Here is a 225500-nt window from a genome sequence, read left to right on the forward strand (position 1 = left end):
AAAACATTCGAGCAAGCGCTTGTATGGTGCTGCCTGTTGTGGGATTTGTACTGACGTGCTATGGGGCCTACCTGATGTTCCTGCAGACATGTGTGAGTCCACTTGGAGGATTATTCTTGTCCAGATCATGATTGTCTTCGGATTCCTGGCTATGTTCATTGGGTTCTTCTGGAACATCAACCACAGCATGAAGAGCAAGATTTGAGTAAAAGCCACTTTTTTATGTGACAACTAAATGTGCATCTTTATTTAAATGTATTTGATTGAATAAATGTTTTATTTCATGTTACTAAGCTAGTTTCTGGCATGTCTATCCAAATGAGCTCCATCTATATTCTCACATCCCATGTCTCTTCTTGTGGTAATAACATGGTATCTATGAGATCAAATGGCATCTTTACTTCCTAAAATGAACTGGTCCTTTAATTTGGTACATATCCTCCTTCATATCCTTGTTAGCTAAAACTGCGTAGCGGACTAGCTACTATGCTAACAAGCTAATCTACCGTCAACTAACAGTTTAGCATAATAAGTCAGTAACTTGACTATCAAGTTAGACGAAAGTTAAACTTACTTTAGTTTGACTTTTCACACTGGAAGACGAGATTTTTTCCTGTCCAGCAACTGCTTCTTCTATAAATCCTACATTATCCTTGGCTTTCCAGAAGCTTCGCGGTGTAGACAGACTTCATCCTTCACTAGAGGTTGATGGGAGATTAGTGATGCGTTGTAAATTATAAGCAATTAATAAAGTCTTACAAAAAGTAATCTCTTTAACATATATAGTTAGTTTACATTGTAATTATACCTAAATATTAATAAAAATAAAATCACAATATATTGTGTATTGTGATTTTATTTTTATTAATATTTAGGTTCAAGCAATAAATCAGATAAAAGATATATATATATATAATATATATATATATTATTTATTTATATATATATATAATAAGTGTAAAATTGTGCTAAAACTAAAAAAAAGAGAGAGAGTTTCAAAATCTGGCAGTCTAACAGCAGATTAATGTATTATCATCTGAGCTAATTAAGTTAAATTGGGCCAGCCAACATTAGGGACAATGTTTAGTTTCAGCACTAAATTGTCTGTGATTGAGCAAATGGTGTCCAGACTGTTAAGACAATACTGTGTATTCAGGGGTGTGCTGATGAAGTTCTCAAGCACATCTAATGGCACACGTCACCACAATAAAAACTACTACTGGTGGAGCAAGACCTGCAACTTTGCAGCTTGTCCATTCTGTTCAAGTCCAACTGCACACATGAGCGTAATGTGTTAATCTAATCATGCTCTCACCTATTAGACACAATGACAGCTAAACAGTGTCAAACCAAGAAAGGTGATGAACTGCCACTGATCCTCATCCAACCTCAGAAATAACCCCTGACATTATAAAACAGTTGGATGGGGCAATAACCTGTAGTGTCTGACAGGTAATGTGTGGCTGGCTGAGTGAACACATCCTTGCGGATATCCACTGGCACATCCTCAACTCATAATGATGGCAATCAGCACATTTATGAGTTCTTGCTGCTCCTTATGTCTCATTCAGGCCGCATAAAGATCATCGCTCTTCAATTCTTATCGCAACACAACAGCTTCATCACGTTTCATGCTCCCTGAAAAGCAGGTGCACAACACACAAAAGCCTCCTTTTCCTCAAGGATGTTCAATCAGCACATGATATATGATATCAGCACAACATGGTGCTCTTAATTATGAGGAATTTGTTTAATTAAAATCCTAAAAGTGCCTAAGGGCAACATATCTCACTCTGATGTGAGTGTGTGTGTGTTTTTCTTTTAAATTTGTTCCCATTAGACCTGTCCGATTCAATTAAAAAGGGCAAGCACTACAGTACACACAAAAAAAAATGTTTATTTGGATTTAAAAAAAAAGATTATACAGCATTCCCAACTGACAAATTAAAGCTAAATAAACCCAAAATAATTTCCTATTATTCTCTTCCTTGTCCCTTGTCTTCTTAAGGCAGCACAGTTATTCTATTTTAATACCTCTGTGGTAAGCATAACTACTACATCCTATTATATTGTATTTCAAAGTCCTTAATTCACTGTTATATTGACAAGCAACATGAAAAGTGAACACTGCACTGTTATATCAAAATGGTGAATTAAAAAGAAAGAAAGAAAGAAAGAAGTTGCTCAGGTTTCATCATTCAACCAGTCTGCACATTCATAATAACATCACATGTCTATTCTCTATTTATACACAGCAATAATTAAATAGCCTGCCTGGTTTGGACAAGATTGGACAAGCACCTCTGTTTAGTCCATTTACAGGAAAATGAGGCTGAAGCTACACCGAGATCAGATTTTATTTTTAGAGATTATTTTGAAGATATTTTTTCTCTTTGTGAGCAGGCAGATGCATATGCATGTGTGTTCCCTCATATGTTTTTGCTCATGTGATGACATTAGGGCCACGGCGTCCTGTCCTCTCGTGAATGTTGGAGATCTTCAGGGCGATGGCAATGAGAGGGCCCAGCACCACCTGCAGAAACATTAATTAATCAATTAATAAATCTCTTCACTGATGTCATGTAATACTCAAAAAACAGGTGAGGAGGATGTCTGGATTATGTGAGTTTGAGTCCTAAAAACCCACACAACGCACAAAAGCACAGCTGATAACCTAGATGTCCTCCTTTAAAAACGGCTTTAACATGCCCGCCAATAAGATTTTTATAGAGGCTTTACCCTAGTTTGTCTGCCAGTTCTTGGTATATAAAAACCCGTAAATTACTAAAAAAAAGTCATTAGCCAACATTTTAAAACTCAAATATACAAAATCTGAAGAATATGCACATTATATAACCCTATCTATAATGTTAAACATGTCTATGTGTGTGACATGGTAAATTGTCAGTACTGTTACACATACACACACACACAGCTAAGTGTGCTTCCTCTTGACTCTGACCAGTGTACATGAAAGTCTATAGAGTGCTGCTAATGTTGCTGACTAAGCATCATGTCTAATCATGTATGTGCCTTCTGATCATTTGTACGTGTTGGTTAAAGGGCAGAATGATTAGATGCTGAATTTATCAACCTGTGCTAGATGAACCAAAGGTTTAGTGTAGGACAAACACAGAAGGAATGAGGATAATAATATCTCAGTGCTACTAACAACATGAATAAAACAACCAAAACAGTTCTGGTATGTATTACTCATTAACAGATGAAAACTGACTGCAGCTGTACAACCCTCGGGTATGTTTAAAGTACACTACCTATCCTAACATCCACAAACCACTCCTACATCTACAGGTCAATCAGCTTTAGTAGTATCACTTCAAGCTGTATGAAAAGATCATGAAATGACAGTCCACAATGACTCCTTCAGCTGCACCACATTCTTGTTGTTCAATGTAATGCAAACTACAAATCAAAACATAACAGAACAAGATTGCTTCTGAGGTGCTGTGCACAGGATGGTGCAAAATACTGGACAATTTTCTTTTGAAGTGGACATGTGAAGGAAAAAAAACAGCCAATTTTAAGCAAGAATTATGACTGCTGAGCTGTAGCTCAGAGGCGTTTTGGTTGTGTCTGAGTGTTTTCTAGCATTCAACAGATAGTATTCTGATTTTTATGCAAACATTATACTGAATAGTCACATCATAAAGCATCATTTCAGAAGGAAAATAAAAGCTTTTTATGGTGATAGAAATCAGGCTGAATACAGTGTCACGCCGCAGCACACAGTAAGCACAAACACAGCACACTCTCTCTGTACCTGGGTCTCTCTGTTGTGTCTCTCTGGGTCTCTCTCAAAGCTCTCTGCATAAATGCGGATGGTGGCGCCCATCCCTCCACCGCTCCCACTCATCCGAAACACCAGGCGGGATGCATCACTGAAGACGATCCTCAAACCCTAGAATTCACAACAACAACAATAACAATAATTCTTTTTAATGTAGCCTATTTGTCTATTACTGTCAATGAAATACAATTCTTTTTAATGCATACTACAGACCACATAAATCAGACCTGTGTGTAAATATCCTGTAATCAAATGCATTTTTAATATGCAGTGATGTAAATATCCACTAGATGTCACTATTATTGTGTGCTTTGTTGGGCTGGGCTCAAACAAGGATTCCTTCACTGCATACGACATCCATATGATGTTGACTATAGAGTAATTTCATGTCATAACTACCGAGCTTTATGAACTCCTCCCTCATTTTGACCTCACAGCTGCTGTAATCCCACAGTTTCCACAGACCCCTGACAGCACACAAACAATCACACTTTACAGGGCGTTTCCAGCCTTTACTCTTGACTTCTTAAACTTAACCTTAGCATTTTCAGTGAAAAACAGGATATTGTTGCATGTCTTCTACTGGCTGACATGAAAAAGATAAGACTCTTTGACTAATGGAAGTGTGATGACTCTTATCTGTCCTAAATTCCTCAGTGTCTCTTTCCTTAACCCATTCGACACAAAGAGAAGCCCAGGAGAAAAACAGCAATATGTTTTTAAGGGAGGAAAATTATGAAAAATAACACACAAAAAAACACAAGATACTTTTATGATTACCTTGACTTATGCTGATATAACAGCAATATTCTCACCTCAAACCTTTGTAGTGTAGTAAACAACAGCTTTAGTTTTTTAGGACAATTATACAGCCATTAACCTCTTCAAGCTCATTGTTTATAGGCTGCGGGACTAAAGGCAAAGCTCCTGACTACTCGTCTTTCTCCTAATCTGACTCTGGCAACGGAGGATAACATGTCAGAGTCCGGGTGAGGAGAGACAGCGATAATGAGAGATGTCCGTCCGCCTGGCTGTCTGTCTTTCTATCTGCGAGTGTGTAAGCTCATCTCTAACAATAGAGAAGCAGTTATCAGAGGGCTGACTAATGCTTGTTAAAAATGCCATCCGCTGCAGAGCTCAGAGGCCCTGAATGGAGCACATACCAGCTATAAATGATCTGTATGTCTGTCTGTCTATCTATCCAAAGGTGTTAAGTGATTTTGGAGAGGTCTACGTGGGCATGGACCTCCATCAATAAAAGCCTCTTTGTGCACTGGAACTATTTATGCAGCAACATTGGTAATGAAAATAACTTCTTTTTCTTGATAAAAGAGTTTCCTTTTTTTTGGTAAAAAAAAAAATTAAAAGTGTGTGCCTGAGAGTGTGTGACTCTGCACTCAGCGACTGAAAAAGCAATATCTGCAAAGGCTGACTTACAGGTTTGCATTGGTGGCTCTGATTTTTTGAACTTACTTTTTAAACTCTACCATAGTTGTCCCTATTGCTACTCAAACAAACCTTTCAATCAGACCTTTAAACAGATTTAAGTGAAATTTAAGTAATTTAAGTGAAATACATATTTGTTTGTAATGTTATTTTGACATTTATCCCAAAACAGAGTCCAGTGCTGACATTTACGGCATAAATCCATCCATGCCTCTACCATCTATCTTACGTGTGCTCAATGCGGAATGAATTCAGTAGCCAACTACAAAAGGCTGCCATGCCACTGTTGTGTAAATCCACTCCGAGCTTTGTCTTGTGTGTATGTGCATGCATGTGCTAAACTCCCCCAACCCCAACCCTCCCCACCTCTTTCAAACACACTTGCAGTAGAGAGAGACCGCAAGTGAGACGACAGCTGATATAATTCTGTCCTGGGCGGAATGTGTGCTGTAATAACATTCAGTGGGGGGGGGACTGGGATGCTGAGGATTTGGCAGTATTTTGGGGTGACTGATTAAGTAGCTGTAGACCTGCTGTTTCCGTGGAAACACAGTGAAGAATTCACAGCAAGAAACATTGTTCCATATGGTGAAACTGGTGGACAAAGTCATAAGCTAACAGGTGTGAGCACAGGTCGGCCATGAAAGGGTGTGCATAAGTTCACACTTCTGCACATAGACAACAACTGGACGGACGTACACAACAAAATACACAAAGTGTGTGTGTGTTGGGGATGCGGGGGGGATTAGGTGGGGCAGATGCTAAGAAGTGTTGACGCCAGGGAATGGGTCTCCGCACATTTGTGGACAGAACAGAGGAGTCAGCTGGGTAAACTTCACAGAGGACAGCATGGAGGAAAGGCAGGGGGGTCAGAGAGGCTTTATGGACTGAGCAGGTTATCCATGTGTTCAGGCATACGTGCTGTATGTATGTGTATGTTTATACTTTGAAATAGAAGATAGACTACGATGTCCAAACATGGCACCTCTCCGATGAGACAACGCTGAAGCTCAATGGGTGGTCTGACTTGTGTACGAAAAACAGGAAGAGAGAGAGAGAGTGTGACATGTTCAAGGACTGACCTGATGTGAACCAGCTCTTTCCAATTAGTGTAGGAAATATTCCCATAGACCCCGAAGCTTCTACAGAAGCCCAGTTAAGAAAGCACCACTTTCTGTCGATCTAAATGTGTCATGTAACATCTTGCATATGGCGCCGTCTTCTCACACTGACCTGGTTTCGAGCCACTGTTCCATCCACAGGGTCGATGTACTCGAAGTTGTCGGCCTTCTCCACGCTGTACATGTGGTCCCCTACGGCAAACTTCTGGCTGGTGAATGCTTTGTCTGTGATCACTCCCTCCAGATCCTTCATTAGGTAAAAGGCCGCACGAGGGTCCAGGCCTTCATAGTCAAACCTGGCAAAGACAGCACAACAAAGACAGCACACCCAATGAAATCTTGGCTGAAATTAGACAGCAGTAGACTCTAGTCCAGATGCCTTGCAACCGTTCTTAGACCTTTCAAAGTGGTATAATTTTATAAAAATGTGTCTTCGCAATAAGTCCCTAGAGACCGTTTATGGTATTAGCATGGTATTTTAAAGGGTCCTAAACTGTAGGGGGAAGCAGCTTCATCAGGATGACTGATGTGTTTTCTCATAATGATGACAGACGTTTGCATTTTACAGACATTTTTCAGCATCTTGTCCTTGGCCTGTCCTCTATGTCTTCTCCACCAATGTGTTGTGTTGTGGGAAATGTGCATCAGTTTAGAAAAGCTCTCTGTGGGAACATAAAAAGCTGCAGCAGCTATCAGTGGGAACATTGACTGCAGTAACTATCTCTGCCTCTCACAGGGGAGAGGTTAAAATAAGAACAAGTGACAAACAGTGAGAAGGACTAGAGGAGAAATGGATGGAGGTGAAGACTTGGGGCACATACTGCATTTGGATTTGGTAGAGATCAGGGCAGGACGACCAGCTAAGTAGAGCTTAGTGAGTATGATGTATTATATTGTATATATTGTGCTATGGAGCTTAGCATGGTTACCTGCAGAAGTAGTTGCGTCCAAACCTGGCCCAGTGCTCTCTGACAATCTGCTCCACACTTTGTTTCCTGGCTGCCATGATGGACAGCCACATTAACACCGACCACAATCCATCTTTCTCACGAATATGGTCTGAACCTGTAGGTAAGTAATAATGGAATTACACCTGAAATTAGCATGTTTATACTTGCTGTACAACAAACAAAACAGCTAGTGTGCTGTAGAGGTAGTGATGAGGTGGAGCATTTTATCTGTAGACAGAGCTTCACTAACCTTTTCACTGTTGTTCAGACTTCATGCTAAGCTCATCTTGCTCAGCTAGCTCTAGCTCAAAACTATTGCTTTAAGTGTCAAAGAATACACTTTTTTCAAAAGCCTAATTATGTAAAGACTCCAATGATGTGTTGATTTAATAGAGAATTAACTAGCAGTTCACTTGAGCCCTGTACTGCCTGTAACAGAAGATCAGGAAGAGTGCTCTGGGTTGGAGACGTACCAAACATCCCCATACAAACAACGCCTCTTGGCTGCCTACACACACACACACACACAAGCAAAGGAGCAGATCACACCCTGCAGTCTCCTTCATTGGGGAGCTATCAGTCTGTTCACAAAGACAGCTGCACAGTAAAGGTGTCAGTTAAGGTTAAGAATGTGTTAGTAATGTTTCCGAGCAGGAGCTTGAAGTGGAAAATGGACTGCGCTGATAGGTGTCGTTTAAAAAAGACATATTATTTATTTTTATATAAAAAAAAGGAAGAAACCCCTGAAGGTATTATTGAGTCTAAAGTAAAAATGATTCCATACTACTGTTTTTTAACATTCAACACTCAAAATAAGAAGTACACTTTGACAGCTGTTAGGAAACTGACAGCTGTCATTATCTAATCCCTGCGTCACTGTCTGTCTCCCCTTTGTCTTTCACCCAGGGAGGGAAGGAGGCGGCTGGAGTCACCTCATAAAACAGATCTAAGAACTGACACAATCAGATAACCTCTCATTACAACCAGCGTCTCTGTTCAGCTCAATGATAACCCCCAATGACTCGACACTGTGGTGTCATTAAAATGTGACAACAACAAGTTTTCATGTTGCTAACCACAGAGTACTAACAGCAGACATGCAAGAAAGGTTTGACCTAACTTGCTAATTTAACACTCCTCATGCTGCGTGCGTCTTTGAGAGCCGGTAAAGAGCTTCGAGAGGGGTGTAAAGCTCGGATGATTTACTATGCAGGGCTCCCTCTGAGCTTTTTGCCTTACATGGATAGACAACGGGTAAGCTCCGGTAATGCTCTGTGCTCCCTGAATCTCGGCTCCTTCACTTTCTCTTGTCCTCGTCAATACTCCTCCTGTTCGGACTCACCACCCCTCTCCTCCTCTACTTCCTACAAGGTTCTTTTCTGTCCTGTTTACTCCCACTCTCACTTGTGAAGAGGTGGTGCTATTTGTCCTTAAAAGTTACAAAAACAAAATCTCAGTATAAACCTGGTGTAAAAACAGACACAAAACTTTGATGACAGGCTCAGAATAAAAAGACGGGAAGATGACATATATATATATATGTGTGTGCTTCATTTGAGCATTGATTATATTTTCTGACCATGTATGTGCGTGTCTGTGTTTGCATTCGTAGAAAACATTGTCACTGGAGGCCTGTTGGCATGTTGCAGTGATTCAGGGAGCCCCTGTGTCCTTTTATAGCAGAAGAATGGGGATTATTTACACATGCATTCAGGGTCATAGCACATTCATCTATTAGACGACTCTGACTGGAGCTACAGGCAGTCAGGATGCTTACAGCTCTAGACCTGGAATATGGTGGAGGTGAAGGTAATGGAGAAAATGTGAGGATTGAATTTTCAGAGTGTAGAGCCTTTGAAGGAAATCTGTGATTTTTGGCTCATAAATAAGAATAAAAAGGACTTGACATGGCTGCAGTTTTCCATCCATTGAGAGTTTGTGTTTTAAGTTGACTGAACACAGATAGTGTGTTCATCAGGTCCTTGTAGCAGCTGGCTGATGCAGTTCTCTAGCGATGGCCTTGTTTGCAGACACCTCACCAACAGTTGCTGCTGAGGGGAGGGGAATTCTCACTCACACACCCACTCACATTTTCCAAGCCCAGTCCAGGGATTTGCATCACTGACCTTTCTCTTCACAATCTAACAGTCTGCTCTCGCTTTGCATTTATATTCATTAGCAATCACAAATCTCTTTTTTATGAGCGGGAGTGTTTCTGTTGTTTGGATTGTGAGTTAGTGCGCTCGATCATACCTGTCCCAAAGCTCTCCTCCCCGCAGAGGGAACAACGCCCAGAATCCATCAGGTTCCCAAAGTATCTCCAGCCTGTGGGAGTCTCATATAGTGCCAGTTTCATGGCTTTGGCAACCCTACAAACATACAGTAAAAAAAAGGAGAGAAACAAAAACAAATCTAGTATTTGCTTACAAAAACACAGTATATTTATCAGCCTTTGATGTAGATAGGTTTATGCAGAAATATTCTGACCTTTGGAATAAAGCAAACCAAATGCTGTATGACAAGTGTAATCTGCCAGCAGCTCTTCCAATAACTTAATAAGGCAAAGCCTGCAGGAACAAAGTGAGTTAACCTTTTTAGTTGATGTTTGCTTTGAACCTGAGCCACAGTGAGAGGAGCAGAGAGAGAGAGAGAGAAAGAGAGAGAGAGAGAGAGAGAGAGAGAGAGAGAGAGGGAGAGAAAGAGTGTGTGTGTCTGTGTTTTTGTGTGTGTGTGTGTGTGTGAACACACGTGTAAGTTGGGGTCATGGTGATAGATAAAGGTAGAGACAGTGCAATATGTAGGAGGAGATGAGTTGCAAAGACACATTCTAGAAGGGAAAAGAGCAAAGAACAGGAAATAACTGCCAGTGTAATTAATTGGGATTTTTTTTCTTTTTGGGCTATGAACAAAAAGAAAAAAAATAGACACAGCAACATGTTTTAAATAACAGAACAATTCCTCTGTGTGAAAAGTTTGTGGAACAGTTTATAAAAAAAAATCTGTGCCCACAGATCGCACCATCATCCACACCTCCTCAGTGATCGCCGCAGAATGTAAACACAATCCCCAGAACCCAGCTAAGAATTGTTCCACATAAATATTCAAACCAGCAACAAAGACACAAACACGTAGACAATCTAAAAAAAAAAAAAAGCTTGTTCCGTGGGAATCCACAGTGCAACATACAGTGAGTGTGTGTTTTGTTTACGTGGTGGTACACACATCCACATAATCACCATACACATAAATAAACCCCTCAGTGCCCTACACAGCTGTTTACATGAGGATGGGATGAATTACCAAATATGAGTAAACCAGCTTTTATTCCCCTCTGGGGGGAAGCAAGTGCTGGAACGGAAAGCCTGGCATTCCTAAAAGAAAACAGAAACTCTGGCCTTCTGATGGGCTTTTGACGTTTGAAACAGCACGTCTTTGGCCAAAAAAAGCACTGAAACTGGCCCTAACACCACTCAAGGAAAAAAAAATACAAGCAGGAACAAAACAGTGTGAGAATCATGTTTTCTGATTTTTAACTTAATAACAGACATCTGTAGACTTTATGCACTACACAGAGTCTCAACAAAAACAAGGGCAACAACAAAAAAAGAAAAAACTTACCATGAACAAAATCACAGTCAGACATAAGCATTTAGAGGTTCTGAGAACAAATTTCTAAGTAAATATATGCAATTATCAGTATATTTAAACACTTACTGAATGAGTTCATGTACTGTATAAAGCTCCTCGTGGAACTCTGTGAATGATTTGCCAAGACAAATGTTGGCAGAGCAGAAGACACAAGGAATGAACTTAGGATGTAATCTCCTCATGTACCGTATATGTGTGGCCTATACAGGCTATAGTCAATTAATGCCATTTTTTTTCTTATGACAAAAGAATAAGACATGATAAGGACTGAGTGAGTATGTAACCAAGGAAGTGTGAAGACATGCCAGAAGCAGCCTCTGTGTGTGTTTTTCCTGCTTTCTCATGTTTGATCTCAGAAATGCAGTAAATGGTGGATAATAAAAGAAGTCCACATTTTCACAGCTCTTTAGAGCACTGATCAGAAAGAGATGGAATTTGTGGCAGACATGACAGCCTGATGTGTGGGCACACCCAAAAAGCCAGCATCTCTCCTTTTGTATGCATCCCTGCACCACTGCCAGCTTTTGGCCTCGGCTTGATATCTAATCAAACACAGCATAACCAGTGCCCTCCCTGCTCGCCCTTCCCTCTGACGAGGCTAAGACATGCATGCTGACATAAAAAAGTGCAGCAAGCAGGAGCTTTTTGACCTGAAACTCTTCATGAGCAGAAACTTCATCCTAATAATCAAAGACGTTGCTGTCGAAATCAAACACTTACAACAAAGGACTTCAATTAAAGATGTTTTGGCCAATATCAAAATACCTTTCTGACATGAGCTCAAAACACTTTCCTGTGACTGTCCAAAGCTGTGTCAAAAAAATATTTTTACCATCTAATAATAGTATATCAGGGAGAAAAGTGTGCTTGTTGGGGTCAGTGTTTAACTTGGCTACCTTCAGCATCTCATGTCTTATCTAAATATTATTGTATAACAGCATGCAAGCCTTTATTTCCCAGTTTGTCTTATTATATCTGTCCTTCAGCACTATAAGCTAAACCCTGGAAGCCACACAGAGAAATCTGGGTGTTGAGTTCATGAAAGTCTAAAATCAATCCAAGTGTATTCACAGTGAACATGTACAGTACTGTGTTAAGGTTTTAGTCACGCTAGATATTTTTGATCATTAGCCCTCAGGACCAGAGAGGAGTCCCATAAGACCCAAACTCTTTTTGCAGCCAAGCAATGGCCACTGCAGTTTAGTTAATGCACCACCAATGTTGGCAGGATAAATGGTATGTTTTAGCTTTGTGAATAAATGTTGTCATTCACACAATAGTGTGAATGAACCCAGCAACTCATAATAAAAACTTAAAAGACAAAATGAAAGCAGTCTAGTTAACAGTTCAACATATCATTGTGTTTTCTCTCTGTTGCTGTGCACGTAATCCTCTTCTAAAATCACAGCAGTATTTTTAATTTCGCCCACAGTCTATAGTGAGAGTGTGCACATCATGAAAACATCGGTGTTTTTAGTACAATAACTCAAACTTCATCCTGGTTACGGGCACACCAAAGGCTTAAGCTCTCTTTTCTCCCCATATCCTCCCATCGCTGGAACTGTTAAAGGAGAGGCAGATGTTTCCTTTTTCAAAATTTCCCTCCCACTTTCCCTTCCTCCCTCCACGGCATCAGCCCTCGCTTAGTACGTGCACAGAAAGACACAAGCACCAACACCCAAGAATGATAGATTTCACACCTGTATCACCAGCCTCCTGTGCATCTGAAACCAATCAGATTCTCACTCTGAAACACATGCTGTCGCTTCCCCATGGTCCCTCTGACTGCAGTGTATATACGCCACCACATTTATCAAGGCTTTTATAATACAGTTTGCCTCACTGTGCATAAACACACAGCAGGGAGGGTTGCTCAGTCTAAACACATTTAGACACACACGCAGGATACATACTCCTCCTAAAAAGGCCTATGCCTGGGCAGTGTCCAGGGTCAAACATCACTCTACTTAGTACTTCAACACTTCCTGGAGACCGGCAAAGACATGCAGCTATGTGCATTAGGGTTATGTTAGGAGCTGCAGAGCTGCAGAAGAGCTGAACAAAGTGTCCACTGTGTCCTGCAACAAAGTCAGTGAGAGGACTTTGCACAAGTCTCTGGAGTTTCCCAGAGAAACTTCATTCCACACGGACAAAATGGTGCTGTTATATAATGCAAATTATTTCTAACAAAGTTGTTTGAACAGCCCATAGCGTAATATTATCTGAGGTTTAAGCATTATCTGCAAGCAACATCGTTCTGTAAGGTAATTCTACTTCTCAGCAGATTGCACAACTGAGTTACAGTTTCCAGGAAATTAAATTTATGCTATCAGCAATACAAAAGAGGCAAAGGCTGAGAGAATAGACAAAGAGAGATGAAGGAGATATTTTTCCTAACTAATGAAAAGTTTGTTTTATCTGTAGTGTGTGTGTGTGTGTGTGTGTGTGTGTGTGTGTGTGTGCAAAATTAAAGGTCTGTGACTCATGGTCACAGAGGGACATGTGACATTTTTGTCTCAAGTCTCTGCGACTGTGTGTGTGTGTGTGTGTGTGATGAGACTGTCATGGAAGGCATACCTTTTAAGCGGCTCTTTCAGTGTGATCATTATGGTTCAACATCATAAGACGCAGCCCGAGGCAAGGAGCAGAGAAACAGTGATACAGAGTGTGTGTCTGTGTGTGTGTGTGTACATCTAACTGTGTATGAGTCACTACACAGATAGAGAAAACCAATAATTCTGTGATGTAAGATCACACTCCACATATCTAGGAATCACTTGTAACTGTAAAGCCCACAGAGATCTAGACTGGCAGTGAGGTCACTTCTCTATGTCTGCCAGTACTAACACACAGCTACACACACACACTCACGCATCCTCTCTCTATCACACACACAATCACGCACACAGAGACAAACCTAGGCAATTATTCCTGTGTCATTTTTTTTTCTCCACAAGAAAATCCCTAACAGATACTTCACCAAGCTGTCTTGGTTGTCTAACCTTATCCACTCAGTTTACTCATCATCACCCATCGATGCAAATAACACAATATCTACTTGCTTCTATTGTTCGTGAGATACTACAAAAGTTGTCAGGGTCGGGTTATCGTTCAAGTCACAGAGTGTTAGTTCAGAAATGATCGAATTTATCTGAAGCCAAGTGAAACCTTTTCACTTCACTGTACATACATACTGAGCTAAATATAGCAGATCCTTTCTTTTTCTTTTGACCTGCTTTTGGTGAGCAGCTTTCTGTTGACGCCTCAGTGAGTTACTGTCCTGGGATCTCTCCTCCTGGAACAATATTAATGGGAATGACTTTAACTGTGATCACATCTTCTCACTCAGCAGCCTCTGCTCAGCCCTAGTCTTATGTAACAGACAATATTTATAGGCAGTGAGTAAATATATATGTGTGTGTGTGTGTGTGTGTGTGTGTGAGGCGGGTGTGTATGTGATCTCAAAGTCTTATTCATAGAGGGTGTCGTCCCTCTCCAGAGATCAAGCTGCTGCAAGGGTTTGTGGAAAGAGATTGGGTGGTGTGATAGCCCACTTTAGATCTATGGTGTTTGGACATGCGGTGTACCTGTCAAGGGCGGCGCTGGTGGCCATACTCCTTGCAAAGCCTCTGACACCATGCTGTCTGAAGTAGGGGATGGTGGAGAGGTTAGCAGCCATGATGGCCACCGAGTCTGACGGGTTCACAAAGAAGCCATTTTGTCCGAGGATCATGTAGCGGTCCTGATAAAAATCACATTATACAGCACACTGTGAGCCTTGCGTGGCTAAACAATACAAGCAGAGTTGTAAATAAGTGTAATTTCTATGTATATTTTTAATATAACCCCAACATGGAAATCAAACAATAAGCTAATCGCCTTTCACAGTTTTAAGATATCATTTACAATACTACAGGATGTAACAGAGAGGCCAGGACGGAAACATTCACCCGGTCAGATTACAACCATTGGTGGTAATCACTGTGAAGATACCGATCCTTGTGGGAGAAGCAGAGCAGATATGATGTAATTCTCCTGATGCTAAGCTAATTTACTTAGCAAAGGGTGTGTGTGTGTGTGTGTACAGTAGAAATGTCTATTGGATGACACTGTGGAAAAAGTGAGCTACTTGTTGGATCATGGTGGACACACTATTATTTGGCCACCATTGCCTTTCTTCCTGTTCTCAGCACGCAAAGAAATAAAACCTAAATGAGGCTCTTTCTTGTATCTATGGGTGCCATCTGTAAATCAGACACTTTTTTGAAGGAATTCATGAATGCATTGCAAAGTGACCTCAGTAATATATATACATATTACGCCTGACTTCCTTTATGATAAACAAGATACGTACCCCATCTGCATCAAACGCAGCTCCAAATCCAAAGTCGCCTCCTTTCATAGCATCCACCACAGAGGTGGCGTAGGTCAGGTTGGGCTCAGGAGGTCGACCACCAAAGTCCTCCATTGGGACACAGCTGACAGCAGAGTTAGCAGGAGCACCCAACTCATCACAAAGGATCCTACGTACATAGGGGCCCATCACTGTAACAAGAGAGAGAGGAGGAGCATTCATGATATATATTATGATTAGAATTAATGACAGCTCGAGCATATTAACTCACCTCCATTCATGGCATCTATGTGTATCTTCAGCTGATCTGGTCCCGTGAGAAGACTTTTAATAGCAGTGAAGTCAAAGATGTTTCGCAGCAGCTGCAGATACACTTCGACTGAGTCTACAATCTCCACTGGAAACACATGAGAAACATGAATCAATGTTTTTGCACATATTCTGACCATGTATGCATGAGAACTGTACCTCTGAAAGGCTTGAACTTGTTCTCAAGATCAAACTCTTGTCTTCCCAGCCTGGAGAGGTCAATGCGGAGATCAGGACAGATGGCGTACTCTTCGAGTGTCCGGCTCACCTGGTAGATCCTTTCCATCACAGTGTCTGGAGATGGGCCTGCCAGACAAAGAAAGAAAAAAGTCCATGTTAGTGTTCATGTTGTACTTTAAAAACAATTTAGTTAAGAAAATCAACCCCTCACCTCCATTTGCCACGTTAAACTTGATTCCAAAGTCTCCACCGGGGCCTCCGGGGTTGTGACTGGCAGTGAGGATAATGCCGCCAATGGCCTTGATCTTTCTGATGATGCAGGAAACGGCAGGGGTGGACAGGAGGCCATTGTGGCCGATAACAAGACGACCAATCTGCACAGCAGCAGGAGTCACCCATTATTTCACAATGTTATTTAGCATCCTCTAACATGAAATAACAACACCTTTTTTTTCCTCTTTCTGAAAAAGTCCCACTTGACTGAGAGTGACCCTGGCCCAACACATCTTGTCAGTCTACAGGGGTCTAATTGGACCTCTGCTTTAAAAAGTAAGTGATCTTCCCCACGAGGGAGCCGAAATAACAGAGCTGTGCTCCATATTTATACTTTGGATGCTACTTTTAAAGTGGTAACACCGCCAGCATCCCATAATTCCCCTGCATATCAGCTACTCTAAATAAAAAAAGTGTCCTCACTGCAGAGGAATTTTAGTCTCTTGACACTCCTAACATCCAGGATGTGCACACATGTGGACACACACGCTAAAAAAGAGTGAGACAAGTATTTGTCTACAAGAGTTGCTGCTCTCCTTTTGGTTCTTTGCCATACAGTATGACAGGGGATCCCCTCGGTTGTAGCTACAGTTTGGCCCTATACACAGAGGGAGCAATGAGGTGAGGTGGGGAGGGAGTGGAGACGGTGGTGTGGGGGCAAACGTAGGCAGGAAAATAGAGCAGGATGGATGGAAGTGCTGATAAGGCTGACATCCAGAGACATTTGGCTGGGCCAGCAGAAAGAAAGAAAAAAAAAGCAAACCAGTCTCAAAAACAAATTATATTCCCTTCAGATTTTCCTTTGGAGACGATCCAAACCAATCACCAAGATCTCACAGTAAGCATTTTAGACTAACAGGGAAGTTTAGACACTTCTTTTGGATGGATGGCAAGTGTTAATACCACAGATTATAATTTTACATAAATTCTTGCTGCACAGTTATGTCACCCTAAGGGATACAATAATAAAATTTCAATACTATCAGAATATTCTTATTTTAAAATTCATTCAGTGACCCCTTGTGGGGGTCTCCACCCACAGGTTGGGAATCACTGAGCTCACTTATTGCACTCACTTATTGTTTGGATGCGTTTACATAAACTTCTTGTTTTTAAACTAAAACTAGTTTTGCAGTTGTTTTCTATTTGTGGCTCCTTTGTGTTATTACAGGACTCCAGAGTGTTGATGGAGGGGAACACGTGGATTACAGTCCGGTGTTAACCCTCCTCCCCCCCTCTCTTACCCCGTTGGCAGCTGCCATCTGCACGATCACCTCTGTGGCAGCTCGGCTGAAGTAGCGGCCGTCGCTGCCCACCACCATGGTGCACCCCTGTCGGTCCCGCAGGTCTATGGAGGACAACAGGCTCTGGATGTAGTTCTGCAAGTAGTTCTTCCTCCCCTCGAAAACAGCAGTCTTCCTCCGTAGCCCATTGGTACCGGGCCTCTGGTCTTCAAACGGAGCGGTTTGGACCGTCACCACCGGGATGGGGCTCGTCTCCATCCTCCTCCTCCTCCTAGTTGTAGGGACCCAACAGGGGGAACAACGGTGAGGTTAGACCTGGAGTAAAAGCCTTGGTGATGAGGAGGACTTGCTGCCCACCTATCACCCTGTGAGGTGAAGGCAAAGTTGCTCGTCTCAGCTGATGAGAAGGGTCCCACGCAGGGAAGAAATGAAACACCTAATCCAAAATGTTTTCAGCCCAGAGAGTCCTGCTAAAGCCAGGAGAGAGCTGCATCCCTCAGAGCTGAGCAGTCACCAAATCTCTCTTCTGCTGTGAGACAACTCCCTCTTTTCCTAATAAGCCTGAACAACTGACTGCAAAAAAAAAAATCAGGGAGGGACGGAATCGTTCAAGGCCCACAATCAGCTGAGCCTCCGGCCAAAAATAGACATCTGACTGATGGCAGAGGGGGAATTGTGTCGGGACCGGCCTGCAACTAGACACTGCCTGTGTCCGTGCCGTGCACACGGTCCGAGTGAGACCACAGGCCGTGACTGTAGTCAGTTATATCTGCTTAGATAGAGACAAACTTTCCTTTCTTATGAAAACTTTTTAATTTGAACAGCATCTGCTGCTGGTTCCCTGCTGTGTCCCCCTGTGCTACAATTATAGAACATTTTTGTTTTCAATGCAAAATTAATCCCATCTGCAGCATTAAAATTACAGACTTCAATGATAGCCCATGATCACAGCAGATCAAGACCACTCGGTTCCATTATTGTGCAAACAGCGCCACCTTGTGGTATAAAGGCAGAATGCCCTTTAAATCATGGCGCGCAGACAGACCACAACACAAAACATAAAATAGTGCTTAACATTAAATTTAATTTAACTTTGTGCACAAATGATTACTTATGACTAGACATCATTATTTTCATTTTTTAATTCAAATTAATATTTATTTAGAATGATTTTTGAATTTGTGTGTAAAGCCATAAGGTATTACACTTTAAGAGAAGTATTCTGGTTAGGATGAAGCAAAACTAAAGAAAATTCTTAAACATATAACATATAACTAGAATAAATTAGGGGTAAACTATACTTTTATTGCTGCAAACTCCTTCTAAATGCCAGACAACTGCGCCAATATTTCCAAATTCCCATAAGAATTTGATTATAATTTCTGTTTTTTGTAGCCCCCAATCTGTTGAAACAATCACACATAACAGCATATTATTTAATTTCAGATATTTATTTTGCCACTAACAAAAAACAAACATTTTTTTTCACAGCAGCAACATATATATTACCACTCATCTTATTTACAGTACATTGCTTTCTTTAAAGACATCACTGGTATGAATGTCAACGCACACAAATATCATGCAATTCAAACATTTCTTTAAGAAATGAGCTACACCAACGTATCGTCACATATCACATACAGACACTGTAAAGTCTTTTTTAGCATCGAGGATAAGAGAGTCTGAGGTGCTCGTTTATCAAAGGAGCGGTGCTCAGCATGGGAGGGGGGCAGAATGGAGTCCTGGAAGGCTGCAGGAGTGTCGGTACCAAACAGGCAGTGGGGGCCGACATGAGATGACCGTATCCGAGAGCGCTGTGGGAGCTGTGCTGTAGGTTCAGGTTCTGCTGACTGACAGGAGAGGGTCTGCTCATGATGCTGTCAATGCTGAAGGAACACTTCTTTGGCTCTGCTGCTTCAGAGGCGCACAGCTGTGGTCTGAAGTCTTTTGGCCCGCTGCACTTGCTGCTGTGGCTACTTAGAGTCTGTGGTAGAAGGTGGTAAGAAGTCGGAGGCACCGTGATGCCCTCCTGCAGAGGCATGTACCGAAGAGGAGCAGCCTGTGTGTGGTTTATCTGGCTCTGTATGCTGTATGGTTGCCCGTACGGCCGGTAGCAGTTCACGCTAGAATAAAACATAAGTCCGTCTTTGCTGAACTCAGGCTGGTTTCTCTTGAACCGCTTCCTTCTGCGGAGGAAGCTGCCGTTGTCAAACATGTCCTCTGAAGCTGGGTCCAGGGACCAGTAGTTGCCTTTGCCCGGGTTTCCTGGCTCCCTCGGGATCTTGATGAAACAGTCGTTGAGGGAGAGGTTGTGCCTGATAGAGTTCTGCCATGCGGGGAACTTGTCTTTGTAGTAGGGGAACTTGTTGCTGATGAAGTCACATATGCCACTCAGCGTCAGCTTTTTCAGCGGGCTCTGCAGAATGGCCATGGTGATCAGGGCAATGTAGGAGTAAGGAGGCTTAACCGAGCTGCCCTGAGCTTTCCTCGGTACGTCTGCGCAGAAACTGTTCTCGCTTTCCCCTGATGATTCTGGTTCTGAAGAGTCAAATTCTGCACCAGATTCTGCCGAGGAGCCGGGGTCAGTAGAAGACTCCTTTCGGAAAATGCGCCCGTGGATAGGCTCATCCTCGCCTACTATGTCAATCTCGTCTTCTTCTAAATGCAATCCAGCGTGTTGTGAAGCTTCGAATTCACTGGAGAGAGTCATTGTCACACGCTCAAAGTTCAAAAAACGACGAAAAAAGTTCAACTGTGCCAACGAGGCCTTAATGGTTCGCCGTGCGTAAAAACCAAAAGGCCTCCGTTCATGCGTAAATGCGCATCGATGGAGCGTGGTCTTCCTCGAACCTTGTGAACTGTTTGCTGTAGTGGTGAGAGCTGATGCTTTATATTCTAGGAGGGTGCTGCCCTGCAGGCCAGTCCCATTAACCTTCCGGACCTATCAGAGTGGCCCCTCGCTGCAGGGGAGCCACAGAAAGCGCACAGGTGGGGAGGGGGCTTGTGTCGTCTGATATGCGCGAGGCCTTTTCATGCATAGAAAGCCCAGGATGGCAGTTTATTTTATTGTTGTCAAAATGCCCGTCTTTTTCTTGCCAAGTGGTTAAAATATAAGTCAACAGTTACACCAAATAAAATCTCAAAAAGAAAAAGAAAAATGTAATTTGGTCATGTGCGTAATAGGACGCTACACATTTGGATTTAAACTTTTTGACACCCTGCGTAAAACACATTAAACACGACTACAGTTGTTTTTTTGCAGGGTGAACACACAGTATGTAACTTTAAAGGCTTGATGTCACAAAACATTGATACAAATTCAATGTTCATTTTTTGTCATATTTCTCTTCGTACAGCAGCGCAGTCGGGGGTCGGATGTTCTTGGGAATTTTAACACCACGCCTAACCCGTGATAAGAACTGCTTCTACCATGAAACCACCCGCGGCTTCGTTTAGTTTGCCACCTCTGGATGCCCGTGGGTGGTGTGACCATGAAAATGGCCGTGGCAGGGCTTCCCACTGCCACCAAAGAAAAGAGGCAATAGCCGCCTTAACGAGCCCATCAGCATCAGAATCGAGTAGGAAACGGCTCAGCTGCATGGTGCGCTCTGTGTTATGAGCTCAGATCGGCTTTACGACCGGGATGAATAAGCAGGGCCATCCTCAAAGCAAACCGCTCCAACAGCGGATATGTGCTAAAACCGTGCTGTTACCATCTCCATTGCAAATGACCAAGTTGGGAAAACTCCACCTATATTCCCTCACCTGGCATGACCTTCTCCGTGTCTGCGCTATGAGAGAGAGATGGTTCTCACATGACAATCATCACAATGAAGGATGTAGAATCCAAAAATACAAAACATGTTGTCATGTGTTACAAGTACAGATTACTATGTGACATCCCTGCATAAATATAAACTTAACTTAAAGCATGCCTGTTTTAGGAAATGAACAAAATGCACACTAAGTGGGACCAAAGATAGCTTTTTACTAACTCTGGATAAGCATTACTTTAAATACCATCTCTGACTTATATTCCAGACAGTTTGCTCAAGTGATTCAAACTGTTTGTATGCCTTTCATAATAATAAAAGCTGAGATGCTAATTCTCTTGGAGGCTTTTCACTCCTCACTTTACCACAATGGGACCTTATCTCTTATGTTAATGACCTGGTGCTGCCAGTGAGAAAGGCCTGGTGTACTACTAATCACTGTAAACACCATGTTGTTTATGTATAAGAGAAAAGTTGTAATGAAGCATTTTTAGAATAAAGGTTTATTTTGAATAATTTAAAAATACAGGCTGGTAGAAGGCAGAAGCAAAGGCAGGACTACTCAGAGTACAATGCTTTACCACACTTTACAGTGTGTGCCTCACTTCTTGAGTTCCAAAACAGGCCGTTTTGTAAAGCTGTCCGTCTAAAAATGTAATGTATTATACATTACATTATACATTTCTGGGCATTTGCAGCATTTTGGTATGTGCAAACATGTGTGATAGAGTCCGAAGCACATCAAACACTAGAGCAGGATGTGATAAATGATCACAATTTGAAACTACTGATCACTAAAGGCCATCCTCTGACGTACCTCACCCTCAAAAAGAATAAACGACAATCTAAGATTTGTGGATGATCAATGCCACAACCTTTGCTCTGACTAGAACTGACCACTTTTGATGTGAAGAGGAGAGTACAGTAGAGCTTGTAGCTAGTTCTTCTCTGTGCCCTGCACCACAGACATAAACTGTTCCTGCAAAATGTCTTTGTCCAGGTTCCTACCTGTGAAACAAAGGCGACAAGTCAGCATCCATAAACACACTTTACCTTTTAAGCTTTTGTAGCACAACTACATTAAACGGCTTCTACTTTGTCTATAAAACTATAATAGAAAATTACTAATTCGATTTGCTGCCTTTGCAGTAGTGTCTAAGAATTTACGGGTGAGAAAATGAGTGAAACAAATGTGTGTGCCTCCACCTATAAAAACCAGCCGGTTGATGTGTGGGTTCTCCTCCCAAAGCTGTGGAGTCTCATTCAGCTCGTACAGCTCATGGACCCCCTGCAGCATCACTTGGTGGTCTTTACCTGCAAATGATACTATGCCCTAAGAAAAGACATAAACCAAGAGTGACACATTAGCCAGTAGTGAATAAAAGCATTTGGAGCCGATTATAAAGCCGGTGTGTTATTGATCACTGCAGCCACAGGGGTGTCTATTGTGCCCTGCTGTACCTTTAACCGGATGACAGTCATGGGTTGCCCTGCTTTGTTATTGAACATCTTTTCCCAAAGGAGATTCTGAAACAGTGGAAAATGGGTGTTTACTTTTTAAAGGACTTTATTGTATGAGAACTAATTAGTAATAGCCGCAAGGATGTGAATGACACAGAGTGTCTTTACCTGGATGAAGGCATTCAAAGCGTCCTCAGAAAGATCTCCAGGCACTTCGAATGTCACAGTTAAAATACTCTGAGAAGGAAATAGAAGAAAATAAATGGTAGTTCCCATCAGCTTTATGCTTATAAAAAAACACTCCATTAGAAATAAACATATATAACTACTAAGTATAGCATGAATGTAGTAGAAGCACCATTCATAATAAATATAAAAATTACTTTAAATCGTACTTGTGGTGATATTTATTTAAAATGCATTTCCTCATATATTTTCAGTTTACTGAAACTAGCAAAGTCATTATTACCGCTAAACAAAAGAAGCGTTTTTTTACACCCTGGATGATGACTTTGTCAATGAACGTGTCAAAAACCACAACTCCATGTGGCACCCGAAACCCAGCGCTGGCATCACTTCTTTATCTGCCGACACCCCCCCCCCACTTCTTTCCCTGCCTCTGTCTCTCACACACACATACAGAGTCCCCCCTCTCTGTACTTCCTTACAGCATTAAAAGGGCACTTTGCAGATATTTGGGGGTTTTGTGTTGAAGTGTTAAGGTTACACACTTCCTTGTCATTTGGTATAACAACAGAAAAACAGCATTCTCATTTACATGAAAAGAGCAATGTGGGGGTGGGGCTTGATGCGGGAAAGGGAACCTGAGAGAAAACAGACAACAATGGCGTTATTTACCCACACAAATAACCCTCATCTCTCTTCATCCTGTGATAAAAGTTCATGGGTATAAAGCCAACTTAAAGAATATGAGCCCTAATTGCTGAAAGGAGTCATTTGGTCCTGACACCTAAACAGAAATACGAAGTCACATCGTCACAGACTTGGGGTGCGCCGTCTATTTCACACCAAGCATTATCGGTTTTCCACATATATTTAACATTCACTTGGTAATTATTAAATGGGCCATCTATACTACATTTTATGATGGCTGTATTCAGCTCATAACAACAGTAAAACCATAACAAACAGCCATGACTCTAGTCAGTCTAGCCAACCCACAACATAAGTGGAGAGGGGTTTACTGTCTAAGCTGTGTATGACCCAGACCAGGTCTATTTGTAATACAACAAGAAAACATCAAAAGCCTCAAGTTGATCTCCACACAAAAAAAGTAAAGCAGGGAGGGAGTTTTCACCACAGTGTCACAGCCTGGGGGGAATGCAAGGCACAGTTTTAGCCTGAGGAGAATGCACCCCCCCCCTTTATCCTGTAGGAAATGATGTGTTGAAATAAATTAGCAAACAAAACAAGAAAAACTCTTAGGAGGCCCGAAAGAGTGACTATAAGGGAATAAACAGAATAAAGAGCTCAACAATACCTTGTCCAGATGTGGTCTGGTAGGTTTCACAAGTTGGAGCTTCTCCGCCAGACTTTCAGAGGAGAGAAATGACATTAAACAGCTACATCCATCATGCAATATATATTGTACATTATTGTCATGTTAGTCACATGAGAACAGCTGTATATCTTGCAAGCTTGCACACATACAGGTCACAGACAAAGATTGCAAAGAATTTGGATGAAGAATGTGATATATATGAATAATTCCATACAGTTTCCATGGCCAGTTGCAACACGAAACTAAAATAAGATAAGTGTACTTTAGCTGGTTAAATTATACTTTTCCTACAGCTATAAACTTATTTTCTCAAGGCAGTAGTTCCCAATCTGAAGGGCAAGAGTGAAGTCGAAAGTGAACTTTAAAACATGAAATAAGAGAGGAAAACACGTTCATTGTGAACAACTGATTAGCATCCACCGATGAGATGTTACACGTAGACATAATTTATTCAAACTTCAAGCTAGATTCACATTCTTAACAACATTGTATAGTTAAGTCTGATGTTGGGAAATTACTATTTTATATCTGTGTATATAGGATGAGCGAGCAAACGGTTAAAAAGCCATTTTATCCTTGTTTCTCTTTTCTTTGCAGAACTACGTACGTTGTATCGCACAGTATTATATGCTTTGTCAGAGCCTAATGACAGAGCTCTAAATGGACTTTTGAAAAGACAGAACACCCACCATCACCCCCAAACAAACTCCAGCCCTTGTCCCCCCTACTTCTCTCTGACCTCACAAGGAGGCTAAATGTTGTGTCCAGCTGCTTGAGCCCTGCGTGCTGTTAGTACCACACAGGCAGAGCGGCGGGGGGCCGCTTCAAACAGCCAGCATGGGACTGAGGGAAGGAGGGGCCGGGACTCTCAAAGGCAGGGGGAAAGAAGCTATCTGTTGGGACAAGGGGAACTCCTCGGGAGCTGCTGGACACACACAGGTCTAATCCTCTGCAGCTGGTCTAGAGACACTGAACTCAGGACATGTTAAGAGAGCTTTAACGTAGCGGCCGCTTCATTCACATGAAGGGATGAACACTGACTCTATTCATGAGAATGACAATCTACAATAGGGGGATACAATATGATGATCGTCCTGTGGTGTAACAGTGGGACGCTCAATAAGGCGGTCTGTTAATTAGAGAGAAACGTTGTGAGCAACAGTATCAAAGAGTGTTGGGCGATTAGCTCAAACAGAGCAGCGTGAACACCGCAAACAATCAATATAAGTTTGATAGTGAACACAGTGTGATTGATGCTGCCTATTGTCTTTGAACTATCGACAACTGATGATACTGCGAGAAACTGCATCTTCTTCTTTCCAGTCTGATTTTGTTCAGTGACAATTTTGTTGTATCCATGTTAGATTCAATTTGACTTGATTTGAAGAATAACATTAAAAATCTAACATAGGTGATTTGTTCTTGCAGTTTGAATATTCCACTTTGTGCTTTATTTTGAAATTGTCAATATACCAATAACCAGGCAGCGTTTACTGCATTAATGCACTCTATAAATCTGAAATCGTCTTTAAATAACAATTGTGTTCAATTGTGTTTGTCAAGGATCGAAACATGGTCTGTGATTTGTTTCAGAGTAATGGGGTCTGATTTTTAAGAAGACATTGCTATTGAGATTTTTCCTGTTGTGTAGTCTTTTTGGTGTTTTTGAGCAAGTGCAATTCACACTTACACTGCAGAAAGGTCGACAATCTATATGAATGATATCTGGCAACCCTCATAAAATAACCTGAATGGGTAAATATGTCATGCACCACATAAATAAGAATATTTCCTAATTGGGGGGAACTATTCCTTTAAACAGGACAAAGCCAACTCACTTTACTCCATCTTTACAGTCAAAGGAATGCAGATCCAGCACTTCAGAAAGATCCACTCTGAGAAAGAAAATAAAATCATTTCACATCTGATCTAAAATTCACCATGCTTAGTAAAAAATATGCAAGAAATGACAAACTAGTATTAAAAGAAAACGTCTGTGAGCTGACTGAAGCTATCAGAGTTTTGCCAATGTTGTTCTGATTAACCCGACTGCACGGCGTCTTTCATCTGCTCACCCTGGTCTGAACTCTGCAGGAGGCCAAAGCAGAGTCGAAACACACCCAGACCTTTGATACACACTGCTTGTGTTAGCCAGATGCTACCTGGGTTCAATAACACAGAACGTGCTAACACACAGGCGGTGTGTGCAGGTCCGCATATATGCCACCCCTGTCTGCGCAGAGACCTGGGGTCAGAGAGCAAAGACTTGAGGGTAACTGGACACTGTTGAAGGTTTGGCGTTTACTCAGGGCACTGTGGTTTGTGTTTGTGTGTCTCTGAAGCAATGTCACGCCTGAACTGCTTCATCTTTGATACAAAGATCTGAGCAGGAGTTACACTGAACACAGCAGGATGCCTAGGCATTGAGAAGCTACTTAACCTCATCTCTGTGATTATCCCTTTTTGTTTAAAAAAAATAAATTACCTCGATCTCTGGGTTTCTAAAATCTTGACAAGACCATTTATTGTCCTGAGGAGAGAGAAAAATCATAATTACATCTCAGCCATACCCCAATATTAGACAATTAGATGAAACGGTATTATAAACAGGATGTTAACCTGACAGTGTCTCTGACTTGAGTTAGTTCCTCCTCGTTCACAAGGTCTGTCTTATTGACAATGATCAGATCGGCGACAGCTAGCTGTCTGTAAAAAAAAAACAACATTTAACAAGATGTGTGTTTGTTTTTAGCACCTGAACCTGCTTCATAACAACAGAGAAAAAACAGCTCACAGCAGGATGATTTCATCAAAATGTTCATTCTCTGTCAAACTCTCTGTCTCAAATCTGGAAAACTGTGTGTGCGAGTCTTAATGGGTGGCAGTGGGTGGGTAAGCTCAGATGGGAGCCGAGTACTGTTTAGTTTAGAAGTGAAAACACAAACAAAGGAAGAAAGAATGCAAAGGGTTGTGCAACTGGTCCTTTTTCATTAGTGTATTTGTTCAACAACAACAACACTGCACAGCTGACGAAGGAGACAAACGAGTGGCAAGATTACCTCCACAGCACTTTATGAACCCTGGTGAGGTTGGGGTTGTTCTCAAGTAGTACACTAAAGTACACATTTAAGGCACGCTTATTGCACTTGTTAATGCAGTGTGCAGGACTTGTCAAATAGCATTTTACATTACTGTATTCCTTATTTTACTACACAGAGATGGTGAATACTTCTGGCGTTTTGGAAAAATACCCACATATATATAGTATTATCATATGAAGCAAGTTGGCTTGGTGCATGCGCTGTAAACAGTCAACCAGCTCAGCCTACACAGTGAACCTACCTGGCTGCCTCATTGATAAGCCCATCTGCTTTTTCTTCTGTTAGTTGCTAGAGAAGGCAGAGACACAAGACGTTACCTTGCAAAATTTAAATCAAATTAAGGCAGAAAATGTTTAATTTAAACACTAGCAACAAGAACTGACACAAAATGTGGCGTTTCATTATGGTGAAATATCCCTAACACTTGAATCCCCAGAGAGTGACATTTAATTTTCTGTGTGTGTCCTGTGCTTGCGCAGGCCGATGCACTAAAGCGTTTAATATGTAATAACAGACAGAGCAGGAGATGTTAATCTGGATCCTGACCCCTAAGTGCCCATCTGACATGAACCTGTCACTGCCTGAATCATCACACTCTTCCTCTAAAGGACTGAATGACACAAATGTATTAAATAAATGATAATAGAATGACGATGGATCTCTCTCAGACACCCCCCTCTTTTTTTTTTTGCTAAAAAATGGTTTTAGAGGACGTGAGGTTAAGGCCAGATAGATATGGATACATTTCTTTTTTTGACAGATACTTGATGAGACAGATGAGACACAAGGCAGGTGAGTGAATGTGACACCCCTTTTATAATGGTCACATCTCTCTTATCAATTACTCCATCACTATGAGTTTTAGCCTCTCTTTCTCATCTGTCATGATTTCCTCACTTCACTCTAAGGACAGAACAGGCACAGAGGCCATGAAATGTGTCACCTCACTGAGCATAACACCTTTAAATTAGTGCCCATTATCTAGGTGTCACTTGTCCTGTTCCTTTTAAATACCACAGAAAGGGCAGGATGTGTGTGTGTTTCGCCGTTCACTGCAGGTTTACGAACTCGGAGTAAATGCAGAGTAAATATGCTTTGAAGTTTTTTTTCAGATTTTTCTGGTTTAGATTAATCACATCCTTTACTTAAACCAAAATAAACTGCAAATCTTTACAGAGCTTTATAAATGATTACAAGAAATAAAAATAAACATGTAATTGAATGAATTTAAGGGGACTTGGTTTATGAATCAAAAGTATCTCTGAGAGGTAATCTTGTACAAGTGACATACAGTGTAAAACATAAAACACTTAAATTTGATGTCAAGCATTTTGTTGTATTTACTCACATACCTGTAGTCCGTACTTGGCATCAATGACAGTAACGATGCCTATGGGATGAACAAATAGTGCATACAGCAGATTAATGTATTATATGCAGCACCTGTGTGAATTCTGCTCTGAACTGCTGCTTTTGGTGTTGAGCTGTGTTTCTTTGAGCCACTTTCTTGACTCATTTGAAGAACACTTTTGGTCTCTTGGCTGTGACAACACTGTGGACAGCTGAGAATTTAGCACACACAAACCTCTACACCTAAGAAGTAACAAAATATACTACCCCTACAAACAACATAGACGGCTGAATCACAACTGGATCTTATAGGCTTCAATGAGAAACTGAATTTGAGATGATGATACATCAGAGTCACCATTCTGACCTTTAATTCTGCTGACCTCACCTCACCTCATCCAGGCATGTTATTTGAATGAAAAGCTAGGTTGTAATGAGATACAGGCCTTGAAAGCGAAAAAAACTGACACAAACAGACAGTTTAAACCAATGTTGCCATATTAAGGATGAAAACACAGGTTTTCTCTTACCATCCAAATAGATGTCACTGCCAAGCTCTGCATCAACCCAGAACATGGAGGCTACAGCTCCTGCCAGAAGGGTGGTATGTAGGTTAGACTCTAATGATTCATGATGTTACATACATACAACTCAAAAATATGTCAGGAGGGTGTCTCAGTCAGTAAATGGAGGAGGCAAGTATCTGTGCAGGCAACAAGTGAAGTTCTATAAAATGCAAATAAAGAGACTGGTCCATGGCTTCTTTTTAATCTGTCTGAGCAGCAATGATGTTCAAATTAACAAGTGTAATGAAGATTTTTTTGTAAGTTACGTAGGTCTTCACATAAGGAGATGTAAGGTTTATCCATGTAATACTATACAATTATTTGTGCTTAATGTCGTGAATGCTGCATGAGTTTTTTTTCAACTGAGCTCTGTGGAACAAATAAATCCAATATCCAAGCTTTCAATTGTTTATGTCCTCCTGGTACATTTGGTTTGTTTCTATTTTCCTGTGGATATGGTTATTACAAGACCCTCTGTTACCATGCCAGCCACAGCTTGTTCACATAATGCACTTTTGTCAAACTGCCAAGCGAGAATAAGAAAGCATTGTAAATATTTGATGGGTGTGTAATGAAAACACTGTTTTTGAGTGGCATGTTTCACATAACTCATCCAACCTCTTCCTGAATGGAAGGGGGAGAATCCCCTGGGACTCTTTATGACTGACAGCCCTGCCAGAACCAATGACAGATCTGTCCTAGTCGATAACAAGCCAATGACATGGCAGAGAAGGGAGGACAGCCCCGGTCTGAGCACACTCTGTTGGTTCTGTCTGCGAAGCCAAGTGGTGTGTGTCTGGCCATGCCACTGCTTCCTGACACCTGTCACTTAGCGACACACCCTGATCGTCACAGAGCTCGCCCTGTAATAGTCTAATATTGATTTTCTGAAAGATGACCGGACAGGCTTTTTTTTTTCTTCCTGCCCTGGGATGTTCCTGTCACAGCAACACACATCTGGTCTTTAGTTAGTTACGAAGTGTTGAACTTTTGATCTGGGCTTAAAAATAAAAATCATCTCTGAATTCCTAAGTACCAGGAATGATACTAACTAGCTCACTAACATGGACTTCCCACATTGAAGGGTGCTGTGAAGACACAAGAATATACAGGGAGATTTACTGGGCACTGATGGGGTTAATCACCATTGTGTGCAATTGTTTGGCAAAAGCTAAAGAATTTTCATTTATATGTAAAAAGTCTTGCACTATAGCTTGAAAGGGTCTATTTGGCTTCTCACGCCAACAATGTGACTCAAGAATGCTAACACCATGCTTACTAGTTGTAGAAGACGTCATTCAGTTGGTCCACTAAACTCTGTTGACCAAGCAGGAATGATTTGAAAGTCTTTTCCACAATACAAATCTGTCATGAGAACATCAGTCAGTGATTTGGGCCATTCTTATTTCACATGCTGCCTGTGGTAAATACTGCGTATGGCCTGGGAGTCATCTGATTGCCTGCAGCCAACACACACACACACACACCTCTTGGTGATAGAGCTGCTGACTCACAGGTGGCAACTAACAAACATTATTATATAACAGTATTTATATGACAACTGATCTTGACCTAATATGGTAAAATGTGTGTCACCTGGATCAGCGAGTCCTGTGGTTTCTAACAAGATGTAGTCAAACTTTCCTTTCTTCTCCATCAGGTTTTCAATGGCCTTAAGGCCATTGTCCCTAGAAAAAGAAATGTAAGTATAAATTGTTACTGCAGTACACAACAGACTGTAATACAACACAAAAATATATTGTAAATAAAAGTTGTAATAAAAGGTTTGATCACACCCAGTTTAGTAATGTTTTTGGAGAGTAAATAAAGCTTACAAAGCCGTCTATTCTATTAACCAACTTCTTCAAGTTGCCAGCTATAATGCATTTCCTCTGCCTTACATGCTGAGCCTTGGTTGGTTGTTTATGTTGCAACCCCAACATGTGAACTGGGTTTAGGTCAGGTGATTGTGGAGGCCAGGTCATCTGAGGCATTACTTCTTTGGTCAGGCCACACAGAGCCTGGTGAAGTGTTTATTATTATTATTTTAAAGAAAACAACTGCTGGTTCCAATAAGTGCAAATGAGATGGAATGGTGTTGTTGCCAAATATTGTGGTAACAAAGCCCTCATCTGCCCCTCTGATGCTTCACACAGGCAGACATGTTTATTTATCTTTCCTATGCCTCTATGTCTGATGTAGAAAATTGTACCGCAAAATATAAGGTCTTGACTGAAGGGCGTGTCCCAACTTCTTACAAAAGTTAGGACCTTTATTTTTTTCTTTAAATTATTACAAGAAAGGTCAATTCTCTTTAGTTACTCTACATACTTGACCGAGCAGCAGAGGCAGCCATTCCTGAGTTCCAGCCACTCCTCATACAGCTCTCCTGCCTGGCTCACTGCGAGGGACTTCTCAAGGGCACTGCCTGGAGGAAGAAGATGAGGAAGAAAGCGCAATCAGAGGATCATCACCTGATTATCATCTGAAAACTTATTTTCTACTAAATATGTCAATATTGTTGAATATTATGCCAGGACTACAGAGAGTTTTTAGACCACTTTAACTAATTAATCTTTTGTTTAACGTGTAGTAATCATACTGCAGGTTAAATGCACTTGTGGACCAGAGTTTGCAATTTGTCAATATGCTGCTCCCTTGTGGAACGTTAAGGGAATACATCACAACAATCATTGGTCTGGCAGCAAGGTGTTCAGTTTGACTGAATCTGAAACTGATTTATAAGGAGGACACCACCCGTTTACCTTCTCCAAATTCATTGAGGATGACAGCAATCCGCTTGTTATGCTGTTCTGTCAAGATATAGTTCAGGAGTGTAGTCTTCCCCGAGCCTGTATAGAAATAAACAACATAATAAAATTATGCTACTGCTTTTCTTCGCTGTGTAGCTGGATTATCAAGGGATTGACTATAAGCTCATTAAAGCTGTGGGTAAACACTTCTCACCCAGGTAGCCTGTAATGATGGTCACTGGTATCTGTGCCGCAGGAGGACCAGGCTGAGTGTCAATGGGCACCAACTCGGGGCAGTCATCTTCCTCCTCCATCACAGAAATTATGTCTAAGTGTAGGGTGAAGCAAGACAACAAACACATATGTATATTGGCCTTTCAAGTTAGTGTGAGTTTTAATCACGTTAAATGTCATGATTACGTTAATTAATTCACACGGCACTTGTGTCAATTGTTTGTTATATTCCGCAAAGGATTTTTTATTCTGCAACTTTAGAAAAAAAATCTACCCAACAAACAGGACATATCAAGTGATAGCAACATGCTCACCACAGTGCTAGCAGCACAGTAAATTCATTCTACCATTATCACAAACGTGGACCCTTTTCTTTCTTACCTGCAGAGGAGAAAGCAAGAGAACCCCCACTTTATTTAAATGCGACAGCTATGAAAAAATAACCAGACTGTTATTTATAAAAACAGACAGCTATTTAAAGTTTTCGCGTTAATGCTGTCTACTGCTATGTTGCTGCTTTACGTTTTGACAGTGTCCCACACCGTCAAAGGTCCGTTGAAATCCTGAGGTGACGACAATCGTTCCGCTTTTGCCAACAGTGCTTGATAATTTGAAAAAATATATACAGATAACATTATGGTTATAGTTCTTAATTTATCATAAATAACAATTAAGATTAAACAACAGAGTAAAGAAAGCCCACGGCGAGAAAACAATTCACTGATATTTGTTTGTTTTAGTTCAAGCAGCAATGGTGTCATGAGACACATCACACCACAAGATGGCGGCAAGCGACAGTTTATTTTTACTCCACATAAACATACTATTCTTTTAGGTTTTTATGTATATTAAAGTGATCTCAGTTCCATAGACTTGTCACTGTACGTGCAAAAATGTTAGAAAATAATACTCTCTTTGTAGACTATAAACATTATATAGTCACTGACTACATCAGTGATGTGATTTTAACATCCTCCAAGGCCACAGAGGATATGAACAGATTGACATTTGAATATTTATGTGTAATTCCTTTCTTGTCTGGAGGACTGGTAACTCATCAGTGTAAAATACTTCATTTCACCTGCTCTGACTATTAAGTTAAAAAATATTAAAAATAAAAAATATTATTATCATTATTAGTATTGTTACAGCAAAAATCAACAAATCTACATTTCCTCAAAGCCTTACACATAATCCATAAATAACTTCTATTTTTCCACGAACATAAACAGGTTTAGTCTGCATAATGGGGGCTTGTTGTAAAACGAAACTGTTAATGTAAACAAAACACACACACACACACGTGCTGAAGAGAAGCGGTTGTTGAAGCTCAAATCTGCAGCGAGGGAGCGCGCTTGTCTCATCCAGCGTGTGCTCTCTCCCTCCTCCTCTCCCTCTCTCCCTCCCTCTCTCTCTCTCCCCCTTTCTCTCTCTCTCGTGCACTCTGTCGACGGGATGGCTCTGATCAAACGCGGAAGTTTACACCCAGGAACGCCGCTGCCTGCCGCCGCCACAGCCAAGATGAGAGCGGGCATGACAGTTGAGCTGTAGCGCGGTTGAAGAAGTGGTGCGTGGTTGACAGAGAGAGAGAGAGAGACACACACACACAGAGGTGGCGAGTCAGACCGCGAGGAAACACCAGAGCCCCCGGGACGCTGAACCGGGACCTCAGCCTCACGTATGGCTTCTTTGGCGTCCGCAGAGCGCCGGGCTTTCGCGCTAAAGATCAACAGGTAACAAACTCCCGGAGGTTTTGATAGCAGGTTTAATTTGAACTCTTGGTACCTCCCCAGAGGGACAGGAGGAGGAGGTGGAGGTGGAGGGGGAGTGAGTGCTTGACAGTTGCAGGGGATTCCACAGTGGAGCAGGCAGCCACATGTTGTGAGTGCTAATGTGTGCAGGTTAACCCGGAAAAAAGGCAGCCCGGAGGATATTTCTAAAAACTTCTTCAACTTTTATCTAAAAGTGCTCATATGAATTTTTACAGTTAAAATCTCTGACAGCCATAAGGTGTATCACCCTGCTCAGAAATGACTGCTAAATGTGTCCAATGTGTCATTTCCTCCTCATGAGGATGCTGATTCTATATCTAGTGTTTCTAATACGACCATTTCCTGTAGTGTGTAAGGTCTGACTGGCCCATAGAGCCTGGTATAAATGAGCTGGCTGGAGGGATGTGCTCATAGTTCCTGCTGTGGCACGGGCCAGGTGTGGAGGAAGTAAATACATGGAAGTCTATTGTGTAGCATGTGTTGTCTCAGTGGGAGTCATTAAACAGAAATACAGATATGATAGCTCTAGAGGAGGTCAAACCAGAGAGCTGTGCACTGGAGTTCATTCACACTCTGAAAGAAGATACAGGCAGATCGGTTTCGGTCAAAGTTGGAATATTGTCAGATAACACCTTTAAGGGACAAAAAACATGAATTATATTCAGATTGATTGACTTATCAGTCAGTTTTTCGACATGTTTGAATGATCTCCAATTCTCAGGTGCTTTATCCGCCACAAGAAAGGTGCCATAAGCTTCTTTTTTTTATATCCAGGAGCAATCATGACCACTTTGCTGTGCTGTGTAGAGCTGAGCTCAGCTGCTGAGGGATGTGAGAGCGTCTTTGGGTCAGAGCCTGAATCCAGTGATGAGCCAGCAGAGAGGCTGGCTGGGAGATGCTGTTCTGTAGCAGAGGCTTGTTGTTGTGTAGTTTAATTTATTTACACAGTTTTAAAATATGTAATCATGCATTTTGAATGCAACAAAGGATTGGTTGTTATTGTGTTATCAATAGAACTTAACATGCATATGCCTTTCAGTGTGAGTGTTGAAGAGGTGGCGATATACGTGAGGAAGATAAAAAACCAGACTTGAAAAGTTGTTTTGCAGGAATCAACTCTTAGCCAGCTAGAGAAGCAAAGAAAAACCTGTTTGTAGCAGCCCAGCATGCCAAAAAAATGCTCTCAGATTTTAGCAATATGTGAATGCTTGCACAAAAGGTCAGGTTGCATTTCCACAAAAAAATAACAGCTAACAAGCTTAGCACCCTGTCTGTTAAACATGTTATTGAATCTGTTATGATGACAAGATGGTGTTAGATAAATACGGGACTGTTCCCAATGCTTAGATTCAACTAAATCCTTCAACATTTAGCAGGACAGTGATCCGTAAACATGTGATCAATGTCACCCTTTATCCTAACAGGGGTTTTGGAGGATGTCACATGATCACAATTTGACTGTGCTGCGGTCATCACCAGCAGGGAACAGACTCATATTGAAAGAAGAGACATTTTTTTAATATAAAAATTCAGCTTTCAAATGAGTAACTATCCAAACACTTCTTGTCTAGATTGGATGTTACAGGAGCAACAATGTATGTGAACAGGAACAACCCAGAAAGTCACAGCAATGAAAACCAAAGAGGAAGAGTGATCACAAGATGAATTGCATGCAGCCAGCGTTCTGTTTAACATGCTGAAAAATATACAAAAATACACACAAATACTTCTGATGAATAGCTTCAGGTATCAGGTTGTCTTTGTGTGTCCACCCTAAATATTCTATATGTTCTCATGAGCACTTCCTGCTTTTGATATCTTTATCAGGATGGAGCGTGAAGGAAATCCTGCAAACTGAGAACACCCTGCTTTCACTTCACTTTTTTGTTAATGGCAGTTTTCAAATCAGGAAATGTGTGTGTCTTCATAGGCAAACACACACAGGGGAATAGAAATGAGAGCATGCATCAGACATAAAAACTGTTCTGTTTGGTTGTGCAGGCTGAGGTTGTAGCTGAACACTTCATAATCTTCACTTAGACATGATATGGCTTAAGAGCATATGGTAACAGGTGTGAGGACAGCTGTGGACATGGGGCCTCTGTCGTTCAATACTCTTAAGTAGGGAGGGGATCTGGATTGAGTTTCATCTGATTTCCTCTGGGTTGCAGCTAATGACATCTGTTAACCCCTCATGTCTGTTGGTGGGCTGTTGAGTTATGAGTCAGCTTGGGCGTCAAGAGGACACACAGCTTCGCTAAAACTTTAGATTAAAGGCTCAGCTTGTGGACAGTCCAGTGTCCAGCTCCGGCTAGCTGTGTTAAAGTTCCTTTTTTTTCTCGCTTGAATCTGCCTGTGACCTGCTAAATGGCTGTTTGTGCGTGCCTCCCTTTGACAGGAAGCTGGGTCGTGATGGTGCTGATAGCAGTGAGACCCATTAAGTCTGGAGACACATGATAATATGAGACGCACAGTGGGGACATCCCTTTGGTCTTCTTTCCTTCTCTTCTTGTGTGTACCACACCACATGCTGTCTTCCTGTGTCCTCACATCAAGGACAGAAGACTTTTGGTAAGAGAGAGAGGGTTTTTTAAGGTTAAAGAAGACTCCCACCTCTAGGTTGACTTTATAATAACGATGATAACGGGGATAATTGCAGGCTGGCTGAACTGCATTCCTGCTGGGAGTCACGTCATGAGGAATAAATACTGATGAACAGAACCACAGTTTTGGTCCCTCTGGGGTTGGGCTGTTCATCAGAAGTGTAGCCCTGAGAAGCAGTGATAATGCATTTTCAGAGCCAGACTCAGTTTAAGGTTGAAGTGCTTGGGCAATGACTCCAGAAATGCTGACGGGAACACACCATATGCACACACAGCAAGTGCAGACCTGCCATCTATGACATAACAAAGAGAGGCCAAGCTCTTTCTATACAGGGAAGGGATGATTAAAAGGTTGTTTTTTCTTTTTTTCTACTTCAGAACCCACACTGAGATTTCTTAGCTTGGCAGAGTGTCCTGAGACCTTTCAGCCTTTGTGCTGGACGAGGAAACACTCCATTAATGTAATTATAATGCCACAGGATCATATAACAGCTGAAAAAAATCCAGTATTCAAATGAAATGACCCTCTGTAGCTTGAACTGCACTACAGACAGATTGGTGACATATTTGACAGCTCATAAATACTTAAAGGCCACAAAGCTTTAACAAATGTTACTTTATTCTGATTAATAATAAAACAGTTTAACCTTCTGCTCTTTAGCTCTTAAATAAGACATGAATCAGTTCCCTTTTGTTTATGAAGGACAATCTAATTATCACAATGTGACAGTGAGCAGGATGAAAGAAAGAAGACAGATATATTCCAATGAATGTCTGGATAATCTTGTCCAGCACTGAGTATGACTCATCAAGAAGAAGAAATATCCAGTCTGATTAATGATTTACTAATGAGTGCTATCCAATGATGTAATATTGTTAAATTCAAACTGTGCTGAAAAATATGCTGATTTACATCGTTTGTCATCAGATCTGATTTCTAGCTGCCGCTGCCTTGATGCTGACTCCCTGGGAGCAGCTGTTTTAACAGCACCATCCTCATCAGTGTTGATTGCTGATTCTAATTATATCTCTTAGAGAAACAAAAAGGTAATTATTATCATCAGGCATTATGTTCAGCCAGGATGAGGCTTTCTTTATGATGATTCACTGGTTATATCCCAAATTAAGCAGTATTTATTCCACATTTTGACATTTTGGGTTTGATCTCTAAGTGTGCTGACATTAACAGAAGACGTCAAGCTTCTGAAAAATTAATTCAAAATGTGGCAAAGCTCACAAAATGTTGTGGTTTGGGTTAATAGATACTCTTTAGCAACCTTAAATCATCTTCATCTTCTTGCACCTGCAACAAACCTCTCTGCCATTTTTTTGGGCTCCCATTATAGTCGGCCATTTTATTCATTCTTAAGCTGCCAGCCCCTCCGCATGCGCAGTGGTCGACTCTTCAGCATTTCTTAGCTGCTACATCAGCTCACGTGCATATTTCATTTTGGGACTGACTCTTCCAGCATGCACATGCACATGCACTCTTCCAGCATGTGCACGGTGGGGAATGCCACTGCGGTTGTTCTCAGAGATTTCAGACCTGAAGTTCTGACCACAATGGTCAACTTCAATACCAGTTTTGTGACAGCAGGGTCAGCCATAGTCAAAGAACGGTGCTGCTCAGAACTCTCTGTTCAGACAGTCCTGACTTTATTTGTCCTGTTGGCTGGAAGCATTGCAAATGGTTGACCATCAAATACTTGGGCCTTTGAAGTGTTTCCCCTGCGTCACATTTCCAGTCTTTGTGTCTTAGTGGTTTCAGTAAAGTATTAATAAAAACACCAACTTCTGATAGACTCGTGACAGAAGCTGTTTTTGGTATTATTTTGCTTAAAAGCCAAAGCTCTCTCTCTCTTTTTTTGTCTTCCTGACTAGAGCGGCTTCGGGTTTGGATGCCAAGATACAAACCCATTGATGAGAGACACAGATGCTTTCTTCTCTGACAAGCTGTTTGTCTACTAGTGGTAAAATAATGCCTGCTTGGCTCTGCTGGCAGGAGCTGATTACTGTTTTACTTGCCCGGTCTTTTTATAGACAAGCCCTCAATGTGTGTCAGTGTGTGCAAGTGAGCCCATGTGTGCATGTTGGAGAATATATATATATGTATACACGCTTGTCTCTCCTGTTGAAATGAAAGATAAAGAGCGAGGACCATGTATTGGTGACAGACAGGCTCCGTCTGCACACAGGGCAGGGCTTTTCTCTCTTTACAGTCGTGTTATGAGAAGGTTTTACTGGGTTTAAATTGTTTTGAGTACACACTCAAAACACCCACCAGACAATCAGCCCTTGGGCAGTTGTCTTTAGGCATTCTTGTGTTTTTTTCTTCTTCTAGAGAGTGATCATGTAGACCATACCCTGGGCCTGTTTCTTGAACTTTTAATTAGTTAAAGCAGCTATTTATTGAATTCTCAACTTAAGCACTTTTTATTTCAAGGTGACCAAAGAGCACACATCTGAGGAAAGAGACAAACCTTTGTCTGTTTACTCCTATCTTAGGCTACGGGTGGGTGGGGGTGTGTGGTTAGAGCTGTGAAGAGTGTCACACTTTGCGTAACTCAGCGCATTCAGGAGACTGGTAATGTGCCAGGTACCAGGAGGGGCGTATGTTAGAGATGCTCCAAGATTTTCGGGTACTATTTGTGACGCCTAAACTCTGAGCACCAGTAGTGCTTTTTAAAGAGACAGTTCACCCCCAAAGTAGTTGTTGATATATGTGTAAGTTGCTGAGTTTTGAATTCAGTCTGCTGCGTGTGGGTGCCTGACAGACAGGATGTAAACATTAGTGGCGTCCACATTGAGCTCCACTGATTGCAGGGTGTAGTTCTAAAGGTAAAATCGTTTGATATTGATAGGTGAAATATCTGCACAATGAGCAAGGTCTGTGGATTTTCTTGTGTATCTAGGTCATAATTTCTTTGAAAGAGACATCATACTAGTTACTTTGTATTTTGTTTTTTGAGGCTTTGTGCGGCACAAGCAGGAGTGCCATCCCATTCTCAGCAACCGATATCACCAAAAATCTTCAGCTGACACCAAAACAATCGGGGTGGATAAATAGGCCACAGTGAAATATGAATATTTGATGTGCATGATCCACAGAATAAAAGACATCTGAAATTTTAAATAGTACAATGGAATTCTTAAGAGTGTTTGAATGTGGTTTGCTGTTCCACTTTTTTATCCCCTTTGTCTGGGTGCATGCTCAAAACTACATTTGGCATGTTCCTATCATTAGCAAAATATCAACAATCAGATCAGTGCATAGTGTGGATGTGACATACAGCTCTGATTAAGCTGTTCAGGGTCCTCCTGTATGAATGTGGTTGTTGTGAGTAGCCCACAGACTTGAATGAATGACATAGAGTGTTTACCATTATTAGATAAAGGTTAGGTGTAGCAGTGGTGTTTGCATTAGTGCGAGTTGCGCATTGCAACATTGTTATTGCTGGCGATAAAAGAGCACAACGGACATAAGTAAGTGTGTGTGTGTATTCTCTTTCACATATGCAGCAAATTGTTTCTTTATTATTCATCTATGCATTGCTGCTTTTGAGCTTCACATATTTTGCACTGGTGTAAATTTAAACGACCAGCTGTGTGTTTAAATGCTGCAATGCTGGACTTTGCTCTTTGTGTAAATGTGTATACTCTTCTCCCACCCATGCTGTGACCTTTGCTGGCATTCAGTTATTGTATTGACTCAGCATGTTATGTGATTGATAGGGGGAGGGGAAAGTGTTAAAAACAGAGTTACTGATGTAGAAGAAAGTTAACTGTGCACGTGTCTGTTTTTATTTATTCATTTATTTTATGGTTATTTTACATGCTTAATGAATCTGTAGCTTCAGCGGTTTCGACATGCTGGCATTGCATTGTTGTTTATTGGTTTGAGGTAATAATTAGTGCCAGAGATGTCATAACGATAGCTGTCGGGGAGTTAATGAACCCATGAGACTGACCACAGGGGAAGCAGCCGGGAATGTGACCCATATTGCTGCAGTCTTTGCCCTCTTGCTGTGATGTTAGTAGCGTGTGCAACAATATACACAAAAAAATAAATCGCAAAATGCAATGGGAACACATGAACAATAAAAAAGAAGAGAATAAAGCAGTTCTTCTGGTGTTTCAGTGTGGTGGTAGATTGTTTACAAACACACAGGCAGTAGTTGCATAGAGATGGAATGTGTGCGACAAATTGGGGCACTGTCTCTGTCATTCTCTGTTCGCTCCTCTTTTTGTTGAAAGCTACAGGCAAGCACACACAATCCTTACACAAACACCGTCTTCCCAACATTTTTGAATACTACTCCATTCCTGTGTCATGTTGATTTCCTGCTCGGTCTGACCCTTAAATCAGGACACCATATTTATACCATTGCCTGTACGGTTGCCAGCATGACAAAGCCTTTTACACCGCCAGCAGGGACGTGCTTCTGTAGAGAGCGAACAATAGTTTGAATAGAATCACCATGGGTGAACAATTCTAACAAATGCGTGCAGAAACAATGGTTGAATTGGTGTTGCATCTGTCATTAAGATACAAAGTTTGCATGTAGGATGAAGTCACATGTTTTGATCTGTTTCTTTACAAATATTACCTAAAATCGCACACGTGTTATTATCTGGCTCCTGAACTCAGCACATAATGAGTCAGTGTTTCTGATGTTTTGTTTCAGGCACTCCTCAGCAGAGATCAGACGAAACTTCAGTGGGAGCTATGTCTTCCAACACAGCCGAACCAGCTCCAACGCTTCGGCCTCAGCCTGCCTCACTGTGGTGAGTTTCCTATAAAAAGAAAAGCTTTTTGGAATTTAGTCATTTTTATCCAGCAGGAAATTGTCCAAACCTGTACCTGGTTTCAGAGCTAACACTGAGCTAACATATGCCCCTAGCTACACACATATTTCACAAAGGAATGTAAGCAATATGACACTTTTTTTAACATGTCCCTAGTTACTTATTCAACTGTTAATGTTTTCTGAGTGATGCATGGGTAGCTGAGGGGGAAAAAAAATCATACTGTGACCAGCGGTGGGTCAGCAGAGTGGTTTTCTCTAATGCAGCACTCACAGAGCTTTAGTGTTTCTGCTTACACCACTAAAGGGTTATAAGCATGTCATCTTCACATCCTCTTTAGTGTCATTAGCCCTGAGAATGTCTGACTCAGTGTGGTGTCTAGTCGTGAAGATTATACTCTGAATTCCGATGACACTGCCACAACATACGTTTTTGCTTTTGCACAGGCAGATTTCCCTCTGCTTCTTTAAGGAGAGTCTTAAAGGAGAACATAGTTGAGGATTGGCATGCTATTGTTGACGCTCTTTCTTAGCGTGACGTGGTTTAGTATCTTGGTAGTTTCTGCAGAGGATTGTATGTCATTATGTTTGGTAGTTTTCTTGCCTTTTCTGCTGAATCAAAGCAGATAGTTCAGAGTGATTCCTGCACTCTCAAGCAGGCAGACAGAATGATGCACAGTAATCCTTTACAGGGATTTGTTCCCACTACGCTCTCAGTCTCTCCATGGTACCCTCTGAACCTCTGTCTCTGCCTCCCAGCTTTATATCTTCCGCTTTTCAGTCTTCCTGCCTTTTTTTTCTATTTCTGTCTCACATTTCTCCTCTCTCTGCCGCCCTACATTTCACTCATTTAAAGTTTTCTAAAGCTCTTAGGTGTCTAAGTCAACTGACATATCTCTGCATGTGTGTGAGCAACTGAGCCAAAGCCCTTTGAATACCTTCTCAGTGATGATCCTTGAGCTTGTCAGCTGACAGTAGTTGAGAAGAGATACTTGGACCATCCCTCCCACCCCAGATTGTGGCATGCAATGTGGTTAATCTCTAACCTGCTTGGGAAATGGGTCAGTGCTTTGGATACTGACAGGCGCTGGATGGGGCCTGCCTACCTTGCAGTTTGTGCAGGCAAATCTTTAATATGTACGGATTTGGAATGCTTGAGAGGGGTTTAAATGCCATAATCTCTGGGATGATAGTTGCCATTATTCAGCACAGGGATGAGGGAGGGTTGTATGTTGCTGCAGTTGTGGTGCGACTTACTTTGTTCCAGTGTTACTCTGTGGATATTATTAGCACCTGATAGCATAAATGTTGCCTAATCATTGTTGTTGCTTTGAGTTTAAATAGAAAATCCACTTTCATGCATGCTTGCGGTGCCAGTGTGTGTGTGTGCATACGCAGCATACGCGTGTGTGCAATTTCTGTTCCTGTATGTTGAAACGTCAGTTGATGGAGAGACGCCTTGTTGATGTCACTTCCCTTCATGTCTTGTGGTTTCTCTTTTTTTCGGCTGCACACTTGCGAGGCTTCTTACTGGAGTCAAAACATTTTGTGCATTCAAACAATCAGTTCCAAATGAAACAATTATTCTGTTCGCACTACCGCTTCCACTTTTTGGTGAAGCTGATTGTTTGCTCTCCACACTGTTGTAGTTGCTGGCTTCGAGGAATATGACGATCACTCTAAAGAGGAATTATTTATTGCGTTGTGGCTCAAAGCATTCAGCGTCAGTAGGTACACGCTTGTAGGTTCCCATATCCGGAGTGCGCCATTTTGTACACTTCCTTTTTATGGTGTAGTTTTCAGTTTTCAGCTGGGTAAGTCGTCAATATCTGTTTCAAACCAGGAGCGATTAATGAAACTTGTGAAGGATATGGTTAGGATGCTTACCTTTTAATATTAAGGGTCTGTATGTTGTATGACCTGTGTTTGTCTTCTTTGTTTATCTGTCTCCTCTGCTTGGTCTTTTTGCCAGTGTGTATTGAGGACGGTGATGTTGGTAGTTACACTGAGCAGTATTTACTGTGTTATAGTGTTAGTGAGACATATTGAAGTGCTTTGTGCTTTAGAAAATTAATGCAATTATGACAAGGTTTTGCAAAGGCGACATCTTTATAATAATTAATGAATAAGCCGATGAATGTGTTGATTTATTAAGGAGAGGCACTTCCTTGCAAGCTCCTCTGAAGGCTCAACAGAGCAGCGGGGCCCTGATCAGAAGCATGCATAGATTTGCATTCATTTGCGTTTGTTAGCCTCCATATATTAAACAAGCTTAAAAGAGGCTGTGTTACAATGATTGTTTGAACTTTGAAGCTGGGGGCCTCAGACACGCACAGACAGTAGGGTGACGCATGCCATAGGAGGGAGGAGCTGCAGGTTTTCACACTGTAGGCCTTTTATTCAAAAATAATAATGAAATACTTGTTCCTTTCAGCTGTCTTTGCATTCTTTGCTTCTTGTATTGCATTCGATTCCTAACCATGTGGTGCAATTTGAGTGCTTAGCACAGAAAAATAGCCCTTAGGGTGGACTGATGTGTAAAAACATGTCTAAAGGCAAATGGAATTTGCTCTGCTTTTAAAAGTTGAGTACAGCCATGACTCATGTGGTTGCTGCAGTTATCTCTACCTCTTCAGTGTGTACATTTTACAGCATGTATCCAGAGACTGGTTTGGTTTGAATCTTACTTTTGTCACATTTACTCTTTAACAGATTAACAGATTTCATTATATATTTATGTTGTTATTGCATTTTTTTTACTTTTCACTGTGGTATTTATGGCCACTCCATGCAGACTGTAATCAGTTTGGAGCTGTGCCCAGTTTTGTTGTCACTTTTCATAGAGACACCTGCTTCATGCAGGTTCCTCTTTTTCAACCACAAGCAGCCAGCCACCTCTAAAGGAACATATGCTATCTCATCAGTTAAGTTTTTTTTTTCTTCCTCTTCGAGGTACTTTCTAATAATGAAGCATTCATCTATCTGCTCCGCCCCTTTGAACCTCAGTGGGAATCTGTTACATGTGCTAACAATAGGCACTGCTTCAAAGACATACATATGAACATTTTAACCCATTTGTACTTTACGTTAAAATGAGTGCAGCTTTTCTTTTGATCCTCTGCAGCAGAGATGTGAGATGATAGAGTTTCTATCTAAAAATAGTTTCACGAGTAAAAAGAAAAACAGAAAAGTGCCTGGCTGTTTTATAAAGGCCAGTTTGTTCCAGTTTCTATTTATATATGTGCTTGTGTCTTTTGTTCCTGGATAAGTGTGAGGCATTAGAAAATTCATGATTCAACATGTTTGGTCCCACTCTCTTCTCTGTTATCATTATTCTTAGTCCTTCTCTGTTGACTGTGCAAACTCAGTGATTAGAAACTTTTCATATATTCTGTTTTATTTCTTCCTTACATTTGTATGTTTCTGAATATTTACATTGTTGATGATCTCTAATCTCGCTCTAATACTTGACCTTGTTGTCCTCTTCTCTTCCTGAACCCTAATGTTTTCTCCACCCACTCCCTGTCTCTTCAGCCTCCGTCGTATGAAGCGGTGGAACCCCTGGACCTGGAGGAGTTCCTGATGTCCCAGTTAAGAAGTGAAGACTCTGCCCTGATGCAAGAACTTGGAGACTTCCCTGATGATGACCTAAACGTGGAGCAGGTGGAGAAGGAGTGTCGCACCATTCGACACTCGGTCCCAGAGGATGGGTAGGTTGCAGGCTAAGAAACCGTTCATCATTGTAATAATGCGAGTAAAGACAGAGAGTAGATTTTACATTTTTGTTTGAATACCTTCAGTCATTGCAAAACTACGCTGTCGCTCTGCTATCTGAGCTTATTCAGAGCATTTATTTATCATGCACCTTGACCATGAAGTACTGATTAAGTTAGGAGAATATTTCCAAGTTTCCATTTGCCTGTAACTACCTGCATGTGTTCACATATGCTGATGATGTCCTGATTCTTTGCAGAGAGGATTTGGATCCACATGTGAGAGACTGTGTGAGAAGCTACGCCCAGCCGTGGCTTGTAGTCTCCAGAAGGTAAACTGGGGCTCCTCCATGCAACACTACACACATACACAGTGATTGCATTGCACAAGTCTTTGGTTTGTGTTGATAACTAGATGGATTAGAAGTGCAGAGGTGTTTTGTTGTAAGCACGAATGTCATCTCTATGTGTGTGTGTGTGTTTGAAGGTGCCAGGGGGATGGCTGGAGTGCCTATTCAGAGCGAGCTGGTCTACACAAACTCCTTCGGAAACAGACCTTTGAGTCTGATGTTCAGCCAGAGACAGAACAGAAACCAGTAAGGATCACAAACACACACTTTTTCTAAAGTTTACATTTTTCTGTTGGATATTTATTGGTTAATTCATCCAAACATCTTTTATGCTACTTTAGGGGACAATGAGAACGCTGTGCCTGAATGCAATATGTTAAAGTGTCTTTGTAAGGGGAAGCTATTTAAATGGGAGCAGTATGGCAGCCCATACTGATCAAGGCTTGAGAGACATAATGGAACAAAATAGGAGGGAGGACAGTGAAATGGGAACCACCAGTGGCAACAATGTTGTTATTCTTTTTGTATGTTCGGTCAGCAGTTATTACAGCTGCGTAACATCCAGATAGTTGTTGTTTAGAGGTATTTTTTTCCACACAAATAATCTATACAGAGGTCTCGTCTCTTACTCTCAATAGAGATTCCTGCCTTAGTCCTCCACTCCAACATTACTTCAAGCCAAGTTCCCATCCTCTCTCGCTGCACTCTCTCTCTAGTTTCTTTGTGTTATAGTGGCCAAATCCCCAGCTCCCAGAATCAGCCGGTCCCAGCCAATCCAAGTCCCAGGCAGCGCCCCTCCCAGCCTCCGGCCCAACCATCCCTCACCACCAGCCAGTCTCACTAGCCCCCCTCCTGTTCACCCATCCTTGCCAATTCTGGTTAATCACCCAAACCAAAAGACCCTTATTACTGCCGCAGGCTTCCCATGATATACATGCCAGCAAGAGAGTGACAGAGAGGGGAAGAACAGCACTATTGTCCTTCAGCGCTTAATAGGCCTCGTCTGTGGTCCAATCTGCTTTAACAATAGCCCTGGGACCATAGTGTGACGGCCTCTTGGTGCCTCAGCAGGGCGAAGCTTCATCGAGGGTGGAAGCTCGGTCAGTCCTGGCCTGTGGTGTGAGAGCTAGGATGTGAGATTGATGGATGATGAGAGTGAAAAAGACAAGGAGAGGGGTGGCAAGATGGGCTGTTGGAATTAGGATGCAGTGTGGGAGCAGTGAGGTTATGGCCTGCCGTGTAGCTGAGTCTGAGTAATTCCATATGGTGACAGTGCCAGACTGAAAGACCTCTTACTGATGCATTTTTTTGTTTAAAACACAGCAGCTGAATAGTTTCACATTTGTACCTTTTTGTCTCTGGATGTCCCAACATTTTAAAGCTAAGATTTGTCCATATTAAAAGCAATTATATCCAGATTTTAGTGTTTAGGTAAAGGTAAATGATTTGTGGATGATATGTTTGAGGCTCTATTTGACATAAACTTTGTCATCAGTAGGTTTTTTTACTATTGCAGCCCAGGGCTCATTTTTGTCCAGCAGGCAGGGCAATGAATGTCATATGTATGCAGCAACCAGCTTGTTCACAGCATGTCAGTTCAGTTCTCTTCGCTGAAATCACAAAAGCCCTCAGGCCTGCTGGGGGATCTCTGATTACAGAACTTGATCAGCTAATGTATGATGTGTCGATATCTACCTTCTTATTGTATGTCAGACGGAACCGACTGCTGTAGCATACAGTGAACATTAACATGAGCATATGCTGTTTTTTTCTGCACTGAATAAGGCCTGTACAGAAACACACAAGAGACTGTCATTGTCTCCAGGCCAAAACAGTGACTGTCTAGACCGACTAAATGCCTGTTAGCTGTTTGTTGTGTCTGCTCCCAGCATAACCATGCAGTCTGCATTTTTAATGTAGTGTATGTGGTTGAGGGTTATTAAAAGGCTGTTGAAGTAGAGGCTTGACACAGACTACAAGATTTTTTTTTCTTTTTGCTCAAATCCCACTGAAGAACAAGCTTTGACCAAATATCTATTAATTAAACATTTTAAGCACCCCGCCCCTCGCCTGTTATCGTCGATGCCTCTCTTAATATCTTCCCTCTGGTATTCCGTCTTAATGCATCTTATTTTACTCTTCCTTTGTTGTTGTCCCGTTTCATTTAATTTAACTCCGCACTCCCCATTCTCTTTGTACTCCCCTTACCTCGCCTCCCACCACGATGCCACCCTCACCCTTGTCCTTCTGTCTCTGCCCCAGGTCAAGTCTCCAACTCTAGCAGGGTTGAGTGATGACTCTGGCCGCACGCTGACCTCCTCTGACTTTGACTTGCGGTGTTTGACCCCGGACCAAAGAGTGGAGGGTCTGCTGGCCTTCAGCAGCCACGAGGAGCTGGATCGCAACAACCAGGAAGTGAGGCAGGGTAACAGGCACCCTGAGCTGTTTGCTCTTTACCCCCCTGCTGATGAGGTGAGATGTGAAGACTTGATACTTGTTGTATTGTACTAAAAACCATTTGAGTTTGTGTGTTATATGTAGTCTATTAGACCACTGCAGGGAATTAAAAACAACAATTTTTTATGGTGCCAAAGAAAAACATGTCTTACTATCATTGCATGTGCAGAATATACAATTTTTGCATGTTTTAATTAGTATTTGCATGCTTTTCTGAATTTGTGATAAGTATATACACACACAGCACCAGCAACACAGTCTTTACCTACCAAAACATGAAGTATACTGAATCTTTAGGAAGGTAGGAAAGTAGGAAATATCTACTACAGTGGATGTAAAGTGTACCACTGTACATGTCTCTTTATTAAGGCACCTGATTTAGTCACTTTATTTCCACACTCTATAAGCATAAGATTGATCTACAAACAATGGAATCATTTTAAGTGCTTATGATTAATGTATGACTTTGTGTAATTCTGTTAACACAGATTTCAGTTCCTTCCACTCCTCACACACCTGTGTTCTGTTCGTTTCACATGCCTTCTGCTATTGTGTTAAAGGAAGATGCAGTGGAGATCCGACCTATCCCCGACTGCCCCAAAGAACACACTGGAGAGCGCATTCTGCTCCGATGCCAGGCCATAAAGTATGTCATACATTTTCATTATGTGGTAGGAGGGAGAATAGTTGCACACTTTCAACAGCTGCTTTCTGTTTGTCTAAGACGTTAGATGCAGAGCAAATGTATTCCAACACCCCTCTTATTTATGACAGTGACCTTTTAACATACAGTCCATTGTTGTAATATTTCACATTTGATCATGGCTTAAGACCATGGAGTGGTTGTTTCAAGAAGATGTGCAGTGACAGACATGAGCAGTGTGCAGGGGTGGAGGAGGGAAATCTGTTCCTCCCTCTCTCTGAGGGATTCTCACTCTTTCTCTCTCTCACACACACAAAGTGTTTCCCTGCTTTACACTCTTGATCTCACTCATCCTTGTGTAACCCTAACATCTGCCAAATGTTTGAGTTGAGTGGATTTCTCTGCTTTTGCAGTGGTTTGGCAATTTCACTCCTCATCTTTTAAACCTCGGTTCAAACATGTCATCACTTACTATTGTACATTCAGTTGCTTCACATTATGCTCTATGGAAATAGAACAGAAGTTACAGTAAATGGAGAAAACACAAAACTAGTGGTAACAGTGTTCAGGGTGTAACTCTGCTGCTGTAATCAAAGAATTCATTTCCTTTTCCTCCTTGGCTTTACAGGTTTGAAATTGACATTGAGCCAATTTTTGCTACTATGGCCTTGTACGACCTGAAAGAGAAGAAGAAGGTAAGAACACAGTCATATAGTATTCACTCCTCATTTATGTTTAAGGGTTTTCTGAGTCAAAACAATGGATCTATAAAGATTAGAGCTTTTTAAGCTGTAATTTTTAGAGCAAACTTTAATTGTTCTCAGTGATTTTAGGACAGCATCATTGTGTGTCTGTGTAGGTGAATTAGGGTTCAAATGTGCTAGTCACTGTCAATGGTGTATGTGTGGTAATGCAGCATGATGGAGCATCTTAAAAGTCATGATGATCACACATGCTCTATATGCCTGATCTAGATAGCGTGTTTCATGCTTCCTTGTAGTTTCTTTTGACGTGATACTGATGGATCAGTGTAATCTGTGAGGTCATATGTCTCATTATTCTCACACATATATATATATATATTTATACACACACCCATGGTGGTCGTCATGATTGGTTCTGTAACTGCTAATACTGGGCAGATTTTCCCACTCGGTCCCTCTGAGCCATGGCTGTTTGCATGTTTTCTGTGGATTTGCACAGCTGGATAGCCTTTTGCGGAGAAGGGGCTGGAAGGATTAAGTGATCATGGATCACTCAGATGAGACAGGGCTTTAGCCACCGGGCTAGCCCTGTCCTCAGTGCTGCTCTGCTGCTTTCAAGCTCGTCTGCAGGCCTAATGGCTCTAAGATGCTCTTTAGGGCAGTTTATTGTTGGCTTTGTGACAATATCACAGGTCAGATACAGATTAATTGACATGCTTATGACATCTTGCATCTGTCAGAGATTATATTGTGATAGAAGGATAGTTTGTCAAGTGTGACATTGTCGCTATGGATTTTATGTGCTGAGCCAGAGTGTGTCCTTACGGACATTAATGCAACTTCCTGCCTTTAAATTAAGCCAAGACAGAACCAGACTGTTAGAGAGCATGAAGTGTGTTACTGCATGAGTGAAAGAGAAACTGTCAAACTTGTTTTGTCAGTTAGACTTAATTGCACTGGAACTGTGAAGCATTTGTCACTGAGCTGTTCCCTCTTCTACTTTATGTTTTCCCGTATTTCCCTTGTGTCACATGGAGGCATTTTGTGTATTTTTGTCATTTCACATCTGTGAAATCTGCAGCAGATGTTCATTTAATTCCATTTAATACTCTTGCTATTAATCATGTCTCTCTGGTCCATCGCCTAGGTGCACACAGTCTATGACCTAACAAATTATGTGAGCACATTCATGCATATAAACAGTCAAAGGTTTCTGAGAACAGACAAATACTGTGCATCCCTGCAGTTTCTAAGATTTTGTCAGGATTTTCTTGTTGTTTCTGGAGACTCTGCAACTTTTGCAGCCCATTTGTAGGGAATTAGCATTTTTCTTGAAAAATATGTCACTGATGTAGCTCTGTTTTTAAATTTAGCTGTTAGAAGAGCCATCTGAGGATTCTACATGTTGTTATGCAGCTCCTAATTTGGCAACACGGGGGTTGATGTGTGTTCTTCTTTAACATGGTGCGTCAAACAGCCTGCACATGTAGTGTTAAAGAGGGTCATTACATTCCTTGTGTCTCGTTACATCACAATTAAATGGTTTGAATGTCAACACTTTTGATGTGTTTGTTCTGGAGATGGTGGAGCATAATAAGTTTGTTTTTAAGTTGACTTTTATTAAGTTTGATTATTGAGAAACTATATCTGCAATCCCAGGAAGTTATTTGTTGCTAAGAAGTGCACTCTTCCACGAGCAAACTATGGAAATCTGCTCCTCATTTTAAGTTTGCTCTAAATCTAGTCAGCCTTCTGGTTTGTTACACGGCCATGAGCCATGAATCTAGTTCGGTACAGGTCTGGCTTCCCAGAAGTGCTTTGCTGTGGTCAGTGGAGTGGAGGTTATACTCCATGGGATGAGCAGAATGAAGGAGAGTGGTTAACGGCTTTCCAGTGAATGGTATCACATGACACACAGCAGACCAGGCCGGATCAGGACATATGGCTGTGTTCCTAGCCTGAGGTCTGTAGGGAGGTCAGTGGAGTGGACTAAGCCCATGATATTGCAGGATTGGTGTCTGGTTTACATGAAACTAGCCTGCTGAATTATTTTGCTCTTATTATTTTTTTTTATTTTTCAAAGTTTATATTTTCTCATGCCTTCAAACAACAACGGTAACCTGTTTGTTTTCATCTCCCTTCAGATATCAGAGAATTTCTACTGTGATCTAAACTCAGACCAGTTTAAAAACTTCTTGAAGCCCCACACGCCACATGTGGACCAGTCCACCCTGGCCAGATCTGCCATCTTCTCCATCACCTACCCTTCCCCAGATATTTTCCTGGTCATCAAGGTAATGATAAACCTCTACATATCTTTGTATATCCTGTATTTCAGTGCACTGTAGGTATAAATATGCTGAGCTGCTCTTTTCCTGTCTGTGTTGCAGATTGAAAAGGTTCTCCAGCAGGGAGAGATCAGTGACTGTGCTGACCCCTACATAACACTGAGGGAGTGTGACTCTGCAAAGGTAGTGTGGCAGATCACACACTATTGTTTTGCTTAACAGTCAAAAGTCAGATAAGCTGCTTTTTTTATTTTCAGTCCGTTTTCTCCCACATTCCAAAGACATGCAGATAAGGTATTATAGGTGTGAGTACAAGTGTGTGTATTGATAGCTGGGGTAGGCTCTGGTTCCCTTGCAACCCCATAAAGGACTAACCAGATTAGAAAATGGATGATGGAACTTCTTGATAAATTCTTGATTACTTTTTCAGAACAAGGACAAGCTTGAGAAGCTGCGGGGCCAGGCGGAGGCATTCTGCCAGAGGCTAGGCCGCTATCGGATGCCTTTTGCCTGGGCAACCGTTAACATCATGGAAGTAATCTCTACTGCTGCATTGCACTCTGACGTCACAGACTCTGACAGCCTTAAAGGAGGTGGTGTATCCTGGTTTGATTTTGACATTTAGTGATATGTGTTATGGTGGATTTTATTTGACCCTTTTTTTTCTTTTCAGTTAAATCCAGCAGCATTGATCGAAGAGTGCAGCTGCCCAGGAGGAACTCGGAGCGTTACAACACCATCGATGAGCAGTTTTGTAACGTTTCTGCCTTCAAACCTGCTACCATCACTATCAGCACCATCTTTAAACAGGTTGGACCATCATTTGGTTAAGCTAGCAGACAAACATGTGAATGTTGGGTGTCTTTGTGAGGGTAGTATAGACAAACAGGCTCGTGGACACAGCCTGGCCTTGTCTTCTTTTTTAATAAAAAAATGTAATGTTATGCATTCCATCAGATGTTTCTACCATAACTATGCCATGACTGTGAAAAATGCTGTTAGACCTTCACTCAAGTCTGTGTCACCTCAGTTCCGCATAAAAAAACATGGTAAAAATCCCTGTTGTTGTTTCAGGAAGGAGATCGCCTGAGCGATGAAGACTTGCTCAAGTTCCTGGCTGAGATTAAGAAAACCTCCACACCTCAGAGGAGAATCAAGACAATAGCAGGTATCAGTTTTCCTCATAGTCTACCCCCCTGTACATGTACTCACAGATTGCTTCTTTGTTAAAGTGGTCCATAAAGTGATGACCCCAGGTGATCCTGGGTAAAATGCAGTAGTCTCTGTGTGTGCCACTTAAGACAATCTGCACAGCACTCAAAGAGCTATACATGCATGTAACACGAGGTGTATGCCACAGACTCATCAGTCACTGCTCAGGAGTAGTTTTTATCTGGTTGCAGTAACTTCTTTCAGTATGGAGCCATGTAGGACACCAGGGACTCATTTTCTATGGATAAAATAAATTAGTGATTTATTAGTTTTAAAGGTAAAAATTAGCTTCATTTACTCTGGCAGAAGAAGGTGTTCTATTTCTAATCAGTGTGTATGTATTAGTCATATATGCTTAAACATACTTCATGCATATAATGCTTATGTTGCAGGTTGTATAAAATTGGACATGTCTCCTGTCCATGACACACCATTGGCATGTTTGTCCCCTGAGCTCATCCCTCTCATACCTGTGGCTGAGAAAAACATTCGACCCATTAGGGAGGTGCTGGAGTTCCCGTCCAATGAGGTCTATGTCCCTCACAGCATTTACAGGTGGGCTGAACAGCATGCTATATGACTAAATCTTTAACATTTACATTTTAGACTTTGATACATTTTTATACTTGTTCCAAAAAATGTTATTCTATTTTTCTTTTTATGTGAGTCAATGGAGTGGATTGTGAGAGAAAGAAAAACTGTGTACATAAGCTCCTCTTGAGACTGAAAAGCTAACAGGCTCTTGAAAGACAAGTCATTCATGGCTTGAGGTATAAACCAGTGTGTTTGCTTGTGTACAGTTTGTCTCTCTGTGAGACTGGAGGCAATGAGAACAGTCATGATGTGTAATGCTTATTTTTACTTGTTTTTACCTGCGGTATCACTTCCTACTTAAACATAGACAAGGTTTACTTGACACTTTACTCCAAAAATGTTTCTGTGTAAGGAAACATGTGAGAGCAAGTCTTCTGCACGGTAATTACATGCTGACCTTGTTCAGTGGAATATGTGGCATTTCTCTGTATTCCAGGTAAATGACCAGAATTAGTCATTGCTTTGACACAAATGTCGCCTCACATGAGTGACATGTTCCTGCGCCGATGGTGCCATCTAGTGGCAGATATAGGAGCAGTGTTTGTGTATGTGTTTTCTTAATGTGTAAATTGAACAGAACCACCCCCCCTTCCCATCCTCTCTGCAGGAACTTGCTCTATGTGTATCCCCAGAGGCTCAACTTTGTGAACAGACTTACGTCAGCAAGAAACATCAGCATCAAAATGCAGTTTATGAGTGGGGAGGATCCCAGCTGCTCTCTGCCTGTGAGTGCTAATTCATGCAAGTTTTAGATATTTTAAGAAACCAGGAGAGTGTGATGTGAAAGCAACAAATCATCAGCATCTTTGGTGTAGACAGACAGTCCAAACAGCTGCAGTCTACATGCGACACATGCAAATTTATGCGAAACATACACATTCCCTATGCCCCGTCCTATTCTGTGTCCATTTGGGGTTGTGAGGCTGCATGCTGCATGCACATGTTAGCAGTGTGTTTTTACTCTGTAAATGTCATACACGTTTGCACTGTTGCTTTAACATAATTTATTATTTGTCCATTTTCAGGTCATTTTTGGGAAATCAAACGGCCCTGAGTTTTTACAGGAAGTCTACACACCTGTTACCTACCATAACAAGTAAATACACATTATCTCTGTTTGCAGCAGCAAACAGAGATAATAGATGATATAATAATAGATAATATAATAGATGATTTGTTGTCATACAAAACAGAACAAGTAACTCACCTCTGTTTCTGTGGTTGTTTTTTTAACTCTGTCCTTTTCCTCCTCCTGTTTCTCTTTCACTTTGTGATGCGTCTTGTTGTTACTTCCTATCTCTCTCTCTCTCTCTCTCTCTCTCTCTCTCTCTCCGTTTCCCAGGTCTCCAGACTTCTATGAAGAAGTGAAGATCGCTCTTCCAGCTCGTCTGACAGAGAGACATCACCTGCTGTTCACTTTCTACCACATCAGCTGCCAGCAGAAACAGAACCAGAGTGGCAGCTGTGAAACACTCATTGGATACTCTGTAAGATGTTTTGTGTCTGACTGCAGCATTTTCAAACCCACTAAAGCCTTGCTGACATACTGAATTTGCGGTTTGCCTCTGATACAGTGGCTGCCCATATTGAATAATGACCGACTGCAGACTGGTCAGTTCTGTCTGCCCATTGTATTAGAGCGGCTCCCTGTCAACTACTCACTGCACACACCAGAGGTATACACATCTTGCTATTGCCTATATATTTAAAAATTCATTCTGGGTATCCACACCATGCAGTCTGAGGGAGCTAATCCTCTATTTCTTGTTTCTTGTAGAAACTTCCTCTTCAGGTCCCTCCAGTCAAGTGGATGGAGAGTCACAAAGGTCTTTTCAACCTGGACATCCAGGCCTTCTCATCTGTACACACACAGGTGAGTGATGGCACCATCACATTGACTGTCTTTCTGCTTCTCTCTGCAGGCTACACACACTGTCAAACCTGCTGTAGCAACACATTCACCCTGAAGCATTACATGCACTCAGTCCCAATGCATTTGTTTCTCTTTCTGCTTACTGTACAAGTATCACGCTGTAACAAATCAAACAATTTATCCGCCAGGACAACCACCTTGAGCGTTTCTTCACCCTCTGTCACGCACTGGAGGGTGGAGCTACATTCCCTCTGCGGGTGAGGGAAGAGAAGATTCCAGAGAACAAGCTGGAGCATGAGCTGAAGCTCAGCATCATATCCCTGTCCTCCTCCAGCTTAGAGCCCCTGGTCCTTTTCCTCCACCGAGTGCTGGATAAACTCTTCACCCTTATCATGCAGCCCATGGTCATCGCCGGCCAGACTGGTGAGTTGTTAATATGACATTTTGATTAATATTAAATTTTAATCTTTTGTTCTGTTTTATTGCTCCAAAATTGATGTGTGCCTATTTTTGTTTGTGTTCCTTGTTCTACAGCCAATCTGGCCCAGATAGCCTTTGAATCAGTGGTATCCATTGTCAACAGTCTTCACAACAGCCAGGAGCTGTCAAGAGACCAGCAGGGCAGGAACAGCCTTTTGGCAACCTACCTGTATTGGGTATTTCGTCTGCCGGATCCTCCTCGAGACACACAGAATGCAGGTACTGACATATTTTTTTTTCTTTGACAAGGGTGATTTTTTCTAGAAGTAAAAATGGACGTTTTCTTGTGTGTTCAGGTCCAGGGAGTGTGCTGCCTTCAGCAGAGAGTCGGTACAGCACCATGGGTCGGGCCACAGCTGCCACAGTTGGCAGTATGCTTCTCCAGTCCAGAATCCGTAGCACCAGCAACCCTGACATCACTGGTCCGCACACCTCTGCTGAAGACACAGAGGTCAAAAACATCCTCTCCGCAAAGGTACTGAAGGCCCCAAACCCTGATCTATTTGTTTTAATGTCACTCAGATCACAGTAAAAAATTCATGAACAATTAAAGTATTGATAAAAACCTTTACAAAGTTTGCCCCAGTATGCATTAAAGTCACCAAGTTAATGTAACTGTAAATAATACAGTATGTAAATATCTCAGCATGCCTTCTCATACACACAAAAACAGCCATTTGCTATTCATCCCCACAGTACATTAGGTACTGTAATAGGCCACTAGACACCCACTCTAATGAATGCATCCATCACGTTCAATGTGATGGAACTTGTTTGTGTTTTTTTTCTGTCTCCAGGGCCACAACAACCCAGGCAGCCGCATGTCCACCTATGTGGATGTAAACAATCACCAGAATGCAACAGGAAGCACCAGACCAACCAACAGGAAGGTACAAAATTCTCACGTTTCTTTCTTTTTTCTTTTAACTATTAAAAAAGAAGGGGAAGGCCAAACACAACCACAGTATAAGAATCTAGCTAGTGCGGTCAACATCGACCTTGACTGAAAGTGAGGCTTGGATTACTGCTTGAGGTTTGTCAAATAAAGACAGTAAATCGAGGGGGATGGATCAGATAAAAGACAGAGTCAGAAGGAAGCAGATAAGCATACATGTAGCATAAAATATACAAGCATATACATGATGCGTATAGATGGTGCAATCATAATACCTCTGGTAACCACAAGATGGGAGTGTGACACTGAGGTTGGAATTTTTCTGGCCCCGTATTAAAAATTCATTCATGAATATACAATACTTTTAAAAAATATATATATATAAAATGTTCTTTATTTCATCAACTGCCAGAAGGAGACTCATCTTAGTTTGTGTGTTTATCTGTCCTGCAGCAGTTTCACGAGGAGCTGGCTCTTCAGATGGTCGTCAGCACTGGGGTCTGCAGAGAGAACGCTTACAAATATGCCTGGTTCTTCTTCGAGCTGCTGGTCAGTGGTTTTATTATTTACCAGCTGAACTGCAGATGTTATTGTAGTAAAAAATGACTCTTTTATTATAAATAATGATGTGACCTCATGGCCACACACCTTAAAATATGAATGATAAACAAATTATCACATCCATACACCTCAGCTTCATTTGATTTACTTGATCAAATGAGGAGAGAAACTGATGATTAATGATCAAACGTTTTATTTGTTGTATTTATTTATTGTTCCTCCGTGTGTGTAAAAAGGTGAAAAGCATGGCTCAGCATGTGTCTCAGCTGGACAAACAGAGCGTTCCTCGAAGAAGTCGTTTCTCTGACAGATTTAAAGATGACATTACCACCATTGTCTCCGTGGTTACGGCTGAGATCGGGACAATCCTTGTCAAACAACATAAGGTAAGAAAAATAAAGAGGAGGGTGATGACAGTTAATTAAGCTATATTGATTTATCTTCCTTCCAAAAGCACATTGTTTGTGTGCACTCTGTTCTCCCATATTGGGTAGAGGCAGTTACATCCTGAGTGTACATGTTGTCCGTATCCTCCAAACAGCAGGGAGTTGGAAGTGCTAATTATATTTGCCTCTGTGGTATCAAAAAGCTCAGCTTGCACAGCAAGATGCCTAGGCAAGATCCACTTAGTGCAGCTTTCTGATTTCTGTTTGTTGGCTGCTGTTTTAGGAGCTAGAACAAGCAGAGAAAGTCAACATCAGCCTGGCCTTCTTCCTGTATGACCTGCTGTCTCTCATGGACCGAGGGTTTGTCTTCCAGCTGGTGAAAAACTACTGTAACCAGGTACAATAATACAGCAGAACTATGTCAGCGTACATCTTTAAATATATACGATTGAATGAACTGTTTCTATCACCTTACTTTATTTCATCCTTTATTCTCTCTTCCTCTTTTAGATGTCAGCTAAGAGTATTTCAATGCCGACATTGATCAGCATGCGTTTGGAGTTCCTGCGGATCCTGTGCAGTCATGAGCACTACCTCAACCTGAGCCTCTTCTTCAGCAGCCCTGCCTCTGCCCCCGCCTCACCCTGTCCATCCATCTCCTCACAGGTCAGCCCTCTTACCAGTTAAAATTGTGTATTACTGATTCACTTCATTCAGTTAATTATCTCGTCAGTTGCACCATCCAAAAAAAGGTTTTGTCTCAGTTCCTGCCTGTCTCACACTCCTTTGTTTCATCTTTCTGCTCAGAGTTCCGGTTCGTGTAGTTTCCAGGAGCAGCAGAGGATCTTAGCGCTGTTTGAACTTTCTCAGGAATTCAAGCAGCAGCACTACCTCGCAGGTCTGCTGCTCACAGAACTGAGTGCAGCGTTGGACATGGAGTCAGAGGGGTATGGAAGCAGAGACACTTCTACTATACATATTATACAGTGTCAAGACATTGTCTGATTAACAACAACAATCAAGAAAAGTGTTAATTGTTGTATTTTTCACCATTTTATAATTGAAGGGGAAAAGTCCAGAGAAAGGCCATCAATGCCATTTACAGCCTGCTGTGTTCCCATGATCTTGACCATCGCTGTATTAAACCTGAAGTCAGAGCCAAGGTGGCTGCTCTCTACCTCCCCCTGGTGGGGATCATTATAGACTCTACTAACTACCTTGATTTCACTGGTAGGTACATGTGCAAACAGTTATGTATTCTTATTTTAATGCAATACATTGAACTTTTGAGCTAACTAATAATACAGAAAACAAATATTCACCATAACTTCCATTAATACCCACTCCTCTTATCTTCAGTATTGAATATTTGACCCCCTTTTGTTTCCGTAGTTTCTGACACACGAGGCGGGAAAAACAAGACAGGCGGACCTGAGGATGACCTTGAAAGTGTCACACCTATCAATCAGTCTGTTGCCATGGCAATTGCTGGGAACCCCTTCAACACTCTTGGACGAAATGTTCTCGTTTCCATGGCATCTCTGGTAAAATGTGACGACGTTTATTAATTTGTTTTAAATTTTAAGATGGCAGCAGATTATAGCAAGCGTTTCATTGTTTTAAAAAGTTCACAAGTACGTGTGTGTGTGTGTGACTGTATCTGTGAGTATTCTGCTTTCTAACAGGTGAGCTGCACAGAGGCAGATTGATTAGCTGTCAGAGCCACACACACACTTCATCCATCCTGAAAAATCACACGCGCACACATACACATAGATGCACACATCTGCGGGAGATGGTTTATGGGCAGGCATTGCCATCATAAGTGAACAGGGCCGTCCTCCCTGACAAACACATCCATCAAGTGTAGCTACAGCAACAACACTGGCACCGAGAATGAACGCTGCCATTCTCTTCCTCTTTTCTCTGTTCCTTTCCAGGAGATGAATCAGCTCCATGTATGTTGTTGTAAGAAATACTGTTGTGGAAAAAATGATTTTTTTTTGTACGACTAAGCCGTCGGTCTGGTATCCATCACAGATCCAAACGTGGCTGCCAGAGCACTTTTTCCTCATTTACAAGCAGTTCACCTTAACATGGCAGCAGAAGTGCTCTTTCTCATGCAGCGTATTTTTTTAAAATAAACAACGGATGTTTTTGATCACACGCTACAGTATTTGACACGATGCTGCATGTGAACAAAAAAAAAAGAAGAAACCTGAAAACCAGGTTTTAGGTGGGACACTCAGAGCACTAGGAGGTTAATGGCTACATTTATCAAAGCTGCCACACAATGAAGCAGCAGTAGCCATCTGTAGTAGCGATTCATCATCACAGGAATGAAGGTAAATTAATCTGCAGTAGATTTAACGCCTGTTAATATGGGGAAGAGGACCATACTTGACTGAAGCCCGTGTGAAAGAACTGACAAGACACATTTGTTGTTTCGAGAAGCTTGTGAAGAGGATAGTTAGTTTGTCAGAGACACCAGTTTATGCACTGACTGTTATAGATGTGATAAAAATATATGAATTCATTGTTCAATAGAGATTTCAGTCCATTTACACTATATGAGCTACATGTACTTATCTGTCCTCTGCTTTTCACAGCAAGGTAAATCCATAGCCACCCTGGCAGCAGATACCAGTCGCCACCTGTTGGTGTGTTTCCTGTGGGTGATGAAGAATGCTGATAGGAGCCTGATTCAGCGCTGGACTGTGGACATGCCTCCCTCGCAGCTTAACAAGCTGCTCGAGCTCCTCACTATCTGCGTGTCCTGCTTTGAGTATAGGGTCAGTTTGCTCAGTCATGGAATTCTATTTTATGTTTATTGATTGTCCTCAAGTAGAAGGAGTCAATTTTAGAATATCAAGCACATTTAGCACTTAGCAGAGTCTTGGTGTATCTGCTGTTTCGATTTTGCCTTTTTCGTCCTCGGTTGTCTCTTCTAGTGTCATAGACATGCCCAATTTGACCCTCTTAGGTGCCAAGCATCTAAAACTGGTGTGGTAGAATACTGCACAAAGACAAATATTGTTCATTCTCTTAAATTCATAATATGCAAAATAAAAACAGTGCAGTTATTAGTGCAGCTGAAGTTATTAATTTTCTGCATAATCATTTATAGTGTTGAACTGAATATTCATGCAGAGAGAGCTTCTCTTTAGGCCACAAATCAGTCATAAACCAAGTTAACCCTTTGCATTGAATCTGCTGTACTTGCATGCGCACTTGTTTTAAATGCCACTTTTTTATAACATTACAACTGTAAGCCCAATGTGTGTTTACCTGCTGATGATGTGTTTGTGCATGCTTGTAGGGTAAGCAGAGCGGTGACAAAGTGAGCACACAGGCCTTACAGAAATCTCAGCAGGCCAAGCTGCAGCTGGAAGAAGCCCTGCTGAGAGGAATGGGAGCCCGTGGGGAAATGATGAAACGAGTCGGAGGTAATGTATTTCCTGGCACTTTAAGGAATAGAGCTCAGAATTGCTTTTCTGCCACATTTAAAATCTGCAATATTTTAAAGTTTTTTTTTTGCACACTACTTCCAAAACTAGTGAACACTCAGAGTCTGAAAATGTTAGCGCGTTCTTTATAAATGTGGGGTCAGCACTCAATTTTGAGTTGCACTGTCTGGGTGCTTCATAGTGAAGTATTTGTATAACGGATGTGCAGTTTTAAAAATGGATATTCTGTAAAAGTGTAGAGAACTTAAAGGTCGACTCAGTGCTAAAGATTTAGAGATTCAGGTTTTCCATGTCATGACATGTCGGCTCCTGTATATTGTACATAATCTAAAATAATTCCTGTTGTTTGAATCAGGAGTGGATCGGACCATCGGCCAGAGAGAGAACCTCCGCTGGAGGAAAGACCTCACTCAGTGGAGACAGACCAATGACAAACAGGATAAGTATGTTTTTAAATCCTTTCTTGCTTCCTATTTTTCTTAATTTTATATCAGTGTCTATGTTTTACATCTGTCTTACTTACCTTGTGTTCCATCAGGACTAAAGCAGAGTTAGACCAGGAGGCTCTGATCAGTGGGAACCTAGCCACAGAGACAAACCTCATAGTGCTGGACCTGCTGGAGACCATCGTACAGGTGAGAAAACATCCTGTCCATTAACCCAGGCCAGTGTGCAGCAACATTGTATGTTCTGTACATATACATACAGTGCAGGACATGTATGCAATTCATCAGCTGCAATTTCCTGCAATTAAAACTTACTTCACTTGCTGTTTTTGTAATATTTTGCAGCTGCAGAGAGAACTTAAAGTCAACAAGGAGTTACCGTTCATAAGCAACTCCTAATAAAAATGTGCTTGTATTGCTGATGCATCAATAAAGATCCTGATTGGGTGTTGAACCCTCAGCTTCCTTTAAGATTGGCTTGAAAAGGGACAAACCACAGACATGTCAAAAATGATGCTCATTGATCCATCTCTTTGTTGTCCACTGTGGTTTGTTAATATTTCCTTCTCTTGTGCCCAGGCGGTGCCTTTGGCTGAGTGTAAGGACAGTGTAGTTGGCGGGGTGTTGAAGGTGTTACTCCATTCTCTCACCTGCAACCAGAGCACCACTTTCCTCTCTCACACCTTCAGCACGCTCCGAGCGCTTGTCGTCAAGGTAGTTTCATTATTATATGGTGTGTGTGTGTCAGGAGGCTGTGTGCGTGTGTGTCTGCTTGGGTGTGTTTACATGAACGCTATCTGTGTCTAAATTAAATGTTCTGATTTGTTTGTGTGGGTGGCAAACTGCTCATACAAGCCAGAATAATCCATTTATATATACAGTGTGTGTGTGTGTGTGTGTGCCACCTTATGCATCTAATATTGTTTGTGTGCAGTTTGGAGACCTGTTGTTTGAGGAGGAGGCGGAGCAGTGTGCAGACCTGTGCCAGAAGGTGCTTCAGTACTGCAGCAGCCCTGTTGATGAGAACAGGAGCCAGGCCTGTGCCACCCTCTATCTAATCATGAGATACAGCTACAGTAATGCCAGTGTAAGCGTGCACACACACACACACACACACACAGACACACACGAGCATCCACACCACTTCTTCAGATGTTCTACTTCTATCCCACCTGCCTTATAAATAAAAAGGTGGTGATCAAGATGTTACAACATCTGGATTCTGCTGGAAATGCTCCAAAGGGTGTCAACATCACCAGGGTGTCTACCCACTTGTTTAATTAACCTTTTAATTGTGTTGTTAAAGGTATTAGTTTTGCTCTCCAAGGCAACAGGTTGTTAGTTTACATTGAGACTATCTTAAAGGAACATGTTGGAAAGGCCAGACACTTTCAAAAGAATACTAGGCAGGTAATTGGATGAGCCAGGTCTCTGTCACTGTGATGCAAAGCAGACCTCCACCAATCAGATCAATGAATCATATGACATGGAGCACAGTGAAGAGAATTTTTGCCACCTTTATGAGAAAAATATGCGTGAATTTACTGTTACATCACATCATGTAAATACCAGTCAATCAAATCAAGTGGCGTTGCTTCTCGCTACCTAAAACATCTGCACAAATGACCTGTGGCATTAATTATTTTTCTAATTTTATATTTGTGTAAATCACATGTTGTGAAAGGCCTTTAACATCTAATCTTGCAGAATAAATTGTATTTATGCCAGATTCATCTTAATTTAAGTGCACATGAGAGTTCAGCACAGCATATGCTGCATGTCGTCATGAAGACTCACAGAAGCAGGGAGTCTCACAAACCTCATCCTCATCCTCTCCACTCTTCCTCTGCTGCTCAGCTTTAATGTCTTTTCCATGTCTATTTTGAGCGTGCTGCAGAAAGTTTCTGCTGAAGGATGTGTCTCTAAGTAGAGAGCAGAGTGATATGTCACTGTCTGTCTGGCTCCCCACAACCCTGCCCCTCTTGAACTAATACATACGCATCCTCCATTTGTGCGTATGTATGTTTCGGTACATACCGAATGTGTGTATGAATGTGACATTGTTTGTGCCTGAAGGGCAGAGAACGGCAGGATGTGAAAGGGCCGGAAAGTAGAAAATCCTGATGGAGACAGAGGAGTGTTTTTTATCAGAGGTGATAGAGTGAAATGAAAGAACTAGATTTAGGAAAGACACACAGTATCAGAAGGAATGGGGGGTTATGGGATTGAGTATCTTCTTTCATTTTCTGGGCCGGTAGATAGCTGCTGTTGCAGTCGATATTTCCTGTGTTTACAGGCTGTACGCTTTAATGAAAGTCAGACTCCAGACTGTGGGGCACACATACACCTACAGTATCTCCAGTTTAAAGAGTAAATTTCCCCTCTGCGTGTCCCAGCGTATGTTTGTTTATATGGTGTATACAGAGGGAGCTGTGATGTGAATTAGCATAGCAGCTGAATGACTCATTCATACAGAACTTACTCTATACCTCTTCCTTTGTTTATGTTTTCATCCTTTTATCTGCCCCCGCCTTGCTCTCTGCTTGTCACACAGTTTTTTTCCTCTTTCCTCTTTCCATTTTTTACTTTAATTTTAGATTGTGGTAAATGGAAAAAATCACTAAAAACAGATACATGTGGTCAAAACTTGTCCAGTTATGGAAAGGTTAGGAGATCTGGAGGAAAAATGTGGAGGGAGAGGGATGAGAAATAAAAGGAGGAAGACAGACAAAGAAGGTTATGTGTTGACTTAAGCTATTATTTAGGCTACTTTTCGGCACACACACACACATGCACACACCGAGTTAGAGGGCAGTGATGGGTGGTTAGGCTCTGGCTCCATGCTCAGTTGAACAGAATGGGGCCGTAGAGATGATCCATGGGTGATTATGTCTCTGCTAATGGGAGATCATTTCCCGCTTAGCTACTCATGCTGGAGATAGATGGGACTTCACACATACATGGGCACAATCTCTTTAGCACATACACACAGGAGATGGAGGGGTGTTTGTCAGACCTGTTTTCTTGGACAGGTACTTTGAAGGATGGGAAGACAAGGAAAGGGAGGGGACAAGGGACCTGAAATAAGGGAGAAAAAAAGCAGTGAAAACCTCTTGGAGCTCCTCTGGTCTTGTTCACTTTTAATGTGCACAAACACACATAGCCCCAACTCTCTTATTATGTGTGCTGTTAAATTTGAATGAATGGCAGCAATTTGCAGGTATATATATATTTTACTTCTCATGTTGTGTTTGTGCGACGCCTTTTAGCTTAAAAACAAATCACTAAAAGTTGAATCATTGTGTAACTAATATAATATATTATACTTTTTTTTTACTTTAGGTTAACTGTGTTTTCTGTGGACATTTGTATTCACATGAATTAAATATTAGTACTGAACATGCTATTTCTTTACATGATAAACACTGCATGCTGTTGACGTTCACTGCGTTTCACTGTCTCTTCATCAGAACTTCTCCCGAGTGAAGATGCAGGTCACCATGTCTCTGGCCTCACTGGTGGGCAAGTCATCAGACTTCCAGGAGGAATATTTACGCCGCTCGCTCCGCACCATCCTGGCCTACGCAGAGGAGGATACAGAGATGCAGAACACTCAGCTGCCCTCACAGGTATCATATCATGCAAAGCTGTTTCTTTTTGACATATGTTGATACTGATGTTGTAACCTTAAATCTGCCTCTGCCTGTGTGTGTGTGTATTTTTTAGGTGGATGAGCTACTAAGAAACCTTAACAGTATTTTGTCAGACACAGTGAAGATGAGGGAGTTCCAGGAGGATCCAGAGATGCTCATGGACCTCATGTACAGGTGAGAAACCTCAAGGATCTCCTGTAAAATGCTCTGTCCTTGTCTCTGTCTCTCTAGCGTCTCTTTATCTTTATATCTCATTCCGTCCTCATCTGTCCTCTCATCACTCAGGCTTCTTCCTAAGTCTCACTGCTGGTTCCTATTTCTCTGTGGTCGGAGTTGTTTTGCCTCTATTTGCTGCCCTCACTATGGTAACCATGTGGTAGCAGTTTAGTCTTCTGATCTGGCTTTGTGTATATGCAAATGCAAACAGTATGCGTGTGTGTGAGTGAAGGAGAACACGAAGGGGAAACACTGAGACAAAGAGCGCATACATGTGTAGCTGTTGATTTAGGCACTTCACCTCAACATGCTTCAGTGTCACCTACATGTGTCATTTATCATGCAGCTGTCTGTTTGGGTTTTGGTTTCATTCACCTGGTGAGTGTGTGACAGGTCTACAGAATGACCTGTTGGCTTTACACACTCACCTGCACTCACCCCCAAGCTTCCACACACACACACACACACACACAGCAGTCATTGATGCACAGGACATTTGGTGTCCAGATGCTAGTATTCATTTGTATGTGTACAAATGACTCACATGGTTTATAAAAAAAAATCTTGTTTTATTTTTGGGCTGTCAGGTGAAAGATTAACCATTCATTTCACGCATAGGAAATGATTTGCATTGGTTTTGTTACACATAAATCACAGTAATTGGAATGTTGCTGGTGTTCTTTTTACCTATCAGTATATTTATATATATTTTTCCACAGTGGAAATGTAGCTTTTTTTCATTGTATTGTTACATATACATAGACAGTATAATATAGCTTCCTTTTGTGCAGTATGTGACAGTTTTCTAAACCAAGTCTTTGTCCAGAAAACAATTTAATCTTAATTAGTCGTTTAGCTGATTGAATAAAGGCAAAGAAGTATAAAGAAAAAAATCCTTCCTTCTCCTCTCCACTCCAGGATAGCAAAAGGCTACCAGACGTCTCCTGACCTCCGTCTGACCTGGCTGCAGAACATGGCAGAGAAGCACAACAACAGGAAGTGTTACACAGAGTCAGCCATGTGTCTGGTGCATGCTGCCGCCCTGGTGGCTGAATACCTCAGCATGCTCGAGGATCACAAGTACCTGCCTGTTGGCAGCGTCACCTTCCAGGTAGGCAACAAACTAATAATGAACATGTGTTAAAAATGAAACTCAATTATAGCCACTTCAAAATAAGCAGTGATTGCTTGTTTGTTGTGGCTGTTTTTTTAATGGAGGCATACACCACATCACTCCATATCACACATTTCCCCAGTGGATTACTTCCATATTTAGTTGTGTGTGTCCAGAGGGGGGAGCTGTACACTCATAACGTCAACATATAAATATGGTCCCCCGGTATCTCTGCTTAAGACAGCGCCTTTTGAAGTATAAGGGAAGAAAAAAGCCAAATGTGCTCCTGTGGGAACATGTGAACTGCCTTTTTTCCTGATGTGAAAACAAACAGTTATAACAAAGGTAATGCTGTTATTGATGCACTGTGTTAAACACAACACAAGACCTCTGTTGTGCTCTGGAACAGGACGCTCAAACCTGCATCAGGCAGCCAGTCATTGATCGGAAGGTCATCAAATTTGTTCCATTTCCCCGCTGTAGGACCTCTCCTTTTAAGCCATGTGATCGATTATTTGATTAAGAGGGCTAACTGATTGATAATTGTACTGATTTTCTCCTCAGAACATCTCCCCTAACGTGCTGGAGGAGTCTGCAGTATCAGATGACATCCTGTCCCCGGACGAGGACGGGGTGTGCTCAGGGCGCTACTTCACAGAGAGTGGCCTGGTGGGATTGCTTGAGCAGGCTGCCGAGCTCTTCAGCAATGTAAGACAATGGAGCTGCATTGTTTTATGTATGTGTTTGGCATTACCATAGAAACCTGTAGCTAGCTATCAACTTAATGGATGTGTGTGTCATCAGGGTGGTCTTTATGAGGCAGTGAATGAAGTCTACAAGATCATCATACCAGTCCTAGAGGCACACAGAGATTTCAGAAAACTGGCATCCACTCATGACAAACTACAGAGAGCCTTTGATAACATCATTCAGAAGGTAATGAATATTTTTGCTCTGTAGGGATGTATTCAATTAAAGTTATAGTAAGGCTGTTGGAGCATGGAGAAAGAGCCGAGAATTCTTAACTGCGTAAAATCTGTTTTTTAACTGAACTCTGTAAATGTCCATCATAATAAAAGAAAACCTCTATAAACATAATGACTAAAAATATATTCTGGGTTTTATACTGATTAGAGTCTATGCTTCTCTTTAGGGACATAAAAGAATGTTTGGAACGTATTTCCGGGTGGGTTTTTATGGGGCCAAGTTCGGCGACCTGGATGAACGGGAATTCGTTTACAAAGAGCCCGGGATCACACATCTGCCTGAGATATCACACAGGCTGGAGGTACGAGAGGGGAAACTGTGTGTGTTTGTGTGTGTGTGTGTGTGTGTGTGTGTGCAGATACTGTGCTCACATGTTGTGAAAGGGGAAGATGGTGCCTGGCTGAACTGGACTCCAGGAATCTGTTAATGACTGAGAGACAAAATGACAGACTCACAATTATACATCTGTTTTCAGTGAGCTTTAGGACAGCTTGGAAAAATCATTAGCATGCTTTAAAAGTGATATAATGTCACGAGTGATGCTGTGTCAGTGGATGAGTTGTTGAATGAAAGTTAAGTTATTTTATGCTTTTACAGCCTTGAACCTGAACTGTAAATCCGTGTCCTATAATCAGTGTGTGGTTTGCTCCTTCTAGAACTTCTACAGTCAGTGTTTTGGTGAGGACACCTTGGTGATGATCAAGGACTCTACACCAGTGGACAGAAAACAGCTCAACCCTAATAAGGTAATAAAAACTCATTGGTTAAATGTAATCTTTATTAGCATATATATTTACGTTCTGTTTAGAAGAAACGTTAATTGAAAAACGTTATGTTGAGGCTAGCATGCTAAGCAGAAAGTCTTTAATTGTGGTATTATTAATAGCAATGGATGCAATATAAACCTAATAGAATGATATATCAGTGGCCATGCAGCATCTTTATTAAGCTGCTCACCAATTTGTGAAACAAGTGAAACAATTTTTTTTTCTTTATAATGCAGCAACTGATACAACCTTCTTACTCATGCTTAACACATCTGTTTGCTATACTAACGAGATAGCTAGCCAGCGATAATTGTTCATCTAATTGGTGCTGGCATCAGCTCCTAAAATTCTGTTCTCTGCACTCACAGAATATGCAAAGAAATTCATGTTGACAGGCAGAAAATGTTTCTGTATGTAATAAGGAATTCAAATGCAGAGAATATCAAAACTGAGTAAAAACAGTTTTAAAATAAACATTATACCACAAGGTACAAATGCAAATGGTCCAGGACCAGAGTGGGTTGGAACTTTAGTGGTTCATCCATCTCAGGCATCTTCCCCGCTGACTGAGGTGAAGGCTGTAAGGGGCAAAGAAAGCATTCTAGTGGCTGTTGGCAAAATAAATAAACAATCAACTGAGCACAGGTTTGTTTTTTTACCGCAGTGAGAGCTGGTTTTATGAATGAGTAAAATAAAGCACCCCTGCTCTCTCTCTACAGGCGTATATCCAGATCACTTATGTGGAGCCCTACTTCGATGACTACGAGATGAAAGACCGGCTGACAAACTTTGAGAAGAATTTCAACCTGCGCCGCTTCATGTACACGACACCCTTCACCAAGAGTGGCCGGCCTCGGGGTGAACTCAACGAGCAGTACAAGAGGAAGACCATCCTTACCACCATGCACGCCTTCCCCTACGTCAAGACTCGCCTCAACGTCATACAGAAGGAGGAGGTAAATGTGCCACAGTGAGGAACATCTCTGATAACTTTTGTGATATAACAATAGATTTTCCTTTTTCCCCCCAGTTTGACTTGACTCCTATTGAAGTGGCTATAGAGGACATGCAGAAGAAGACAAGGGAGCTAGCTGTTGCCACACATAGAGAACAACCTGATGCTAAGATGTTACAGATGGTGCTACAAGGCTCTGTGGGAGCTACTGTTAACCAGGTATTGGAAATGAAGACACTACTGTGTGTCTGCTCCATTTACAGCTGAAATGATCAATCACATGATGGCTGCTTATTCTGAAATGATCATGCACAGCCCCTTTTGTCACCTTTCAGATCTGTGTGGGCGTAAAATTTATTTTACCTCTATTTATATGATCACATGTACAGTTTCTATTGTAGTCACAGATTGCAGGTGGGAGACATGACAGTGATCACACATCAAAGCTTTCACCCCATCCATAACCCTAATCCTTCCTTTGCTTTTCTCCTGATTTAGTTAAAACGTCAATTCATGGCCCCTCTTCCTTTCATGTCTGTGCCACACGGCGTGTTGAACCGGAGGTCTCTTTGATGTGATAGCTTCCAGGTCCTGCCAGCATGGTGAATGTTGGAGTAATGACGAAGCTAGCTCTAGCGCCTTCCAATTCCCCTCCCCCCCATGCTTTATCTTCCAGCGTCTAATCTGACAGGTCCCTCGTTCCAACCTGATGGTTGTATACATAACGCTAATGCTCAGCAGCTCCATAAACATATAACTCTTGACTGTAATCAGTACAGGAGGCTGGTTTTCTGTGTGTGTGTGGGTCCGTAGCTCAGACCAAAGACTGAGGCCCAGGCCAATGCGTTTATGATGCTAATCAGAGCTGTTTAACTGTGCCTGTCGTGATGCAGGCACAGTGCGAGCGTGCTGTGGTTTTATGATGAATATAAGTTAGGATAACAAGATCTCATACTGGGCAAATGGAAGCCAAATGGTGGGTGTATGCAGGGCTAGCGGTGACATTAGCCATGCAGGAGGCTAATCATGGCTCCGTCTCTGATTTGATCTCTTCCTCGTGTTGTAGTTGAGTGTCTCGGCCCCTTTCTACATTAGACATTCAGTTAGCAAGTCATTTCCCCCGTCTGAATGAGGGGCATTCTCATCCCTCCTTTGTTCATATGCTCCCAAACACTTCCTCTCTTTCCTTCCTCCACTCTGTTGGGTTTTTTTTTTGTGCTTTCTCTTTCTTCGTTCCTCTGACTCTGCCTCTTTGTTCTTGTCCCTTTCCTCCTCTGTCCGCCCCCCGTTGTAGGGCCCATTGGAGGTGGCCCAGGTCTTCCTGAATGAGATCCCAGCGGACCCAAAGCTCTACCGTCACCACAATAAACTGCGACTGTGTTTCAAAGAGTTTATAATGAGGTAAGATACGATCGCAGAATCACCACCTGTTGTGACACACGCTGCACCGAAGTCATTCAAAAAATGAGTAAAAACATCACAAAAACTTCACCTGCTAGTTTTCTGCTATTTGTATTTCTGTGGAGGACTCTGCCTCAGCAGGTGGAAGTACAGCACAACACTTTGAAGAGATTCTCTAACTTCACTTAGATGGAGGGGAAAATCTTCACCTATGTGTTCAATGGATACACCATTATTGGTGTCAGTCAAGATGGAAGCGATTATTAAGATATAAACTGTTAAACCAAAGTTAAACAAACTAAACAGGTAGGAGCAATGTGAATTAATAGCCCATTGAGACACTCGATGCTTTTTCATTTCCCATGTAACAGCAGTCATGATATTACTAAGCTGGTATTATTCTGAGTTTTATTTTAATTTGAATATTCAGAATATAATTTAGGCTATCATTCCCATGGCTCAATGTGTGTGAGGATATGCTGATTTTTTTAAAGAAGGTCTGGGGCATTTGTGTGTGGCTGCCTGTGCGTGTGTGTGTGTGCTTTCATCTCGTGGGCATGCGTTGTTTGCCTCCAAAAGGTGGTTTTCATTTTCTAACCCTCATGTCACATTCCAGCTGCCTTGATTGCTACAAGCAGGTTGGCAAATATTTACTGTAATTTCAGAAAGGTTTATTTTCTATCCTAAACCCAGGCAGGCAGCACTGGATCCTTTGTAATGTCAATCTTCTTCACAGTGGCTCTCTTTAAAAAAAAATAATGCATTAAAATCCACTCTACATTGCTCATCTTTTTGCCAGCTGAACTAAATGTCTCATACAAAGTACTACATGTTCAGCTCATCAGGCCTCACACGCAAAACATGTCATCTGCTGTGCAAGTCATTACTCTGCTTTTTAACTGCTTACTCATTACTGCGAACAGGTGCGGTGATAAATTCAGTGTTGGTCTGCATGATGTGGCTGAATCATCATTCAAGTATAATTAATATGAATATACACGCAAAAACTTTATGTTCTGTTTGGATTAGTTATGATTAGCATAGCATTAGCACTAGCATCACCCTCATTAAAAAAAGTACAAATTCTGTTTTGTGCAACTTATGTATAAAAAAAACCAGAAATACAAAGAATGGCAAACCAAAGCAAAGAAATGAAACAAGCGTGCAGAAACCTAAGCTGACACAGCAGATGGTTTGTTACAGAGAACCATCTGGTAAGTCATCCTTAGACACAGTTTGGTAAAGGAAAGTTCTTTAAAAAAAAAAACAAATTAGGTGATAAACCATCTTTTTTAATCAGAGTTTATCACAGAGAAATACCAACCACTCAGACTGCTCTGAACACTGTTCGGTCCGAGCCTGATCAGCAGCAGTGTGAAGACCTGGCCGCCTCGCAGCGTCGTGGCAAAAACTAGCATCTCGTCTGTCTTCCTCTGTCCCTGCTTGTGTTTAAAAATGGATTATTTTAGAGTCCCACCTCTCTAAAAGCATGTGTGTGATGTTGCAAAATAGCATTAAAGAATGCACTTTTATAAAGCTTCTAGTACTGCAGACAGAAATATTGTGTCAATAGAAATTTTAATGTAACTTTAGTGAACTCTCATTAATGCTGCTGTATGTTGTTGCACAGCATTGAGGTCTCCACATTACCTTAATTAAAAGCTAAGAGATAATCTCTGACATGTGTTTGCAATCATCCCCCCTCTCTCTGATTTCCTGCAGGCTGCTGTGTGTTGGTCATTACACATGTCGTGATAGAGTGCTGTGGGGAGAAACCAGACTTAGCCTCTGCTCTTATTAGCTTTGTTCAGATCTTTCCTATGTAATGTATCATAGTAAGGCACATATGGGTGACAGGGACTTGATGTTTGCCTCTGCTGGTGCTACAGTCATATTCCAGTCAGTAAATGTACTGGAAATATATAATAGGAGTTCCCTACAGTCAAATACATAAACTCATTTGGAGTTGTGTATGTCAAGCAGTTTCAGGACATTGTTAGAAGAGGAACAGTGGAGTGTATTTCTGCAGGCTTGAGGATATAAAGTGGATTACAGCATGATTGGTTTGCTCACAAGTGCGTCTTAAGTTTGAGGTTAATACATCAAAAAAAGGACAAGGAGCAAATTTGACTCTTCTTTTAATCTCATGCAATGAAATTACATTAACCGATGCTGCCGGGTTGTGCTCACTGCTCTGTAGATGTGGTGAGGCTCTTGAGAAGAACAAGACCCTGATTGCATCAGACCAGAGAGTGTACCAGCAGGAGCTGAAGAAGAACTACTGCCGTCTGAGAGAGAGCCTGAGGCCCATGCTGGAGAGGAAGATTCCTGAGCTGTATAATCCCATCATCAGGCCGCGGCTGGAGAACAGGTAAAGGCAGTCAGTACTGTTTGGACAAGACAGCAACACACATATTATTGATCCATTAAATGATATCAGATCATTAATAATAATTAAATAACGGAAGACCAGGTCTAATAACTGGACCTTAGTGGACCAACACATTAGCTAAATAGTGAATTGTGAATTGAATTTTGATTACAAAAAATCCTGTTTTTGTCCTATGCTTGTGGAAACATTTACCCTACAGCATGTCTTCTTGCAGTGACTGCTCCACCTCCTCCTCTTCATCACCATTCCTTATCTTTTTTTTCTGTCTTTTCCCTTTTTTCCTCATCCACTGCCATCTCTCTCAGGGATTCCTTCAAACGTCTGAGTCTCCGCAGAACTCAGGAGGAAAACTCGTGAGAGGTCACAGCTCATTTGAGAGAGCGAGAGAGAGAGAGAGAGAGCTACGGAGAGGAAAGGGAGGCTGTCACACAACCGACAGAGGGAAAAAAAGAAGATAAGATGAAAGAGAGGAGAAAAACAAGAAAAAGAGTGGCTGGTGATAGTCCTATGAGCTAAAGTCCACAATAGAAGACGCACAGCTTCTCAACAAACTAGCAGTGTGTGATGTCTGCGAGAGTGAGCACATAAAAATAATACAAGGAGTAGGAATTGCAAGGAAAGTCCTCAGATGCCATGGCTCTGTTGATTTCCTTTTTTTTAGATGACTTCCAAGTCCTAACAATGCTGCAAACATTTCCTCTGGGCTGGTGAAGTTACTCTCTTTAGGTCCTTTTACTGGCTCAGGGCTCGTAGGTGTGCCAATAATTCCCACGTGTGTGTGTGTATATGTATGTAAATGTCTGAATGGATGTGTGCTTATTTCATTAGGCTTTTGGTGCCATACTCAAGTCACTTTGTACTCAGTGACGGTGAATGATTATGTGCTAAAAGGTCCTTGGAAATTCTACTCTAGGCATCTGTGCATGACATGTGTGCCAGCTAGAGCAGTGAGAGTGAGGATGGGTTTGTGCACTGGAAAAATAGGTACAATGTCGTGTCTTTTTTCTACTGTTGGATGGACAGTACCTGGTTGTGTAGCTAACAGAGGAGAGACTTTATCTAAAGGCTCTGAAGTACACATAAAAAAATCCACATTTTGTAAATAATAGATGTATTGCATCAGATAATTACAAACATGTTTACAAAAGTATGAGAAACTATATTGCATTTTATTTTATGGAAATATATTTTTAGATGATAAACAGCAATAATAGTATTCATCAGACAATATTGGAGGATATCTCATTAAGTGAGAGCGTGCTTAACAATCTCAGTGCATGCTGGAATCATTTCAGTTTGTAAATAGACGACGTCCTACAATACACAGAGTGCCAATTTGAATTCCTTATTTACTTAAGAACTGAGAAGCTTAACTAAAAATGCAATATTTTGAAAAGTCACTCCACACAGCTGTGCTTTGCAAAAAGCTGAATTATGTTTACCCCACATGTCAGATTACATTCCAGAAGAGAAGTTTATCTCTTCTTTTGGAGTATTAAATAATGACAACCTGATTTCATTAGACATCCATGAAACAGCTCGTCTCCTCGGTGTTATGTTGCAGACCATGCTGTGTTCCACTCAGTAATGTACAGTAATGTGCTCCAAAATGGGTATACAGTTTGATGTACACATACTGTCTCTAGGTACATTTCTTATTTATTAGCTGTTGAGTGTTTTTAAAATGGCTAAATAAAATTTAAAAAGCTACAAAATTGTGTGTATTAATTGTTAGTATTAAATAAAATGTATACCTATTTTTGAAGCATATTGGAAGTCGGTGTTGTGACACATTGATCTTAAGGTGGCATTCATTCCACTAGAGACTGCATTCATGTTATTCTTTTGTCATTTTTAATGGTTGTGAATTTTTACTTGTCATGTATACAAAGCTGTTGAAGAACCTGAATAAAACTTAATATATGCACTGTCATCAGTATTTTTATTAATAATTTTTAAACAAAAACATGTTACATAATATTCAGAACATAAATGTTATTCCTCATAATACTGCCTTGTTTTATTTATCAAAAACTCGAGTATGAAACTCAATAGAATGAGTTTAAAAGCGGGGTAGAATCTGAGTGATGAACTACAACCAGACAGTCGTCGCGTTGTAGTGACGTCATCACGTCGCGACCATGACATACCGGACACGGCGCGGTTGTAGAATTCATTCAAGACAGGCGAGTACTCGTGATGCTCAGCGACATGTCGGTGGTTCTTATTGTTATTAAACGGCATTAAGTGTTCGGTTCAGTAACAGGAGACGCTGTGGTTCATGGCGGCACAGCTGCCGTAGTTCTGACAAGTGAGTCTCGAATTCACAGAGAATAGAGGCGTGTTGTAAAGTTAGCCCGAACTCCATCATGTTACAAGGTTCCCCTTCAGTTTCACAACACAGTGAAGTTTACGTAGCTGAGTTTAAACGTAGGTTTGTGTCGCTGTGTTGCGTTTTAAACCAGACGTGAGCTGTCAAGTCTTCACTTCGCTTCAGTAACGATATGATTCAGGTTACGCGACAATTGGAACAGTAATATTAAATTCAAACTCTTGAGACCTGTGAAAAATCACTTTTAAGAGTTGTTGTTCTGTGTTTTTATAGGTATAAAGTGCATAAGTGTATTTATTTTTAAGCCAAGGTTTAACAATTGCACATTTTCCTCTTCCTGCAGCTATTACACACTTTTTGTGTGTGCTTATATTTTTTTAAGAATATACTCCCAAACCAAATAACCTCTGACGATTTCCTGCTGTAAATGGTAATTGCACCTCTGTCTTGCCAAGCCTGCATCAAGCAGGCTAAATGGAAGGATTGTGACAGCAAGGACTCTTATAACCAGCAGAGGAGTCTTAATATACTGCAGGCACAGTTGACTGTTCCTGGCAGCGTGCAGTGGTGTTTTTACCTTATTAACACTGATCAAAATGGAATCAAGAAAGTGTTTTCCTGTTTGGAAACGTGTGGAATGTGTGACCACATGGAGTTTGACACTTAAAGAGTAAATTTAAATTGAGCATACAGACCCTGACAGATCTGGCTTTATCTTAGTTCACTGGCAGAACGCTTAATTCAACTATGTACCTTTAGTCTGTAAATATAAAGTTTGTAACTAAAAGCATACACTACTGTTCAAAAGTTTGGTGTCACTTAGAAATGTCCTTATTTTTTTCAATGAAGATAACATTAAAGTAATTAGACATACAGTCTAAACATTGATAATGTGGTAAATGGCTGATTTCTACATAGGTGTACAGAGGCCTATTTCCAGCAACCATCACTCCTGTGTACTAATGGATATGTGTACATTATGTTAGCTAATCGTGTTAAAAGGCTAATTGATGATTAGAAAACCTTTGTGCAATTATGTTAGCACAGCTGAAAGCTGTTGTGCTGATCAGAGAAGCTATAAAACTGGCCTGGGTGACCCCCAACCTTTGGATGGTAGTGTATATAAATAAAACTGTATTTTTTGTCTCTTACCTTCTAGGTCCTGCAAGCTTGTGTTCAGATTTGATTTCATTCATGTGACATGGAACATAAGGAGGACCTGGATCCTGACAGGGATGACCTTCCACTCAGAGCTAATACTAACCACATACTCGTCAGGCATTATGTGCTGGATCTGTCTATCCACTTTGACCACAGGATCATCAGTGGCAGCATTGTTCTGTTCCTGGAGCCTTGCTCTAGAGTGAGGACTAAGGCAGAGGATGACACTGTGCTTGGAGTCAGTGATGGTGCGGAGTCTGTAGAGGCAGGACAGAGTGCAGAGAGGAGTGTGTTGCATGCTGCAGCTGACGATGAGTGTATTCAGTCTTCACCCATGTGGCAAAACAGCAGTGGTGGCGACTTCACCTTAGTGCTGGACTGCTGTGACCTTGATGTGTCAAAGGTGGAAGAGGTGGATGTTACCTCCGTGTCGGCCATGATGAGCCTCCCAGGGGTCATTTCACAGAACCCACAAGCAGGCAATGTTCAGAATCTGTTCACCCTGCCCTCAAGCCATTGGCAGCAGAAGCACCGGTTCTATTTGATGTGTAGTCGTGCCCCTGGTACTCAGGACGAGGGATCCCTGCAGTTTTATAGAGACAAATGGAGTCTACAAGTGAGGAAGAAGGGGGTTACATCATCTGAGGAGTTCCCTCGAGTTCTCAGGATCTACTATGAGACAAGACCAACAGGAGGCTCTGTGAGGTGGACCAAAGACCAGGACAACAGGTTTGTGCTCTAAAGCAGTATATTTACACATCAGACACACCACCACATATGCTTAGATTTCTGCTCTTCCATTTGCAGTGCAATATTCGGAGCATATGAAAATGGAATAATTCTGATTCATTAATTCACAAAAACACACTGCAGGCTATTTTATTCTGTTCTGTATGAGGATGCTTTTTGTGTGTGTGTGTTTGGTGGATCCTTTGAGCATTGAATCGAGGGTTGTTTATAGTTTACCATTGTTTACCCTTGCAGGGTGTGTGTTTACACTGCTGGTTCTCCCATCAACAACCGAGCCCTCTTCCCCTGCCAGGAGCCGCCTGTTGCCATGTCAACGTGGCAGGCAACAGTACAGGCCCCCCATGAGTGTGTGGTTTTGATGAGTGGGGAAGAGCCGGCTGTACCGACTGAGGACGCAGAGACAAGTAAGCTTTGGAAAATCTTTGGTGACGATTTTATGACTATGATAGCTCACAAATATACAACATACACATTTTTTGTGCATAATATGACTGCAATCCTTAGTTACAAAATGTTAACCTCAACACTTTGAGTGAATGAGTAAGAAATAGAATACATGTTAAGGCTTTGTTACATATTTGGTCAAACACTTTTGTGTAAAACGTTAGTCAGGAAGGCTTTCAGCTGCATTTAGGTGGCTATGTTCTTTTTATTTTTTGAGAAAAAAATCCAGATCCAGACCTCAACTTTACAAGTGCATCCACATCTCAGACATTGTATGTTCAGCACATCAGACAGTTGACATCTGTTTCAGCCAAACCAATCACAGCTTTGTAGGTTGGATTTTTTTTTTTTTTTGTTCGTACTCAGTCTGTGTAAAGTATTCTGGTTTGTTCTGTGTTTTCAAGTTTTGGTATATATGTTTTTATTACTTTAGTCTTACATTAGGATATCTGTCCTCTTGTTGGTTTAGTTGTCTTCATGTTTAATCTTCATTTTCCATGTCTTCCCTGAACTTCCTGTTTTATTTTGAAAGTCAGGTTCCTTGTGTATTTCTGTCTCTTACTGCTTTTTGTTTCCCCCCTCCACTGTCATTGCATGCCCCGCCCTAATTGTTTCCACCTGTGTCTTATCACCTACTCCCTGTCTATTCAGCCTGTGAGTTTCTTCTTGGTCCTTGTCAGTTCATCTATGTTCCCAGCCTGTGCTGGTGTTCTATGTTGCTTAGTATTCATAGTTCTGGATTCTTCTTATTTGGTTTATATCATTTTGTTTGTACTTTCCTAGCTTGACTGTTCTTCTGGCTTTTCTTTTTGTTTTGTTTGTCTGCGTCAACCTGCCTGCATTGTGTACAAGCTAACCTGTCATAGACCCAGCAGACATTAGGTGCCACCCCCAGACACCCACCCACCTGGGCAATTTTTTTGAGGAGAAGCAGCAAAACCTTGGAAAACAAGTAACCGACTAAGCCAGTTGCTGGAATCCCTGTCTCAGAAGTTAAACCTTAAAACTCCTGGCTCGGTCTCTGTTCCATTTCCATGTCTATTTCCGGCTCTGGTCCCTGCTCATGTTCCAGAACTTCTCCCATTGCCTGTGCCTGCTCCTGTCCTCAGTCCACAACGAGCTCTTCTCCCATTGCCTGCTCCTGAGCCCAGTCTAGCTCCACTGCCTGTTTTTGCTCAAGTCAGAGGCCAAGTCGCCAGCCCTTCAGCTCCCGCTCCAGGCCAAGGCCTACCTATGAGTCCCCTTCCTCTGCAAGATTTAGTAAGCCCTATGGCTATAATCTGACCTCGCCTGAGCCGACTGGGGTCTCGCCTTGTCTTGCCATGAGCCAGCTGGTGGTCCAACAACTTCCACGGAGTCAGCCTGGCTCCCCTTGCCCTTTCCAGAGCCAGCCAGTGGTCAACGCTCCTTGTTCCTGCCTCTGTTGGCCTTTGAGCCCAGACCCTGGAAGGTCTTTTCTTGTGTTACATCTGCTCTGTACTCCTGAGGGTCCTTGGTATCTGTCGTATCCTTCCTTTGGCTTGGCCCTTCAGGTTTCCTGGTTTCTCTTGCCTATGGCCCAGCCCCCAGGATCTCCTGGTCTCTGTCGCACTCAGCCCTCTGGCCAGGCCCTCTGCAGGTTCCAGTGCCGTTTGCTGCCTGAGTTTTACGCTGTCCCCTAAGCCTCCTGGCTGTGTGCCAGTGCTGCCTTTGTGACCCTGAACCTTTGATCCCTGTATTCTTGATAGTATTCATTGTTCTGGTTCTTATTTTGTTTTATATCCTTTTGTTTGTACTTTCTTACCTTTGTCATTTTTTTTTACTGTTTTTTTTATTTTTGGAATGTTTGATATTTTCAGCTTTAAGTTTTATCAAGGCTCACATTTGGTTGAATATATTTACTTTTGTATGTCTGCATTTGGGTCCACCAAACTTGAACAGTAACACATTATACGAACACATCAACAGTCCGTGTTCATCATTTGGTTAAAAAGCTGCTTTTGCAGTCAAAAAGAAGTCATCCAAAGATAAAATATATGTGGCTAAAACTTCTCTACCTCTTTAGCTTTGACATTTCCATCTCTCCTCTCTTTCCCTCTGTTCTCTGAAGATTCCTTAATTTGGAATTACTACGTCACGATGCCCATGCCTGCCTCCACCTTCACTTTGGCTGTGGGCCACTGGCGCCAGGTCACAGCAGAAGTTCCCCCAGCATCGGAAAGTGAGTTGAGGGACAGGATGGATTGTGGCAAGGCAGCTGAGTCTGGGGAGTGGGCCCGGCTGTCTGGAGTTGGAAGTTCCTCTAGTGAAGTAGTAAAGGGTTCCTCACTCCAGACTGGCAGGTATTTTATTATTTTTCCTGTGTTCTTTCTCTTCTTGTAAGCCCTCCTCCTCTCCAGACGTTTATTAACCCAGGTCTGGCCCTTCAACATTCCATGGAGAAATTTTCCTTTCACCATACCAAAAATGGCACAGGTGAAGTCAGGGTGATGGATAAGGTTAGGCACTGAACTTAGATTTTATATAATGAATGTATAAATGCTTGCACCACAGTACATTTGTTTCACTGCCCAGCAGAAATGATCGTTGGAGACAAAGGTAAAGATAACAAAATTTAATAGAGGTACAGGATATAGAGTGCAGGTTGGGGCATTAGCGAGAGATGGTTTATTGTGGGCAGGGCATGGTTGGGCTGGGGTCTCCCTCTCCACTGGCCAGTAGGTTGGCAGGTCTGCCAGTGGTTTCCAGTAATCCTCCTCCCCTCATGGTTTTCCTCTAGCAGCAGTCCAGCCATAGCCTGCTGCAGGCCCCATGAATCTCCAGCTACAAGGAAGGCCTTTATTTTCAGTGAATGGCTGGAAGGAAACTTGGCTGTTGCTCGAAACCTTTGGAACAGCTCTGATGCAGACGACGGAGTTAGTACTGGATATTGGATTAGAATAAATGAGATTGCATGTCGGCGCTTGGATATTTTTGGAATCCTTGTGGTTTGCCTTTGAGATGTATATATTCCATATTTCCATGATTTCATTTCCATGCTTTGCACAGAGACACAGTGCACATAGTGCCTCGTGTTTTTTTTCATCTTAGCATCAGTGTATTCTTTCAATAAGAAAATGAATTAAATTGTCAGTATTAACCCTGGATTACACTTTTCTCCCCTCTTTTTTATCTACACCAGGGGACACCAGACCACCCGTTCAGACTCTGCATTCTGTTACTCTTCCCTTGAGGATGAAGAGCTCTCTGTAGCTGATTATTCAGGCATGGTGGATGACGGCATTTCTTGTTCCCATGGCGACTACCCTTGCCGATTTACAGAGCGGTCGGCTAGGTCCCAGCGGGTGATTCCACACCGTGTATTTAGCCCCGTCTGCCTGCTGCAGAAGGCCCAGGTGGAGTTTTGACAAACAGCCACTGAGCCTTGAGCTAATTAGATTTTATATGATTAGAAGCGACAGTTAACTGTTTGTGTTTCTGTGTCAGAGGTTTTCAACTGCCATATTTTGGCAAAGTGGTAAAAGCACGAGACTGTACTCCCATGAGGGCCTCTTAAAACATCCCTCGTACCAAATTTCTAACTGGAATAACATGCATTAATATTAATCAAAGGTTTTGGCCTCTTCAGTGGGTTCAGAGCTGAAGGTGGCTAAACATCTTTAAAAAGAGTAAGTCTTAATATCTTCTGACCTGGAGCACAGAAACCATCCTCAGCCCCTTTATGGCAATCCTTTTCATCAACCTGACAGCAGAGGGGTGTGTCCCCTTTGTGTCTTTTGGGGTCACTTTCATGCAACAACTGCAATCTTACCAGGTGGAAAAAAAACTACCACTAAACCATCCAGGCATCAGCAGACATCTGAGGACTTGTACAGACTTTGGCTGACATGGGCAGAGGTTATAATAAAAGACTGCATTCAGGGCAGAGAGAGTCTGAGGACAGGGTTCGCAGAGAGGCGAAAACAGACCGTGCAGAAGCCTTGCATAAATTGCAATATTGCAAGTGTTCCATGGGCTCACTCTATTGATCTCCTGCATGTATCTAAATTAAGCTGTAAGGAACAGTCATGTAAAAGTCAAATGTTTGACAGGTTGATGGAGCAAGAAATGTTTTGTATCCTGAATCTGAAAGGGGCTTTATGTATACACGTGTATGGAGCATGCTCTGTTATCCTACAGATCTGAATCAATATACTACATACATCTGATTAAAGTAAATCCTGGAACCAAATTTGACAAACTTGTTTCTTTTACAGATGGGAGTCTTAAAGCTGTTACCGTGCTGTCTGGCTGCAGCTTATGCTGTTCTGGGTGTTCACCCATTTCCCCGCCTCGATGTTCTCATTGTCCCAGCAGGATTCTCCAGTTTGGGCATGGCAAGGTAAGGACACCTTTGTCTTTGATAAGATGTAAGTAATGTAACCACAGGATAGAGATAAAAAAACAGATTACAGTAATATCTAGTCATGCAGTATAATATAGCAAAGTTGAAGTGTGCTATGTTTATAAGGATGTTTATAAGGAGAAAAAGAAAACATGAATGTCACGCTTTGGCTTTGGCTCTGTTTTGGCCTGCACCAACTCCTGAGGGGAGTATCTAGCCCAAAACTGCTAAATGCTCCAGTATGTTCACCAGCTATTAAGTAAATTGTTTGCTGATTGGTGCTTGGTAGTTTGTGTACAGAGGGTTCTTAGAGCTTTGTTCGATGAAAACAGCTGTCCTCTGCATCTGGAAACAACACTGATGAGATTGGTGAGAGTAAAGCTGCCGGCCACAAAGCAGCGAGTTGAAGGATGCTGGGATGAAAATCCAGCAGTGGAAATTATCTGTGGCTTAATTTGAATATCTTTCACAATGATAGATGCAAGTTGTTGATTTTAGCAGCTTTAGCTTATCATCTTATCATGTATGTGTCATTTATATAAGGGTGATAAAGACTAATCTTTCGGCTATATTGAAAAAAGAAGCACTTTTTCAGTTTTATCTTGCTGCCTCTGCTTTGTTTTCAAGTAAGATGTTTTTGAGTTGCATGATTAATGACATACTTCATATTGCAAAACCCCCTCACTCTGTCTCAATCCGCTCTGTGAAGATCCTCCACATTCTGTTGGAATTCTTTCTGAATTAAAGCTGCAAGCAGCATTGCGGGCCCTCGCGCACCTTGCGATCCGCGGGGTCATCGCTGTCTTCTCTCCTATGCTCTCGTCTCCTATACTCTCCTGTCCTATGCTCTCTTCCTGTCATTTCCACAGATATACAACGAACACAAGGCTTACAACCAAACTTTCCTGCTACCAGTAGGTGGCGCTATGACCGTATCATCCTATTAGCATATACACTCAACAAAAATATAAACGCAACACTTTTGTTTTTGCTCCCATGTTTCATGAGATGGACTTGAAGATCTAAACTTCATTCCAGATACACAATATTACCATTCCTCTCAAACATTGTTCACAAATCTGTCTAAATGTGTGATAGTGAGCACTTCTGCTTTGCTGAGATAATCCATCCCACCTCACAGGTGTGCCACATCAAGATGCTGATCTGACATCATGATTAGTGCACAGGTGTACCTTAAACTGCCCACAATAAAAGGCCACCCTGAAATGTGCATTTTGTTTCTGCTTTATTGGCGGTCTGGGGACTCAGAACCAGTCAGTATCTGGTGTGACCACCATTTGCCTCATGCAGTGCAACACATCTTCTTCGCATAGAGGTTATCAGATTGTCTATTGTGGCCTGTGGAATGTTGGTCCACTCCTCTTCAATGGCTGTGCGAAGTTGCTGGATATTAGTGGGAACTGGTGCACGCTGTCGTATACGCCGGTCAAGCACATCCCAAACATGTTCAATGGGTGACATGTCCGGTGAGTATGCTGGCCATGCAAGAACTGGGACATTTTCAGCTTCCAAGAATTGTGTACAGATCCTTGCAACATGGGGCCGTGCATTATCTTGCTGAAACATGAGGTGATGTTCATGGATGTATGGCACAACAATGGGCCTCAGGATCTCATCACGGTATCTCTGTGCATTCAAAATGCCATCAATAAAATGCACCTGTGTTCTTCGTCCATAACAGATGCCTGCCCATACCATGACCCCACCACCACCATGGGCCACTCGATCCACAACATTGACATCAGCAAAGCGCTCACCCACACGACACCACACACGCCGTCTGCCATCTGCCCTGAACAATGTAAACCGAGATTCATCCGTGAAGAGAACACCTCTCCAACGTGCTAGACGCCATCGAATGTGAGCATTTGCCCACTCAAGTCTGTTACGGCGACGATCTGGAGTCAGGTTAAGACCCCGATGAGGACGACGAGCATGCAGTTGAGCTTCCCTGAGACGGTTTCTGACAGTTTGTGCAGAAATTGTTTGGTTATGCAAACCAATTGTTTCAGCAGCTGTCTGAGTGGCTGGTCTCAGACGATCTCGGAGGTGAACCTGCTGGATGTGGAGGTCCTGGGCTGGTGTGGTTACTCGTGGTCTGCGGTTGTGAGGCCGGTTGGATGTACTGCCATATTCTCTGAAACGCCTTTGGAGACGGCTTATGGTGGAGAAATGAACATTCAATGCACGAGCAACAGATCTGGTTGACATTCCTGCTGTCAGCATGCCAATTGCACGCTCCCTCAATGCTTGTGGCATCTGTGGCATTTTGCTGTGAGACAAAACTGCACATTTCAGGGTGGCCTTTTATTGTGGGCAGTTTGAGGTACACCTGTGCACTAATCATGATGTCAGATCAGCATCTTGATGTGGCACACCTGTGAGGTGGGATGGATTATCTCAGCAAAGCAGAAGTGCTCACTATCACACATTTAGACAGATTTGTGAACAATGTTTGAGAGGAATGGTAATATTGTGTATCTGGAATGAAGTTTAGATCTTCAAGTCCATCTCATGAAACATGGGAGCAAAAACAAAAGTGTTGCGTTTATATTTTTGTTGAGTGTATATCTGTTCAGAGTTGGGTCCATAGCAGTACTGTAAGATTTTGTCCACATTGCATAAAGTATATGGGTAGTACTGCATAAAACACAGCAAGTTCCTTTGTAATGGCGAATGGTCAACTTTGAGGCCACTCCCCCGCCACACGGTAATACTTTTGAAAGAGTTTTGGAATGCGTCTATTCCCTATGGTGTCCTGAGTGGACACAGAGAATTTCAGCTCAATTGCATGAAGTATGTGAGGCGTGAAAAGTTTTGAAGCAGGGTCACAAATAGGCAAAATATGGCCACAAAAGTCAAAGTGGTGGACTTCCTGTTGGGTTTGGAGGGGGGGTCCAAGAGACTTTTTTGTGCGTCTTGGGGTGATACACATGTGTGCTAATTCTCATGATCCTGTGTCAAACTGGCCAGCGGGGCTACGCATTAGGGCAAAAAATACAGTAAGTTCCTTTGTAATGGCGAATGGTCAACTTTGAGGCCACGCCCCCGCCACACCGTCAGACTTTTGTAAGAGTTTTGGAATGCGTCTATTCCCTATGGTGTCCTGAGTGGACACAGTGAGTTTTAGCTCATTTGGATGAAGTATGCGAGGCGTGAAAAGTTTTGTAGGAGGGTCACAAATCGCCAAAAATTAACAGAAATTTCAAAATTGCGGACTTCCTGTTGGGTTTGGAGGGGGGGTCCAAGAGACTTTTTTGTGCATCTTGGGGTGACACACATGTGTACCAATTTTCATGACCCTACTCAAAACAGGCCAGGGGGGCAGGCAGAAAAACCTATGAAAACACAACATTTTGTGTAGCCAGTAGGTGGCGCTCTGTCAAAGCCTCAATATTGTTGTATAGATGTGTTTAGGGTCAGACTCTGATCATACATGTGACATTTCGTACAGATCGGACAGAAAACGAAGAAGTTATAGAGACTTTCTGTGTCCTCAGAAATGGTCAAACTTTGAGGCCACGCCCCGGCCACACCGTCAGACTTTTGTAAGAGTTTTGGAATGCGTCTATTCCCTATGGTGTCCTGAGTGGACACGGCGAATTTCAGCTCAATCCGTTGAAGTATGCGAGGCGTGAAAAGTTTGGCAGCAGGGTCACACATCGCCAAAAATGGCCACAAACCTTCAAATGGCGGACTTCCTGTTGGGTTTGGAGGGGGGGTCCAAGAGACTTTTTTGTGCGTCTTGAGGTGATACATATGTGTGCCAATTTTCATAATCCTGTGTCAAACCGGCCAGAGGGGCTACGCGTTGGGGGCGCTATAGAGCCATTTTTATATGTGCATTTCAAAAGTCAGCAAATTTCAAAATTTTTCGGGCGAATGAATTTTTCTACCAAGTTTGGTGAGTTTTTGGGCATGTTAAGGCCTCCAAAAATGAGATCTCGGAGGGGGAAAAAAAAAAATAATAATCCTAAGGGTTTCAATAGGGCTCTTGCACCATTCGGTGCTCGGGCCCTAATTAAAGACTCCATCCGTAACTCCCTCAGATGTTCAATCACTTGTCATCCCTCCTCTTTTACCCCCAAAATAACCACTCTCTACATTGGCCTGTTGCACTTTTATCATGATCTGCTAGCATTTATTCCACAGAGTAAACATTAGGCTGGAAGTACTGGTCAGCAGCAGTTTGTTTTATAGCTGAATATGGACACCTGGATTCTCACAGGGTTTTCCCAAATATCAATTACTCGGCCTACATAGATGTCAGTCAACTTTATTGTCTCTGCTCTGTCATATGCTCAGGACATAAGGTTTATTTCTCCCTGACACAGTGTAGAAAACAAGACATATATACGCAATGCAATCTAAAAAAAACATGATTTTGTAAACAAGTAATTAGTTGTAATTAGTAATTTCTGTGTACAGTTTACATCAGGTGTGATTGTGCAGTATTATCAGCAGCAGTGTTGTACTTGAAGGCAGCAGCAGTCTGGATAATAACATTGTTGGTAGTGAAATAATTTCACTTTCTGTTTTCAAACTCAACTCTTTCCAAGTCTGTAACATCCAGAGCAACTCCTTTTGAAAAAATTTATTTCGGTCCTCTCTCACTTGTCTCCATGACTTTTTACCTCCTCGCCCTTCTTGTTTTTACACCCTAACTGTGACGTTTACACGGTCTCTTCCTCCAAATAAAACATGGCTTTTTTAACGCCTCAAAACCCTAACCCCACACACCCTTACCCATGTGATGAGAATGTCTTCTCTGGGCACAGCTTTATTGAGTCAGCAGGTTAGTCAATAGGCTGCAGTGTTATATTTTTTTTCCAAGAGATTTTAGGTGGTCCGTTGGCACTCTGTTTCACACCAGACCTGTGTGTATTTATGTATGTTTCAGTGGAGGTCTGGAGGCAGATGGCTGCTTTTGAAGCCACAGGTTGACAGATTCCCTGTTGTAAAGATAATGCATTTGTTTTCTCTTCACCCAGCTGTCTTTAGATTCTTCTCTCTCTGCTCCTCTTCCATATTTATTCTCCTTTTATTGCTTCACTCTCTCTGCTCTCTGTCGTAGAAATCACAAGTCTCTCAAACTCTCTCTTTACCCTTCAGTGGTTTTTTTTTCTTTTCATCTCCTGACTTTCTGTTTTTCCTCTTTACTCTGATATCCCAATCTTTAACCCTCTTCCCCTGTATTTGCCTTCTTTCTCTGTCCTCTCAGTTTCTGTAAATAGTAAATCACCCTTCAGTCTGGCCTCTAGCATTCCAAAATAGTGATACTTTCCTTGGAAATCAAGTCTTAATATTTTCACTGCAATTTATTTCTTTCAGGTGGTATCCTCGTAGATATAACTGAATCCAGACTGTGGCCATATGAATTAAGTTAAATTTGAGAATTAAAGTAAAAATAAAGACCATCAGTGTCTGGAGTTCTTTCTTTTAAACTAGTTCTGATAAAGTAAACTGATTATGGTGGTCAGTAAACATCCCAATGTCTGCGGTCTACAACCACAGTCTCTTTTTCTCTCTGTCTGCCTTTTTTCTCCCTCCATCATTGGCTGCTCTAGAGAAAAGTGCCTCAGACAGGATATGAGCTCATACCTGAGTATGCATTCTGTGTGAGCCTCTGACGTTATAGCCGAGAGTGGTCTCAATCAGGTATTTCAAACAACATAAGGCGACAAAAGGGTTGCAGACTGGACCACATACTCATCTGTGCATGTTTGTTTTTACCACTTCACCCTAAATACAGTGTGTTTTTCGTGATCCATGAAAAGTCTTCATCCTCATCTTGTGAAAATTTGTCTCCCTGCTATGTTTATTTTGAGTGGACATCAAGTGCTGACACAGAGGCTGCTCTGCTGTGGTTGTTGTCTGACGGATGTTTTCTTTTCCTTATGAGGATACCTTCCAGGCACTTATCCTTCTTTCCTTGCCTGCTTAGGCTCCAGTTAGCTGCAGATGACAGAGGAGAGATTTAGGGCCTTCATTAAGCTTCAGACAGCACCTGCACTGACTCCCTATAAAACTCTGCATGGTTCTCAACCCAGTGTCAACTCACTGCATCCTCCCATCAATGCTGGCGGTTCTGTCCTGCATGCCTCGGCACATTATAACCACATGGCTGTGCCATAGGAAGGCTGAGAGGTCAATCAAACTGGAAGTGTAGATTAAGACGGAGATGAGAGGGAGACGAAGCGGGTGAAGGCAGGGTTCACAACAGGCTAGTGGACCCCCAGGATGTGGGAGAGGATGTGTGGATTATTCCCAGCAACAAAAGCCATTAGCCCCTGGAAGGACTTCAGAGACTGGCGCTATTTAATCTAGAGATTGGGAGGTATGTGGGCCCCACTTGTTGGGATCAAGCCAAGCGCAGTTTTTGTGCAGTGCCCCAGTGGAAACAGCAGGAGCGGAGGGGCTATGGGCCAGGGATCTGTGGCAAGGAGGCATAAAGCTGTTGTGTAGTGTGATACAGAGAAGGGAGGGCTCTTGCGAAGGAGGGGAGGAATCACGGTGGCGTGAAGTTTTTATACTGAGATACGAGAGGGAGGGCAGGAAACCGAAGATTAAGAAGTCAAGTAAGGGCATGTCTGCTTTCCAGGGCTGTGCCACGTACGCTGTGCACATTCTGATTCTCACAGACACACACTCACAAAAAAGCAACCAAATGTAGCTGTCGGCAATTCACAGTATTTAGCATAACCCACTGTATTCAATGTGTATTCATGTGACAATCTGAGAAACAGTCTGTGGTGTTGTTAACATAATCTGCATGTTCTGCTTTGGTATTAAAAGTTCAAGTTATCAACAGATGCATTTCAGCCTGTTACAGAAACACTGTATATGCCAAACAATATCTTTCCTATTGCTCTCCTGTTTTTGGCTATAATAAGTGAAGAATGTGGTCTATAGAGACACTGATGCACTACTCCCCATGTTATTAGTAAAACTTTTAAGACACTGAAGAGCCAATAAGGGAGTGGAAAAAGAAAACAGTGTGGTTAAACATTGACATAATGATGAAGAGGTGTCTAAGTTGCAGTCAGTGGCTGGGGAATCCCTTAAAGTTAAGTCTGCATCCGGTCTGTGTAAAAAGCCAATTGTGCTGAGTGATTGAAGGAGCTAGAAATGATGTTAACTGAACCCCTTCATACAATGAACAGGCTCTCGCTTGTCATTATCATACCACCCACTCTTTTTGTGCGTGTGTGTGTGTGCACATTTCCTTTATCTGGCTTACCTCATACTATTTTTTTTTTATTTGAATGCGTAATCTTTTCATCACATTTCAACCACGTCATTTGGTCCTAACTGGGAGTGACAGGAAGGGCACGGCATTTCCTCCCGCTCTTTGAAGTTGAGCTCTATGTGTCTCAGAGTGCTGGCTGGACTTGCAGGACTAATCTGAGTTCACTTTGTTTGCATTGTGCCCGAAATGAAGACATGTCCGACATCCCTGAGAGAGCGGTGGTTTCCCCCTGCCAAAGTGTTGAAATGAGCGTTTTAGTAGTGTGGGTGATATGGGCTTTGTTTTGCTTCACTGTAGACAGGCAGAGTCCTATCCTTGTGTGTGTGTGTGCACAAACACATGCACTGGAATGTGTAAGGATGTGTGTTTATTGTGATAGCGTGACATCAGAACTGCTACACTGATCATTTGTCATTAGACCAGATCGATGTGTGGTTGTTGTTTGTGTTGGATTTTGTTTTGTTTTTTCATGACAGAGGAAGGGAGGGTTGTCCCACACCACTTGATGGCAGGCTGTGATAAACCCACACACACATATGTAAACATATCTGTTTCTCAGCATGTCTCATTGCACTTTTATTAGCAGCTTCCATGATTATCACTGTTTTTCAAGCTGAATAAAAACACATTTTACAAACAGTTTGTTGCCAAAATAGCTATTACACGTCTCTTTACACTTTCTCAGATATCACATTTCTCATCCCACTGTTTAGTTTTATGCATTTTTTTACACAACTCTCACCTCACAGGGAGTGGATGCCAGACGAAATGGGGAGAAAAAGGGTCAAGTAGTTAAACTGCTAGTTCCACTTGCAGCACAGCCAAACTAGGCAGCCATATAACTGTCTCAGGCACAACTTAAAATTATGACTGGTGTGTACCTCTTGACCTCTCTAAGTGGCACTGGAGGATTTTCAGGCTGACTTCAGTTGATTGCATTGTTTGTTTATGGGCTAGCAGGAAGTTACATTGGCCATTGGTCCCTGTTGGGAGGAAGTAGGGAACTGGAGTGCCGGGGGGAGTTAGTACCCTGCAGGATAATCCCCCGCTGCCCTGGAGCTCTTAAGTGTGCCACCTGAGCTGTTTTTCATCTTTTATAGAACCAGACCTGTGGTTTTAAACCAGTAAAAATCACATATTCTTCACATTACTGCAAGCCATTGATTTGATGGGCTTTTACTGAGACATTTACCCATAGAGCACATTTACAAGGGGTATGTTCTTGGCATAAAGGGGGGGCGAGTTGTAGGTTTTGTTACATGCAGTTTTGCTGCTTTAATAATTATGCCAATTGTTTGGAGTTATATTGCATATTTGCAACAGTTATGTAATCATATATTCCCTCTGTCTTAATGGCTTATCATCCAAAGTGGTCCACAAAGACATGGAGGCAACATTATGGAAAGGTGTTTCTTGTGACAGCATGGCGAAGAAGTAAATGGTTGCATTCAAAAAGAGGCCCTTTTTTATGAAGTCTGGAGAATCAGGTCCGGACATTGTAGCTCACAGCAGGTGGTTGTCTGCACCAGACCTGCTCGGCTACTCCAGGTGAGGGCAGGCGGCTCTGCAGGAGAGCAGTTGCTCTCTAAAGGAGGAAGGGACTCATGGTAAATGATTGCTATGATAACTGTGGCTCTATCAGTTCTGGAGTGATAAAATGTCTTCAGAAATGCTATGAGTCTAGTCGCCTTGATTTTAAAGTTTTTAAAAAGTTGAATGTGATGGTATATCTCAGCCATGCACCAGTGACAAACATTTGCAATGAGATGGTAACAAATATGAATTAGAAGTTTTAATCTGTTGCAAGTTGGTTATCCAAGCAATGTCAAATTTCCTGGTAACTGGTGCTTATTATTATTATTTGGGGAATTATACTAAACCTAAAACTAAACAGCTGCAGGAGGGCAGGTTTGATAAAAGCTGATGGTTGCCATCTTACATGGTAGCAAATGAGAAATGGCAGCAGACCATTAAATGCAAATTAAAAGTTTACATGTTATTCTTAACCTGCCCCACTTTTAAGTATCTGCCTCGTTGTCTCACTCATTTGGCTTATTGGCACCCTCACTGAGTTACATCTTGTGCCTCCCCGTTGTGCCCTGACATCTTGTTTTTTTCTGTTCTTCAGTCTATGCACTGCTTTTCCATCGCTCTTCCTTCTGATGTCTCAGCGGATTTCTTGCCTTTCTGCTCGCTTCTCCAGTTTGATCTGCAAAGTAACCCTAGAAGTGTGTGACACAGACCTGCTCTTTCAGGAGGCAGTTGGGGGGTTCAGGGTGAGGAGGGCAGGATGTGGGGGGTCGGATTTTTTGGCTCCGAAGACAGCTGTTAATCAAGTAGTCAAGGATGAGGTGTTTCTTTCTTCCCATTTTGAGTGGATCTCCCTTTCGTCTGTAGTCACACAAAAGAGCATGGGGAGTTGAAAAGACAGGCTCTGCATGCCTGCACCTGGACAGAAGGAGAGGGAGTGTCTGGTGCATGCTTTTAAAGTGATTGCAAGTAGTTAAGATTTTTAGGTGAGCTTTATTTCTTTCGCTCTACAGTTCCCCTTGTTCATCTGCTTGCTTCCTGCTGAACACACACGGGACAGCTCTTAGCCCCACAAGTCACTTCTAGCCATCTCTTCCTGTTGCCTTGTCTCCTGTTCTTGGTCAGGCCTTCGTCTGTGCTCTTAATGAAGATAGCAGGGTTCAGTTTAGCAAGTGTTTTGTTATTGCAGGAACATTCCTTTCTAGTTATCTTGGGCCTCTAAACTTCCCTTCTCTATCTGCAGTGTAAGTTTACCTGCTCTGCTACAGTATCTCTCACAAGTTAGGGAGCTGCCTTTTAACTGCTAAGAGGAGAAGGTTATGCATCTGGTTGTAAACTGTAATTTCTCTTTCTCGTACAACCTGTACAATTCATCTGCAACACTTAATACATTTTACATGTGTGATTTATCGCTGGGATGTGTGTGTAACATTGCTCATCACTGTAACAAGTGTATCATGTTGGTGAGTGATGGTGTGTTTCTTTCAACTGCCCTCAGATGAGAACCTTTTGGCAACAGCTGCATTTAACAGTAACACAGAAACACTGTGCCATAACTCTGGATTAAAGGCAGTGGCAAGACAGGCCTGTCACCGCACACCCATTCTCCTAACTAATAGATGAGTCCACAGGACCCATTCCCTGGAGTGATGGATGGGTCCATTGTGTGGCATAGGGGACGCTGCTACTGCTGATCTTTGCGTGCATCCTGGGGTGTGTGTGTGTGTGTGGTAGTAGAACCCAGAGGCTGAGGGTAATTTCATTTGTCTGTGCAAAGCCAGACAGTTTAATGTCCGTGGGACCTCTGAGCTGAACTGTCCAAAATGAGACATTTGAAACAAAGTGCTGTGAAATGCTCTCTGGTAATGCTTCTCATGTCTGGGTTTGCTTTTAGCCTTGGGGAAAGAGCTGTGCTCCAAGCTGGTGGGGACCAGCTTTCCCAGTAGGCTGTTTTTAGTCATGCTTGCGGCTAAGGCTCTGTTCATGACAGTATCGGTCTGTCAGTCTCCCTGGCGGACGGTCAATCCACCAATTTGGTCCAGGCTGAAATATCATTTATATGTTAAAGGAAACTCAGAGGATGCATCCTGATGACTTCACTGATCCCTTGAGACTTTTCTGCCTTTAGTCAGTCAAAGTTTCCATTTTATTCTGTAAAAATATTTCAACATATTCTAGAAGTTTTTCCCCTTTTCTCTATAATGAGGTTCACAAATGAGGATGTATTGCCATAAAATATGGTAATGTCATGCCTAAAGCTGAGGAAAATAAAACATTCAAATACAAATTCTACTTTACATTCTATACAGTGTGTGGTGTTTGTAATTAGCAAATATGATCTACTTAACAGCTAAGATAGTGAACACAGTTCTTCTTTTTGGACTACCAGTCCAGATTTCTGTCTGTTTTCATCGTGTCAAGGGTCTTCTTTCTGGTGATAGTGATTGACCTGCATTATAAAGATCATCTTCCAGGAAAACCCTGTCCTCAGGGATTTCCTTGATTTATAAGCCCCTGGTAGCTCAAGGTAGCAGATTCTTGTACAGACGCTGATTTGTTTTGTTGTTTCCTTACAATTATTCCCTAAGTATTCTTCTCTATAGTCACATGAGAGCTGTGATTTTCCTATGTGTGTTAACATCATGTATTAACACCTGTTGGTAGCAGTTTACCTGTCACAGTACAGTTGTTACAGCAATTATTTATTGTTGTTTCAAAGTAAAACACCTTTAACTCACACTACATGTATCAGCTACAGGCTTGTGTCTGACAGGCAGGCAGGCAGCCCAGTCAGGTGGCAGCCTGAAACCTCTGAAGAGGAGACAGGCTCTGCTAATTTCACTTCGATCTCACCTTCATCCATCTTTCCATTCTGTCAAACACTTCTTATGTAGCCTCATAGCACCGAGCCGTCTCACTTTCCATCTCCTGACTGTCCCATTCTCTCACGTTACATAAGAGAGAGAGAAAAAATTAGTCTATTTATTACCCTACAGGCAAGAAAATGTCTCGAATTATAATCCTGTGAAATAGATTTGCCCTGTCTCTTTCACTGAGGCAGTAGTGGAAGCCAAAAGAGGATTTTCAGTGCAGTGTGATGAGTGATGGGGTTTGCATGCAAATAGCTACAGCAATACAGGAATGTGGATTATGTCACATAAATGTCATGTGAACATTTCCCTTAGGCTGAGTGACAGGCTGGCTTCTTGTAGCCAGATGTACTGTGCTGCATTAGCACTCATTAAATCATTGTGGTTGACTCTTCTTTTTTTTTTTTTTTTATTTAAATTAATCCTCTTCAGGCGTTCAGGTGTCTTCTTGGACAGGTTTCCCTGTGGTGTCTTTCATAGACTTTTCTTACTGTTCAGTGTCCAGTATTTTGTCTTGCCGTTACACACAAATAGTGTTCGTTATTTTAAATATGTGCTCAAACGTCACACACACGCACACACACTCTCTCTCCCTTAAAAACATTCCTGTGGGATGACATCAGTTTTTGGACTAAACAAGGAACAAACTGCTCTGTGGATTGTTTTACTGTTGATAGAGGATGGATCAGACATCTGCTATCACTTCCCAGCTGATGCACATTGGAAGTAGATTTGCTCCAAGTATGTGGGTGTGTGTGTGGATGCGCATGTCTGTGCCTGTGACTTTCTTGCTGATGTATGTGGGTGTTTTGTTACTGTTACGCCCGCACCTTATGCAGTACTTGCATCTTGTTTGTGTACATACACATGCATCCTTGGATGACAGGTTATGATATTCTTGACCCCATTTACCTGCTTAGAGCTTGGTATCTTAAAACAAATGGGTTTTCAATTTAGAACACTTGACAAGGACTGCAGTCTAACCTTGAAACGTGCCATCTATTTCTGATATGCCAGCACTACAAAGCCCCGTATTCTCCATACTTGAGGAGCAGAGTCGCCTCCTTGTTCCTGATGACCTCTGATATCTTTACTGCTATTTATTTCAGGCTCTGATGCGATGGAAGTGCATGTGGGTGGGGCGGCTCTCTGGGGGCCTCAGCCTGGGCCCCCGTTCATGTGATCAGCCCCTACATGGAGTGGCATTTGGCCTGGCCCTGTGGGGCCCCGTCTGGGAGCAGTGAGCTGATCTGCAGCCAGCCTGGAATGCCAGACATTTGAAGTCAGACTTGTTAAAAAAGAACGAAGGGTGGTAGGAGTTTGGTCAAATAGGCCCCTGTGTCTAAAATAGCCCACAGACTCTGTCCTGAGAGGGAGGGGAACAGAGACAAAGCTTCTTCCCGTAAGCTGACATTAGGACAGGCCCACCGCTTCAACCTTGGCTTGAATTGAAAAGAATACCCAAGTTGAACTTTGTGTGTTTGTTGTTTTACATGTAGTTTCTGTCCATCTACTTACTTGCCTGTCAGTGTGTCTTAGAAGAAGTGTTTGTTTGTGTGTGTGTTCAGGCATGCAGTTATGTGCACAATGTGTGAAATTTCACCAGCGATGCTGTAACAGTGTCTTTGTCACACTAGTTCAGCGGTTCAGCAGTTATCACACCAGGGAGTTGGCACTGCACTTGGGGAAAGAGCATAACTTATCACAGAGAGTGACATACGATGGGATGCTCTCTTTCTCTCTCTCTCTCTCTCTCTCTCTCTTCTCTCCGTCCATAAATATCAGCTAATCTTTTCATCGCTTTCTAAATTTTCTCTATTTTCTCATATTTTTCAGTCTTCCTGTTTATGTTGTTCAGTTGTATTTTCCTTGCTTTGACTCTCTCATTTACTCATACAGTATACACGCTTTGCTCTCATCATCATTTCCTTCGTCCCTCTGTCTCATGGGGCTGTTTTACTGGTGTCCCAGCTATGGGCTGAGCTGGGCTGGGGATGTCAATTACAGGACTATGATAGGGCCCCTGCTGAATTATGCATGGACGTGTCCCGCTGGGGAAAAAATGGCCTACAGCCAGGAAGGATGGATGGAAGGATGGAGGGATGAATAATGGATGGAGAGACGGAGGAGCGAAACACTATTGCAATCTGTGTCTCACCAAATTGAAGACTTGCCCTGGCTCACACCTCTGAAGCTCAGGGCCAAGTCACCCTGGGTGACTCAGAGTCGCGAGGTTGTCGTGTGAGAAAAGCACAGGACGGCTTTAATCAGTATTTCATTTTGTGCATCAAGACCCAATAGAGTATTGCTTTTAGAAAGGTCACCTCAGGTCTTTGTCTTTTATTCTGTGTGCACACAGCCACTTATCATTATCACTCTTGTTTATTGCCTTCTGGACATTAACTCATAGTTGTTTATAAAGAGTTGAAGAGCACATGTGTATGTTATTTGTGCAAATATGTTTGCTTTTCTGGCAGGCAATTAAGAACCAGATCTAAAATCAATCTAAAATGTGTGTTTGGGCTCCAATTAGATGTCACAATGTGTAATTCAATTCCTTTAGCACATTGTTCAGAAGAAGAGTGGAGAGCAGTGTTAATCTTTATTACACCCAAAGGGCAATTAGTTGTAACAGCTGGCAGTCAATTAAAAAAACAAATGGAGATCAAAAGCAGTCACATGACAGGGCCAACAAATATAAATTAATTTACATGCTTTAAAAGGTGTCAGCGGTCGATCCAAACATGCAATTATTAAATATTAAGTAATGTTCAATCAACAGGAAATCAGCTTAATTAGATGAATTCATTTGTATCACCTCCATGAGTGATCATATATTTTTAACATATCTTCTCTCACTCATAGCTTTTACAGCTGTACAAACACAGCTAAATAGGTACTTTTGAAGGTTAGGTGAGGAGAAGTAACAATTTCATATTTTTCTATTGTTTTTCTGGAAGTGGTTACTTTTACTTAGCCAAAAAATACACCCTCATATCCACCATATTATTTGAGTCTGTGCAGACATGGAGGTAAACTGCAGCTTGTCTGGTTGGCAGAGCATACAGCTGAGAGACGGCAATTTTTGTAACTTAATACTTGAGTAATATCATATTCTGAAAGTCCTCTTGTGTAATTTGTGAAAAGCATCTTAAGACACACAATAGCTCAGTTGTTCAGGTGAAGAAATAAGAGGGATGTCTTAATGTTATTACCATGGATGCCCTATTTGAGCATATACTTTTAAGACAGTATATCCTTACAGATTAATGTCTAATACCTTGCTTGCAACATTGAAATTGTAGGCTGCAGGCCTTAGACAAGGTATGAAAGCTGTACACACATGTGCAGGTACTACGTGTTAAAGAATGTGTGTTAAAGCTTTCTCATGCGTGTATCCCCGACAGGTCCCCCGATGTCAACTAATGTCAGTCAGTGTATCAGTGAATGTGAAAGATGCCGTTGTTATTCATCACCACCATGGTGGGATGACACTATTTGTCACTGTAGTGATGGATTCCGTCTCCCTCAGAGGAACATGTGCAAGCTCCGTCTCTGAAAGGCTGTCTTTGTGTTTCACACTCACACACACAGACACAGACACACACACACATACAAACATGGTGCTGGAACTGACAACAAAGGCGTGCTTATCCAATTGTGGGGGAATAAGATTAGGCTACAAAGAAACTCATAAGGCTAATGTTAGCATCTCCTGCTCCAGTGAGAGCCTTTGTTTGTGTAATCAGGAAAAACATGGAATTAGATTTGAGATGCTGTCTCGGAAATGATGCCCATAAGACCCTATTGTATAATGTTGACATGATCCTGCATAAGAGAAGGCGATGGCCTGCCTTCTATCTGATATAACAATCCTCAGGGAAATAAAAAGTAGTTGTGTTGTTCAGATATCCGATTTTGTTCTCTCTCCAAAATAAACCCGGACTAACCTGTGTCTTAACTCACTGTTTTCCTTTGTAATTGACTTAGCTCGTCGCTATAATTAGGTTATGGCAAGAAAAAAAACTCTTCTGTCATCTGGTGTTTTTAGATGCTAATCTTTCTCTGATTAGAGCAGCTCATTTTACAGCTTACTGTAGTTCATGAATAGCTGCAATATGTGGGGTTATTATAGCTATGGGAGTAACCTGTCAATCCAACAAGTTAAGTAATTGTTGGAAGGTGAACTGTGACTGAAATGTAGTAAAACGCAGAGATAAAGACATTCCTTGTATGACGTAGGGCCATCTTTTGTTACAGGAGTAGAGTGTATGACCCTTTGAAAAATACTTTTCTCTAGGGACCTACAGTTTGCCATAAATTCTCCCACTAATGTCAGGTCGATGGTGATCTAGACACTTACGATCTAGTGACTGTGAAAGGAATCCTAGACAGTTCACTGCTGTTATATGGAACAGGAGAGAGAGAGGCCATTCATTCGCACCTCTGTGACCCCCTCTCCCATTCTTCTGCTGAAGAATAGCCTGCCTCTCACGCACAGTCAGCCCTAAGCCCCTAAGGCCACCCGGAGCCTGTTGCATAAGAAGGAAGGAAAGAATGCTCCAGAAAAGTCTTCAGCCATGACCTTGGCTTTGACTGGGATTGGCCCTATTCTACCAGTGCTGTCTTGTAGCTAAAAAAAACATGTATTCCTGTGTCTGTCACAGAGTCACCAGCAAAGCTGCAAGCAAGTCTGCAAGCCAGTGACAGTATTGTAATGAATTTATTATATTGTACTGATTTGCTCGGAAAGTGTAGATTGTTGGACAAGGTTGGTGACGCTGAATATTGAGAATGACGTAACCGACTGTGGAAAAAGACCTTGATGAACTTTTAGCTAAAACTGGTATGAACAAGGTGTGGCACTGTGCCTTTTTAGTAGTGCAGTAATGGCTGCAGGCCAGCCTACTGCAGTGGAAAACTCTTGAACCCTTGTTAAACCTAACATTTACTTCTTTAATTTTTTTTAAATCACATATAAGACATAAATTAGAAACCATTAGTGTAAATTATGTTTATTATTCCAAATATTTCTCATTTGTAATCGTAGTTGGCAATGTAAAAAATTATTCTTAATAAGGCTTTTTATCATTTGTTGTTTTAACCCTATGCAGAAATGGCCTCGTTTGCATCACTAATTTAATGTTTTGTTAGTTTATTTTAGTATGTAAATGATATATATTATCTATGAAATCCTATAAGAGTGCATGTCATAGGTTTATTTTTCTTAAAATCATCATGCCTTGACAAAAAGCAATTGGGCAAAACATATTCTAGTTTCTTTTTAATTTATGTATTTTAACCATTGTTGTTTCAGTCCAGGGAACAAGATGTTCTTACCTCTTGTTTGCACAGGGCAGTTAGGTTTGGCAGGACTGCCTGATGAGTAAGCTGCCCTTTGATATTCACAATAATAAAGATGGGGAAAAGGATGGGCAGTTTGTGACTCCCATGCTCATTGGACCACACGTTCTGGTTTGTTTTACATGGCGTGTTCAGGCAAAATTTACTGTAATCATACAGTAGGTGTGGAACATTACGTCAGTGATCTTTTCGGAGGAAGGCACAGTGAGCTTCTCCTACTTTCACCAATTTTGGTTGAAACCATCCTTATTATAACTGTAATTCCCTCTTTTTCCGATCCTCAACCCCTTTTTAGGTCTCTCTCCCATACTCACTCCTTTCCTCCCTTTTAGAATTTATTTCTGTTCATCTTTTATCTTATCTCATGTCATTTGTCTTCCACAGCCCCCATATAATTTTCCTGTCCCAGAGTGTGTTACATGCTGGCAGTCCTGATTCTGGAGAAAACGGCGTTTCTCTGTGCGGGTCCAGGATTTGCCATGAGATTGCCCACTCTTGGTTTGGCCTGGTTATCGGAGCCAGAGACTGGACCGAGGAATGGATCAGCGAGGGCTTCGCCACTTGCCTGGAAGACATTATTTGGGCCCAAGCACAAAAAGTACAGTACATAAATCTGGTATATAACTACTTTTAGATTGCAGTATGCAGTAAATCATTAAAGGCTGTCAGTTAGTCGCTTTATTTTAGAAGCAAATGGACAAATGAAGTGGGAGTAGCATTGGTAAGAATACTCAGTTGCAACACAAACTTCACCTCTAATCTGGGAGTTGATGTGCATACAGACCTAATCCTCCTATCTGCATTCCCACACTATGCAGGGTTACACACATGTTTTTCTTTTGTCTGCACTGTTAAAACATGACACCTTTGTAATGTGAACTTAGCTCTAGAGAAAATGATTTAAGCAGACTGAAATGTTGCCAAAATCAATAAGGTATAGTTGCATATTATCATTGCTTTAGGTTGGCTGATTAAATTCAGGCTGTATGTATTTATTTTCCCCTCCAGCTTTCTATACAAGAGAAAACAGAACAGTTCAACCTGAAAGCGCTTCTGAGGTGGAGACGACTTTCTGACGAGTTGCAGAACTCAAAGGAGGAACTTCAGATTCTCAGGTGTGTGTCCACCCACTTACCTTTGTTGGCTGTACAAAGACTAAGAAGCAGTACTGTAAGATGCAGATTTACAGCAGCATACCACGCAGTAACCTATGCTCAGGTGCCTGCATAATCCATACGGACATCGTAAAGGAGACACGCTTTTACTGTTATCAGTGCATATCGGACATATTTTGAAAGCAAACACTAAGTAGCTGTGCTACTAAGATTAAATGTGTTGACACTGAAGTGATTCTTTACACATATTTCTTAAAGGCGGCCATCAATAATTATTATTACTTCTGAGTGATTGATCATTTTTGGCATTGCCAGCAAGGCCAAGCCTAAAACACATATCAATGTACCATACAAAGAAACTATAGTTTTAACAAGGGAGGCAATCAATAGCTTTTTGAAAAAAGCCACGTGTGTGCCTGCACGTGCAGACACACACGTGACTTTAAGATATATGCATTCCAGGGGTACAGGTGTGGCAGGTGTGGCAACAAAGTATATCCAGGTGTGTTGCACCATCACGTCTCTGGGAGAAAAAGTTCAGCACATGAGGATGAAAAGCACACACACACACAAGCACACAAACTTTTCATGTGATCCTAACAATGTGGGACCCACACGCTGTTTTAATCCAGGGTGGAAGAACAGTGTCATCAAGGGATTATAGGTGTAAACACCCGAGCCAAGAGTTAACTCTTTAAATGGTGGGACTGTTAGCTGTGTGCATATTGTATTCGGTAGATATGACACTTGTAACACAGTGAGCTATTGACAGAACATAACAGCAAATCACTGTAGTATTGATTTCACGGCACCTCTGCTTGCCACTAATGTCTAACTGTGTCACTTAACAGATTATGTGTTGTCAAAGAAGTAACAGTGTTCACAATTCAAATCAATTCAGCCTCTTCTGAGCAGTACAAGCTGTGGTACTGATGTGATTTTTGTTTTTTATTAGAGCAACTGTGGCTGGCTTAATCACCGTAAGAGTTGTGACTATGGTGTAGAATATATCTTGAACTACTCAGCTGTGTGTTAGTTAAATGGTTAAAGATGCACTTGATGTCTGTGGTGTCTGTCTCGCTGTCTATCAGGGTGTTTCCCCATACGGCAGCAGAAACACGGGGGATTAGGTGGATCAGAATTAGGTTTTTATATGAATATGTTTTGTCTAATGATGCTACCTGAAAACAACTATATTATTGTTGAAAAAGCAAATGAAAAAGTCTCGTCTTAAAGCATGTTGCTAACACATCATCTCAATGATGCTGTCATGCTGTCTGTGTGGATCAGACACAGGACAGCCTTTTCTCTGCCAGTATGCTTCTGTCAACGTGTACATTTTAGCAGAGCTAATTATTGTTTATCAGATTTCACTGGAGACATATCATGATTATAGTGTCTGATCATATTGTACTGTTACTTTGGAAAAAAAAAATTGGGTGGCCCTTTATCTTATGGCTCTGTAATCCTTTTGAATAATTTCCTAACAATTACCAGCAAGTTTCCAGGCAACATTGGCTGCTAATTATAGGAATCTGTGTTCATTTACGTCCAATAAATTGATAAGTAACCGATGTTGATGTTTACACCAGGTCATCTGAACATGCAAAAAGGAATGCTAGCATATCAGCATGTGTGTTGATGTTAAATGTCTTCCATAACAAATGAATATTTACTAGGTTTGAAAGGAAATTCCAACTCACTTCTTATATAATTACTACTAAATTACGTTTAATTCTTTCCAGGAAGCTTAAATGAGTAGGAAAATTACCATCCTGTAAATAAACGTTGTTGTCAAAATGGAAGTCTTGACGTCAACATTTATACGGTGATGGAGAATATCAACACCCTTCTTAATCTCCTTCCATGGTAGAGGTTGTAGTCTGAGGGTGCCAGATCAGGTAAACAAGATGGATGTTGAGTTCAAATCCACATTCCTGAATGGCATCCATTGCTACTGTAGACTGAAGCACTGTCCTCTTGTCAGCTGCTTGTTTTTCTTTTCGAGCTGTCTCAATGTGTCAACATATTAGGCCACTTTAATAGTGTTAACCTTTTCAAGGTAGTCCACCAGCAGCACTCCCTTCTCATTTCAGAAAGAGAAGGCCGTCACCTCGCCTGTTGAAGTTCCTGATTTGGTTTTCTTGGGAGATGGATAGTCTGTTTCGGGCTGAGGCAGGCGGGCAGGAATAGAAGCAGGAAGCTCGCACTGTGATACGGCACCCGTCTGTCACTCAAACCATATAATTATGAGTAATTTTAAGTCCTAATATAATTCTAAACAAACCAAAAACAAACAAACAAAAACATAAAGATGTCACTAAAAGGAAACTTGTAAATGGAGACCAGACTGTTGTACCAGGCTGTAAACATGTTTATTTCTGTTGTGAAGTTGGCCATTTTAACATGGGAGTCTATGGGGATTGACTTGTTTTTGGAGCCAGCCCCTAGCAGCTGCAGCATGAACTGCAATACTTTAGCACTTACTCATTGGCTCCATCTCTCAGCGCTGGAGGTTGCCACTTGCTTGTCATCATCTCCTCCAGGAGGACCTCCTTGAGTCTTTGAGAAGCTGTGAATGATGCAGTTTTTCCTCAGATAGCAGTGCTGACAGTCACATTTGTGTTACTAGGAACAAAAATACCATAAATGTTCACTTAAAGTTGAATTGTCGATGCATGTAACAAGAGCTGTATGACTCACCTCCTGCCATCTACCTACTTATTAACATTGTGGTATTGATTTTAACCATTAACCATATTAATTGATACCGAAAGATGAAACTAGGATCTTGGAAACCACATAGCATATTTGATGTTGGTTTGTGTGTCCAAATCCTGTGTGTGGCTTCACTATAAATACAACAGCATGGAAACATAATATGAGTAAACACAATGCACAGAGAAATGTTTGACAGGACCGGGTGAACGGAAGGAAGAGGGATTTAGACAGAGATACATACAACATTGTCACCATGCACACACACACACACACACACTCACAAACAAAGGCTAAATGGCAGGTTGTTCTTTCCAAGTTCAGTAGGTCACAATTGACACCCCATGATCCAGCAGGGGCCCCAGTGGCCAGTGTTTATCAGTCCATTTCAGATGAGTTATATTTAGGGCAGCCTGGGCCAGACGCCATTCTCCCTGCTGATTTACGGGGCTGCTGGGAGCGCTGCTCTACCTTATCCGGTTTCCACAGTCAACCCAGTGTAATTTGTCAGGATATGGCTCACAGAGCTATAAACCTCTTTGTGTGTGTGTGTGTGTGTACGTTTGACATTAAGTTCTGTCAGTAATAGCCGCTGATTTCCTCTCGCTCTTTCTCTCCCTCTCAATCTCAAACACACCCAGGTGTATGCATGGGTACACACACACATACACACACGGATAAATACCCCCCTTTACACACATGGCCTACAAGTCAGATAAGAGGACTATTTATTCTGAAATACATTGAGCTATTGTGAGACGTTCAAGGCAGCAAGGAAGCGATTTCTCTTGAAGCTTTAGTTAATCATCTCTGACAAAGAGAGGCTGCAAAAGCCAGGGACTTACACATCCTTACATCCAAGGTTTGGACAGTGAGAAAGGTGGGGCCTCTTTATCTAACACGGTAGTGATGGATCAACATTTTTCCTCTCTGCGTTGTGCTGTCAGTGTCTCTGATGCACGACACATGGACACATTTTCTCTGTCATTGTTTTTTGTCTCTTGTGCGAGTCCCCCCTTTTCTGTCTCTGACACAGTTTCCCAGTGATACAGCACATCCTGCTGTCTTAAAAAGAGTCTTATCACCAGTGCCAGACAGACATGGGCACAATGGGCAAGAAGCTGGACAAAGATCAAGTGGGGGAAAAAAAAAAAAAAAAAAAAACATGACTAAAGATGGGAACATCTTATAACAAATGAGCCATCCTTAGAACATTTCACCTGTAGCCTCCTGTGTCTTACTATTTTTAGTCAATCGATTTGTCCGCTGACAGGCTGAGAATATTGGCAGCTTTTATTGTACACACGCTGTCGATCATCAGTGAAAATTTCCCAAAATAGATTTTTCCAAATAAGGCCAAATTGGCATTGTGGTTTTTCTGTCACATACACATTTATAGGACATGCACTCAGACTAGTCAGAATACACCCTCCTATGCACGATGAAAGTCTTTGTAAGAATGTCCAGTCAAATTTATAAATTCCAGGAAGCTTGATGACTTCCTCTCTCAGTCTACTGAGCAAACCAAACATTCCTGTCTATCTCCTGTCCTCGATTTCTCCCACACCTCCTCCTCCTCCTCCTCCCCCTCCCCCTCCTCGTCTTCTTGTCCTCAGCACTAATCTACTTCATCTCCCCGCTGTCCTTGCTCTTCTGCCTGGACAAAGACTCATAGAGATCAAATATTTGACCAACACGTGGCTCACAGCTAAAGCTTAACATTGTGGTTTTACATCTCTGTGAATAAGAATTTGGATGTGTGCCTTTGGTCTCTCTGTGCATATGTGTCTGTCAGTCGGCTCCTGTGGAAAAGTGCTCGCCAGTGATGAAGGGTGTATTGATTGGTGGGCCAGGCGCCTGCCATATCGACTTGGTAGGAGGGTGATCCTTCAAGGCCTTCCTATTGGCACACAGAGTTAATCTGCTCCTCCTGATCAATACCAGCTAACTGAACCTATCATTGCGCAGCAGCCCACGTCAGGGCTTTGTTTGTTTGGATTTTATTGGTTTTATGTGTGTTTGTTTGTGTGTTTATGGAGGTTGACGGGATGATTTGTATCTGTGTGACAAGGAAAGCTAGAGCGTGGCTCTTTGGTGACAGTAGTCAGGGGTGCTTTTTTTTGTGGAAGTGTTATATGTTCCCTCTTTGAGTCATGGGCAGTAAAGTCAGAGCGCGGCACTGTGAGGTCATATAAATGCTATAGCATGCTATTGTAAATCCACAGCTTGATTTCCAGCCTGCCTTGAGGCAGAGTACGGCAACTTGGCAATGTGTTCACCATTGAGAGGATTGTCTGGGTGGCTGGATTTAGTGTTGCTGATGGTGTACTCTTGCTCTGTTGAAATTGTGGTTTTCTGTAAGACCCCCGGTGCTCAGGTTCCCTAACATGTGCCTCTTTCCTCCTTTTTATCTCTCTGTGTTGCGTTCTTCCTGTTCACCAAGTGCTGTTAATTCCCCCTTTGTATACAGTGTGCTCATCTCATTACCTGTTCTTTCTGTGTGTAATTTCGTTTCCCTGGCCTGTTGGTCCTCCCACAGACCCAACATGGAGAAAACCGGTCAGGTCAGTGACTCGGGATCCTCCACTGTTAAACACGCCCTCAACCCTGAAAAAACCTTCATGCAAGTCCACTACCTCAAGGTGAGAGACGGATGAAGCAAACACAGGCTGTAAAGGTGACAAATGACAGGTTAGAAGGGGAAACATCAAAGCTGTGAACATGTTACACAAAAAATCTATGTTTTTATAAGTGGCCTTCCCTGTGCGTGCAGCTACTATAGATGCTTATTGCTGTTGCTGCTTGTGATGGATCATGGTTTTCTGTCTCTCGTCCTTTGTCCAGGGCTACTTCCTCCTCAGGTTCTTGGCCAGCCAAGTGGGAGAGCAACAGTTCATAGACTTCTTCAGGTTATTTGTGAGGAAGTACCACGGGCAACTCATTTTGTCTCAGGTGACACTGTAATATTTGTTTAACTCAATGAAGAATCTCCACCCCTCACTTGGCCGCTACTTCAGAGGCTGTTAATAAAATCTGAGCTGTGGTTTGAACTGTTTTAATATGACCTGTCTCTGAGGCACAATGCTATTTCCATAAATTAATTTGAGGCTGATGTAAGCTTAATTACCAGTGTGTTGCTAAAGTTGAAAATGCTCCAGCAGCAGCATCAGCTCAAATTGATGACGGTGCATCAGCTCAGCCACATATGTTTATTCTGCCGGGGCCACAAAGCTGAGCGATCGCACCTGGAAGGCCGTGCGTGTGCGTGCATGTGTGTGTGACATGTGATGTGTTCCACCTGGCTCCTGTTTCTTCAGTGGCAGATTTAGTCTCCCCACTAAATAATGGATGTAACATAAACACGGTTTGACCTTGTAGTCTCTATTTAAGAATTACGTATGCCTTTCTCTTTCTTTTTTTTTCTCTTCCTCCCAAACTGAATACCTCCATTTCTCTCTTTTCTGTTTTAGGATTTCCTGCAAATGTTGCTGCTCACCTTTCCCGACATGGAGAGGTATGCAAGTTAATTCTATGCCTTGATACATTAAAACATGCATTTGAATTAACGCTAAAGTAGCAGTTGTATGGTTTTCACCTAATTACTTTACCAGTCCTTTTGCTGTGTTTCTTTAAGGGATTAGATTTGTTATTAAATTAAATGTCAAATACATGAGTATGTGCTGAGTTGGCTTCTGAATAACTTGGTTCTGCTATGGAAACATGGCCAGCAAAAGCTCCCAACACAAATCCTGTTAAGTGAGCAGTCTCTTCCACTCTGGTATTAATTGAAGTGTAAAAGGATAACTGCTCCTCCTGCTCTCCTCCTCTCTAATTTTCTCCGTCTCTCCCTCTGCACTCGCTTAATCATTCAGTTCTCTATTTCTGCTGATTGCCTCATTAACCTCTTCTTTTGCCCATCTCTCTCCGTCCCTCTTCCTCTTCCTTGTCTGCCTCACACAGTCTCTCCCATCCTCAGCCCTTCTTTTCTTCCACCCCTTTCCTCAGCACCCATTTGTCCACTCTGAACATTGTCTTTTTGCCCTTTCTGTCATGTGGAGCGTGCTGCTGGACTAGCAGAGATTGATTGAATTAAACAGAGGGAGTTGGGCACAGTCAATATTTGGACCTGATGCCTCTTTCAGTAAACAGCTCACTGGTACACATGGCATATATGTGTGTTGCTCATTACCAACACATATTTAAACAAATAATAAGAAGCTGATGTTTTCCAGGCATCGCAGTAATAGCATAGTCATAGCTCCTGCGTCACAATTAAGATGAAAAATGTAATAAAGTTTCCATTGTGAACATGAGCGAACTGGTAGATGCACGCCTCATGTACTCCAGTGAGACATGAAGCTTATTTGTCTCCAGTCCTATTATTAAACAGTATTTGAAAGAACCTGCGGTGTATTAGCTGCATTAACCTTTTGTTTGCCACATAGGAGAAGTATGCTGACGTAACCCCTTTAATCCCACTTTATGGTGTCTTACTGCTGGTGTGGCAGATGTTTAGTCTTTATATACTGTCTGTGGTTGAGCTCCTCATGCCAAGACCTGAAGTCACTGATGACACTTTTAATGCCTAGTTTCTGAGCAGATTGGGGCTTTATTGAGAGTATTACTTCCTCTAGTACAGCTTAGAGTATAAAGAGGTTTTTATGAGCTTCAGTTTACAGAAGGACCTCTTCCCATCAGTGTACCTAGCAAGCGTACAATACATGAAAACTTTGCTAGTGTACCTCCATGCAACAAAATCTAAACCAACTTTAAGCACACTGATAGCAGTGATGACTCTCATTATTGGTCAGTTTGACTGTTAGTTCAGTCAGTAAACATACAGACCTTCATAACCTGTGCACAAACTGCTCCAGTTTGACTTTGAGCCAAGTCTGAGCTGATGCAATAGTAAACAGTGGCATCTTCTATGGAGGCATTTACTGTAAATAGTAAATTATCCAAAAAAGGACTCTAGTTGTGTCAGTTGAATCCATGCAATTATGTTATCAACAATCCCTAATGGCTACGTCTTGGTTTTCCGATATGTTTTTAATGGAATGTGTTCAGCTTCTCTTTGTGGTACCAGCGGTGAAATAGTTGGGAAGGTTTCTTGAATTTCTTGAGCAGTGCAGCAAGGCCTGACTTAATACATATTGTAATAGAAAATCCAGCTATTATATCAGAATCTTGCCTGTGTCCCCCTACTTATCTATGTATAACTCATATACAGTCATACATACTCAGCGTAAATACAATTTCTGGTCACTTGAGTGAAAAATGCACAAACATTTTTGGACAAATGTGAAAATCACTAATTGCTCTTCACTTAGAAAAGCAGAAAATTGATTCCTTCAGTGTTAATGGGAATGCTTCATTACAAAATAACCTTCTTAATGGACTGAATGTCAGTAAAAGCCTCAGGGCAGCCAAGAGTGGAACTTTTCTCTAAACACAGACAGGTAGGATTGATTGTGCAGTGAAGGGTGTCACATGTAGTTACTTTTTGATTGTGTGTGTACGTTGTGTATTCGTTGTGTACTTTACAGTTCTGAGTGGACTGCTTGTGAAAAAAATTGTTTGCATACACATTTGTCTCTGCAAGTCAGGCGTGTCTGTGTGTGTGTTCTGGGCATAGCGTATGACCATTTTCATGTGGAAACCATCCACGCTGTCCTTCTTTTTCAGCTCTGCACATACTTCTGTTGACATATTTGCTTACTGAACATACACACATAGAAATCCACTTCATTGTCTGTACATGCCTGTTTGCTTGTCCTTGTATAGGAGGGTGGGTGTGCCCCCTTTTTGTTTAAGGTGTTGGCCTAAAACTGAAGTCTGCCATGACCCTAACAATATTTTTTTCCCAGAGCTGTGTTTTCATAGGGTGTCTTGGGCAATAACAGCCATTGCTATAATAATAGAAATAATACTAACACTTGTGCCATTGTGTTCTAGAAAAGGCCTCACCCTCGGTGCTATTTATGCTGACTGGCTTGATCGACCGGGAATTCCAAAGGTATGAGGACACTTTTCGTATTTTCTGTCCATTTTTTAAAATTTGTTCCAAATCCAGAATTTGAAAATGTTGCTGCGTTGTTCAGTATAATTAAAGTATAATAAGTAATTACTTTAACGATGGGTTTTGGCCAAAAATGATCAGACCACTCATCTATGTACATCTACATGTGATCTTTTCTTTCCACTACACAGTTTAATCCATTAGTTTAGTTGGTGTCCCTTTTTAAAGAGCAACAATATTCAATAACTTGATTATCTGCGTTTGAATCAATTTTTAATTTAATGCCGAGAACATCTTCCTTAGACTTTAGTGTAGTTTAACATTTGTCTAGATCTCATTCAAAGCCAGCAGTCTTGTGTGTAGTTTCTTTTGTGTTATGGGGAGGAGTGCGTGCTCTTAGATGACACCAGCGGCACAACATTTGTCTGTGTGCTGAACAGCTGTAAATAGCTGTGTAATAGCACTCCCATAATGAAAATGATGTCTCATATTAGAAGTAAATAGCTGTCTGCACATAAATACTACAGGTTAAATGGTGTGCGACTGTTAGCCAGTGGGCATTCACAAACTATGTTTAGAGATAGCAGCACTACTTGAAAACATTTTTGTAATTTTTGTGTGAGTTTATGTGGGGATGATAAACATAGCTAGATCTTTAAAAGAGAATTGTGGAGTTTATTTCATCATTGTGCTGTTGAATAGCTATCATTGTCTGTGTTACCAGACTGTTACTGTATCTTGACAAGGTGAGTGGCACTGCTCTGCCTCTGCCCTCCAACAGAGAAAAAGACCCACTGTCATAGATACTTGGATTGCAGGGCTATTGTAAGGCATACACACTCACACAATCAATCCACTTTAACAGCTTCTTCAATTCTCCCCATCGCCATGGTAACTGATCTTAATTACCACTGTGTGTATGTGCATTTTTCATGTGTGTCTGTGCTTGTGTGTTGCTGTCTGGGAACCTTCACCTTCTAGATTATGTGATGATGTAACTGGAGCCTTTCAGGGGGCCTCTCAGGGTGGGAAGGACACTATGGAGGGACTGCTCCACTGTTTTCTCACACCTGATTGGGTGACAGCTGAGTGTTCTTGCAGAGGATTTTTTCCCTCCCCCCCTCCGTTTGATGTGCCAGTCACTGCCTAATAAGATCAGCCAGATCGATTGAAACCTTTCACAAATGCAAGTGGTTGCGTATTATGTACACAAACACATTTTTAAACCCTCTCTGTCTCCCTGCCTCCCATCTATCCATCTACAGTGTGCTTGAATTGGAGAAAGGCAGGAAATGGTTTGGCCTAATAATAAACAATGACATTCACCAATCCTGGAGTAAGAGATGTGGAATGAGAAGGCCAGCCTATTTTAGACCTCATAGTTTAGATGAGTAAGCACCCCCCTTTGGGATGATGGATCTAGGCTACGCAAGGTTTAAATAAAGCAGCCTGACACTCCAACTTTAACTTTAACTAAAACATTTATGTCTTTTTTGTGCTTTAGTTACTAATAAATGACAATCATCACATACTGCCCATTGGTATGTGTGGTATGTGTAAGTGTATTTACTCAGTTCTACTTTAGCATAAGTCTATGACTCTGGTGAACTTAAATATTTTGACTTTGACCGACATTTATATGAAAGTGAATGGTACATACAGAAAGTGTGTCAATTCCTGAACCGATATTAAAACCCTTTCCACTCCACAGCCCCCAGGTGCGCCATTTTAAAGCTGATGCCTTAAAAAATAGGCTTGGTGTGGAAGGGGTTAATATTGGATATCGGCTCTGATTTTGCCTAAACATCTGGCTTGGGCTGATCTATTCACTTCAATTCTGTGTTTGCAACATTGCTACATCAACAAACACATACAGCAACAGCAGATTTAGCTGTATGGAGGTATATTTCAAACTTGCTCTGCCAACAACTTCAATGGGTACTTAAATATCTGTAAATAAATTGTATTAGATTCCTTTTATTTACTAAAATATGCCCAGTAAGTATATAAAAGTATTACTTTCCAACCAAAATACTGCCTGTAGTGCAAAAATGCATCAAAATCATCTACTTTAATTTGAAGGATTGATACGATTTATTTTCTTCGCAAGTTAGAGATATAACCTGTGAACAGTTGATTATTGATCCACTTGAGAGACATAGACAAAGGCGCGGAGTTGGAGGTAGACAAAGGCCTTGCTATTCAGGGAATGATTGTCTAGATCTAGGCAGCAAAAGAGCTATGTGTGGTATCCTGTTACACAATGCCAATTTACTGCTTCAACACTCGCTACATTCTATACTGCCCACTCTAACACCTCCCTCTCTCTCTGTACCTCTCTGTCTGCCTCTCTCTCCCTCCATCCTTAGCTTTTGCACACACACACACCTTCATGCTATTTCTGCTGGAGTACTTTTGTATAATACGCATAGAGAAGTACTTAGGCATGCAGTTATAGTATTGAACTTTGTGTGTGGCTATGGTAACGCTAACAGCTGAAAAGCTGTGTGTGTGTGTAAATGTGTGTGAGAATGTCAGTGGAGTGTGTATTGAGGCTGAATTTGATGTGCCGCTTCTGTATGTCGCTTGTTTGTGTACATGTGTGTCTGTCTCCATCTTGTCCTCACCCCACACACACACACACACACCCACCCACCAACACAAACACACACACAGCCATCATCTCTCTGTTATGTGATACACATCACTCGAGTAGTGGCTCTGCTGAAAGCTTTAATAAGGTGAGAGAGTAAGTGCTGTGTGTTTGTGCCTACTATCTGCTCTCGGCACGTAGGTGTGTGTTTGGATGAATGGCTTTACATATATGTGTGTGTTAGAGGAATAAAAGGTGACTGTCCATTCTGTGGTTGCTTGTAAGTCAGGTGATTTTTTTTCCCTTACTTCACCTCCCCCTCCTCCCTTTTCTCTCCACTTTCCTTCTTTCTCTCATCCTCCAGAGTCAAGTCGCGAGTTTCCGTCAGAGGAACAAGTGATAGCACTCCCACCTCCTCCCTCTCCTCCCACCTCTCCTCTCTCCCTCCCCTTTCTGCTTTGCTTGAGCTCTCTCTCTCTCTCTCTCTCTCTCTCTCTCTCTCTCTCTCTCTCTCTCTTTCTGCCTCTGCAAAGCATTCCACTCTGTCCTGATTACTTGCCCCCGGCTCACTGCTTTCCCTTCTTCTGTGTCGTTCAGTGGCTGTCTGAAAGGAGTGCTGTGTGGTCACAAACGAGGCTGGTGGAAGAAGTCAAAGCAGAGGTAGGCAGCAGCGCTCTTTCCTCCTCTCCTCTCTTTCCCTGTCTCTTCTCATCTTCAGGGAGTGGCAGACAGACTCAGGGGCAGCTCTAATATTTGAAATATTGCACCTTAGACTGCTTGATATGATTGTCATCTGATTCTCATCAGTCTGTTTCCCTTCACCAAGTTATCCTGACACTGTTCCTCTTTCCTGCTTCTTCCTCCCTTTTCTTCTTCTTGTGTTATTGCCATGCTTTGTTTCACAGTGTTTGATATCATCTCCTATCTTTACCTCTCTTGCACTCTCTCTACGTCTCTTTCTCTCCCTGTTTCAGTCTCTCCCTCTGTCTGCCTCTGAGCGAAGTGCGGCACACAGCGCTGTGCATCTGTTGCGTGTAATTCTGTGCTGCCTATCAGATTTCCCATAAAGCTCTCCTGTTGTTCTTAATTGCTTTGCCTAGATTTTCCATTTCTCCCATTTAGCTGTCTTTTAAGATAAATCTTAACCAGGGAAGAATGTTTGTTTAAGTCCACTTTAGAAATAATTGTTCCACTTTATGTAAGTGTTTGGAAAGCTCACTAGTAGTTAATAAAAATGCTGTGTGTATTTATATTTTGCACTGTAAGTGGATGTGGAGGAGAATAATTGCTGATAGTGATTTTCTTAATAGAAACCTGTGTTGTAGGGAGTTGCTTCACTCCAGGCTCTGTTACAGCAACATGCTTCGACTATTACTCCGTTGTCTCAGCCAGCTGTTTGTGTTGGTTATGTATTCAGCACGAGCAAATAGTTTAAATTAATTTGAGTGAGATGGAGCTCAGCCCGGTGTAACTTGAGACAGAAAAGTCAGTTTACTTTTTTTGCTGATGGATGTGACCACTTGCTCTAACTCTCTCTCCTTTCTGTCTCTCTGCCATCATTACATCGTCTCTTCTGATCCTCCCGCCTTCACGCTGTCTTCTCTCTCAACTTTGTTGTCTCCCCTGTCTACCTCTACACTCACGTTCCCGCCTTCGCCACCTCACCCCCTTCACATCCTCCCTCCTGCAGGTTGTAAAATGGATTCTCCTCAGTCAGAGTCATCAGGGGAAGGGCAGAAAGCGGAAGAGAATGGAGCCCAAGGTGAACTGCAAAGAGGTAGGAGGTACTCCACTTTATTAAGACCTATGTACCTTCCCTCTACTTCTGACTTTTAGACGTCTTCCCTTCTCTTTTGGAAACCCGTTTCCTCTTATAAAGTAGCTCTTGAGCTTTACAGTTTTTGTGTTTGTCTGACAACACAATTATCCCCAATTCTGTGTACATGTTGTGTCTGCAAGGACAGACTACCCTGTACTTGTTTAAGTCTGTGTTTATGTTGTGTCCTCCGCTCACATATTTAACCTTTTAAGAGCTTGTATACATCACATGCTGTGTGTGTGGTCACAGTCAAAGTGTCTGTGTGGGGGGGTGGGGTAGTTGGCATCTGTGTTTGTCTGGATATTCAAGGTTTTGATTTGGCCTTGAACCTCCCTCACATCCTTCCTTCACCTCCCATACTTCCTGTCAATTTGCCAACATTTACTACCAAATAAAATGGTGGACAAAAAAAATCCATAAAACAACGCAAAAAAAATTGGGGTTTTGCCCGTGTGTGTGTATGTGTGTGCAGTGTTTAATTAGGGCTCTCTGGAGACGGCTAATCCCCTCCACCCACTAATTGACACACGCACTTGCACACGCCTGCATCATTAATGAACGCACACTGATCTATAAGCCGCAGAGGGCCAGAAGTCATTAGTGAGAGTAGAGGAGCTTTTATATATCACTTGCAGTATGCTCAGATGTTGTAGGACTGTTGGAAACATTTGCAAAGCCACTCATCTTTTTGTACAGAACATTTTATGTCATGAATAAGTTAGGTAAGTGCCCGTCAGTGCACTCAAAAATGAAACACTCATTTGTTGCCAAGACTATTGTATATATCCACTGACTTTTCACGGCTTCAAGTTTTCATTTGTACTTGTTTGTAATATAAATCAAGCTGTTCAAAAACTAAATATTTATGTTATATGAACTCTGTTATTTATTTTACCTTTTTTCAGCCATTCCTGTGAATGAAATGCCAGAGCAGCCCCCCCTCATTACTTAACTGCCTGATACCTACCGTCTGGCATATTTACAGCGTACACACACATACACACTAACACACTTACTTCTAAGGGGCAGCAAAAGGGCCTCTTCCTGTCGGGGGCAGAGAGTGCTGAAATCAGCCTCATGAAAGAATAGCCAATTACTGTCCACTTGGCCATACACAATAGTGAGAAAGAGGAGGGAGGGACGAATGGACGGACGGATGGAGCGAGGGAACGGGGGGGGGGGGGGATACAGAGGAGAGGCGGGGGGGGGGGGGGGGGGGGGGGGGGGTCAGCGTTTGAAGTTACACCATAAAAGCCATCCTGAAAGGAAACACGGAGTGATCCCTCCTCTCCCCTCTGTCCCCTGCGGCCCGGCCCTCTCCTCTCTCCTCCCCCTGCGTCTCTGTCCCCTCCCTTTGTTTCTATGAACAGAAAGTGCCCCATGGACAGACCAGGTGTATTTTATATTACTCCTTCATGTACTTCAAACAGCCCCAATTTCTCCTCATCTCCCCCTCCTCCCTTTATCCGCCTCTCCTCCCTTTCTCTTTCCTTCCTCTACCAGCCTGTTGCAAAGCTATAAATCACTCAGCAGAGTGATCAGCAAAGGCAGGGAGGAAAAAGGTAGAAAAGGAAGACATAGCTGGTGTGAATCAGAGATGAAGATGGGAATTAGAGACAACACTTGATGCTGGTGCTGTGAAATGTGTATCCCTGTATCCCTCATCAACTTGCAGTAAAAAGTGAAGTACATGTTAGCCACAAACTGATGAGCCGCAGTGGAAAATGCAAGAATTGGTAGATGATACTTTAGGTAATAGAAAAAAATGATGACTGTATGGAAAGAGAGCAGGCACAGGTAGAAAGGGAAAAGAAAAAGAGGCATTAAGACAGGGATTTTGTTGGAGCTAAAGATTGAAGCAAAAGTGAGACTAGTTGTAGGTTAGTGGTTGATGGTAGTGAATTATTTAGGTAAAAAAAAGAGCAGAATGGATGTATGGATATGTGAGAAATGAGAATTTGCAGGACAGACGTCAGAGGATGTAAAGAGTGTTTGGGAGGAGATGGTGAGGGAGGGAATGGAGAAGGTAGGATTGTTAGTGGGCAGGAATTAGCCTGAGCCAGTGTCGCATTTAGCACAAATGACATCAAGGATGATTAGGGAATATACACACACACATACACACAGACCTATAGATGCAAGCAGCGGTATGAGCCAGACACCCCCCACAGAGCAGCCCCAGATCTGGTCAATTTAATAGAGCCAAAGTTTATTACCAACTTCCCCTCCGTCTTTGTTTCTGTTATTGATTCACAAGCATCTTAGTGTGCACGTCTGGTTGTTGTTTTTTTGTTTTTTTATTTGCGTGCACGTGCAGCTTGTGTGTAAGTGGTGTGCTCGTGTCCAGTGTGTGTGGAAAGGTCTGTAGAGGGATATTAGTCACGGCCGCGTAGTAATGGGCCTCATTTTGCTCTCATTTTCATCTGCGGTCGCCGTAATGAGGGGGTCCATCTGCCCCTGCTGATCAGGACAGGAAACCCTGTAGGGGAAAAGGATTGTGAATAGCTGGAGATCTTGGCCAACTTTTTGTTGCCAGTGGCATACTTCTCTGCTCTTTAAGGATGCTGTTTGTGACTTGTAATTAGTCTGGTTTTTATATCAGTCCACTAGATATTAAAATGCCTCAAAAATGCTCAAAAAGCACCATAACATGTTCAGTAGTCTCAGGCTTTAGGCCTGTGGAATGGGTTTAATAGAAGGCAGATGCAGCGAACATTATTTTAACTCTAAAACGCACGCAAAATTAAAAATTGTATTCTGATCTGTTGATTTTATATCTCTTTCTGTACAGTATAGTCGATGCAGTTTGACACGTTGCAGTGTCTTTGGTGCAGATGTGATAAGGCTCTGTATATAGAAAGTGTTTACACAACTCTTCCCCTGGATAAACAAATCCGGGAAATGGTGTAATCCTGAATTCTTGTCATTCCAGCTGAAATTGTTGCGCACGCTATTTTTAACTTTACAATGTGCACCTTTGTGAATGTAAAAACGCACGATTATCATGTTCATTCTAAATGGAACGGACATCATCATGCTGAATTCTTTTTAACCAGGCCTTTGTAGTATTAATTGCACAGTCTAAACATATCATTATGCGCACTCAGTCTCTCTCACAGGCTGAGCAGGGAGGCTCCGAGTGCTGTATCTCTTGATGAGGGACATCTGTCTGTGTGCCACAGATGCAGCGAAATAGGTGGACAATGAGTCAGCCTCCATCTCAGTGTCACTCTGTCACCTCATTTGCACCCACATGGCAATCTGTACTTTCCTGACTGACTGGTATTACGGTGAAAGCACAACCAATCACGTTCATGTGTTTGTGGCTGAGAAAATGTCAACAATAGCAGTTTTAGAGGAACTTCCTGTCTTAAAACAGCACTTCAAACTGTTTGCTGTCATCTGTACGAGGCTGGATTCAGGTACTTATCAATTAAAATTGATTTAAAGGCATTCTGTTTACTTACAAGGAAATATATTATTGAAAACACTACAAGAACTATTCTTATAAAAAAAAATACACTGCAAGTTTCATTTTGGAGCTTGTCAGTTTACCCCATTGCTCTGCCATTGTTTCCATTTTTTTTGTTTTCCATTTTGTGTTCAGATCAAAAAGCTTGAGAGCAGCTTCTAAATGGACCTTGCAGTGCTGGTATGCCACAAGGACATAGCTTCTATTTTAGGAGATAATGTAAACCCACGAAGAAACGAACGGAGTCTGAGTGGTGACTGAAATCTCTTGTGTTCTAATGAGGTGCGATGTTGATGGTTCGACGGGGGGTTAGTGGTAGTGGTAACTGGAGCTCCTGTGGGAGAGTAAACAGAATGGAGGGCATGATCAAAAGCCTCTTCTCTTGGGTGGGGTTTGCAGGTGGTGCACATTACTCTGCTGTAGTAGGAAGGCTTCTGTAAATAGAGGATGGGGAAAAAAACAAGAGAGCAATGTGCAAATTGTTTCAGTCTGTGTTAGTTGGCACTTTGTCATGGCTTTGACTGTTGTAGTTGTGGAGTGGGACATTAATTTGAAGAAGTAAAATGTGAGAATTTAAATGTTTGTGTGTAATGAATTGCCAGCCATAAAATGAAAGCGTTGTTTGTTTTTATCTTGCAGTCTAACTCTTCTCGTCTTTGTTTGGAATTTGACCAGTACCCATGAAATAACGCATATCCGTTGTTTAATGGTGTTTTTATGGCATCACTGTTGTTGTTTGATTCAGTCAGACGTCACCATGCTGAAGTACTCAGCCATATTTGGTAACTCCACCTCTGTGCAGTGTTGACACGGACACATCTGGTTTTCACTCATCTCTAATTTCCAATCTCTCCTGGTCTAAACTACGGTCTCCTCTTCCTTTCCCCTTTACTCTTTATCTCTTAAACCTTTTCTTGCTAGCTCTGTCTTAGTCTTTCTGTTTCTCTCTCTCTCTCTCTCTCTCTCTCTCTCTCTCTCTCTCTCTCTCCATGTGATTTATTGGCAATGAATCAGGGATGAGGGAGTACGCCGGAGGAGAGATGGGAACATTCAGGGAAATGGCTGTTTCCGGCCAGACTTCACATCAGGATGGGAAATGGTTGGAAGAAAAGTGTGCATGCTCTTGTGTGTGTGTGTGTTTCTCCATCATCAGCTAAGGGCTGCTCTGGTCCACTGTTGTGAGTTTCAGTCCCTTAATTGTCTGTGCAGTGCATTCAGTGGAAAATAATCTATCCATTGCTGTTGGATGGATGTTTAAGTAGCACCATGACTGGCAAAATGAAATTAAAAAGGTCACCACAGGTATATGTAAGGCTGTTAATGTCTGGTGGTGGTGTATGTAACTCTTTGTGTCTGATTCATTCATTATCTCCTTAAATACTATAATGGGAAGCTAGAGGCTGAGTAGTTGTTCATGTTTAGATGAAAACGCAGATTGTAAAAGGTGGTCATGAGAAAAACAGAAAAGAGCTGCAAGGTGCCATTAAAAAGTTTACTTAAGGCATGATTATCTACAAACCAAGTGGAATTGGTCATCTTTATCAGGTTTTTTGGAGGTTTAGCAGGTGGAGCTGGAGGATGTATAAGTGATAATGGTTGCTCTGGTCAGTCTGCTGTTGCTATCAAGGACTGTAAGATTGATCAGACTTATCAAAGAAAGCTTTGGTTGCATGGAAGTGAGGAGTACCACATATTTCAGTACATTGTCTGTGCAACCAAAACATAATGTAGAAAGGTGGATAGAACACATAGAACCAGAGATTTATACAATGTATGCATACATGACTCTGACACATTAGATTGATGTGCAACAAGGACACTTTATAGCCAAAGAAAATTGGATCACTGCCTCTCTCTCCTTCCTTTGAGTAGTCTTCAAAGCTTGATGCATGAAGCCAGGCAAGGAACTGGTGAAGGAGCAACAGCAGGAAACAAGAGGGAAACACTTGGACATCTAAAGAGACAATAGAGCTGCAGCTGAAAAACAACAGATCAATAAAACTATCTTCCTGGATTTGTCATCTTCTGCAGTATCTGTTGTAGAAAGTGCTGACCAGCAGGGACAGGTTATGTGGGAATCAAGGGATCAGTGTGGCAAACAGCTGCTGTTCGATTCACAGCCCTCGCATCTGACTGTCTTCACATCAATAAGCTGTTGATCCAGCATTAGAATGACAATGACAACTTTTACAGTGCATGTGTGTGCTTGTTTTATCTACCAGGAATTTAAGGATGCACTATAGTTTAACTCATTCTATGATGCAATAGAATATTACTATACAAAACATATAAAATGAAAATGTGCACAATGTCTGTCAAATTGCACGTGACAAAATCGGTGAGCTAAAACCAAGTCATGCTGTTTTACTGTGATTTGTGTGACCAAACTTCCTGGCAGCCATGCTGACAGATTAAAACCTGTATTTTTTATTTGTGCTGTAGTAAAAGTTACAATTGTGCAAGTGTGAGATGGAAAGATTTAGTGTGTGTTTGGAGTTGGGAGAAGACGAGATGACTCCATTTGTGTCACGTTAATGAGACAAAAAGAAAGTGAGAGGGAGAACGTGCCTGTGTGTATTTGTCTCATTTATCACTCAGCAGCAGTTCTGTTTTCGGGGTCATTTGAAGCTCACAGCCTGTCTCATCTCGTCAGGGGGACTCCCTGCTGCTTGTGCCTGTATGTGTATATGTGGTGTTTGTATATATGTGTGTGTAAATGAGGAGGATATACAGTAGGAGGGTGTGCATATAGAGATTATCGGTCAGGGTTGACGATGCTGGCAAGCTCATGACAGACATAAATGCTCAGAAATACCACTTAGACTGTTTCTGTGGAGCACATCCATGGAGGTGTGTGTACATGTTTGTACTATGCTTGTGAGGACACTTTGCAATATAGAGTAAAACATAATATTAACCCATATTTGTCCTAGATACAGACTCATGTTTGCACATGCACAACAATGCAAATATAATGTAAAGCAGCAAGTTGTGGTGGAGAGTTCTGGGGCGTGGGGTGTGGTAAAGGTGGTGGTGGTGGGCGGGGTGGGGGTGAGAAGTAGTCATACAGAAAGTAGCTCCAACAAGCTTTTCACTGAAGTGGTCAAAAAGAACACGCACGCTCACATAAACACGTGCACATGTACACATGCATTCTGAATCCCAGAAGCATTTGAGTGTCATTAAAGTGCAGCTGTGTTTGTCTTTCCAGCACACATGGAAAACACATCAGGGATGGAGAGAGAGAGGGAGAGGGAGAGACAGAGAGAGAGCAGCCCCCTGAATATGTCTGCCATAATACGTACAAAAACAAGCAGCACAAAAGTCAGACAAATGCACATTGTTCATTTTGGAGTCCATTCAAACACTGATTTAGACATTCAGCGTAATGCAGCGCTGTATAACAGCGCAGAGGTCGCAGTATTAAAGCTGGTGACACTTCGGCCAGATATTTAGTGTAGAGTCATGTTCAATATTGGGCCGGGCTATAAAATGGAACTTGCTTTTCAGTGGTGGGAAATGAATCAATGCTTTTCACATAAAACCTGATTTAGGCATCACCTCATCACTTTCATAGGTACAGTACGTAATGTTGTGTTTGTGTGTCCGTGTGTGTGCGTGTGAATGCACCGGGCTGAGTGCTAAAACATCTGTCTTTCCTGGTAACGACTGGGGGAGCCGACTGCGCCCTCAGACAGCTCTGACGCAGTTAGCCTTGTCAAAAACACACACTGGAGATACACACGCAAAGTAATTCCGGCTGTATGCTACTACTGTAGGCCCAGTGACTATAGAAAGCCCTACACATGAAACTAATAACATAACCCAAAGATCTGACAGTGAGGGTTTGAGTTGTTGTCATAGACAGTGTTTGGCGTATGATTCATTCTCTTCATTGGTTGGGGTCGCAGATATCCACGCCATGTGAGGGTGGGGGGTTGGGGGCGTCCTGTTCCAAAAGCAGCATTGGCTTTCCTTTAAAGCCACATCATTGCTTTTAAGATGATTCTACATTCCTGAAGAGCAGAGACAAATCGATAGTCTAACAGTGATTTTATGAAGTGGCTTGTTGCCAAAAAACCTTTTTGTGCAAATCCTCGTGGACCGATACCCCATAGACAGATGAAAAATGTTCAAGTTCAAACTCATTTTCTGAAATGAGATGCCGATAACAACATTATCAATCAGTCTGGAGTTTATTTCCTCGATTACTCGTCACTGCTTCTGGACGATAATGCCTAAATAGTGAAAAATGTTGTTGTTCTTTAACATTGCAGCCACAAAAACAAATATTTTCATTTTTGGAAAATGAAATTCTGGGTATTATTGTCTAAATCAAATGTCAAAACAGGCATTGGCTTTTTCCCTTTGACATGGAACCACAAAAACCCCACAGGCTTAACTCCAACTGTTGGAACTGTTGGGCATCAGACCCCACATTGACATGATCATTTCCAGTAGTACACATTCATTTGTAACTGTTCTTTCAATTTAACTGAATAGTAGCTGCTGTTACAGTCACTGGCCTCCATGTTGGTTTCATTCATGAATGCATATTTAAGTTCCTTCTTTAGAGGAATGTGACATGGGACACATGACACAGAAAACAGAGAAGAAAAAAAGCAGTCGGTCAACTTTTAAACAGATTTTCCTGCCCTTAAAGAACAATATATTTCATATTTATGTCCTAATTTTAGTGTAAAACTAGTAAATTAAGGAATGCAGCACTAGTAAACTGACAAAATGACACTTTAAGAAAAGTAATTTTGATGTTAAATTATGACAGAGAAGCAGTGCTGTTCACACCTACTGTGTTAATCTTTCCAAGGTCTTGTGACGTCTCATATTATATCATATAACAGTCAGGCTGATTCATGTAAAAGCCAACAGCCACACTGCAGGCAACACCTTCTTCTCCAAATTCCCCAGTCTGGGATATCATATGTTGCTCAGCCGAATGTGGTCTTATCATCGGAAATAGAAGGATTGTCTTCCTGGGATTTTAATGCAGAGTAAACAGTAAGTTTTGAATTTCTTTCCGTCTGTTTTTCCATCTCTTGATGTTCTCTCTCCTGTTTCTGCGGTGTCTTCTGTGATTCTTTAATATCTGTCTCTTTTCTTCTATTTCTTCTTGTGTGTGTGTGTATGTGTGTGTGTGTGTGTGTGTGTGTGTGGCTCTTTGTGGCTGTGCACGGCTCCACAGCTGTGTGTGTCTGTCTGTCTGTGCAGCAGATATCTGGGTTTAGTCCATCCTACATACCTCTGTCAGCTCAAACTGCTTAAACTCAGCCCGACTGAAGTTCAAACAGGAAACAACACATACACATATATATACTCCTCACACACACAAACACATACACACACACAATGCCGAAAGACACACAGAGACTTTGGGCCACAGGAGAATCCGTAGAGTGCCTTCCTGAACATGACCTTTCATTTTGACGGCTCTGGCTACGGTAGCCTCTCTCTGTCGTCTCCTCTTTCCTTCTTGTCTCTTACCGCCACTCCCTCTTTGTGTTTGACTCCGTCTGCCAGAATCATCCCATCTTTCCTTCTGTGTTTGCACTCCCACTATGGCTCCATATCTCTCTTTCTCAGTGTATCTTTCAACAGCAGTAGATGCTATCACTCCACAGTTGAGGTCATCACCGGTGCATGTTTGTGTTTTACCCCTATTATCACTGTCACCCAACTAAGTCTGGTTTGAAAGGATGAATCCTAGCCTCTGTGTGTGTGTGTGTATGTATGTGCTGTGTGTGCATGCTTTTGCATGCACTGTGTACGCTGACATTTAGAAACCAACCTGCTACAAAATGGCATGGTGAAATTCAATTGCGTGAGCTGACAAAAGTTTTCTGACCCTTCTCTCTCTGTATGTGTGTGTGTGTGTGCATATAGTGTCCACCTGTGCCCTGCTAACCTTAACAATTTTTAGAATAAAGAGCAGCACCCAGCACTGATTTTATTTATTCACAGCTCCTTAAAGGAACCTGGAGCATGCATGGCTTCTGTTATTTTTTAAATTAATTAATTTATTTTCCCAGAGATAATATTTAACCACGACCCTTAGGCAGCTCTCACCCTCCCAGAATCAAGCTAGAACAAATGACATGAGGAAATTAAACCTGGGCTATTTTCGGCTGTAGTCACATTTCATACTTTTGTACCTTATGTCTTCAGGGAGTGGGCAGTTTAGAGTCTATGAGCAATGTACTGTGAGGGTGTATAGTGTGAGTGAGCATCAGGGCTTAACTAGATTCCAATATGGTGATGATCCTGGATTGAAATGCTAGTATTTTCCATCAAGTAGTGTTCTTGGCAGGAAGAGAATCCACTGTAGCAGGATACAGACACTGAGAAGAAGAAGACAATGAACACACATTCACACTTGTCATCCCAATTGTCTTATACAAATTTCACTATGACTGTCATTTTCCTAATGAAGACAGGCTGCAACTTATCATTTGTTGATATTATAGATATTTTAAAGGTTTTGTCAGCACTTGTTTCCCTCGTTCTTTTCTTTTGTAGTTATTCAGGGTGCTCTGCCGCCTGTCTCCTCACCTCTCTCTTTGTCTAAGCTGACGTCCAGCTGTTTGGATGTGTCACAGTAGTACAAATGCTACAGATTTTTTTCTCCCTCTTGCACACAAACAGCAGTCCTTTTGTTCCAGTTCTGTTTCAAAGGCCTCTCTTTCAAAGGCATACGGGTGGTACTGGGGCAAAACACTCGCTGGGTTCAATCCCCGGTTGTGACTCCTACTGGTTGTTTAGTGCACCTGCACAAAGCAGCATTTGGATCTAAGGGGGCTTGTTATACCCCATCGGTTGAGACACTGCTACTGACACAATGAGAAGCCTATCTCTGCCTTCCCAGATCAACAGTAGCACAAGAAGTGACAAGGCCTGTCCTGCAGGGGAATTGTGCTGTGTGGAATTGGGCAGAAAAGGGTGAAAAGATAAAGAAGAGGCCTATCTGAAATGTGCATGTGTTTGAGGAGTTGTTTGTCTCTCCATCGGGATTGGAACAACGGATTGTGGGAGGAGGAGGAACAGTAAGAGGGAGGCGAGGGAGGCATCCACTGGAGACGGTTAGATTTGAAGCATGCGTCAAACCATAAAGTGCCAGAGATTAATTAAACTTCCCCTGTTTTGGAGGTGTGTGTGTGTGTGTGAATGAGCATGAGTCAGAGCAGGGATGAGTAGGAGAGAAAACATGTTAATCGGCTTTATGATCAACGCCAAATTACACTTTATATATATATATTTTTTTGCATTTTATGTAACGTATGCTGCAGCTTCACAAAGAGCTGAGACGGAAGAAAGGCTATCTGATGAATGGAGAGCATGTCCATTGAAAGTGTGTGCTGCTTGTGTTTGCTTATATTGTGTAGATTCCCCCTCTCAGAGAAAGTAGTCCCTCCCCATCCCCGGGCGCACTGTGTGTGGTTTTTCCAGCTTAACCCCTGACTCGCAACCCCACTGTGACCCCATGCTGCTTTTTGATTGGCCTGTGACTGTGAACTTGAAGGCCAAGAAGGAAAATGGAGGAAGGGAAAAGAGCAGCTACTAGGGACTGCTACTAGGGACTACCTATCCTAACAACCAGCAGCTGATTAAACACAAACACCAAAAACACACACATGCATTCACACAATCACTCATGGACATAAATTAGGCACTTAGACTTTGTTTGTTTTTCAAATGGGCTTCATTGATTGGCATCATATTATACATGCTGTGAATATTTGTTTCCCATTAATACTCATACTCATGCTTGTGAAAATTCCTGACACTTTGCCTGTTGTCAGCACGCCGCTTGTGTTAGAAGACACACTGACAAGGCTGTCGTTGGGATTGCAAAGTTGAAACATCAAAGGCTTTCTTTTTTTCCCTCCTCTCATTCCCTTATGTCTGACCCTGAGAAGCTGTCTATATGTTTTGATTCCTGATGAGACGCAAGACTGATTGCAGCAAAAACACACACACACACACACACACATCTCATTCCTCTGCCTGTAGATGCAGTGGCTGTTGATTAGAGCCCCTTTCAAATTGGAAAAACAAAACAAAAACAAACAAAAACACTGTTGTTAATGATTAAATTAAAGATGGACAGCAGCAGCTGTAGGTCATTGCCAAGGTCATCAGTCTGTGACCCATGGTATCTGTGAGATCATCACTGCACTGCAGGTGTGACATCATTTGAGGAAATGATAGAAATGAGGACGGCTCCATTGCACAAGTTGAAAGGGCAACATGTGACTCATAGATAACCTTTCAGTATCTCCTCTGTGTGTGTGAGTGTGAAAGCCCAAATCCATTACCTAAAATTAGTTTACAAAACCTCTGTCAGCAGGTTTTATAATGTCTTTTTAGACCCTGTGAACCCACAAGATTGCAGCATCATATCCCTGCAATGAATGAATTTATTCCTCTCCTCTTCCTCTTATCATATTTATAGGGTCCTCTTCTCATCACTGCTGTACCTTTTACTAAGGTCTCCCACACACAATGCTGCTATTGTAAGAGAAGGCCTTCCTTTAGCTCATTTGACAATTAAATAGTAAATAAAGTCCACTCACAGCATTTGTAATATGCCTAATTGTAGTTCAGCATTTGCAAACATATAGTAGATGTGTAGTTTTTTTAAAACCTAATGAATCCACTGAGCTAATGCTAGCTGCCAAATTCTGTTTTTTATTACCTAAATATTAATCTAAAAATATAATATCATGCAACAGTTAAAGTATGCTCACTTGAGCATTGAGGTTGAGAAGCATTAGTTGTCCCTCAACCTCTTGTGAATGATGTCATATATTGTTATTGTATTGTTATTATATTGGTTAGGAATACAGCTTAAGAAGTGTGAGTATTAGCACTGCTTCTGGGATTTAGCAGAAATGATTAACACTTGCTAAGATTTGATATTCCCAAGATATAAACACTTTCTTTTACATAATTTGGTTTTCAATCTTTTGCCTCTTGATTATGTTTTTTTCTTCGCCATCTGCCCTGTTTTGTTGTGCATTTTAATTCTGTGCAGCTGTATAAAACAGTTACAAGCCAATTTAAAGTTAAAGCATTTGTGATGCCATTTATGCTGTCATGTCAGCTGCTCAGCGTTTCTCTGCAAGACCACAGCCTGCAACTGCGGTTTAAGGGAGATAAATGTTTGCACCTTTAAATCAAGTGTAAAATAAAGATGAACAAAAAAAAAAGATAAAGGTAACAAAGAGGGGGGCTTTTAATTGGAGGAGCCAGTGGAAGGAAGAGTGAAAGAAGTTGGTATGGCGACGGCGAGCAGACATTTGTGGAGACAGAGGCAGAGGAGAGAGAGAAAGGGAAGGATTTGAGCAAAAAGAAAGAGTGAAACCTTAGTACCTGAGGCGTGGGCTGAGGCCTTTAGCTGCTGGTGCCAGAATGTGTTTTTACGAGCCTGCGGTCAGACAGAAATAAAAGGCAGCCGAGCGGCTGAATGGCATCACACACACACACACACAAGATTCAATGGCCTCTCAGAAATCACAGTTTGGTTTTATAATGTCACAGTTATTCAGTGTCTCCAGCCCTCATAATGCAGTGTGACTGAACAAGTAGCACATTCTCCCCAGTGGTACTGAGGTGAAGGGGAAGTAAGGAAGGAAAAGAAAATATTAGTAACACTTCATTGGAAGTTAGATCAGTTCAACTTTGTCAGTGTGTTTATTTATACAGCCCAATGTCATAAATCACCAATTTGACTCATGTGGCTCATAGAATCTATACAACACACGCCCTGTATTCTTTGGAGAAAGAAAGGGAACAGTGAGAAAGGTGTTAGATAATAGCAGGAAGACAGTGGTGATTCAGTTAACAGGGGCTACCTGAGGTCCCCTCTTGCAGTGATGTAATGTTCAAAGGGTCCTTAACTGCTAGAGACCAAACAAGGTGGAGATTATGGCCTTGTTTAGCTCAAAAGATGACGATCAATTTTGCACATGCATAAAGGCTCCTGAAAAGGGGACATGAACTTGCTCTCATATGTACAGTACAGAGTGGTGCTAAGTGCTGTTGCCATGGAAATACTGAACATGATGGATTGTTGGAAAGGTGCAGAAAAAGATTGAAGATTTGCAGTGTTGTTTTTTTCTTAAGTTGGACAACCGTTTATTATTTTTGTACTTATAGTACAGAGGAGTTGGATAAATGCGATAAATGTCTCTATAGCGGCCAGATTCGTATTAAGATTAGAAATATTATGATAAGACATTTGTTGATGCTGTGTGTGTATACACATTTTGTACAAAAGGCTAAATGATATGGTATGAACATGTTATGCAGCAGCAGTAGCATGACTAATATTGCTTAGTCCCATACACCCACACGTTTCTACTAACACACACACTAAATCCTCATTTTGACTCTTTCTCTCCATTACCCTCGAACTCTCATTTTCTCCAACTCTTCCCACTCAGCAGTGCACACACATATGCACACATCTAAACACACACACACACACACACACACACACGACTATTTATACTTTTTTTCATTTATAGTTTGTGGTGAATATCATATCCTGTGTTTACTATAGCTGTGTCTCATTGAGCTGTCAGTCACTGTGGCAAACAGTCTATATTTGTGCATGCATGCACACACGAGTGTTTGTGTGTCATTGTTCTGTGGAGGTTTAGAGGTCAGCGTGTGTGTGGGGACATTTCAGCAGCATATTTCCCAGAGGTCCTTGTAAGGCTCAGCGCAATATACAGCTGGTGCAAGTGACCTGTGTCAGTGGCTTGGCCAAAAGTGGTGTGTATGGGTGTGTGTGAATTGTTTTATATGTAATGTCCATTGATAGATAGTGAGATTATAGATTATCTAAATGTGTGTGTCCGAGAGAGAGAGAGAAACTATTTCACAATTACCATTCCTAAGCCAGACAGACTGTATGGGAATGAAATGCTTCTTTAATCCAAGCTACATTCTGCATGTGTGTGTGTGCATGCGCATGTGACAGGAGATCTTTTCACTTGAAGCACTGAGATAGAGAGGGATACGTTTTCCCCTTTCAGTGCTGCTTTCAGCACTGTACTATTAAGGGCTATTGTTAGAGTTACCCATGACCCAGCCATGACATGGGCCTGTGTGTGTGTTTGACGGTGTGTATGGGCTGTTTGTAAGTGTTTGTGTGCCATTCTACAGCCTCTGCCCATTAATAAGGGGGCACTCAGCCGTGGAGTTCACCTTTTCCCCCACAGTTGCGCTCTCTTTCTCTCTCTCTCTCTCTCTCTCTCTCTCTCTCTCACAGCTAAACCCAAGCATGTGAAGATTATCCTAAAGCCTTATTAAATACCACCATTAAACAAGAAAAGAGTTAAAGAGTATTTAATATTTTAATAGTAGCAGTTCTTTAGATTTTTATTTTATCGAGTACCTTCCTCCCAATAGCAGCTAATATAGGCTCCAGGACCCACATCTCTGTACAGGATTAAGTGGGTTAAGATAATTAATGGGTGGATCCTGTTTTCTAACAACATACATGTACAGTGAGGTGCAGTCACACAACACTTGGTTCATAGGAGACATTGTGAATATGTCATACACTATATGTGCCATAGGGCTGAAGTCTTGACTTGAAAGTTGACTGACATCAAGGCTACTCTTTAACCAATGGATGGGTCACAGAGAAAACACGTGTGGGTTATCTCTAGATTAACTAAATCAGCGACGGTCTCAGTCTCATGAGAGAAAAGGCTTCAAATCCAGCCTCAGTATGGAGGCTAAGGTCCTTGCTGGGGTAGATACCTAGATAATGTACCACATTATCTAGGTATCTATCTAGGTATACCACAAGAACTTTTTATCACCTCTGCTTACTAGTATACCATGTTATAAGACAACACAGAAAAAACAGATCATGCAAAACTGTACTCCTGTAAAGTATAAAGTTAAATACTTCAGTGTCTTTGTAAGTACATGATAAGACGGTTTGTGAAAGCTGATATTAGTTGCTGCTGGTGTTTGTGACTTCGCAATGGAGATGTTACATGTGAAGGAGACTGTCTGTGAATATGTGTACTGTGTGTGTGTACGTGTTTGTCAGGATTATAATAACAATGTAAATTGCTTTGTAATGTACCATCATTGACCAGGAATTTGCTTTTGGAGACACTAGTGCAGACATATTGATTACCACCATAGCAACATAAATACATACAGGCACAACAGGATCTCACAGTTACCGCAGAGGGCTGTGTGTCTCTATGTGTGTGTGTGTGTGGTGTTTTATTGCTGCGGACTCCTCACTTTTCAAAGGGTGAGAGAGTGAGAAGGATCATGGGTGGGCCCCAAAGAGACTCTTTAGAGATGGAGACGCCACTTCAGAAAACATTCAGCCTTCACAAAATGGAGGGAGGAGTGATGGAGAGAGAGTCAATAGAGGGTGAAGGGAAAGACTGGATATCAGATTTTCCATAGAGTTAAATGATTGTCAGTGTTTGTGTGTGTGTGTGTGTGTGTGTGTGTATGTATGTAGCAGCAGTGGTAGTAGTGTTTGATTTGACTACTTGCCAGCTAGAGTATGGGTGTTATTCCCTCAGCTCCAACAGCTACATGCTGAAATACTTCCTGGTTTTAGGTCAGGTATTTCACAGCAGCAGCAGCAGCGCTATGGGGTTGTTTACCAAAGGACGCTTTAAATGGACCGGCCTTTTACAAAACACATTTTGATACAAATGTGGCCAGCTATCATATTCTCACTGGTTGTATTTACCTGAAGAGAAGAAAGTAAACATACCGTGCTTCCTTCTTCATCACCTTCCTCTTGCTCTCTCATGCTCTGCTTCACTCACTTTCACACACACACACTTACACTTCATACTTATTTTCACTTTAGTCTCCATGGGGCCTTCAGGCATTAATTGTGTCCCAGACTGGGACCAGAAAAAAAAGTGTGCGCTGGGAGTGCTGGGTGTATCCAGGAGAGAAGCAGGCAAGGCTGGGCACAGCTGTCCCCGGAGAAGGAAGCCACTCTCTCATATCGCTGCCCACATCCATCCTCAGAATACTGTCCCAGAAGATGTTAGTCATCAGTAGAAAATAGGTTGTTTCCTTCAGGTGTAGCTCAGGATAACACCATCAGTTTATGCACTATTAAGAAGCCAGAGTAAGGCATTTTGTATTTCCTGAAAATCTTTTCTTCTTCCTTGTTTTGTTTTTTTTAGTCTGCAGTCTGGGATTTCACTGCAGCCTTACAAAGAATAAATGTTCTAAAAGACGTCTTTTTTTGTCAGCGTGCGTCCCTGAACAGTGCTTCTCTCTTTGTTATTCTAGAATAGGACAAAATCAAAAAAGACATCTTCATTGCTTTGTTTCACTCTGGTCTCTTATTTTCCCTTTCGTCTCTTCTTTTTTTTTGCCTGTTCTGTTTTCCTAGTTGTGCAAGATTCACTTGATTTACCATATTTATTTAATTACCATTTCGGCTCTGCTTTATTATTCTACCATGGCTTCTGTTTCAAAGGCTGTATTAATTGCCTGACTTGTGTTGATGCTGAAACCTAAATGGCACAGAGAAGAAAATACAACTTGTGGGCAATAATGTAAATGCATTTGTGAGTGGGTGCAAAGCATCCAATATGTAAATATTTTTGCTAGTCCTGATAATTTTGTTAGTTTGAAGCTGCTGCTGTAGGGGAGATGTGACTTTGTTTTGCATAATATTTAATAAAGTGTCTCAACATAGCTTGTATTAGTCAGTACTATTAATATCATAAACCGCTTTGTCTCCTCAGTTGACGTCGGACCAGCTTGTGATGCTGTTGGAGCTCCTTCTGGAGGAATCGGAGCTAAGCGTGGCTTCAATGCGAGCTCTGCAGAGAACCTACAGCTTACAGAATCAAGACGCTGAAGTAAGAAGTACACAATAATTACCCACATGCTCACACACATGCTCAGACAAGTAAGCATAATGCTTCCAGACTCTAAAATCTCCTTAAAATAATAAAAATAGAAGTTCTTTGCTCCCACCCCAAGGTGTGGAGCAGCTTAGTAATATGTAGTAAATTCTGCTGTAATAGCTGCTCCATTCTTTACAGCAGCCATTACTGACTAAATCCCACAAGTATTCTCTTCATGTTTTAGTACTGAACAAAGTTCCTTAATGGCACTATTAACATTGTGTGTGTGTGTGTGTGGACAGCTCAAGAGTTCTTGACTGTACTTTTAGCACAGGAGCATGAACATGGGAAAACACATCTGTTGCAGAGCCAGTAAACTGTCCTCACTAACTTCCATCATTAACACATGACTTGCTTTGAAAAGAAAAGTTTGATACATATTTAGTTTTTTACAGGCTCTTATTAATTATATGAGCTGTTCTGTTGGGGTAGTAATGTATATAATAGGGCTCAGATGTTCTGTTGTAAAGAGGCAGGAACTAAAGTTGATAGCTGGGTTTCTTTGAAGTGGAGCTGTATGAAGTACTTATCCATGGCTGGCATATTACCTAGAGTAGAGGGGGCATGGTCAGCAGCAAGTTATTTTTTTAGCCACATAAACATACTGTTAAAGTGTACAGTATATGTATTTAAGAACATTGTGGAATGCAAATTCGCTTGTAGTGTGTATTTGCGCTCCTTTATTTGCTTCTGTCTAAAGTAATTATTAAACAAAATGGCTTCTGTGGTAGTGATCGACCGGATGGTCAGAAAGCGAGGCCACTCTGTGTTTGGCCTTGTGTTCAGCTTTAGGCTGAGGCCTCTTTCCTGGCAGATGAAAACAGATTCTCATCTGCAATTTCCAGGAAAAAAACATTTAAGTGTTTGCTAAAAATACGCACGGCCATTATGAACATAGTCATGCATGGAAAGGCACACACTTACACACTCGCTTACACAAACACATGCACACACCTGTCTAAAGGCAATGGCCCAGTCCTAATGTTAGTAATCTCATTCAGGAGAGGTTAATCACCTACGTCTCTCCTTATGAACGGGGCCATTTGTTTCCCTCTTCCGCTGTCTGTAGCTTTTGTGTCCTCTTCTCATCGCAGCTTTTCTTTGTGTAGTACTGCTTTCTCTTCAGATGATTGTTGATTGATCTGTTTAAAATTCCTGGATAAATACAGGGCCTGAGTGCAGTTCGGCCTATGTAGCCCCCTCAGTGGTAAGCTTAATGACAGCGAGGGCTTTTCAGAATGAAAGAATATCAGGTGATAGGAGTGGGTTTTGTGACTTCATGCATTGTAAAACAACTGATTGATCGCAGGAAGACAGGTCTATATAATGAGTTGCCCCAGCCGTTTGTCTTAAGGTGATTTTGCACCTCATAAATCACAACCTTTTTCCATGTGATTCCAGGTATTTTCTCGTCTACGTGCTTCTTTCATATGGCAGCATGGCCATATTGTTTCACCACCTGTTAGCTCCTTGCTAAACCCATCTAACCACGAGCAGAACAGAACAAAGTGAGATGCTTTACAGTGAAACTGATTAAAGGGCGTTTGTTTCTGGGACTGTGAAGCTTGAGTTTCTTTGTGTGTGTGTGATTTGAACATATACACAATATAGTGAAAGGAAATATGTGGCTGACCACCAGTGTGCGTGCAGACGGGGACTGCTGTGTGAGTGACCGTGAATATGTGTCTTAGCCGGGGCATGTGTTTGCATGTATGAGAGGGAGTGCGTGACTTTGGCCCACTTTCTTTCATATGAGCCCCATGTGATCACTGTGCTTGTGTGTGTAGTGTCATAAGTGCAACTCTGATTTTGTGAGAGCTTACGTGTGTGTGTGTGCGTGCGTGTCGAGGGCCATCTGTCGGTCAGTCACACAGGCCTTATTGTTTAAGTACGATGCTCAGGTTAGGTTTACTGGAAACATCAGAGGACCACATTAAGAACTGTGGACATATAGAGTAGAAGAGAGCAGGACAAGGGGAAAGACTTATTAAGGATAAACCAAGGACTGTCTCAGAGAGAAAGAGAACTCTCAAGTGTGCAATGTAATCACAATGACAAACTCAAGTGTTTTCATGGACTCCTATTTGACTGGAAACGGTGAAGGAAATCCCCTCCAGACCTCATGTGCCACTGGGCAATCTATCATAAGACGGTAAAGGCTTTTTTTTCATTTGGACATCCTGCTGCTTCTGTCTGTTTTCATTCTTTATGCTAAGCTATTCTAACAATCTACTGACAAGGGGGGAAACTTAACACACCTTCAGACATCTTGAGCCCCTTTCACACTTTAAAACAGCCTCACTTTCACAGCTGTTAATCCGCTCCAACTTCGATGGGCAGACATGTAAACATGACACCCAGGTGGATGCAGCCATTTTTGCCACTTTTCTGCTCTGAATCCATCTGTCATTTCTTTGACTCTTTGCTGTCTCGGCTACAAATTCCACCTGTCTCTGTTCAAGCAGTGTCAGTGGCTGCTATGCTACATGCAAACAAAACTTTCTTTGTTGTCGTTGGTGGAAATTTGTTATAGAAAACCCTCATCTTCACACGAATAATCATAAAGTATTTAATTCTCAGGACAGGACAAGTCAGGACACCATTTTACTTGAGATTCTGCAAACACACACACACATAAAGTACTCCAGTTAGTGTGTATTCTAGAAGGGTGAAGGAGGGGCACGGGTGCAGTAATAAATGAAGGAATGTCACTGTGTAATTGCATGTGCTGTCAGAGACAGGGGCCCAGCTAGAGGAAACAGAGTAAGAAAAAAAAAGTGGGGGGTAAGAAGAGGTGCACCAGGCAGCTGCTCTGCCCCAGGGCTCTCCCCAGGAATGTAACCCAGCTCAGGGAACAGCTGCTGGGGCTACAGAGGCCAGAAGGGCAGGGCTGGCACTAGGCGGTACACGTACTGTACACAGCCCCGCGCGCACTCACATGAATACAGGCACACACTTGTTCTCATGTGGGCAGGAGAGGAGGAGGAAAAGAATTACTTGCTTTTTGCAAGTTTGCAATAAAGATGAAAATATACAGAAAAGGGTAGATTTAAATTTAGATAAAAGAGGAGTTCAAAAGCCCATCTGAGACCAATTAAAGTCCTGTTTATTTAGTAGGCTGGAGAGGATTTGAAAAGTGGTTGTGAATTAAGCTCAGTTTTTGTTCATATACTGCATGAATAAGTGGAGACCAGTGCACAAACAAACACAACAAAAAATCCTATTATAAATGTAAATACTTTGAAGGTAGAAGCATTTATCGTCTTTCTACAGTATGCCATCTGCAGAAAGGAAAATATCTGTACAACTGCTTTAGAAGTGCCCAAAGTTTGAGCTGCTGAAACAGGATCAATCAGCAAAAATCCCAAGCTTGGCCACTATACTCTCCAAAGGACCAGTTTATTATCCTGAGTGTGTGGGGATAGTTACGGAAAAGACTGTAACACCCACAAAAAAACAGCCAGGGGAAGCTGTCAGGCTTTAAAGTGGTGACAGAGCTTTAAAAGATTTTTCAACTGGAATGTTTTTTATCGCTCTTCTGTCTCTCTTATCATCCTCTGTCTGTCTCTTCAACAAGAGTATATCCATATCCACGCACACTGCATGTCCACGCACGCACACACGCACTCACGTGCACGCTCAGAGCAGATGATGAAGGATGATGGTTGAGGCAGGGACAGAGCCAGTCTCTGATCTCTCCTGTAACCGCGGCAACAGAGCTCCTATTGATCCTCTGGGAGAAAGGCCAGGCATTAGCTTTCACACACACACACACACACACACAAATACACACATACAGTAACAATACACCTGTACACATACACACAGTGAACGTAATCTGAGAATTTAAACTGAAGTTTCAAACATGACTTGAGTGAGCTGATTTTCGTTTTAAAACAAAGTTCACGTGTGTTTAATCTGCAGATTCTGGATGAATCTATTCTTTGTCAGAGGAGCAGCTTCCAGCTTTGTCTCTCAGCTTGTCAGATGAGCTGTTTGTCTTTTGTTAGTGGGCATTGAAGGAGACGCGTTCACTCTGATGTGTGTGACTGCATGCTGGCTACACGTATAAAAATGTTTTCCAGTATGGCACCATTTAGGTTCTTTTTATTGGTTGTATAAACTTGGTGGCAGAGTTGGTGGAGGGTTCATGTGGTTCGTGAGAAATTGTGGTGTTTTATTGCTTAATTATGTTATTTTCTTTTATTTTTTTTGGTTTGGTGTTGATTCACATTGACATAATTTCTCTGTTTCTGAGTTTCTGTTTCTATTTCAGTGTCAGATTTAAGATAAATAAATGAAATAAATGTGTTCCTTTATTATTATTATGGTTTCCAGGTCCGTCATCGCTGGTGTGAACTCGTGGTCAAACATGCCTACACTCAGGCCTACGGAGACGTGGAACATTTTCTCATTCATGACCAAGTAAATAGACACAACTGTTGAACATTTGTCCTGTATTATACAGTGAAAACCTGAGAGAGACAACTAAACTACGTAAATCAATTGTGTGTGTGTGTTACAGGCCATGGGTGTGTATCTGTACGGGGAGCTGATGGTTCAGGAAGATCCTGAGCAGCAGGCTCTGGCTCACCGCTGCCTCTCATTGGTCCAGGAAGAAATGGACCAATCAGCACGCAGGGTGGTGGAAGAGATGGTCCTGTAAAAGTAAAGGTGAAGTCCCATTTTGTTGTGTCGGATCATTGATGAATCAGAAATGTAAATGTGCTCAGGGTTTTGAGTTGCTTTACATTTTCATCTCAGTTTGCAACAAGATGCCGGTGAGTTACTTGAACAATTCATGAGGATGAAGAACCAATAAAGTCCCAGTACACCAACATGACAGCTCCGAAAATGTTTTCTCTTTGGAGATTATTCTCCTTTTTTAAAGCCTGTGTCATGTTTTATTGATCATTCTTAAGTCTGCATGACAAATAGAGACAAAAAGACAAAAGAACCTGTAATTGTGAAACACAACTGATGCTGGTTCCATCAGGCCCCGCCGGATGTCTGCACTTGAGTCACTTTGATACCTATAGTGCAAATTCTTTCCTGAGACCATTGAGTGTGTGTGTCTGTGTGTGTGTTTGTGGACTCAGAATGGTGCCTTTTCCGTGGTTTCACAGCAGCGCTGTCAGGATGTGTTTGTCAGAGAGGAGGAATTTGGGAATGTGTTCCTCAAACAAACAAGAGCGGGAAGACAGAAAAAAAGGGAGAACGGGTCAGTGAGCATTTTCTGAGAGGCTCAGGATGGTCTCAATGTGGAGTGATTTTTTAACCTTAAAACTCCTCTGTGTGTGTGTGTGTGTGTGCGTGTGTGTGTAACCACGACGGGCTTTTGGACGTCTCTGAACAGTGAGGGGTTTATCAGCCTGACAATAAATGAAGGAAAGAGAAAAAAATTATGGCTCAGACAGGAGGGAGATGAGGGAGGAAGAGAGAGAAAAAGACGGAGCGGAAGGGAGGGCAGGAGTGAAGACAGGTCTCTTTGAAGCTGCTGATCTTTTCATAACAGTCCTGCTATTACTGACATTAACCTTTGAATAATGAGAGCAGGGCAATTAAATGGATCTCAGCTTGACAATTTAAGTACAGAAACCAAGCGATTCCTCAAAGTTATTGAATACAGAGGTATGCTTTGGATAGGAAGGGATGCTCATGCCTTTCAAGTGATCTATCTCCATTCTAACACATTTTTTTACACTTGGCTGTTATTTGAATTTTTGACAGACATGAAAGATGGAAAGAGGAACAGACTGCAGTCAGAAATAGAGGTCATTGGCACATTGTATTCCTCACTAGGCCACTGGGACACCATTTATTTAGCTGCAATGCTGAAGGTAGCTCGAGATGCTGTTATCCTAAAATGCAGACTGATTCTTGCAGCTTCGGTTAGATCTTTGAAATATAGCCTGTGGTTATAAGAAGCAAGGCATTTTCATAAGTTATTCTGGGACATGAAATTCTGCATGGATACTGTGAGTAATGTGACATACAGAAGCTTGGTGGAGGTCATTTTGATGTCATGTGACAATTTTGTAGCTTGTTTGTAGCCTAGCATTAGCTTTATATTATTGTCAGGGTGTTGTGTTTGTTGGGATAATGCTAATGTCCCTTTGGCACATTATTTGGATGCATTCTTATTTGGATTCTGAATAATATGCAGGTCAGATTAAAGCAGGAGATGATCCACCTTAACCCCTAATATGCCTAAAATGGATCAATGAGCTGATTATTTTAACATTTTTGTTTACTTTTTAAATCAGCTGGCTTCACACTTCCAATTCTGTGAGACTGAGCAGGGCGTCTGCGACCTTGGTCAGCACAGGCTGCTGAATCTTTGTCCGCATGAACCGGCGTGACATGCAGCATTAAATCCTGTTTTAGGACAGGCAACCACAAGACAGGCCTTTATCTTTGGATGCAAACACACACACACACACACACACTGAGACAGCTTTATGCATTTGCGCAGGATGTGAAAGGTTTTCTCGACAAGTGCTTGGCATCTGGTTAAGTCCTGATAAATCTTTCTGTCACACACATACATACAGCACACACATATGAAGCACAGGCCTATCGGTCTGTGTCTGTAGATCTCATGTCATCATCCTTCACTCCTTCACTGCACCTCCCTGTGGAGTCTTCCTACAAGTGCAGGAGGTAAAAACTAGGAGAGAACAGAAGAAGAAAAGAAGCATTTAGAGATTAATATCCTAACTTTTACTATAGCTTCCCATCGGACTGACCCGAACAAGCCTCTGTAAACATCAGTGGATCACACTGGTCAGCCGAGCTCAGGTCCAGATCTCTCTCCAATTAAAATGATGGATGAACGGACCTCCTTGCTGCTTTTTCATATTGCACTGTGGGGAGATGGATTTATGTTTTACTGCTCAGTTTGTGCCCCCCCCCCCTCCCCCCATCATCCTCCCTGTCTCCCTTTTACACCCTCACACACACAGACACACACACACCCCACAGTACAGTGGGATTAGGCACAGCCAGGCGGGCTGAGAGGGTTTTAACTGAAAACAACATGTCTGTCAAGGCGCACTCCCTGCTCTGTGTTTTTAAACCTAAAAAGCACAACCCTTTAAAAGAGAAGGGTGGTCTCTCTCTCTCTTCTTTTTTTTTCCCTCCCTTTTCCCCTCCCTCGTTCTTTTCTTCCCCCGGTACATGCCTCTGGAATCCCTCTTGATCCGCTTAATGAGGGGCATATCGCCGGGTTAGCCGAGCGTGGCGAATGGGAGACAAGGAGAGTGGTAACCAAGGAAATGCTGTGAGAGAGAGGGAGCGAAGAGGATCTACAGGTCTGGGGGAAAAAAACAAGGAGGAAGAACAGAAAGTTTTTTTTTTGTTTCAAGGTGTTGCAGGTTAGCAGTGGACTGGATCTGTACTTGAGGATGTAGGGAGAGAGAGAGAACAGAAAAAGGATCTTGTTTTTTCATGTCTGGGCTGTGAGGGTTCCTGGCGTGCTGATTTGTGATTTATGATAAAATCACATTGCCAGGGATTACCACATAGCCCTGACCCAGCCAGCTGCTATGGCAACCACAACCCCTCCTATACACATACAGAGTCAAGCTTAAAACTAAAGAAGACATGATTATTCAGGTGTGTGTGTCTATGTGTGAGAATTTGGAAGCACAGAGGGGAAAACATATAGATGATAAGGGAGCATGATTGTGGGCATTTTGTAAAAAGAAAAAAAACTGTGTGTGTGTGTAGATGTCAAGCAGACAGGTTTTTGTATCCTCTCTCCAGCCAGACACAGAGCTTAGCTGATTGGTGAACAGTGATTGATTTCCTCTTTGTTCACAGTGGCTAAGTTCTGCACCTGAGGAGAGCATGACCCAGACAAGCAGACAAAAGGAGACAACAAATAGGTGTGAAAGGAGGAGAGAAATGTTTTTACAGTGGCAGGTGTGTGTGTGTGTGTGTGTGTGTGTGTGTGTGTGTGTGTGTGAGAGAGTGTGGAATGGATACAACACTCCTTCCCACTTCATTTATGTGTGTTTACAGTCCACACACAGAGTTTCTTCCTCTGCGTCCTTGATCGTCCTGCATCTAATTTCCCTTTGCTGTGTTTGGTCTGAATAGCTGCCGTCTCTTCCAGCCACTCTTGCATGTCTGTAAAACTTTCCACTGAGACACTCCGGCTCAGAAGAATTCAAAGCACAAGCCCTCCACACTATTTTATAAAAATGCCATGCAACATTACTAATGAGCGCCACGCTACGTTCTCCAGCTTTGTCTTCTTTCATCTTCCGTCTTCGCTCTGTACTTCCACCCCTTTTGCTTTCTGCATCCTTCTTAGTTAGGTGGTAGAAGAGATAATCTCGCAGGCGACGCCTGGCTTCATGCTCTGTAGATTTAGCGAAGGTGAGAGCCAAGTACCTCAGGAGACAGAGACTGTACTTGCGGTACTAATGAGGCCTGGGGAGACCCGAACTCTGTTTTAATACTGCTGACAGATATTTCATCAATGCTGAAGCAGTGGCCACAATCATCACCCTCATCATCGTCATCATCGTCCTTCATCTCTTTCAAAGCAGATGGCGTGGCAGTAAATCACATCTTACTGAGTACAGAAGCAGCGTGGAAACTTGCTCCCAGTCCCTTCCTATTGAAAGCAATACAACAGAAAAAGCTAGTATTAATTAAACAGTTACGCCTGTATTGTCTTTACCAGCACCCAGGACCCAGTATGATTTAACCCCTTCATTGTAGGGTTCAATTTGTGTGTTCAGTTTAACCAGGAAAGTCAGGAAAACTGCTGTATCTGTGGGTGTGTGAATGTCGGTGTCTTGTTGTCAGCTGCTGTTTTCTGACTTGTTGTGGTGTAACGTTAGCATTATCTGCAGCTCCTACCTCCAGCTTAAAGGGAACGTAGCATCATCAAAGGTTGCACAATTTGCAAACCAGCAGCACATGTGACTTCCTGGAGTCTCCTCTGACCATATGACTTCTTCTATGTCGTTATGCTAAGCTAACAGCTGCTGGTTTCTCATTGGCCCAGCTGATATGTGAGAAGCATGAGTTTTATCATCCTCCTCACAGCATGAAAATCAAATAAGCGTCAAACTTGAACAGGCAGGCCAGGAGAGACAGCAGGGTAACGGGGGCCATCATAAAATCAGATCTCAAAATCATCCTTTAAGTACTTTAAGTGCCTCAGATTTTAATCTTTAAATCACTTTGGCAGTGAAAAGTGCTGTCAGGGCATCCCTGGTTGATATGTATTGATTTTTTTTTATCTAATCTCAGCCTGAGGAAGCCAAGAGACAGAAACCCACAAAGCAGACCAATTCTCACACATTTCCACAGTGTGAGGCGTCAGAGATGGAAATCTCGATAAGGATTTCAAGGTCCTTCCACAGTTTAGGTGTCAGTTCCACTTTATTAGGAGAATTCAGTAGATTTCATGTGTTATATATAAGCTTCTGCTGTTTTGTTTCAGGTAGGTGAAACAAAAAGAAATCCTGCTGATAACATGAAACAGCAGGAATTCTCAGCTGGATGAAAGCTGCATGCCTTGTTTCAAACTTTAGACGAGATAAAAAAAAAAAACAGCGAAAACAAAAGAAGTACGAAGAAGTTTTATCATGCAAGGCTGTGTTTTCCTGCTACCTTCTGCCAACACGCTGATCAATAAATCTGTTTCTAAAAGATTGCCTTTGGAACCACACCTCCATTTGCATCTTCCTACCAAACAGACAGTATCCCTGCTGAGAGCACCCGTCAGCCATCACCCCAACCGTCGATACACGCAGCTGAATTATGTGCAAAGAATTAATCGTGTGTGTGACTGAGACCTTCAGGTTTAAGATACTGACCCGGTAAAACTTCAGATAGAGCGGGGGTGGGGGGTGTAGTGTGCTGCCAGAATCCACTTTTGAAACCAGCTAATTGTAATGCAAATCTATACTGTTCTGGACCGACTGCTCCCTAATCAAAACAGGGACAGATGGCTGGAAATGTATTTTAAAACTTGGTCAGTCTTTTTTTGGCAATTAGAATGTGAGCCGTGAGGAGGTATATTATAGCGCTCTATATTCACGGCGACAAAATGGCGACTAAACGAGGACAGATGTGTGAATTAGAAATGAGGGCCATGTGGAGCCTGCCATTTTTAGACCTATATTTAGGGCCTGTTAAAAGAGTAATGACCATCAAAGGCCTGTAAAAAGAGAGGAATTGCCATCAGAGCCCGTATCTAAAAGGTGATTTATTACACTCTAATGGGAGGGAAATGGCGCTCTGCACATCAAAGGACAAAGCAACATTGTATAAAGATGCCAAAAATAAACGTATTCGCCCCACAACGCTCACATCTCACCTCCTTCCCCCCGTGCACTTTAAACTCCAATGATTGTCTCTTTAATGTCAATTGTATTTTGTGGAAATGTTGCATTTGAATCCATTTCAAAGTATAAACTGGCAGCTGCTGCGATTTGAACCGATGCAGTGTGTGTATGTGTTCCTCAGAAGGTGGAAGAATGTGATTTGATGGATTTATATTTTTATATTTTTTTTTGTGCAGCGGTAGTTTTGGATGTCTGCTGCCATCCAGCAGTTTTCTCACTGACACTGTGGTGGTGAGGTTTTAAGCCGTGTCAACCACACCTTTCACCAGCTGGTGAAGCCTAACAGTCTAAATGAACCTACAGTAATGTGGTTTCTTGTGGGTTTGGCAGAACGCTGCTTGACATGCTGCCGAAGCTGGCACTGCTTGCTGCTTCATTACACTGTGAGAAAAAAAAAAATATATATATATATATATATATATATATATATATATATATATATATATATATATATATATATATATATATATATATATATATATATATATATATATATATGTGTGTGTGTGTTGATAGCCAGCAGAGTTCCATTAGAAAGAGGGAGCAGACATTTGGGCTTGGCTTCCTGTGCCTACTGAGCTGATAATCAGTCCTATAGAACCACTGGCTCAGTTCAGCAGGAACAGGAGTCCAGTCCACTCACCACCGAACCAGCACACTAATCCTCCATGATGAAGGCACCACAGTCAAGATGCCACTGACTTATATTAAGCTGAAACAATTTGTTAATATGAAGTTTGTAACTAGGATGTGCTGTTCAGGCACAACAACGGAAATGTTCTGTGGTTAAAGGCTGGGAACCCTGCAGAATTTTATATATATATATATATTTTTGCATAAATATGACCCAAAACATGAAGTCCTGACAAAGAATGAGGTCAGAACTTTGACTTGGCCGTTTCACCACATTAACTGTTTCTTTTCGTCCATCAATGCTGAGAAGTCATCATGTTTCAGATGCATCAAAACCGGCTCGGACCATGATACTACCACCACCACCAAATACTGGACTGCAGGGTCCGTTCTTTCTACCAACATCAGGCTTCTCATTTAACCAAATAATTCCCTCTGGGTTTCTTTTGCCACTTATGGGGTAATTGGCTGATGTTTTGGGTATTTATGCAGAAATGTTTAAAAAATTCTTAAGGGTTCTCAAACTTTTAGGCAGCAGTGTTTAGCTGTTTTTTGAAGACACCAATCAGTGAATACTTGGATCACCTGAGCGACAGCGTGACCCGGTCGTCTAGCTGTCACAGTTTGGCTTTTTCTCTTTCAGCCCATCACCTTCAAAAGGTGACAATTACTGTTTCTGTCTGAGATCTCTCCCCCTGACAGGTGCCATTGTAAAGAGATAATCAGTGTTATTTACCCTCAGTCTGTGGTTTGAAGGTGAGGTTTGAGCAAAATTTTTTTGCAATAAATTTGCCAGCAGGTTTATTTTCTAGAGTGAACCAATCAATTATTATCTTCAGATATTGGCATAAACTGCAACATTCCAGCTGGTGTTTGTGCCCAAAAGACACAGCATTTGTCTTCACATCAGGTTTATACATGTTTGAGGACTGTACACACCGACCAAATTCTGTAACGCTCCAATCTTTACATGTTCTTCATTCTCTTCCAGGTTGCAGACTACAAACAGACATGACAGGAGTTTGGCTCAGAGGGCGTACGACCGCCCAGCATTCAGCGCCTCTTTCTGCAGGACGCTGCGGAATCGCTCAGCAGTGTGAACACCAGAAGACTCCTAGCCGAGGCCAACTGGCAAGGTTTAGAGCACAGCAGTTCTGTTCGTTCCACTCTAAAGAAATAGCCGGGGTGTGCGAACGAATAACTCCACAAGCTGTTCATTGCTGTAGTGAGGCAAGCCTTATTGACGGCATTGTTGCAGAAAATTACATCATCTCTCCCATTTGAAAAAAAAAAGGTATTTCATGGATAAAGCCAATTCGCCTTCATCCATGTTTCAGAACCTGAGCTGTGTTTAGCTTAGTGCCTGTTTGTGTAGGTGTGTGTACATCTGTTTAGTCTAAAGTCATGGTCTGGGTCTTAAGAGTTTAGACTAGGAATATTTTCAGGTGAGTAATGTTATTTTAATCTTTACTTTGGTCTGTAACCAAACTGGAAAAGACTCTCAGGGATTTCTATACATGTGTAAATGATGGTTTTATTACAGCTGTGCAAACACAAACTAATGACAGCCTTTTAATGTATATTTGCTCATGTTGAAATAAATCCAATTCCTTAAAATAAATACATGGATTTTACATGGACCTCATCACGGAAAGTGTAAAATCTTAACATCACTTGGTCTTTCTACTGGTCAATAATGGAGCCAATATAGTGTGTGTCTTTTGGACAGTAAAAACACACAATATATTTGGGACTTTTCTTCGAGGTCTCTGGTGGTGTCTGGCACCAGATTATTTGGGTTCTTTGGTAGGTTGCTTCAGGGCCTTTGTGGAACGGGCTTGTTCCGGCACATCCTCCGGATGCTCGGTCAAATTAGGATCTGGGGACTTTGGAGGATGGGTCAGTAGTTGTTGGACTGTTATTTGTGGTCCTCAAACATTGCATGGCGGGGGAGTAAGTGTCAAAGTAACACCTACATGGATGCCAGGAGCCCAGGTTTCCCTGCAGAACATGGCATTGTAATGAGGTAATCAGTGTTATTCACCTCACTTGTCAGCGACTGATTTTGTCTGAGTAAGGACGCCATTGTCTTTGTCACAGTTCTCTATGGCAACATTAAATCTATCTATTGATTAAAAAAGGGCTAGTGGTCATGAGAGTCTGTTATAACATACATTTACTCAATAAACCGACATGGTAACAAAAAAAGGTGTGCATATATTACCTACAAGTGCAGCAGTGAACCAGAATGCATGCATTATGTAGAAGCACAAGCAGCATATGCGGACATTTATGAATCAAAATGTCTAAATATCATTCTTCACCTTTATAAATACCAGAAAACCTACATACAGAATTAAGTGGTTTTTATAGTTGCATTTTTATTATTTTTTTGGAATACATTTGTCATGCTGGAATATTTCCGCTCTCCTTCTCCCTCAGCCTGCTGTCATGCAGTCAGCATGTGTAGCATGAAGGATTTCTATTGTGAGGCAATTATATGAGTGGGAGGACTCTGACACGTTGTAAGAGCCGCTGCTTCTTCAGTGTGATCTGTCACCGCTCAACTGTCCTTGTGGACCTTGCAGTTGTGTTATGTGTGTACATATAATTGTAGCCTCCCCATATAATCTGTCCTCTCTGTGTTGTTTTGACACACTCCTGTCATTGAACCGCAGCATGTCTACACAGGAGCATGGCGATTTGTCATTCTGCAAACGGACGATGAAAAAACCCAGAGACAAGGGTGAAGTCACTGTTGTGTGGTTTTGTGCATTACTGTGTGTGTAGGTATGCACTGTCACTTGTTTAAAAGAGAGAGAGTGTGTGTGTGTGCTTGGTTTTCAGCAGGCGGGAAGCATATGTGTTATTGTGTTTTGAAGTCCTTTGATCCTAAGATGAACTGTGTCGTCTGATAAGCAGCTTCCCTCATTGAGTCTGAGATCCAGCAAGCTGAGAGCATGAGCTGCTTCATCAACCAGACCGGTCTGATGCACCACCTGCACGGACACACACACACACACACAAAGGAGACACAGATTTTAAATAGTAGTATTTCTCAGTGACAGCTGTGTTCTGCTGTGTATAAACAGACAGAAGGCAAACTGCACAGTGAAACAGTATAAATTAAATACATTTCACAGCAGAACATAGTGCATGTGAGTCGTGCTGTCTCTGACTGTCTGAGCTTGGAGTGTGTAGGGCAAAAAGACAGACAGTTTTCTCACCTTCTGTAAAATCTCTGTCGAGCCACTCAGTGGTAGTTGGCAGAAAACTGCAAAATGAGCTAAGAGGCTGATGGTCAATAATGGAGCCAGTGATGGCTGCTGAGGCTGTGGTGACAGCAGAGTGACCAAAGACTGCAAATGGTCAGTGGGAAGAGGGTGAGCTGAGACCAGGAAAACAGTGCGTAGGTGGTCCCATGCCTGGCTGGCTCGTACCTGGTGACAGAGGCAGCATACAAAATTGATAAATTGATATTGAACTGAGTGGGACTGCTGTGAGTATCCTTCTCACAAATAAAGATCAATAGACTAGTAATTCTCAAATGATAGAGGAAGACAGGATGAACGTATAATTTGCGATAGGGGGTTGAAATGCCAGCGACAACTGCGAGTCTCCCAGGCTTGTGAGAGGGGGCGGACAAACAGGAGACAGAGAGAGATGAAACTCAGGCCAGCTGGCCAGACACTCACTGAGAAATCAATACAACATCAGCCTTTTCACCCAGCTTCCCCTCCCTCATCTGGATCGTCTCACCACTGTCTCACTCTCTCCCTCAGAGAGGGGTCATCCATAATTTATTCGTTAATGTGTTATTCTTCTTTCTCTGTATTGGTTCTGTGGCTTTCAACAACAACACACCTGCCTACAGCAAATAACAATAATACATGACCAATTGTTGTGTTATGTTACTGCACACAAGACAATCTAACATTTTTATCCGCACTATGTCCCCTTCTGTAAAACACAATATGCATCATTTGTTTGTTAGCATGCTAATTGAACTAGAATTACATACAAAATTAGACTCATGACAATATTATTAGTTTCGCATTTGGCCAAAATGACAAAGTAACATTTTGCACCAGATTTCGTAGCAACCTATCCAGTTCTTACTGACACAGTTCAGTCAGTCAGTAAACTAAAGTGTTGCTGTAAATGGCAAAAAACAAACAAACAAAAAACTAAATGAAAATGTCTTTTTTGGAAACATTCTTACCAGCTGTGAGGCTCTGTGGTGCCACCTGTTGGTCGGGTGATGGTAGAAGGTCACCAACCACAGAAGGGGATGACAGTCCTTAGGTTCTGATGGGACCAGCAGCTGGAGAGCCACCTGCACCCAGTGGGCACACTGAACCAGCAGGAACCAGGCCTCAAATATGATGCAGTGCCCCCTAGAGGACGAGAGAAGAAACAAAGTTTATGACTACAGGTAGAGCTTCCTGAACACTGGGTTTTATTGAATCAGGGAGGAGGAGGTGGTGGTGGTGGTGGTGGTGGTGGTGGTGGTGGTATACAGACACAGCTTATAAACGTAATTAAGTGTACAAAAATTTGTACCCAAGGGGTGTAAGAGAATAAGCTTTTCATAAACCGACACAAATTGACAGAGTGTCTGTCAGTAATATTAGTTTCATCCAAACAGAAACAATGAAGGAAGCTGCATTATACAGAATCACACACTGAGAGCCACTGATATCCGTCATATTCCATTCCCTGAATTGTTGCAAGATATATAACTGAACAGAACACACTGCTGCCACAGAGAGAGCAGGGCACACAAAGACACAAACACGAAGAAAAATTGCGAGATAAACTGAGATTTAGGCCAACAGAAAGAGCAGCAACAGAGTGAACAAAGCTACACAGCTGCAACATTGAAAATGACTTCAAGTTAGAAAAGCGTTAGGGATCTCTCGCTCAGATTTCCCTAATACCATCATTAGAGCTCTCCTCGTCATCTCCTCTCTTTCCCCTTGGCTTCTAAATACGAACAGCAGTAGCCCTCTGCAGGGCTTTGGCAGCTGCATCTCTGCTTGGAGCAACACAACATACTACTTTCCCACTGCTGGCTCACAACAATGTTTTGGGAATTTTGCAGAATGGAGCGGTGGTGAGGATAATGGACCCTGTTAAAAACCGCAGCTGGAGGGTATCAAGTCAACCATCTCCATCTCTAGGACATCAACTGCTTTTCATCTGCATCGCCTATCTGATTTTTCTCTAAATCCATCCCAACCAAGGCCACTCGCTCTCTGCTTTTCTCCATTTCATGATAATGTGGTATTTTTTTACACTCTCCACTCTCTCCCCCTGTTCTTTTGGTTCTTCTCTACTCCTTTCTCTCTCTCTTATTGGACTTTCCAATACTTTTCTCCACAATTCTTTCTTCCCCACCTAATAGCCTCTAATGAATGCTTGGAGGAGCCACACGGTGCTTCAGGACCTCTCTGCTGTGATGCAAGGGGAAAATATCTGCCTAACCACCCTCTCAACAGCAGCTAATGGAAATAAGAAAGCCACACAGGTATTCAGTAGAGGTAGAGGCAGCGGACACACATTATCACATTCTTTCTGCAAATCTTTCTCACTTCAGCCCGGTGTTTCTGCCGTCTCTGTCTCCCTCCTCTTCCTCCTCTTCCTCCTCTGTCAGTCTCTGTAATGAGCCGCTGAGCCAGGTCAGGTGATTTCTCCAAGCCTCCCGAGGCATCTCTGCAAGAGATGCACATTTACTAACATAATGATCACATTTTTACAATGACTCAATATTTGCAGAATTCAAAGGCCTCATTTGTATTATAGGTTAACCCCATTCTTTTCACAAGGTTAGATAAGGAGATACCACTGCATGGTGAAAAATAAAACCACAGCCACAATTTTACAGATTTAACAGTTTGGTCTAAAACAACTGCACATTGTCAGAGCCTGATGTGACATCCTTATACAATTGCTGTAACCCTGTGTAAGTGTTCCCCATCTTTCTCATTTAACTAGTTGGAAGAAAAACGATAAAAGCTCATTATCTCCGCAAGCAGAATGTGTTATTAATCTCTGGAGCGTCGCAATTTTGCATGTGAAGTATCTTAAACAATTCTTAAATATCCATGTTTTCCGAGCCGAGCTGAATCATCTGCAATTGCTTTCGTCTGTTTTCCAGCAATGATTTTAACAGCTTTTAGGACCAGAGTTTGTTTGTCACATGCCACGTTCTCGCCTTCCAGAAACCATTTTTTCACTCTACCTCTTCAGGTTGACTAGCAAAGTTTAACAAAATATTTCACATGCTTGGCATCTTGATCTGCGTGTTTCCCCTTTCAGGCTATGTTTTAACAATGCAAGGCTCAATCTTAATTTATGATTTTTTTGCAGAAGGAGCACAAATCATGCTAAAACCTCAAATATTCTACTTTTCACAGTACCATTTCCATCCAGTCCCCAGTGAAAAATAGCTCTCCATCACACACACACAGTAATAATTAACTCTGAGTTCTGGCTGAGTTCCAGTTTGTCCCTAAATGGCTCCATTCATGTAAATCATTCCTGCCTACAGGCCAGTCTGGGCACACACTGATAAGCAATGCTCCACTGTGCCCCTGCACTCACCTACTGTGCGTCCCTTCAATGGTAAAGATTCCCATAGATAAACATTAACACGCCATTTTAAAACAGAGTTCAACGGTGTGTGAAGATGTAAGATGAGCTATTCTTCAAAATAAAAGCAGGAAACAAAACAAAACAGGAAATTCTTTAAAACGTCTGCACAGATTCCTCATACGTTCTCTTCACCTCACTGCTACTATAACTAACTAACTATTATTGATTAGCAAAGACAAGACAGACAAGAGCCCATTCATCCTGCAGCAGGGCAGCTGTTTACATACTGTTAAAGAATACATGATCACACTGGGGCTCACAGTTCAGGGATGTGTGCATTGTGTATGAGTGCACGTGTGTCTCAGCACACTGACCTGACGGCAGGGTCAAAAGGGGAACCAGCAGACTCTGAGGTGACTGTGGGAAGAAAGCCTTTAACGGGACACTCGTCTGAAACAACACAAAGCACAATTTTTTCCCCCTGAGCTTCATCAGTGTAAATCATTCTTACCCTCAGCTCATACATCAGTGTGCTCTGAAAGCCTGAAAAATGACATTTTGAATGGGAGGCTGTGTAACGGTGATACAGTAGGTACTAATGTGTAATGTAGCGTGTAATAGGTAGCGTTTAGTGCAGTGTGACAGCCATTAAAGCTCAGGCCACTGTGAATACACGGTAGCACTGCCATCTACTGGTTAATTGAGGTGAAAGGAATAACGTGTATTCACAAATCTGTTGAGCAGATTATTTATCATACCTACGTGGTAACACATCTGTTTTCTGACCCCTTGACAGTAATGGCTGACATGCAAGTGCTAGATAATTCCCTACAACCGCACAGAATGTGTGGATGGATGATTGCCCATTAAATATCAGAGCATCTGTGGGAGCTGAAGGCTGAGAGTTTTAGCAAAAGTTGAAAAGTACATTGTGACACAGCAGTGTGAGAACTCACAGCAGGTTCCATACATAGCAGATGATTTATCTGTATAAAGTTATTAACTGCACACTGATGATTTGCATTTACTGTCTAAGAGGCAGAGGTATGGACTGTGGTGCATGAAGTGTGAGAAGCAGACTCCCAGCTGGAGACCAAGTGATAATAATGTGGGGGGGATTCATCAAATGTTAAGTGATTTTGCCAGCAGTGGGGGGGTAATTGTTCATCACCATGTGAGGGTATCTAAGCCTGCGGCATAAAAGTAACCATTCTTTACATTTCAGGGAAAGACAGTGGATAAAAATTACTTTATAGCTGATGAAAAGTTAAGAACCTCTTACAGTCAATGAAGCTTCCATTTTTTGTGTCATTAAATATGGATGAGGAGATTGTTTAAACATAAATGGTGTAAAGTCACTCTACAATATTGCTTTACATCATCTCCACTTCATACTAACTTAAAGGAGAAGTTTGTAGTGGATTGTGGACAAAAACCAACTGCGTACGCTTCCCTTAACCCGACCACTGCAAGCACACACAACAATCGATAGGGGCCACTACACCGACATAAAAACATGTAAGGACCTTAGAGTTAGTGTTTTGACTCGGTGCCACATCTTAGTAGGTTTGAGTAGTGCATGCACAATAATAATCTAAATCTAAGGAAAGAAATTAGGCATATTACTTCACAATACAAACCATTAGCTGCAGTTCTAAAAGAAGCAACAATAAGGGTCTGTTGTTGAAATGACAAGGCCTACCTGATACTGAAGCCGTGCCAGTTCCCTTAAGAAACATCTGGTAAAGGTTTGGATAACAGATTTAACAGACTTGTTTCCTTCAGCTTCTTTAAGGATAGACCTGCCATATATACGCAATATTATGATCACAACAAACAGATTTGGCAAACAAAGGTTCAGAAATACCAGCAGGCCAAACCACACTACATCAAGACAGAAAACAACACACAAAGACACACAGGAATAACAGGCAAAGCACATCCGTACTCACCTAAAGATGTCATTTGTAACCAAGAATATCGAGCAGTGCTGAGCACAAGCTTTAGGCTGAAACACAAAAACACAGCACGTAAGTACTACATCATATAGACCCAACAGTAACAATCAAAACAAAATGATTATAAAAAACAATACGATTACAATATTAGGGCCTTCGCACCACTCAGTGCTCAGGCCCTAATAACCACGATCTGAAAAAACTTCACTGAGAACCGCTGTTTATCCCCAATTTTGTAACCACTGGGTGTCACTGTTGCATCATCTAATGATCTGCTTCCCTTCCGGCCTCCATTCATTCCTCTTCTCACTCTCTCCCCATTAAACACTCAGTTTACCACTCTGTCAGGCCTTCCTTCACACACCCACACACACTTACTTTCTCATCTCCTCCTAATGCACGCTCATCATGTGTTTTAGATTTAACACATTCTAAAACGCCCCAGTGCAAACATTTAGCAGCTGTAGTGTTCATATCTTCAAGTTCCTAATTACCCACCCCCCATCACCCAACTTATATAAGGACATGTGGTTCACTATAGGAGCACATGTCGTCTACCTTGCAGACTTTACCCCTGCAGACTAAAAGGCGGTAGAAAAATTGAAGAGGAGCATATTTCTGCAGGCTTTACTTTTCATATGAATAACCTAGCCAATTAAATAGATGACCTGTTTTACAGTAGCTCAAAATGTATACCAAATAATACAGTTACATTGTATATGTGTATGTATATATTGCATATCAGTACAATGTTCGTATAAATAGCCTAATAAGAAGAAAAGTCCATTCCAGGCAGACACAATTTTAACTGCACAACCAACAGTGTTCTAGACAAAGTAAGAAAGGAAACAGCTCCATCAAGTGTTTATATAGTGTCATTACATGGTCAAAACATACAAAGCAAGTGCTCTAAGTGCTCTAACTTGACTCACTTATGCCATGTCTGTTTCTTTCTTCTCTGTTTTGTCCTCTCAGTCCAAAAAATATCATTAATTAAACAAAACAGGCTTCATATGTAATTGTATGCATGGCCATCAAACATACGTTGGCATATGATTCATGTATAACAGTGTAGATCTGCATGAGGGTTGCATGCCAGTGCATGCATGCATGTGAACTGTCATGGTTCCCCCTAGTGAAAACAGATGTTTTTTTCTAGCATCCTCCTCCATACCTTACCACTAACACTTCAAGGAGGGTCAATTACAGCACGCAACAAACATCCTGTTTTTGGCAGTCAGGCCCAGGAAGTGGGTGTTTATTGTTATTGGGCCTGCGTTTCTCACTGGATCGCAGGGGGGTGGGACAAGCCAAAATGAGGAATGTGAGCCTAATTTCATGTTTCCCATTTTTGATTGTAGTTTAAACAAGTCAGTGAAGGGAAGGCGAGGAGAGAGAAAAGCCAGTCTGCCCAGACGGCTCACATTATTTACTCTTACATACAGTACATATCCCGACATGGACACTTGTATAAGATGCACATCTGACATCCAAACATCTGACTGAGTGAAATCTAAATGTAGAAACCTGAACTCAAGCCTCCCACCCTGTTAACGACAGACACACGACACCAGATGTAATATCATAAACAAAAACATGGTGATCACATGCATACATGTGTGATTGAGTAAGGTGATTAAATCAGAGGTCAGTCTTAGATGGATGGAAGTATATGCAAAAGACATAATTTGTTAAGTGAAGTGTAAAGAAACTCACAGACATTACAAATCCTAGCCTTAGGTTTAGTAATTATCCCTGAGGTTCTGTTTAGTTCCTACAAACTCAAGATGATGGAAGCAAGCACAATCAACAGACGGGAGTATTTCTGTATGTGTAGTGTTATAAATCTATCTAGGTGTACATCAGTGTGTTCCAATCTATCTTTATTTTTTGAGAGGAGTTCCTGAGCTAAATAAGGGTGCAATGCTAACTGGCTATATACACAGCTCAAGTAGACCATCACTCTGTGCAAACAAGAGTGACACATCTGACAAACTTTACCTCAGTTAATTTCAGCAAAGAGGCAGGTAAATTCTTGCATTCGACTTGAGTTTCACTGACGTTCATATCAACCAAGGCAATTGCAATCAGTACCTTAGGTAAACAGGATGCCATTCATAACATGCAGAAAACACGTCTAATTACATGTCTATCTTATTTCAGTGTTTTGTTGGAGTTTTCTTAAATTCTGACATGTTCAATTATTTGATTGTTTTTTCTCAGAGCCTTCACAAATTTGTCAGACCAGTTCCGATTATGGAAAACAACACAGACCCTGCTGGCTGGGTTAACAGAACAAAACACATAACTTGTGTTTTCTGATTGCACTGTAAAATGAGGACAGCATCTTTAATTACCAGTCATAACAATCAATAAATCAAAAATCACTTCTGACTTTGAAAAAGGGAATGATCTTAAGTTATATGATGTGAAGAGTGGCCAAGGACTAAAGTGACAGAGTTCAGTACTTAAACAGTACAGTAAAGGCTGTGTAGCACACGCCAAATGATGTGAGATGTGGTTTAGGGCTCGCCAAATTATGTGAGATGCATGCAGAGCAAAGCCAAATGGTGTAACTTAGCCAGGCAAAAACAGTCAATAAAGACCCACCAAAAAGTCAAATGGAATTTTTCCAAGAACCATGCATATGAAAACAGCACAACTCCATACCTCATAATAAAATGAGCAAGCCCTATATTCAAACGGTTTGGTTTCACAGTTTACAAAGCAGATCAAAGTAAAGCTAAACACATTTGGAGCTCGCAATGAGTGCTGATGTGTGAATGTATAATTCGGGGCAGATGAATCCAAGCTTGTACATAACAAACTCATTCAACAGCAGCAGTATATCATCAATTCATCGAATGGTTTCAATTGCTGCCAACTGAAGCTGCAAAAATGCTCGAGTGTAATCAATGGCATGACGCTGCACACATTTCTTACCAGCTCTGTCATCATAAAACAGACCATCATTTGTTACTAGATAGCTTGTGTGAATATTTTTCATACATTTTATAATCACTTACAGCTCCACAAATACAGTACTGTGTACTTTTGTTTGACTATTAAGGATGTCTTAGACAAAAAGTGAGAAAACAATCAATAACTAAATCAAAATGGAAACTAAACATCAGTAGCTATGATATTTATGATTTGATCTTGTCCATGTTGTGCATGTCAGATTCCTTATATATAAAAAATGACCCACCAGCAGTGACTGTGCTACTTGCTGCTGTAGTTCCTGTGGGGTTGATCTTGTGTTGGTAACAGACTCCAGCAGAGTCAGCACTGCCTCCTCCAAACTAGACAGGCTGTGATACCACAGAGAAACTATGGCCGGCTCCTCTAAGGACAAGCCCTGGCTGAAAGCAAAAGAAAAAAACAAAAAAAAAAACGTTTAAGTCAAATGACATCATTACACTGTTTACATCTTAAATCACCAACTGCACTCTGGGTAATTTGTCTGGAGAAAATACTGTTTGTCTGTGTCGACTATGTAAATCCAAAGTCCCACCCTTATTCCCTCTATTCCTTATAGAATATTTCACTAATTTAATTTATAGTGAGCAACAAAAAACTCTCGACCACTATCATCAATTTTATGTCATCACTAAAAGCTGTAGCTTTACACAACCCTCATATATATATCTATGGCAGACGATGCTGCAGCACAGCCTATGGAGAGTGGTTCTGGACAAGCTGTGGTCTAAAAGAGCCTCTACACATACCTTGAATAGGCAGAGCTGACAGCATCAAGGAAGTCTTCACTGAGAGCCTCCCTGACACAAGTTACGGGTCTCTGTAGCAATGCACCAATGAGAGGGGACACCTCAGGGCATGTGACAAGGGGGACACAAACTTCTGATGCAACCAGGACATTGTCACATGGACACCTGTATGGAGTAATGTATGTATGTTTACGTACAATTACTGCAGAGGTGACTTCTACTGTGATATTTATTTAGTTTACCTCTGATTTATTTTGTTTGGACAAATGCAGCTCTTCCCAATGTTGTCCTGCAGTTTTTCTACCATCTGAAATGCAGGAATGAGCATTTAGTAACAATATACACAAGATTTAGACTAACACCAATGAAGAGACAATACCTTTCTCAGGACTTTAAGATGGTACTGTTCTGCTGGTACTCCTGTACACTTCATTAATGCCTGTGCTGCAGCACTGTCTTCTTCTGTAGCAAGCTGACACAACACTTTCTGTTGGAGGCCAGACAAGAAAATGTGCAGCAGAGTATTAGTATTTTATGTGTGTATCTATATAAGAGTGGACAAGTCTTTGATACAATCTGCCCAAACCCCAAGATCCATAACATCAAAGCTAATTAGTTACTGGAATATAGGATGACTCTGTTTAGCGCCACATCATTTGAACCACATGAGAAAAGAAAAGGTATTCCAGTAAGTGAGAATGTATGGACAACATATGAGCAAACTCAGAAATGAACATTCTTTGTTACAGAGAGCCTTGGTGTTTTACAAGAATATTTTAAAGGGGGCCTCATCATACACTGATAAAACCAGACTAATAAGCTCAGCTGATTCCCGTCTGAGGAAAAGCTGCCCATAATAAAGAAACAAAGAGGGGGAGCGTGATACTTATATTGTAACATCAGATGGGCAATTCTCAAATTACAGAAAAGTTGCAAAAAATGTAGATTTTAAGCAGTTTAATATAAATATCTAACACCACAATAGTTAAAATTGTTTTAATTTAATGTTGCATTCATAAAACTGGTAACGATGCCCAAAATCCTTCTGTGGTCTAATGATTAATATACTGCGTGTTTGAAAAGAATTTTCTACACCGAAAAGCCAAAGACATATAACATTAAAGAAGAGATTGATTTAAACCTTAGAAACAATCGTCTCCAGTCCACCAAGTTGAGTCTCTGGTACAAGTTAAAAAGTGAGATCCAACAGAAACAGCCCAGGCCTCACATCTTTAGCACACATCTGTTTTTACAACTACGATCAATCAAAAACACAGAAACATCCACACCACTAACAGTAGACAAGTACAAATCCTTCGAACTCCAGAGAAAGGGGGTTTAATAAGAGATGAGGAGAAGAGGAGATTGTGGGAGGCACAGTATGTATAAAAAGAGAACAAAAAAAAACATGAAGTGAACAAGAAAAACAAAATCCAGAGCAGCAGAGGAGCACTGCAGTGCTGTTGGTGGAGCTGTGTGGTTTCTTTGGCCAGGCCCTACAGCACGCTAAGATGCTTACCCTCCACATAGTCTCACAAAACAACCCCAATCACTACCATCTGAGAGCCCTCAAACCCTGCACATTGAGTGCATACAAAACCAATCACACTTATCCCACCCTTGGTAGGGAAGCACTGTGGGGCTGGGGGATGAGAGGGAAGGAAAGGCTGGTTAAAGAGAGAGAGAGCCTGGAACGCACTGTGATGGCTTTGGAGCAGGGGAAAAAGGGTGTGGTCACCAGAGGAATGGGATGAAGGGCAAATAGATAGATGGATGGCAAATAGTTTAGGTCAAAAGTCATCTTTCTCTCACAGAAAGCGGCAACCGAGTTGGCTTTGGGGACACGGACAGGCTGCTGCCATACAAATTATCCCTCCATAAATCTAAAATTAAAACAGAGGATGCAGGAAAAAAAATGCACAAGCCAGAGACTTGGGTTGTTTTTGATGGGTGTCTGTTAACAATTACTAAGCCATGATTGAATTCTCCCAAAACCAATGAAAGACTCAAGTATAGCCAGAGATGGTCAAAACAGTAAAGGCAAAAATAGGAAACATGAAATAAGGGATAAGAACAAAGTATAAAGGCCAAAAAAGGAGGAGACTGTGCTCAAACCTGGGGCCTTTACAGAAAAAGAAAGCAGATACAACTAGCTTAATGTGTAAATTCATCATCATCATCATCATCACCATCATCATAATCATCATCAACATCAAGTATCATTTTACAACACCATAAAATGAGTTAAAGTATTTTAACAATGTAAGATGTTGACGCTTTTACATGACATTGATTTAAAGGACATATTGATAGTGTCAAATTCTATCTAAATATTAGTTTTCTTTACACTGAAAGGAAAAATATAAAAGATAAATGAGAAACTTCAGTCAGTCAGGTACCTGAAGCATATAACAAAGATAAAGGAGAAGCCTTATTGCGACAACACCACTTTCATCTTCAAATGAAAATACAGAGAATAAGCCGGTGTTAAACGATGAAGGAGCCACCAGAGCCTACCTGTGGTTCTACCTCTGTGAGTCACAAAATGATACACATCAAAGCTTAAGATATCAAACACTTCATCCTCTGGCCCTCTAATATTACACTCTCATGCTTTTCTTATCTGTCATCTCCCAAAACATCATGTCATGTTACTGCAGCACTGTGTGGTCTCTCTGCTAGTACAGGATGTCGAGAAACAGACCAATTGAGTTAATGACTATCTAACATAGCCTGCAGCTCTGTGTGGCTCTACCCAGAATTCATCAAACCCAGTGAGAACACTCAGATGTGGAAAGAAGAAGCAGACAGTGGGGAGAAGCAAAGACACAAGGGAGAAATAGCAAAGCAGTCTATGAACTACCAGAATTCAATGAGAAAAATACATGTGGCTACTAACATTATATACAGTAGCATGAAAACATGCAGAGTTGCACAAATACTGAAAAACATCTGCAAACAGATGCAGAATCCTACAAAAAAACTAAGTATTTAGGTGCCACTTAGCACCAGACGCTGGGTTTATTATGGAGGCAGCAAGAAAACAATGTTGGGGAGCAAGATCAGACAGGGCTAACAGAAAACAGGCTGCATTCTGCATTCCAGGACAGGCAGCCCAACACAACGCAGACACAAGCAGAGACACAGAGACAGAGACAGACCATCTCTGGCCTAAAACCATACATCTGCCCAGATCCCCCAGACAGACCGAGCTGCGGTGAAAAGTCTCTTTTTTGTGCTTCCTGCTATTTCTGTCACTTGTGGTAAGAGGAAGCTTCTCTGGAGGACAGGAGAAGGACAATGAGTATAAGTTATAGAGATGGTCATGAGTTTATTGTACTTATGCACATTTGACCATTCAAATAAGCACAATATGTGTGCACTTTAAGTACGAGTGGCCCCTGTAAACCCCATCTCCAGTTCTTTGGATGTCTGTGCTACTACTTGAGCCTACACTAAACAACAGCTATGTGGGGAGAAGACAGATAGATCTTAAAAATCTATCACAAAACCATTTCTATGTAATCAGCTAATAAGCTCATCAATATTCTGTTGATACAGTGACAAACAAATGTCAAATTTTGTAAACCTGGGTCTGTCCAACAGTAAAAAGACATTCAATTTACAAGCAGGTGATCCGTTTGCAAAAACTGGAGTTTTGTGGCAATTAAAAATGACAATTTACAATGATAATTTATTATTAACTCTTGACCAATGCAACAGTTGTTTCTTGTTTTAGTATAAAATATGGAACTGAGCAGTTGTATCTCAGCTATCTAATAAACACATTTCTTTTTGCACATGTTATAATAACAGTAAAACACATGCCTACACACACAAACAAACTGACACAGATGAAAACACTACCAAGCACACATGCACTCAGTTTCCCCTCTTATGGGTCAAAGACCATCTGGCAAATTCAAGGCTTTACTTTCAAGGCACTGTTTTAATTAGCAAGATGTTTTATTAGATGAGAAATTAATCAAAAGAATACAAACACACAGTTAATCTGGCAAAAATGTGAAGGTTCCACATTGTTTATCATAAGCCATCTGTGTGAACCCTCTCTGAGTTGAAAATTGCAGAATCTTTTCTTCCCTCACTTCTCTTTCCCTCTTTTGTGTGTGTGCCTTGAGAAAACACAGTGAGTAGGATCAGCTAACTGTAATATAGAGGCTGATCCTTCTCTGGTGACAAGAGGCAGTAAAACAGTCAATTTTAATTTGCTTTCAAAATATGTTTTACAGTGTAGGACACAAAGGCTTAGGCTAACAGAGACCCAGTCTTCCTCATTCATCATCCATGTCCAATTGGAGAGGAAAGACAGAGAGCTGGCGCACAAACTCCTATTAAAAGTAAATTAGACAGAAAATCTCTTCAGCAGCCCAAAGGCAGTCAACAAGAAATTTTTTAAAGAGCAAAAGAGAGATCTTTAATTGCCAACTAATCTGTATGTCGAGTCTGTCCAAAACTAATTAGGACATAAAATACAATAGACCAAGCTACATACATACATTAAACATCAGAACACTAGCATTAACAACTGTTCAGATAATTCTGATTTACTTTTAATCATTTCCTTCTACATATGAGACTTGTGTTTGTTTAGTTACACTGGTTGTACATTATCATGTTATGTATTAACTGAAATATCTATCTACCAGTTGCTACCACACATTTAGAGTGCTAAGTTCATACCTGTATCCACTGGTTAGCTTTTCTTTCCACAGCAGTGCTTGGATGCTCTGAGTACAGTCCCCACAGACACTGAAGCAGGAGACCTCTGTTAGTATCTGCAGACAATAGAATACACACAGCACACTACAGTACATGTTGAGAAATATGACCATCTTTATTACTTTCTGTCTGTCTGGGAGCTATGCAAACCACTACTGATGGAGTTTAGCTTGTCCAAAAGTGCCACTCACCACCCGCTGTGACATAAGGATTCCAGCACAGTCGGCCCAAAAGCTGGCCTAGGAAGGGCAGCCTCTTCATGGTTTCTGTTGTGGAGCCCTTTGAGACAGACAGCAAGAAGAAATTTCATTTAATACAGTACATGTTTTTAATTTTGAATACTCTCATACTTCTGGGAATGCACATATAGTAATATGTTTTTCCCCATCTGGGACATAATCAGACCAAAATATGACAGAAGTGTAGCCAAAGAACAAAATAAAATATCTTTCATCATTTCACTGTATTACAGATGTTTACACCTCGTCACCTGTTTCATCTTCTTTTATTTTAATCTTTGAACCTAGCAACCCTGTGCCACAACACTAAACACTGGAAGATGCAAACAATCAGGGCAGTGAGCTGAGTAACACACACATCCACAGGTGTACAGTACAATGCTCACGCATCACCTTTGTTTCCCATGCTTTGGTCAAACCACAACTTCTTCCATAGTGTCAATAGTGAGAGATACACAAAACAGAACACAGTACAGAACAGGGCTCTGGTCGAGGGTGCTATACCTGTAAGGGTTTAAGCATGTGTGTGCCTGTGCTTGTTTATCCAGCTCACAATAACAGACCATGTGATGTGTTTCACCTCACAGCCAATTAAAACAACCAGAAAGGTTTTAGGCAACGCAGACTCTACTTTTAAAACCTTTAAACCTGACCTGTACTTTTAAAAATCTTCAACTTCCTGAGATGATTAATAGAATATAAAGATAAATTCATGTTTAAAAAATGCTTCACCATATCTAAACAGGCAACTTTTACCACTGGTAAAATAGTCATTCAACAAACCCAACTCAAACATGAGACTAAAAAAAATCAGAAATGTTTGTTTGATTAGATATAAACAGGTGTACAATGTTGTTTATGTTCCATCTAATTACATTTCTGGTTTAACACACTGACACTGAGTACATTATGTTTTACAATATGAAATTGGGACATGCAGAAAACCGATCAAAGAGGTGACGTATTACATTTACAAGCATATCTGCACATGTGCATTAATTATGTTTACGTGCATATACAGAATCCCTTATTATTCAAACCATACTTACAGACTGTAATTATACATTTTCCTAGTATATTAAATCTACGCTTTGATGCAGAAATATTACATACAGTGAAATGTAACACATGAAAGCAGTGTACAGTTTCTCAACCAAATAACATAGTTAGCTAAACAGAAAGTAACACATATGAACAAGCGGCTGCAAGCGAGGTTACAATTGACATGGAAAACGTGTGTTACTGCATTTAAGATATCCATTAAGTTTGTTAAGTTAAAATATAACATTGCCAAGTCTGCTGTGTCTTTAAGGGAAACAGTAGACCCTTTGAGAGTATTGATTAAGTGATAAGTATAGAGAAAAGGAAAAGAAACACATCAGCAGTGTTCTAACGACATGTAGCTTCACAAAGCTGACAGAAACTGAAAAAAATTAAAGGCTCAAGCTGCCTTGAACTTCTTTTTTCCCCATTAGTTTTAGCCTACGTGTTAAAAAAACATCAGACTGTCAAGGAGACCAACTTGACTCATTCAAGAGGATGAGATCACCATTAATGGGAAGTATAATGGTAGTAGGCCAAGCAGTGTTTCTCTCAATGGCCCCTCTATGCCCCACTTCCCGTGCTGTCTGAAACACAGCTTTAGCACTTAGCCTTCCCATCAGACCACCAGCCTATGTTACATGTTATCTGTGTGCGCTGCTGATGCAACTGAAAAGGAATGCTCATTTACAATAGAAACTGTACAATGCTCTGTGACTGCAGGAACGACCACAAGAATGAGCCATCACAAAACGGAGCAATTATCACTGACTACCAGAGCAAAATCAGCATCAAAGCCTTGTCAAGATTGTCCCCAATTAGAAATAGGAGTCCAGACCATGTATCTTGTTTTGATTAGGGACAGACATCTCAGACAGAAGTGACTGATTATATATGGGCCGAGAAGCCAAATGGGACAAGTTTATAGATGATAAAGAGAACAGTGAGGTAACACTTCTGTCCCTGACATCACTGAGCCACAATCAGAGTAGCCCTAACAATAAATAGCAGTTACTATGGTGAGTACATAAATATGCACTAGAATGAATGGTCTAATGCCCCACACCCTCTATCCATCTTCTGTTTAGAGCTGGAAGATTTTCTGATAATTTTCTTAGAGGAGTGATGCAATAGTGCATCTGTAGGGTGGCAGTGATGTTGAAAGGGGGACTTGACAAGCTGCACATATTAGCAGGTGCTGCACATAAATAAACACTCTTAAATGTCAAGCTATTCTTTCCTAAAATAATTCACACATTTTCTTTCTTGTTGCTAGGCACACAGACACAGATCAATAGCACATATCTGTTCTTTCAATATGATTAATTTCCTTTGTTTAATCGGTACAAAAACATAGGGAATAGAAATAAAAATCTGCGGTTATACTGAGAGACACAGTGGCTTTCTGATTGCCTGGCAACCTCACAGATAACAAGACTCGATGAAGTTACTGTGCCAAGAAAAGACTGGCAGTAAACCGGCCAACTGTCATTTTACAATTTGGTTTTTGTACATATCATAGCTGTAGAGGTTCTGGTAGAAGGATTTAGTTGCCTACTGACAGTAGCACACCAGCTGTTAAACTAAGCTGTTAAGAAAGCAAACCATCTACTGGCTCGAGCTTAAATCAAGTGGAGAGATATGAGATTGATTTTAGTCTTGGCCAAAATCATTTTTTGGAAAGCATTACAAATCTTTTAGAAACGTCACAAATCTATTAAGTGATATTGACACAGAAAACGTCTTCTAAGTGTAAACCTGGAAATTAACAATACCAACAAGTATTTCTCATCTTAGGCCATAAGCCACAGGAAAGTTGTAAAGTCATCAAAGGATGTAGATGCTGCCAAGAAGCAGGCTATCCTCAGCTGGTCTTTTATGAGCCCACTGCCAGTAAAAAGGATTTCAACCCAATTAAGCTATACCATTCTCTTTCTTTGTATTCGGTCCATCAGTCTACACACGCTGACACCTCCACATGACATACACCAAGAACAATGATAATGGAAAAAGAGATAGACAGGCAAAAATAAAAAACATACAGTACTTGATCTATAAAAATATACAGCTCAGAGAGCTCAGAGCTCCATCACAGAGAGGGAGTAGGAAGTAAGCCACAGAGACTGAAGTGAAACTTGCAAAGGCACCCTGACCTTATTGTATGAGAGAAGAATGTTAAAAGCAGCAATACAGTTCAGAGTAGAAGTTACAGAAAGACCACAGTGAAACCGCACTCTCACAGTATTGCCGCCCTCTTGTCCTCTGCCCTCTACCCAAATTTGCTGGATCTGATGTGGGGATACATTAGGTTAGCGCTGGGGCTCCCAGTGCGGCTATTACCTGACTAACTCAACACTGCGGCGCTGCCAGCCAGACATGCACGGCCTCTGCACAGCACAGAGCAGCTTCTGTTAGCAGGATCCTACCAACGCTGGCCTTACTGTTCAAACTCTGGCTCGGACAGAGCAAGTGAGTGCATGTTTGGGCGTGTGCACTAGACTTGTTCATGTCTGAATTAAATTCATTAATCAGTTAGTTGCTTGGCTGTTCAGCCTAATTGATTAATTGTTCTAATTTATTTCATTAAGTAAACAATGTTGCTGTAGAACATGCCTCTTAGTGGATACAGAACATTTAATTAGTCAAGAAAATGTGATGTAGTAACACAACCCCAAAGCCATGCAGCAATGTGAAAAGGTTCACAAAAATAATGACTGTAAAGATATGAGATCAACTTCATCTGCTCACCATGTTGCTGATGTGTGAGAGAAGTTGCTGCAGAAAGTCCCTCAGTCTGCCCAAGTGAAGACAGGTGTCTTTCTGAGTGTCTGGACTATCAGCCTGGCCCCATGCCACTGCTTTGTCCAGCCAGAACTGCACCTCCTGGACATTCAGCAAGGGCTCCACCGTTTGTTGAAGCTGGCTCAGTGACTGCAGCTCAGACATTCTGCTGCTTGTCCAGGCAAATTTACTTGGGAGTTAAGAGAGATCCTAGTAAAGACAAATAACAAGACCACTGTCAAAACCAAGCATCACACAGAAAGTATCTTATCATCTGCTCCTTGTCAGTTTTATTTTCAGTGCTGAGCAAAGAACATTTTCAATCAATATCAGCATAGCTAAATGTTTAAAACTCTAGTAGAAGTGTACCATCTAAGTTTTTTAATACTCTGAGTTTTTGACCTAAAGGATACGATGTGTTTAGGTGAGTAGGGTTCAATGGCAGCAAGTTCAGTTTATGCAGTGAGTGTTGCTATTGTTATGGTTGTGAAACCATAAACTTTTTAGTGAAAAATCCATTAAAACTGAATTAAGAAAATGGGTTAAATTAACATTAAAATGCACCATTAAAAACATTTTTACACAAAAAGAAAAGAATAACAAGCCTAAATCCAAATTGCCATTGCCAGTTAATATAATCAATAAAATTGCAACTTCTGGGCACTACTTTAATATGTCACACGTGTGGCCCACATCCTCCACAACTTTCTATGAGAGTGGAGGTTACTAATGTAATAACAAGTGGAATTAATAACAGTAGGAAAGATACCAAGGGAGAGTGCACTATTAAGATTATTTCAACCTCTTATTATCACAATCGGATGATCATACTCTTAAACCTCAGGCAATCGAGCCATCTCTCACATATTGAAGCCTACTGAGAAATAAACAGTACATTCTTCTGCTTTTATGAAGATGGAGAGAAAATCATGGGGGGCAGATCACAAGGGTGTGTGTGAGGATGTGTTTCATCTCTGTATATAGCCTGAGAATAGCGTGTGTGTGTGAGTGTGTGTATTTGTTGTTTTTTGGTATAATGACAGGTCTGTGTGGGACACCACAGGGTTGTGTTTTATGATCACCTCGTTACACACTATTTGTTTAATGTCTTGCCATCATCTCTGCTGGAAAGCCCCTATGGCTCGCTGATGTGAATATATAAATACTCATTTTCAGGGAGAAAAAAAATGCCAGACCAAATTAGGAACAAACGCCTCTTGTTGGCTTGTGTCTTAGGGGCTCACTTTTCAGCAAAGCAGAAGTGGAAAAGAACTACATGCCGAATACCTAAGTAGCAGACAGTCTCACTCGCAACCTTTATCTCTTACAGTTCACACAGGCACCCATTTACTGCAGTTTCACAAAGTTATTGGTGCAAACGCATGTCCCACAGGCAGAGAGAGAGAAAAAATATGTACATGTATAAACACTCTTGCCAGAAGCCCTGGTGCTGGCTGAACACATTCTGGAGCAGGAACGAGATGTGACTGGTCAAATATTATCTTTGAAGATTTGTTAAACTGAGGTTGTGGACTTTGGGTTTTACAGAGTTTGCCGTTCCAATTATGAGACTGTTGACGTTATTTCAGTATAATCAAATCAGTTAAACATCACTTACTGTAAATTTACTTCTGGGTGCTTTAGTCTGTTAAAAACCTCAATTAAATGAAACTAATGTAAAAGTGCTTCAATAATAGGTATAAAGGGGACAATCATGGTTATTTTATTTAAACTAATAATTTTAAAAAGGGCATCAATAGAGGCAGCTATGCAGACCTGTGGCCAAGTGGCCAACTATACAGAAAGTGATACAGGCTGGTGTTGTGGTACATGAGCTGAAAAGAGGCCAAAAAAAATGAATTCAAACGAGTGACTTTTATAGAATGTTAATATACATGGCATTAAAGGAAAATTACAAATCCAGAATTAGCAAAAATACAGTATATGTGATACTCTAAACACCATTAAAAAACATAAAGAAAAATGAAGCACATAAAGACTTCTAAGAGATAACAGGAAGAATCTTGGCAAACAGACCTAACAGTGAAAATGAATAAATAAATAAATAACAATGGTGAACCTGAAAGTTCAGTCATTGAGTTTAATAATTGATGAAATGATCCATCCCCTAAACCTTATGTTAGATAGGAAACATTTTCTTGCTATTTAAGTTAGTTTAAGTTAGTTATTCAGCAGTATCTCCACTGAAACATAATATAAACACACACATAGGCTACTACAAACACATGACCACACACACACACACGTAACTGACTGTTGCAATAACCACACCACACCACAGGGTGCCAGTGTTTCCTCCTCTTAACTGCAGGTAGGAACACATACCTAAATTTTCTGTTCTTTGTAGAGATACAATGAACTTCAAATGTACAAATGCTGTATGATATATGGGTTGATATCCAGCAGTGAAATGTTTTTATGTTTCTCGCTCTTTCATAGTTCATTCGTTTCATTTAGTATTTCAGCCGTTCGTTTACCACCAGCTTAGTCATGCGTATATACTCCTCTAAATGTTAGCAACAGTAACTCCAAATGTTGACTTACATGTAAATAAGAGTGGTAGATTTTCACCTTGACACTTTAGAGGACAGAGGCCAGCTAAATCCATTCATACTTCATATCTTGGGACAAGAAGACAAAGTTGTCGTCCGCGATATATACAAACTGAACTTGCCTCTTCTCCCGGGTTTCCGTGTGGAAACGACGATCATTGGCTGAGCTCTGCGTCACCCGCCTACATTCACTTTGCACTGCCTGCTGGGAAATTGAGTCATACGGCTGACAGTAAAACCAAAGTTCTCCATTTCTAGTACGTTAAACAGACTTTCCAATATTTGTTTCGAGCATTTCACATATATGTTTATTAGGATTCATTTATGTTTATAAAAAAACGTTATTTATTTTATTCCTTTTTTAATCATTTTGAAGCAATGCAAATATTTTGTAGTTATTCAAAGATCATCTGCTGTAGTTTCATGTTTATTACTGCATCTCAAATATTCAGGGACCTATTTGTTTGACCTACTTTGGTCTGAGAATTCGTGGAACAATGACTATCCTGTGTTTCTTTAATGTGAAAATGTCTTAACTTAAAAAAATGTACACCTACTCTGTGCATATGCTTATGTTCTCATCTCAGTGATTGTATGCATTTGTGTCATACATTTCAGGGGGCGAGGGTGAAGCAGAGTGCATACCATGGCCAGGAATTCAGGGGTCCCAGAGTGTGTCCCTCAGGAACCCAAAGCAAACTTTGATGGGTTCCTGGCCTGCATGGCTCGATCTGACAAATCACCCGGAGGCTCCAGCCAGACCCAGAGCAGTGGAGCGCACTGCACCAGGAAATGGTTGTTTAAACATACGTAATGCCATGTGTTTGTGCATACATATGCGTGTGTGTGTGTGTGCATATGTGCATGAGAAAATGATTTTTTACACAAGTAAAATGTGTGTATTTGAACTACACACACATGTTTTTTTTTCCAGTGTCCCTACCAAAAATGCACTTCTCGTGCGTCTGTGTGTGGTCAAGTGGCTGTTAACGTATGCCTTTACCACTTGAATACTGCTGAATATACATGTACAAGCCATGGTATGTACTGTATGTGTTACACTGTGGCAGTGGAGTCTGTTAGAAGGGGAATGTGTTTAAAGTGGTTTTGTGGCTCTTCATTAGACGACAGAGTTTCTGTGGTAAGAAGGCCTTAGCCTGTGGATGTGTGTGTGTGTAGAAGAAGCAGGAGTGTGTACAGGTGTGTACACACATGTGGAAAGTGTGTGTTAGTTTGTGCTGAAATAATAAGAAAGTGCAAGAAAAATTATTTTGTCATCTTAGTTTTTCTTTAAGATATTCCACCACATCTGCTTAAGTTCATTAGGCTCTTACTTTTCTATTATTCATATTAATTAATTTTAATGTATCATTTTACAAATAAAATACAATCAAGAGAATGATTATGTGTACTATAACATAAATTATATACATTAGTGACTCAAACCACAAATGTCCAGTTTATAGTTGGAGTGAATGTCCATCAGCTCCACCCTAGCTGCCTGCCTGGGCCAACATGTAGGTCAACCAGGGCTAGATCACTCTACATACAGACTTCTGTGTGTGTATGTGTGTGTGTGTGTGTGTGTCTAAGTCTTGTAAAAACATCAGTATACAGTATATGGGTTTGGAACAAGGTCCCTGGCAGAACTCGAAAAAACGAGAGAGAGAGAGAGAGAGAAGGAAAGAAAAACCACTGCAAAAAACTTGAGAGTGTGGTTTGATGCCCAAAGTGGAAACCCACACACTGATGTTTGTGTGTGTGTGTGTATTTGTCCTTGCAGCTGTGCATGTGAGTTGTTATGCCTATGCTTGCATGGGCACACATATGGATGCTGGGAGAAATGTAGTGTAAACCACGTGTGTTTTTACTGTACTGCTACTCTGTGATTATTACAGAGCCAAGAGACGAGTTGTCACGCAGTGGGGCAGCAACTCATCCATATGTCTGTGTGTGTGTGTGTGTGCATATGCTTTCATCCTTGGTGTGGAGGTCTGATCACAGCCAGCGACTTGACTTTGCCAACTGGGCGATGGTAGCAGTGAGCTTTTTAAGTCAGTTTTTGATTTTAAATGAAACCAGATACTTATACTTTTTAAACTGGCAGCAACATGTATATTGAATAAAAGACCAACAGTGAATGAAATCGATACAAATACAAAAGGTAACTGAAGCTTCTTTCAACCTTGAATTTGCAGGTGCACCATTTCACCTCATCTACAGAATGTGATTTGGACAAACTGTAATGGTGGAAAGTCACTGTCATCTATCCCTAACCCCAATAAAAACAACACCAACCATAAATAGAGTTTGTGGAAAAGGCAAATCACATGACCACTAATTTTTGTATGGCTCTGTTTTTTTTACCTTGCGGTTTGGCTATAGACAGATGGAGAGCTTGAGTATCAGTCTCTGGAGTGTGTCCTGAATTCTCTGAGACAGGAGCTGTGCAGCTGCTGACAAATTTGTCAGTTCTGATCCAGACCAATCCTATTACCAGTTATAGTCCAGACCAAACCAACCTGGCTCTACAGCCATGGCCTCATGTGACCTGATGTCTCTCTCACACTGATGTTCTGTTTGGGTGTGTCTGTTTTGTGTGGTGTCTTCAGATGTATGCCGCAAGAGGAAAAGCTGAGCTCTGTGATAAAGAGCATCAAACTTAGTTTTTTGTAATTTTGCATCCAGCTCACAGCAAGCGGTGCACCTTCTTTTTCCTCTATTTTCTTGTTCGAATTTTAATTTTCCCTGCTTCCTGCTTGAAGAAAATGGATGGCACTTAAAAGATGATACTCTTTTAAGTGCCATCCACATGCTGTAACACTTACACGGATGACAGTTAACGCAACAGAGTGGGGAAGAAAGCAGACATTAAAATTAAAGCAGAGGAATGTCTTCAGATCCGTTTGGACTTAACTCTGAGTGTCTGGCTGCTAGGAGAGAAAAAGAAAGATGGGCTAAGTAATGAAGAGTAGGATGAAAAGGAGAGAGAAAGAAAGAGCACTTTCTTAAATGGATAACCTGTCAGAGGTGTCACCAAGATTGGGGCCTCCAGATGAACATCCTGTCCATCTGTATGTGTGTGGTATGGTTTTGTTTTGTTTCCTCCTGTGTGCTTATGTGTGTCTGTTTATTTAAGAAAATAGTTGATTGGGGCAAACTTTAATGTCACTTTGGGCTAAGATGAGCAAAAGCAATACTGCAGTGCAGACTGAAAAGAGAAGCAGTTGTTGCATAATCTGTGAGCATGTTCCATGTTAACATAAAAGGCATGCAGCATCCCTAATTTCCCTTTATTGCATTTATAGGTACACTGTCCTGCCACACAAACAGGGCACACAGAAGTCTAAAAAAGCATAAGAAGAAGATAAGATGCCCAACACAGAGGAGCCTTAAAAGGAAATTAAGTTCAGCATAGCCTCAGCTGCCTTATCACGTCTGCTGTGAGCAGCAGTCACAGAAAACGTGTGTAAAGCTCTGCCTTGAGGAGCAGAGCTTACCTTACATAACCATTTTTTTGAAATAATGTAGAGGTTTATTGATTTAAAATGCACAGGATCGATACAAAACACAAACACATATTTATTTTGTGTAGTTACAAGTAATACTCTTTATGGCAATTCCAAGCATTTCTAAAGCATGCTTCTTTATTGCTTTGAGAGGAAGCTGAGGATTGGCTGAGAAAGGGAGACAGATTCTGTGACCAATGTGAAACAGCACAGCATGCATAAGCCTGTAGAGTACACACCAGCACACACACACGCAAACACGCACACACTGTAGACAAAGAACTTTAACAATGATTATAAATAATTGTTTACATGACCTCAAAGTATTTATACACCTATTGTAATTGATTGGTGTAGTGTTTTATAAGTGTGTGTGTGTGTGCGCGCTCTCTGATTACATATGGTTACGTATGTATATGATACAGCTGCCTGCTAAGTCTGGTAATCAACCTGTACTGTAAGAAGAGACCGAGCAGAACCTCTGCAATCAGTCCGTGAAAAAAAGAACCCCATCACTGGTAAAACTCCTGCCAGCTGTCACTTCTAACCTCTTTACCCTCTAATTGTCCTTTTCAATGGCAAATCCAAAAATTCACTTCATTTGTGCTCAATCGTCCATTTTTTTAAGCCTTGAAATGACTCTAAGTGACGATTGAACCACGTTTGTTTAAGATTCTGAGTTTAGGAAAACAAAGTGTATAAAATTAGGATATTTAACTCCAGTCAACAGGTAACAAATTGATGGATTTCTTCTTTGCTGTTTTATAAATTACTGTTCAGAGTCAGAGTACTGAACATAGAGGAAAAAGGGGGATTATGCTGTTGGCTATATTGGGCCCCTGAAGACTCTTGACCTGGAAGTGACAGCAAGTTGGCCCCCAACACAACTTTGTCCCTGTCACTCATTCATCTCCTAAGTTCAACAACCTGATACTGGAGCTTTGTGTCAATTTTTACCATTACACACACACACACATACCACTACATTTATTGCAGACATACACACACACAGAGACACATAGACACCTGCTTTCTATTAGTCCAGTAGATTGCAGGGAAATTGAGTGGGAGTGTTAAACACACACACATCCATCTATCTGCCCCTCTGTCCACAATAATTACACACTTCCTGCTCTAAAATCCTTCTCCGACAGCTTCCACTCCAATCAGGTCTCTGTTTAAGTTTGAGTACGAGTGTGTGTGTAGGTGCGTAAGTGTGTGTATGTGTCTGAGGGGGGCTGGGTTTTAGTAGTCACACAAGTGTGAAGAGTCTTTTTACAAGTTGGCATCTCAGGACTCCAAAAAGAGGTCCACAGAAGTGATGATATCATTTATCAAAATAGTGGTGACCTTCACTGCAGTCTGAAGCTGCCAAATCAGCTGTGTAGTATAGCTGCTGGTTTATTTCCCTTAACATGTGAAAATCCATTGATTATCTTCCTCTCATCTGTGTGCAGTCACATATTCACGTGTATCTTCTGTACATTTATTCAGACCTAACTTCACTCTAGGGTCAGCGGAGCTCTCCCCCAGCCCTGTTCTTCATTAGGGATCTGTCATGGTGCCAGAATCAATAAGCACAGATGGAAGAAAAAAAATCTCTCCTCTCTTCTCTTCTCCTTTCTGTGAATGAGCAGATCATTAGCAAATTCCAATGTGTTTACCATCATAGCCAAGGAAAGACCCTCCTCAGATTTACTGTACATTCAGTAATTTGTACCCCTATTATTTCCTTTATGACCCACACTTTAAAATCCTCCTCCTTACACACAAAGTGAAAATCATATGCTCCAGTTTGGCTTTGCAGATTTGTGCATTTGCTCAACACTCCCAGACACAGATGAAAATATTTAGCTGTGGGTTTCTTTCTGTCTCTCTCTCTTTCCCTCTTCTGTCTTCCCCCCCTCCATCCCTTCCTAAGATGACGCATCTGTTTCCATACATTGTTGCATGTTTGCTGGCAAAGACAAACAGCATCGTTTAAACAAAGAGGTGGGTGGTATGTGCTCATCTGCTGTGTGAGTGTGTGTGTGTGTGTGCATGCATGCCACCATAACTACATTAAACAAAAGGAAGAAAGGATGACAGCATCCAACCTCAGTTTGTCATCTCCAGTGTAAACGGCTGTTCATCATGCTAACATCTTACATGTGCTTGGCCCAAGCAGCAGTCACACACAGCCTTGTCAACACTGCAGTAATGAAAACAAAGGAATGGAAAGAAGGAGCTGAGAAAGAGAGGGTTGAAAACGTAAAAAAAAAAACAAGACTGAGAATATAAGTGAAGGAGCTGGAAGCTGAGGGAAGGAGGAGAATGTTTCCAGCATTAGCGGAAGAGGAGAGATTATGACACGGCTTGGCACTACTCCGTATAGCGCTCGTCTGTAACGCAAAGAGTGGGTGGGTTTTCCACCTCCACAGAATAAATGATGCGAGGGGAAATGGGAGTAAACAACATCAGTCATTATAATTACTCTCATACGGCTACTCCCATCCACCATCAACCATTCTCCATCCCCCCCTTCACTCTTCCTCTTTTTTCCATCTATCTTAACTTCCAGTCAGTTTTTTTTTTTTACTTCTATGACTTGATTACACCTTTTACTTTATCCTCTCTCACTTGCTGTCTCTTTATATCCATCAAGAACATTTTCCCCTTTTTCGGACTGTATCAGAATTACCTGGCTGTAGACCTCCAGCATTCATAGGGTGGTCTGAATCTGCGCTGCACAGAAGAAATATGAGGCTGTGAAAGTTGGAGACAAATACTACAAATGACCACACATCAGCTTTTCCTTTACAGTGTTACAGAAACAACAGCCAAAAGTAAAAAAAAAAAAAGATCTTTTTTTTATGGAGATGGAGGCCATGAGAGAGACTCAAGCTTTGGCTCAGTGGGTGAATGTCTCTCGCAGCATAAGGCTTTGAATGCTCAGTGCCTAGTGAATCATGTCAGCTGTTTCTAAGAATTGGATGTGGTTCCCTCACTGACTTGGATCTCGACACTGCTCTGTCTCTCCTTTCTCTTATTCCTGGAAAGTTGTAGTGGTGTGTTTAAAAATGTGTTTAACAAAAGCTTTTGTAGTCGCTCATGTTATGACTGAGAGGATGTTTGGCTTTGAAAGAATAGTTCTGATCCAAAACTTTATTCAGGTATATCCTGAATAGTTGGAGTAAAATCAGATTTTAAGTGTTCAGTATAGGAATAAAACTGGAAATTCTGCAAATTCCTACTACTAAAGGTGTGACTTTTGTCGTCTTTTGTTCACACACGTGAAATATACAGCTATGTGCTCACTGGATGTCAAAAACAACCTCTTGCGTCCTATTTAAACTATCTCTAAACACCTCCTTAACGATCATTTCCCTCCCATCAATCCACTCTAATGTTCTCTGTTGACTAGACATCTGAATTCAGAAAGCTGAATTCCAACTATAATCACTTTCAGACACACAGAAACAAAGAGAGACAGGTGCTCAAGGCTCTTTCGCAACACAACCAAATCCAGCACAGATTTACACTGCGATAACCGTGCAATGCCACTGTCTCCATATGTCAAACATATTTATCACATCATTGTCATATTAAGTAATACTTTTTTTCTTATTCTCACCACTACAGCCTGCTGAAATATTCTTTAACTAAACTTATGTAAGTCTTGCCACAGGGGGACTTGGACCTCAAATTCTTCTGGACCGGTCTTGTAGGAAGATTGTACTCCCTCTGTGGGACATAAAACAGCCAGCCAAGTCAAATGGGTCCCAGAATGGGACTGAACACCAGTACCAAAATCCTCCCAAAACCACCCACCTTGAAGCTACTGCAGAACAGAGCAGAATGAGAGAGTATTCTGCACACAGTTGTCAGGAATAGAGAAATTATCTATAAAAAAAGACTTATTTGTACCAAGCTGTTTATTTCTGCTGCAAACCCTGGACATCTTAACATGGAGCTCTGTGGGGATTAATTTACTTTGGGATTGAACTACCATACAGGAACTGAAGTCATCAGCAACTCTGGGTTTGTTTAATTTCTTATCCCCAATGGTTGTAGCTTGGTCTTTACAATAAACTTGTACCCACTGTGGGTTTTTAGAACACCTGGAGGGACATTTTCCTCATGAAAAAACCCACCACATTTGGTTGATAGGACACATAGTTACATGTATGCTAATGGAACATATGGATGTATTGCCTTACATATAACATTATACAACACGAGTCCGGGGTTCATGTCCCCCTGACACCGGGAGCTGTTTTGTTTTCACACACTTACGTTTCGGTGAATCAAGGTTGGATTAGTTAGAGTTAGGCATTTAAAATGTAACTCATGTTACATTTTTCTGATGAGGAGATATTGGGTATAGATGGTTGCAGTCTGTGTCCTCACCACTAGATGTGACTATATCATACAGACTGGTCCTTTAAAACTGGGCTATTAAAAGAAGTGCTTAATATCTTTGCGAATATATAATAGCTGGCTAAAGTTAAGATTGCAACATATAAAACAAGTTTTATAGCAGCTAGCAGCAGATAGCAGCTATTCTCTGCTTTTACCTGCTAAGCTAAGCTACGGTAAGCTGACAAAATTTGGTACACTATGTGAAATTGTGTTGAAAACCTTGAGGCCTAACCCTTTACATTAAAATAAGCTTTTTAAGCTTCAAACCACACTTTAAAGCTTTAATGATACCCATACTTTTACAGTAATCATTTGATTTTGGCCTAATGTCTCATCTAGTTATGTAAAGTCCGTAGTAGCTGAGACTTATGGTCCTTATCCACTCTGTAATCATATGTTGCCATTCAAGGCAGATATTTACAAACCTCCAGCGGCCTTGACGTCAATCTGGAAAATAGTGCTTGTTCATACTGTTGCATACACACACACAGGAGCGAATACGAGTCCATGCTTGAATGCTTTTCAAGGTGTCTGTGAGGCCTCAAAGGTAAAACCTCCATTTGTCTGGATCTGGAGTCGTATCAACACACCATATGATGTTTCCTGCAGATTTATTCTTAAACTCCCCCCTTTTTTATATAAAGTATGTGCAAATCTGGCTCTAGATCTGGCCTGTGTGTGTGCGTGTGTGTGTATGTGTGTGTCCTATGCAGTTATGTCAACAGAGCAATCATTCATGTAGAGGAGAGTATACACTTAGAGGGTTTAGCTCTGCCGGCAGGTGATGATGGACAAGCCTTTCAGGGAACAAGTGAGGGATGGAAAGAGGGAGAAGGAGGGAGAAAGATGGATGGAAAAGAAGGACTGGAACAGGAGAGTCAATAAATCCCTTTGTATAATTCTCCTCACAAATATATGTTAGGGAGAAAAGAAGCAAAGGAAAGGCAAGAAGGAGGAAAAAAAAGCTTTGTTGCACACAGTGCGTCTGCTCTATTGTCACGAAGCTTAGGCAGAGAGCCATGGCTGAACAGTCCATTAGTCCAGGAGAGAAGGGACTCCTTAATTGGCTCCTCTCTCTTCCTCTTTCCTGCTACCTCCATCTTTGTTCCCCCTGCAATGTCTTCTCTGTTGGCTGAGAGGACAGGTACAGGAAACACTCATTCATTAACAACCTGGAGCTCGTTAGCTCCAGTGAAGCACTCTTCAGAATGTGTGCAGTTCCACCTCTGAGAGCAGTGTGTGTGTGTAAGGAGGCTAAAGGGTAAGGCAGGGCCAAAAGAAGAAGGGGGTGTGCTGGTTTGGTGACCTGGGGTCCTCTAACAGATGAGGGGAGTGCTGGTGAAAGAGATCTTAACGACATTAGGACTCAATGAACCGTGTCACCTACAAACAACCGTGGGGTGTGCATAGATATTTCACCGTTAATGTTTTCCCATATTGTTTTGTGTATAGAAGTGTTTAATGGTAAAAGGTAAAACTGCATTTAACTAAAGAATCATTATGCACAGTGCAGCTTCCTAAACACACCCTGTCATTTGTAAGCTGTGAAGCTGCCTCTTTGCCCTGGTTGGACAGCAGGCAGGAGAGTTTGTGTGCCTTTATTGGCTTTAAAAGATAATGACATGCCTGTGCCTGCTTCTTACCGCCAGGGTCAGAGAGTTCCTTGGCCTCCTTGATGTTCAGGTTTAGACGGTGGCTTAAGGAAACTGTGCTCTTGTGTTGCAGCAAGGAACAACAGAGAGTGTACTTGTGTTCTCAGGCTAAATAGAATAGAGAATAAATAGCTGCCACCCATGCAGTTGACAAGGCACTCTCACTCTTTCACCATTGGTGCAGCAAGCTCAAGGCCACATGCCCTTTTTCATTACTCTGAACAGGCCAGCTGTATTGTAACTACAACCAATTTCCTTGCAGTCTATAAAGCTGTCAATCAAAATCATACCAAATAGGGAATGGAGGTGGGGGGTGCAGGGGCGGAGCTGGGTGGGCTGTAAGGGAGGGCTGCAGGCCTCCAGGACCAGATGTCAAGAGTTTTACACCGCAGGATGTGTCAGAGCGGACATGTTTACCTGCAAAACAACCAACTCACAGCCAGACCACAAGTTTAAGTTTCCATTTATTAAAGTTATAAACAAAGAGACAAATAAGTTATATTTTTATTTGTTAGAATTCTATCAGTGTTTGAACATTAATATTTAGAGAGCTAGTACAATTTTCTACTTTCATGGCTAGCTTTTGACAAACCCATAAAAACAGCTGTCTCTCTCCAAAAATCGGAACATAATACTGAAGGGGAGGTGTCAATGTTGTCTCACAAGACAGTTAGCAATGAAAGTGTGCACCTTAAGGCTTTTTTCTGTTATGGTATATCATTACATATAAACTCTTTAAAAATATACTTCTGTCAAATACCTTGACCACTACTATGTACACTACAAAAATAAATTTTCATATAAATAAATTATATGGCATACATTTATCTTTGTAACTGAAAACAGCATACATCCACGCCAACCAAGACCAAAATGGCAGTCCGGAAGAACCAATGATTTTTTTTTTCCTTTTAAAATCCTCTAAGAGCTATGATGAGACCTGTAGTGTAAAATGTTATATACTCTTTTTTTCCTATTTAACATTAGTAAGCACTTTATACAGATCAAAACTCCATTAATGTAAAAACATTAAACTGTTATAGTGTTTTTTTTTGAATAGACATAAAAATCCCTGCATTTGTTATCCACTGGCATCAAAACAATAATGAAAAGAAAACAAAAACAAACATTTTAATTACAAAAATATAAATATCGCAATTGAACAAAAACAAAAAAAAAAAAGAAAAGAAACATTTAAAAATGAATAAAATAGTTGCCAGCTATGATTCTCTCCACTACTGCCAATGTGACATATTGGGAGAAAACAAAAAAACAAACAAACAAACAGAACAACCTATTTCATGCAAGCAGCTGATGGAACTCAGCAAACAAGAGGAGAACTGCAAACACTTACGGGAAGAGCTACAAGTGTTGAACAGGAAGTGAGAGTGTAAACGTGGAGGTGTGGAGTGTCCGAGGGGGGGGGGGGGTGGCGAGGTTACAAGTATGTATGCATGCTGGCATAGACACTCATGCAGATATAAACTGGCCATTGATGGTGGAGCGAGGGGCTGGTGGTGTAAACTCTGACCCCTGAGGCTCTGGGCTGTGCAATTTAGCAGTTGAGGGGAGACGTCCAATTAGTGTCATGGTATTATGCTGTGCCTTTTTATGAGCTGAGGTCAGTGGGGACAGCTGTGGCCAAAAAGGGGGGCCAGTTGTCTTTACCGTGACAAAAGGAGAGCACAGACAGAATGAATGAGAAGATGGGCGCACACACACAGAGACACACACACATTGTGACACACATAGAGCACATTATGTGGCCATATAGGGCTTAGCCCTTAGCAGGCTGCATGGGCTAGCTTATTGGATGGACAGAAAGAGCTACGTTAAGCACAATATTCCTGTAAATGAAGTTTAAATGCAGTCAAGTGCTATGTTGAATTGGGTCATACAGTATACAGTCTGAGCTATAGCTTATCACAGCCACTTAGGGCGCAGAGTTAGCACCCTGTGTTGACCCTGTTCCAGAATCAGTAATGTGAATGTCCCTGTTATAAGGTAGAGTGAGTTTCTGAGGTGGGTTCACTGCTTGTACAAGTATACAAGACAGAACCTCTAAGGAGCCTGCCAGGGTTAAACAATACATAACCATTTACAGTAAAATACAACCAGAAATCAGCCTAACAGACAGTGATACAAAGCTGAGAGCAGAAACGGGTTCCAATGCTGAGGCAAGAACTAAAAAAACAAAAAAAACAAAAACGACAGCTTTTAAAATTTCTTCATATCAGCTCATTTTAAATAGCACGCATGGCGTGTCAAGTTAAACAGTAATTGTTTTATAACTACCACAGGTTTGTGATAAAAATTAATAGTTTTACGAGAGTACCTTTATACAATAATAAACACTCACACATAAACACGCACACACATGTATATACCATAGCTTTGTCTGATAGTTCTAACCATTTTCCTCATCTTTTAAATGAGTGTAAATGTTAGTCTGTTCTGAGGATGTATTCGATGTGTAAGCCGGAAAATAAAGGGGCAGTTTCACATTATACAGCCCTACACACACACACACACCTACCACACACATACACACACTCGCACACATACAGTATACATAGACAGATCACTTCTTTTGTTTCAAGAGACGTTTGCATAGAGTTATAAATGTATATTATTCAAATATATTTTGAGCAGCAACAGTGAATGCTGACAGGTTTTTTTGCCTAGATGAAGCTTCCTAATGGCACAGATCCACAGATAAGTGAACAGTAATCAGAGATCTATCTCTCTTATACGTTTACACACACACAGACACACACATTTACACACACACATACCATATAAAATGGCAGCCCCAGTCTGTTTACATGAGGAGTTGTACAGCTCCTAAAAATTATACCTACTTTTTGTTCATATTTACATATGTATACATCTTTTAAATATAGATAGAAATATCTAAGACAATAGTCCAACTGGGTTACAGTAAGAATGAGCACCATTATGGCAACACTGGCTGTTTTCTCGCTGCTTAGGGATAGGGGGAGAGCCAGGTTGGGCTATGCTGGGCTTGGCTGTGCCGGTCCAGGTCAGCTGCTTAGTAATACAGAGGAGTCCATCTTTGGCTGTAGTACTTCTGTTCTACGGAACTGTAAAACAAAATAAAAAAAGTGTCCATTGTCAGTTTATTATGACAAATCACATAAGTCTAAAAGGCGGCGTGCATCTCAGATCGAGTAGAAATCTCACCTCAGCTAGCCCGTCTGTCACTGTTGCTTTCAGCTGCCTCAAACTCCAAATCTTGGAGCTCTATAGCCTCCACCTTGACTCCTCTGGCCGCTGTGTGTGTGTACAGGGGCACATGTGGGTCCTGGAAGGCAGCCTCCGGCTCCTCCGGCCCTGATGGGCAGTAAGTGTTTGTTGCAGTGTATCCTGGGTAAGAGGAAGCAGGGCTCGGGTTGGACAAAGGGGCCGGGTGCACGGCGACAGTGACTGAGGCCGATGCTGTTACCGTGGTGATGGGTTGGCAATATGGGGTGGGGTTGGGATGGTGGTGTGGGTGGTGGTGATTAGGCTGTGTGTTGTGGGAAGAGCGGCCTCTGTGGCCAGCTGAGTGTTCTCTATGGCTGTGTGAGCCATAATGGCCCCCAGCCTCAGTAGCAGTTTCAAAAGCGTCTGTGCGCGGGCGGGCTGGGGGTGGGGCCTGCCAGTGCAGCTGGCTCTTGGGGTCCCTGCTGCTGTTTCGCTGAGTAGCCCCATGCTGAGGCCCAGAATCACAACCCTGAGAGGAGACAGACTGTAGAGCAAGACAACAAGTTAATTATTTACACGTTAAATATTTCTATAATGACTGAAACAAGAGATAAATGCACAGTGAGGGGGGGTGGGGGGTATTGTCTTACCGAAGACACAATATAGGCTGGAGGTTCAGGCTGTCTCGCTGAGCGCCTGTGTCCTGATCCTGCTCTCCTTTCCTCCTCTGCCCTGGCTGCTCTGCCCCTGCTGGTCTGGAGGTGGTACTGCTGCTGTTGCTCCTCTGCTCGAGTCTGTCCTCTGCGAGAGTGCAGGTTGTAATTCTGCAGCTCCTGGCTGATACCAGACACTGTGGTGTTGGAGCTGTACTCTGAGTCTGATGAATCTGAAACTGCACCAGAGGTGGTGGTGGCTGCCGTGGTGTGACGAGGAGGGACTGAGAAGTGGACCACGTGTGGAGGGGCCTCTGGAGAGGGGGTGGGTAACCGGCTACGACCATCAACTGGTGATACCTGACGGGCAAGGAGAGGGACATAGACTTGTATAGTTCTTTTACATACGATTTACATTTGTCGATAGATGTTTTTTGCGATCTTACCTCTGGATAAGGTCCAAAATATGACAGTAATACTGGGAGAAGGACCAATCCATTTAGTACTCCAAGAACTGTTAGGATGGCTAACACTGCAAAGAAATACCTGCAATACAAACACAAAAACAGATCAATATGGGGAATACACTTTGATATCAACTATGATTCATTTTGGCTTCTCTGTGATAAAAACATTTACTAAAAATATAGGATATAACAAACAGATGGGTCGAAATTCACAACAGACAGGAACTGAAACAGAGCAGACAAAGAAACAAAGAAAATACCTGTGCAAACCACAGAGATTTAAACATGGGGAGACATGTGCAAGTTCAACCATGACACATGCCCAAAATAATACTTCCACAAAGACACCAGCCACTCCCCAAACAAACACACACATATATAAACCCCCACAGGCAGGCACTGTGGGTCTGAAGGGCAAAACAGACATGTACCTTGTGTGTTTCTAAGTCCTGCCAAAAAGGGTTAGTCTTAAAGACGCCGCAGAAAGAAAAGAAAGGAGGAAGCATAATTAGCCAGAGCTGGTTAATTCAAAGGCACGGGAGGAAAAAAAAAAAAGAAAGAAAGAAAGGAGGTGAGGGTGAAGGGGGGGCATTATTGGGGGTGAGGGTACTCTCTCTTGGGTGTGTGGTGTATAAGCAAACATAGAGAAAACAAAGCAGTGAGGAATGTGAAGGGAGGGGGTAAGGGAGGGTAAAAAAAGGGGGGGGGGGAGGCGGGTGAGGGGAACGTTAGGGCATGGGGGGGGCACAAGAGGACAGGGGCCTCTATCTCTCTTCTCTCTGGCTTAAAGAGAGAGAGAGAGAGAGAGAGAAAAGGAGAGAGAGGGAGAAGCAAACAAATGAAGTGAAGGGTATAGAATTTAAACAATTTAGTCTAGGAAGAAGAGAAGGGGACCCTCAGTGCACCTCCCCTCCCTGGCCTCTCTTTCCCTCTCTTTTATTTCTTTCTCTCTCTTCTCTGCTTCGCTTTTCTCTCCCTTCTTTCCAGCTAAGCCCCTGTGAAATTCCCGGCCACTCCACAATCCCCTCCGTCTAATTAAATCTCCAATGTATCAGGTAAGACCCCCCAATCTTCACTCGAAATCTCTCTCCCTTCATCTGATTTTCACTCTTTCTTCCATTCAGCTTCATTCATTAGTGGACGGTTCTCCAGTGGAAGCTCTCAGGTTCAACATGGACACCATGATAAACTCTTTACCATGCTGAGAGGTGTACAGAGGTGTAGATGCCCTTGTATGCAGTGCTTTACACGTGTGTGTGTGTGTGTGTGTGTGTGTGCAGAATGGTAAAGAGAGGAGCAACAGTCCTCGTCTGCAACATGGTGGTGGCCTTACTTGCACAACACAGGTGCATGAGAGTGAGACAGGGAAAGCTAGCCACCAGATGAAGATGGAGAACAGCAGCCATGTTCTCTGTCACCTTTGCCAACTGCAGATTTTACGAATAAATCAGAAAGGGATGAAACGGAGTAAGATGAGCCACAATGATATAATGTCTGGACTGGGGCCGTACAGATTATATGTGTGATTGACTTTTTATTTAGCTTCCTCCCCCATCCTTCTGTTTTTATTACATTATCATAACTGTTACTGTACCTTCAATCAAAATAAGTGTGTCATCACTATGGTTAGCATTTCCATACACACCAGGAGGGGTAAACGCCACGTCACCTTTGGACACACATGTATGCACACACATGTAAGCGTGCGGCCGACATACCAGGCTGTTTAGAGTGAAAACATTCACAGGGCTGACGGGGAAAGTCAGGGAAACATTTCTTTCGGCGCAAGCAGAAAAATACGAGCCGGGTCTGTTGTTATTGCACCGTCTTGGGGCACTGCTTTGTTTGCTCAGACAACAGCAGAACCTTTAAATGGAGGCCTGGGACTGAGCCAGAAACCAGAGCACACACCACTGGAGGTGAGGAGAGAAGGTCTATAGGGCTCTGTAGTTTGTGTGTATATTTGTATGTGCCTCTTTGAGTGTGTTTCTGTGTGTACTCTCGCTGGCAGGCACGCCATCATTGACCCCCATGATTACAAGGTCATGGAGCAGGTTGGTATGTGTGTGTGTGTCTAAATGATGGGGACTGTGTGTGATTGGGTGCACATGACATACTTGGTATGCTTGTAGATCACATGGAGTTATGCTGCTCCTTGTTCTTAAAGGACAAGGCTAACCAAATTATACAGCTACCCCATCTGGCTGCAACCAAGAATGTGCACACATGTAGCCATGTTAGACCACTACCATACTTTAGATTATGCACTGAGCTCAGTGGAAACCTCTAATAATACTCTCATGGCTGAGAATGTACAGAATCATTTGCTATCTAACTTTATACGGAGGCTGGCCGCTTCCTCTCTGTTTGATTCTTACACACAAAAGGAGTCAGTGACACAGAGCCTCCACAGCGCGTCAGCTTTAATTTCCACTTCTCTTGTCTTTCTTCAACTGCTCTCTTGCCCCCCACCCTGTTTCTCCTTCCCATGCTTATAAATGTCTACAGAGGGCAGTTAAACTAGTCGAAGGAGATTACAAAAGCCAGAAGACTTTCCTTCTCCTTATCCCTCTGTTTCCCTCCACTCCCTCACAGCCCTTCTCCCACTTCTGCTGACCTTGAACTCTCCATCCTTCCCCTTGTTTCCCCTAAAACGCCAGGCATTAGAGACATTAGGGGAGGTAGACAAGGCAGAGAATGAAAGAAAAGACATAAGCAGAAAGGTAACATTTTTTATACAGTTTCCTGGCGATCATCCTCCAGAAATGGATGAAAAACGTTATGTATATGGCTGTAAAAGCGATGAGGAGAGGGAGTACAAACTGGTGATACGGGTCGAAGACAAGAAGGTGGGGGGGGGGGGGGATAGAGGAAGAGAGCACCTGTCATGCATGGCTGGTGTCTCAGATAGATTCCTGTGTGACATACAGGTTGGGGCACGGTCGTGGCGTTGTAAGAACACAGCATAGATGCCATATGATAACCTTTATGTGCAAACTACAGTGTTTTATCACAAAGTTTGAATTTGGTACTCACCTGACAATAAAGTCAAATTCAGAGCCTGCAAGCATGAGGACACCTAATAAGGTGGAAAAGGCTCCGTCAAGCACCGGGGCAAACATGTGCTCCAACGCCAGCACTGCCCGCTTGTGACGATCCCCTATGGCTGTCAGGAACGCCTGTAACATATACCCACACATGTATAGATGTATATCAGTCTCAAGGGGATCTTTTTATTATTATTATTCAACAATACAATAAAATAACCCTCAAAGCATTAACAATCCTCAAGAGACAAAAAAAGTTGTTTTTTCTTACCAGAGCTACATGGACGGTGAACTCCACGCCAATGCCCACAGAAGCAATGAGAATGACAACAGGGACAGCACTCAGCTTGATTCCCATCAGCCCCATGAAGCCAAACAGCTCCACAGTCATGAGAGAAAGCACCAATACCTGAAGGGAATGAAGGAGTTTCTGTGATTAATCTGACTGAAAACAAATCTTTTAGGGGTTAAACTGTGTATAACAAGATGCTAATGATACAGTGTGGTAGAAGACAATAAAACTATAATCGTGCTAAGTAGTGACTATAGAATGTGTGTGAAATGTGAGCATGTGTGTGTGAGTGTTGAGGCTCCTCAACAGAGCAGGACAGGAGCTGAGAGTAAATGCCATTATCAGCTGACAGGTGTCAGGTTACATGGGGCCCAAATGCTTTGAAGAAGGACTGAGGTGGGTAGGGGAGCTAGCTGTGTGTATGTATATGGGTATGTGTGCCTATATAAGCACAGAAAATGTGTCTATAAGGCGTTTATTTACATGAGGTGTGTGTCGCGTCATTTATTCTCAAGTGCAGATTGAGGTGGAGTTGTGGTTCTGATCACATATCAGGCTTTAGAAAAAATGTTATATTAAAACAGTGTGTATAGATTTGTGTGTTTTATGCTTCATTTAAGTCACTGAGTGGGTTAAAAGCAACTAATATAAAGAGACAGAAGATGTAAACAAAGCCTCCGCCAAGGATTTAAACTGGCCCAAGGGCTTGATGTTGTAGCACTGGCAGTGCTCTGCTCCTTGACGCCTCTCCATAACTTGTCGTTTGATCTAGCTAGTAAAGCCTGGAGGATGAACATGAAGTCCCCTCCTCCCCTGTTTAAGGGCTCGGGTGGCCAGGCTACTGCCTGTTGTAAAATACAACCCACCGGGGAGAAAATCCAGAGCACTCTGTGTATGTGTTTCTGTGTGAATTATGTACCTGTGTGTTTACACGTTCGTGCTGCATTTGTGCAAGTATACACATGTCTGTGAGCAAGCGTGTTTGTGTGCTTGTCTGTGTATGTGAATGCAGGCTTGCTTGTATCCTTGGAAACCTCTCTTGTGAGAGAAGAAGGAGTGGATTAGTGTGGAGGATGGAAATAAAATCAAACTTTTTATAGGGTTAGAGTCGGAGCCAGTTGCCAGAGCAACTTTGGGTCCTCTTCTCATTTATTTCAGCCCTGGTGTCTGGGAGTGTTGGACTAGACTAAACAGACTGGCCCTAGCAAAACAGCACAAGATAAACACTGGTGACTGGGGCTACAATAACACGCAGCAACCCCTTCTTTTCAACTCTTTTCCTCTGGACCACACACACAAATAAGTTAGGAAATAACATGATGAGAGAAAGAAAATGGTTTTTGTAACTAAAACACTTACGATAATGCCGGCAGTCCATGGGTTGAGCAGGAAAAGGGCGCAGACCAGAAAGGTGCAGGCGAGCACAACACTGATGGACAGCAGAAGCCAGTGGCGTAGACTAACATACTGTTCCCAGAACAGGAAAGGGTAGCCATTTGGGTAGGATGGCAGGCCTTGTCGGCTGTAGTTGCTGCAGATGGCCCGGACGCTCTCAATGGCCTCCACAAACTGTGGCGTCTCCCGAAGCCCGTTGAGGTAGAAGGGGAACTGTGCGTATTCTATGGGCTCAGCAGCCGGAACTGAACGGACACAGCGAGAGAGATTGATGTAAGTAAAGACATATTATCCAGTCTCCTTTTTTATTAGAGGGGAATTTGCACTTTGGGGCCTTTTTGGGCCACGATAAACACACTGCAGAGGAACATTAAAGAAGAAATCAGATATAGAAGCAATGGCAATGGTGACATCTGCAGATGATATCTGTCTATTCTGATCAACTAGCATCAGGTTCTGATCATTTACTGTATCTGCAGAAATAATTTGAGTCCCTTCAGCCAAACCACCAATATCATGGCTTTCCCTCCTTAATCCAGCCCTGTTCCAAGAGAAGCTACATCTGTGGGTGAGTATGTGTGTGTGTGTGTGGTGGGGGTAGACGAGTGTGAAACAGAGCTCCATTGACTCAAACCTAACCAGTCTGTGGCCCAGCCTGGCTAATGAGGGCCTATCAGTTCCAGACACAGCAGACTGTCAAAGCTAACGTTGATTCACGGTAATTACAATGTCAGAATCACTGCCATTACCACACCCTAAACTTAGCACTGCCACATAAAGCGTAATATAGATGCATAAACACGTATACCTGCCTGTCTCCCTGCTATGAAGTCATACTTGGTGCTGACAAAACTGTGAATTCATTCCAAATGTTGCTGTCAGTGTAATTAACAACACATTGCTGCATATGGCACGATTAGTGGATTACTCTGCAACTCCACATCCACTTAACTACTCATCGTTTTCTTATAAAAATACATGTTTTGGGGTAGAATGATGTCTGTGTGAGCCTAGTGACTGTAGGTCAGACAGGAGCACTTGCTAACATGGTATGCCCCATTATAATCTCAACTATAAATTTCCATTAGAACAGCAGTTGGCTTTTGGCCAACACTGATCTGCTCCGGGGGGCTCCCGCACAGCCAAGCACTTCATGCTGCTTATCCAATCATACCCCCTCCTCTCTGTCAAGCACTTCCTGCTTGTTATCCAATTGTGCTTCCCACCCAAAAACCCAGGTTCTCCTTGTTATCCAATCATTTTCCTCCCCCATGGAGCACTTCCTGACTCGTACCAAATCACAGGCTAGAATCAAATAACAACACGACTATACTTTTTTTTTTATGTGACTTACAGTCCGTGTGTGTGGTAGGGAAATGAAAACAGGGTGTGTGTCGTGTTTGGGGTCACTGAGTTTTAATAATGTGTATGTGTGTGTGTAATGCCAGAGCTCCATGGTAGTCAGGATTATAGCATTCACCACAGGCACTATTAGAAGAACAACATTGAGTTGTGTCTTGTTCCTAAAACTTTGCAACCTGAGCTTGCAAATGCACACACACACACGTTGCAGTGGTACAGTAAAGTCTATTTCTTCACTTAGAGCTAAAAGGCAGACAAGGAGCAATAACTTTAACTACGAGTACTACGAGAACTAAGAGGTAAACGCTACTCACATGGAGCAGCCGCAATTATAGAACCTTGGAGCTAAAGACCAACGAGCTCCAGAAAAGTTAAGCTTCAGTTTTCAGTAAATGCAATTTGTTAGGTGTGATCTTCAACATTACAAATTAGTTGGAGCTAACAATATTGTTGTAAGTGTTTCCATGTCACTATAAAGCTTCCCGATGTGCACTGTAGGCTAATTTGTGAGCTTATGTCACGCTGACTTACTGCTGAGGCGTGTCTCGGGCATGGAGTCGGTACGGTCATGGAGCCACTCAGGAGGGTGTGGACGGATGTTAGCCTGCGAGGCCGCATACGCCACGGGATCGTTGCTGACCCAGGCAGTTAGGTAGATGTAAAAAGCCCCGGGGTTGATGATCCCATCTGCATCCACAAGTCTCTGACGAGTCAGCTTGAAAACCCAAAAAAGAAGATGAATTAATGATGGCTAATAGTTATGAATGCAGACAATTCAGTTCTATTTGTAGACTTCTTGTAACAACTTTCAAACACTCATGCATTCATAAGGTCCTTCAAATTTATGTCACACTAAGCGAAATTTGAAAATTGAAAACAGAGTTATGAGCAAGTGGAAAAGAGAGAATTGAAGTAAAAAATCAGGTGTAGCTTGCGGCTACTAATTACATACTGGACACGAAAAAGGTATTGTGGAAATAAGGCATGTTTAACCATAACATTCTACAGGTGAGCTGACCACAGAAATGCTTATTTATACACATGCATGAGTGCAAGAGAACGGAGCAGCTTTCAAAATATGAGTCAAATATTAGCCCCTCTCTCTTTCCAACCAAAGAAAAATCAACAAGTCAAACACTGGTTGCCTTTCTGAAATTTCCCGTACTTCTGATCGTAGCTTCCCAGAATTATCATGCCACATTAAAACATGGAAAATGTTGAATCAGCTTCTCCCTTTACATACAGTAGATATTGGCTGGCCAACCTCGGGCCCAAAGTCCTGACCACCACCCTGAATAAATTTCAAATGGAGGCCTTGCAGCACTCTCCCGTCAAGAAGCAGCTGCTGCATATCTTATTTTGTGTTCAAATGCATCCGTATATTAACGTGTTAGAGGAAAGAGGCTATAATCAGACTCTTATTTCAAAACTTTCAGTGGAGCAAAAATAAAAAACATTAAACTTGAGAGAGGCTGATCCACACAAAAAATATGTCTTTCTGACTTTTGGATCTATTTGCAAGTAGAGGTTGCTTTGTATTTTAATCCAGGTGGAACATAATGCAACAAGAAGAGACACCAAGTGAAAAGAGATGTTCTCTTAGACTTCTCTGCAATGTTTTTTGTGGTCAGTAGAGTCGCTCCTGACTAGACTGTCTTCAGTTCAGTCTACACAAGAACAGCAGCAGCCACTGGGACTGAGAAATGAAGCCAGCACGGGGGTGCAGTTCCTCAAACTGCCACATGAGGCTAGCTCCTAAAGTGATTTCATCCCAACTGATTCCCATGCCTAAATGTTTGCACAAATCCATGCTTTAGAGACAGGTAGTGGCTGTCACATGTCATCATCTGTCAGCCCAGGTGTCATCTCAGCTGGGAGCTAAGGGCAGTCAGACATGACCAAGGTGGTGACAAAGAGCTGCAGAACTTATGGGTGTTTGTCAGAGTCTTCGTGTGGAAGAAGCTCTGTTTTTAGAGCTGTGATGGCTGTGGTCAGTATGTACACATGAATTTCTCAGGGCCGGTCTTTTCTCCCTTAGCATGAGGAAGCAGGGGAGTGTAGCCTAGCGTTGCTACCTCCTGAGAGGTAAAACCATTACTGCACACCGCTCTGCCACTCTCCCTTCTAGGACCCATAAATCCCTCTCTCTCACAGAGGCAGAGAGTTTTGGGGGGTGAAGAGGGACTCATGGGGTTCAGTAGATGAAGAAAGGTGAATGCTTTTTTTTGTGGTGGTGGTGGTGGTGGTGGTGGGGTGGTGGAGAGAAAAATTGCTTGAGTTAGCGTAACAATAAAAAAATTGGCTGGAGTCCCTGAGCGCGTCTGTGTGCAGTTAACCTGGTTGTTAACACTGAAGGAAATGCCACCCAGCAAATGGAGTAGAGCTATAAAAATAACACAACATCTGTACAAATGTTGCTCACACTTGGTTCTCCTGACCCCTATGGGTACCCAGAATGCCTGGCGCCACAGACCAACCCAGCCTAAAGAAGAAAAGAGCGATGATAGCGTTACCGTAGCCTTTCTGAAGACTTTGAAACTTTCCACCTCCTCCTCCTCTCCACACTCAGCCTCCTTCTGTATTCACTCACCAGCTCTTTATCTTTCTATTGCCTTACTTTCAAACCACACACACAAGGAACGAATGGTCACCCAGCATATGTTAGTAAGGACAGATCAAAAGCAGAACACCTCTGCACAGATCCACAGAGTGGCATATCAAAATAAAACATCTAGCTTTGCAATTTGCCAGGGTTGGAAAAGGTCTGGTCCTCATTTGGAGGCACAGAAAAACACAGCTACTGCTCCCAAAGTGCACGCACAACAGACAAAAGCAGCACACACATTCAAAACATACAAATGCACACACGGAGCTGCCTCAAAGAAACCACGTGTTTCAGCTCCCCTCATTCAAAGAGGACACAGCAGTGGAGCGCAGAGGGAGAGAAAGGGAGGGGAGGAAGAGAGAGAGACAGTGGTAGTGTGAGCAGGAGTTAGTGAAGGGGAGTTGGAGAGAGAGAGAGAGAGAGAGCGAGTGAGCAGGATTCCAGAGGATCTGGATTGAATTTAACAGCGGGATACGCAACAACTGTATGTCTTCAAGCTGTCACGGGAAGCCCAGGCAGCTCTGCTGGCGGCCCCCACGCCTCACGGCAAGTACACTTCCCTCACAGGCAGAGGAAGTGATGTCACAGGGCCGCACACCAGGCTTGCCTGTGCTTCCTGTGAAAAGGATGGTAAGAGGAGCGTGCAGCGGCTGCAGTGGATAAAAGAAGTAGCCAAAACAAATACAAATAAAAGTGTGTGTGTAGGGTACATGTGTACACACAAACACGTGTGCACACATGCACGATGTGAACATAGATTCAGGCCCAAATTATGAATATAAATAAACACAATACCCAGCAGACAGCAGAGCTATCTGTCAAAGTGAATTATCTTTGATGAAAATGATCTCAGTGTTGAAACGGACATGGCTTGTTTTGTGTTTGAGGTTTTCAAAAAGACCTGGCCAAGAATTTTGTTTTTAGATTTCTCCAGTTTCTTATCTTGTGTTTTTGCATTTTCCTGCCAAAGAATGCAGCCATGCATCCACGTATGTTGTGTTTTTGGAAGGTGGTATGAAACTTTTTAAAAAAAAAAAGCACGCCATGCCCCGTTAAAGCTGAGCAGATTTCCCCCTACACACCACAAAGTGAATCTTTCCCCTCATTTCCTCCTGTCTCGCTCCCACTCTTTCTCATTATCAGCTGATTGGTATCTTTCTGCTGACATATCAGAGACTGGATTTCAACTTCCTTTCTGGACCTCCTTATGAGAACTAAGCTGCTCAGGCTTGACTTGAGTCATTGTTGGATGTCAAACACTGCACCGTGCCGCGGTGGAGACAGGGCTGACTACAGCAGCTGGCGGACTGGATATTGTCAGATGATTAAGATAACATCCTTTGTTGTGTACTCGCTCGTTTTGCTTTTTAAAAAAATTTCATAGTATGAACGGAGGCTGGAATCACAAAGTGTCAAAATAAAAGACTAGATGCTCATGGGAATGCGTGCCTGTCTCTCACTCACACACACACATACACACAAGCTGCCAAATGGTTTAAATGAAGAGTTAATAGGTTTTTCAGAGGCAGGCTGCAGCTCCAGTGAGAGCTTTAAATTCCTGGGCTCGGTAAAGTCATCACTGCGCGAAGATGAAGACAGAGAGAGAGAACGAAAGAGAAAAATATGAATAGACAGAGCCGGGTGTGGCTTTTCTAGACTCTAGACTTTAGTACCTGGTTCAAGTTGATGGGCTTCTCCCTGCGCCCTGTCTGCACCAACAGCTTGTATGCCAGGACGCCATCATCAGAGCCATTCCTGTAACTGTTGTGGGTGATGCGGCCGGCCTCCCAGTCCTTGTCAAAAGCCTGCTGGAGACCTTCAGGAAAACCACAACAGGACAGACTGTTTAGATGTGGATGTTTAAAAGAGTTACATGCCCTGTTATCTTCACTCTTCCTCCACATCACATTAAAAAAAGTGCAATTCACAAGAAAACACAACACGTAATGACCAAGCACAGTAAAAAGAGAACATGACACAACACTGCAGCCTAACCATATAATAAGCTTCATTGATTTAATATAACTCAGCCCCATTCGAAACCACCAAACAAGACTTCAAAAGCCTGAAATCTGCTGCTTTTAATTCAAAGTGATCGTTAAGAAGTATATCAGTAACATGTGCCTCTTTTTCTATACCACTCTCTAATCCATATGTGCATCCCTCCCCTCCTCTCAGCTCTCCCCAAGGCCCATGCTGTGGTCCGTCTGTGGGAGATGTTGTTTTGGGTCTCGTTCCTTGGCCTGTCTGGCTCCAATTTGTCCCTCCATTGCACAGAGCAATATCAGACACAGTTCTCTCTCTCTCTCACCCACATATACTCTCTGTGTGGTTCCCAGCCGGCACACACACAGATGCTCTCATGTGTTTTATCATTAATAGCAAGTCAGTGAGAGTGTCTCTTGGCCAGGCTTGGCTTGTGTTGACATGTAAAAGATAATGTTCGTCAAGTCAATGATGCCTTCATAGTAAGTAATGTAGGTGTTGTGTTGTGATTTAAATAATACACCAGCACATGTGATGCTAGTGTGTGCAGAATAAGTGTATTTTAACTTGTTCTGAAAACATCATCTGCAACTTGCTGCCAAAGCTTCTAATGTACTGTACATCGCCTGGGGCCAAGTTTAAAAAACATGGCCTCCCACTTCATCCTCCTCCATCAACCCCACTTATGGAAGACACAAGTGATTTTAATCAGCTACTGTCAGTGTCCATTTAGCAATCCCTCCTACTTCTGATCTCCTGCCTAACATCTTGTTTCCTGCACATTCATGTCAAAACAAAGAAGAAAATTATGATCTCAAAGCTGCTTCATGAGAAAGTAAATTATTCCCATGCATAAGCTATTGTGAACAGTTATTTTTAAATAAGGTATAAACAAAACAATAAGCTGTGACGTCAGTGCTGGGGGGTAACAGCGTAACACCAGTTTGGAATGGCAATGCTACATCTGATAAAATGAAACAGGTTAAAAAACATTTTTTTTGCCATCTTTACCTTGCAGCCAGTCCCTGAAGTAGTGAAGCCACATGCGTGGCAGCTGTCCGTTGTCCTCCTTCAACACATAGCGAACTGTGTGGAACCTCTGGTGGAGCTGGTGCAGCAGTGGCTGGTTCTGGGCATAATCGGCCCGCTGTGTCACCACGTACATGTTGTAGAAGGAAAAGAACTTGAACTGGGTGCCGATGAAGTCGTACTCGCTGGTCTCTCTAGGCACGATGTCTGTCAGCTCCAGGCCATCCCTCACCTGGGTGGTCCCATATAAACTGACTCCGAGCAGGCAGAGAAACAGCACAATCACGACCACCTGGAATCAGAGGCATGAGATGCAGCTTCAGGAGAGAAAATATACATAATAAATGTAACAAAGATGAGGTCCCAGTTTGTTTAGTGTAGCAAAGCTGCCATAGTGATGATAGTTTAGAAAAAAAACACCCTCATTTTTTAGAGTGTTGTATTAAGCCATCACAGCAGTGCATGAAGTAATTTGCTGGTATGGTAAAAACATTTGACATTGTAATGATTTCTCTTATGTCAAGTACAGGCCACCAGATGATTTCAGTTCTGGAAGGCTTTGAGAGGACAGACCACCCACCACTACACTGTGTGTGTGCGTGTGACTCAGATAGGATATGATCACAACCTCCACCCAAGACTTCCTCCATTTACTCTTTTCACTCCTGTGACTAACCCTCCCATTCAAATTACCACTAATGTGAGTCAGTGTGCAACCACAGTGAGGACTCATACAGAAGCTGTTCCCCACCTGCAGTAAAACTCACCTTGGTGGTGGGCTGCAGGAGGAATGGAGCATAGTGCTTCTCAGCAAAAGATGCCAGGGTCCAGCGGGAACAGGGTGGCTCAAGGCAGCGCAGGCCCAGTGAAGCTTCTCCCATCTGGGACAGGAGGTCTCTTGTGGAGCTGTTGTTCTCTGGGCTCTGGCGGGTTGATGAGGCTACATCGCTCTGAGGTACTGAACTCGCACTTGATGTCGGAGCAGCAGGGGGAGGCGCAGGATGATGATGGGAGTAGGTGGCCGAACCCCGTGATCCCCTGTTATTTCGGCTCCCACTGTTATTGTTGTTGCTGAGATTACTAGTGTTGTTGTTGTTGTTGTTGTAATAGTCATTGTTAGGGTTGCTCCTGTTGGGAGCTGGATTGATAGGCTGCACAGAGATCTGGGATCTGGGCTCGGCTGTGGTGTAGAAGGCCTGAGTCCGGGGGTCATACTCTGTCCTGAGCTGCACAGTGGACTGCATGGTGATTTGGGTCTGCTGGGCAAAGCCATGGCTACTGTAGGAAGGAGGGGGGCTGCTGTAGCTCGGGGGAGGCGTGCAATATGTGGGAGGAGGGGTGTGGTAGGATGGGGGAGGGCTGTAGCGACTTCCGTCTGCCCCATCCAGGTAGGCCTGAGGCTCAATCTGAATCACCCGATTGGCACATGGGCTGCAGATATAAATACAGAGGGGGGAAAAATAGGGCGGCTGTGAGAGAAAATATACAGAACAACCAGACTAAATGGATTAGATTTTTTAAAACAGTGTTGCATTACATCTGTTTAAAATATTTATCAGGCCTATGTTATTGCAAATCCTCTCTTGTTTCTGCCAAGTGTATGAAATATAGAGCTGAGACCCAACAATGGAATTTAATAGTGTGTGTACACATCTGTAGAATCACTGAGCCAACAATCAAGTCCAGGCTGGCAGTCAGACTGGTAAAGTTTAATAAAGGCTGTGACAGATAAACACACAGACACACAACCACACAGCCAGATTCAAAGAGACAACTTTAGTAGTAATTGGGTTTTGACTGATTATTCATCGTCAGAATGGAGATCTGAGGAAAACATAAAAGGGGTAGCTAAAGAAGAGGAAAGCAATAACCTTCATCAGAAATGAAAGAACTTCTTTGTATGGCTTGTATGTATGTGTCTGTGTGTTTGTGTGTGTCTGTGTGTGTGTGTGTGTGTGTGTGTGTGTGTGTTGGCACACCTGTAGAAGCAGCAGAAAATGTCAAAACGCCTGTCTTCCCGTCGGTACAGATCCATGCTGAGGATAGCGGGAAAGATGAGCAGCACCATGGCAAAGTTGAACACCACCACCACTGCAGCCTGTTAAGAAACACATCAGCTCATACGTTAATCATGGAATAACATGGTAATATTAATAAGTCAATGTATATAAAAATTCCCTGCACTAGTTCCAAATCACAAAATAACTGAAGATGTTGGATAGCCCCAAAAAATCTGAACAAAACCACTGGGTTCACTTAAATATATATTGAGATAACACAATCTGGATAAGCTAATGTCAAAGAATAACTGCCTTTCAACACATTTCGAGTTCCTTTTCAAGACAAAAACACTGACTGTGCAGAGAAAAAGCGAGGCATGTGTCTATGTGTAATAGAAGCCAGTACAATGTTGTGGTTAAGTATTTGAAGGTGGTGTGCTGGAGCAGAGGGTGGGGGTGGGGGTTGGGGTTAGGTTGGGGCCCTGCCCAGAGTACAATCTGGATATCGCGTAGTTGCCAGACCACTACACACACACGCGCACATGCACACACACACAATCTCGTGCCAGACCACCCAAAGAGCCAGAGGCCCGCGGGGCCCGAGGTGATGAGCAGGCGCTGCGGCTGTACAGACAACACACACCCCTTACACACTTACACAAAAAAATGCACATAAACACACGTATCTTCTGCCAGCTTGAAAAAACTGTACAGCCTCCTACTTAAACCACACCTTAACACCAACCAGACACACACACATACATCCTCGCCCTCCCTTATTCCTCAGCTCACGACTCAACGAGAGAGAAATATTGTCAAAGAAAAAAATTGAAGGTAGAAGAAAACTTTTGTAAGTGGAGAGTCGAACAATTAATTCTCAATTGGCCTACTAACTTCCAGACACATACAGTATGACTCCACTCGCACACACCCACAGTGACCGGCAGCTGACCCCAGAGTAGAGATATTAATCAACACATCTGTCCTCTGGATATAAATGTGAGTTCCTGTGTGAGTTTTTGTGTTCTTATCGGAAGAGAATTCCTCTTTTTTGTTCATAATCATGGAAGAAAGCAAATCAGAGTCATAACTGTAGAAAAAGAGCGAGAGGGAGATGAAACCATGTCAACCACAGGAAGTGTTAAACGCTGATAAAAACACGGTAACACATATCTCTGTGCTGATACGAGTGTGTTGTGTGTGTGTGTTCCATAATAAAAGATGGGCATCATCAAGACTGTCTGGTCCGTGAAGTTTGCCCTCCACCGTCACAAAACCACAAGTGTAAAGAATGCATGGTATGTGTAAGAGTGTGTGTGTGTGTGGGTGCATAAAACGAGGCTGCATGGATTAGACCCATGGGGTAAATGGATCATGTTTGACAGGCTCGCTGTACTAAAGCCATCTATCCACACATGCTAATATTGTACTCAGTGTGGCGACATCTTACCTCACCCTTTCTGTTTGTGTGTGTGTGTGTGTGTGTGTGAGGGAGAGAGAGAGAGAGAAAGTGTAAGAGAGAAAGAGGAAAAAGAGAGAGATTATTTTGCTTAAGAGTATACAGTACTTACTGTGTTACAGTGCACTCTACCACTTGTACACAGTTATTGCAAATAAGTGTGAATATGGATTCATGAACACAGTAGCCCTACAGTACATACCACCTATTCTCTTGAAATTGTGTATTGAAAGTTGTATTGAGTGTGTGTGTGTTGGACCACTGACCAGCATGTTGCATGAAGACCAGTTTTATACTTTTTGTGGCCATTGGTTAATATGCCTGGATAATATTGGTCCATTTTTATCTTACCTAAAAACTTTGCATTAAGTCATATAAGAAAAAGACCATCTCCCGTTTTTTTTTCTTTTCTCTCATTTTATACATCTAATGAGCCCCTTGTGACATCACATGGGGAAGTCACAACCTGTATGGTTGAACTTCTGTCGTGTCATTGCAGAAAATGCATATACAGGCACTGAAACAGCCTGTTTAGAGAGTGTATACAAACAGCATTTAATTCATAATTGCCTAATTATGGCTCTAAAGACACATTCTTAGACACGTGAGACTTACATTAACATGTCAAAAAGCAGTATCATATGAGACCTTTAAGTGATCAACATCAGACAAATATAGTAGTAATACAATAATCCAACAATGTGGAACATGATCCACATTGTATTTTCCCCCTCTGTCCTTGTTTATTACACAGCTCCTTGGATCTTGGAGAGAGATCCTCTCTCTGCAGAATGCATCACTGTGACTGAGTGAGTGTTTAGATGAATTAACAATTCAGTGATTATTGAAGGCATTTTGTCAGACTTCACTTTCTGTACAAGTTTTTTTTACTGTTCTGGTGACGTCTATAATTACTGACAGATGTTACAGAGCTCCCCTCTGGATCCCCCCCACCTTCACACACACACACACAAACAACTAGGCCATTGCTTTTCAAACCTCCCACACAGCGACTACAACTCTCCACACACACACGCATGCAAGCATGAGGATATGCAAGTACACACACACACACATGCAGAGGGATTCAGTTACATGGCCCTCAGCCACAATCTGGACAGACACCGGGCCCACCACTAAACAGCCTTTAAAGTATGAGGGAGGAGGGTGGGATGGATTTAACAAAACACACACTCACACACACACATCTTCAATTTGATGAATGAAATCAATAAAACTATGGCCTAGGGAAATCTGGAGCCAATGAGGACTGGAACAAGACTATTAGAGAGAGAGAGGCCCCACACAACTTTCTGTCTCTCATACACACAAACACACTGACTAGCCAGCATACCTGTAGAGAAAAGGCTCTGAGCGCTGGTATGGGGATGAGGGCTGCCATGAAGAATGCTGTGACGTTACTGATGGAGGTGAGAGCGACGCTGGCCCCTGTCCTCTTTAGACACTCCCCTGTACGGTCCTGACAGAAAAGACAGAAAAACAGGCACATGAAAGGAAAAGCAATGAAACATTTGATCTGATTGTAGCCAAAAGGCGAAAGTGTAATACTTAGGCTTATGTACAATTATCATAATACTGACATGACTGACAGTGATTGCACAGTCTCTTGAAGCCCTGAAGTGTTTAGATAATTCACCTGGGCCTGTCTACTTTCGTTTGAAGTGTGGAGGAAGACGCACAAAGAGAAAAATAACCATATTTATAGTGAAACTCCTGCTGCCACTGCGTCTTTTTTTTAAAGTAAATAAACATGAGAGCAGCGATAAGCATGTACACGCAACTCTGAAAGGTTTAGCGGCGACTGTGTGAATATTTGAGGACGTGCAGGACCACACAGGGAGTGTCTGCTGGTGTGTGCATCACTGTGTGTGTGTATGTGTGTGTCAGACAGGAGAGATCAGGTTCAGCTCTGTTTAGTTTTCCTCTCGGCCACACAAAGGAAGCTGAGGGATGAGGGAGGCATAGAAACAACGGCTTGAAGGGGAGGGAAGCGAGGGGGAAAACAAAAACAAGCAAATACATGCCTGTGTTTTCCCCCATCTGCACATGAAAAGTTACTCCACAAACTTACTCCACTCCACAAACACAGCATGCAGCTGTGGAAATATACACCTTATATACACTTTTGTAAACTCAGCTTTCAGCCATTTGGTTATTTGTACATTTTTTTAGCTGTATGCACTCTGCTAACTCACAACAAACCTATGAAATATGTTCTTCAAAGAAACTTAAAATGCACATTTAATATGGAGCAGTGTGTTGATAAGTGGGCCGAGTGTGTGGCACATGAGTTGTTTGATGCTACATCACAGGCACAGACAGGCTTTCACACATTCTTGTTTGGAGGAGATAAGACAGCAAAGGGGGTGGGTGTTGATGTTCAACTCACCTCGAATGGGATCCTCTTGTTCTGTCCAGTTTCACTGAAGGCGTGAGCGAGGAGGAAGACATCGTCGACTCCAACTCCCAGAGCCAAGAAGGGGAGCACCTGTAGCACACACACACATACTTCATCAGCTCCTGTACAAATTTCTCTTATTGTTTTGGTACAAGAGTAGCCAAAAATATGCATATTCTGTTGATGCTTTTATAGTGATGTTTGCACGGAGCACATGTAACGGTGCAGAAAGATCTAAATCAAGGAAGCCACTGAGAACACTGGGCTAAAATACAAGCTTTGTCAGCTAATGTGGTGCACCTGAGCCTTCTAGGATTTTAAAGCTGGCCTGTGTGTTCACTCTTTGTGTGTTAGTGTCTTTTGTTAGGCCAGAGTGGCTGTGCATGAGTTACCTGCGTGGTCGCAGCATTGAAAGAGATGCCCAGGAGAGAGCAGAGGCCCAGGCCAGCTGCCACAGACAGTGTCACCAGCAGGACACCAGCCAGTCCTACAGCCCCCTGAGACTTGGCACAGTCCCACCGCAGCATGGTCAGACACGCATAGGCCAGCTAAGCACAAACAAAGTAAACCATTGATCAACCTATGTCCCCCTTCCTCTTTAAACATAACTACAACCTGTCCTTCTCAATGCAAGCCTAGCCATGTTTTAAACTTTTATTTGTACCATCAGCAGGTATCCACTGGCCACACGGATGACACTGATGTCAGAGAAAGACTTGAGAATATCTTCCAGGGTGGTGGTGGTGAAAGACAAGACCTTCTGAGACGAATTTGCTGCTACACTCTGCAGCACTGCCTGAAAACATGGACACAAAACAAAAGCAGATGGATAGAAAGAAAGAAAGAGAGATAGAAACAAACACAGTTAGTGCAGGAAGGACCCTGAATTTTATTCAAATGGATTTGAGTAGAATACACAATGAACACTGCTTCAAACTGTCTGCACCAAAATTAGAGTATTTATGGTAAGAGCGGTGTTTTGGCAGGGTCAAGACCTAGTTAGAGTATCTGAAGTTGTTTGTTTTTAATAAGCTAAGTTGGGAAAAGCTAAAAGTTTGTGTAATATTACAGGAAAACACAGTCCAAGTGTACTCGTAGGCTGTTGTCCAACCTGTCCAATAAGTAATATATATAAATCTCAACCAAAGACAGGCCTGAATAATGCGCTCGGCCTCTGCCGTAGGAGAATATGCAGACAGTACCATGACCCATCCTCTTCTCTCTCTCTCTTACTATCTCAAGGCAGACAGATGGCTTCAACATTGAACTGCAGTTACTGCTCAGTGGGGAGCAATACTGGCTGACACACATTAGGAAACACACACTAGATCACACACGCACTTGCACCCACGTGTAAACTTGCACATGTGTCAGGCACATACCGACACGCCTTGAATGTCCATAATATACAGCACAAACGCACACAATATTTGGCATCTTTTTCAACTTTTTATGATGATAAATAAAAATGTATTCAAATTTAAGATCAAACTTCTTTTCTTGTTTAAACACATGCATTTGTGTGTATATACACACACACACATAGACACACAAGGTCACTCCATGTGGAACAGAGGTTGGGGCCCCCCAAAACAAAGACCAGATGATGTCACACATGAGCCACCAATGGGTCCACAGCTGGGAAAGTGATTGTGTGTGAACTTTAGAGTGTGTTTGCATGTGTGTTTGTGCATGAGTTTAAGAGGGAGAGAGCGCGAGAGAGAGAGAAGAAAAGAGAGAGATATCCAGCACTCTCTTAATGTATTCCAGACATGCTCACCCTGTTGCTCTATTGCTCCTCTCTACTGAACAGGGAGAAGAACGCTTTAGCCCTTTACCACACACCAACAGTGGTTCTAGTATCTATCAGGGGCCCGGGCTTTGAGATGGGGCCTTTCCTTGTTCACCTGTATCCGGCCGGTGATTTACAGTTTACAGTTGTAGAGGATTTAAGGTAGATTTCTGTTCTCTTTTTTCTCCTTCCTCTCCCTTTTCTCTGAATCTCTCTCGCTCTCTATTCCGTGCTTTTTGTTCTGACCCTTACTTCAGAGTATCTCCTCTGCCAGGCTTCCAGTATAGCTGCTGCCTTTTCTTCATTCCAGTTGATGTGGGAAACCTCCTCATAGCCTCGAAAGTGCTCAAACATCTGCTTGGGAGTCATCAGCTGGAACATGGTCTGTAAGGCCTGGGCACTGCAAAAGGAGGGAAGGAGGGAAGGTGGCAGAGTGAGAGGGAGGAAAACATGGAAAGGATGAAAGAATATTAGCCAAGCAGTTTTCTGGATTGTGCAAATAACATCTAACTTGAAACTTTTATTTGTCAGATTTAGGTTTAATTCCTCCCATTGCACTTAATGGGAGTCCAGATGTTGGGATATCCAGATCAGATTAAAATAAGGGTCCATCAAGAGCACTAAACCAACAAGGAGACAAGAAAAGTAGCACACTAGTTCCCACTTTCTGTCTCCTCCAGCATGTTTCCTTTCAAACTAAAAGCCTTTTAATAAGGATACTGATCATAAAGACCATAACATCAAACATTCTTATTGTCATTCTCTTAATGTGCTCAATAAGACGACCGATTAATTATGTTCAAATGACTTATAAACAGTAGCTGAGTCAGTTTTCATGTTTTATGTACCAAAGATGCAGACATCAGCCTGTTATGCACTTTATGAATGTCATCTCTGTAATATGGTGATAATCACCGTAATGGTGGCAGTTAGTAAACAAGATGTAGAAATGGAGTGCCAGCAGCAACAGCCCAAAGGAGAGAGCAGCTAAACACACACACACACATGCAGGCAATCACGCACAGACACTCTAATGACCCAACCTTGCCAGGAAAAAACACAACCCACAAAAAACAAACAACGTACCCCACTGTACTCTGTGACTAGTATGTGTGAGTGTGTATGTTTGGGTTTGTCTTTGTGCATACATGCACCCAAACTGCTATTTAATATTAAAGTAAGAGGTCTGTTAGCTAAATAAGTGTATAATTTGTGCAGTTTTCCTCCATCAAAGTAAGCCTCTTATTGCTTAATAAAATGTATGTGTTTTTAATCCCTGTGTTGATGTGTTCTACTTACTGTGTAGACTATACTAACTGGCTGACTGTGATCTGTTTTCAGACATAAACCTGTGTATATTACATGTCGATACGTATACCACATAATCTATAAGCTCTGGTCTGGTGCTTGTGCTGGAATTAAGTCCATGTACTCCAAATCGCTGTATATTTGGACAAACTAGTCAGGCAATAGATCACTCTGTGCACATGTATATGTGTGTGTGTGTGTGTGAGTGGGCAGTGTCCAAGCAGAGCAGGCAGAGCTGAGCAGGAACAGCTGGAGCTCTAAGATTTCACTGGAATCTGCTAATGACTGCAAGATTTATAGCACAGAGCACACACGCACGCATGCATGCGCTGCTTCAGAGTGTGTAAAGGGAACAAAAAACACACAGTCTGTCCGGAATAAGCGTTGTCGGGATCACTGTGGTATTTATGAAGGTGTGTGTGTGTAAGTGCGAGGGTTACCTGAGCAGGGGTCCACTGCCGTTCTTGGTGGTCCCTCCTACAATCAGTTCTTCCTGCCAGTGCATGTACTTCCTGGATAGACCATGGCAGCCGCCAGTCAGGGCCCGCGCCACATCGAATGGCTGGTGCAATAAAAGCAACATGTGAGAAAATACATGAGAAAGTCAATGGCGAATTTTACTTCATGTTTTATCAGAATATATGCAGTAAATGCTGCATGTGTGCACAGATATTACAAGTTTAAAGTGCAGATGTGCACCAACCTTAGTTGAGTTCTTATTGGGTGCAGTGAGGGGGCAGTCGGGGTCAGCAGGGTTCAGACAGGGTCTATCCATGTAGCCGTGTCCGACATCTGCCTTTTCCAACATGTCCTCAAAGCCTTCCACTGGGAACTTGGCCCTTCGAAGGTCCTCAAGGAAATCCTTAGGGTCAAAATTGGTCCAAGTAAGAGGGTCTTTGCCTCTGAAAAGTTAAAAGCAGGCAGGAGTGCTGTGAGTGTGGCCATGCACTGTGCTGCTTATTGTGTAGAAGGACTTTCATCCCTCCAATTAGTTATGACAAAATAATACAAAATTAACGTATTTACCATTGTTTGCAAGAAAAAAACTAAAAAATAAAAATATCATTCTTTTGGATATGTTTACTTATTATGCTTATTCCTTAACGAGTTTAAGTGTAAAAAACCCTCTTTAAAAAGCCAAATAACAAATGTTTTTGCTGGGTGACAGAATATAATAGGAGGAGATCATTACCCATCATGCACTAGCTGAATTCCTGCTCCAACCCAGACCTTGTCTCTCTCTCTCTCTGCTCTCTATTCCTCACACATTCCAACCTCTCTTTCTCTGAATCTCCCTCTCTCTGTCATTCAGACTACATTGTATGTGCTTAACCAGGCTTAGGTTATTATTCACAGCCTCCCAACCAGAACATAGTAAAAACCTTATTTACCATCTTAGACTTTACACACACACACACACACACACACACCCTCATCTACTCTGATGACAGCGACTTAAGCCAATACCCTTTTACACATCCACAAAAAACATGTATGCAGTGATGGCAATGGCACACACACACACACACACACACACACACACACACACACTATGTGCATGCACAAACACATGCAGAGGTAAAGGTCCACTGAGTATTACTGTAGCAGCAGGCCATTAGCAACAGAACGGCCAGACAATGGTGAGAGGCCCAGGGCTGAGAGAAACTATCGCCAGCGATACGCATGCCAGCAACCACTACAATAGAGCCTTCAGAGGGGACGAGTTCAGGACACACACATGCACACACACTTGTTTCTCTGTGGTTTCTCTGTGGATGGAGCATTAGAGAAGCCTCAACTAAAGGACTAAAACCAAAATCCTGACAGTCACATCTCCTCCTCAAAAACAATCTGGACATATGTGTAACCAAACCAACACCCAGGATCTTATTGTCCCCAAACATCACCTGAATCAGTCTGCCAACTTTTTTTTTTAAACAAAGCATCTGATCATTTGGCTTGAAAGAGACTGGTCGATCTAATGACAGGCTGTGTTGGGACATTGTGAGTATGCTTACACATCACGAAATACAGATTGTGTCTGGCAAGAACAAGCTTCACTTACGGAAGATAGACCATTCCAGACTGGAGCTTCGCTCCCTCCCAGAAACAGTCCAAAGGGGTGATGATGAGGCAGGGATGTAGCCTTTCTATGATCTGATTGGAAAAGAGCAGCAGGGTTGAAAGGAAGTGTTTACAAAAAAGGAAGATGAAGGAAGAAAGGATCATTTGCATCTTACCTGATCCATAAAATGAGTTTCTGTGACGAGTTCTCCTGATTTGTAGCATAAATGTTCTAATTTCCATTGTCTGAAAGGGAGAAGAAAGACCCGTTTAATGCAGATATATGACAAGGGGAAGGATTAAAACACAGGCAGATACAATGTAGTAAGTTACCGGTTATAAAGGTAAACATGAACTCTGCTGGCTCGGATAGCTGACTCCAGGTGCTGCAGGAGTGCCTCCACTGTCAGAACATTGGCGCCCTCCTCCCGCGGCGTCTGGATCATCAACTGAGGGTTAAACATGGCCTCCTCGCCAATCTTCTGTCGCGTGTATTTCAGCTCCTGGTTCACACGCCCACCAACTGTACAAAGAAGAGTGAGAGTGAGCTGATGAGCAAATATCCAAACACACTATTAATGTACATCTGTCTTAGATTCTCTACCAGATTTGTTGAGACTCCTGTGCTACAAACATTGTACCAGTACATGATTGCAGGCACATCCCATACTGACAGGAGTAGGTGCACCGTTCACACACCACACAAGCATCATGCACTAAAACATCTGTGACTTAAGAAGCCATCCTTTGTACAAATCAAACCCAAAGAAATCTCATCTTGGCCACAACATTATCAGTCTTGTATCTTAAGTGAAAGCACTTTGCTTACTGTGAGCTTGTAACACTACAATGGCAAGAGTCCTAACTCTCACCCTGACAAATCCACATTTCTCAAACAGCTCAGTGATTCTACTCAAATTTGCTAACAAGTCAGCGGTGCCAAACCACGTTGACTGCATATGTGTGTGACATGATGTGTGTGTGTCTTTGATAGAGAAGGGCTCTCTTCCAAGCTTTGCTCCCAGTATCATGGTGAGACTAAGCCCTGTGCGTGCGCCCTGAGCTCCGAGCTAGCCCAGGCTACAAAAGCAGCCTTTCAGGCCATTTAGCTGCCCTGCTCCACCCCAGTACAGCCAAGGAAAGTCTGGCAAAGTCTCTCCCACAAACACACACGCACGCTCAACTGCAGTCATGCAAGGATGGGCAAAGTCGCAATGATTCTTTTTCTGCATGTTCAAAGTTAAAGTTTGGTGTGTGTGTGTGTTTCTGTGCCTGATTTACAAGCAGAGGACTTGAGCCCTTCTATCAACAGTGAGTAAACACTCAGTGAAAGCTCTGACAATTTATAGTCATCTTCTTTCACTAGGTCACACACACAATGAGAAAAAGGTCCAGTGAGAGGCTGACTGTGTGAAAAATCTGTAACATTTTATTATGCCTTAATCCAATTTAACAATTCCGCTCAATTCGCGCAACAGCAGGCATGGATTGAATATTTTTAGTCCATTGTAATGGCATTAAAGTTGAACATAAGCATGCCTGTTCTGCTGGGCCGGACCACCCAGTCAGACCAATGGAACAGGGAGGGAGGGGGCCATGTCTTGGGGCATTAGGAAAACACACTTGATTTCTTTTTTTCTGGACCCAAACAGCATTCCCATCTGATCCTGTCTGAAGGCATGTTTATAATACTCATCATTAATAGCAGGCCTAGGCTAACCGGAGCGACATGCTTTCCACTGCTAGGCCAGCTACGCTTCTACGTTACACTAGCCCTCCCTTCAAAAAGGAGCACGCATGGAACTGATTAAGACCTGACGCACACTGACAGTGCACTAACAAGTCGACTTGTCTGATACACTCAACACTCAAAGGCAAAGCTAGCCTGAGGCTTGGTTTCAAGTGCACTGCAAAGAGGAAGAATGGGAACACAGGTATAGAGAAAAGGGGACATCCATATCCAGTCAGTGTTCCGACATGTGTGAGGAGATAAGAGAAAGGTCTGATTGAAAAAAGATGGGAGGGTCGTACTTAGAAAGAACTCACTGTCTGTTCTGAACAGTCCTCAAGTTGTGGACTGCCACCCAAAGACCTTGAGTTTACAGCAAGCAGGGAGGAATGGGACAAGTCAAAGGAATGCACTCTCTCTCTACAGGAAACAGCACATTACAGCCTCAGGCTTAGAGAATTCCACACTTCACGAGGTTACAAAGTTTTGGGGTCAACACTCACACAGCCTCGGGGTGAAATTAACACCCCAGCTGGACCAAGAAAATGTGTGTATGCGTGTGTGTGTGCACACACTTTTGCGTATGTGCATGCGTGTGTGTGTGTACACACAGCTGTGTTTCTTCAATGACACATATTCCCATATTCCTTCTCCTAAGAAAACTGATTGACCCCAGCATGTGTTGATATGCTGAAGGTGTCCCACACCAGGCTACGCTGCTGTGACCAAAACAAAATGTCACTGACTTTCAAATACCCCCCTACCATACCACCATTTCACACTTCCTTTGTCTATCCACCCTGCACCAGACAAAATTGCTGGTTGGTGTTTATTCTTCTGAGTGTTCACCAATGCTCATTTGAAGCTGCCAAAGCCCAAATTAAGGCCTTGAACTGCTACAACATATCTAAAAGCCATTTCACACGTGGTCATGTCAGACATGTTCTTGCCTTGTGGAAGCACTTTATTGGTTAAGGAAAGGGCTGACACGTGAGGACTTCTCCATCATGTGTCCAAAAAGGTGTTGAACAATGCTGCATCTCTGCTTGTTTTGTGAAATCCTCAGTTGCTTTATCAAACCGTATTCAAACTTTATTTTTTAGGAAGGTGACAGAATAAAGTAAACATTAAAAATTTTAATGTCCGCCTCTGGGCATTTGCATTCAGACATAAAAAAAACAATACAAACTAAAAAAAAAACAATAAATGAATTTTGTAATTTGTTCCAAGAGAAGGGGAAGAAGAAGAAGAAGTAGAAGAAGAAGAGAAGAGAACCATAGATGTGTGTCACTGTAGTGAAGCCTTCAATGTGGGTATTCAGCATGTTGCATAACATTAACCCCTGGTCCCCACTATTCTCAAAGTAGGGGAATGGGGTGGGGGGTGGAGGGGAGGCACGAAAGGAGAGAAAGTAGGTTTCTAAGGAACTGACATCACCCCCTTCCTTCTTTCAGCTCTAAACTCCCCCTCCTCTTGATACTCTCATTTTCTCCCTCTTTGCTCTATTCAGCTCTACTCTGTGATTGGCCAGATCATGATGGTGATCAGCCCGGCCCCCTCTGTCAAAGCCAGCCCACCCCCCTCACCCAACCCTATCCCCATTGCCAACTTTCTCTCTTTTCCATGCAACACACAACAGCAGCCCAGCCCCACCCCCTGCACATCTCTTATGTCTGACAACGGAAGCAGCCCGCACTTTTAAGGAAAACATGCACCACCAACAGAAAAACTACAACTCTGATGTGTGATGGCGGTTTTAAAGAAAACACTCCAAATGCCAGAACCAAGAGCTTATAATGAAAAAGCTTACAATTAACATGCACCTTTTTCAGAGCCATGTGCAGGCATGCATATAAGAGTATACTGTACATGCATGTGGCTACACAAATCTTTGTGTGTGTGCAGAGAAAGGATTAGCTGGATTAGGCCCCATCTCAGCAGGGACCCCCTGTTGTGAGGAAGAAGCCCCCCAATAACCAGGTCACCGCTCCGCTGCCACGTCCGTATGCGGAGCTCTCTGTACCACCAAAGATTAGGAAGACATCCAAAAATAAATGAAAACACAGGAACTGATACCTGTTGCAAAGATGTAAAACATTAAAAACGTTACTTTGCTTTCTTGATCCCCGTCACTGTTCACTCTGCTCAGGTAGAGTTCCCCACAGTTACACCTTGTCTACTTCTCCTTCCTGTTTGTCTCCGTCTCAGCTGCCACTTTCAATCACCTGACAGGGCTGTAATCAGTAACCCACCTGTTGCCTTCCTCTTCTTCTTCGTACCATCTGCTGCCACTGCGTCTGTCTCTCACTTGAACTTTGTTTTTTGGATTTTTCTGCTTAGTTATTCAGGTTATTGCCACAATATCATAAGAGACCTATTCCAATTTCTTATAAATGAATGTCAACAATGATGGGGCTACAATAAATTAGTTTTGCTAACTGCTGAAAGAGTCTGAACAGTAAACGCTGTAGCATTGTAGCTGCAGCATACACTGCAGTATACACAGCGATTTTGAATGTGGGCTCTGCGATGCAGGTGTGCACACAGCCACAAATATGTGATGAAAGGCCTTACTGAGAGCCGAGACCCCATCTGACCCATGGTGAGCCCCCCCCTCACTCTCTTGCTCTCTCTCCCTCTCTCTCTCCTGTCAGCTTTCAGAGAGGCGGGAGCTGCCACACAGAGGGAGGGTAAAACAAGCAAGGTAGAGGGTGGGTGACTATGAAAGAAGGGGGAAAAAGAGAGAGGAATTATAGGTACAGCCAGTGGAAGTGCTCTGACGTGCAGCTGTAGCTGTGTGTCTCCTCAAGCAGCCAAACAACCCCCCCCCCCCCCCCCCCCCCAGCACCCCGACCCCTGACACAAATGTGACACCCCAGCTGCCAACCACTGCCCCCCTCCCCTGAATCCCCACCCATACCACCAACCAACACACCCCCAACTACAGCATTACCATATGTATGGCTCCCCTCACCCCTGATTATGCTAATCACCTGTCCGGTCCCTGTAGCCCCTAAAATGGGTGTATTTAGCAGTCGGCTGGCTCCCAATGCAGCTTCCCCTGGGCCCGAGGTGTACATTCACACACTCCTCAATGGGCAGATTCTTCCACGTTGCTGCCTTCATTCAGGTCCCTCTCTCCCCCTACCAACCCCCCACCTCCAAAAAAAATCCTATTCAATGCCAATGGATTCACAGAGCAGTAGAAAGAGTGGTAGGGGAAGAAAACACTGTTTTGCAGCATGTGCATGGATGTGTGCAGGCGTCGTGGTTCGCCCAATGATGCACCAATGCAACCATGTACACATACGTGATGCTATGCTACTGTCACTGTAAGAGACATAATCTCCTCTTTAACGAAATCACCAGAGATGGCACACCATTTTGTTGTGATAAAAAAAAAAGCCAAAGTCAAATTCGAGCCAGGTGAGCCTTCTCTCGCATTTCTGTATTTACAGCCTTGTGATTGGCCCACAGTCCAGCCATAACAGACCGTGACATGAGCTTGAAGAGCCAATCTCAGCCAGCCATCTCTTTGTCATTTCCTGTAGAGATGGCCCATGATTCCAGGTATCCCAAAATCACACATTCCTGGAAGTGTGGAAGAAAAGACAGAGAGAAAAGCTTTGTGACTGAAAGAAAGAGAGTCCAGGAAGGGTCTTCATTCATTCATGCATCACTTTTCTATTTCAGAATTTAACAAACAATCTGGTATATCTTTATACATTTAGCATGTATTTGAAGTTGCATGTCTGTCTACACGTCCTGTACCAATAACACAAAGCATACTATGGCAACTTTTGTACTAATTGACAGAGGCATCAGAGGACACCATCAACACTGATTATGCCTGATAGTCACCCTTCTTTTAGCATGGCTTAGCCCTCCAGCTACTCTTTCCATTAAAATCTTTTCACCAGAAGTTGTTGAGGAAGTGCGAAGTCAGTGCGAATGTTACTTTGAGTTACCATTAATGCATATTTCCTGGTTAAAAGCCACTAATGGCAACCAGGATAGAAAGCTGTGTGTAGATGTATTTTGGGCCCTAGATGTAGAAAGGTTTGTTGACTCTGTAGGAGGCAGCTGTCTGTAACCTCAAGGACAACAAACCTGTAAGGTTTCCAGTCAGGTAAGGCAGCACAGGCACCACACATGCGGAACAGTGTTAGTCTGACTGTCTATTCAGTACACTCATCTTTACAAGGTCCTTCGCCAGAAGCTTGTAAAAATTCCAAGGATAATTATAGAGACCGTTGGTATTGCGAGAGAACTTTGTTGGTCTCTCCCTATGCAAAGATGTTTGTTTATTTGTTTCAATAACACGTCTTGACTCAATACTTTTATCACTGTAAGCAGCCCTGAAAAAAATACAGACAACCAGTGGGATGACAATCATAAAGCACTGCTGCACATAATAACTTTAAGCCTGGTCACAAGTGCTCCCAGTGTCCTAATGCTTCACTCAGAGACTTACAGGGAGGTCTTAGCACAAGAGACCGTTTCACTCACATACTGACTCAATTCTTGAGCTCCAAACCTCTCAATCATCTGTGAGGGGAAATGTTATCTCTGTATCTTTACGCATTGCGTGTGCATATGTGTGGTACTTGTGTAATTGCTGCTGCTGCCAGATTCTATGACGACGTACTGGAGGAATTGCAATGAACTATACAGCTACGTATGTAACTGTGGTGTGCCAGAGGGGCTAAGAAATTCCACACACTCTGACACACACACATATACACAGATTTGGAGATGTTTGCAAGAAGCCGTTTCTGCTCTGAAATCTGAAAATCATCCATCCACACCCCAATCTCTCTCCTGGTGTACGGTAGGCACTGCAGCCAAAACACAAACACACTGCTGCTACTATACTCCTGCTTCTTCCCTCACTCTGTCTCCCTCCAACACACACACACACACTCTCCCTCTGCTGTTTTGTACTTTCTCCACCCTTCTGGCAGTCAGTGCTATGAGGGAGGGAAGAGAGGAAAGGGGAAGAGGGAGGGAGGGGTAGGAGGGGAGGAGAGGGGAGGGAAGGAAAGGAGGGAGGCCAGACCACCCTGCTCTCATGGCAGGGCTGAGTGTTTACATTGCCGTGGCTCACTCTGTAATACATCTGGCATTCTGAGGCCACTCTCTCCAGCCAGGGACGGGGGGAGTGGTGGTGGTGGTGGAGGGGAGGGGGAAGGAGGGTCGGGTAAAGAGAGAGACCTTTCTGGCAGAGGGGAAAAGAGAGGGATAGGAGAGAGAGAGAGAGAGCGAAAGAAACTGAGCGAGAAGGAGGCAGAAGGAGGGGGGAGGGTAATTCTCTCCACAGTCTCCTGTGGTCGGTCATTCGCAGGGCTCTGGTTTTTGAATAAGAGCGCCTGAAAGAATGCAAAATGTAAACAGAGAGCTTGGAGGCATCTCAGGATGTTGTTTGTGAATGGGAGCGCGCTTTGCACACACGGAGCACGGTTAATAAGCGAACTTTTAAATGTTGTTTCTCGTTTACTTTTCGCCAGGTAAAGGCTAATATACACAAAGCTGTTTTCAGATGTTGGAGAAAAGCTAGCTTGGGAAAACAGGGCTGTAAGTCTGTGTACAGTACCAGAGGCGCAATGTTTCCCCACTCTAAATCCCTCACCAGCTAGCCTGCACTTTTCATCAACTCGTAAAGTTTAACACAACACACTGGAATGTTATTCCTTATACAGAGATTTAATCCTGTTTGTAGTGAACTGATAAACACAAACTTAATTGGGTCCAGTTTGCAACAAGTGTGCATGCTCACATTTGTGTGTGTGTGTGAGAGAGAGAGGAAGATGGATGACTGTGTGTAGGTTATTCTGCGCTAACCAGGAAAAATTATGGGGTGTGGGTGCGTTTGTGTGTTTGATTGCTTGCGGCTGCTGAATGAAAGCTGCCGGAGGAAAGAAGGAAGGAAGAGAAGGGAGAAGAAGAGACAAACGAGAGCTCACCAAAACAGACCGCCATGCCAGACCTGATCAACAACCTACTCATTCACAAAAGCAAAGCCTCCCTTTACAATGTGTGTATATGTGTGTGCACATGCATCCATGCATGTATCAGTGTTTTTATACACATCAAAAGCTGAACAATTCAGTCATGCAAACCTCAATCCTCTCAGTGGAGACGCCACATTCAGGGCACTCCTCCTCTGCCACAAGAAAAGGACGTCAAGGCTTCTTCCACATGCACTTAACTGTGCCATTACCCAGCAAAACAACAAAACAACCACCAGCTCTGTCAACTCAGCTCTTAATCACACTAGATATAAAACAGACATGCAACAGAGGGGGAAGGGGGAGGCTGTTTAAAAAAAAACTGTCTAATCAGACTGGATTCTGAAGACTTGACTCTTACTTAGGATTGGCACCAATTGAAGTAGCTGATTTGAGCTTCTTTGTCACATCATTCCTTAGAATCTGTCAATAATGCAGGAATTATGGCTTCACTCATGTTTGCTGGAACTATCATACAGTAAGTCAGAGATTAAACAAAAATAATAGGTCAGATTCACTGCCCTCTGCTGGAGAATAGATGTCAAAAGGTTAAACCAAAAAATGTCAGAAGATGAAATACTGATACACAATTAGAAAACAATGCATTCTCTCCGAACAACATCTGGTGAAGGGGATGTATATGTACACACATGAACATGTACTGGACACAACTGGTGGCAGCTGCAACTTCTGCTGCATTTCTGCCACCCCCCTCCACCGTCCTCCTCTCTGCTGTTAGTCTTCACTCGGCACCCAGGCCACAGGGTGAGTATCAGGTGAGGTTTTAAATAGTGGGGCCTCTATGAGATGACCTCAGGGTCCCAGGGGTCTACCCCCGTAGCCCCTGGCCTCATGCCCCCCAAGAAAGTGCTCCAGGGCCCATGGCCTCTCCTCTGGGCTGTAGTCTGGTGACTACAATCCACAGCCCTATGCCCCTGTCCAGGCCGTAAATCTGGGGACTATAAACCCATTTTTAGCTTGATTCACTTCTTTGTGTCTCTGTGAAGCTCAAGTCCAAGTCCATGCATGATAAAAAAACAAAATACATCCTCTGAATGCTTGAGGCTCCATCCTGTCCATTTAGTGTAGGCTAAAGCTACAGGCTAACCACAACCCAGCCCAGATTACAGTACAGCTCCAGCTCTTCTGATTCACCCCCAGTTTCAACTTCAACCCCTGCTCAGAGCTCAAGCTTCAAAAGCCCCACTTCCAAACCTTCTTCTCCCCGTAGCTTCTCACCCCCATCAACACAACCCTGTAATCTTCAGACCCTCTCTCAGTGCAGAAACAGAGCGAAAGAGTGAGGGGCTGTCCTACAGGAAAGCCAATGTTTATGTGATACTGTTTTAATTAGAGGCAGGCTGTGCTGCTATTTTCTTTACAATTTGGCCTGCTTGCCTTAGTCTAGAATGCCAAGGGATGGCTCTATTTTCCATTCGTAGCCAGAAGGAACCGTAAAAGGGACTTATTCCAATCATCTCTGTCTCTGCTCCCCAACATGGCTTATAGTTAATCATCGCAAGATCATCTAGAATCATCTGCAACTTGAAACTTAGGATATACATGACGTCGAGCCAAGAGTGTTCCAAATGCGCAGAAAGGGCTCTGAGACACGAGATCAAGACAGGACACCACAACACTACAACGTCCTACAGGAGCTAATCATTGGCTGTGAGCACCACAGCAGGTATTTGCAGAGACAGAACGTGTCTGCAGTGTGGATGCAATCAGCACTAAATGTCACTCGTGGTAGGAAAAAAAACAGCATTCCATTATTGTTTAGTAAAGCACGAACTCCCGTACATCCTCTGAGGTTTGACACAATCGCCTCTTTGTGCAAGCATGCGTCTCACTCCCAATTGGTCTCTGTCACTTTGTCTAATAAACAGAACTTCCTGTGTCTGAGTATTTATAAACAGTGCTGAGCGAGCACTGTGTGAGAAGAGACAATCCCTGCGAAAGCTGCAGCACGTGACTGTATGTAGAATAAACACACTAGCCAACTCCGGTACAGACCTAACGGTGGTCTGCTGTAGACTCCAGATGCGTTTTGCGCTGCCAGAAAGCAGAAAACAACATGAGATCACAAATGTAGCTCCGGTCAATTCTAATGGAATTGAGAGATTTAATATGAGCTGGTTGCATTGTATGCGTGTGTCTGTGTGTGTGTGTGTATGCGTGCTTATGTGTGCATCCACAGGCCACACAGCTTCCAGGCGAGGTCGTCCATGGGTCGCCTGCGGAGGGCAGTTCCAAATGAAACATAAACAGCCGCTCTGTCCTCTCCTCCTTTTCTCCTCTTTTTCCTCTAGGACGATGGGCCAGTCCCCCAGCACGGCCCAGCACAGCGTTCCACGGTCCAGGCAGAACTAATCTATCCCTCAGCTGTGCAGTCTAATCTAAACAAACAGATCTCTCCCTACCAGCATCTGGAACCCCTCATGTACCGGGACCTAGGAAACCACTGCAGCCCTGTCTCTTAGTCAGTGTCTGTGTGTGTGTGAGCAGGTCTGTGTGAGCCAGTGTGGGACCATGCTGTAGATGTCTACCAGAGGTCACTACGCTAAACGGGTGTCAGCCAAGTTCACTGTAAAGCTAGTGTGCGTCTGTCTAATGGGGAAAAATCCAGATGAAAAACAAAAACTTTCATACAATTTGATTTTGGAAAGCAATATCCACAATTGGACCAAAGCGTGCTACACACAAGGTGTATTTTCATTACCAGACAACCCACCCTGTAATGTGGATGTAATGTTCTCTTTGTATTTGGCGAACCAAGTGTGCCTTAAGTAATTGCTTTAACACAGTGCTGTTCAATGTAATGTAATAACACAGTAAAAGTTGCCACTTATCAAAATAGAAGCTGGAGGTTTTCCTGCAGAGGAAATTTTGACACCAGCGACAGATGTTTTAGCCAAAGCCAAAGTTAAATCACAACTGCCATATTGATAAGAACCAAGTAATAATGAGCAGTCCCAGTGTGTTAAAGTCAATTTATCAAACAATACATTTAAATGTGACATTTTGGACTTTCAAATGTCCACTGCTCTCTCATCCACAGCACTTCTAATGATTTTGTTTTCTCTACTCAAGCATAACTGAGTTACAGATGTCTGTCAAAATCGTTGCTCTGAACAAAGCTCAGAGTGGTGTACAGTGGCCCTCACTGTCACCCCACCAAGAGATTCCTTCAGGTCCAGGTGAACAACCAAGCAAATGCCTATACACATAAATTCAATCAGTCAAGTTTATCTTAATTGATTGATTAATGAGTTCATTCTCAGCCAATGTGTCATATATGTGTCATATTCAAGTTTAAAATGGTGGCCCTCGGCCGTAGTGTACATGACTGCAGCCTGACATGTGAAAAGGGTGTGAAAACAGTGTGATCCACTGAGTACAATCAGGAGTCCTGTGCTGAAGAGGCTCCCCTCTGCCTAAACTGCTGCCAACTGCGCCTGCGCCACAGATTAGAAGAACACGCTGTCTGTCAGACCCCTGCAGCAGCACGCAAGGAGAGAACAGCCAAGGAGGTGGGCTGTTTGATTTGTTCAGGAATCAGTCTGCTTTAATGCTTCATCTCATGAACTATATGTTTTTTTGTTCAAGGGTGAGGTGTTAAAAAGTGGGGAAAATGAAAAAAATGGCAACCGCAAAAGCATGATTAAATCCTAAGAAATAGATAGCTAAGAAAATGTTTCAATTCCTCAAGAGCAAAATCTGCTCTTCCATTCATGACTCCTACAGCCGACTCCAGCCATAAGTGCAGGAATGCGGATCAAAGGGAAGGAAAAAAGCTCTGCCCCTTCCCTTTACCCCCCAAGCACCACCCATATGCACGGTCTCTTTTTTGCTTTTAATTTTTCATTCTTTCTAAGTTGTTTCTAATTTAAAAACAAAAAAAGGAAACAAGTGGCCCATCCACCGCACAAACACGAGTTTGTGTCCTCACTCCGCTTTTTCCCTGCAGCCGGAGACAAATCTTTTTGGAAAGTTGAGAGCTGTCCAAAACGGGACCACACACAGTCTCTGAGCCTTCAACTGCTGGGGGCAGGCAGGCAGGCAGGCAGACACACACTCACACACACAACACACTCTCTCACACAAAATGGCGGCTTTGACAAAAATTTCCTCTACCCCAAAAGCTGCTTATGAACTTAATTACAACCTTATTCATGAGTGTGGTTGGAGCCGCCTCCTGCACATCTTGTGTATGCATCTAACACAGTTTGAGAAGCTGCGAGCATGTTAGGAAAATTACACTTATTGTGAAGTTACACTTGGACACTTGCCAGGACCTAAACAATAAACAATCCCCCTGGTTTGTTTAGTAGCAGCCACCAACCCCTCCAACTCTTCTGTAAAAGCCTCCAAAGCACAGAAATGATGCAGGTTACATTCAGACACACGGGACTGACACAAACAAAACAGACAACTTAATAAAGAACATCTTACCTTCCACCCAGAGTTTCTCCACATCCGTTTCCAAATTAGCTGCCCGTAAGCCCACAGCAAAAGCTCCAAAAATCATGAGGCCCACAACCAAAAACTTTCCGCAGTTCTTTTGTATGTAACAGCCCAGCCTAAATAAAAGTCTCTGGAACTTTGCTCTCAGCCACAGAGGTGCTTTCCTCCCGGTCGCCTTCCCCTGTGATAAAACAAGAGTCCAAGTGTTACTGTCAGTTCAAACAAAAACAAAACACACTGCACTTACCTGGGCAGGTGAGGCTGTGAGAGATTATACAGACAAAACAATGGCTACAAACTGTTTGTATTGGGATCTACAGACAAGAAGCAAACCACATTCACTGTCTCACTCAAGGTTCAACCTTTACACATCTGCTGCAGAAGCACGGAGGACTCCCCGGAGTGAGAGGCACAGGTTCTATCATATCAGTAACACATATAAACTGTAACCTTAGCTTGATACATGCAAAAAGAAGGCATCCCCTGCAGGTCACCCACTCACAGCATGGGCCACCTCTGTCACTTCACTGCAAACAGTGATGCATATGCTGACCAAAACAAAAGGCACCAAACTGGTTTACAACTGCACCAAAAGAGGGAGATAATTACACCTATAGTGTGGGTGGGTGTTTGTTTCATACATGTCTTACAGCTGCCTTTAATAAAACCATTATACTGTGGGAGACATACATTTTGTCACTACCTCTGACGCACACCCACACATCAACCGGTGATATTAAATACCCTGAAACGGCGCATGTGGTAAAACCACAAATACCACCACCACCACCACCACACACAAATGCGCACACTCCACACCCCGTCCAGCAGCCCGTGTGTTCCGGCCTGCATGGGGAGTGGAGGAACCGTCACAGGGGGACTCACAATATTTGTGAACGGAAGAGGGCAGCCACATGGATTTTTCTTTCCTCTCCTCTCTTTTACGCGACTCACTCACTCACTGTCACTAAACTTTTACAGCGCACTGAGAGGGAACGAAAGCTTTATGATAAGCGTTGGCTGTGCGTGAAAGCGGCATGTTTTGCCTTGTATGAGACCGTTACAGGTCGGGATGCACTGGGAACAATCGAGGGTTTTTATTGGTAACTGGGACCCTCACATCCAAAAACAGAAGCCGGCTGCATGGGGAGATTCTGATTGTGCCTTGAAATACAACAACCCTGCGGTCTCTACAACCCCTGTCTTACCCCTGCGTCCCCTGCCCAGCCCCGTCCCGTTACCTAGCAGCGACTGGACATACTTTGGCTACTTTTTTTTTACAGTGAATACAATGCATCCAGGACCATGAAGCTCTTTCCAGGGTAAAGATGAGAGATAAGCACCTCTGTTATTTGCTCCAAAGCAAAGCCCGCATCGCAGTAACTCGGCCGCTGCAAATACTCCAAATCCAGCGGTGTGTTGCGGGCATAGTCCCCCCTGTTCCTCCGCGTTATCCTCGGCCGATCAGGGTCTCTGTTTTCCTGCTCGGAGGGCGCATTAGCAGCCGAGGCCATGTTGCGGGGACTGCGAGATGGTTACCGTTTCCCACTTTATAGTATTTCCCCGAAAGCGTGTAGCGATATCCCAAAGCAACAGAGTTTTACTCTCGGAGATCTCACACCCGTGAAGTAGGACTTCATACTCCTGTTGGAGACGGCGAGTCAAAGTCTGCGCCTTCCATCCCAACATTTCGTGATCCGGAGGTCTCCACCGCTTTCACCGCATTCACCGTGTCTCTTAAAAAAAAGTAAGTTTCTCTCAAAAAGCGAGGTGCGCAGAGTGATTCCCATACACAAGTTGTCGGGTAAGAAACCTCGATGGTCGTAGCATTCTGGTGTGATCTATGTGGTCTTCCCCTGGGCCGCGCGTCACGGCCAACTCTGAGATTCAATAGAAGAGGAGAAAAAGACCTCTCTCCATTTGGAGGCAGAGAAGGAGGAGGGGTGAAAAGAAAAAAAAAGACTCAAGATCCCGCCTCTGGGGCTGTCAGATCGCAGGACTTTCTCGCATCTGATTGGTTCCAGAAGGGCAAAAATTACTCAGCAAACACGACTATTATTAGCTGCTTAGCAACAGCTCACTAAAGTAGAGAGACCACCCAGGCAGGCAGACCTCATGTGTGCATCTCCAACTTCAGGGGAGGCTCGCAGAGAGCAGAACCCCTCCGTGCGTTTAGGTTTCCACATTACGTTGGTACAGAATGAAGAATTTCCCTGAGAGGAGCTGAAGTCTGAGGCAGGGAAGCTGCCGGTCTGTGTGTTGGAAGCAGGCAGAGGAATGTCAGAACTGAAGTTTTGAACTATGTGTTTTTTTTCTACCACCACCATGATGGTGGTAGTTGAGCCTCAAATTACAGTGGTTGAAGGGGAGGGCCTATAGTGTCGTTACAATGCTTGTACAGCGCCCAGGCTGACCGTCATGGCTTTTGGGAAGAATCAAGGTATTCATTCATTATGCAAATAACAGGAATAAATAAACACAACTTTATGCGCTCATTGACAAAATATATAACACAACACGTAATAAAATAATAACTTTAATTTATCTGACCTACACTTAATCAACTTTTTGTAATGATAGTGTATTTAATTGTGATTTACGCACTGCGTAATTATCTATATTAGTAATCAATTTATTGATTACATTCTTTTATTATTTGTGTTACAGTATTTTGTTTAAACAGATATAGCTCAAAATACGGAACCTTTCCAGAGTCAAATGCGCAAAAAAAAATCCTCGCATCTGGAAAACACCTACTTAATGTCGACATTGTGCCTTTATTTGACAGTGCGTCTTTACGCAAATGTTACCAGGTGAACTACCTGAGGATGCATTTGTAACTTGTTATCAGAACATTTCCAGTTCAGTTACGTATGCCAAACGTCTCCCAAATTCGGCCAAAATATGCGCACAGCAAAGCATTTTAAGCCTTGTCAAGGAAATAGAAATAAACTTAATCCACACGCTCAAAGCATCAATACCCTTAAGTGTATTTAAGAAATTAAAAGACTATGATTTAAACATCAGCGTCTTTATATCAGCAGCCTGGACTTCACACCTGAGCCATCTGAGCACAGCAGCTGCTCGTCTGGTTGCCAGCCGCGCACTTACCATCATCAGTCCAGGTGGGGAGAGCTCTCAGAACAAATCCGTGATATCCGCACCCCGCAAGGCGCGAAGGGCGCCAGCTACGATGAAGATAAAAAGAGCTGGTTTAGTGTCGTGAAGAGAAAAAAATGACGCGTAATCCACCCTGGTCGCAGTCATCGTGCTCTGCGTCAGTAAAGGTTCACTCACAATTACATGACTATTCCTTTTTTTTCTGGCCACGTGGGTGGTCCATAGGCAGGACTCCTTTGACTGTCACGTGATTATCCCAAAACTAAACTCTATCAACTCTAAACCCGTGCACAGCAGCATGTGTCAGACAATGACACACACATGCTTTCAGAGAGCAGTCAGCTACATGCTTCATAAAATTTTGTGTTTGACATTAAAACACACCTGTACATGCACAGGTGCAGATGCACAAACACAGTAGGCTGTATTTGTACAAATTTGGAATACACACACTGCCGTACATAGGCTTAGATGTGGAGTGTAAACATTGTTCAGAAAAGTTATCAACATGGGTGAAAATGTAGAGAACAGCACCTCCACTGCAACAATAATATCACTTCACTGGCATCAGAAGTGGGGAAATGCATCTGAGGGGGAGCAAAGTTAGGCTGCAATGCCCCCTAATGCTCCTGAACGAACAGAACGAGGCCTGTCTCGGTGGAACGTACAGCAGTCTATGTGACTGCTGCACCATCTCTACAGCTATAGACATGTTCAGGTTGTTGTCCTGACAGTAACGCTGCAGGACTCCATCAAAGCGCCGTGGGTCATTGTGGAAAATTGTTTTTTCCCCCTACGAGTAGTGTAAAAGCTGTAAAGATATGCCAGTAAAAATACTCTGGGAGATTATACTGCAAGCATCTGTGTGAACTAATGAAATACGTATGCACATACAATGCCAAAACACTCTTGACTGAACATGAGCATATTTCCTTTTTTTATCATTATGTGCTAATATGGATCAGATGCACTAATTGTTCACTATTGGAAAGAAGAACTTGAGTCCAATTTTTGTTATTGCAGGCAATAGTTTGGATTTGGTGAGCAACAAAGGTCAACAAGGTTACTCATGCTGTTGTTGTTGTCATGCATGATGTTTCACAACGCACTTGCATTGACATAGTGTTTTATTTTGTGAGACAATCAAGTTTTTAGTCTTTTTCATGACACCTTAAAGGGACAGTTCACCCAAAATCATATTAGGATTATGGGAAACAGACACAATAGGAATATGGGATGAGGGCTTAAAGGTACAAATAAAAACTCAAGAAAAGTCAGCAGACGTCGTCTCACTTAGAATGTGTTTTCTACTTAATTAACCCAGCAACCTATGTAGAAGTGCATCCACCCATGATAACAGGCTCAAGCTTGTGAAAGTTAACTGAGTGTAAACATTAATGGCATCCTCCTCTGTTGATCCATAACATTTTTTTGTTTCTTCCTGCATTTTTAGGAGCCCTTGGCATCACTCCCGGGTGAAGTCACAACTCTTAAGAGAGGACCACACCGTGTCACACGTGAAACATGCTGAAAACATTCAAAACAATGTTTAAAACCATCAGGATCGCACTCATTAAAGGTTGGTATGTGGCACCAAGGATTCTGGTGCTTAATGTTTTTTTTTTTTATCTAGTCTTCTTCCACAGCCACATGGATCTCTTAATGAGGAAAGGAGATGAAGTGTTCCTGTAAGATCTGGAGGAATTGGGCATTAATCCCGAAATGACTTCATCAGCCAATCACCTTGTTTGACCCCTGGCAGGGTCCTTCATACCCCTCAAGGCTGGTCGCTGGCTAGTGGCCATGGGAAAAGTGGGAAAACCTTGTTTAGCGCATGTTCCGATTTATGATTTGCAGGTGGATTACAGTTCAAAGCTGAAGTGTGCCAAAACATTACTATCCTTAAGTCAAAAACTGAGTCTCATCATAGAGAGGCTCATTGTGAGGTTTGACTGTGTGTCAATTACCTGCAGTCATTGTAACATTTGGGCTCAGATTTTCAGTGTGTGTATTGAACAGGAAAGGTTGTACTTGCTTTATGAATGGAATCAGCAGGGCAGTTCGCCAGCCATCATAAGTCTATAGGTGGAGGAGTGGTGCTGGGGGATCAGGCAGCCACTTAGTGAAGTGCATTGATAAAGACAGAGAGCGAGGAAACAGCAGAAAGAGAGAGAAAGTGAGAGAATGCAAACAAAGCACACCTCTTTATTGAAAACAAATGCATTCAAGATCCCAATTAAGTAAGAATGTCCTCTCTCACACACACAGACACACACGCACACACACACACTCTTTCTGTCTCTCCTTCATTCCACTGATAAAAAAGGGAAAGAGCAGGAAAAAAAACAACGTGGATGCCTGAGAGTGAGGGGTCCCTGGTGCTTAAAGGATCATGTGATGTGTTCCATTCATTCAGAGAAGCATGTGGTTTTAGCTGCACAGTACTTACTAATGGTAAGAATTGTGGGTATAGACTTTATCATAACTTGTTTTCCTGTTATATAATAAAACTCATGCACTGATCTATATACCATTCATGTCTAGACTGCTTCATCTAGACTAATCTAAGGATGTTGATGAGGTGAAGACACCTTCTGAATTCTCATTTTTTTCCTGAGCACACTATGTCAAATAAAGGATTTTATTATATACATATGTAGGCAGCATTTTCTTTTGACTGACATTGATTTTGTTTTTTAATGAAATTATATTGGAATCTAGTTAAGATGTTGGCTTCTTTGGTATTTTCCACTTCCACTTTTTATTGAAAAATTAATTGGCAATCTTGTAGTTCTGTTTTCTTTCAGTTTTTATTGTTTAAAATGTTTTTTTTTAAGAAGTAGGTATTAAAATAATGTTCAATGCACCTGACTTGGAGTCATGCAGTAAACGTATACACTAATGAACGTGACTTCACCTTTATATGCACCTCCACTGTTTCCCCCCTCTGGAAGCCCCACACAGGTACCATTTTCTATTTTTTTTTGCCAAGTCATAAAACTACCCTCTTCTCCACCTCTTCTTCCTCCTCTAACTTGGCCCAGCAGCGAGCCCCCCTCCACCTGGTCCACCATGGCTGCCTGTGGAGCAGGAGGGGCTGGGTGCACAGTGAGAGCTTACTGGGATGTTTATATCTCAGCTCGAGATTGTCTTCAATCATACGCGGGGCTGTTTGACAGGTTGCAGCACCGCCTGGCCTCTGTTTACCTTTCCCAATTTCCGAAAGGCTTTGTGTGCACAATCAGAGCAGCTCTGAGAGGATCCAACTCCAGCATTCTCCATCGAGCAGCAACAAAGAGCAACATGTATCATAGCATGATACAGGCAAAGTTTGACCCCAGAAGGTATTCTGAAGAAATGTGAAATTTATGGAAATGATTTGTCATGTCAGGTTCTTGTGTAGATTGATGGAGCCTGACTGCAAACAAAAAATGTTAGATGAATATTGATTTTGATTTGAGGGCATTTAAGGACTTGTCTTTCTGCATTTAAGTCCTATTAGTTTCATTTGTGTAGCAGTCCTCTTCACTGTTTGGCGGACGTTTACTTTGAGATCTGGTATAGACAATGTTGGAGCTGGCAGATATTTAGACAAGGCAGAGGTCTGTTCTGCAGAACTGGCTTGAGAAGCTGTAATTTTTGGAAGTGAGTTCAGCCTCCAATGTTAACAGGAAACGTGTGCTGCTCTGAATGTATACACATGGCCTCAACAAATAAGCAGTATAATACAATATCAACGCTGTGGCTCCACAGAAAGAAGGAGTACAAGAAAAAGAAAGAAAGGAAAGTTAGACAGCCAAAAATAGGCACTAAACCAGATGGACTTCACAACAAATTCATCTTTAAACTTTACAGAAAGAAAGGAAACTTTGATTCACAAACAAATATATTTGTTTCAAATATGAACATCTGCAGTCCTGCACATTTTGACAGCACACAGTGACTTTGGTGGAAGCTTACGGTACCTTACTTCCATTTGAGCTGAGGTGGGTCTCTGTGGGAGGCCCACTGGAAAAAGTGACACATTTAAAGGTAAGAACCTCGTAAGCTGTCCAGACCTCTGTTTACTCACCCAGACCTCCTGTTCAGTTGAGTCTTAACAACAGCGGGAACTGTTACCCTTCTCAATGGAATTCACGCTCATAAACAGGCAGCATCGACCTCGATTAAGAGAAATTATTCTAAGCATAAAACTTCACAACCCCCTTAATGAATCTACTAAATATATATGCTGCACGATCAATCTTCCGAATCAAACTTATCATTCATCATAGCTGTCTTCTTCGGGTATTTAAACAAAGCCATAGTCTGTGGTGTGTCGGGGGCTGCTTCTTTTCACTGGTGGATGTTTACAGGTTCGGCTTAAGAGCTGTATTAATGGGGATGAAATTGCATTTAGCAGTGTTTGGAATACCAGAGCACCTCTGAGGTGAACCTAATAGCATAATAAACCTGCAATTACCGGATTTTGAAATTCCATCACACTTTGAATAACACAATTGAAGGTGTCTGTTGTAAGATTAAAACACATTAGAACAGTAATGCAAATAAAAAAACACATAGATGGGATTGATAAGCAGTCTTGTGCATTTCTACTCTTTAATCCCATTTCTTTAAGCCTCAATTTCACAAGCGAGGAAAAAGTAGAGAGAGGGAAAGAACAAGTGGAAAGCCACGGTTTTAGGGAGTGGGTTTTAATTGATTTCCTCATCATTGACTATGTTGTGGTGCTGACACCACCTGCAGCCAAACCACTGCGTCTGCATCAGCTTTCTTCTGGCTCTTCAACATGCCGTCAGAATCATCATCATCTGCTTGTTTTCCCCACAGTACCAATGAGGTCATAGCTTAAGTGGCCAATTAACCAAAACACAGTTCAGTCTGGGACATCTCCAGTGATAACAAGAGCAGGATGAGCAGGAGAATTTATGGTTGCTTTTCTTTGAAATGTGTGAATGGAGGGTTGTGAAACCTACAGACCTTATCCAACCATCTGAATATCACACACCTGTGTTTCTGTGACTGTGACTGTGTGCTTTTCTTATTCATGTCTCTGAGCCTCTGGGCTGTTTTGGGTAAATGTCTGGTGGACCTACTGTGAGGTCTGATTCGAGCAAGGGGCGGATGGGAAATAGCTGTTATAATTGCCCCAGTCTGTATATCTTGTAGCTAAAATCCCCCATTTTCCCAATTACTGCCTGTTAACAATCTTGCTAATTTATGCACATTGGTCAAGATGCGGGCACACCACATAACTCTCTCACAGACCAGGCAGAAATGTTGGTGGGGAACATTTAGGCTGAAAACTAAACACACGAACCTGGAGAACAATGTGCAGCATGTCCAGCGAGAGAATAACACAACACAACATAAAAGCAACATCAATGAAGGATGGAACCAACCAACAGCATATGAAGCAAGAAGCAAGGGTAGAATGTAAACACAGCTGGATGAGGAGATTTATTGGCTTTTTTTAAATTATTGCTTTGCCTTTACAAAGAAAGGACCAAAGCCAAACAGGATTGTTATGTATACACAATATGTGCTACACACAGCTTACCTGGAGTCAGCCTCGCTTTTTATAGAGCTCAGACACCTTCTGAGAATGAAGAGTCAGTTTAACATAAGCGTTGTTTGAAATTTGATGGATTAATCTCATAAACAAATCATAGGTCCCAAGGTGGAAATTAAGATCCTGAGATACCAAAGACACCTTCATGTGTTTAATGTTAATAAAAATATAACATTTTATGTCAACATACATAGTAGAAACCAGACCTACAGAGACAATCCATCACTTCACCAGCAAGTAACATTCCAACCAACAATAACGTTTTAATCTTGCAAATAGTCTGTTATATTGGAATAAAAAGTGATAGAAATAAAAGGGTTAATATCAACCATAATGCTGGGTCTGTGTTTGCAGGTTTGGGTCCGGAGACATCAGATAAAAACACAGTCATTTGTCCTTTTCACCACCATGCTGGTGTGCAGCACAGAAATGTCAAACAGTCTGAAACAAACACAACACACTTGTATACACATGGAGCCTCATTTCAGAAAAATGGCCTCATAGGTGAAAAGCAGCCTGGAAGCTTTTCTCGTCTGTGTCTTTGTAGTGAGGGACATGATGACAGAGAGTGCACCCAAAACATTTCAGGAAGAAAGTTTAAAGACTTCATCCATGTTGCAGCATTCATCTCTGTCCCCACATCATAACATTTAAATGGAAAATGCAGCGCAATGTGGAGCTGCCCTGATCATACTGCTGTGTATATATAAACAGGCAAAAAAGACTAATTTTATGGACATATTTACAACTGTCAGTGATGGATTGAACTTCATGAAGTCATTCAGAGAACTATAAAATGAGGAATACAGTTTACAGTCTGAAGACCAACTAAACAATCCAGAGAATAAAAATAAAAACCATCACCAACCAACAAATTTGTTTTGCAACATTTCATTACAAATCATTTGTAATCTTAGAGATCTAAATATCAGTAAATCTTGCTAAGACAAACACACAACATAAGAAGAGGGAGGAAATGCACATCACCTCTAAAAAACTTAGATGTCTTCCAGTACGGTAACTGGCAGTGACACCTGAAGAAGGAAAGTGGCCTCCAACCATCATTGTTTTGAGCAGTCATTCCAAAGGAGGTCATGCATGACTTTAAACGAAATCCAGAAGACCTTAATCACACACAAAGTCACCCTTGACATAGACCGGTGATCAAAAGTGAACAAGTGTCTGCCCCAGTTGATACACACACATATGTGCATGCACACACTTAAAAAACAAACCTTATTTGAGCTGGACAGTTACACATGCCTGACATACCACCAACACACAAGTCACTTAAACTGTCCAGCGCTGACAACTGATCAGAGAGTGGCCTCACACACATTTCAAACACACACACTCTGACTCCCTCATGACTCCACTGACCTTTGGCCTTAGGTGAAGGGGGTTGTTGTCCGATGGTGTGGATTTATTCTCTGCTTGTGAGGTCATTTCCTGCTAGGAGTGACAATGAGGGACAAAAAAAGGCTGACCTCCAATCAGGGTACAGGGAGGTCACGACATAACGATGAATCACACAAAACAATGTTTTGTGTTGCTCAGGGACAGATGACTTTATTTACTCAGAAAGTTCAGCTTGATTTTGTCAATAATGACCAAAGCCTAAGTTTAAGGGAACTGTTGCCAGCGCTATAGTTTGGTCCCCTGAATGAAAACAAAAGCATCAGCACTGCTGCGCTGATGCCATAAATCATGGCAAAGAGTGACAATTTTCTAACAAACAGAACCCGGATCCTCTTTGTTTGTAGTTCATGTCAGAACGAGAGTCTGTGACTATAGATCTAAGGAAAAAGAAAAAAGAGGACAGAAAGTAAGGAATCTGCTCTGAGCAGCATTTGTAAACAAGACAAACATAATCAGCATCTCGGGAGCCACATCTGGCTCTGGTCTAGCTGGGCCTGGGCTCTGACCAAGGGGCCCGACAGGCTTCGTTGTTTTCAGTTGTTTTGTTGCATGCGAAACAAAATGGTTTGCCACTACTTGAAGAACAGCTCTGTGACATACATTTCATGACACGGGTCAAATCAGTTTTTTTTGTGATGGTATCTACAATTTTAGTGCTTTTAATTACTTAGTCAAACTATTTTATACAGTTTTAAGGTAAATATAGTAAATACAAAAAAAATCAGAAATAGTTGATTTTCCTTCAAATGAATTTATAAGACAAACTTACATATATTAGGGTATTATTGGGTAATTGGTGAGCAAAGATTGTGCATGGAAGATAATACCGACCATCTGTTTGATTATTTTAACTCATTTGTTTGCAATTTGTGCTCGAGGGACATATGAAGAAACTTAATTAAAGTTAAGGAGAGTAAGTACTTAGTTCCGCAGTGATATATTTGTACCATTACTCATTTAGGACAGTAGTAACTTTTGTGTTTTTTTTTCTCTATTATTTTCAGATGTATGGTTTCAAAGGCTCGTTAAAGAGAATTGAAACAGTACAGAATTTAATTAAATCACACAGTGAATAACAGATAGGGTTTCTGTATTCAACAGACATTGTGAAGTCACAGCATACACACACAGCACAGTTATAGCTCTCCAGAGTTGTGTGTAAAAACCATTGTGCTGCGAGGAGAGAGCCCCAAACATGCCCCAGGGGAACCTCCTCTTCTTCTTTTTATAGGAGAGGCCTTAATTCACAGAGACAAACCAAGCCGTCATTATATTTAACAGAGTA

At 42.1% G+C, this 225500-nt stretch overlaps 7 protein-coding genes across 14 annotated transcripts; 2 read left to right on the forward strand and 5 right to left on the reverse strand.

Annotated features, from left to right (window-relative positions):
• Window positions 1-1877: 1877 nt before the first annotated feature.
• pgm5 (phosphoglucomutase 5) lies at window positions 1878-17912 on the reverse strand. 2 transcript variants are annotated; one of them, XM_028413757.1, is made up of 12 exons: window positions 17691-17912; window positions 17334-17604; window positions 16028-16190; window positions 15796-15942; window positions 15599-15724; window positions 15328-15518; window positions 14561-14715; window positions 9579-9694; window positions 7305-7440; window positions 6488-6671; window positions 3782-3919; window positions 1878-2533 (listed from the first exon to the last, which is right to left on the reverse strand). In XM_028413757.1, the coding sequence occupies exons 2-12, from the start codon at window positions 17589-17591 to the stop codon at window positions 2444-2446; spliced, it is 1704 nt and encodes a 567-aa protein (XP_028269558.1). In that variant the 5' UTR covers window positions 17592-17604; window positions 17691-17912; the 3' UTR covers window positions 1878-2443. The 2 variants fall into 2 exon arrangements, with proteins under 2 accessions (XP_028269558.1, XP_028269557.1); XM_028413756.1 differs by having other exon boundaries at window positions 17334-17912.
• Window positions 17913-18996: 1084 nt separating this feature from the next.
• foxd5 (forkhead box D5) lies at window positions 18997-20135 on the reverse strand. The gene has a single exon (XM_028413760.1). It carries the CDS (start codon window positions 20044-20046, stop codon window positions 18997-18999), a length of 1050 nt encoding a protein of 349 aa, XP_028269561.1. The 5' UTR covers window positions 20047-20135.
• A 1508-nt stretch (window positions 20136-21643) lies between these two features.
• cbwd (COBW domain containing) lies at window positions 21644-32644 on the reverse strand. Its single transcript, XM_028413759.1, has 16 exons — window positions 32478-32644; window positions 32077-32190; window positions 31875-31961; window positions 31441-31537; window positions 30706-30797; window positions 29074-29133; window positions 28546-28583; window positions 27435-27481; window positions 26712-26798; window positions 26578-26622; window positions 25931-25987; window positions 24072-24123; window positions 22739-22807; window positions 22571-22636; window positions 22316-22442; window positions 21644-22117 (listed from the first exon to the last, which is right to left on the reverse strand). Exons 2-16 carry the CDS (start codon window positions 32174-32176, stop codon window positions 22047-22049), a joined length of 1095 nt encoding a protein of 364 aa, XP_028269560.1. The 5' UTR covers window positions 32177-32190; window positions 32478-32644; the 3' UTR covers window positions 21644-22046.
• A 904-nt stretch (window positions 32645-33548) lies between these two features.
• dock8 (dedicator of cytokinesis 8) lies at window positions 33549-74763 on the forward strand. Of its 3 annotated transcripts, none has more exons than XM_028414918.1 (48): window positions 33549-33829; window positions 41157-41256; window positions 44811-44986; window positions 45250-45321; window positions 45477-45585; window positions 47602-47811; window positions 48357-48442; window positions 49068-49134; window positions 51288-51437; window positions 51534-51614; window positions 51862-52024; window positions 52105-52241; window positions 52506-52599; window positions 53036-53198; window positions 53845-53962; window positions 54263-54333; window positions 54580-54724; window positions 54812-54913; window positions 55015-55110; window positions 55299-55533; window positions 55645-55809; window positions 55887-56065; window positions 56388-56480; window positions 56939-57034; window positions 57283-57432; window positions 57716-57829; window positions 57943-58098; window positions 58240-58379; window positions 58499-58662; window positions 58825-58976; window positions 60042-60224; window positions 60752-60878; window positions 61255-61342; window positions 61438-61534; window positions 61925-62059; window positions 62280-62432; window positions 64816-64974; window positions 65072-65172; window positions 66133-66325; window positions 66893-67036; window positions 67133-67264; window positions 67482-67616; window positions 67972-68061; window positions 68802-69038; window positions 69113-69256; window positions 70332-70438; window positions 72639-72809; window positions 73136-74763. In XM_028414918.1, exons 1-48 carry the CDS (start codon window positions 33777-33779, stop codon window positions 73185-73187), a joined length of 6285 nt encoding a protein of 2094 aa, XP_028270719.1. In that variant the 5' UTR covers window positions 33549-33776; the 3' UTR covers window positions 73188-74763. The 3 variants fall into 3 exon arrangements, with proteins under 3 accessions (XP_028270719.1, XP_028270720.1, XP_028270721.1); XM_028414919.1 differs by having other exon boundaries at window positions 56942-57034; XM_028414920.1 differs by lacking the exons at window positions 33549-33829; window positions 41157-41256 and adding an exon at window positions 42808-43090.
• A 196-nt stretch (window positions 74764-74959) lies between these two features.
• Window positions 74960-143269, forward strand: aopep (aminopeptidase O (putative)). Of its 4 annotated transcripts, none has more exons than XM_028414922.1 (18): window positions 74960-75016; window positions 76322-77052; window positions 77308-77477; window positions 79607-79838; window positions 80678-80891; window positions 81753-81877; window positions 99299-99530; window positions 99923-100029; window positions 105287-105389; window positions 105592-105699; window positions 106218-106261; window positions 108703-108763; window positions 111957-112019; window positions 113050-113136; window positions 130429-130545; window positions 134932-135018; window positions 135119-135267; window positions 142588-143269. In XM_028414922.1, exons 2-17 carry the CDS (start codon window positions 76364-76366, stop codon window positions 135257-135259), a joined length of 2580 nt encoding a protein of 859 aa, XP_028270723.1. In that variant the 5' UTR covers window positions 74960-75016; window positions 76322-76363; the 3' UTR covers window positions 135260-135267; window positions 142588-143269. The 4 variants fall into 4 exon arrangements, 3 of the variants coding, with proteins under 3 accessions (XP_028270723.1, XP_028270722.1, XP_028270724.1); XM_028414921.1 differs by having other exon boundaries at window positions 74994-75141; XM_028414923.1 differs by having other exon boundaries at window positions 74994-75141; window positions 99299-99512.
• Window positions 143270-143974: 705 nt separating this feature from the next.
• Window positions 143975-162845, reverse strand: fancc (FA complementation group C). The gene is made up of 14 exons (XM_028414760.1): window positions 162648-162845; window positions 158811-158898; window positions 158581-158675; window positions 154259-154366; window positions 154122-154186; window positions 153880-154044; window positions 153360-153513; window positions 150146-150201; window positions 149896-149995; window positions 148568-148643; window positions 147191-147311; window positions 145819-145993; window positions 144824-145036; window positions 143975-144595 (listed from the first exon to the last, which is right to left on the reverse strand). Exons 1-14 carry the CDS (start codon window positions 162843-162845, stop codon window positions 144440-144442), a joined length of 1770 nt encoding a protein of 589 aa, XP_028270561.1. The 3' UTR covers window positions 143975-144439.
• Window positions 162846-175401: 12556 nt separating this feature from the next.
• On the reverse strand, window positions 175402-217363 carry ptch1 (patched 1). 2 transcript variants are annotated; one of them, XM_028414012.1, is made up of 24 exons: window positions 217216-217363; window positions 214093-214285; window positions 202234-202423; window positions 202077-202146; window positions 201902-201993; window positions 200540-200738; window positions 200277-200398; window positions 198781-198928; window positions 197401-197532; window positions 197129-197284; window positions 196728-196826; window positions 195672-195797; window positions 192838-192956; window positions 191626-192289; window positions 190841-191150; window positions 189517-189659; window positions 185770-185953; window positions 183841-184121; window positions 182461-182598; window positions 182179-182321; window positions 179122-179221; window positions 178673-179035; window positions 178020-178566; window positions 175402-177919 (listed from the first exon to the last, which is right to left on the reverse strand). In XM_028414012.1, the coding sequence occupies exons 1-23, from the start codon at window positions 217219-217221 to the stop codon at window positions 178021-178023; spliced, it is 4524 nt and encodes a 1507-aa protein (XP_028269813.1). In that variant the 5' UTR covers window positions 217222-217363; the 3' UTR covers window positions 175402-177919; window position 178020. The 2 variants fall into 2 exon arrangements, with proteins under 2 accessions (XP_028269813.1, XP_028269812.1); XM_028414011.1 differs by lacking the exon at window positions 217216-217363 and adding an exon at window positions 215448-215977.
• Between the last annotated feature and the right edge of the window lie 8137 nt (window positions 217364-225500).

This window comes from Parambassis ranga, chromosome 9 (genome assembly GCF_900634625.1).
Source record: "Parambassis ranga chromosome 9, fParRan2.1, whole genome shotgun sequence".
Taxonomy (NCBI): Eukaryota; Metazoa; Chordata; class Actinopteri; family Ambassidae; genus Parambassis; species Parambassis ranga.

What these genes read in the sequence shown, in the direction of transcription:
- pgm5 (XM_028413757.1), bottom strand. Translation starts at nt 17,591, where the DNA reads ATGGAGACGAGCCCCATCCCGGTGGTGACGGTCCAAACCGCTCCGTTT. An exon ending in CAAGTTCAAGCCTTTCAGAG is followed by an intron (nt 15,725 to 15,795) that starts GTACAGTTCTCA and finishes ATGTGTTTCCAG; the next exon opens with TGGAGATTGTAGACTCAGTC. An exon ending in ACCAGCGCCGCCCTTGACAG is followed by an intron (nt 9,695 to 14,560) that starts GTACACCGCATG and finishes GTATGTTTGTAG; the next exon opens with GGTTGCCAAAGCCATGAAAC.
- foxd5 (XM_028413760.1), bottom strand. Translation starts at nt 20,046, where the DNA reads ATGACTCTCTCCAGTGAATTCGAAGCTTCACAACACGCTGGATTGCAT.
- cbwd (XM_028413759.1), bottom strand. Translation starts at nt 32,176, where the DNA reads ATGGAGGAGGAAGATGACTGCCCCGAGTTGGTGCCCATTGACACTCAG. An exon ending in TGCCTCTGCTGCTCGGTCAA is followed by an intron (nt 30,798 to 31,440) that starts GTATGTAGAGTA and finishes TTCTTTTTCTAG; the next exon opens with GGACAATGGCCTTAAGGCCA. An exon ending in CACAGGACTCGCTGATCCAG is followed by an intron (nt 29,134 to 30,705) that starts GTGACACACATT and finishes CCCTTCTGGCAG; the next exon opens with GAGCTGTAGCCTCCATGTTC.
- dock8 (XM_028414918.1), top strand. Translation starts at nt 33,777, where the DNA reads ATGGCTTCTTTGGCGTCCGCAGAGCGCCGGGCTTTCGCGCTAAAGATC. An exon ending in TTTACCCCCCTGCTGATGAG is followed by an intron (nt 47,812 to 48,356) that starts GTGAGATGTGAA and finishes ATTGTGTTAAAG; the next exon opens with GAAGATGCAGTGGAGATCCG. An exon ending in TCGTTTCCATGGCATCTCTG is followed by an intron (nt 58,977 to 60,041) that starts GTAAAATGTGAC and finishes TGCTTTTCACAG; the next exon opens with CAAGGTAAATCCATAGCCAC.
- aopep (XM_028414922.1), top strand. Translation starts at nt 76,364, where the DNA reads ATGGAACATAAGGAGGACCTGGATCCTGACAGGGATGACCTTCCACTC. An exon ending in GCCTGCTGCAGAAGGCCCAG is followed by an intron (nt 80,892 to 81,752) that starts GTGGAGTTTTGA and finishes TTTCTTTTACAG; the next exon opens with ATGGGAGTCTTAAAGCTGTT. An exon ending in CCAAGGTGAACTGCAAAGAG is followed by an intron (nt 113,137 to 130,428) that starts GTAGGAGGTACT and finishes TTGTCTCCTCAG; the next exon opens with TTGACGTCGGACCAGCTTGT.
- fancc (XM_028414760.1), bottom strand. Translation starts at nt 162,845, where the DNA reads ATGTCTGAGCTGCAGTCACTGAGCCAGCTTCAACAAACGGTGGAGCCC. An exon ending in AAGCTAACCAGTGGATACAG is followed by an intron (nt 154,367 to 158,580) that starts GTATGAACTTAG and finishes GGCCTCCAACAG; the next exon opens with AAAGTGTTGTGTCAGCTTGC. An exon ending in AAGTAGCACAGTCACTGCTG is followed by an intron (nt 150,202 to 153,359) that starts GTGGGTCATTTT and finishes TTTGTGTTTCAG; the next exon opens with CCTAAAGCTTGTGCTCAGCA.
- ptch1 (XM_028414011.1), bottom strand. Translation starts at nt 215,618, where the DNA reads ATGGCCTCGGCTGCTAATGCGCCCTCCGAGCAGGAAAACAGAGACCCT. An exon ending in AGCCCATCAACTTGAACCAG is followed by an intron (nt 185,954 to 189,516) that starts GTACTAAAGTCT and finishes TGGGTTTTCAAG; the next exon opens with CTGACTCGTCAGAGACTTGT. An exon ending in TCACCGTCCATGTAGCTCTG is followed by an intron (nt 182,322 to 182,460) that starts GTAAGAAAAAAC and finishes TATATGTTACAG; the next exon opens with GCGTTCCTGACAGCCATAGG.